The sequence below is a fragment of the Amaranthus tricolor genome, chromosome 2 (assembly GCF_026212465.1).
Source record: "Amaranthus tricolor cultivar Red isolate AtriRed21 chromosome 2, ASM2621246v1, whole genome shotgun sequence".
Classification (NCBI taxonomy): domain Eukaryota; kingdom Viridiplantae; phylum Streptophyta; class Magnoliopsida; order Caryophyllales; family Amaranthaceae; genus Amaranthus; species Amaranthus tricolor.
In genome coordinates this window covers 39,872,096-40,154,140 of record NC_080048.1, presented here as the reverse complement: position 1 = coordinate 40,154,140, position 282,045 = coordinate 39,872,096, and the positions used below count along the sequence as shown (strand labels likewise).

Below are 282,045 nucleotides of genomic sequence, written 5' to 3'. Positions count from 1 at the left end.
ATTTGTTTAGAGTAAAAACTTTTATTAGTTGATATTATTTTTTCATCTAAATACGATTTCTTATAGTTAAAAAGTATTCTTAAAATACGAAATCAACATATATCTACTATAAAATTAATGTTATTTTCATGTTAATAGATTTTTTTAAAATTTATAGTATATCTTCCAATAATATAAAGAAAAACATTGTGTTAGAAAATGGAAATATATGAAAATTTCCTAGCTACGAAGCAATTTTCAAACCTACTACATGGGAATAATTGTCATCACAATTAGATGATGACTAATAAACCATTTTTCGAATATTATTAATAAATATGATTGGTTAAAGTGTCATAACACCACATGTATTAGAAATATATACACTCAGTTGGAATGTCATTACACCACAATAGTATTGTAGCATGTAAGAATTAATGAGGTGTCAATTAGAAATGTAGTAGAGTATATGTAAATACGATAATTTATAAGTTATTTTATGACATAAATATTCAAGTGTAACATGTATTATGAAATAGATGAAATAGCAGATATAATATAACAAGGTTTAAGTAGTGTGCAAAAAATATTGAGAAACTTTTTTAAGTTACTTTGATTTTAAAATGTTACAAATTACAATGTTAATAAAAACAATTATATGCACCACTACACATTTTATATATTGCTAATTTATCGAATAATGATATTTTTCAAAAGTAACATTTTAGGCTCACTAAAACATTGACTATTAGTCTACTATACTTAAACTGTTACGTTAAATATACCTAATAATTCTTTACGTACTTTTAACTTTAAGACTTAAATCACTTTTGACCATCATTATTTTTTAGTTCTCAAAATTTTAAATTTCAAATTTATAATTTGAATTAATAATCAACCAAAAATTTACAAACCTATATCAAATATATTTAGCAAAACAATTGTCGGTTCCTAAACCAATACCCCACCAAGAACTTTTATTATTTTTTGTAAAGAACTCCCACCCAAAAGCAACATGCTAATTCGAAGAATACATCAAGCCAAATAACTCAATAAATCATTATTTTCTCCTCACTAAACAAAGTGGGACCCACTATTTTTAATATTAATGGTTTAACTTGTGTTGTTAGACGAAGGCTTACAAATTCAACCCATTTGCTCTTTTTCGTTGTAGGAATCTCAATATTTGAGCATTTGCCAAAAGCTAAAGAATACTCTTTAACCGCATTCTTCTTTATAGGTACAAGTTATTGCCTTTTTTCCCTTTAAGAGCCTGAGCATAATTTCCATAAACGGGGCACATTGAGTATGATGACGATATAAAAAAGTGGTACCCACACAAGAACAATCATCTGGAAAACACCCTGTACCAGTCAGTAAACACCACAATCACTACCCCATAACCTCACTATATATATACACTCTATCCCACTCATCACATGCTCTAACCTCCCCACTTTTATTTCCGACCCGTCTTTTCATCTCACCCACATATTCTTTTCACAATGCGGGTTTCAACGGTGTTGATATCTTCACTCCTCCTCATCTCCCTCCTTATACCCGCCACGACCGCCTTTAACATCACCCGAATCCTTAAAAAACGACCCGAATTCTCTAAATTCAATGAATACCTCACAAAAACCCATCTTGCAAATGAAATCAATCGTCGGAATACAATTACAGTTTTAGCCCTTGATAACTCTGCAATGTCTTCATTGCTTGCTAGAGGTTTCTCTCTCTACACTCTACGTAATGTTCTCTCACTACATGTTCTTACTGATTACTATAGTGCTAAGAAGCTCCACCAGATCACTGATGGTACGTATTCTACTGCTTTTTTCTTTTTACCATTCTTAATTTTTTTTATATACAATATTAAATATGAAAAATTAACATTAATAATTCAACATTTTATCTATTCACCATGAATATTTATAATCTCATCTTTGGATCATTTTTTCATAATTTAACATTTTTCATACATTTGCACATAACATATCATATTACTAATAATAAGTATTAATAGGATATGATATCAAACGCCAGGAGACAAAGGTTAGATTCTTTACAAAGAAATAAGGGCAAATGTTACATTATTAAAAAGTTATCTATATTGTCAATTTTCTCTATTTAATATAGAAATATTTTTTAAATCCACATCATGAATTTAAGTTTTAAGCTGAGACTTGAGATCTAGTTCGAAACTCATTCAATTCTTTATGTATAAGGGCGGATCTTCATGTGGGCCTAGCAGGACCTAAACCTAGATTACCAACTTTATTTACAATAAAATATTGATTAAAAGATCTAATCATCCACATGAGCCCCAATTATAAGGGACTAAGAGAGTGTGTATAATAATTGAATGTTCGACAAAATAACTTATTGAATAATTTTAAATTATTTTGATACAAATAGAAGATAGGGTGGTCTAAGCATCCAATGCTATAGTAATTGGTAAATTAACTGGTTAAAACAATTTATTATTATGAATAAGCTGTTAACCGCTCATAAATACAAGTTTAAAATTAACAGTTGGTCTAGTCAAATCAGCGACTGTAATCAGCTACTAACTATTATCTGTTTGTCAAATTAGAATCCCGATACTAATGTTAAGTATACACATACACATTACAGGTACAACAGTGACAGCCTCATTGTTCCAATCATCAGGAGATGCAGATGGGAACTCAGGATATGTGAACATAACAGACTTACACAAGGGTAAAGTCGGTTTCGGGCCAGTTGATTCGGGTGATTTAAATTCGTACTTTGTAAAATCAGTATTAGAAATGCCATACAAAATATCAGTGATTCAAATAAGTCATGTACTTGATTCTGAAACTGCTGAAGCTCCAACGGCTGAACCTACTAAAATTAATGTTACGTCTGTCTTAGCTGATAGAGGTTGCAAAGAATTTTCTCACTTGCTTGTTTCTACTGGTGCTGATAAAACTTACCAAGTAAGTTTTAATTTTCTTTTTTATAACTCTCTTATATTTGTGTCTGTTTTATTGAATTTGCTTTCATATAAAAATAATCGTTAAATTGGTGTTAGTGAGGCAATAAGAAAAAAAAGTGGACCAAAGTAACGGGTCGATTGGATATTACAAAAGTTAACTTAAATGGTATTAGGAGTGAAAATGTGAATTAATAATCATAAAAAAAAAATTGTATATAATATATATATATATAGCTCGTCTTATATGAGACCGTCTCACCATAAGACAGGTCCATATAATAGCCTATTTCTTCAATTGATTATTTTAAAATCATAAGTAATCGTTTAAAATTTATAAGTAATCATTTTAAGACAATAAAAAATAATTATATTAAAATTATAAGTGATCACTTTAACGTTATAAGCAATCATTTTAAGACAAAAAATATATATTGAGCCAGCCCAATAAAAATGGTCTCACCGTGAGACCGTTTCATTTAGAAATTAGTGAATATATATATATATATATATATATATATATATATATATATATATATATATATATATATATATATATATATATATATATATATATATATATATTTTCAATATGGGCTAGACTTAGGGAAGACGAGGCTTAAAAAGAATAGTGAGAATCAAACTTTAGACCATTTTGGAAAAGTTGGTACACACTTACTTGCTCCAAGACAAAACTCCATTTTCCCAACAAATACAATATCCCTCTTGCTTATTTACCATTATTTTCTATTTTAATTTATTTTATTTATTTTACATTATTTTTTCTTGAAATTATATGACACAAATATAACACAAATATAAGTTTTTTTTTTTGGGATATATCAGGCAAACTCATAATAATACAAAACACAAGGTATCAATATTGAGAAAGATGAAAGAGTATATTATAATACACTAGTACTACCTAAAAGTTTGTAACCAAATCTAAATAATTAATAGGTCTGATTTTTTGTAATAAATAAATTAGAGTATTTAATGTAGCATAATAAATTAAATAATAAATGTCAGTTTTTGTCAAAAAAAATTACGTGGGATCTACTCTTTTATACGTGTAATATAATACTCCCTCCTATTCAGCTTATGTGTCTCATTTCCTTTTATGGTCAAGTCACTTTAATTGTCTCATTTCTATTTTTGGTATGGATTTTTGACTTTTATGCCCTTAGTAACTTTATCTTATTTTCAATTATATCTTCCATTACTCATACTAATTTTCCTCCCTTACATTAAAAAACCCATAAAATCACTCTTTTTCCCACCCATAGGGTCCCACTTTTGACTCTCCTTAAAATCCGTGAAAGATCAAATGAGACTCATAAGGTGAATAGGAGGGAGTATGAACCAAACAAGCAAAGTAGGTGATTAATTAATTTGGTATTAGTTGCTAGTTTATAATGTGGTCGAGTTTTACGTCATATATGACAACATTGATGAAATGAAGTGTTAAGTCGACTCTAATCTCTGAGTTTTAGGCAAATGTCTATTTTGCTTAGGGTTTGCTACACTATGTAATTGAAACAAGGGTTTTTTTGAATATTGTATAGCAAGTTGAAAAGAACGACAAAGGAAGTATTAAAATGTTGAATATTAGAGAATCGAGTTTTATTTCATTTGATATAAATAAAAAAAACTTTCTTGTGATCAAAGTTTCGTTACCATGGGAATGATATGAAACTTTTAAAGAAATTTTATATTATAAATCATTTCCATTACCACCATTTAATATTCCTAACCAAATGGCCCATATAATCAAATTATTATTAACATTGACTAAATTATTATTGATTTCTTTCCAGGAAAATACAGAAAGTGGGTTAACGGTGTTTTGCCCAAGTGACGGCGCCGTCAAAGCATTTATGCCAAAATTCAAAAAATTAACAGACGCTAACAAGACGTCGTTAATCTTATATCACGCCGTTGCCATTTACAACTCATTAGGTTCACTCAAATCCAATAACGGAATCATAAACACATTAGCAACCGAAGGTTCTAAGAAGAAATACGAATTTACCGTCCAAAATGACGGCGAAACCGTCACGATAAAAACAAAAGTCGTAACGGCAGAAATAACGGGAACGTTAGTTGACCAAGATCCATTTTCAGCTTTCAAGCTAGACAAATTTTTACAGCCGCCAGAACTGTTTAAGCCGTCAGCTGAAGCCGATGATGAGCCGGCTTCGGCTCCTGATGCGGACGCGCCAAGCCCTGAAGCCGATGGACCGGCTTCTGATTACGATGATGATGTAGCTGATGATACAGCTGAACATAAAAAGAAAAAGAAAAATGCGGCAGGGAAAATCAACGGTGGAGGACTATTAGGATTTGGGGTTGTATTGTGTTATTGTATGCTGGCGGTGTTGTAGATTAAATCTCATAAAAAATCAACGGTGTGATGTGATGGAGATATAAATCAGTGGGTATTAGCTGTACATTCTTGTTTTGGTGTGATCACCGACAAATATTGATTGGATTATTGTCACATGATGAGATGGTGGGAATTTTTATTTATTTTTTATTTATTTTTTGATTTTTTTTTTATTTTTGTGTGTGAACATTAATAATTGGTCCACACTTCACATGAAGGTTATGATTTTTGAATTATTTTTTTATAATAATGTATGATATTGATTTTTTTTTGTTGGAGTGTTGTATGAATATTGAATAGATACTTTTTTTTACTCAATAAAGGGTAATAATTTATGTGGAAATTATAGAAAATAATTTTTAAAAGGTAAAACAATTTAGATATGAATTATCAATTTTCTTCCCTTTCTAAACTCTGATTATAATTTTTAATGACCGGAATACACTAGATACGATAATAATATGTATCATCCCTATAGGGATATTACATTATATAATGATCTGTTGGTGGGTTGACATAATATCAAAAATCAACGTGAAAGAAAGTTGTCATACTCATACTAACAAGTTAGAATAGGGTGTAAACTGACTCTTTTGTCAAGGACTTGATACTGATAATATGATAAAAAATCATGAACTTTAACTAGACACCTAAATTATAGTTGACTCGGTTTATGGACTCTTAAGTAATAAATATACTATATACTTCTATAATGTTTTGTATATTTGCTTATTATTTCCTTTGTTCCAATTTACCTGCAATATTTGTTTTTTCACGCAATCTAATGACTAATTTAATTATTAATATCTCTAATTATGTATGATAAAAAATCATTAAAATTTGATATTAATAATCTTTGCAATGCGACGAATCAAACAAGATCTCACTTGAATATGTTTGAACTTATAGATTAAAAATTAATTACAAATTAAAAGTTATAAATAAATAGTGATATTTTTTCTAATGTTACACCTAATATAAAACGGAATAAATATCTCTTTACACAAAGCAACAATTATAATTAACTTTCTTGAATTTCTAGTTAGATAGGATTATTTTTGTGCACATGAACTATTGAGAAAGTTAGACAACAAGAAAATATGAATCATATTAGAATAGAGAGAGAATAAAACATGGGTGGTGGGAGGAGAAATAATTAAAGGTGGAGAAAGTAGGTGGAACAACATTCTTAATATAGTAATATTGCCATTTTTCTAAGAACAAAAGCAATACCACTCATTAAAGATAGAAAAATATTACTTAGGAGGAAATTTTTAAAAATACATAAAAGTTAAAATATACTTATAATTAATTATCTTATTAGATTTGTCTTATATAGGATTTAATATATATTTTTTTTGTAATTTTTATGAAACATATTTATATATGCTAAGACTAAAACTATGGTTTAAAAACTATAAAAATTCTCTTACTAATAAATTTTTGCTTCATTAATTTATGTTAATATCAATGTACCATATTGACTTTGCTAAGTTTTTATTTTAAGTTAAATACTCATAAAACTAGTTATTTTCTCAGTTTCATTAAATTTATCTTTTTTATTTTTTATCCTATCAATTTTGTCTCGTTTTATTTTTCACCACTTATTTTTTCTTTAAATTTTGTCTATACATTTAACTTACTATGTCACCTTATCCATTTATCATCTACTTATTTTTTACCTATTTTTTTTTATTTTCCCTATAAAAGGAATTTGATGGTATAGAGGGAATATAATTGAGGTGATCAAATTGCAAGTTTAGTACTCCTAATATTGAATAGATTTGCTTTTAACGAGTATAACTTCACTACTCTTTGTAAAAAGGTTCTTTAGCATGTGTAATAAAACAAAAGCTACCATATTTACCCAATCAAGAAGCCAAGTATATATATGAATAGGGGTGTTTAAAAGTACTCAATCCGTCCGATCTGATATAATGATCCGTTGACCCGCTTTATAAATGGCAGGTTAAAAAAAAAATTTAAAACCTTGGGTCGGGTATCTGACTCACCTTAACCGGGTCGGGTCATGGACCTATTTAAAATTGATCCGGTACCCGTTAATTATCGCTTAATAGTTAATATTTTTAGTTATTTCTTTTTAAGGGTTTTCAGTGAATCTGTAAGAGCACCATTATTCATGACCTTTGTAGAGGTCACATGACCAAACTATAAGGAAAACCCTAATAATGGTAATCTAATATTAGGTTGGTTAAGGAAAAGATTGGGTAAATAGGTCTTGGGCCGATCCGTTCTAGTGAACGGTCGTCCCATTTTTTTTAAAAATTTTTTGCCACGTGTTGGCTCCTGATTGGTCGTTGCAAATCTGACCCTTGCATGCCTCTGACGCGCGTCAATCAGCAGGCCAGGTGGCTACATGTGATTGTGTGCAAAAATATACTCGTTTTTTTGCCTTTAACGGCTATTTTCGTATTTATATAATTTAAAAAAAAAAAATAATTATACCAACGGTCATATTTTTTCGAGATCTATAAAATGAGACCCATATTAATATTTTTTGACATAATTTTATTTTTACATATTTTGTTCGTAATTATTAAAAAATATTATTTAAAAATTATATTTATATTTATTAAAAAATATTATTTTTATTAAAAGAATAATTTTTTTTAATTATAAAATAGTAGATGTATTTTAATCAAATAAAAAATTATATTATCTTTGTACATGAAAATATTATTATAAAAAAATAAAGATAAATGTTAGATAAATTAAGGGAGAGAAATTATGGTGGGGTAGAAAAAAAGTAAAAAAGAGAGGATGATGACCTTTTAAAAGAGGTCATTGTTAATAAAATTAGGTTGAAAAATGAAATTTTAAGATTGAAAAAAATTGTGAAATAATTTGATGACCTTTTTTTTTTTTTTTTGGTCATGAGTAAGGATGGCCTAATCAGACTGATCACTGATCACTCCTCCCATCCCATTTGAGCACCCTTTTCTTCAACCTTTCTTAGGGTTTCATTTTTTCAATCATCACTCTCAATTCTCAAACTCTCATCTTCCCTTACATCTCCCTTATTTCTCAGCCATTCATCCTCTTCTTCGTAAGGTATGTTAACCTTCTTGTCTTTATTTCGTTTTTTTTATGTTTTGATTTTCATTTTTTTTACAGTTCTTGATTTCTATTTCGATTGATTTTATATTGATTTTCGTTTGTTCTAACAAACCTAAGACTCTTAACGAACTCTAACGAAACTAACAAAATTAATATTTTCGTTTGTGCCCTAATTGAGTAATTTTATATTCTTAATTGTATAATAAGCAAGACATTTGATTAATGATTTGCAATTTTAATAGGGTCATTCATTTTTATTTGTTGAAAATATCCAACTTTTATGCTACAATCTTCTCCCTAATTACCTTTTGCTTATGGGTTTTTGAACTTGAGCATTATGGTATGATTAATGACATTTTCTATGCCCCTAAATTGAGCAATTTGTATTGTTAATTGTATAATAAGCAAGACATTGATTAATGATTTGCATTGTTAATTGGGCCATTCCTTTTTGTTTGTTGTAAAGATCCAACTTTTATGCTGCATTCTTCTTCCTAATTTCCTTTTGTTTATGGATTTTTGATTCATCTTAAATGTATATTAGCTTGGAGCCCTGGACAAGTAAGCTTTGAACTTTAGAAATGCTTTGTTTGCTTAAGAGCTACACTTGTGAGAGACCATCTCTTAGTGAGACGAGTCAAATAAAAAGCCTATATTCTCATAATATGTATGAGATGAGCTATTTGACCCATCTATGAGGCGCTCTTGTGGTGAGACCGTCTCATACAACAATTTGTGTTTGCTTAATGCTGTAACCCGTTAGTGTAGGCAATCGGTGCTATGCATAAAATGCTCCTTCAACACTTAAGTCTTTGTCACATGTTTATTTCTGGCATTACGCCTTCCCTAGAGTCTATACAAGTGGATTAGTGCAGTTTAGTAAAATGAGAGATAAATAATGTTGTAAGTTGTAACAGAAACTAAAAATGTAAATAACTTTGTTAGTTTCGTTAGAGTTTGTTAAGAGTTTTAGGTTTGTTAGAGGGGTGCGGAGTAGCCTATAGATCGGAGGAGAACGGGGGAACGAAAATCAGAGAATTATTGTACAGCCCGTCTTGTATGAGACCGTCTCACGGTGAAACGATCTTAAAACAAGAAGCCCACAAGCTAAAAGTTTCTATTGTTGGGTTATTTAATTCAAGTATGAGGCATGTCTCACGGTGAAACCGTCTCATACAAGAATTTGTGATTATTGTAATTTGTTGTTAGGCGTAGATGGTTTATTGATAACCAATCTTGGACGGAATGAGTATTTTACTTCCCTTGATATGTTGTCGTTTCCCCCAAATCCGAACATTTGTAGTACTTTCTCATAACCTCATGTGTTCTCTTTGCAATGCAGAGACGGAAGTTATTCTTCCCATTTTTGTGAAAAGAATTGTAAGTGTGATAACATAACTTTTGGAGTGGTTTTTGAAATTTGCTCATCGGAGGTCTTGATTTGGTGTAATTCGTGATGGATTTGGTTGATTCGGGAGATTCTTTATATCATTGTTCATTTATGAAGCTTGCGATACAAGAAGCGAATCTTGCTTTGGAGAGACTAGAGGTACCAGTAGGTTGTGTTATTGTCAAGAACGAGAAGGTCATTGCATCTGGGAGTAATCGTACAAATGAGACACGGAATGCCACACGACATGCTGAAATGGTAGCTATTGACAGTATTCTACAGCAGTGGCAACGAGATGGACTTTCTCAAGTAGATATTGCTAAGCGGTTTTCCGAGTGTGTCCTGTATGTTACTTGTGAGCCTTGCATAATGTGTGCAGCTGCTTTATCTTTTATAGGAGTAAAGGAAGTTTACTATGGTTGTCCTAATGATAAGTTTGGTGGATGTGGTTCGATTCTTTCCCTTCATTCGGTCATTTCTGAGCACTCTAACCTTGCCGATGTAAAAGGCTTCAAATGCACCGGAGGAATCATGGCATCGGAAGCAGTTTCTCTTTTCCAAACGTTTTATGAACGTGGGAATCCTAATGCACCCAACCCTCATAGGGCCGTGGTTCAACCTTGATGTCTCTTCAATGTCGTTCCTATTCTCGTGTCGTTTATTTGTAAATGGAGGTTTGGGTGCATTAGTATGAAGTATTGATCGAGGTAAAAGTATGGTAGATTTGATCGAAGTATTTGATCGAAGTAAAAGTATTGATCGAAGTATAAGTATAGTAAGTAAAAGTATGGTAGATTTGATACAATGGTGATCTTTATGAGTATGAAGTATATCTATACATATTGTATGTCATATGCCGAGATACTTTGATTATAGAAATTCTATGTGCATAAATACTACATTTTATTACCCCAATGGGTCCCATCTAATTGGAGTATAGGCTTGGTCTCGGATACACACAACCTTACTCTTGTTAGTAATTACAAAGAGATTGTATACTTGTTTGTGATTGATTCTTGATAGCTAATGTCTTTTGTCTTCCTTGCAAAGTTTCATGATTTGTTTGCTATTGCCCAGGATCAGCTTTTAATTGCGATCTTAACAACACAAGAAATTTTAAACGTTGGATGGCTGACATACCATAACTAAGTGATTTTTACGTAGATGTTCTGTAAATGTATAACGCATCCAATAAACAATACTTTCTATCTATAAAAAATCTTATTGTGATATTTTTTGTGTCATTTGGATTATATGTTATTATTTGGACCTCAAGATCTGATGTTGACAACAAAATTTTGACATTCTTAATGGGATATACGTATAATCAATTAATCATCATATTAATGCCTCATGCTTTATATATATGAATAAATTATTGAATTGATTAATGTGAATAGATTTGTTTTTCATGTTTTAAATCCTTCATTTTGATTTACTTATGAACACGTTAGTAGTCTTCTGTGTTTAAAATTCAGACCGTTTTCTAATAAGGCAAACTCAAAATAAGTCTATATGCTGATAATTTATATCATTGGACTATTTAACCCAAATATGAAACGCGTCTTACATAATATATTGATTTTAATAAACTAATATGAAAGAGTTTTAAATTGGTTTAACCAATCACAACGATAATATTAGAGTTGACTGCATAAACTAATATATCATATAGATTGTTCTTCTTTTGTGTTCATTCCGATTTAATATGAAGTAAGCAAAGCATTACCCGAGGTCCTCGTGCTCTCTCTTACATGATCAATCCCAAATCTTGTTTTACTATAAATATATACATTGTCACACTCTTTTCCATTTTATCTAAGTTCAAATCTTCATCATTTACCCTCTTTCTCTCTTCCATTTCTTGATATTAGGTAAATTGATTCAATTTTTCATTTTTAAGCTCTTAAATTCATCAACACAATCATTTTTTCCTCGTTCTTCACGCTTTCTTCTGCATTTTCTCCTTTTTTGAAAACTCTGTTAATGGCGTGATTTTGGGTTGACTTTCATTTTTCTTGTAAATTGATTAGATATTTAACATGGGTTTTTTTTTTATATATTATGAAATTAACTCTTTTTTGATCAAATTTATTTGTGTAATAATGAGAAAGTTATGATCTTTATCACCTTTTTACTTTGTAAGTTTTAATTTTGATTTCTGTTCTTTTATTGGGTCATTCACACAATGTCTGAAGTTTAAAAGTTGGGATTTTGATTTTTGATTTTTGATGTTTGTCTGCTGTCCATTATTTGTGTCAAATTTTGGGATTAACACTAATATAAATATAATTATACTGCAGTTATCTGTCAACATAAATTATGGCACCAGCACCTAACTCTGAGTCAATCAAACCAAAAGGTACATTACTTCTATGTTCGATGTAGTTTTACATTGTTTAATCAAATCTAGCTCGAGCCTGTCTTAGCCATGACACATGTCATTTGATTATTTGTTGCTTATTGTAGATTGTGTAACATATAACAAAATAAAAATGATTGTCGAATTAGTTCATAACATATGTATATGTAAATTTTCGGAACATTATATGCTAGTATCCAATTTGCTACTTATTGTCGATTGTGGGATGTAATCAGACACCTTGCACATGTTCGGTTTCATACCAGGTTCTTGGATCATTGTCTAAGAGTGATTTCAAATGCTGGCATGGCTTGTATATAAAGCTAATGCCTTTAGTGATTTGAGTGGTTTTTGTTGAGCTTTATATATACCTTGTTCTTGCAACTTTATGCTTACAGCGTATTGTCTTGGTTTTGATTCCAATTTTTATCTGGTTTGGCACTGTAACATTCCATTACTTCATTGTCATTAATAACTCCGACTTAAACTATCATGGTTTGGGGGAGTTGGGGTTTTGGCACCTTTAAGTTTTGGGATGCTTTTTAAGATATTTCATTTTTATGTTTTTGTATATATTCAAAAATACCTAACAACACAAGAAAATGACTCTGGACCATTTTAGTTAGTCACTCTCAAAGTTGAGATTTTTCCAGAATATATAAGTGAGATTAGTTTAATTCGCTATTTAGTTCGCCTTTTAGATTCGCGATACGCTCAAAATGGTTCAAAAAAGTCTAAAATCGACTATAATTCGCTTTTCTCGATTCACGATTCGTGAGGCGATTAACAAATCATGTGACACCATGGAAATGAAATATATTCTATGGTGAATGACTCTTTGGACTATTTTAGTTAGTCTAACAATGTGTTTACACTGTTACTGTTAGCTGACCCTGATCTTTTAGGATTAAGACCATAGCATTATTGTCATTGTACTTGCATTGTCTACTAATTATCGCTTTTTGCATAATCCAGATGTTTGCATTGTTGGTGCTGCACGTACACCGATGGGTGGTTTCCTTGGGACGCTATCATCCTTGGCGGCGACTAAGTTGGGCTCTATTGCTATTCAGGGTAAGATCATGCTTTGGTTGGTAGTCTTAGCTTTCTCTAGTCTTCAGTTTATGGTTGTTTTGTATGAACTATTGATTGTTTTAGGCGCATTGAAGAAGGCAAATGTTGATCCAACCCTCGTACAAGAAGTAATTTTCGGAAATGTTCTTAGCGCAAACTTGGGTCAAGCTCCTGCAAGGCAGGCAGCAATAGGTGCTGGAATACCAGACACAGTGGTATGCACCACAGTCAATAAAGTTTGTGCATCAGGAATGAAAGGTATTGTGTGTGTGTGTCATCATAAAAAACGATTTTTTATCGCGGCGAAAATTACTGTCAGATTAATAATACTTTTTCTGCTTGTCTTGGTTTTACAGCCATCATGCTTGCTGCACAGAGTATCCAATTGGGTATCAACGACGTTGTTGTCGCTGGCGGTATGGAAAGCATGTCGAATGCCCCTAAATACATAGCAGAAGCGAGGTTAATCTCACGATTGTGCTTGCTAACTTTTTATGATCTGTTTAGTGTCTAATTTATAGTTCTAAAATGGGTGTTTGGCAAAATAGTTTATTGGGCAACTTTAGCTTATTTTGATATAAATAGAGGATTGATTGACCAAACCAGTCAATGCTAATGTTTGGTAAACTAGTTGGTTGACACAGCTTGCTGTTATGAATAAGCTATTTTTGAACAAGCTGCTCATAACAGCGGGTTCAAAATCAGCTGGTCAAACCAATTAATAAAATCAACTGGTAAAATCAGCCATTGTAATCAGCTATCAGGTACCAATTATCAGCAGTTTGCCAAACACCCCCAAGTTTATTAACTTCTAGTTTGTCTTAAATTTTGTCACGTTGAGCACTTGACCAGCTGTTCCGATGTTCCACAAAAAAGAACTTTTAAATAAACACCATTCATATGCCAACTTTGCAGAAAAGGTTCTCGTTTTGGTCACGACACACTTGTTGATGGGATGCTAAAAGATGGACTTTGGGATGTTTACAATGATTGCGCCATGGGAGTTTGTGCTGAATTATGCGCAGAAAATCATGCAGTAACGAGAGAGGATCAGGTAAACCCTTCAATCCATATCTGATAGGTGTGGAGTGTGGACTGTGGCAATCAATTATTGAGACTACGAGAATATAAGACTCTAATATTCGACCACTGAGTGAAATTCTTGTGCATTGTGATTCCGCAGGATAACTATGCTTGCCAGAGCTTTGAGCGTGGTATTGCTGCTCAAGAGGCGGGTGCTTTTTCATGGGAGATCGTTCCTGTAAGAGCATGATCGATACTTGTGTAGCATCATTTTCTTATGCTTGATCATTTCATACATATATGTATATATATATATATTTATCATACACGTACAGGTTGAGGTTTCTGGAGGAAGGGGAAAACCATCGACGTTTGTTGATAAAGATGAAGGTCCTACTAAGGTATAGTTTGAATGTTTACGATCTATACCTAGACATTAAAGTTTCCTACGTAGTAACAATTTTTTTCGTGCGCCATATGATTTCACGTACTTGTTGAAACATATTATTTCCGCTTTTGAAATGAGTGACAAAACTAATCGTGAAGTGAAGTAAACTCAAGTTCATGCTTTTGTTTCTCGTGTTTTTCAGTATGATCCCGCCAAATTAAAAAAGCTTAGACCGAGTTTCAAAGAAGTTGGGGGAACTGTTACCGCGGGAAACGCTTCAAGCATAAGGTTCGCCACATTTTCACCCGAAGTCTTAATTCTAAAAGATTGGAGTCGGCTACATGAACTTATACATCCGGTTTTAGTGGTCTTTCAAATAAATTTTCTTCTCGATTTGAGAAATAAAACTGAATTTTTTTATCTTTTACTTCCTCTATAATATGCTTAAAATTGGGTTATGTTGATTTGTAACAGTGATGGTGCTGCTGCACTTGTTCTAGTAAGTGGGCAGAAGGCACTCGAGCTTGGACTTGAGGTGATTGCAAAGATCAGTGGTTATGGTGATGCTGCTCAGGTGCCTACATTTTGTGCATTGTTGTTGACTTTTCAATTTACTGATTAAATCCTAAATATCTCTAATTGTGCATAATTAAAATTTGTAAAATGTTCGAGTTTGAAAAATTATAATAAGTTGCTATTAATGAAATTTACACTGAGACGAATATAAAAAGATCCTTTTTGACTATGTTTAACTTAAAGATTTAGAATATTGTGTTCATTCGGGTCATCGGTCAATTTCGGGTCAGGCCAAAATTAGGTCTTGTGTTTACATTGATTTTTACATTATTTTATATTCATTTTGAAGTCGGGTTAAATCGACTTCGGATCTGTTTTGAACACCTCTAAAAAAAAAATAAAAATTAAGAGTGATCGATAAGTAGTGTAAAAAAAAGGAGACACTTAAGCCGAATAAGTAGTTTTTTGGCATGGTTTTAGTATGATTACGAGTCTCTTTATTCCCGAAATCAGAGGTCATCTTTTTTATTTCAAGTCATCAGAAATTATTGATGCAATTTTCTTCTAACCATCATGAATTTGCTCTATTTTACTGAACTCTATTTGATGGCAGGCTCCTGAGAAATTTACAACTGCTCCCGCTCTTGCGATCCCAAAGGCCATGTCTCATGCAGGCTTGAACGCATCCCAGATTGATTACTATGAGATAAACGAAGCTTTCTCGGTGAGTAATGTACTTCTGTATTTCACGCTAGCAGCTAAAATCCTCATAGCTCTCATCAATCTTGTACCGACATTGGCAGGCTGTTGCTATTGCGAACATGAAATTGCTCGATATTCCAGCGGTTAGTCTTTTGGAACGACAATTCTTTGCATACGGAGAAGTTAAACCAGTGTTACATAATTCGCTCTTTGAATTTGCGATTTGCTCAAAGTGGCCCAAAAATAGCGCAAAACCGACCATAATTCGCTTTTTGCGATTCGTGATTCGCGAGAAGATTAGCAAATCATGTGACACTGAGTTAAACAAACATTTTCTTGCAATCCAGTTTGTTGCAAAGTTGTGCTAATAGCAAAGTTTCGTGTTATTGCAATTCGCAGGAAAAAGTGAATGTGCACGGTGGAGCTGTGTCCTTGGGACACCCTCTTGGGTGCAGTGGAGCACGAATCATCGTGACACTTTTGGGGGTATAGAATCTTGATTCCTTTCTTCTTGGGTTGCTCGATCACATAATGAGAGTCATTGTTAACATAGATGATCCTTAGAGGCGAAACATCTTATGTCCCCTTTCCTAGTCGTCTATTTTTGACAATTAATTGGATGTCACTGTTAGGCCGTGACAATTTGTTACATAGTCACCCCATACTCACCCCGTTGGCCCACTCCTATGGACGCACCCACGGATCCCCATGGGTTCAGGCCCACAAACCCACAAGTAATGAGCGTTGATTTGTACATACACTTGATGAGGTTCATTCTTTCCCAAAATCATATGGTATTAGGAAGATTACTCACTCAATATTTTAGCAATGTAAGATCTTCATCACATGTGAAGTATTTCCAACAGTCACTACTTTATAGAGATTTTGATTGGCTGGAACAGTTTTTCTTAATTGGAAATACATTGTTCTTATAGGTACTACGGCAGAAAAATGGTAAATATGGTGTCGGTGGTGTGTGTAATGGTGGAGGTGGTGCATCAGCACTAGTTGTAGAGCTTTTGTGAGCCTTTATGTCGAGGTAAATGCTTTCTTGCTCCTTTCTACGAGCTTTTACATACCTAAAATATCGATTTCCACATTTTATCCATGGAAGTAGGAAGATACTCCATTTAGTATAAAAAAAATTATCCTGAGAGAACTTCAAAACTTATAGCACCTTTTTTTTTATATCGTAGGCCTGTGGACGACTCGGCTCACCTCAATGTTAAAAGAACCATCCGAAATCCGGTGTTTGTGCTACTTATGGTATGGGAATCGGGATTTTTGTTGGCGATGGCTTACGAATAATGCTGGCAGTTTCGATATTACTAGTGGTACAAAGTGTTTCTTTTAGGCTACATAGTCATTGTATTTGCTTTAATTCGTTTTAGGACCGATCAAAACTGTATTCTATGTATTTCGCCTCGTTGGCTAGAGTGTTTCCTGGTATATTCTTCATTTCCTGGGAATAATACTTGATGGTTAGTTCTAGTGATTTGGATCAAAATGGAAGTGATTTCCTTTTGAATTTGTATTCACTTGTAAGTGACATTTTTCAGCTGTTTATGAGTTTGTTATCATTGATTAATTGGAAACAACCTTTTTTTGATTTACGTACATTCAACCCGTTAAACCCTGCTTAGATGAGTTAGTTATTAACATTGAGGTAATGAAATGTTGTCAGCTCGTGCTAGCAGCTGCACAAGATACAGCCCAGAAACGGGAGTTCCTAGTCGTGTCCATACTTGTCTTCATTACCATTAGCTTAGATAATTGTGTGGGTTGGGAGTGGCCTCAACTATGGCGGGCGAATTGGAAGAGTTAGAAGAAAAACGTATAAATCAAATACAAATGAGAATAAAGAAAAACCTGAGAATTTTTCCGGTGATGATAATCTTGGTTCATTTATTAGGGATTGTAATACGTTGCTCATATCCTAACCGAGTTGAGATAAGTTCTAGGTACAAATGAGTTACGTGTTGCTCACACATTTTAGCCCTACGCACTCTCTTTATAAGGGGCATGATACAATACAAAACCAAGTCTTAGTTAACAACTTAAATTTTTGGTTGTGTTGGTTCTTCAGCTGTTATAGTACTTGGTTTTATCATAAACGTTGTCTCGATTTCGTTTAAGATGAAGGATTTTCCTTTTGCGTGCTACAAAGACTTGGTGTAGCAGATAAAGACTCATATCTAGAAGTGTTTGATTCATTAGTTTGGAAATGGAATAAACTCATGTTGTTACATATATGTATATATGCACACGAAAAAGAACGCGCACAAATTTCGCCTTCACAAGATGTGTAAATGTCATCCTGCATCTACATATAAAAGCTCCCAAGTACACAAAATCTGCAGATTCAAGTAGTTCATCTAATCGGAGCTTTGATCCAACCATTGGCGAACGCAATAGCTAAGATGATGAACGGTGTCGACATTCCGAATATGAGAATGTAAGGAAGGGGAGTTGACATGGGATTTTCTCCTTCCCTTTCTCCTGCTGTTTGCCAATACCTACAATAAGCAGTGACATTATACATAGTTAAGGGTTGTTCAAAAACTTCATTGCCGTCTCTGACCTGACCTGACTTCTATGTACCCAACAATCGGAAAGATAAGCGGTGGGTAAACCAGTCTGAGAACTCGAAGGTGACACACTTGGTCATGGATCGGTGGATGTAATTATGGGGTAATCGGGAACGATCTTTACTTTGCCTCAAGTACACGTGCCAGACCTAGGACACTTGGACATGTATAGAACTTGGACAAATCAATTTGGTTTAAAATCGAGAGAATTTATTATTAAATAGCGAAGACGGACACTTGGACATGTATCTCATCGGACACGGGTATGTGATTCGGAGTACCATAGTTGTTTAGGAACATTCTACTTTCATGGAACATAGTAAGAGTCATGTGTCCATTGGTTTTTTAATCAAATGACTCGAGTCATAAACTAAACAGACCCTGAAAACATTTCTTCCTCTAGAACAACTAGATTCCAATACCCGACACCATTAAATAACTCCTACTTAAGCGGAGCTTAAGGATCAAATACATGCAATCTTACCCTCATTTGCGATAATAAAGAGGTTGATAACCCTCGTAGCAGAGGTGTTCAAAACAAACCCGACAACCAAATATTTTCCCTACCTTATAGCTGAACCCAACTTTAAAATTATATAAAAATTAATGCGGACACAAGAGTCGGTACATGACCCGAAATCGACTCAAGGATCCGAATGAACACCTCTACCTCGTAGCAAACATCATATGAAATAAGAAATGCACTTAATTTAATGATTTTGTTTCAATATAATAATCCATTATAATCCGAAACCATAAATAGAAAGTAAGACTCACTGTTCTGGTTCTTGTTCTCTGGTGATGAACTTTCTCTTGCCATCTTTCTTTGGTTCTGTTGCATCATCCCCTCCTAACAAAACAAAATCCCATCTTTTACATAATGTAAGAACAAATTTCATTTACAGAATAAATAAAATTATTAAAAAACATTGAGAAATTTTACCTAATTTAGCATTAATTCTAAAATGTGAATTACAATTTTTTGGAGAATAATGGATGTGGAATAATGGAGTTGAAGGTAATTTTGGTAGATAAAGTTTAGTTACATAGGAGGAAGACAAAGCTATTTTGGCAGCCATTTTTTCTCTTTGCTCAAGAGAATTTCAAGGTTTATTTTTATGGAGTTGTATTGAGAAGATATATGGATATGGTGAGATTGGTTTATGAAATGATATTTATGGCTTTGGCTTTGCCAAGAATCTTATCTTCCTAGATCCTACCAATTAGAAGGTGTCCTCTATTTTCCAAAAGTAATGCTTTTGTTTAAACAATATTTTCACTCATTACAATTATTTCATGATTTTCACATTATTATAAATATAGGCATGCATTATATGAGCGAGATACAGTACATATGATAACAATGAATATGGTGATAGTAAGATCAATAATTATGTCTTTTAATTTTATTTGATCCTAGAAAATGTTTTTAAGAAGAACGATTTAACTTATTAGAGAAACTTAGTTTCTTATACCACTAAAATGATACAATCACTGACTTTGTAATTAAACAAGTAGAACAATTGACAATATTAGTGGTTTTTATTGTACTAGTACAAAATCAGATATTTTTTGTCGATTATTTCTCGTTGTAGAACTTGAACTAGAGAATAACAAAGTTGTGAGCATTGTTAATAATAATCGAGAATTATTTGTAAAACTGCAGATGACACTCCTCTATCCGAAGAAAATTACTAAATTATGCATTTTCATGTAAGAGTATGTTGATGCAAAAAATTAGCAATCACCGGGATATAAGAAATATATTAGAAAAAATGTTTTTTTTTAAAACATGATGGGGTGATAGGAGGAGAAAATTAGGTTAGCGGAAACGAGAATTGAGCACAAGTCTCTTATTAACAAAATCATACACACTCTTAGAAAAAAGTAGTGTTTGTGTTATTTTTGCATTTAGGTCAAACTTTATGGTCAATCAAATACTAATAATTACTTTTCTTAACCTTATTTTTTCTTTATGTCAGTCATTTTTTTCAATTGAATTTTCAATTCTGTCTCTGCATCGTAATAAAAAAATTTATTTTTTGAAATTTATTATATTTACTCCCTCTGTCCCATTACAATTGAAATAAAGAGAGAAAGAATAAGTTTTTTTAAAAAAAGTAAATATGATAATAAATAAATAAATAAATAAATTATATAGATAAAATTTTTTAAAAAATTAAAATATACAAATAAAATTTAAAAAAATTATTTATTATTATTAAAAAAAAATGATGCAAACTAAACTCCACCAAAAATTGCCAAGAAATGTCTTCATCCTTTCTATCAAACTTGACTTCAAAGTCTTCTCTATCGATGCTTCTCTCTAACACAGATAACTAATCCCCAAAAATCTCTGATCCCTCAGCTTCCTTGATTTAGTACGATTCCCCATTTTCCGCTTCAAAGCTTTTATCTTTACTGATAAATTCCTACAAAACCCTAAAATCAATTTTTTTAGGGTTTTGAGATTTCAGGGTTTTTGATATTTCTGATCAAATTCGATTTGGAAGCATTATCCCCAATCAATTTAAGTGAGAAATCAATACTTGAGGTTTCAATTTCCTCTTTATTTGCATATGGGTTGTTTCAGTTTATATTTATACTACTTTATCTGTGGATTTTTTAGTTTTTAGCATTGAATTGTTGTGGAATTAGTTCTTCTTTTGTTGTAATTAATGTCTGTACCATCTTCGATGGCTCTAAACAAGAAACAATCTGTTAAATTAGGCATTTTTGGAAGGTTATTTTGTATTTTTGTTGTTTTAGTAATATTCCTTTTATGGTCTGTTTCACTGATTAGAACTGATTCTGAATCCAATTATGCATCTGGGTCTGATGAGAATGCTGTACATGAGCATAAGAAGTCTGTTTCTTTTGTTAAACACCGGAATTTGAAAATGCCGAAACAGAACGAATTGTCGAAATCTTTGGAGGAACGAAACGGTTTGCCACCTCGAAACGTAGATCTTTATCCTAGTCTTGTTAAGGATCATGTTGTGATTGTGTTGTATGTTCATAATAGGCCACAATATCTTAAAGTGGTTGTTGAGAGTTTGTCTCATGTAGAGGGAATTAATGAGACTCTACTTATTGTTAGTCATGATGGGTTTTTTGAAGAGATGAATAAGATTGTGGAAGGGATTAGGTTTTGTCAAGTTAAGGAGATTTTCGCTCCGTATTCTCCGCATATCTTTCCCGATAGTTTCCCGGGTGTTTCCCCTCGAGATTGTAAGGAGAAGGATGATGTGAGGACGAAGAAGTGTGAGGGGAACCCTGATCAGTATGGAAATCATCGATCGCCTAAGATTGTCTCGCTGAAGCATCATTGGTGGTGGATGATGAACACGGTGTGGGACGGATTGAATGAGACTAAGGATCACAATGGAGATATACTTTTCATTGAAGAAGACCACTTTATATTACCAAATGCTTATAGGAATCTCCAGCTTCTTATAAAGCTGAAACCCGAGAAGTGTTCGAGCTGTTATGCAGTTAATTTGGCTCCCTGGGATGTGAAGTCTAGGGGAGAACGCGTTTCATTATTGTTTGCCGAGAGAGTTGGGAATGTCGGGTATTCATTCAATCGGACTGTTTGGATGAAAATCCACAAGAAGGCCGAAGAGTTTTGTTTTTTCGATGAGTATAATTGGGACATAACAATGTGGTCTCAGGTGTATCCATCTTTCGGGAACCCTGTATATACACTACGAGGACCGAGAAGCAGCGCTGTTCATTTCGGAAAATGTGGTTTGCATCAAGGTCAAGAGGAAAAAAAGGCTTGTATCGATGATGATTCTCTGAATTTTGATGTGCAAAATGATGATAGAGTCATAAATATTAGCCCACAATGGGATGTGTTTGTTTATGACCATCAACCGGGTTATAAAGCCGGATTCAAAGGTTGGGGCGGCTGGGGAGATGCCCGAGACCATAAGTTGTGCCTGAGTTTTGCTTCTATGTATCATCAATGATCAAGAAATTCATCTAACAGAAGATGACCCAGAAGGCAAGACCGCAAGAGTGAAAAGGGAAACGAAGGATTTAGACTAACAGGTTGATATAGTAGAAAATCAAAACGAATGGACTAGAAATATTCATGTGGATGACTACAAGAACTGATTTATCGATTAATATAGATGTTCTAAATTTTCAGGATTGATACTTTGGCGTTGTTGCTGCTGCAGTATTGCTTTACACAACTGAGTAAAGTCATATTTGTCGATGACTTTGTACGAGTATCTTGTATTCTTTTGCATCGTTCTCGTTTGGGTAGCTTTAATTTTGTATCCTACAGTTTTGGTGCTCTGATGATGCTCCTCATTGTTATAGTACTTTGTGTACATCTTTGTTTCCTTTTTTGTAGTGACACTTGAAATTTTCTTATGAACATAAGAGGTATTTGTATTTAGATACATCCTAGATTGAACATCATCTTTCGTTGAGTTAAAAGTGAACCGACCTGAAAACGTGTAGTCCGAAATCATTCGAATTTAACTACGTCTTCTTGTTAACTAAGTACACACTCGAGTGAAGCTAAATCATGCGTGAACCATGATTCATATGTCATAAAAATCGCCAAGTGTGCCGAGTTGATTAAGCCTTGTATTTGATCAAAGACTATAATATATTTTATGACCTTGATAAGCAATCACGGTTTTTTTAACCTAATTATAAAGTCTATTTAATGAAAGACCATCTCTCGATAAACAACTTAAAAATAAAAAATTTATATTCTCACAATTTGTATTATTTGATATATAAAACTATCTCATGGTGAGATCGTCTCATACAACATTTATGAAAATTTAAATCTTTACGACTTCTTAAGTTTTGACTCAAGTTTATCACTGGTGCAAGAAATAAAATGTTTAGCCTCAATTCCATGCTCAAACACAACATATGTTAATGCTAAAATCGTATCAACTTTTGATTTTTCAATAATTAATTTTGACGATCATTTTTTAAAATTAAAAAAAAGATTTTTAACAATCTAAGAAATAATTATTAAAATTTAGTATTAATAAAATTAGGTATCTAAATAAATTAACAAGATTTTAGTGGATTGTATTTTTTTCTCATATATTATTAACCATTTATGATCAAACTTTTTTTTTGATTGGAATGATCAAACTTTATTATAGAACGGTAATACCATCTTTATGGTTGAGTTATAATTGGGCGCCAAAGTATGAACAAAATGAAGTTGATGTTTCAACGGTTACTCCGACGGAAGAATTTCATCATTTGGCGCTTCAATCCTTTTTCAACAATACCCATTACATCTTCTTTGTCATCAACAAATCCTGTTTCTTCATATGATCATGGGCATTACCCATCGTTTTCTGTCTCCTCATATAATCTTCAGCAATCCAATTCTAACTACGAAATTCGGGACTTTCTTGTCAACAGGTACCAGCATTCTTGTACCCGAATTGAAGCTAATCAGCTTCATCTTGGGGTGTATAAACATGGGTTTAAAGCAGATTTATTTTTGGTCAATTCCATCATCAATTTGTATGCTAGAATTGGTGACCTTAATTCTGCACGCCAGGTGTTCGATGAAATTTCCGAAAGAAATTTAGTTACTTGGGCATGTTTGATTTCTGGTTATGGTCAAAATGGTATGCCATTTGCAGCTTGTGTTGCTTTTAGGGATATGATTTCTGCGGGTTTTGCTCCTAATAATTATGCTTTTGGTAGTGTCTTGCGCGCTTGTCAAGAGTTGGGTAGTGATTATCTTAAGTTTGGAATGCAAATTCATGGTTTGATAGCTAAAATTAGCTTTTCTCATAATGTGCTTGTTAATAATGTGTTGATATCCATGTATGGAAGTTGTTGTTTGGAGTCATGTGATAGTGCAAGGCGAGTGTTTGATGAAATAGATGGGAGGATTTTAGTATCTTGGAATTCTATTATTTCAGTGTACTCGAAAAGAGGAGATGCATATGGCGCTTTTAAGATTTTCTCTAGGATGCAACATGAAGGTTCAGAGTTCGATTTTAAGCCTAATGCTTATACATTGAGTAGCTTAATTGCTGCTGTGTCTTCTTCTCCGTATTCTAGTTCATACTTGCTTCAGCAAATAGCTTCAAGGGTGCAAAAATCTGGATTTCTGCAAGATTTATATGTAGGAAGTGCATTAGTCAGTGCTTTTGCGAAGTCCGGTTTGATTGACGATTCTTGGAAAGTTTTGGAGTGTATGAGTGCTAGAAATGCAGTCACGGTGAATGGATTTATGGTTGGTTTAGTGAATCAAAAGAGAGGAGAAGAAGCTGTTAGTGTTTTTAAGCAGATGAAACATTTGGTTCAAGCCAATCCAGACTCCTACGTGGTCCTATTAAGTGCTTTTTCCGAATTCACTGATTTGGAGGAAGGGATACGAAAGGGTAAAGAACTTCACGCATACGCTATGAGAAGTGGCTTAGTGGGTGCTAACATTTCAGTTTTCAATGCTTTGATTAACATGTATGCTAAATGTGGTGCTATAGGTAGTGCGTCTGCTGTCTTTGAACAAATGGGTACGAGAGACTTGGTTTCATGGAACTCACTAATAGCTGGTCTTGATCAAAATCAACTGTTCGAAGAAGCCGTAACAAGTTTCTGCTGTATGAAGAGAACTGGGATGAAGCCCACGAATTTCGCGTTGATAAGTTGTTTGAGTTCATGTGCAAGCTTAGGTTGGCTGAGACAAGGTCGAAGTGTTCATGCAGAAGCGCTTAAATTAGGACTTGATTCTGATATCTCGGTTTCCAATTCACTTCTATCTTTATATGCAGATACAAGAAGTTTCAATGATTCCGGGAAAATATTTTGTTTGATGCCTGAGCACGATCAAGTTTCTTGGAATTCTATTATTGGTGCATTAGCTGATTCAGAAGCGACTGCATTTGAAGCTGTAATGTACTTCCTTGACATGATCCGATTGGGCTGGAAGCTTGATGGGGTAACCTTAATTAACATTCTTTCTGCAATATCATCTGACCCTCTTTCACTTTCTGAATTAGGCCCTCAGATTCATGTGTTAGCATTCAAATATTGCTTTGCAAATAACATCGCAGTTGAAAATGCTCTTATCGCTTGCTACGGAAAATCCAGCAGGATGGAAGACTGTGAATCAGTATTTTCGAGAATGGCTCGAAAAGATGAGATTAGTTGGAACTCTATGATATCTGGTTGCATACATAATGAGCAGTTATCGAAAGCCGTCGATCTAGTGTGGTTCATGATGCAAAGTGGTAAGAGGTTGGATCATTTTGCGTTTGCGACTGTTCTAAGCGCATGTGCCTCTGTTGCTACTCTGGAGCGTGGTATGGAGGTTCATGCTTGTCAAATAAGGGCCTGTCTGGAATCTGATGTCGTGGTGGGAAGTGCGATTGTTGACATGTATGCAAAGTGTGGAAGGATAGACTACGCTTCAAAATTCTTTCAACGGATGCCTGTAAAAAATCTATATTCTTGGAATACCATGATATCGGGTTATGCACGCCATGGATTTGCAGGTAAAGCTTTAGAGATTTTTGATCGAATGAAGGAAGAAGGGCAATCACCAAATGAAGTTACATTTGTTGGAATCTTATCTGCTTGTAGTCATGGTGGTTTAGTTGAAAAGGGTTTTGAACTTTTTGAGTCTATGAGCAATGATTATGGATTGGCTCCTCATATGGAGCACTTTTCGTGCATGGTAGATCTCCTTGGCCGGTCCGGTAAGCTAGATAAAGTTGAAGATTTTATAAACAAAATGCCTATAGAACCAAATGCTCTTATTTGGAGAACAGTTTTGGGGTCTTGCTGCCGAACCAATGGTCGAAACAATGAGTTGGGTAGGCGTGCTGCAGAGACGCTTTCGCAGCTAGAGCCAGAAAATGGCACGAATTATGTGCTGCTTGCAAACATGTATGCTGCTGGAGCAAAGTGGGAAAACACAGAGGTTGCCAGGTCTGCAATAGGTTTAGTTGATGCAAAGAAACAAGCCGGATGCAGTTGGGTTTGAATAGTGAAACATAATTTGCTAGTTAGTTCGCCTTTTGGATTCGCAATTCACTCAAAATGGTTCAAAAATAGCCTAAAAATCGACCATGATTCGCTTTTTCCGATTCGTGATTCGCAAGGCGATTAGCAAATCATGTGACACTGGGTTTGAAGGATGCCATTCATGTATTTCAGTATTTGTTGACCGAGACTAATCACACCCCGAAAAAGATACAATTAATGAAAAAATTGAAGACCAGCCGAGTAAGATGAGAAATACTGATGATGTGCCATTGACAATTTATAATCTTAAATTGAAGAGCAAGGAGGAACTACTGAGTTATCACTGTGAGAATTTGGCTATTGTTTTTGTTTTTAGTCGCTGATTAACCTCTACCATAGGGTAATGAAAAATCTGCAAGTATGTGGCAACCAATGAAACATAATTCGCTAGTTAGTTCGCCTATTTGGATTCGCGATTCGCTCAAAATGGTTTAGAAATAGCCTAAAACCGACCATAATTCGCTTTTTTTATCTGTGATTTGCAAGGCAATTAGCGAATTATATGACACTAGTGGCAACTGTCACTCTGCCTTTTGATAAATACTGCATATTGTTGGTTACCAAATTGTTTAGTGAGCCTCTAATCATTTTTTATGGTCAATGTTTGGGGCAAATTCTGGATACTAGTAAAGGGCGGGCCAAACAATCGTCTCTACATGTATGCTAAACCAACTCGACTGTCGGTATCTTGCGTGCAAGTAGGTTCTCGTCAGCAGAAAGAATCAATCTGCTCCTAAACGAATTGCATCACGCCTTGAGCCTAACAAGGCAACAATAGTAGAATCCCGCTAAATATGTGCATCAAAAGTTGCAGCTTTTATCTCGGAGTACTATGTGAAACAAGAGTCAAAATGGGCAAGCAATTATATCAGATTCTGTAGAGCACAGTTTTGAACACCGGCTTTAGAAGAGCACTATTCGTAGTGAAGCATGGTCAAACTCAAGGGCTTGTTGCTCCGTCTTAACTAGCAGGTTAGCGGCTCTTTTGTGGCCTTTGATTCTACTTTGAGAAATTTTGTTTCGTAAAATTTCTTTTTGTTAAACCTATATATCCCACTTACTGTGGATCTCTTGCTTGGACAGTTCTGCGTATGAAATGTTCGATGTGAATTCCTCACCGGGTGAAGTTTTAAATTGCCTGCTGACTGCCGTAGCCTTGTTCAGGTCGTTTTCTTCTTTATTGTATTTTGTTCAAGTTGTCGATCTACTTGACGCACTTGCTTGCGATTTCTGTTCATTCCTTTGTTACTCGGACACTTCTACCTCAAGTATCTGTCGTATAATGATGCAATGCATTAGGAACAATTCTGAAATATTAAGAATCAGATAACTGAGTTCGTATTCTTTTCTTTTTCAACCATCACGAGTTGATTTCTGGTGATACAAGAATCGGAGGTTTGTCGATGTATGATACATCGATTAGCCATGATGCAGGCAAATAAATGTGAACGGAAGAACATGATCGAGCATTCCATACTACGAAAGATGAATACCGTCGTCATCACAAGTTGATCTCTGGTGATGCAAGAATTGGAGGTTTATCGATGTATGTTACATCGATTAGCCATGACGCAGGCAAAGAAATATGAACGGAATCGAGCATTCCGTGTCACGAAAGAGGGATACTGTTTTCGTCTGGAGAAGATTACTGGATTTTATGTCATGGAATTATTCAGATGTTCACATGTAATGGTAGAGTGATCAAGTTGAAAAACACACTTGAAGATGATAGCTACTTGGTTGTTTTGATTCAAGGCCTAGAAATTTTGTAGCTAGTAAAATGTTACATATTTGTGGTAAATTATATTCGTGATTTACAAGGTTTTTTTTTTTATTTATTTATTATATTCTCTCTATCCCTTTAAATTTGATATATTCATAAATTAAGATAAATTTTATGTGTATTAGATTACATCATGTTCTCATAATGTAACAAAATGAATCCACCAATTTCATTTATAAACAAGTCTAGTTTATGATTTGAGTATGACAAATAATAAAAGAATATGAAACAAAATACGACTTTTTGACAATTAAATATACTCTCAAAATTTAAAAGTAATCATTAAAAAAAAAGCATTAAGATACACATTCGAGAAATATTGTAAAGCAAGATTGATTCACAATTGTATACTATATCTACTACTCTATATAAATGTAAAAATTAATTAAAACGAAATAATACAAATTTTAATTGCTTTAGGCAAACATAGTTTATGATTTAATTATTATTACTACAACTAATAAAAAAATATAAATAAAAAATTGATCTTTCAAAGCTAAATATGCCTTTAAATTTTTTTATTAATTTGATCTTTCCAAACTACAATTTATTAAGTTAATTTTTTTCCTAGTTCAAATCTTCTAAATTAAAATGATCCATTTAAATAGAACAAATAAATACTCCCTCCGTTCATTTTTATTTGTCCATTTTACCTTTTACAAATATTTTTTAGCAAATTTTAAGCCTTAATATCTCTAACTACGTATCATAAAAAATTATAAAAATTATATATTAAAAAACTTTACATCAATACAAATCTAACAGGATCTCACATAAATATATTTTATCTTGAATATATATTTTAAAAATCTAATTTAAATTCCTCTCTTTTAAAATGAACAAACTTAAAATTGAAAAAAAAAAAAGAAGGGAATAAGAAGTAATAAATCCCCTTTCAATTTGTAGTTGGTACTTGATATTAATTATCGTACAAAATTTATGTCACTTATTTTTTTAAGGACTTTGTTATATGTACATGGACTAATTTCAATGGAATCTTTGACAAGTTTATTAATAGATCAACAAATTACTCATTAAATTAGCCTTGTAAAATAATTAATCTTTGACAAGTTCACCACAAAATTAAAGTAATAAATTGCTCTTATATTGAAAAAAAAAAATTACTCATGATTTATATGGGGAATATAAAAGAATCTTATTAGCATTAATGGTTATATGTAGTCCTTAGGGCTACATATAACATTTGCCTTCTTTTAATTATCCCACCAAATTTACCGTAATTTTTTTTAAAATCATAATTTACACCTATTTTAAATTACAATTAATTCATTAGTAAAAAAGTCTAACATCTACATCAAAATTATCATCAAATCAAATACAAAGTTTAGCATTAACTATCAACTTAGAACAAACACTTCTTCGGTTCTTCCTCTTGATTTCATCTAAAAACATAACACAAAAACTCTATAAATATATCGATTTATCTACTTTTGAGAGAATAACTAATTGAAATTCTACCAAAATCTAAAGATGACAATCATATCATTTTGTCAAACAACTCAAGAACTCCATAGATGATATGGGTTTTCTTTGTGTCCTTTGATTTTCCCCTTTCTGAATGAGGTATGTAGATACCAAATCCCAATTTCACTGCATATCTTTTACTATCTTCTGTTAAACCCTTGATGGGATTTTAGTTCCTTGCTTAGAAATACACCAATTGATCATACATACATCAAAAAGTTTGGAATTTTCTATCAATTGAGGATACTTTAATTTTCTTGTTCTTAGGTTAAATGCTATACATTTTAAATTTTTTTTTGTTATAAAAGCATTAATCTTTTTACCATCTTATGGGTCTTTTGCAAAGAATTAATCTTTATTGATGTTGTTCTTGATTCCCTCTATCTAATGCTCTAATAAAACTGATGGATATTTTTTGATTGATTTCAATTGTATTTCTCAAGGTTTGAAGGTGTTGGTTATTGTTCCTACTTGATTCAATTATTCCGTTTACTTTCTTGTCAATTGTTCCTCCTCTTTCGCATAGTAAAGCAATAACTATAATGAGGGTAGGGATTTTATTGCACTTTAGGATACCTAAATGGCTCTAAATAACACTTACAATTGGGGGAAAGTGTTTTTTTTTTTTTTTTTTTTTTTTTTTAATTATATATCGTTGTTGTAATATAAGTCACTGATAAGATTGATGTTTAGGAGGTTGAGCAAATGCTAGTATTTTTTCATAGGTCTTATTTATAATTGAATTGCTCTCGAACAGAAACGAAAGGACGGAATAGAGTAACTTATTGAGTGGTTTGATATTAACGTGGTATACGAGTTTGTTTACTCTAAAGCATTCCATATCTTCGTTTGTTTCTCTTGTGCTCGCAAATATGCAAAGACCGCCCATTAAAAGCGTGTCGATGAAAGTTATTTTCGATGTTTCATTTGTGAGCGGATTCTGTATCGTGGTTGAAATGGTGGGTTTCAAATATATTACACCCGACTCGTAGATTGGCTATGAAACACAAAAGCAATATTTGGATTCAGAAGGAGCAATGCCCCTGTGGAGATTGGAAGTGTTTTATAAAATACGAAGGGGAAGAACAAGGTCAAGCTTGTCAGCCCTCACAAAACGGGTCATCATCGTCCTCATCATCTGCAGTCGTCTTTGCACCATATGTGGGTCAGATTTTTGTAAGTGATTTTGAAGCTTTCGATTATTACAGTAGTTTTGCTCGTAAGAATGGTTTTTCGATTAGGAAAGCACGATCTACTGAAAGCCATAATCTTGGGGTTTACCGAAGGGATTTTGTTTGTTATCGTTCGGGATTCAATCAACCGAGAAAAAAGGCTAATGTAGAGCATCCGAGAGAAAGAAAATCCGTTCGTTGTGGTTGTGATGCGAAATTATACTTGACAAAGGAAATTATAAATGGGGTTACTCAGTGGTATGTTTCCCAGTTTAGTAATGTACATAACCATGAATTGCTAGAAGATGATCAAGTGCGTTTGCTCCCTGCGTATCGAAAAATTCAAGAAGGTGATCAAGAACGGATTCTCTTACTCTCTAAAGCGGGGTTTCCTGTCAATAGAATAATCAATATTTTGGAACTCGAAAAGGGTGTTCAGCCGGGGCAATTGCCGTTTATAGAGAAAGATATTAGAAACTTTGTTCGTACGTGCAAGAAAAATGTGCAAGAAAATGATGTTCTTCTCACCGAGAAAAGGGAAACCGATATGGTGGAGCTGCTTGAGACGTGCAAAGCCAAGGCGGAAAGAGATGGAGATTTTGTTTTCGATTTCTTGACAGATTCAGATGGAAAAGTCGAAAACATAGCATGGTCGTATGGTGACTCGGTTCGTGCCATTAACCTTTTCGGTAATGTTGTTCAATTCGACATTACCTATCAATCCGTTACTTATGGAATGCTTCTTGGTTTATTGACGGGTATAGATAATCATGGCAAGCCGATTTTTATTGCTTGTGCTCTCCTCCAAGAAGAAAATTCTCATTCGTTCGTGTGGGCCTTACAGGTTAAATTTCTATCTCGTTGTAGCATAGTTTGCCAGCTTATTCACTTTTTGAATTCGTATTCTTTCAAAATGACTCAACAATAGCCCAAAACCGATCATAATTCGCTTTTTTCAATTCATGATTCACGAGGAGAATAGCGAATTATGTCACACCGGTCTATCTCTGTTTCATTTTACTTGTTTCTATTAGGCCATGTCAATTCGTCACATAATTTCACGTGGCCCATTCGTGTGGACACGGGACACCTGTGGGCTCTGGCCCACAAACCCACAAGTCAAGAGTGTTGACTTGCACATACACTTGGTGAGGTTCGTTGTTCCCAAAACCATATGGTAGTTTGAGGATTAGCTCACCAAATATATATATATATGTATATATAAGTCCACAACCCACTATTTTATCGATGTGGAATCTTATCTCATATGTGAAGTATTTCGAATAGTTTCTTATTTTTGTCATATAAACTCTTTCTCAACAGACTTTTGTCCGGTTCATGCAAGGAAGACACCCGCAGACCATAGTGACCGATCTAGATCCTGGCCTCCGAGACATCATAGCAAGCGAATTGCCGAATACTAAACATGTAATATCTTTATGGTACATTATGTCTAAATTGAACAGCTGGTTCTCTCTAGCTCTCGGACCGAATATGTCGGATTTCAAGTCTCATTTTGTAATGGTGTGCTATGTGGAGAGTATAGAAGATTTTGAACATCATTGGAGTCATTTGGTCTCTAGGTTTGGACTTGGGTCAGATAAACACATATCTCTTCTATCATCATGTCGAGCGTGTTGGGCTTTTTCATATACGAGAGACTGTTTAGTTTCGCGAATCACAACAGCTGAATACATGAGATGCTTGAATAGTTTCTTGAAGGACATATTAAATGAGCAAACATGCTTACAAGTCTTCTTTGAGCAGGTATTGTTATCGTTAAGAAAATAAGTGGTTACGCCTAAACCAGCCTAATCGGTCGGTCGGGTCTAGGGGGTTTAGTGGGCCGGATAACAGCCAGACTGGGCATAAGTAAATATGGGCCGGGTTGGAGAAGGGACTTTAAATTTAATATGGGCTTTAAATGGGTCGGGCTTTGATAGTCCGGCCCAACCCAATCCATTTTTATTGCTATAAATTATTTTAATTCCTGTTATCAATTTATGACAATTAAATTATCATTTACAATAATTAAATTGAAAAAAAGTATTAATAATCTCATTGACATTGTTATTTATAATATTTAAATTATACATTAATTATACTATTTACAAGGCCAAAACCTGTTTTCGGCCCGGTCCATTATAAAGCCCTTTTAAAAACGGACTGGATAAGGGCTTAAAATGGGGGCTCGGGTCATAAATTTATTGTTAAGTTTATTCACATTGCTATTAAACAACTAAAAATATCATGTAATTTTTTCCGTCAAAGTTTAAAACTAGATTATCTTATTATGTTGGGCCAAAAACAGCTTTTTTAATTTTTAGTCTTTATTATGGAATATTTGAATAGAAATTAACGAAAAAAAGAGTAGATCATGACTCAAAAATATTGATATAGAACTCAAAAATTCACTAAATTTCATAAAAATAGGTTGGATCGAGTCAAAATTTGATATGTGTACGCCTTATTTGTTTCTTTTAACGATCTGTAAGAAAAGTATTCGGGTTTTTGTAGGTAGGTCGTTCTGCAAATTTGGGATATGGAGCGAACGACAAAATACGTTATATTCATCCCAAAACATGCATGCCTATTGAGGAACTCGCACAAAGCATTCTTACACCGTATGCCTTCAATGTGTTCCAGCACGAACTTGTGTTAACGATGCAATACGCAGTCGTAGAAATGGAAAAAGGATCTTACGTTGTGCGTCACTATAAGAAAATTGAAGGAGAGCGTGTTCTGTTATGGATTCCGGAAGATGAGCAAATCCATTGCTCATGTAAAGGATTTGAACATTCCGGAATATTGTGCAGGCATGCTCTTCGGCTTTTTGTTGCTAAGAATTATTTTCGACTTCCCGAAAAATATTTTCCATTTCGATGGAGAATGGAGAATTCATTGATGCCTACGGATCAGGAACATGCTCGACCAATCAAACAAGTGCACTACTATGCTTTACGTTCTGTTACTGATACTTTAACGACAGAGTCGTTAGTCTCTAAAGAGCGGTTTAACTATGTTCATAAGGAACTGACGACACTTCTTGATCGTGTCAAAGATATGCCCGTTGATGAAGGTGCTACAGACATGTTAAACTAACAATTTCGATGAATCTTAGATTTGAGTTATGGCTAATTATATCGGATTAACTATCAACGAAAGCGGTTGTAGATAATGTGACATGGTTTATACGATAATCGATGATTACTAGAGTCTAGAAATTCTCTTTTTGCAGAAGATCGACCAAGGTTATGAGGAAAAGGCGTAGTTTTTGATGCTTCACCTCAATGTACGCGGACAAAAGGAAGCCTCCCAACTCGAAGAAGAAGTTTTGGTTGTCGAATTCGGATTGAGAAGGTAATTTTGCTAACTTTCGGTACTGTAACATTTGTGTATTTATTGCCCAACTTATTAAACATCATTATTCATTAGCCTTCTATTAGCATTGGGTTAATGGAATGTTGTTATAGCAGTCTTCTATTGGTTGGTGTTGATTTGGATTGTTCATTATTGTCATCATTATATTTAGTGTATTTTACTCTAATGTTTAAGATTTGGGGATAAAAGATATCATACTTTTTCCCCTTAAGTTTTTGTAATTGGTATTAGTTTTTGTAGGTTCATTATGATCATCATCCTCATGACCTTAAGGTTACGGGTTCAAATTGCACCAAGTGAAGAGCATTTGGAGGAAGCTTTCGCTATCGATTTCTTTCTCTCACGTGTTTGAGCTTTGTATTGGGCTCGGAGCAAGGGTAGACCAAAATTATTCTTTGTACTATAAAATATTTTTTTAACCAAAACTGAGTCTTATTTATTAACGGTTTTTTTTTTCTATATTTAAATTTTTTATAAGGTAGGCCGAGAAAAAGAGAAAGTTAGATGAGAATAGAAACCGAGACCTTGCTCTCTAATTGAAACAAAACATATTTATCTTCTCTTATTATTGTTCAAATGTTTGAAGTGTTAGAAATGAGGGAATTTAGTATAATTGGTCAATATCTAACATAATTAAGAAAATAATTAATATGCCTAATCATTCACAATATACCAAGTAATACTAATTTACTCAATAACTTAGCAAGAAAAATGATTGTTAGTTAGCCAAATCACAACATTATGCAACCATTTCAAGTAATTACTAGATCATGAAAGTCAAATCTTGCTTAGTCTTAAACTTTCTATTTGAAGATAATTAACCTTGCTATTCTTTTGGGTCTTGTTAGTGCTAACAATGTTGGGGAACCATACTGTCATGTGAGTACATGTGTATAAAATAAATGTGAAGATCCGATATTGATTTGACATTGTAATTGAATTTGATTTGGCCTGTTATCAAAAATGGACACAATCTTCGATTTTGAATCAATATGAAACACCTGATTTAAAATTGACTCGATAATCCGAATGAAAACGCTATATGTGAGCTTTAAAGGCTTGTTCAAATGAGAAACAAATATCGTCTTAATTTATATGATAATTTCAATTAGCAAGATACACTAAATATAATGATGAGATGATGAAATAATTGCTAAGACCGATACGATGCGAAGTACTTTGATGAACGATAACGATTTCAATGAACTAACATGCGTTTGATGAAATAAAATTACGTAATAACACAATGATTTAAGGAGGTTCACCCAATGATAGCTACGTCCTCTGTGGTGTGTAGTTGCTTGTTTGTATTATTTCAATGGAGCAAAACACTCTTACAAATGAAGTATTACAATTGAGTAAGAAATAAAAAACAAAGGCTGTGCTTTTAGGCTTGCGGTTGTGTTTGATGTATTTTGGTTTACTAATAAGCTCTCTATTTATAGTGCTAAGTACATTCAATGATAATTGCTCACTTAATACATTCTTAATGCTAAAAAATGAACAACTTGTAACAGCTCCAAAGACCATTGAATCGACACAGAAGAATCCAAAGCAGGTTGGACTTACTGCTCGTTCGAGCAGCTTCACGGGGGATGATTCTGATCTCTTCAGCTGAGGCGCTCGTTCGAGCCATTTACCCGCTCGTTCGAACACTAATTCCAGCAGTCTTCTGTTGCGTACTGATCTACACGCTCGAACAAGGCACTTGCACTATACTTTGATGCCCCGAACAAGGCATCTTCTGCAGCATTGAAAACTCTTGAAATTCTTCATTAATATCATTCATCATACATCATAAAACCCATGTTTAAGATACTCTATCAATTTCCTCATAACTTCAAGGAATTAAACCACACTTAAAACACCACCAATCAATCACACACATTAAGACACCAATCTTAATTCACCCATTTACTTACTCCATAAGATTTCATCTCAAGAATTCACACATAAATGTACACTTAATTTTGTACACTCAAGTCACACAATTCATAACAGATGATATCATAACAAATCAAAATAAAAAAATACAGTAAAATTCGTGCAAGGGAGAAACACATATATAAGTGTAGAAGCATGATAGTTTACACATGCATTATAATTGTGTCCAATTGGTACGTTTGGACTTTTTGTGGTGCCGTGCACTCTGGTGTTAATGGGATACAGACGATGCGCTCTCTGCACGCTCTAATATTCATTTTTTATTATATGTAATACTAAAAAACTCGTGCAATATACCGTTTTTTTAATATAAATTAATATAAAAAAATATTAGTTTTAATTAATGATTTAATTATATATTATCTTTATCTTATTCAAATATGTTTATTCAGATTTAGTTATCATTATCATAATTATTTTCAAATTTTCAGATATAGTTATCTTATTTAAATATTTTTCATATAAGTGGTAACAATTTGATGCATTAGACAGGTGTAATTCTCAAACATTGATATCACACATTCGAACATTGATATCCAATCAAAAAAATTCCTTAAATAATTGCCATATTCGAACAATGATATCCAATCAAATAATTCCACATGGCATGAGTTATAGAATGAAGACATGTGTCATTTTACATTCTTTTTAGTAAATGTTATGATTTCAGACTTAAGTTTACAGAATTTCCCACTAAAATGGGAGATAAAATTGATTATTTTTTAAGTAGTGAATAGTAAAACTATGTCACAAGTGCAAAAAGAAAAGTCTTCAATTGTTATGTTAACTCGTGATTTTCCTTTTTTATTCTTTTGGTTCTTGGGAAAATAGAAGAAAATAGTATTAATAGGTCAACAAAGAATATGTAGATAAGATGAAAAGAGAAATTAAATTTGTGAATGAGACTAGGAAATATTTGTGGGAGTTTGGCAAGTGGTCAACTATTGATTGTTAGTTGTTAGTTGATTTAATTGACTGATCAGTTGATAGCATTTGCTTTTTTATTAACTATTAAGTTGGTCGTAGAAATCAGCTTTAATTGACTTGTTTGATAATATAAGTCCTTGGTTGGTAGTTCTTCATTTGAGAAATTATAAGTCAAATGAGTTAAAAACTAATTTAAAAAGTTATTTTGAGTAACTTTTTATTTAAAAATAAATAAAAATAAGTCTTTTATTTATAATTAAATAAGTTAAAAGTCAAAAGACAATTACATATACAAATTAGTCAAAAAGCTCATTACCAAAACAAGGTTAATGTGGTTCTTTTTAAAAAAGAGTCTCCTAATCGAACACCCCAAAATGTTGAATAAAAATTTTGTATGAGCGTAAATTGCATTATTTGATTATAGTTTAAAGTTGAAAATTTATTTCTAAACCACGCTTCAATTGACACGCGTCAACCAATTATCAATTAATATTTACTAAAATTTAAATATAGTAAAATAAATCAAATATCAACAAATTAAAAATATAGCCAAACAAGTAAGATTAGATTGAAGGAATATTTGTACCAACTTTTATTTTCTACTCAATAATGGTCAATTTATATCGCAAAAAATTTATTTAATTGAAAGATACTCTTTTTGGTCCCCTAATTTTGCATTATTTTTTACTTTAATTTATCCTAATAATTTTGCGTTATTTTTTTTAATTGGCAATGGTCTCGCTATACTTTTTAATCTCATCAATAAATTTATATTTCCTCCTTATTTTCAACCACTCATTTATATCTTTCTTTTAATTTTTTTATCTCATTTTTCAACCAATTTTTTTTTCTACTTTAATAAATATTATAATAAATGCAAAATTAAAAGGATAAGTCGATAACCATCAAAGAAAAAAATGTCATTGGTTGAAAGCAAAACCAAATTCCTTCCCCAAACGTGTCAATGTCATGTGTGAATGTGCTCTTGTGGACCAATTTTATTAATTAATTATGGAAAAGTAAATAAAACTCCCGCAATCTCTATGAAATCAAAACGACAATAATTTGTAAAAAATTATCCAATTTATTTTTTTTCAAAAAACTACCTAATGTGGTATATTTCTCTACGAATGACTACCACTTAACAGAAAACGTTAATGGACCATTAAGTTTAAGGGTTTGACCAATTTGAGAGGTAAAATTATCTATGTGGCAGTATCTCATTGGTCCAGTAATTTTAAAAAATTAAAAATTAAAACACATAAATTAACAAAAAAATAATAGATATTTGACGTCATTAATTTTTACTCATCATAACGATATTTTTTTAAAAAAACAAACATCACGATTATCCTTATGGGATAACTCTTTTGAAAATCCGGTCTGAACAAGTACTTATTTTCGAAAGAGTTACCCATAAGGATAATCGTGACATTCATTTTTTGTAAAATCATCGTTATGATGGCTAAAAATGACGTTTAATATCTTCAACCGGATTTTCAAAATAGTTACCCAATTAGGGTAATCGCTACGTCCGTTTTTTTAAAAAAATATCGTTATAATGGGTAAAAATGACGTCAAATATAATTTTTTTTGTTAATTTTTGTGTTTTAATTTTTAATTATTTAAAAATACGAGGACTAATGAGATACTTCCACATAGACAACTTAACCTCTCAAATTGGTCGAACCCTCAACCTTAACTGTCAATTCATGTTTTCTGTTAAGTGGTAGTCATTTGCAGAGAAATATATTACATTAGGTAGTTTTTTGCAAACAAAAATACATAAGATAGTTTTTTGCAAATAGACTTATAGATAAAGTAGTTTCTTATAATTTTTCCTTCTATACTAAAATTATGTGAATAAAATTTTAAAAAATTTAAAAATTTGTAGCTAAAATTTTTTAAAAGGGAAGGAGATCTTACTCAAAATTTAAAAAAAAAAAATTGATCAAAATAGAAATATTTGTAAACTCAATGTTTGAAATTTTTGGATAAAAATAGATAGACCAAAACTACCTCTTCTTTCAAGTCTTCTTTCCTTAAATCTTAGAGGACCCATTCATTGGACTTATTGTCTAAATAATTAGAAGTATTTACTTTTTCCCCTCTTATAAATTTGATATTAATATATGATACTCAAAGGAGAGGTTATGAGTATATTCAACATGTTTGATTGTATGGGGCTTTAAAAAATTTGGGATTCAGCTCTTAATATTAAATTATGTTGTATGTGCTACGTGTTTAGAGATACAATGTTATTAGAAAAAGAACGTAATTTTTGAAATTGCACAGGACCTTAAAAAAATTTAACAATTTTTACTCCGCCCCTAATAATACTTAATATTTTTGTTATAAAGTGGAATAATTATGATCAGGGTCTGAGGAAGAAATGAAGCCGGCAACTTATACCCATAAAGAGATTGCATCAATCACATATAAATTATTTATTAATAATATTAATTTTTTTTCTTCTATTTAATTTTTTTTAATAGTTTTATCTTTATAATTTTATAAGAAAATTAACAAAGAAAAGTAAAAATAAATGTTGATATTGATATTGATATTTTGTGGATGTAGCATACTACCTAATAATTTATTTTTTCATAATTGTTGTAGAACCCACGCCTAAAAAATTCCACAAGTATTGATTTTATTAAAACTTGATTCCGTTTTCTAAGGGTAATGAGTCTATTGACTTCAAGTCTTCCTATTTTATTTTGTAATTTCGAAAACGATAGCAAATTGGGTTTGAACACATTTATACGCGTCTTTGCTTCTTTTGAATTTCACACTTTAAATATTCATAAATTTTTAAATAAGAAGTTTTTATGTTGAGACTATTTTTATTGGGCTAATCCATATATAATTCTTATAATTATTAACAATTTTAAAATGTTCATTAGAGAAATAAAATAATTATATAGGTCGTCTCATGGTGAGACGTTTTCATATAAGACGAGTTGTTGAATATTTATTATAATTTTTACTTGATTATGGGTGTGTTCTACACTTCTATGTAACAATTAGTGATTTAATGAGGCTGAAATAATATCTCTATACAAAAAATATTTGTCATTGTTTGGTTAAATAAATTAAATGGTGACAATATGTCACATAACCATCCCTTGAGCTCATTTGTGTGGACTTGCTACGAGGCACATGTGGGTTCAAACCCACAAATTCACGAGTAATAAGAGTTGACTTACATATACTTAATGAGATTTACTCTTTTTCAAAACTATATGATATTAGGAGAATTAGTCTACAATCCACTATTTTAATAATGTAAAATCTCCTCACATATAATGTATTTCCAGCTATATTGAAAACATTATAATTTATAACCATTAGTAGTTTAATGAGGTTGACAACTAGACCTCTACCCACCAAGTAACGTTGATTCGAACATGCTCTATGTTTCTTTTTAATGTGATTTGTTTTGAAAGATCTAAAACAAAAAATATTTTTTTTTCCGAGGAGGGTAAGCTAAAGATTCTCAAGAAGAGTGAGAAATTAATTTTTTTTTTTTGCGATGAAAACTAAACCTCTATTATAAAGGAAATAAAAAGTGTTTAATCACTAAACTAATCTGTAATATTTAAAATTGCAAATATGATAAAAATACAGATCAAAACTGAATGAGAATTAGTAAGGGCATTTAGATAGTTTTGAAAAGAGAAAATATAGCGAAGTAGATAAGACAAACAAATCGAAAATCATGGTAAAATCCTAGGACAAACGAGTATCAATTGAAAATGAATTAAGTTGATGATCGTTAACACTAAAATGAAAGAAGTTTTTTACAATTGACAAATGATTCTTATTATAGCTTTTGATATGATGTAACAAAATGTATAGCCCGAACAAATATTATGGGCTATTTAGAACATGATTTAGGTCATATTATTTATTATTAGTATTGGATCATGTAATATTATTGTAGATGATGATAGTTGAGTTGATTTTAGCATACATACAAAAATAAGTGTTGATTTACATTTTAAATTGATATCCTGAATTATTAGTTAATTAGGCTCTCTCTTGAGAGACCGTCTTTTCTAAAGACGGCTCTCAAGAGCCCAACCCACTTTCCTTCTTTAGTAAATATCTTAATTTTTAAAAAACTGTTGTTTTTGAAATAAAACTGCAGAAAAATGCTTTCTTTTTGAAAGATGAAAAGTTTTCTGATTAACTGCCTATTCCCAAGCAAAATAAAACATCATTTAGTACTACATCAAATTTTTTTCTTTTTTTAAAAAAAATTAAGGTTCATCAATGGTGGAAAATAGTGATGTTGAAGATGACAATTATGGCTAATTTTTATGATTTGGGGTTAAAATAATATATTTGAAGTTATAACGTAATATATTTGGGGTTATAACCATAATATATTTGAGGTTTTATAACATAATATATTTGCTTATATTACTATAATATCAATTTTGTAGTATTATATCACAAATATATATTGTTATAAACCCAAATCTATTACGTTATAACCGCAATTATATATTTTGTTATAACTCCAACTATATTATGTTATAACTCTAAATATATTATGGTTATAACCCAAATATATTATGTTATAATTACAAATATATTATGTTATAATTCCCAATGTATTATGTTATAACCACAATTGCTTTTATTAATTTCCCCCAAACAGTAGAAATTGGTGTCTTCTTCAACATCACTATTTACACCATTGATGAAGCTTAATTTAAAAAAAAATCAGAAAATTGTAAATCCAACTAATATATAACACAATCAACCCAAAAAAAAAAAATAAAAGCTTTAAAAACTAAAATGATGAAATATAAATACATAACTTTGATGGTTTTGCAAATGTTGAAGAAGATAAATAGAGAAAAAACAACAATGGAGTTTGAGAGAAGAAGATGGAGATTGAAAACCACAAATGGAGTTTGAGAGGGGAAGATGAGCAGTTTTATCAGGAAAAAGAAAAAGGAAAATTGAAAAATAAAAGTTAAAAAGCATTATTTAGAAAGTTTAGTTATTTTTTTTTAATTTAAAAATTAAACTGGCCTAAACTTAAGACTTTTTTGTAAAGATGGTCTAAAATAAGAATTGGTGTTAGTTAATTAGTAAAGTGTTGGAAGTTCCTTCAAAATAAATCTCTCAGTTGCACTATACACTAAAAAATCACCAGAGGTACAAAAAATGTTCACACAAAAATTAAATAGTAAAAAAATTGTTACTCCCTCCAATTCGAATCTTTTCCCAAAATATTATAATAATTTTCACTTTACGTCAAAGGGAAAAATAATTTTCTATCTACCGTCCACGTCAGACAGATTTTTCAAAAAAAAAAATATTCAGAGCAAACCGCTATCTGAGATGGCGATTTGGTAATTTTACTGAGATAGCAGTTTGCTTTATTCTATAATTTAAAAAAAGCAACAAAAATGCTGAAAATGTGGGGTGCAAGTTTTGATCCCATAACCTCATAGCTTAACAACTTAAGTGCTTACTACTAGAGCAAAAAAACTTCTATGAAGAAATATTACCTACGCACTAATTTAACTTTATATTTTGACATGAGGTAAATCTCAAAATTATTACACAAAGCAAAAAGAATTATACTAAAGTAAACTATCATCTCAGATGGCGGTTTGGTGCTTTTATGAACCAAATAAAACCGCCAACAGTGGCGGTTTTACCTGGAATTTTTTTTTTAATTGTAAAACGCCATTTCATGTAACGGTTTTGTTTGTATTCCTCACTAAACCGCTATTTGAGGATGCGGTTTTATAAAAAAAAAATAATAAACCCAACTGTCCTACGTGGACAGTAATCAGGGAAATATTTTGCAAATTGGGAAATACTTTTAAGGATTGCATTATTTTGGGAAAAAATTCCTCCAATTCACTACTAATGTCTCATTTACTTTATGCACTCTATCCAATGCATTTATTCAATCCTTAATATTTCTAATTGTGCATTATTAAAAATTATGGAAAGTTGATATGAATAATCCTTGCATTGAGACGAATCAATCAAGATCCCACATGACTATGTTTTAACTTATAGATTAATAATAAAATACAAATTAAGAGTAAAAGATGAATAGTGTCTAAAAAGCAAATGAAACGTTAGTGCTGAATTGGAGGAAGTATATAATTAATGATACAAAATTCAGACTGTAGATCTGTCTAGGTTATAATTTGAGTAATTTGATTTAATATTAGATTAATATTAAACTATATAATATATAATCTAATAATAATGATATTTAAATTGATTCAGCACACACAAAAATTAGTACATTAGTAGCGGGCTCATCCTATATTAGTATCTTAGATTTACCCATGTTAATCAACAAATGATATTGAATTATTCTAAGAAAATCCAACTACATATTTATCCTTTCTACTTTCAGAACGGATTCCCTGTTTCATCCTTCTAATAAAATCTTCACATCTCTTGTTCAATTCTTCTGCATCCTCATCATCAACATCAACATCATGATCATGATCATGATCATCATCATCATCATAAACTTGAACACATTTTGAGTTCATCAATTGATGATGATGAACATGAACTTTACTTTCTACACTTGTAACATTCACCTTTACAATTGATAACCCAACATTTTTAACATCAACATCATGATCAACATAAACATGATCATGATCATGATCAACATGAACATCAATTTTATGATGATGAACATGATGAACTTTACTTTCTACACTTGTAACATCCACCTTAACAATTGACAACCCATCATTTTTAACATCAACATCATGATCAAGATCATGATCAACATCAACATCATGATCAACATAAACATGATCACATTCTGAATCCATCAACTTATGATCATGAACATAAACTTCACTTTCTACACTTTTAACATCGGAAAATTGAGCATTATGATCATAGTTTCCATGAGCGGAATATCCTGAATTTGATGATGATTTATTCTTTGAAGATGAACTTTTGACAAGAATTACCAAAATCCCATTACAAATAAGGAACATATGATTTCTATCTATGCTAAATTTCATATCAGAAACAAGTGATACACTCAAATTATTGTAAGAAAATTTATAAGAATTTAAGATTAGTAAAATTAATGAAGAACATAAGAATAAGATAGAGGGAAAATAAGGAGATTGTACTCTCTTAAACATGTTTAATTGTGTTAATTGCTCCATTTTAAATGAAAATGAAATTTGGGTTTTTTTTTGTATAAGAGAAAGAAGTTAAGTGGTGATGGAGAATGAGTGAAATGAAATGGGTTGAAAATTCATTTTTGGAGTGTGTGTATATATATAGTTATAAGTGGATTGGATAATAGAGATGGTAGTGAGCATGTCTTAACATTTTTTATTGTATCGGATTAACATTTTCATTTTTATTTATAAATAAGCTTTTCGACCATCAAATATATTTTTTTAGTTTTTTGATCAATTAAATAGTTAAAAGGTAATTAAAAAGTAGACATAAAATTATTTACCAGGCACCCTAATATAATTTTTTTATTATTTTTAATTTATGCACAACTAAAAATATTAAAAGTTAAAATAGTACATTAAATAACATGAAAAATTTTATAGTAACTATTAAAATCGGTAATTTGTAATTAAGATTATTACATATGTCAAATTGCAAAAAAAACTAACCTAAGATCTATAAGTTATTTACGGAGTGATTTTATTAAATCTTTGCAATATTAATCGTTCTTTTATAATAATCTTCTTTAAAAATAGGATAAGAACAAGATTGACCAATCTTGATGGTTGCACAAGATTGAATTTGGAGATTTTAGTACCTAATTAAAATTTCTTCCCTATAAAAAGAAAGTAATATATGTTCCAACTGAGATAAAACTCAATTCTCAATTTAATTAAGAATTAAGATTAGTTAATGAAAAGATAATTAAGTCATATCTTTATTGACGCAAGTACTAACTTTTTCAGATAAACAAATGACGAATTCAATTCTCATCTAACCATCGATGTTCCTAATATTTATCCAATATCCAATAAAAAAAAAATTCCATGGGAATAGAAGTCATTCCAAGTCAACGGTAGACATAGTCAAGCTATAAACCAACTAAAATATGAGCCTCGTAATGTAGCCCAAGTCTTAAGAGGGCTCATTTCACATAATATCACAACCATTTGGATTGTTGACTTATTGACTTGGAATTTTGTACCATTAATAATTTAATATGACCAAGTCTTTTTTTTTTTTCTTTTTCTTTGGACACAAACAACCACATTTTTAATTTTCAAAAAAAAAAAAAACAAACAACCAAATCTTTACTTTAAGAGTGTAAGAATCAAGAGGTGAATTTTTAAAAAAAATGTTTAGTCATATCATAAATATATAATCTATCTAGTAAAAAGGAAAATACAAATGAAAAATTACATGTAATATAATAGCTAAAAGTATAGTACAAATTATAACAAATTATTATTAGTAAAATTTACATTAAGCTCAATCAAATAAGATTACACTTATTAACATATATTTAATTTTTAGTTTATATAATCAAATGAAAAGTTTTCATTTGTTTTCACTTTATTTTTTTTACATAAAGAGCAAAAGGTTACAATTATCACGTGGCTGTTTAGCTTTTTATTAACTACATGGTGATATTAGTTTGATTCTTGTTTAAATACATCTACTTTATTTTAGTTTTTGAATTTAACATAATATTTACTAGTGTCATATGAAATTTTACATAATTCTCAAATAAATCATTTCAATCAATGACTATGATTAATTCAATCATGTTAATTACTTCCAAAACTAGAACTATGTGGTGTTAATTGATTATTTATCATATATCTCATAATAGCATTATTTTTAAAAAATATTGTTTTATATTTAATTTTTAACAAAGACATAATATTGACAACAAGAGTGTGTAAATGATATTTTTGGTAAGCAAATTCATGGAAATCTTATCAATTTATGCAATCTTTATTTATTTTCAAATTACTTAATTGAATATGTAAAAAGATTAAAAAATAATTATTTAGAGTAAGATACTTCTTATACTAGTGTTATCAAAGCAAATTATGACATAACTTAGCTTTAAGTAAGTATGTAATTTAAAATTAAACTAATAACTTATCAATTTGTAAGAAATTTACTTAAGAGTATAGTATTAACAAATATAAACTCGACAATATATATATATATATATATATATATATATATATATATATATATATATAATCCAACCATAAATAATTCCCTATTTAGGGAAGGAATGTAAGACTATTTAGGGAATATTAACTTTTTTGAAAAAATTTCCTAAAACAATCCAATCATAAATAATCACATTCACAACTTTAAATAAATTCAAATAATTTGATGATCTGCTATAATAAGTAATTTACCAAAAAAGTAAATTGAAAATTGATGTAAAATTAGTGTAAATTTTTTAAATTTACATAAAAAATTACGAATGATAAAAAATCAGAAAAAAAATGTAACATTTTCTTTCGACATTTTATTTTATTATTTTTTTAATTTTAAATAAAACTTGATGTAAGTCATCTCATTACCGTGTATACTCTAGACAAATACACTATCAAATTTAAATTATTCATAGTTAATCAATAAAAAAATCATAAAAATTTTAAATTATTACAAGTAATTATTTCTAACATTTTATTAGTGCCATATGACTTATGACTTTGAGTAAAGAGGAAGTGAGAAAAATTGATAGCCTCATATTCATGATCACATGAAAAAAAGGGGGCCTACCTCTAAATATCTAAATTCATCACTTTCAAAATCTGGAAAAGGATATTTGTCAAATTATACATTTTTCTGCTAATCTTTCCATTTAGTTTGAGTAAGAAAAAGTGAAAAACCCAATTGCATGGCTCAGCATTTGAGTGCTTGTTCATCTTCAATAGCAGTGAAAGTTTCTTCCTTTACTAAGAATGAGACTTGTTTTCTGCCATCTTCTTCCGTTAATTTTCCTTCAAAGCTTCAATCTTCCAAATGGGTATCTTGTATTCTTTCAAGAATTTACAAAACAAGGTGTTTCAGTTCAGATTCTTCAAATGGGCATCATTTAAATGCAATTTCTCTTCAAGATGGTAATGATTTTGTTTTTGTTGGATTATAATGTATTTCTGTTTTTGGATTGTTGTAGTTGATGTTAAAGAATGTGAATTTTAGTTGTGATTCTTGGTGCATCTTGTCTGATTTGATACCATTTGTAATTTGTAAGATTGGGCTCATGCCAACCATAATTTTGATAGAGGAACATTCTATGCCATCAAGGGTGCATATTTTAAATTTTGTATGCTAATATTTAGCTTTGTTTTTGGACTTATTAGTGAGTGTAAAGTAGACATAGTGGTGAGAATTATGGGTTGCCTAGTGGTTGAAGGTTTTCGCTTCAGTCCTTTTGATAGGGGTTTGATTCTACCAAGTCGATTCTCCTTACCCTTGAATAAAACATAAGGTGATAATCATAGGTTGTCTAGTGGTTGAAGGTTTTCGCTTCTATCCTTTTGATAGGGGTTTGATTCTATAAAGTCCATTCTCCTTTCCCTTGAATAGAAAAATAAGGCGAAAATGGTCGGTTGCCCGGTGGTTGAAGGTTTTTGCTTCCGTCCTTTTGATAGGGGTTAATTCTCCTTACCCTTGAATAAAAAAATAAGACGAAAATATTGGGTTGCCTAGTGGTCGAAGGTTTTTGCTTCAGTCCTTTTGATAGGGGTTAATTTTCCTTACCCTTGAATAAAAAAATAAGACAAAAATATTGGGTTGCCTAGTGGTTGAAGGTTTTTGCTTCAATCCTTTTGATAGGGGTTAATTTTCCTTACCCTTGAATAAAAAAATAAGACGAAAATATTGGGTTGCCTAGTGGTTGAAGGTTTTTGCTTCAATCCTTTTGATAGGGGTTAATTTTCCTTACCCTTGAATAAAAAAATAAGACGAAAATATTGGGTTGCCTAGTGGTTGAAGGTTTTTGCTTCAGTCCTTTTGATAGTGGTTTGATTTTACCAAGTCAATTCTCCTTATCGTTGAATGAAAAAATAAGGCAAAATCATGGGTTGCCTAGTGATTGGAAGGTTTTCGCTTCAGTCCTTTTGATAGTGGTTTTATTCTACCAAGTCAAGTTTCCTTACCCTTGAAAAATAAAATAATACGAAAATCATGGGTTGCGTAGTGGTCGAAAGTTTTCGCTTCTGTCTTTTGGATAGGGGTTCGATTCTACGATGTCAATTCTCCTTATCCTTGAATAAAAAAATAAAACATAGTGAATCATATTGTTTGTATAGTAAAAATATTATTTATTTATATGAAGTGCAGATTGTGTCTAATATCATTTTGTTTCCATTCTTGATGGAGACAAATATATATAGTTTTTGTTCTTAGATCATGATGGATTATAGCATAATGACTTGCTAAATCATGTGTCAATCTTTATTTTAATGTTGCATTCAAAGGAATAAGGTTGCATACACGACCCTGCCTAGGTTGGAGCTAGGTTGGGAGCCGTATAATGGTATTGGGGTAATAGAATGTCGTTGTAGTAAAAGATTACCTCCTGCCTTGATGAATAAACTGACAGCCAGTTATCCAACTTTCCTTAAGTTTATGACATGACCATATGGGTAGATGTTCAGTATGTTGTTTTCTTTCTTTTTTTGAATAATACTAGATTTATTAATAAATAGTCATACGACATCTATACCAGAGATCAAAATTAGCAAATACATAACAACTTTAACCAAAAATAATTCTAAATTAACAAAACTACGATCGTTGTGTATGAGATCTGACAATTCTGAACCTCTTCCACATTGCTGTTTGATACAACCTTCTATGAGGGGGTCTTTCGATCTGTTGTAGTCTTGAGATAAAATTGAATTTGATGTAGTTGATAGTAATTGCAATTTTAATGTCTGCTGCATTGTCACATTAATCTCTACCAATAAATCAACTACAGACCAAAATTCATAACCAAAACTCTCACGAGGAGAGAGATTAAAACCCAATATATGGTAGAATCAACCCAATGAATGGGTAGAACAGTGGACAAAAATCTATTCTAATCATATTAAAAAAAAGCTTAAAATAGTGAAATTAGGGGCTTACCATCAACTTTTGGTTGATGATAGCCACAAATCAACTATGGAGATTAGGGTTTTTTTAGAGAGAGATGAGAGAAAAAAGGGAGGCGGCTAATTTTTTTAACTGCAAGAGTTTTTTTTTTTTTTTTTTTTTTTTTTTTTTTTGGGTCTAAGGCTCCAATATGTTCAGGCTGTTGTTTTCTTAGAACACACTATTGTGATTTTTAAGCAAACTACTTGTTTTGTATGAAATTTATTACTTGGAGATATATTCAGAAGATTTTATAGCTTAATGATACATCTTATTAATGACTTCATTTCGCCCAAGGGCTATCTTGCGGAGTTTCCTGGTTATCAACAACCCTTCAAGCATCAGATGTTTTGGATTCTTAGACAATTATGAGCAGGAACCGAAAAATCCAGTGTTAATAGCCTAACTTATTTGACAAAACTTCCTGAAAGCAGGCTGAAGTTCGCCAAAAAAAACCATATTAGGCTAAGTAAAACCTCTGGCCCCATGGACAATTAACTAAATTCTTAATCCTTCTTAGGAAAGCATATGACCCAGGTTGATTTTTGTCATGGTTTTCATGTCACGAGTAACAGAACTGACACATATCCTGTCTATATTGGGAATTCATGTAATCTTCTCAACCTTCTTTGGGGAGCAAAGTACACAAGCTACCTCTCATATTGTATATGTTACAATAATTGTTACACTTCTATCTATGCCATCAATATAAGCATAACTTGCTGATTGAGACAAGTTGTTGGATGGTTTATCCCACATCAATAAATTAAAGATGTTGTGCACACTTTATAAGTCATTGGAGCCTTTCTTCCATTGCATTATGGTTTTGGGTTCGTATCTTCTTGGCTTATGGAGTGTGTGCACCTCATGTTTTCGCGATAATATGCTGGCATTGATAATAAATCCAGTTAAACTTAACACAAGTGTTTGATTCTTCTCAATAACTAGTCTTTCAATATGAATGTTCATGCAGCGCGGGAATTCATAGAGCTTTATATGAATCTATTAGGCATTTTTCACCCTCAAATGCTGAATCTCTTGGGCTTCATGCAGATATGCTTGTTACTCCAAATGTTGCAAAAAACATTGAACCACAAGAGGATTTCGAGTCGTTTCCCACTTTGGAATTTGTTAGAGAGCCCACACTTAGCATAATTGTAGTTGGTGCCTCGGGAGATCTTGCCAAAAAGAAGATATTTCCTGCAATATTTGCTCTCTATTATGAAGGATTTCTTCCCGAGGTACTTTTCCTAAGAATACAAATTCAATACATATTTTCTTTTCATAGTCTTATGCATTCGATATGTTGTTGCAACAAGAACTGTATGTGATTGTCCCTTGCAATCATATTGTGCAGAACTTCAATGTCTTTGGCTATTCACGAACAAAGATGAATGACGAGGAGCTGCGGAACTTGATCAGCACAACCTTAACCTGTAGAGTAGACAAGAGGTACGGTATATCTACATTCCTCGTATTGCTTTGCCTAATTTATTATGAACATGTACTCGGTATTTATTTACTAACCCCGATGTTTTACAGGGAAAATTGTGAAGATAAAATGAATGAATTTTTGAAGAGATGTTTTTACCATTCCGGTCTGTATAATTCCGAGGAAGACTTTGCTGAATTGGACCGTAAGCTTAAAGAAAAAGAGGTACTTCCATTCTTTACGCATTTATTTTTTATTTAGAAAGTACTTGTTCAGTTTTAAGCCTGCAGAATTTTACCAATGATGGTTCTACATATTTGGGTATAAATTGCAACCAAGGTTGTTAGAATCGGGATTCTACGTAGGATTGTTGAGTGGTAGGATTGAAATCAGTAGAATGGGATCGTAGGATCGTAAAATCGTGTTATGACCCTAGTTAATCCTACCACCTAAATTCGTGAGTTGAGTAGGATCACGCGATTCCACCAACATTAAGATCCTACTTAAATCCAGAGCAGTTGCCTATTTTTGGATCGTAGGATCGTAGAATCGTAGATCATGATGGAGATTCTAATGACGATGATTGCAACTAAAAGAAATGGATGAAGTATGAGATTTTTCGAGGTTTTTTAGTATTTGACACGAGGGGCGACTCCGGTAATCAACCACTTTCATTTTATTGTACGACCCCCGGCCCTAATTAGTATGGTTTTTCCTTATTCCAATGTAATTTATTAATGTTTAGCTTGGTATTTACGCTATCAATATTGCATTTTTCTTCTTGTAATAGTTTATTGCTAATTATGCTGTTCAAAGACGCGAAGTAGCTCCATGTAGTCGGATGAGATGCAAGTATTAAGGATTCGGAAATTAAATCTTCTAAATATGCTTTTGTAGGCTGGTAGACTGGCCAGTAGGCTATTTTACCTTTCAATACCGCCAAACATTTTTGTTGATGTGGTACGATGTGCTAGCCATCGAGCTTCTTCTGAGAGTGGATGGACAAGGGTTATTGTTGAAAAACCATTTGGACGTGATTCAGATTCATCTCGTGAATTAACTAGAAGCTTTAAACAATACTTGACTGAGGACCAAATATTCAGGTATAATTCCGTCTGATGCCTTCTCAATGGTTTCAAAAATAGCATCGCAAAGGCGTATGTTGTCTAACCTTGAACTGTCCAGGATTGACCATTACTTGGGGAAAGAGCTCGTTGAGAATTTATCGGTTCTGCGCTTTTCAAATCTAGTTTTTGAGCCTTTATGGTCAAGAAACTACATCAGAAATGTCCAGCTGATATTCTCGGAAGACTTTGGTACCGAAGGACGAGGGGGGTAAGTTCGGAAACCCAAATTTGCTTGATAAAGCTCTAGCAGATAGAATAATGTTGGGATGGTTTATCCCACATCGATGAATTAAAGATGGTGCGCACACTTTATAAGTCATTGGAGGGAGCCCTTTCTCGTATTGCCATATGGTTTTGGGATGGTATCTTTTTGGCTTATAGAGTGTGTGCACCTCGCGTTTACCTGATAATATGCTGGTATTCACAAGAAATCCACCTAAACTTAAAAAATAATATTTTTTTATTGCATTTTTTGTCTTAGATACTTTGATAATTATGGAATAATCCGCGATATAATGCAAAACCATCTTCTTCAAATTCTAGCGTTGTTCGCAATGGAAACACCCGTTAGCTTAGATGCCGAGGATATCAGAAATGAAAAGGTATTTTTATTTATTTCTTGTTATTTCGTAATCTTTGTAATTTTGATTTTCCTTGGAGAAGTAGTTGTGAATTTGTGATTTTGTTTCTTTTATACGTCTAGGTGAAAGTTCTAAGGTCAATGAGACCACTTCAGCTGCAAGATGTCGTGGTGGGTCAATACAAGGGTCATAGCAAAGGAGCAAAAACATATCCTGGCTATACGGATGATCCGACTGTGCCAAATAATAGTATCACTCCTACTTTTGCAGCGGCAGCATTGTTCATTGACAATGCTCGATGGGATGGAGTTCCTTTCCTAATGAAAGCGGGAAAAGCTCTTCATACAAAGAGGTTTGCATCCCTCGTTTTCAATTTTATACTCGGACTTCATTTTTAAACAACCTTGTTGTCATTACTAACTACAGTAGGTTGCATACATCGTACCCCCAAAACCCCACCTCATTTGATGTTTTGAAATGCAGAGCTGAAATCCGAGTGCAATTTAGGCATGTACCGGGAAACTTGTACAAAACAAATTTCGGTACTGACTTGGATAAAGCAACCAATGAGCTTGTACTACGGGTGCAACCGGATGAAGCAATTTTCTTAAAGATCAACAACAAGGTTCCTGGACTTGGCATGAGATTGGACCGCAGTGACCTTAATTTGCTTTACAGTGCAAGGTGAGGCGTTATCGCACCACAAATTGACAAACTGTTTTGCTAGAGAAAATTAATGAACTATGGAATGATTGATGATTAGGGCTTAAAGGTTCAAGCTTTATCCGTAAAACTCTCGAGAATAGCCGTATGGAGACTCTTGTTCTGATACAACCTTAATTAATGAACTAGAAATGAAATGCAATAGGAAATATGAGCGATAATAAACCAACATACACTCAACATGGTGTACTCTAGTCACCAAACTTCCACATAAACTTCCTTAGGGGTATGGGTTGAGTACATCCCACCCCCACCCCAACCAAAAAAAAAGAAAAAAAAAAAACTCTTGGTGGGAGTTACTTAAAGACATGAATGCAATGTTGTTGTAACTCAAGTTATTACAAAATTGTGTTCCAATTATTGAAGGTATCGAGGAGAAATACCGGATGCATACGAGAGGTTGCTTCTGGATGCCATAGAAGGAGAACGAAGGCTATTCATTAGAAGTGATGAGCTCGATGCTGCTTGGTCGTTGTTCACGCCACTATTAAAGGAGCTCGAGCAGAAAAGGATAGCACCGGAGTTGTACCCTTACGGTAGTAGGGGACCCGTAGGAGCGCATTATCTTGCCGCTAAGCACAATGTCCGATGGGGTGATCTTAGTGGCGAGGATTCATGACTTTGAAAAGGAAGATGCTGGTACATATGTTCACTTTGCCATTTTACAAGCTGCCATTGCCTGAAAATTTGAAACAATTAAGCAATTTTAACAAAAAAATTTTAAAATGAGCTTCAGGTAAACTTAATTCCATAAATAAGCGTTTTTATGTCCTAGCCTAAGGTTAGGTTTGTTCACAGTTATTAACTGCTAATAAAAAAGTTAGTCAAAAAAGTCAAAATTGTTTGTTTGCAGTTATCAGAGACAATGTCATATGTTAGAAGGGACAAAAAACAAAACAAAAACATAGTTTGTTCGCAATTAGTAACTACGAACAAACATAATTTCCACTTTTTCTGTCTCTTCTAAAGTTATGACATTGTCACCTTTTGTTCGCAGTTACTATCTGCGAAGAAATAATTTTGATTTTTTTTACTAAATTTTATGTTCGCTGTTACTAACTGCGAACATACCTGACCTTAGGCTTGAATTTGGAGACGCTTAATTTTGAAATTTAGTTTACCCGAAACTCTTTTTTTATTTTTTCAGTTAAAATTGCTTTATTTGTTTCAATCTTTCCCATTGCCTCAGGAGGAGGATATTGTTATGTATGTCATATGATTTGTATTGTGAGCTTGAGACTTGTAGAGTCAAACTGTGGTGCATACTGGTAATTCATCTGTTTGAGTCCACTCGATTTTGAGTTGATTTGTTTAGGTGTTTATGGGCAGGTTATCCGTCAGGCTCGACTTACTCGGTTCGAAAAACGAACGTACTTAACAATAATTTTGGAAAAAGAAATCAATTTCCCTTACCCACAAGACTTGTTAATTTTTGAAATTGGATCAAGTTCGGATCCGTAAAAATCAAAATAATTGGGTAAAGATTGTTCGTTATCTGGATCCAGTAGTTTTTACCCCTAACATTGTTACGCTATTATTGTTGGCGATTTTATTTATTTTTTTCTTATTATTGCGTCATAGGAGATTCTCAAAGATTAATGGACTTAAATCTTATTGAAATTTGTTTATGAGCATCTCTAAACTCTTTGGCATGTTTGGCAAACAGTTATTAGTTGGCTTATTTAGTTGATTGACTCATAACTCATAAGTTAGATGTATATGTCGATTGCATATGTTTTCTCTGTTTTATATTACTTGCTTCAAATCAATTTTTACATTAATAATCATTTTATAGTAATTTACATATTTCAGCTATTATTCGAAAAAAAAAATTATATAGTCATGTGAGATCTTGTTTATTTGTCTCGTCATGTATTTTCATAATATCAAATGTTTATAATTTTTAGTTATGTATAACTCTAGATATAAACGATTCGACAAACGCATTAAATTGCGCAAAAGTTTATTTAGTGGAAACGGAAGAAGCAAATGTTGCGTAGAATTAGTCATTGAATGGTTAAACCAACAAATTAAATTATAAACCATCAATTACCACACAACTCATTTAACTTCAAATTATTTTTTTGGTGAATTTTAAAATCATTTACCAAATAAATATTTTAAACTGTTTGACTAAAAAAAATTATGAAAAGAGAATATATAGATAAATAAAAGTTATTTAAGAAAGTAATACTAGTAAATCACTTATGTGTCCCTATCTTATAAAAGACTTTTGAGATTTTATTTTATCTTTTACATATTTTGTTTATTTTAATATTATGTATTTTGTCTCTTTACAGTTATTTGATAATAATCGTCAGTATTTAAAATTTTCTAATTATGAAAATATAATTTCTTTGTTTGAAGTCGTCTTGTCCCGAAACAGTGTTTGTAGCTCAAAAAGTCAATATCAAGGCTTAGATTGAATTGATTGGCACGAAACCAAAACCCCTGCAAAACCCTTCTCCCTTTGTCTTCTTCCTCAAAGCGTCAGAAACCTTCAACTGCGACGGAAAAAACAGGGACGACGGAAAATAATCATGACGCCGGCGTTACAAAGCGTCGTTCGAAGAACGTCTCTCAACAACCGTTGCCTTTTCTATTCAAATTTACTTTCAAAACGATCTGCTTTTTCTTCTCCTTCTCCCTCTACAGCATCTTCATCACAAGCCTTCTCGGAATCTTCTGATCCTCATCTTGCTTCAATTCGTTCTATAACTAAATCATTTCGATTCGCCTCTCTTTTCAAGTTTACCTTGATTGGCACCATTGCTGGAGCTCTAGCAACCGCCGGTTATGCCACTTTTGGTTTGTATTCTTTTCACATTCTTGTATATTTTATTGTTTTGTCTAGTTTTGTTTTACTTTTTAAGGATTTATTATTGCGTTGCTGAAAATTTAAAACTATCAGAACCCTAGATTGCAAAAAATTCAATTAAGGGAGACCAAATAACCATAACTAGCTAAAAATTGCTGGAGGTTGACCAATAAGCGACAAAATTTTATTATCTCAATGCCTGAGCTTCCGCCTAGGATGATTTTTATGTTATTGATAACAAAGAGGTTATATATCGAATTGAGTGATTGACTCTGAGAGCAATCATCATGATGTACACATAATTTAATGAGCCCTTTATCTAATCTGATTTCAAGTTCTGCGTCAATTAAGAGACATCAGGTTGACCAATTTACTATTAGATTAGTTGTATAAAATAAGTTAAAATTTTAGGCTTTTCATTTTTCTCCTATCATATGCAGCTGCAGTTACATACTACTAATTTACCATGATAAATTTCTTCTTTATCCTAAGCTGCATTTGACTGATTACTGGTGTAGCATATAGTACTGATGAAGTAGATGAGAAGACAAAGGACCTTCGATCTTCGATCAAGCAGTCCATGGTAGATGCTTCGTTCACTATTAATGTAAGTTTCTGTAGTTGGTTTTGCAATTGCAAAGAAATACCTCACATGAAGCTTTATAAGTGTTTTGATTGCCATCCCCTGTATACCTTCGTCTTCATCGATTCATCCATTGATAATAAGAGGTACCATTGAAGAGTCGTAGTGTGGACTTGTAGTACTATACTAATATAGTGGGCTTTGTTTAATGGACCGTCGCCTATTGGTTTACACCAATGCAAGACTGGTTAATCATTAACGTCATATAGATACGTAACATATGAGGCTTTTACTTGTACAAATCTTCTTGTCATGATTCACGTTTTGCCTTTTATTTCGTATTAGTTGCAAATTACAATGTTGCATTGGTATTCCAATTTCGTAATGGAAGACGAAGAAAAATCACCCTTTGCTTGATTGGAGCATTAATTTGCTTTCTTATGTTGGATGTGTGTAGTGCATCATTGTTTTCTTTTGAGTATGCATGTTAATCCATACATTTGTGCTACGATAAAACCTTTTTCGTGTGTAACTACAAATGAGATGAGAGGTGTCTTGCAATGCAAGGCCTACTTAAATAGTGTTAAAGTAAATACAGGCTAGAAAAACGAAAGGTGGGGGAAAGAACTACTTTGTACTTAAATATTTGGAGGCTTTAAAAATAATTTTCTTCAGCATTTGTGATTTGCTATTTTTTTCAAAATGAATTTTAATTGCATCCTTGTGTTAATAGTTTCTTTTAAGTAAATCTAGCTTCTAGACAATTGATATTCTACCAAAATGTAAACTTTGTTGATCTGTACCTAATAACAACATTGCATTAAGCAATACTTCTAAGTTGCTCTGGCATAGGTGGGGTTTAAGGGTTAAATGTCACAACCTTACCCTTGTGCTATTATTATTATTATTATTATTATTATTATTATTATTTGGTGTATAGATAAAGTGTGGATGGGATTTGATCCTTGTCTTGGGTTCACATCACAAGACTTCTTTAGCTGAATTAACTCACATCTATCACCTTGATTTATTAGATATTGGTGAAATGGCCAAATATGAGTTAACATTGTCAAATTTAAAAGAGTGATTACCTACAGGTTTTAGATACACTGTATCAAAGATTTTATTCTTTTACATGGGAAAATAGGTTTTTCGTTTGTATGCTCAACTTACCCCTACTGATTTGTCTTTCAATTTAGAATATTTTCCCTGTATTTCATGTTTCATCGCTTGAATATAGATCTCTATATGCTTGTAAAATATGTATTTAACTTTGAAGACTTCTTGTACTTAATCACCCTGGTTTTGATAATGATTGAGAAATTGAAATTGATTGTTAACCCATTTCTTTAAAATGGTTGTTCGCTCAGAGCTTAGAGTATTAAACTGGATTTACATGTTCATAAGACATTTAGATGACATGCTCTTTCTTGTCAATGGTAAGATTGCACAATCATGGACTCCGACCAATAGTGAATAGTAATGTCCTCATGGGTATTGTACAACTGTTTTGTGAATTCTGAACATTTTGCTGATATAAGGATGTTATGATGCGATGAGAAGGCATGGTACATGAATACGAGAATGTAAACTGGATAAGAACTAATTTTGTAGGATTTTAATCTCTATCAATCAGTAGGTGTTAGTCACGGACACATAGCCTAAGTACACAGTGCGTATGATGTTTTAATTTGATATATCCTTCTGTATCACCAATATACTGCAATTTCTTGCCACACTGATATTCATTTTTTTTCTCCAGACACTTCCACATCTGATCTATATTTCTGCCATGTCAGGTAAATTGGTCTTCTTCCTTTTTCCTGCTTTATGTTTCTACTTTGAATGTTTGTTTTTACTTCCGATACTCTTTATCTATCTATCTAACTACCTACATATCTATCTTTATAATTGATAGCTTCCCTGAAACACTTTTTTAACCATCAATGTTGTAGCAGCCCTATACACCGTTAGCCAGAACAAATGTAAAAAACCTGTCAAAAAAGTTGAATCATATATATATCGATTGAAAAAAATAGGATGCTAACATACTATTGTTTGCATTTAGATTTACTATGAAACTGAAATTGCTAAAATTCAATTACTAGTAACAACAATGTCCAATCCTTAGCCGCTTAACCCTTACGATTCCAAATTACTAAAAGTTAGTTAACCTTGTTAACTTGCCTTCGATAAACATTTAATTTTAAGTTTTCTAATTTTTTCTACGAGTTTAAATCTTGCGTTGCTTGGGCCTTAACTAGCTTTTTCTCCCAATGAAAACCCTCAATCATTTAGAAAGTTTTCTTTCCCTCTCTCTGACCATTACTTTTGTCCTTTCTGATTCATCTTTTAGTTCCATGTAAAGCTGTTAATCTTTACCTGGACCTCAGGCGGTCAACAGAAGAACGTATCCAGGTGATTCTTTTGTTTAGTATTTCCTTATTTACGTTCTTTGCTTTCCTTTGGTGGCTGAAGCATCATTTTGGTTTTAGGAGTTTGCTGAACCTTACGCAGAGAAACTTCTTCCGGACATGGTTCCAGTAGAAGAACAAAATAGAGTCTTCACACTCATTTTGGATTTAAATGAGACACTAATTTGTACTGAGTGGAAGGTGAGTGTTATTTCTGCTTTTGATGTCTTCTTCATGTGGCGTTGCTTCTGCCTTTCTCATTTATCACACTGAAACTTATTCATGTGTCATGATTTGAATTGATATAGATCTATATATGCAGCTGCTAACTACAATTTATGCTGCATAGTGAGAAAAATTGTCAGATCTTCTGAATAATTGTTTTTTCCTTTTGGTCCAAAGCGTGAGACAGGGTGGTATACTTTTAAGAGACCAGGATTGGATGATTTCTTGGAGCACTTGGCTCAAATATATGAGATTGTTGTTTATAGCGATAAAATTGTGCGTAAGGATTTTTATTTCCATACTTCATTTATTTTAGAAGTGTGTTATGTCGTATCACCTTGTTTATACACGTTATGGTCTGTGCAGTTGGAAGAACAGATTATTTATAAGCTCATGGAAAAAGGTGTGCGATACGTTCTACAGAGGCCAGCCACAAAATATCAGGATGGGAAGTTTTTCCGGGTTTGTAGATGCTAGTTTGTCTATTTTGCTTTCTTTTTGCTCTCTGTTTGTGACTTTTTCCTTATCTATGAAGATTTTAGTTGATTGATCATCTTTTTTCTTTGGGTATAATACTGGCGTTGTTGCTGGATTGGCAAAAGACAATGTTTGTCTGTGAACTGCTCATTTGTTATCTTTAGATTAGCAATTACGTAGAAAATTTCCCTTTCCTAAACTGTTCTAGTTTATCATGATGCTGAAGAACATGAAATTGAGGTCGTGATAAAAAGTATTTGCTAGCTATTAATATGGTCTAGACAGGCAAAGAACACAATTTAACTTCCTAATCTAGATGTGGGATAAGTTCTAGAGATATTGATTCCTGGAGTTTAAGATGGTTAAATTGGTGTGATGTATCAGTTCTTCCAGATTATTAGTCACTTTGCATAGATTTATTTAGGGATAAACATTTTGATGAATATACTTTGTAGGAGTGGGCTTAGTTTTGCAAAGCGTGAGGCGTAAGGGGCTGCACCTCGCCTTTGTGATCCTCAAGCACGCTTTGAAGTACATTTGAAAGACATAGTTTTTTGGATCTTCTTTTTATTGAGTTTTGCGCCTTGTGCATGTCTCTTGGACTGCTCCTCGCCTGGACTATAAGTGCTTTTCTCGTGCCTGGGACATGCTTTTCAAAATTAGGCGGGGTGTACAGAAGTTGGGATATTTTTTACTTTTTCCCTTTTCTTGTTGGTCAAGTATGTTTAGGATGGTCCGCTTTGTGTTGCTTGATACTCCTTGTACTTTAGAGCAATAAAATCTTGGATTATAATGTTAACAGATATTTTGCCCCCATTGACGATTTTGTCATGTAGTCAAATCATGATGGGTCTTTGTACCATTTCTGACTAAGGCATTGATTGCTTACACAAGAAGGACAAGGGTGAAGTTGGTAATTGAAGAAGAATTAACTTTCTTTCAGTTACAAGGACAAATTGGGAAAATAGGCTGAGAATTTGGTTACAATTAGAGAACAGTGGAGTATCCAACAACAAAGAAGTAGAAAGCTAGCAAAACTAGGAAGTGTGTAGACAGAGGCATGCTGAGAGAAGATCTTGTTTCATTTTTTCATATCTTTGATTTCTTTTATGTTCTAACTCTGGCCCTTTTACCTGAGCAGTTCTATCACCACACTGGTGTAGACTAGTAGAACCTTGAACTGATGCTTAGCTGTCGTTTGAAATCCTATAGTATGGGTAATTTATGCATGTAGCTGTATCACCATATGTCCATGTTCTAAGCAGGTGCATGATACACTTTTTTTGTTCTTTGGGTTTATATTTGTTGTTTAGATGAGAAATTGGCCGATCAAAGGGAAGCAAAGGTTCCTTTTCGTTCTCTTTCCCTCACCCACCCATTACAAATGCCTTTTTAATTGTTTGCATTTTGCTCTTATGGTAAGTTAGCAGTGAGTCATTTTTTGGATGACCAGGTTAACTCACCTTCTTCTGCTCTACATGCCCTATGTGAACCTCTTTACCTAGAAATCGGTTGCATGTTCTGTCCACACTGTAGGGCCTGAACCTAAAATTCCAGTGGTACCATATCAGTTTGAAATGAACTGTTTCATTCTCGTTCTCAGAGATAGAAAAATATTCTGGTTGACAGTATACTCTACCTTTCTGTCAAGATAGGCTCTAAAAGAAAGGAATAATAGTAGTTTGGAAAATCATCCTCCCTATATGGTTCCAGATGGTTCAAATATAGGTGTAATATGTTTGACAACAAATTTGTAGAATTTATTTATTCAAACATTATCTGTTTTAAGCTTTTGGTTGGGATGTTTTCTTACAAGTAATTGATATCTGTGGCATTTTCGCTTTGTTTAAAACTGTGAATCTTATTTAAAGTCATTGACAATTCTTTTATCACAACTGCACAGGACCTCTCCAAATTAAATCGAGATCCTAAAAGAGTTCTCTATGTGAGTGGATATGCACTAGAATCCTGCCTTCAGCCTGAAAATTCTGTTCCTATTAAACCTTGGAAAAAAGAAGTGCATGATACAGTACTGATTGACCTCATTCCATTTCTTGAATGTTAGTAATCATCTTCTCATTTCGTGATTGCTGGTGTGGAAAGTATAATTTCTTTGTATCTCTGTCTCGTTTAACTTGTGTTTCCTTTTCGATGTTACTTGATAGATGTCGGAATCAATAAACCTGCTGATATAAGAGAAGTTATTTCCAACTACCAAGGAACTGACATACCTACTGAATTCATTAATCGTTCTAAAAAAATTCAAAGGTAATATCAATCACACTTTTATAATACTTGTTTGATCTAATGTATCATGATGCATGTGTGAGGTGTGTGTTTTTTCTTCCCTGTAAGCGATGCACATATTTTTATTAGTCTTTGTTGATATGCTTGTTTGCATTGGGTTTTTGGGTTGGATGTACACAGTGTTATCCTTGCTAGTAATATCAAATAAGTTGTTTCCAATTGACCCTTGGTAGCAATTATCATCTGCAATTTCATGTAAATAAGAAGTGCATATAATTTAATGAGTCATATTAATACAGTCCATTCATCATCATCATCGTCGTCATCATCATCATCAGTTTCCTGTGGGGAACAATGTGTTTCACAGAAAAGAAAAGTTGGCAGATAATAACCTAAACCTATGTTACTACGATTCATATGTCCATGTCCAATGTGGATACGTGTCCTACACTTGACTATTTAGTCAACTTTTGAACCAAATTGAAGTGTTTAAATGTCTTACACATGTCCGAGCATTAAGGATTGACATCGGTAGTTGATATTAAGTGGATAGTCCGAGAAACAAAGGCCTATAGGACCAAATGAGTAGAGCGTAAACATGTAAATAAATTGTTTGTTCATGCCAGTACTTTGAACTGTTTCATTTTGTTCCATTTTTGCATCATCATATAATTTCCTTTGTCGCGTTCATTCATTTCTTTCTAATTCGATCGAATTAAGGCACACTGAGTTGTTTTTGCCCTTAAAATGGTGTTTATTGCTTGCTTATACGTTGAACTCTAACGAATGTATTGATGAATTGCAGACACTATAACAAACAAAGGGTCTTTCCCTGGAGTCGTGACTTGAGGTCGTAGCCTAGTAGAAGCTGCATGTATCCTCATTTTCATGTAATGTTTAGTGATCCGCCAGAGTTAAGTGGTGCATGTTGTTCTTGGAACATTACCATTTGTAGTATTCTAAAACAAATTATATTCCAACAGTTACCGAACAGTACTGTAGCTAATTAGGCAATTAAATGTTTAATAGTTACAATTGTTTAACTATAATTATGCACTACAAACAACTAACATCTACTCTAAGTCTATCTTGAGTCGGACAAACCTTATAAAATTGAAAGTTATTACATTTATAATTCAGATAAGCTATTGTTTTTCAATTTGGTAATCAAAGTTGGCCTTTTTATGAATTGAAAATAAATATATATATTGATTAGAAATCAAAATGCTGTTGTTAGCTTTATCCTTATACATAATTGAAGATGAATATAGAGCACAACCCTTTCTCTATATTCACATTAATACTATTATCAAAGGTCAATAATCTATATACATGTGCATAGCCAATAAGCAACACCAAAGGCATTTTCAGCAAAACACCTCCACAATCTAAGGAAAATCAAATTGGGAGGGTACTCTTTTTAAAGTTCATAAGTAGTCTTATCCATCTTCTTAAAGGGCATTTAGTTAAGGATATAGGCATGTTAAAGAATTATTTCCCCTGTATATCATTAGTTTACCTCAAACTCAAAAACATTGCATTCATTATATTCTTAAAAATATATATATTTCTTCGTATAATTACATCAATTTGTTAGGTATTTATACATAACTAAGTTTATGAAATACTCATTTCTCATAATTGTCGTTCAAAAGTTATCATCGTATTCTCCGTCATTAAAATTAGTATTTTATCCTTCTATCAAGCTGTCTTTACTTTAGCCTTGATTAGTTATACTTAAATAAAGTATTTTTAACCCTCACACTTTATATGAACATATTGCTTAATAAGCCCTTAGATGGACACATAGAAATAGTTATTAACTTGGTCTTTAGGTGCATCATAAATTCTTTTCCTCATATGTATCATCAATAAGAGATTGAAACCTTATAGATTCATGCAAATTCACATTGTTCAACCATCATCATATTCAATATGAAATTGCATTTCATTCATATAAATTATAATCAAAATCTAAAAGGAGTTAGATGATGACAGACCATATCCTTATCAAAAGAGATAAAGAAGTTACAGTCACATATTATATTGTACAATTAATTTGTTATATTCATATCATAATTGCATTTATGTTATTACTCCAATTCTTACTAAGTAAATAGGGATTTGAATATACCATATAACATTGTTATACCAAATACTCAAATATAATTGCAATTATTAGTGAGAATCTTAACAGCCTTGCAATCTATTTATGTTGAAGGGTAAACAATATTTGTGTAATAGAATGTCATTATTTTTAGTAATGGAATGAGAGAAATTTAATGACATATTAATTATATTTCCTTATTGGTCACCAAACTTGACAAATGAAGCAAAAATATCAAATTGCAATATAGAAATAAAATAAAATAAAAATATATTTATGTATGTTAACCTAAATAATTAATTCAGAAAAGAATAATAAATATAATGACATCACATTATATTTTGATGGACAAAACTACCCATCACCAAATTCACTCCTAAAAAAAGTTGATTAATTAAATTAATTTTATAATAAAAAATTTATAAATATATTTGTATGCGCATCATACACAAAGGTGCATTTTAGAAAATCATCACATTAATAGAATAAAATACGCTTTACTTTTTATAATCAGATTATACATTACACAAAGTATCATTTTTATTCATTTTGGTAAAACTATTTTTTTTTTCTGTCTTAAAAACTCTCTAATCTCTTTCTCTCTCTTCTATTTTCTGGTCTGAATTTTTAACCCATGTCCAAAATTTTTTTTTTGATTACCCATTTGCATTTTCAATTTTCTTTGAATTTTCTTAGTTTTTTTTAAGTCAATGAAATCTTTTAAAAAATTTGAGCAAAAAAAGGAGAAGATTTAGGGTTTTTATAAAATTTTATTCTAAAGATTTGAAATTTTTCATGTTTGAATTTAGTGAAGTTTTGAAGAAATTTTTGCTGATCGATTGGAGGTTTTAGACGATCTATGCACTGTTCAGTTGGACTCTCAGTAAGTTGAACTATATTTTTGGTTGAAATTATTTGACTATTTTAGGAGTAAATTGATATTTTTTAGTGATTTTTTAGCTGTTTTATTTCATTGTTTTGAGATTTTATCTATTATTATAGTCTATTTTATCTGGGAGTGATCTTTTTTGTTTAGGAATGTATAGATTTTGGTTGAATTTTTTGGCTTGTTTGTTTTTCCAGTAATTGGGGTTTTTTCTGCTTTATTTTTAATTATGTAGCTTGAAATTAATGCGCATGTACTGTGAATTTCCTTGAAGCTTTTCTGGGTTTTTGTGGGTTTTGTTTTTTCTCATTTGGGTTTTATTGGTTGAAGATTTAGCTCTAGTTTGTTGTTATAGATCTAAAATTTTGGTAATTAGGGTTTTTGAATTAGAGCTCAAATTTCTTGCTTTGCTTTAAAACTGACATATTACTGTTTAATTTTGAATTTATAATTGTTTACTTTTCCTTGAATTTGTAGTTGTATGTATATCTTAGTATTAGATTAGATTTGTTCTTAAAAAATTTTTGGAGGAAGTTTTTTTTTTTTTTTTTTGGAATTTACTACTGATTTATTTGTTGAATTGAAATTGAAATTTAAAATTGACTAAATTGAATTGGGATTTATTGTTTTTGTGAGGTCTGAATTTTTTTGTTTGGGTTTGACTGAAGTGCAGATATGTAGATATGGGCAGTATCAGCACTCACTTTCAGTGTATGGGCTCTGTTTCTGATTTTATTTATCATTGAATAGTTGAATATTGAGTTGTTGTGTTTGAAATGGAGTCAAAGAAAGAAGAGGCTCTTATAGCCAAACAACATGCTGAAAAAAGATTTGCTGAGAAAGATTTTGTGGGTGCTAAGAATTTTGCTTTAAAAGCTCAAATGATATGTCCTGAATTAGAGGGTATATCCCAAATGGTGGCTACATTTGATATATATGTTGCGTCCGAGTCAAAAGTTAATGGGGAAGTCGATTTTTATTCGATCTTGGGGTTAAAACAATCGGCTGACAGATCTCTGGTTAAGAAACATTATAAAAAGCTTGCTGTGTTGTTACATCCCGATAAGAATCGAACGGTTGGGGCGGAAGGTGCGTTTAGGCTTGTCTCGGAAGCGTGGACCCATTTGTCGGATAACGCTAAGAAAGCTTCGTATGATCTTAAGAGGAATGGTCAGTTGTCTTCTACAGTGGTTGCTGGGGCCGGATTTTCGAACTGTGCCAATTCGTCTCTTCCACCGACATTTTGGACCGTTTGTACTTCTTGTCAAGTTCAATATGAATATCTTCGGAAGTATGTTAATAAGAGGCTCTCGTGTAAGAACTGTCGTGCTACTTTTATGGCAGTGGAATTGGGAACTGCTCCGATCAATGGTTCTTATCCGGTTTCTCAGTTTTCGGTTGTAACTGAGAATGGATACAATAGTCATGGGTATAACAATATGTCATTCTTCCCTACGAATACGGTATTTGTTCCGGGAAATGGGGTGCCTGGATATCACCCTGGTCATGGCTCGGAATATGTTTCAAACGTATCATTTCAATGGAGCACATCCCCAGGATCGTCTGCTGGATTCGCGCCTTCTACTGATGCAATTTATCACAACAATGGGCATCCGAATAAACCCGGGAAAAGGGTGAAGGCAGAAGTTGATACAAGAGTCGATGGTTCAGTCGGATATAACCAGTCGCTTGCGACAGCAAAGGTTACACGACCGTATAAGAAAAGAAAGGTCGATGGTGGAGTTAATGGTTACGAGTTGGGCGCTAAGGTTGGTACAGAGGCAGCAGTGCTGAATGAGAATGGATGTACTGTACCAAAGTTTTCGGTCACCAGTGAATCTTCCGTTAGGCGACCTATTCCGCCATTGATTGATATTAGAAGCTTGTTAATCGAGAAGGCTAGAACAGTGATTCGGAAGAAGCTGGAAGAGATAAAATCGTCTGCAGCTGAGAATGGCCAAAAACCTTACAGGGAACCAGGTAAGCCAGCAGAATTTCGGAGAAGGGCAAATCCGGGTATGTCCCATTTGGAGCCCCAGAAATTTGGGCCAGTGAATCTAACAGTTCCTGACTCTGACTTCCATGATTTTGATAAAGACAGAACAGAAGAATGCTTTCAACCTAAGCAGATATGGGCACTGTATGATGAAGAAGACGGCATGCCCCGCCTTTATTGCCTGATACGCCAGGTTATTTCGGTGAATCCCTTCAAAATGCATATTAGTTACTTGGGTTCTAAAACTGATACTGAGTTTGGACAAGTAAATTGGATAGATTCCGGATTCACAAAATCGTGTGGGCATTTCCGAGCTACTAATTCTGATATCGTTGGAGAGGTCAACATGTTTTCTCATATCCTGAGTCGGGAAAAGGCCGGTCGAGGAGGATGTGTTCGGATTTATCCAAGAAGTGGAGACATATGGGCCGTGTATCGAAATTGGTCGAAGGATTGGAATAGGTCAACCCCTTACGATGTGAGGCACCAATACGACATGGTGGAAGTTCTCGGTGATTACGATGAAGAAATCGGGGTTTATATCGCTCCACTCCTCAAATTAGAGGGTTACAAGACAGTGTATCAGAGGAACACAGACAAGGATGCAATTCAATGGATCCCGAGGCGAGAGATGGTACGATTTTCGCACCAAGTCCCGTCTTGGTTGCTGAAAGAAATGACTGATTTGCCGGAAGGATGTTGGGACTTAGATCCCGCTGCGATCCCAGATGAACTGCTGCAGCCGGTGAAGGACATAGCGATCGAAGATTCGGATAAACCTAATGAGAAAGAAATTTGAACATCTAATACAACTCATTTTGAGCATAGTTGGAGATTATTGTTGTGTTGTTTTAAGGGATTTAACATAATACTGATAGAATATCATAAAGTAGGGCAGAATGTTCACCATAGGATGATTTAGTGTAGTTCTGATGTGGGTCACATCACAAGTTGATCTACTACTCCTTATAAACCCTAATCATTTTACAGGGTTCATTGTTCATTGAGTTATGGTGCTATCTTGCAACTTGTACTCATTTTTAAATTCATTCTCTTGTCTTTTTTACAGGTTTTGGATTTGATGTTTGAGTAGATTGCTAGAGTAGATGTCAAAATTTAATGTATGTTGTGCTATTTTGTTTCTTTGAGTTTACTACTTTATGCAAATTAAAGCGAGGACTATTTTGATGTGTGACAAACTTAAAAGGACGGAAAAAGTATGGTTTAACTAAGGTTGTCTGTTTGTGTCATTGATCAGGTTTTGCTTTTGGGTTGGTGATGTCAAAATTTGATGTATGTTGCTCTTCTGTTTTTTTGAGTTTAGTACGTTAGGTAAATTAAAGTGAAAGCTTTTTTAATGTTGTGTGGCAAACTCAAAATGACGAAGAGAATATGGCTTAACTAAGGTTGTCTGTTTGGGTCATTGATCGGGTTTTTTGGTTGGTGATGTCAAAATTTGATGTATGTTGCTCTTTTGTCTCTTTGATTTTACTACGTTAGGTAAATTAAAGTGAAAGTTTTTCTGATATTGTGTAGCAAACTCAAAAAAACGGAGAGTATGGTTTAACTAAGGTTGGTCATTAATTGTTTTTCGAGTCGAGTCTTTTGGTTCGTTTATTTTTAATAAAATGGGCTTTTACTTCATATATTTCGTTTAGATCAATTTCGTGTCAGTTTAATTTTGATCGAGTTGAACTTATTTATCTTCTCTATTTAGATGATTTTTTTTTTCTTTCTATCAATCTTGTTATATTCAACTAGTAGAAATTCATAACTTTTTAAAACATTTTACATAATCATATTGTTTTTACAAGATTCTTTTCCCAAAATATTATAATTTAGGAAAATAATTCTCACTTTACGTCAAAGGAAAAAACAATTTCCTATCCACCGTCCATGTCAGACGAATTTTTCCAAAAAAAATATTCAGAGCAAACCGCCATCCTAGATGACGATTTGGTAATTTTACCAAACCGCTATCTGAGATAGCGGTTTGCTTTATTCTATAATTTAAAAAAAGCAACAAAAATGCTAAAAATGTGAGGTGCAGGTTTTGATCCCACAACTTCACAGCTTAGCAATACCTACGCATTAATTAAACTTTGTATTTTGAGATGAGGTAAATCTCAAAATTATTATACGAAGCAAAAAGAGTTATACTAAAATAAACCGCAATCTCAGATGGCGGTTTGGTATTTTCATAACCAACTAAAATCGCCACTTTAGATGGCGGTTTAGTAATATTGTAATTTTTTTTAAAGTACTGTTTTAAATAAAACGCCAAGTAAGGTAGCGTTTTATATTAGATGTTACACAAAAATCGCTGTTTTAAGTGGCGGTTCTAGCAAAAAAAAAAAGGCAAAAAAAAAATTTCTCTTAGGGAATTATTTTCCTAAATTACAATATTTTGGGAAAAGATTATTTTTACAATGAATATAGTAAGGAAGACTTTAATATCATAATTATATGACTTAAACATAATTTAGTAATCTGGGCAAAATGCAATAACAATGTTTCTCAAAATTGATGGGTAGTTTTCCTTGGAAAATGAAATCTCAGCTTGGGGAAGTAAAGATTAGGTAGAAGTAATTATTATCAATAATATTATTTTATTTTACCAACAAAGAAATAAATTATTTATTTTCGGTGGAAAATGTGGCATAATGGTGGAGTACATTAGAATATTCTGTATATTACCCCACCTTTATTTTTTGAACTTTCAGAAATATATTATAAAAATAAAAAGAGATAAACTCAAATTTTTAAAAATACATATTGGCACAGCATTGATTTTTCCTTATTATTGATTTTTTTGTTTTGAAGAGTTAATGAAAGTATGCTAATAATTTATTCAGTTTTGTTTTAATTTTAGAAATTATAAAATTGATTATAAAGATGAGGAAATAATAGTTCAACCTCTAAAACTCAACTTATAATTTAACAAAATCACATATGATTACATACTCTTAATTTTAGACTTATATAGATAAATACGAGTATGATTAAGTCATATTCAATATATCTTGCTCAAAGAAGTAACGATTAAAGGTTTAAGAGACAACAAATTGTATCTTTATCGAAAAAAAACTACATCCTTAGTAAAAAAGATTGCGATCAATAGTACCCTCAACTCGAGATAATCTGCAAATAAAAAATAAAAAACAATAGTACAAGACAATTGGGAAGTAGACAAGTACTGAGGCTAATAAGTAGAAGCATGATTTTAACTTTTTAAGTATACACTTGTAATTAGGATTTATACTTGGCAATAGCTGATGAGACCTAAACCTAATTCAATATAAGTGGGTTTAAATTAAGATTTTTGACTCTATTAAGTAAATGGGTTAATCTGATTTGATTTATTTAATTAAATAAGTTTTGGTAAGGTCAATTAGCATAATCTAAACCTATTATTTAATATTTTCCTATTTTTATTATAGTAGATACAATATAAACAATTCCTAAGCAAAAAAAAAAAATTAAAATTCAGGCCCGAAAAGTAAAATGTAATCAATGATAAAAAAAATGTAAAATAGAAATAAAATCGTAGATGGTTTAAATGAGTTGAAATTAGTTTGCAATTGTGATTTTCATTCCAATTAACTAAATGGGTCAAGTTTAGATTAAGAGATTTTTTATATAATCCAAAAATCCGAATATAACCCTACCTAATTTGTTTTACAGGATTACTTGAAATAATAGTAATATTCTCTCCAATTCACTACTAATGTCATATTTGTTTTATGCACTCTATCCAAAGGTAATAAAATACAAATTAAGAGTAAAAATTAATAGTATCTAAAAAGCAAATAACACATTATTAGTGAATGGGAGCGAATATTTATTAATAAGAAGCTTGCTAATACGTTAAAACTCATTTATCAATAATGGTAATCAAATCAATTTTATAATAAATTTTAAAATATTTCAAAATTTTGAATTCAATAGGATCTGAACAATTTGAGGGGTGATATTTTCCCTTTAATTAATAAATAAATACAAACAAAATAGAGTAAATAAAACAACACATCAGTTTTATTGGGGCCACAATATAGAAAAGAAGAAGCTTCCTTTCAAAGCAAAGAATGATTCCAATTACCAATATTATTGCTATCATATCATTATATTTGAGTAATTTGTTTTGCTCTTTTAGAGAAGATAAATAAATAAATAAATAAATAAATAAATAAATAAATAAATAGTTGAATGATATAATCATGACACATGCACATTACAAATATTTATTTCTAAATAATTTTAAAAAATCTCACATATTTGAATTATATGTTGCAACTCAAAAGAAAAAAAAAAGAATATTTGTAATCAATTCTTATCATTTAAAATTTTATTCTCAATATTTAAAAATACTAATAATTATATTAAATTAATTTATTAAATTAAAATTAGTTTTTGAAAAAATTACTTGAGAATTTAGGGTACTTATAATAATGGATTTGGCTTTAAAACCTTTATAACATAGATACTATTCAACATCTTTTTCTATTTTCAACTATTTCTCTTTTAAAATATTTAGATTTAGATAGACCTATAGTTTAAAATTATTATAAGATTACTTATTATACTCTCTCATTTTCTAAGTACATGTCCATTTTAATTTTACACACTATTCTATATCAAATATCTTTAATTATACTTAATTAAAAATTATAAAAAATAATATTTACAAATTGACAGACAAATTAAACAAAATAAAAACTAAAAATAATTGATCAATAATATAAAAAAATTAAAACAACTGATATGAAGTTTAATACACTCATGTAACTTCTCTATGTCGCCAATAAATTACTGCGACTCTTAAGGAGTACTAGTGTTTGTAGGGATGGTCATGGGTGGGTCTCGCTAGATTCGGACCCGAATTCAAATTTAAGGGTTTAAAATTTTCAGATTTAGACCCAGATTCGGAGGATTTAATGGGTTTAGGGTCCTTAATGAGTTTTAAACAAAGTCTCTTTGATTTTCAAAATTGAACCTTTTGCGAGTCTTTTTGTATTTTTGTAAGCAACTTATTATCGTATTACAAACACTTGTTCGAGTCCATGAAATTCAAATACAAATTAATTACTGAAAAGTAAAAAAATATATATAATTGTATAAGGTTCGAGTCCAGATCTAAGGTCTAGGTCCGGGTCCGGGTCTGCACCTTGAGACCCGAACCCGTCAAATATTTTCTGGATCCAAATCTGACACGGATTCGATGGGTGTCAAAAAATAAGACCCAAATGCTTATAAAAAGAGCGAGTCCAACAGGGTTCTTGACCCATAACCATCCCTAAGTGTTTGACATTAAAGTGTATTTTTACACCAATATAATTTTTTTTTGATTTTGCAACTATCTCTAAGACGATATTTTATAAAAATAACATATACTAATATTTATATAACTCTTCTATATCGACAAACAAATTAAGTATATTTGTATCAATTAATTTGTGTTTAATTTGAAAAGTTTGATACCCGAGCTAAACCAATATTTCAATCCGACCAGGCCCACCTATAGGTAGGTACCCGTCCGGCCTAGCCCGACTCGAAATTTGTTTGACTTATTGAAAAGATGTTGAGACAAGCTTGTTTTTTTTGTACCAATGCCTCGATTATAGTTCAAATCACCCTATTGCTATAAAGTCAAACAAATGACAAAATTGATGGGTAAAAAGCTCAAGTTGAAAACAAAAATGGATCCTCTAATATGGCACAAAGCTGCTGCTATATCTGGTACGTCCTCTTGCTCTCTTCTCATTTCTATTAAACTTTTCAAATACTATTAATTGGCGAAAAATCATCATTATCCATCGCTAATAAACCCTAATTTGTTTCAACTTTTAGGGGCAATTGCTGTTGGATTGGGTGCTTATGGTGCCCATGGTTTCAAACCCAATGATCCCACTTATAAACAGGCAAGATTTCTACTTTTCTTGATTTTTTTTTCATGTTTTGCATATTTCATGATTTACCCATCATTTTTTGCGTAGAAATTTCATATTCTGTTCTGAAAATTAGAAAAAAAAAAATGTTATTAGGTTTGGCAAACAGCTTCTTTGTATCATTTGGTGCACACTGCTGCTCTGCTAGCTGCTCCCATGACCAAGAATCCAACCCTTGTATGTGTATTTTTCTTATGCAATTCATTTTTCTTTTGTAATTATTGAATTCTTATATTAAAAAAATTGTATTAATATATTGGAATTGAAATAGAGTAATTTTTTCCGATTTTCTGAAATTTCCTATATTTTGCTTGTTGCTAATTGCAGTTTGGAGGTTTTATGAGTGCTGGGATTCTCTTATTTTCGGGAACGTAAGTTTTTCCCTTTTCTGCTTTTATTTTTTTTTTTGACCATCCCTTTTCTGCTTCATTGTGCTTACATTTAATTTTGTGATTAATTTTGTGGATGAAGTTTAGTGCTTTTATGTATTTAGGGCTAAATTGGTATAGAAAATGGTAAATTGATGGTATTGGTAATTGGATTGTTAACAAGGGTCATCGGAAAAATCTATTTGTCTTCGAAAACAACCTCTTTTAAGTGTAGTTGCATATGAGGTTTGCTAACCAGGGTCATCGGAAACAATCTCTTTATTATTGGAAACCTCTTTAGTCGGTCTTATTTATGCGTATTTGCATATGAGGTTTGCCAACAAGGGTCATCAGAAACAACCTCTTTGTCATTGGAAACAACCTCTTTATGTGTAGTCGGTCTTATTTATGTGTAGTTGATATGAGGTTTGCTAACCAGGGTCGTCGGAAACAACCTCTTTGTCGTCGGAAATAACCTTTTTATGTGTAGTTGTAGTCTTATTTATGTGTAGTTGCGTATGAGGTTTGCTAACAAGGGTCATTGGAAACAACCTCTTAATGTACAGGGGCGGAGCAAACAATTCCAAGGCCCTGTTTATTATTTATAGATTTCTAAAATTGGGGCCCTTTTTATAATTAAATTTTTTTTTAACAAAATAAAAATTCAATGCAATCTTTATTTCTTAAACTTAAATAAAGTTGTTAAAAATTAAACTTTCTTCTCTAATGTTAAAATGGAAGAGAAAAAAATAGTAATATATTGATGACCAATAATAAAAAGAGTAAAAGTTTGAAGAGTTGAAAAATTAAAAATAAATTGTTGATTATTTTTATAAATTTTTTAGTGATAATTGATATTTAATGAATGTGTAAAATATTAAATAAGGTAAGAAAAAAATATTTGAAAGGTAAAGAGTTGTTTTTAAAAGAGATAAAAAAGGAGAGAAAAATATAATCAATAGGTTTTGAACATATGACCATTGATACATTAAGTAAAACTTTTACCAACTACTCTAATGCAATAGTATGCTATTCTACAATAATTTTTTAATACGAGGCCCTTTAGGTTCGGGGGCCCCGTGCGGTTGGGCACCTCGCATGACCCCAGAACCGCCCATGTTTATGTGTAGTTGGAGTTTTATTTATGTATAATTTCATATGAGGTTTGCTAACAAGGGTCATTAGAAACTTTTTATGTGTAGTTGCAGTCTTATTTTGTGTAGCTGCATATGAGGTTTGCTAGCGAGGGTCTCAGAAACAACCTCTTTGTCATCGGAAACAACCTCTTTATGTGTAGTTGTAATCTTATTTATGTGTAGTTGCGTATGAGGTTTGCTAATAAAGGGTCATCGGAAACAACCTTTGTCATCACCAAAAAGAGTAAGGTTGCATATATTTGGCCACCAAAACCCCGCTGAGGTGGGAGCCATTTAACGGCATTTGGGTAATAGAATGTCGTTGCTATATCCCTATATTATATACTTCATGTTTACGTTCTCGTTCCTAAATTATAATTGCTATGTATTATCGCAGGTGCTACAGTGTGGCGTACTTAGAAGACCGAAGCTACAATAGATTAGCACCAATTGGTGGCTTCGCATTTATAGCGGGATGGGCTAGCTTACTATTCTGAAATTCCCGGTACAAAGGACGACAACTCGTAAATGCGCACGACTGTCTGCTCATACACAACGTACGTTCTACTAAGACTGGTATAATATCTCATTATGATTGAGACTCTATGCTATACTTCTTGTTCTATCATTATATGTCTGCTTTACCTGTATATCTTGTTAGGTGAATGTGATGTATCCTTGTATTATTCATTACTTTGAGACCATACATCATGATTGTGCCATTTCTTCCCAAAGATGTCCCAAACATGTGCATCCTTCATCCGCTAAGCAAGCTTTGCGTAATTTTTTTATGTTCGTGTCAAAAAAATTCTCCTTCAATTATTTTCACAATGAACGGACGAATAAGAGTTGTTGCTGGTGTCTTTGTAATATCGACGAACTTGTATTTCTTAAATTCCATTTACAAATTGTAGAAGTATTTGTTGGATGAATCAAAAATACAAAGTAGAGTACATTTTTTTGGTGGAATCAAGTTCAAACTCTCAAGGAAGATCTTCAAATTGGCAATTCTCATGGCCTGCAGTATGTAATCAGTACTTCCGCAATCGTAGGGCTGTATACGGTCCGGTCTGGTTTTGACACAAAAATCAGACTAGACTAGAAATTCGGGTCTAGAAATTTTTTCAGACCATATCAGACCAATCAAAATACAATACCAGACCGGACCAGTCCGTTCTACTATCGAAAATCGGAAGCAAATATTTTTTTTTACAAGGATAAGATTATGTGTATATACCATTTTCAAAACTCGTACATGTGAAAACACTCGATCACATCGTCATCATCCTACCCAGTGTATTCCGCTCATACAAAAACTATGGACAGGGTTTGGGGAGGGAAAGACGACGGCAACTCATACCCATAAAGGAGAGCGCGACCAAAGGAGTGCCCTGAATGAGTATTTACTATAAATGTTAGTTTTTATAAACTACAATATTATTATTGAAACGGAGAGTATCAAAATTAAAGAACGTGAAAGTAAATCTGATGTCTATATTATAAATCCTGTCATTTTCGACTTAGAATTATTTGCATTGTACAGGCAGAAACAATTGTTTAGAAATTTTGCTTGCATCACCCAAATCAGAAAATTTACAGTTGAGATTGGGTGTGTCAGGATACCATGTAAATGGCCATGCTTTTATTCATGTTCACTAATGGAGGATCAATGTGACGTGGTATGTAATATGCAAGGGTAGTAATCAGATCAAATAGCCCCTTTGTATATCTTTATCAAATTCCCGCTTAATTTTCAAAACCCTCCGAAAGTATGAATTATATCCTTTGAAATGGCCAATGGGGTACTCTATATTGGGCCCTTACTCAAAATTCTCAACTCTTTATAAGTCATATCTAAGACCTTTTACTTTAGCAAAAATTTAAAATGTATAAGACAAATTATCAATAAAATGAATCAAATAAGATAAGTTTCAACTTATTTTCAAAAGTAAGCGTGAAATTCCCCAACTCGAAGTTTGGGGCTGTTCGCAGTTAGTAACTGCGAACAGTTTAAAAAAGACAAAATAGCTGTTCGCAGTTATTAACTGTGAACACGTCAAAACAAGTCAAACAGTATGAATTGTATTTTGCATTGCCACAAAAAAATTTCAAAACACATCAAAAGTATGAATTGTTATTGCCTTCGAGTTAGGGTACTAAGGACCGGCTTAGAGCCTAGGCTCAAAATTCTCTTTAACTTTTTCCGCACTCTTTATAGGTCCTATCTAAAGAAATTTACATAGTAATCGTAATACCTTGTTATTCTAGTCAAATTGCTAACATGTATAATATAGTATGCCCATTAAGACTTATAAAGGGACTCTTTGAAATCACTATATGGCTTTTTCAGTGTCAACTATAATTTTCTATGGAATGCGGTGACCCACTAGGGATACAAATAATATATTTTATATTCCCATAAAATAATTTTTAAAATACCTTAAAAGCGTAAATTATAGCCTTTAAAATAATATTCTAAGGACCTACCTTAAACTCAAGCTCAAATTTCTCTTTAATTTTTCCCACAGTCTTTTGTAAATCCTATCACATGAAAAACACGTACTAAACTTTTTAAAAGTAATTATTTAACACAAAATCAGCATGGTCTTTAATTGTGTTAGGGTTATAGCAAGGTTCACTTTCTTGTAGCATATTACACGCCACATTATACTGCCTCCAAGCCCAGTTTATTGTTGCTTGCAGATCATCATTTGGGGTTTGCACATACACTATTGTTTTCCGTAATGGCCCAACACCGTAGTCTCGTGTAACTTCTCACCCTAATCACGCTCGCACACAAACAAACACACAACATGAGAACGGCAGTGAGCGATATAGAATTATAAATGCAATTCGGGACAAAGGGAAATGTAGTTTTATTGTGAGGGCTTAGCCTTAGATATGCACAGTCAGACTGATTTTTAAGATTTTACGTCTGAAATTAGGGTCAAGGTTATGTTGAAGTAAGATGATGAGCTCAAACAGTCCTTTTGTTTGTCTTGGTAGACACACCTTATTCTAGAGCAGGCAGGTTTTTATCACCTCAAATATCCTAATAGGATCTATTAAGAGTGTGGGAAAAGTTTTGGAGAATTCTGAGCGGAATCTTAAGATAAATTCTAAGTGCCCATTTCAAAGACTATAATTCATGTTTTCGGGGTGTTATGAAAGTTTTTTATCAGATTGTGAGAATGTATATAGAATCATCATTCGGTCACCACGTGTAGTAGAAAACTAGAATTGACATAAGTATAGGCCATATAATGAGCTCAAATAGCCCCGTGTATGAAATGCGTCTTATAAATATATTGTCTCGTACAACAATTTGTATTTTATTATTTTAATTGGGCTACTAAGTCCAATATATGTTTGTCTCGTGAAAAGACTGTCTAATATAAAAATTCGTGAATTAGTAATCAAAGACTAATATAGGTATATGGACCCGACTATTCTCAATAGGTATGAGTTGTCCACTGGATCGTAATGCATACTGGGTTTATGTAGGAACATAAGTTTGATCTTAATAGGAGTCTTCCCGATTGTAAAGCTAAATTCAGCTAGTTTTATATGAAACCATATCACCATAAGCGAGTTTATATAATTAGTTCATTTTTCTAATCGATTAATGTTAAAATTGTAAATGATTATTCTAACATACTAAATATATATGTTATTCTAATAAAGATGGTCTCACTATAAGACTGTTTTATTTAAGAATTTGTGAGGTGACTATTGTAGTTTTCCTTTTTCTAGTTAACATTTTGTGTTTTTAATTATTAATTTTTTTAGTTGTTAGTTTTAAAAAAGATGATGTACCCAAAAAAATTTTAATAAATTTATATTTAATATAGGACATACATAATGATTTGAAAATCAAAAAACCAAAAACAAAAAAACAAGATAATACCAAATGAAGTTTTCAATTTTTTGTACATAAAGTTGATATGTCATAAAGTGAATTTTAAAGGTCTAAAAATTAGACTCAAATCTAAAATTTTTCGAGTTTTGAGTCCTAAAATTCTACTTATAATTATTATAAGTTCCATATTAGACCTAGGGTCATAATATTTCCAATTTAACTCATTCGGATAAAAAAATAATTTTAAAAACCATTTAACTCTTAAATGGAGCATTAATATTATAGGTTAGTTTTTTATAAATTAGATAATAAAAAAATCCAACAGAAAATCTAGAGTCTAAAAAAAGCGGTCTGAGTAGGGCTTTAGACCTTTTACGTTTCCTAAATGTAACTGTGATTGAAGCTATTAAATTTTCAAATTTTACTATTAATGTTTTTCAAAAATTCTTAGTTAGCACTAAATTTCTTTACTAATTTCTATCGATCTTCTCTTAAATTGTTTTCCCAATCAAGATGATTAAAAAGTATTTGAACTTTTCTAATTTTTGGTGATGAACAATCACGTCAAAACGATCATTCAATATCAATTTACACCAATCATATTTAATCCAACAGATTATAAATTTATTTATCAGTAATTTGTAAAAATAATTTAGGGGTTCGTTGAGATTAGTTTCTTAAAAATTGACTCAAGAAAAAATGTTCAATTCATAATATTGGATCACTAACCCAAATTATAAAAATGATAAAAACATAACAAGTGAAAACTCAAAATTAATAAAATAAAAAAAAAAAAATCTTATTAACAAACGCTCCCAGAGCATTGTTAATAAGGTCATATATTAACTAATATAACATAAAATTTTTATATTTTATTTTGTTTCCTAATATCCTTTTTCAAATATCGTTAGCTTTTGCCTTATAAAAACAAAAACAAGGTGGACCATTCAAGTCTTATTCATATTAGATACGGTTGGATTTAAAGATGGATCAAAAATTGACTAGCCTATGTAAATTGTAACAGCTGGTCTGGACGAGACCGCCTTATAATGAGACTGTCATTTGGGCATGCCCAGTGCGTGTAACAACTTGGACATTTTTTTTATTTTCTAGGTATTTTTTAATTTTAATCTTAAAGATATCAATTTTGATCTTAAAGGTATCAATTTTGAAAATTAATACTTTTAAGGTCAAAATTGATAAATGCCCAGAAAATTAAAATGTTATTACACACGCGAATTGGGCCGACCAAATTGACGGTCTCATAATGAGATCGTTTCATCCAAGTTTTTTTAAAATTGTAATACTCCCTCCACACTAACTGACATAAGTATTAAAAATTTTGTAAAGATAAATGTGGGTATAATTAAAAGTGAGGAAAATTAAAAAAAACTGTGTGTATACATATTCACAAAAGTAGTGGAAACATTATCAAAAATAAAAATATTACAAAGTAAAAAAGACGAGTAAAATAATAAAAAGTATCGCAATCTCTTAGAAACAGACAGAGGGAGTATTTAGTATTATGTACCGACACTAGTTTGCAACAAATATAGACAACGAACTAGTTTGCAACAATCGCTCATCCGTTTCAGTCAAATTGCTACATTTTCGCTAAAATATATTAATTTATTACAAATAGGATTAAGACTTAAAAGAGTATTTATTAGCCAATTAAGTAGTGCACATGATTATGAGCTAAACGTTTTTGAGCCAAAGGGGAATATAGACTTCCATTATACAAAGCACATGCTAATTTCTACATATTCACACAATAATCTAAGATTTGAAAAGACTACTCACATGGGGGAATCATCCTTTTGATATTCTTGCCTACTCACATGCCATCAATATTATTCTCATTTGTTACAACTTACAACCACTAATGAAACTAATTCATACAAACTTAAAAATAATCAAAATAATACTCATGTTATAAGGTGGGTGAGCCGAACACTAAATTCTATATATAAACTGAATCAACTCGACTGCCATTTTCTGTATAATATATTACATAATTCAATATTAATATGGTTTTTCATCGGCAATGAACACAAATATCAAAACAAAAGGAAATCAAAACACATGATTACTTGCATAAGACCAACATTTGTGATTGTTTGAAGTGAAAGTTAGCATCAAATGCAAACCGAACACTGAACTCTGTATGTAAACTCAACCAACTCGACTGCCATTTTTCGTATTATAAGTTATATACTTCAATATTAATGCGGTTTCTCAAACCTGGGCAATGAACGAAAATATACAAATAGAAGGAATTCGAAAATACTTCATAGAAAAATGAAGAACACATGATTAGTTGCATTAGACCAACATTTGTGATTTGTTTGAAGTGAAAGTTAGCATCAAATGCAGACCGAACAAGCTCGAAAATGAAGATGGTTCTATGTTATAAACCTAAGGCTTCCTACTAAACAATTCTGTCTAATTGATCCCTAACCCAAGACCCAAGATTGTCCTACTCAGTAGCTATACATGGGATTCCGATATTACAACAAAAAATCGAAGATTACAAGATATGTGTCGAGGACTGTTTAAATGTACATATTATATGAATAAGATGCGTGATCGAACTAGGCACCTAGCCGCAAACAAATACTGTATATACAGAAACTACTCACGAGTAACGTGAGTGAACGTGATTAACATCGTGTTATGCATTTATGAGTTGAGGTTTCGGAAAGTTTCAGTTCATTAACGCTGTCAATCGAATCCACTCACGAAAATGATACGAGCCTACAATAAATGAGGATTACCTTCGGGATGGATATAGACGGGTGAGCATATTCTTATAGATCATCATCTGGACTCGAAGAAGCAAGCTACGGCAGAATAAAGCTGTTCTTCTTCGAATGGTTTGGATACGTAACCATCCATGCCACATTTAACACATTCTTCATTGGTGGCTTGAATTACGTCCGCTGTCATCGCTAATATTGGCGTGTGCCAACTAGTCATACACGGAAATGACTCCAGTGAAACTTCCCCGGAATCAAGTTTCTCGTTAAACTCTTTTTCCTTGTGACGAATTTGCCGTGTAGCTTCAAATCTATAGAAACATCGGAGAAAACTTATGTAATAAGCCTCGCACTTTATCAAGTCAAATAGGAATGGAAGATACAAAATCAACAGTATAGTGCAAAAAAGCGATAACAGTCATGATAGTGGTAACGACACGGTGATGTGGTAACGGGAGCTGCAATTATCATAATGCCAAATATCGGCATTTTAACAGCTTTACAATGCGTGAAATATTGGTTCGGTTTTTCTATTAAAAAACTTTATAACGGCAGAAGATATACCGACATTGACCAAGAAATAAAAGGTGTAGGGATAAGGCAAAGAACAATACCCGTCCATCTCCGGCATTTGGAGATCCATGAAGCAAGCATCGAACTTATGAGGTGGTTTGAGCTCATTAACCGCGGACTTCCCACTGCCGACACAAGTAACAATAGCTCCGTATTTCTTAAGAGCTCCTTCTGCCACTTTACGATTAACCGCATTATCATCAACCACCAATATTTCTTTTCCTTTGAGCAAACTACCAAGACTTGCGGGCTTCGCTCTATTCAATTGCCTTCTCCTCCCTTTTCCGAAGGCTTCGTGGAAGCACCCGGTTAAGACACTCAACCGTAGTGGCTTGGTTAGTATATCATCAACAAGAAGTGACAATTTAAGTTCACTGCGCTCAGGCGGGCTCATGGAAGTGGCCAACATAAATAACTTGGGCACTCTATCTATAGCTCTTTTCGACACTGCATCTTTAAGCAGGTGACGGATCTCCATAACCAGCTCCTTTTTCCATACCTCCTGGTCAATGAGAATCATGGCGAGTGGAACTAAAGATCTGCATAAAAAATTTTAAAACAACATCCGTTAGTAGAGATCAAATAGTAAATCTCTAAAGAACACCTAGATAAGATTACCAGAAAGAGGCTCAACCAGTGTAATATAATTTACTAGCTAATTTGCTTTAGAATTCGCGATTTGCTCAAAATTCACAATTGACGAGGAATTTAGCGAATCATGCGACACAGGGCTCAACATTCTAGAACAAGCAACATACAAATGTCAACAATCCATTACCCTAACGCTATTAAGTGGCTCAAGCCTAGGGTGGGTTTTAGGGGGTTGATTTGTTGGTGATAACAATGAGGTTGATTCCGGACCGTTGGTAACAAAGATCAACTGCAACTTCACATAAATTTGAAGTGCACATGAATTAATGGGACGTTTTATTTTTAGTCCATTATAATCAAAAACTAAAGAACGATAAATCTTTAGCCCCATTAAAATAACGAACTCAAGCAACATACAATGTAAAGAATTAAAATCTACCTTGAACTTGAAATGTTAGCAACAAACGAAAACGCCGACTGAAAACTGGAAACAGTGTCAACAGATATCCCCAATCTCTGAAGATGATATCGCGTTACCTCCGCTCGTATGCTTCTTTTATCAATGACTAAAGCTCTCAATCCCTTCAACTCGTATATAGATGTTTCATGTATACGCCATTTCGGATCAAGGGAGTCCAAATTTCCTCTCATGAGAATAGCGGTAAAGGAAAACGTACTTCCAAGACCTTGCTTGCTTTTAAATCCAATTTCTCCACCCATAAGGTCTACTAAGCATTTGCTAATACTCAATCCTATTCCAGTCCCTCCATAGTGTCGTGACGTTGAGCTATCGGCCTGCATGAACGGCGTGAATATGCGGTCTTTTGCTTCTTTCGGAATACCTTCTCCTGTGTCCTCCACGGTAACTATTAGTTTGATCAACTCAGATTTGTCGGTGCTTTCCTTACCACCCAACAGTTTGAATTTTTTCCAGCTTTTCGATCTGTCCACGATAGGATAGCCACTCAAAGTATTTCTTTCCGAACCATTTTTCAACGGAATAGTTCCTTGTCGCAGAACTTCATCCATCACATCAGATGGTGCCTTTATTTCATCAGCCAAATGTACAGAAACAAAAATATGCCCCTTATTATTTGTAAACTGCAGCACAAAAAAAGTACAAAGTATATAAGATGTCGTATTGCACAAAAGCATAGAATATACTTTCTCTATTCAAATTAGTTACGCTTTTTGTTTTCACGCTATCCAATGCATAATTTTGAACTTTAATATCTTTAGTTGCGCATGATTAAAAACTACAAAAAGTTGATTCAAATATGTATTGACACTAGAGGTGTTTATTCGGATCATCAGGTCGATTTCGCGTTAGATGTTTCAAGTCGGTTTAAAATTGGTTCTTTTGTTCGCATTGATTTTTATATAATTGTAAATCCAATTTTTAAGTCGGGTCAAATTGGGTTCAGTTACAAAGACGGGTGAATATTGGGTTGTCGGATCTGTTTTGAACGCCTCTAATTGAGGCGATCAAACAAGATTCTATTTGACTATGCAAGTGTAGCAACAAATTCCAACCAGAGATAGACAGATAGTATTAAGTTAAATTCAACTCGACTTCAGCAAGAACCTATTGGCTTTATCACACAACCCAAAACCAATTTATGAACTCAACTTTTGCAAACTAACAATCTACACCTACTCGGCCTTCTTGTAGAAGCATTGATGTTCACAATAAATCTAGTAAACTAACCTTTACTGAATTACCAACAAGATTGGTGATTATCTGCCGGAATCGTCCAGGATCTCCGACCACAACTTCGGGTACCTTGTTGGACACATAAACAGCCAACTGCAAAAATACATATGGAGTTCAAGTGAGTCTATTTTACCCATAATAAACTAAAAAAAGATAAAAAAAACTTTTCAATTGGTTAAGTCAATATTATACTTCAATTTCTTTCTCACGAGACTTTCCCGAGAACAGCGAGACAACATTGTCTAAAATAGCACGTAAATCGAAAGACACTGCTTCAAGCTCAAGCCTGCCTGACTCTATCTTGGCCTGATCAAGAACTTCATTAATAATGGAGATAAGATCCTTCCCGCTAGCATGAGCTGTCTGGGCATAATCAAGCTGATCATCATCCAGATCAGTATCCATCAGCATCTGAAGCATACCTGAAACATTCCGAAATTAAGTTGCAAAACGTTTTAGCGTTTAGAGTTTAGATGAACACAAAAATAATCGAAAACAGCATTTGAATTCCTTCTCACCTAAAACACCATTCATGGGTGTTCTTATTTCATGGGACACGGTAGCAAGAAACTGCACAATACAAAGGAAAAAAAGTTAACTTGAACTATTGGTGCAAGAAAAGTCGGGGAAAAAAGACGTCGTTTAATATTGAATATTAACCTGAGATTTTGCAACGTCAGCGGCTTCTGCACGAGCTTTTAGTTCAGTCATCTTTTGGCAGTCCTCCTCGACTTGAACAATTTTATCGATTGCTGCATTAAAAATATAACTAAGGAGCAATGAAATCGTTAAGACTCCACCCGCTGACAATATTGCGGTCCATGGAGGGGGCGGCATGTTTTTGAACCTATAACATGGAATACAGAAAGGAAAAATCAACTATTATGAATGGGTCATAGATCGAGAAATTTAGTCAATATATATACACACAATAACACTACCTGCAATGCATCTCGTGCTTGCGGGTTGGATCCCCAAAATCAAGACTGCAAATGTGTAAAAAACCCGTGTCTAGAACATTAGTTCCGTACATGTTAATGGGCGAAGAGAAATTTGTTGTATCGTAAACATTCACAACAATTGTTTGTTTGCTCGCAAGTTGCTGAAGGATCTTTTCGACTAGTGACCGGAGGTCATAAGATGCGCCAAGATACCTACAAAATGAGGCTCCCTTTATTTATATATAGCTTAAAGTAAAAAAGAAGCTATAATTTTCCATGGAAATACACATTACCCCACAGTAGCTGCTATGCGTTGCTCTGGAGTCGCATCTGGTGGGAGCTGTCGGTCATAGACAGCGAAAGTAAGTACCACTCCGAGATGATTTGACTTTAGTAGCTTAAATGGAGAAGTCAAGACCCCTTTTCCGGTAGCTCTAGCACGCAAAATATTGTCACGATCTTCCTGCATGTATCAATTTTTGCCTTAATTTGTTAATAGTACGTCTAGACATCTAGTCAATAGATATGATTATATTGGTACTCCACCAAAGAAAGTTAGCCACATTGCGAAAAAAATATTCCGCCACTGAGCCCCATTCCGGATTTTATGCATAATCAAAGAACTATACACTTCGTATTCATGTGAATGAGGTGGAAATCCTTAACTTAGCTCTAACACTTTTTCATCGTCTATGTTACTCGGACTCTTCATTTTGCTTCACGTATCCGTGTCCGATCCTTGATGCTCGGACATTGGTATAGCACTTAGACACTTCATTTTAGGCGTAAAATTGAGTATTTAGATGTATCCGATACTTAGACATGTACCAGTATCCAACATCAATACCCAAGTCCAAGTAACATAGGCCATCGTTATCAGAACTAAAAAGTGTAAAAGTGATTATAAGGTTTCACCACTTCAGTATATAACTCTATATCGTGCTATATCTTTGTAATTTCTTTCTTTGACCCATGTAGCTTTTCTAAAACCAAGAAAAGTTAATAGTTACATATGGAAAAATTATGTACCTTTCCGGACATCATGTCTATAGACACAATATGAGCTACTGTCTTCTGACAAAATATAACAGGTGCATATTCATCTTGAATGGGCGCAGGATCCATCTTTGCGGGATCGAAATCCTTTACAAGAGTCTGATCTCCATGTTCCATTTTCTTTATAGTCCATCTCTGGCGTTTCTCGAATTGCTCCCTCTCGGAATGTGTAACTTTTAATGCATATGCAACACCACTGGTAAGAGGCCTCTCAAAAGCAGTTCTTTCAGTATACTCTTCAAACGTTTTCTGCAGAATCACCCGAATAAATTAAACTACCTCCTTCGAATGGAATCCGTTAAAGTTGCAAGGATATTCACCAATTTATCAAAAAAATAGTACGGACTATGGCTAACTATATATTTAAAGAGGACTGAATTTATGCAATATAATTTGTTTATGCAATATAATTTGTTTATGTCCTACTTGTTTCTTTAACACAGACATTCGTCTATAACTTTCATTTTGCATCATTTAAGCGAGATTTTCACTAAAAACCTCTTTGTTATCACTGACACGAGTAGGGTTGCATATATCCAAAAATCCCAAACCACCCAGAGGTGGGAGCCATTTATGGCATTGGCGTAATGGAATGTTGTTGTTTATGAGTTGGGTAACTTTCATTTTGCATTTAACATGTTTGGAACAAACTATCACGACGAAAAGGCGATCTTAATTATTGGACTAATTATGATAAATTGGGGTAATATGCATTTGGGTGCAAGTCCTGTTTCTTGAATGGAGGAAGTATTTCCAGATACTATCAAGAATATAAAGAACTTAAGCAAATACCTGATCCATAGCCGAAGGACTTTTTCCATGGTGGAAAGTAGAAACTAGAATGGCTAACGCGTGCACGTGATTTAGGCCCACATTGAACTGATCTTGAAGCATCCTGGCTCGCTCATCACACATATTGGCCAGTGTTTCTTTTCTTCGGAAAATCGTATCTTGATAAAAATAGAAAAACGTACCAATCGATACCAAGACCATAGTGACCACGAACAGGTACAGGCATCTCCTATGCCACTTGGTCGCAGTTTTAGCTGGACTCTTCAGCGGAAGCTTGTGTTGTATTAGCTGCTCCCGCTGCGATTGCTGGGGCTCGGGATTGAACTGCTCGAGCAGATGTTTCCTCCAACTGCTAAAACGAGAGTACATTATCCTCGAACTTAGAAACACCATCCCGAGAAGCACCCACCAACAGAACCTCGTTGACCAAATACAACTAGATGCACACCCGTCTAGAGAGGTAACCTGAGCAAAAAAACAATAGAAGTTTCACTATTCAAACACTACTGAAAAATTTAATATGATTACATTAGTACAAAGGTTCACATTATAATGTAAGTACTATTAAGGCATTAATACACTTCATATAAGTCTGGGCATCACCACCTATCTTAAGAGTCTTATTCGACGGGTTTACCAACCTATTTATCATCACCTATGTTACTTGGACACAGGGACTGAAGTCGGATATTAATATGTGTCCAAGTGTCAGATACGTCTAAATATTCAATTTCACGCCTAAAATGAGTGTTTAAGTGACATACCAATATCCGAGTCGGACATGGGTACTTGAAGAAAAATGAAGAGTCCGAGTAACATCGATCATCACTAATAAGGGTAGGCGAGCATAGATTTGACACCTCAAAACCCCGTCAAGCAAGGAGTCCCGTAATGATATTGGGGTAGTGAAATGTTGTACTTAACACCACCCTAACGCATACTCATGGTATGATTCACATAAGTCTAGTAGAAACCCAAAGAAAATGAATGAATTCAAGTTGGTGGATGTCAGAAAAACGCATAAAGTCACAAATTTGAGTTGTTTTAGGCTACTTGGTAACAATATCAAAGATTCAAAACAATCAAAAATGCCAATTAAAGCATTAGACATAGAACAACCCCCACCCACCTCCCTCCCTCTTACCTCTATTTGAAAGCAAGCTCAATAATGTATAACTTTTGCCTCCTTTTTCACCCCTAAATAGACAACTAAAAGCTTGAATGGAAGATTTAGCCAATTATATGTTCAAGCCTCCTCGCATGAGATACCCTTTGGGTCTGAAGTGTGGATGCAACACAAACTACCGCATATTTCTTCATAACTGGTGCTTAATATTCCACTCAAAATGAGGGTTTTAAAGGGTGCATGAGATGCGAACCCATGAACATCAACTCCGCTTTTGATTGAGTTGGTTACTTAACACAAAGTAAACAAAACAGCAAACTTTATCTACATAGACCCACATGGTTCTATCAAATTATAGGAGTATCCAACTTTTATCATCAAGAACAGCCACATTTCAGGCAACACAACCAGAAAAACAGCAAATTTACACAAAAACATACCACAAAGAAAGAAATTACCTGATCAGAAAAAGTTTGAAGCTGGTGCTGACCAAAATTAACATGTCCCCAGAATAACAAATTCTTGAAATCACCAAAGAGAAAAGACTTGTTATGTAGGTTTAAATGGGTCCCATTCAACCCAGACAAAACCCAAATCAGCCCAACAATAACCACAAGAATTAACATTAGTATCTTCCCTTTCAATTTCCACACACCACCAGATCCATGGACCTGATCTTTAGATTTCTTCACCTTAAAATTGGTAGGAAGTGTACCATTTGAACCAGAATGGTTACAATTTAAAGACATTTTAACGAAATTTCCCTTGCAATTCTTGAGCAGAATTCTTTTTGCTTGAAATACTCCACTTAAAGCAGCAAAAACCATCCAAAATTAGAAACTTTTACACAAAACCCACTTGAAGAAAATGCAATTACACACAAACCCAAGATCTGAGGCATTAAATCAAACATACCCAGTTAATAAAAAGCATATTTAAGCTAAACCCACAAAATTATTCAAAGAAAAAAGAGGTAAAAACTAAAAAAAAAAACACCCAATTGCAATTCTTATGAACCCAAATGAACCACTCAATGAAGGAGAAAAGGAACTTGTCTTATCCCCCAAAACTTTACTTTCTTACATGGTACATTCTCTCTCCTCTTTTCTATCTGACAATACTACAAAAAAAGAAGAGCTTTAAACAAAAAATATATAAATAAAAATTGTTTCTTTATAAAACAAACCCATTTTAGGGGAATTGAAATTCAGATAAGTAAGACCCACTACAATTTCATGATAAAACCCAACTGGCAACTGGAATCAATCATCAATCTTTAAGGAACAAACAACAAAAAAAAGAAATAATTTCACTTTTTTCTTAATGTTTTTTTAAAAAGTAGGAAAATTGAGAAATTAATAGGGTTTTTGTTTTTTTTTTACCTATTTTTTTGATTAAATTGGTGGAGAGCAATTGACAAGAAGATTGGGATATATTATTGTGTCAATCATTCAAAGTGAGAAAAAGTTATAACCAAATCACCCACAAAGATTTCAGAATCAAAACCCACAAAAAAAAAAGGTTTTATCTTTTGTTGCTTCTAACTGGATACTTCTATTTTTTTTACAATAACCCACTAAAAAATAATTACATTTTTAAAAATGAAATTTATACTCGAATTATTTACTTGTACTTTAAATTTTTAAGGGTTATGATGAAAAAAACTGTACCATTTTCAATGGTTGTTAAGTGAAACAGGTGCAGGAGGTTTTTACTGATAGACAAAAAAAAAACAAGAGAAGATGGAGAGTGTGTCAGTTCAGAGTGTTCTGTTCAGACAGCTTTTTTGTAAAAGAAAAAATGGAGGAATACTCAAAATAATGCTCAAATAAATTAACTTATTTTAAGATTATTAGAAGTATATTTTACACAAAATTTTAAATTAGACGCTTTTATGATGAAATCATTATATTAAGTTGACTCATGTATATACAATGTGCTAAAGTGATCATTTTATAGTTTTTAAAATGATTAATTACGGAAATAAACTAATTATATGAGTCTGTCTCATGGTGAGATGGTTTCATATATTGTTTACTCTTTTTTATTCTTTGGTCGGTACATAAGACGGAATTTTGTGGGAAAATGAAGCAAATATTTCCTCTGTCTCTTTAAGTTTGCACCCTAAAAGTTAAATATTTGATGGCTTTTTAAATCATGAGGTACAAATTCAAATGGGACAAAGGGAGTAGAACGATCAGCATATGTTCTTCATTCATGTATTTAAAGAGATTGATTTGTGTAAAATTGATAGAATTGCCAACAATATCAAGGCTTTGCCTATATTTAGTTTGATTAAGATTTTTAACAAAAATAGATAATAAATTTTAAAAAAGATTGCATTTAAAATATTGTAAAGTTAAGAATACAGATTAAAATGAAAAATATAGCAACATATTGAAACATACCTGCTCTATGTGAACGATCTAATGGAAAATTAACAAAATGACTTTAATGTTGAAATTTTGGTAAATTTGAGTATTACTTGGAGTCAAAATTTCTTATAAACTTTATACTCGATAAAAGGGAAAATAATATAAAATAATAGATTAAAAAAATTTAAAACTTACTTGGTTCTTTAATGTTGTTTTCATTTGTTTTTTTTTGGGTTGTTCCATGTTGTTCTCCAATAAAATTTTTTTATTTATATCACGTATTTTAGACATAATTAACTTTGTTCATCTTTATTTTTATAGAAGTATTTTATTAGTGTTTATGGTCTCTACATATTTTTCACTAACTTTATTTTTAATATTTTTATATTGCTTTTGGTCCCTATATATATCTCATTAAATTCATTTCAACATTTTTTTAAAATTGTGATTTCTATATTTTTTCACCATCTTTTATTTAATATTTTTTAATGCTTATGATTTTTTTTTCTCATTAAAATTATTATTCAATAAAATAATTAATCTACCATCTAAAAATTTTTTTTAAAATGGGATGTGAAAAATTGGGAGAGTTGAGAAGATCATTTTTTTATTATAAATTAAATTGAGGGACGAAGAAAACCAATAAAAATAAAACTCAGAATTTTATCTGAATAAAGTGATACTTAATCCAACTGTGACAAAAACCTGATTAGGGTTTGAGAAGATCTTGATGGATTTGGATTGCCCAAAAACAAGGGGATGATGTCAGCACCCGTGACAATATATGTCGGTTTTATGCTTTGTCCACAATCATAAACAATGCTCCAAAATTATCATTAACTTTACTTAATTAATCTTTGGTGAGGTCTCTCTTTAACTACTCTTCATATTTATTAATATATACCTATTTTTATATGCTTAAAACATTTAACAACTTTTTAAATTGGAATTTAAATATAAATGATAACACTCTTAACTATTCCCTTTCTTGGAAGGATGTGCTATATTTTTTTATTAGTAGGTAATTTATTGAATGACGGATCTTGAACACTTTTTATAAGATGACCAGCTTAATAGAGATATTAATCTAAATAATAAAATTAATTTAAAAAGGTCAAATCAAAAGTGTAAACATAAAGAGTGATTATTTTTAGAGCAGTCGAGCCTGATTGACCGGAAAAAGTTGTGCCCCTACATTATTGAAAGTAAATGAAATAAAATGATAAAAGAAAAGTTTGATGATATAAATGTTGATAATATGAAAACACCGCTTACACCGCTTAAAAACAAGTTCAAATTTATAATCTATCTACTAATAACTATTACTAAAACAAAACATCATTAAACATTTGAAAATTGCCTACGTATTTTTTTCTCAACAAAAATTTAACTCCAAAATTCTTTGATAATGCCTTTAGTATTATTACTATATATTTTATACTTTTTACTTCACTATCATTAATGATTATAATAATATTCATATTGATTGATCTTTGATTTTAGGTTACATGATTTAATGTATTAGAAAACGTACATGTTTTTATTCTATTTAATTTTTTATTTAGAAAAATTTTTCTTTTTTTAAAATTAAATATTATTTAATATATTCAATATTTTGAGATGTAAAAATATAGAGTACTATACTTTCATGTTGACGCTATTGATTAATTGAATCAAATGTTTAATTAAATTTTATTTTCTTCTAATTTTAAAATATAATATCTTTCTGTAACTAAACTATATTTAGAAAGAAATGTAACATGTTCATCAACAAAGAAAGACAAACACTTGCATTTAAGGGAACTATCAACTATACAACTATGTTAATACATTAATTTACACCCTCATCTTTAAATTAAATAAGTATTTATTATTTTTTGATGTGATTAATTAATATAACCCCATGGAATGATATAATAGAAGAGAAATATCTTAACAATAGCCCCTACAAGAATTTGGATGTATATCCAAGGACCTACTCCTACTCCCCTTTGTCATTATTCTCCTTTAAAGTATAAGCCAACCAATTAAAACCAATCAATGCAAGTTGTATTTGTGTAATTGTGTGTAGGCAATTAAGGATTAGCAAGTAGCAACTACTTATTTGGTAGTTGAATACATATTATTCTACATTTGGTCAACCACCAAACTATCTTATGTTATACTCTCTACTATTCACACTGATTATTTCATTTGATTGGGCACGGATAAGAGTGGGATGCGGTCCACCAAAAAGGTGGTAGTTGTGATTTTTTAAGTAATTGGACTAATTGTTAATGATTCTCTCTTTTTTGTTAAATAAAGTAGATATAATTGAATTTTGGAGGGAAAATTAGATTTCACATTTACAATAAAATTAACTGACAATAATACATTTTCGGGGTTTTTAAATTAACAAACCATAAAAGTACTTAACTTAAATTACAAAAAATTATATAAACTAAATTACACATTACAAATTGAAAAAATAAACTAAGTCTTCAATTCTTCCTTGATTTCTTTAGCGTTATTTGAACGGCAACCGAATACGAACAACCCTCTTGCCACATGCACATGCGGATATCAAATCTTTCATTGACTTCAGATTTAAAACAAAACAAACTCGATTTGCATTAAATGTTCAAAATTGATTAATTAGCTACGAAAAATATGAACATTTTGATTTTGAAACAAAGCCATCAAATAAACTGGAAGATAGCATGTCAGTAACATCAAAGACAAAGAGGCAACAATTCCACACAGCAAGTCAATAATATCAAAGACAATAACCCAAAATTTTCAGATTGGCGCAAAGTAAGAAAATTCAGAGGCGCCAAGTAACAAAATTCAAAGGCTGCAGCTATATAATGATAGCATTAAATAAAGAATTCATCACCACTAATTAATTTACATCAACCAAATTTGAAGTACAACCATGGTAAAAACAAAAGAGCTAGATAATTTTACTAGGAATCAAATAATGCATGAACTTTTATCGTCAGTCAATAGTAAAGGGAAGCCAGCACACGGGATCATCAATGACATGGGGAAGTACGTTGTAAACGAAGACAATAGGAAGGATATGGGGACAGATGAAGGACCAACAACAGAAGAATCAACTTCCAATAAATGTCAACAGTACGAAGAAAGGCAAGAAGAAAGGGAATGAGATTCCCTTTGATGACACAAAGTTCAAGGAACTTGAAAAGGCGAAAAAGACAAGTCAAGCCGCAATTGCAAGGGCCGTGGGAATTAGCCAAAGCACAGTTTGGAGATGGAAAAAACAGAAGTACATTCGAAAGCACACCATCAAACCATTGCTTAATGACAAAAATAAACTCGACAGGTTAATTTTTTGTCTTACAAGTTGCATTTTAGATGAGCACACAAGCAATTTCACGTTTAATGACATGTCAAATGTAGTGCACATAGATGAAAAGTTATTTTACATCACAAGGACACAACAGACATATTATCTTACACCCGGAGAGGTAGAGAGCCACATAGAGAAATCCAATCAAAATGATTTGTGCCTAAGATCATGTTTATGTGTGCTATTGCTAGACCAATCTTTTCTAATGAAGGTGAACTGATTTTTGATGGAAAGATAGGCATATTTTCTTTTACACAAGAAGTGGCAACGCAAAGAAGTTCAAAAAACAGGAAGAGAGGAGAGTTAGAGACCAAACCCATACAATCAATCACTAAAATACACACGAGAGACATGATTGTGCACAAGATACTGCCAGCAATTAGAAGTAAATGGCCAACACATTTAAGCAAAACGATATACATTCAACAGGACAATGCTAAGCCATACATTTTAGATGATGACATAGTGTTTAAAGAGGTAGCAACACTTGATGGATGTAGTTTCCACTTAGTGCAACAACCTCCTAACTCACCATATATGAATGTGTTAGACTTAGGATTTTTTAGGTTAATACAGGCATTGCAGCATCAAAAATCAGCAAATAATTATGTACAGTTGGTTATGATAGTGAATGCAACATTTGAGAGTCTACAACCAAATGCATTGAAGTTTGTATGGTTCACTTTACAAGTATGTAAAGTTGAGGTTATTAAGAACTTAGGTGGTATAGATTATCAGATTCCACACATAAAGAAATCAAAGCTTGCAAGGGAAGGGAAACTCCCACATTGTTTGGGGGTACGAAAGGAAATTATTTACGAGACACTTTGTTATTTGGACACAAAGGTGGGTCAAAGTACGTTTGAGGTCATCTTATTTTACTTGGAGATCAAAGATGAACAATTTTTTCATCAACATCATTTACCAACAGCACAAACAAAAATACCATCAACAACAGAATGGCTATCACCAACAAAAACAAAAACTTCAGCAACAACAGAATGGTCATCACCAACAAAAACAGAAACTCCAGCAACAACACAAACACCACCACTAACAGCAACTCCAACAACAACAGCAACATCATTAACAACAGAAACACTAACAACAACACAAACACTAGCAAGAACAGAAACAACACCAACAACAAAGGAAACAACACCAACACATTCAGCAATAGTAGCATGAACACAAGTAGCATGTACATATGACAGATATGAGTATACTTTTGAGTTACATGTTTATACTCACTTTTGGATGAACTATGTTAGGCAAAAAAAATCATTAAGTTGTTTAACCATAAACATTTAAATGAAAATGACAGCTTCAACAATTTACTATTGGCTTCAAAAACAAAATTGAAAAAATTACATAAACTCAGAGAACAAATTGTTCTCATCACAGATACTCAAAAAATTCCAATAATTGCCTCCTGAATCTGGTAAGAACATAGCCTCCTAAACATGATGTTTGGTGGCTTCAACTGAAAACCCTAGATTGGTGGCAAAATAAGTTGATTTAGGGTTTTTGTAGCTATAATCAAATGTTTACCCTCAAAAAAATCATAGGGCAAAAAAATCAGAACATCAACACAGACATGAATACCATTAAAAACACAAACACAAAATCATCATAAGTCAAAAATAAAAGATGTATCAAAATCAGACACCAAATCATCATCATCAAGTGATTCTTCATTTGAGGAAGGGAACAAGTTTTCAATATAAAGATCTTACAAATCTAGTTATAAATCAAACAAACTCCCAATTTCTTCATCCTCAGAAGTTAAAGTTCTTCCCCGATTAGGATCCGTTTTAAAAGAGTTCGTAGGAGATGGAGGAGGTCGATTGTAGAAGTCAAACCAAGGATTAGGAGGACCAACTAGGTCACTGACTTGGGATGAAGACAACCAAGAAAGACAAGAACTTGGTGACTCCATATTCAAAAACTTAGAAGCATACACAAAAAACCCAAGATTTGAAAAAATCCTAAACGTATTATGGTTTCAATCGAACACCAGAAAAGAGAGAAGAGACAGAGGAAAACGAAGATGTTGAAGGAAAATGAAGATGAAGATGAAGGACGATAATCAGTGACAATGGGGATGAAGGAGGAAGATGAAAATAAAGGAGGACGTTAAAGTTGAAGATGAAGATGAAGGAACAGAGTTAGGGTTTCAGTTAGTGGGTTTAGGAGGAGGAGGGGATTGATTTTAAAAGGGAGGGAAAAATTAAGAGTATTAATGAGGTTTATGTAATTAATCAGTTTGGGTAAGTAGTGTAAGCGGGGGTATTTTTGTAGTTACGTGTGTGAACTAAGGGTATTTAGGTAAAAAAAACATTGACAAAAAAAGAAATAAGACAATTGATATGAATTTGCCAAATAAGGAAATGAGACAATTACTCTGAATAGGAGGGAGTAATAAAAAATTAAAGAAAAAGAAACACCCACCTAACAATCCTCTAAATATAATCGATATACTCTTTTGTCTTACCGGTTTATATATTTTTCTTTTCAGTCAGTCTTACGTAAATTAATATATATTTCTATTTTTGATTATGACGCACATGCTTTTTTGATTATCATCCACATAATTAATTTATCTTTTCATTTTAAAGTATAAAAAAACACTTTTTTTAACCCTTTTTCTGTTTTTTTGATTTGTACAATATTTAAAAGCCAGGGGACAAAGGGAGTACAAACTATTTGAGCTAATTTTTTTGAAACATTTTTTTTACCTAATACAACACAACATTTTAGACTCCATTTTAAAATATCAATAATTGCCCTTTTCATACAAACATTCTCCTTGTTTTTAACAAAGAGTTTATATTTAAATTTTAGTTATGACTCATGAACCATTATTTTAAGTGATTGAGTTGAGATATCAAAACATTTTCTTATTATTCAAAGTTTAAGGATTTTAATTTTGAAGTCATGCTCTCATTTATCAACTCAAAATTATAGTAAGCTTAAATAAATCATGTTACTCATTACTCAATGTAAACCCCATATATATATATATATATATATATATATATATATATATATATATATATATATATATATATATATATATATATATATATATATATATATATATATATATATATATATATATATATATATATATATATAGGCAAAATGTTAAAAAACTACCTAACATAAACCCCATTTTGCAAATAACTACCTTAAATAAAAAGTTTTGCAAAAAACTACCTTACATAATCCATTTTTTTGCAAAAGAGTACCTTGTAACGGATTTAGGCGTTTGACCGTCAGATTTAACCTTTGACTAGCACGTGCCAGGCACGTGGTCCCTTTAGTTAACCTAAATCGTCTTCTTTTCAATTCAGAGCATTCGAAATCGTATTCAATCCTGCCATTTCCAGCCAATCTTCCATTGTTGTAGCTTCATATTTCGCTCCCATCCACCTCGTAACTTCATCTCATTGAAATCTCTAAGCAAATCCGGTATGTTTCATCTCATTGCTGTAGCTATAATTTAAATTTTTTTTCGTTTTTCAGATTTGCTTCCTGTGCTGTGCGATTTTTGTATTGAATTTGTTGTTTCATATCTTTTAATTTGTAAATTGACTCTTGTTGTATCTGAATACTGTATTAGGGTTCTTAAAATTAGCTAAATCAATATATAAAAATTAGCTAAGATGAAGAAATTGACAATCCGTAAAAAAGCCAGTGATTTGAAAAAGAAGCAGTCTGAGTTGTCAACTGAGGTGGGTAATGTAACGGTAGATGAGGTGTTGATTGATAGTTCTGAGTTGGTTTTAGCAAATGTAGATGGTAATGCTGATGAGGTTGAGGATAGTAGTGATGATGATTATACATGTGTTAATGAAGATGAATATGAGGATGATTCTGATTTGTTTGCTGAAAATGTAGTTTATGGTCTTGATGATGTGTTTATAGATGATGAGGAACTTAGGTTGATAGTAGATAAGGAGGTTGATGAACAAAACAGCAGAGACATATACTTTAATGATGATGAACCGTAGTCCGATGATAATGATTTGAGTGCATTGAATGATGATGAGGAAGGTATATGCAGTTATCCTACATTCAACCCTGAGGTTGATTTCAAGGGTAAGATTAATTTGTGTTTAGGCCTTAAGTTTCCTTCGACATATGTGTTTAGAAAAGCACTAAGGTACCATGCTATTGAATGTGGTTACAATTATTATTACTTGCATAATGGTACAAATAGGATAAGTGTGTATTGCTACAACAGATGCGATTGCATGAAATCGAAAGGTAGAATTGTGAACTGTGTTTGTGGGAAGGAGAAGAAGTGTTATTTTAAGGTTCATGCCATGAAACTGAAAGACGAGGAGACAATTAAAATAAGGAGTTATTTTCCAAACCACACATGTGGTCACCAACACCAAAATAAGAAAGTCACTGCTTTGTATTTAGCTGAGAAATACATAGATGATTGGAGGGACAATCCAACTTGGGAATTAAAGGCGTTTAAGAAACGGGTTAATAGAGAGTTAGGTTGTGAAGTGAAGTATTCTAAGTGTTACATGGCTAAAAGAATTGCAATGAAAATGATATATGGTGATGCTAGTGAAGAGTATAGCAGGGTGTGGGATTATGCGGAAGCAATAAGGAGGTTTAATCCAGGAAGCACTGCAATCGTTAAATGCATTGGAATAGACACACCCCCACCTTTGTTCCAAAGGATGTATATATGCTTGACAACGTGTAAGGAGGGGTTTGTTGCTGGCTGTAGGCCTATTATAAGTGTTGATGGGGCACATCTGAAGGGCAAATTCCCTGGGGTTTTGTTGACTGCTGTAGGTAAAGATGGGAACAATAATATCTTTCCCATTGCATGGGCTATGGTTGAAACAGAAAATGTAGAAACTTGGACTTGGTTTCTAAATATTCTGGTAGAAGACCTTAGATCGGTAACTGCATCGAGTAGTTGGGTTCAAGCAGAAGTTGAAGCTTTCACCTTCATGAGCGATAGGCAAAAGGTAATTACTTGTTCACACATATCTTGTTTTAAATGTAACTAATGCTATAACCCTAATATTAATTTGTGGAAAATGTAGGGTTTGATTGAAGCTTTGAACTCAGTGGTTCCTGAATGTGAAATTAGGTTCTGCTGTAGGCATATATGGGCGAACTTCAAGATCAAGTTCCCTGAAGAGTTGTTCAAACAACACTTTTGGAGTGCAGCCAGAGCCTACAACAAGGTATGGAATCATTTATGTTTATAGAATGTAATAAATATCTGACATAATGTCAAACTAATTAGTAACAATGTGTTTACAGAATCATTTTGATAGAGAAATGAATGTAATAAAGAATATTTCTGTTGACGCATATGAATATCTAGCTGCTATTCCTGCAAAACACTGGTCTAGGCATGCTTTTTGTAGTAGGAGTAAGTCTGGGATGTTGTTGAACAATGTTTGTGAGGCATTCAACAATGTATTAGTAGAAGCAAGGGGGAAGCCTATAATTTCTCTAATGGAGTGGATTAGGAGATATGTAATGCAACGAAGCGCAGCCAAAAGGGAAGGGCTTAGTAACTTTGAAGGTGTGTTGATGCCAGCTATCACCAAAATGATTGAAAAACATGCAAAAGAAATATACGGTTTAAGGGTAATCCCAGTGGATGTGTATGAGTTTGAGGTGGATGATATTGACGACTCTTACGTTGTAAACTTGGCCAACAAAACTTGCCATTGTGGAAGTTGGGACCTAATAGGGATTCCTTGCAAACATGACGTTGCTTGTATTGTTCTTAGAAAATTAGATGCCAACGACTTTGTCCACGAAGCGTATCTCATAGAAACGTATCGAAGAACGTATAGTCCAAAGTTTTATGGTATGCCAGGACACAAAATGTGGCCAACAACCACTTTAGCCAAACCACTTCCTCCACCATATCGAAAGATGCCTGGAAGGCCTAACAAGAGGAAGAGAAAGAAGGAAGTTGGTGAAGGTAAAGGAGGTAAGAAGGCTGTTAAAGAATTCAAGCAACGGAGATGTGGTAATTGCGGTGACCTAGGTCACTATAAAAAGGGCTGCAAGAATCCACCTAAACCACCACCAACAAAGACCCAGTCAAAAGGTGGAAGGCCTAAAATGGGATCGTCTTCTACTCAACAATCTACTCAACAATCTACTCAACAATCTAGCTCCAGTGGTCAACAACAAACGCAAAATGCTGCATCTACTTCATGTCTAATGGATCAAAATAGTCAAATATAGACTTAGAATAAAGTTGTTGTATTTTAGCAAATGTACTATGTTGAAATAAGAATGTAATGTTGCTGTACCCTGTTTAGCAAATGAACTAGTGTAGCAAATGAACTCAGAATGTTGTGCTTTGAATTAGTAATTGAATCAGTAATTGTTGTTGTACCCTGATCAATATCTTGTGCATTGTGTGTTGTACTGTTTTAAGGTTGTTGCTGTACTGTGCATTGTGTTTGAATGTGTTTGACTAATACAGCAATATGTGTTTGAATGTGTTTGACTAATACAGCAATATGTGTTTGAATGTGTTTGACTAACACAGCAATGTGCATTGTGCAATATGTTGCTGTACCCTGATCAGTGAGCCTTGACTAATACAGCAATATGTGCAGCAATGTGTTTGAATCAAGAATTGAACTGTGCATTGTGTTCTGCATGTACTGTGCATTGTGTGCAAGTGAGCCTTGACTAATACAGCAATATGTATGCATTGTGTTTGAATCAGTTTTTCCCATTGAAGTTGAGTATGCAGCAAGTCAGTTATTGAATCAGTAGTACATTTGTTTGAATCAATATCTTGTGCATTGTGTGCAGCAATATGTGCAATATGTGCATGTACTGATCAGTTGTACTATGTGTTTGAAGTTGTACTAATAGCAAATCAGTATGAATCAGTTCAATTAAATAACTCAGACTGAACTGAGATTTGTGTATGAATCAATTCCTTAGTATGTACTGTATGCTGTATGCAAGTGAGTATGCTGTATGAATCAGTTCATAAGTGTTACTTGTTGTATGCTGTATGCAAGTGAGCCATCTAACTGCAAACAATCAATGTTGAAAATCAATGTTACAAACACAGCAAACAATCAATATTGAAACCATCTGTATTGTTTAGTGTTGACACTCAATTTTCATACACTTTTGAGTATGCAGGAAATGAGTTCAATGAACTGAAATTGCTGTATGTATGCAAGTGTTGATTACTGTATGCAGCAAATCAGTTCATCAGTGTTACTTATTGTATGCTGTATGCAAGTGACTATGCAAGTGAGCCATCTAACTGCAAACAATCAGTTCATCATTGCAAACACAGCAAACATACGCAGCATCACATCAAACACAAAATCATACACACCAAACACATCATACACAGGAAGCACAGAACAATACCTGCAAAGAAAATTTAATGGAAAAAATAAGAAGTTCATTCATTCATTCAGAATCATCATGTTACAATATCCAAATCAATCTTACAATTATGCTTAACTAGGTGCTAAACTTCAATTAGCACCCTTGATTAATACAAGAAAAGCCAACAGAAAACAAAACAAAAACCCTAAAACAAAGCTTCTAATCTGACTGTAATGCTCCCTCTCATTCATCCATTTCTTCTTAATCATTTTAATTTCTGAAAAAGCTTGTTCCTTTTCATGTTCCAAGCAAGATAACCTTGATGTCAAAATCTTGATTTCGGTTGCCAATTGTCGCTTTTCCTCCACAAGCTTGTTAGTGAGTTTTCTTTGCTAAACAGCCATTTCAGGTTCATCAACCCATTTAAACTTTTTGCAACCCCTCGATTTTGTATCAGGATCATAAAAAACGCAAGTATTAAACCTTCTTCCAGGATTTTACTTCGTCCATGAAACCCTCCTTGCAAAGGGAACTCCACACCCACATTTTTCAATTGAAGAATTTTCGCTTGAAGAACAAGAAGACATAACTGATTAATTGGAAGAAAACGATGATCTTTTAAGGTTTTAGGGATTCGAATGCCAACGACAATGAAAGAAAGACGCAAGAGAAGAAGTATTAGGGTTTTTCGCTGCAAATGGGAGAAAGCAAGAATGGAATTGAATGGAAGGCTGTGAATTGAAAAGAAGACGATTTAGGTTAACTAAAGGGACCACGTGCCTGGCACGTGCTAGTCAAAGGTTAAATCTGACGGTCAAACACCTAAATCCGTTACAAGGTACTCTTTTGCAAAAAAATGGACTATGTAAGGTAGTTTTTTGCAAAACTTTTTATTTAAGGTAGTTATTTGCAAAATTGGGTTTATGTTGGGTAGTTTTTTAACATTTTGCCTATATATATATATATATATATATATACACACACACACACACACACACACACGTAATGTCTAAGAATATATACAATATATCAATTGTATTATTTATTAAGTTATGTTGGAAATTAATTATGAGAATTAATAAACATTAATACAAAGATATTTATTATCTAATTATCATATATAAAAAATAGTTATAGTTTTATCAAGACATGTAATTATTTGACTCTAGGATCGTTATAGCAAACATAAATCCATCCAGGGTGCTTGTACTTATTAAGCAATCATTTTAACCAATAACTTGAGCTAATGATTAAGGTTTTTTTGATATGTTATATGCTCTAATATAACATTGGACAAAAAAAGTGTCATTTGTGCTACTAGGAGTTGAAATATCAATAATCATGTATATATAGCTAGTTTGATATTTAATTTTTTTTTCCCAAAAAAAAAATAAGATGGGAAAATCCATTATAACATTGACTCAAATCATAACATGAAATCATATAATAGATATAATAATAATTAATTGATAGTAATTATTGCTATCAATTACTTGAACAAGTTGACTAATACAGAATTATGGCTGGCAATGCAACCCTTTGATGGAAATATACTCTGCAAGCAAACAATTATCTGGGATGAAGTACTTCAAGTCTTATTCTCATGTGCTTAGCATTGATTGTGTGGGCGAGATTATGGGCCCATGCTTTTTACCCCCTCCATCCCAAAGAAATATCCTCAAGTACAAATTGGTACGAGAAAGTAATAAAAAAAAAGTGAAAGTGATAAAAAAAAAAAATTCGTCTGTCTCTAAGAGATTGTCATAGTTTTCTTTTTAATCTGTATGTTACTTTGCTACATTTTCTTTTATGGAAAGATCTCATCACTTTCTTTTATTCTTATTACATTTTAACTCTTCTTTAATATAATGAGTAATGCTGCTTCTCCTTATTTAAGGTGAAATCCATGGGCCATATGAAGCATTAGGCAAGTAATAAATTTAATCATTTCAATTCTACCAATAATTTAGCTAGACCCCTCCACTATTAAGTGTATCATTTGTCCTAGGAACATTTGTTTTAATAAAATTGATGCAATTCTTAAAGAAAAAACACTCATATGGTTGGGTGTTAGTGTTAGAAAAATCAAATTAAATTAGGATACAAATTAGAAACGTGATCAAGACCAACATTAATGGATGGTCTAAAGTATATGTGAGGTTATATGGTTTATAAGTATATCCTATACTACTTTGACTTTCAATAGGGAACAACTACATATCCTATACTACACTCTCCCAACTTATAAAAGTATCACTAACCCTTTGTAAATCTAATTTAAGCTTGGCTAGGTCAAGACTCAAAAATCGATTTGGTTAAAGTTCGGTTAAGTGGGCTTGTTTGAGCTCGGCTTCAGTCTGTGATCGACCTAACAAGCTATATATCGAACTTAATTACTTGTCTTTTACTTGTTACGTGAATAGTCTTGATTATTATTATTATTATTATTTATTATTATTATTATTATTATTCATATTAACTTTTTTGGTTATTAAATAGGTTAAAAGAAGATGAGAGTTAGGGAATCAGAATAATGAAAATCAAACCCAAATATCTTATAGTAAAAGTGATACATACTACAACTAAAATACGATCGAATTCTCAATGTCTATTAACTTATTCCATTAAACCTACAAAAATGGGCAAAGAATAAAGAAGAACACACTATGATAGATGGAGTCAAACAAACTTACATCTTTTAACGCAAAAATACAAGAAAAGAATACATTACACATGCAAGTGACTCAAAATTTGTGAAAGGTTCATGTATCAGAGGCGTGCTATAAATCATACTCCATTCTTTTAGCATCTCATTAATTATTTTAATTCTTATTATTAATATTTTAATTTATAAACAATTAAATATTACATGTCAAACTTTGACAACAAAAAAATAGTTTATTAACTTTATTTTTATCCAACAGACTATTACCTATTGTTAACAGCCTAAGTTCAACATCATGTTGCTTATTGATGTGACTGTCACATGTGTTGTCCAGTGTGTAGTCCGGTACAACCACGTTAAAAAAAGCGTTAAAAAAAGGGTCACACATATAGTCATGTCAGCAAGTGACCTGATGTTTAAGCCACCAACAGGTAAAATTATATTAGATAAAAATTAAGTTTAAAATTCGTCTCGACAAACACCATACTTAAAAAGTTTAATTTGTTAAACTATTTTTGTCAAAATTCTACATGTTATAATCAATTTTTCTTGATAATATTAATTATTTAAAGCCACAAAATCATAAATTTTTAAATATTTGATGCATTGAAAACAGGGGGCTAATAAAGCTTTTAACTTTTCTAAATGAATCTTTACCCACTTTTAGTAGCACAATGCAGATTACAAACAAAAAGCTGTATCCAAATGGAGTTTTTGGTTCAATATTCTCCCTCATCCAATCCTATATTATTCTAAAGATTTATTAATTTTAGCCACGTGTAATATGTTTTGTTCGTAAGTATATAAATTAGAAAAATGATATTTGTAGTCCTAAAAGTTATATATAGATTGCTAAAAAAGAAAATATAAACAACAGATTATAACGATTGATGAATGATTTGGTGATAAACTGCAATTTAATGCTAACTTAAGAAATATAATCAAAGATTATGTTATTTATGTATAAATCGTAGGTTACATGTTGGAATCCTAAAAAATATTGTATTGTTACTCGCCTAAATTATACTGTTCACCATATAAGTATTTAGTTAGTTGTCATGTCTAATACTCCCTCCACTTCAGTACTCATCAATTAATCTTGATTTATTTTATTTTTTAAGATTTATAAGTAAAAACATAGTTAAATGATTTTTTTATTCATTTCAAAGTAAATTTTATTAATATTAACATTTTGTAATTTTTATTAAAGCATTAAATAGAGGGCGTTAATCAAATGAATAAATAGTTCTGAAGGAAAGGGAAAGTTAGGGAAAAAGGACAATGAGAATCAAACTTAGAACCTTACTTGAAAAAAGCACTTCAATTGAAATAAGACCCGATTCTTAAAATTTAGAAATATAATTAATAAATGTTATAATTTTGTGGGTTTTGTTCTACACCCACCAAAATGAGACAAAACATTGAACAGGGAGTGATACCTTCAAGTTACAAGACTCAAATGGTCTCTTACTTGCAATAATCTAAAATTTTATTTTGTTTTCATTAATCGGAATATATATCATCACTTAAAAGTAACTACCGATAATATAAAACTTGATACTAAAACTTCATAAATACGAATTTTATTTAATTTTATAGCGATTGATTTTTAGGGGCAATCACTATAGAAGCAATAGGTGATAGGAGTACAAAATTGGAGGGATGGTCATGGACCCATCACTATAGTATCATTGTGTTCAAATGTTCATTATCATAATTTCTAACTAGTAGAATAAATAAGAATTTCAGTTTAATAAACTGATAAACTTTTTAACTGTTTTTTCTTCTTCTACTTCTGTCGGGAAAACGATCCTGAGGTGCCAAAAGCGCTTCTTGATGCATTTTTTCCCATAATTCATCGAAAACATGATGAAATCCGCTCTGAAACCAGTCCAGTATTTCCGAATGCAACAGTTTTGGGTTTTCTTTCCATGCTTCGTTTAGTTTGGCGCAGCTATCGATTGTTTGTGATCTTGTCCTTAATTTACGTAAAAGATTGCCCACGCGTTTTTGACCCAATGCTTCTGGCTTTAAGATGATGCTGGGTGGGCTCGCCATGAAGTTCTTGACAGATTTTAAGCACGGCAAAATCTGACCGTCCAGCAAAGCATAAGCAAAGACAGTAACACGCTGTTGCACATCTTTGATTGGTGATTTGCTAACGGGAAGTTCCCATAACTCGGGACCAAAATATGGAATAACATGGAAAAATACTTGATCATGATGAGGATCATAAGAAGGTTTCGGATCTGTCATAGGAGCTGAATACGTGCACAATGATCCTGCATATTTCACCAGCCACTCTGATTTCACGCTCGTTGCTCCATGAATGTACGGCCGTTTTGTCTGAAGCAACTCATGATACACCAAAAATTCGGGAGCTGCTCTTGAGATGGATGACCTGCGGCGAAGGAACACTGTTTCTTCAACCAAAGAAGCCTGATAGCGAATGGCGTTGATTTTTGCATCTTCTTCTGACAATGAACGGGCTCCTTTGATCCGCTTTGCAACCCTGTCTGCCCATCCAGCACATATAGCTTGACATAAGATGTCTTCTTCTTTCTCCGAGAGAGGATTCTTATCGGAAGACACTTTCCAACTATTTTCCACATCTTTTATGGTTCCCCGAGTCCATGAGAACTCTTGGTTTAGCCCACTGTATCTCTGATTAAAGACTAACTGCAGTAGTTGCTTTCTTAGCTGAGACATTTCTACCATAGTTTTTAAGTGTAGTGTGTTTTCCTTACAGAATTGGGATGGATTTGCAGCTTGCTCAAAACACTGCAAGGCGTAAGCTGCAGTTAAAGCATCGCTCTTAAGGTTGAAATATTTTGCTCGTGAAAGCCTCGAAGATTCTTTCATTTGTTTCTTTGTTAGCTTGGCTTGCTTGTCTTTGTTTTCCTTGCTGCCAAGTGAACCAGAATCCTCTTGCTGCTCTATGCCGTGGGCATTGTTCTGACTCTCATCAAACTGAAAAAGAAAAGGACTCGACGAGCTCAAGGCAGCCGCAACTGCCACTGCATAACCTAGAACCAAATTGGGCCGTACACTAATTGCAGTCTTCGTCATCTGTATAGCAAGAAGAAGCAACCTAGAGTGCCTTGGGCTCATAGGGTACAGAGCCATTGTCTTTCCCAAAAGTGTCAGCCTACCCTCACTATCAAGAGCTTCAAGAGCCATTAAGCGCTTCTCAGCTTTCATGAGCTCAGTGACATCCGGAGAGGTAGGGAATGGAAAATTTGCAACCTAACATTTACAAAAACACATTTGTATGTTAATAGAGGAGCAACCTAGACACAATATCACACAGGACACCAAATACAAATCTTAAGTGGAAGCATGATAAACTCGCATTTTATCGTCTTTAAGACCATTATTAAGTAAAAAGTAAAAAAAACAAGGCATTTTACTAATGTTACTTGGACAAGTATTGCTGGATGATACTTTCCACAATGAGGCCATAAAAGACATCATACAATTACAAAAAACAACACGTTTCGCATCATGAGACAGGCAAATTACCCACAAAGCAGAACTTCCCTCAAACGCAAACATGTTGAATTTTTGGATGTAAAGACGCTCACCTTACTTATACCCATGGATTTCATGACGAGGACAACACCATCAATGGGAATTTTAAGAATTTCAGCAATTGAGAATTCTGGAAATTGATTGCATAAAGCTGCAGAAGAATATAAGCAATAACAATGACCAGGTCCAGTTCTTCCGGCTCTTCCAGCACGTTGAGCAGCTGATGCCTTGCTTATCCACTGAATTTTAAACGATTCCATTCCATTAGAAGGATTATACTCCTTCACCTTTTCCCTTCCAGTGTCAATCACATATTTTATTCCAGGAATGGTCAAAGAGGTCTCAGCAACATTAGTGGCAACAACTACGAGACGCTCCCCTTCCTTGATCTCTTCAAAGACTCGAAGCTGAGCAGCTGCCGGAAGCATAGCATAAAGAGGCAAAACATGCAATGGACCAACAGGATCCTTTTTCTCTCCTTTAAGCATACTCGAGCTGAAAGGCTTAATTGAACAAACATTTTCAGTCCCAGAATTCACTTCATTCCCCTTGGAACCTAATGTTGGAGCTGTCTTTTCTGTCAAAGCTTCAAAAGCAACCTTCAAAGCATCAAGGTTTACATCTTCTGTTAAGTCTACAGAACTATCATCCACTTTAAGAATCTTCTGATCTTCAAAATCACTGTCAACATCTGACTCACTCTCTGACCCGGAAATGGAGGAAGAATATGCATCATTGTTACCTGATTCATCATGAGATTCATCATAACAACTGAACCTGTCTGTTTCATCTGAGCTTGCACGAGGATCAAGGGCTTCATCAATCTCTTTCATACTATACCCATCAATTTGGCCACTACTATTTCTAGTACTTTTGTCAATCTCCTTATTGACTTCACTGCTTCTGTTTCCAAATTGCTTTGAAGCTTGACGAAGCAAACGACACAAATCCTCTACTTCCCTTTGACCAGTGACAAACACCAATATGCCACCACAGGGCAACTTCTTGTGAATTTTTAAGACCTTCTTAAATGCCTCACCAACATAGTCTTTAAGCACTGTTTTCTTTGAGAAGTGAGTTGTCACGACAAACTGTCTTGCCGGAATATTTATAACAGGTGGAGGTTCATGAAATATCCGACTTCCTGAAGTGAAATCCTCAACCCGCAAGGTTGCACTCATTAATATAAGTTTTAGGGGATATACTCTTTCTTCGACGATGATTTCTTTTCCAGCCCGCAACAGCTTCTGCTGATCTTCATATGTTGCCTAAAACATAAGACAAATTCTATGAGATAAAGTAAACAACAAACTAGGATTCTACCCACACAATGGTGTATTCTGTTTGTGGTTTATAAGAAGACACTGGAAGAAACAAGAGCGGAAGAGAAAGGAAACTGTAACACCCCGAGATTTTCTGACGTCATTAATTAATATCTTAATAACTTTTAGCCTTTTAGGGATTTTATAATTATATTAAATCAATTTAGAAGTAGTTTTAATAAATCCCTTTCATATACGAATTTAAATATTAACATATAATTATATTAAAAATACAATTACGAACTCTAAATAATGAGGTTCGAATCAAAATTATTATTTTATTAATATGTGTGAGTACACAAAGGTGAGTCTCTTAGTTGAGCCTCGCAAGAAAAAAAATCTAGATTAAATAAATAAACATAATAATAATAATAACCATGATAAAAGGGCATGAAACCCTTGATGCCCAAAAACAAGCCGTCACTCCCTCCTTCCCTCTCTTCTCTTTCTTCCTCTTCTCCTGTGAAGACTCACGACACCACTCACGGCACACAGCAACCGGCTGCTCCTCCCCTTCAACCGGCAGCACCACCGTCGCCCTCCACGAGCAGCAACCAGCCTTCCCCTCCCTCCTAGTGGTAGCAGCAGCTGCGTTTTGCCCCAACAACAGCAGCAAGCTACTGTGACGCCAACTGCAGCAGCCCACGCAGCCTTACTCCACCATTTTCATGCTCCACACCACCACAACCACCACCTCTACCCTCACCCTTTACTAGTCCCCCATTGTAAGTCATCTCTTCTATTTTCTCTAATAAAGTTTCTAGTTTTATTTGGAGTTTTATTAAGTGTATTGAGTTTGATGTTGGTTTTGTGTTAAGTTCATTGAATTTTTTGTGGGTAAGAGTTTGACGAATGAATTGAACATATTTAGGATTTAGAGTTTGAAGTATGATTAGAAATTATGGGTTGTTGGTTGATTGTGTTTTATTTCCTTTGAATCTTACTAAGAGTAATAATTAAAGGTGTTATAGTTGTAATTAGTAATGGTGTGGGCATCCATGTTATATTTTGGTGTGTTATTTCCTTTGAATCTTACTATGAGTAATAATTAAAGGTGTTATATTTGAAATTAGTAATGATGTGGGCTTTCATGTTATATTTTGGTGGTGTATTAGATTTAGTGATTCTTGCTATGAATGATGGTTAAGTGTTATTTTTGAACATGTAATGACTAGGATTCGGATTTAGAGATGAAATTACTAATAATGTGTGTTTATGCTATATCTTGGTGGTGTGATGATTGACTTAGTCGATTGGTTATTGCTGCGATAATTAGTAATGGTGATGATTTTAGTTGACTATGGAAGTGATTTTTTGTTGTTAAATTGGGAATAATAGTTACTAATTGTTGTGGTTTGATTGTTGCGAATTACAAGTACTCTTATTAGGTTGTTATTGAAGTTATACATGCACAATTTTAATAAAGCCAAGAGCATGATGTCAACTTATCGTCGATGGTTGCTAAAGTTACTTGTTGTGTTGTTTTGATTATAGTTCTTTCTAGCTTTGGAGGATGTAACAAATAATATCGCAATTCAATAACTCTAAAATTTGCCTTATTGTTGTATAAGTGTTATATTAAAATTGTAAAGCTTAGTTGTGATTAGTTATTTTTGGATAATGCGAACCAATATACTCGAAACTAGTTGATGAAAAGGAACGATTCACATATGCTTTTACTTTTAAATTGGTGAAAAAGACTTATGTTATGTTGAGTAAATGATTTTGACTTGTATTGAATGAGTTGTGTACGTGCTAGAGTAATCGAAAAAAAACTCATGTTAAATGGGTGATAGTGGTTACTTAGGTATTTAGTTGGTATGACAAGTAGTTAAGGGAACTTATTAGTTCTATTCCTAACTTGTATAGGTTTCCATTTCATAAGAGGAAAATAGAACCTTAGTTGGGTGAACTTTGTAACTTTTGGTCGTGCAGTGACGCTTACAGGTACGTACACGCAGTAATTAACCCTTATATACGATTTTCCTTCAAGAGATCATTGTTTATTGTTTATTGTGATAATATGCATTGTAAACTATGAGGTACTAGGGAATACACTTTATACGAAAAGCTATCGATTATGAAATCTTTGCACTTAGAATAGTTATAGAGTGTGAGAGTCTTAGTAGGAGGCGGGGACCACCCCTTATTTATCTAACAATTGGATTATGCCTTACTTGGAGTTAGAATGACTCCTTTATAGGTGGATTTCATATTTTGTTGAGTGGCTCAGTGGGTTTTGGCGTGCTGCTATCCCAGGGCGCTCATTAATAGTCGAAAGTGAAAGTTATTCCCATCTGATAAAGTATTAGATTATGATTAGCTGGCGTGACTCAACTGGATTATGTACGGTTGATTTAGTAGTCCCCTAGGTGAGATCCAACATGATCACCGTAAGGGGGGTATGAGCATGCTTGGGTCACTGGGCGCTGGATGGCCGATACCGCCCCTTGACCGAGGTGTTACCATGCGGGCCTTGCAAACCCCAATATGGTGGTCTCTTCACTGGTTTAGTACCCCAGTGTGTTTCCCGAAGGTAGGACCCGAGAGGGTCAGCTGGAGGGGGCATGAGCTCATACTTTGCCATGGGCGCCGCATGGCCGATAACGCCCTTGGCCGTGTCACTATGCCAGAAAGTAGAGAAAAGATCCACTGATAGAAAGTTATTCGGTGATAAAAAGTTTATTCATTGATCGAAAGTTACTAAATGATAGAAGGTTCATTCTTTGATAGAAAGCTTACACATTGACAGAACGTTTACTCATTGATAGAATATCTACTCATTGATAGAATAGTTTATGCTACTGAGAAGTGTGCCTAAGTTAAGTTACCTCAAGGGTATTACAGACTATGATCACACTTACCTTAAGATAGACAAGCTCTATAAGGTCATGTGTCAGGTATTTTGTTAATGCCTTGGTTGAGTTGATACTATGCGTGTTTTGCAAGAGTTGATATTTTGAAAAGAGAAGCGTGAAGAACTGCATTCTACCCAACAACACATGGTTCGGTTTGGGAAAAACGTAATGAGATTAAGAAGTACAAGTGGCCGATAAACGGTTACTATCTGGGCTTGTGTCTTATAAAATCATCTTATGTTGTTGTATAATATAATGTTATCTAGTAGTTGGCCTTATTATATTTGATGTTAGTTACTGACATGTACGTGTTTGTGTTTATGTTTGATTGTTGATGACCTTCTATGATTGTCCTGCTATGACACATTGGTCTTTGGTCTAATGTCGAGCAGCAGGAGGATCATAGACAGGCGTAGCAGGTATTGGAGCTTTTTTTGCATTGCATTGCATTGGGGGAGAGTGATTAGGGCGAAGCATCACCTATATCATACCGTTATCTTTCGATTATGTAGCTCTTGTTTATCTTTTGTAAACTTTGGTTGTATATGTTTTGTTATGAGGTCTCGTGTCCTTCCTTGTATATTTGTATTTCCGCTGCGTAATTTATAACTTTGTATGGTTTTAAGGAGTTAAGTCATTTTAAAACGCAAACGTTGACACTGGAACCACGATCCACGCTTGGCATATTGATTTGAGAAGCCGGCGACGAATCATTCCGCCGTGGCATAGTTTTGATAGGCCGTTGATGCCTTTACTTTATTAGATTCTAAATAACTTTTATTTTTCTACAAAGGCGCACATTTTAGGGCAGATGTTGCCGAAATTTCCACTGACATTTTAAAAGTTTATTATTATTTTATTTCTTTTATTTTAATGTAACACCCGAATTTCCTCCCGTCCTTTACGGTTTTGGTTTCGTACAAGAGGTCGGAAATTCAGGGGTGTTACAGAAACAGAAGTAGAGTAGGATGCAATAGAAGGCACTCCAGTTCAGATTTTCAAAGTACCCATTTATCAAACACTTCAAAGAAAAACATACCTGGCGCACCCTAACAACACGAGAAAGCATGCCAATTAGAATGTCTGTGTTTAGACTCCTTTCATGAGCCTCATCCAGTATAATTACAGAGTAGCGCTTCAACAAGAAATCACTCTGCATCAACAGATGGACAAGAATAGTTAATTACAGCAGTACAAAAATCCAGCACAAAAATCAGAAACTGTTGCAGTAACAATTACTTAAACCAGAAATCATAATTTCAGGGATTCATATCAAACAAAAAAGCAGTCAATGAAACTCATGGATTGGTTGCTATTTTTTAAACTTTAAAGTGGGTCATGAATACAATTGGTGTAGCTATTACTTGCGGGTAAAAGTTACAAGTTATGACGAAGCTAGTCTTTAACTATTAATGTAAACAAAATTAGATTTGCATAGGAATTAAGGAATGAATAGATTATTGGCAGCAGCACCGCCAAGCCACTACGGCGAGGTGATAGATATTTAATACTTTTCTGCAGGGAATTTGATGAGGTGATGCGATTTGAAATGGGAAGCAGTAAAGTCCCTTCATTTGTGTACCTTCTTTAATGCCAATAAATTACTGATAAAACAATTTCCCTTATGCAAAGACTACTAATGGACCAAACAGAAAACATCAGCAGAAAAAAGTATTCCATATGTAAGATCTTTCATGAGAAATGCATGCAGGACCAACATCACATAAATCTCGATAAACCATGTTCAAGGCAGAGAAGAAATGTATGCTCCACAATATTAAATTAGAGAAAAAATGGCAGCAACAGAAGCAGGAAAAGACAGGTTTTCTGAGACAGTCATTCCTTAGTTCTGGTGCTTTTTTCAAAAGATGCTTTGTTGCTTTCAAAACTCACTGGCTTGTTCTATGATATATGTCCAATTTGTTGTACATATTAACCCCCACCTCTTCATCTCCACAAGAAAAAAAAAACCCCACTTCAAAATCTTTCATAGTGTTAAAAAAAGAGAATTAGGAAAACCAATGAACCTGAATCTCTCGAAGTAGAATCCCGTCTGTCATAAATTTTATGGAGCAGTTTTCTCCAATCTTTCTGTCATACCTAACTTGAAAACCAACTTCTTTACCAAGTCGCAATCCAAGCTCATATGCTACACGTTTTGCTGTAGAGAGCACAGCAACACGCCGAGGCTGGGTTACACCTATAACACCACGTCTCATGGGGCAATCTGCTGAACCATAACCAGCTTCATACAGAAACTGCCAATCGCAACCGAAAAAAAGAGGAATAAGCAACAGTAAGAAATTCCACCACAAATGTAGAAAAGTAGGTTTAATACACCCTACCTGTGGAATTTGTGTGGTCTTGCCACACCCAGTTTCTCCAGAAATAATCACGCTGCTATGATTGTTTATTGTTTCCATAATCTCCTGCTCCATCATAATAATTGGGAGGTCTCTCCTCCCATTTTCCACATCTTCTGGCCGTACTACGTGTACAACAGTAGGAGCAACTGGAGGTTCTGAAACGGATCCATCTACCCTTCTTGTCACATATGTGCTAAGCCTCGACTCATCCTTGCCTTCACACTGAAGCAGTAGCAAAATTTAACTAGTCAGCAGCAAAATTAAAAAAACATTTTTTTAGAAAAAGGTTTTTGTAGTGAATAGAGAAAGCAACATCAACTTGTGAATAGTTAAGCAATTGCATAGCAAGGCAAGTAAGAAAGAAGAAATAACAATTCCGGGATAGTTGAATAATTACACGGTAAGAACAGGGACTCTGGGTCAGTTGCATACGCAAATTCTTTAGAACATTTAGAAAATAACTCGGCCCATTGGCGTTACTTAACAGAAAGTGTTTAACAAAGATCCTCAAACACATCACAATATCATATCTAGAAACAAAATTGATTCACAATACATATTGTAAGACCCATTTCTTTCCTATGTTGCCATATGCAAATTCAAAGACTAGTTATTTCTTCTACCATCCATGTCTCAAGAAAGGGAAACATCAAGAGCTTAAAAATAGATTCACATAGAGCATATTAAACCATCATGTGTGTATTAAACTCAAAATATTAATCCTTGCTTTGCTGAAAGCTTGAAATGAATTACTTCAGTACTTCCTCTGTCATGTAAATGATGCACCACTTTTCTTAAGGGAGAGTTCTAAAAGGATGCAACACTTTCTAATTTTGGCAAATTTTATCCCACTCGACGACTTCCTTGACCTAATAACCTTATTATAATACCTCCAACTTACGATACCCGAATTCACCCACTAATATAAAGAGTATATGCGAGCGTTTTCCCTCCCTTATTTTGCATGCAAAGTCAAAGTGATGCATCCAATAGAAGGCGTAGAAAGTATGTGCATACACATCCACTAAGGTCAAAATATGATGAATTTTCATTAAGTGCCCATTAAAAAGGCATAATACAATTACTTATAAAGCCACACTGGTTGACAAAGGATAAAATTCACTATGAGAAGTCTATGCTCTCTCTAGCTAGCTGATATACTAACCGTTGCAGCAATAACTTTGTCATCACCGTCAGGACACCAAGGAACTGAGGGACTTCCAGCATCTAAATTGTTGATTTTGCAGCTATCTTCACTAGCTGTTGCTTCCTTAATCGATCCATCAGGCCCAATCTCCTCAAGATCACCAAGACTATTTTGATCATCTGGCCCTAGCAAAGGCACAGAGTTTATATGCTCTCTCTCAATAGGTAGTGGTTTGAAAGTATCCATCTCATGGGAAACTTCCAATTGGGAGCTTTTACAAACATCCAATTCAGTTTCGCATGAACCACCTTTCTTTTTCTTGGACTCCATATTACTCGATAGAAAATCCAAACCAGCCTTAGAAAATTGCATAACCCTCCTACGCTTCTCCCGTGTTGTCTCCGCCTGTTATCAAGCAATATGAACAAAAAAATGGCCCATGAAACTAAAAAACCTTTACATGATATGCACAGCTATGTTTCAAACAGACAAGCTAAAACTAAAACCTTTCCACTTTTCAATGAACCTTTATGTAAATTTCATAAAACATTTTATCTATCTAACATTACCAACTCTTCCACCAAGATTACAAATCAGTTCATTTGCACAATTCTATTAGTCTAATAGATCAATTCATTTGAAGCATACAAATTGACAGTAAACAAGATATAATAAAAATTATACTCTAGCTGCTAATGCAACCTCTTGAAAATAAAAGGGTGTAACTTGTACTCCCTATGTCCTTAGTTGCATCATTTCCTTTTCCTTTTATAGTAAAATTTTACCAATTAAACCTTAAATCTAACCTACTACAATACATCCAATCCTACCATAACTTTTATATCTTATATATTCAGTTGCTCTTTTTTTAATGCATATCAACTGTCCAATTTATTTTCATTACCTATTCCTAAAATCCAGAAAAATAGCGTAGTCCTATGTAGCAACTAAGTACGAAACTCACCTGACCGATGTTCTGGGAAGACCACAGAAGCGAATGTGCATCATCACTTATTGTATACTTCCTGATATAGTAAACATCAATATTTATCAACAAAAATAAAAACCAAAAAGAAATTTAATCTGTTATGGAGGAACCAGAAAGCATACTCTAAGGCTTCCAAGCTTTTTGATAGCAATAATTGTTTTTCCTTCTCTTCCTGCATACCACATCAAATTAAGTCACGCAAAATCCATAGATAGTAGTCAATGACAACACAATATCATTTAAAAAACTGAATATACCTCCAATTTCTTCAACTTTCTTTTCTGGGATTTACTCAAACTTTTATTCTGACAACAAATTATCTGTAATACACCCAGTAAATCATGCATCAACATACTTAGACTAAAAATGAAGAATCAATAAGGCGAAAAAATCAACCCTAATTAATACCTGAGAATTGGATTTTTGCTTATGAGTCTTTAATTTAGGTGGCAATATAAGTGCATTACTATCACCTGAAGAATCCATGCTTAAGAAGAAAATTATAAATATTGTTAGTTTAATACTACAATCAGTGATTGATCAAATTGGATTAAACTAGAAAAAACCCTAAAAATTTCAATGTGGCACCTCTCAACCGAAAGTGTAATTCAGCGTCAATAGGAACAGCGAATGCTTGACTGTTGGCGGCGGCGGCTGTAAGAGCAGCAGCGGCGTCAAAGGCTGCTGCTTAGCCGGCGTCGGAGGCGGCCGTGGATGAAGGTAAGTTGCGGCTTCTCTGTCTGCAAGTACTGCAGCGAACCATGGAAGAAAAGATTTATGGGGGGTTTGTAAGATTTTGGTAATTTTATTGAATAAGATTTAAGTATTGTACTATTCCTTGATTTTTAAAGAAAAAATAGGAGTAGTATTTTAATAATTATATGAAAAACAAAATTTTAAAAAATGGAAAGTAATTAAAATTATAAAATAAAATAGTAACTTAAATTATACTATTAAACTAAAGAGTAAAAAAATTTAAATATAAATAACTTAAGTTTTAAATACAATCAAAATCAACTTAATTTTGAAAATAATGCAAAAACTTATTCATATTCTAAGCATTTTATAATAATTTTCTTAATTCCAAATCAAAAAGGTAAACTTTTAATTTTATATAGTAAAATGTACAATGATATTTAAATTCAACAATGATATATAAATGGTCTATCATATTATAAAAAATATAATAAATTATTTGACATAAATACGTAAATAAAAGTGATAAATTACATGAAAAAATTAAATTGAAAATTGCATATGTTGACTTTATACTTTATAATGTTTTTCCATATGCCAGAATAAGTCATAATTTTTTAGGCAATATTGTCAATATAAATCAATATTTGCTTGAATTGATGAAAATAAATCTACTACTCCTATTATTTATAAATAAAGCAACATAATGAATATAATCTTTGAAAATAAACGAGATATTGTTGAATCCTAATTGTTTGACTTGAGTGAACTACACATTTTCGAGAAATTGACTATAAATAGGTTGGAGATGCCAGATTCATATTTTAGACTAGTAAAAGTTTCTTTAATTGTCTTTCTTGTTCTGATGCTTAGCTATTTACTTACCTGTTCTTTTGTACATTTTTACCCCGGGTCTATTATTTTATCCCAATCTTTGTATTGGCTATTGTGGTTTTTCTGCGGTAGTTTTTAATTTTCAAGTAACAGTGTTAATCACATTCCTCTATGTGCAAGGTCCTCACCTTCTAAAATTGACCACTTTCCTCTAGTACTCTCTCTCAAGGGAGTATGGGTATAGATTGTCCGTCACCTTCCCTCATCCAGACCCTGTTTTGGAGCGGAATATGGGACTAATGATGATGATGTTTATCAATTATATCAAATAGGTCAATTTATTAAAAAATAAATAATAAGTGAATTTATTTTCAATAGAACGAACAAAAATTGATTTATTATTGACAATTTCACCTAATTGTAACAAAAGATCCCCTTCATTTATTTATCTTAAATCTCATCGCCCACCAAATTTGAAATCACCCAAGACCAGAGTTTAGCATGCCTCATGCAAATAAAGTCAAGTCAAAATGATATTTTTAGTAATTTAATTATTTTCTTGCAAACAGTCTAATATATGAAGTCCATACACAATCCGTCATGTGTGTTATGTCAAGTGGGCTCATATTGAACTAACGTGCCCCAATAAAAATTTATTTTAAAAATTACATTCGGATTGCGTCGTCCCTCGGACACATGTGGTGCATAATTTTAATGTATACAACTAGACCAAGACCTACTTTTCATACATTGCGTCATCAGGCTTGAAGCACGTCAACCCAGAAGGACACAACTCCGTACAAGCATTATTTCAATGGACAAAGAGCAATGAGCTCCGCCCACTTTCCGGCCACTCTTACGGTCTTACCAACATTCCGAGAACAGAACATATGACTGACAACTTCACCTCGTATGGGTTCGGGTTTCAAATACTTGAAAACCATCTTCACTACCCATGAGAGTACAGACTTGATTGAAAGTTTATTGAGTTGCTCAATTATGTCCGATTAGTGGCAAAAATGGGAAAAAGCAATCTCATTCTTGGAAGAATATAGGATTACTAGAAAAGAGAGTAAATTAAAGGGTGCTTCAATGGTAATCAAAAACAGAGCTTGTGTTTCGGCCTTTTGGGTAAATGGTTGAAGGAAAAATAACCCTACAGATATCGCTGCTATTTTCTTCGGTTGTCTCACGAAGCCCGTGTCTTGGTCGTTCAAACAGCATTCTCCAGACTCACAATAGACATGGCTTCAGTTGCGTTGTGCACTGCCCGAGTCTCCATTCTCTAACTATAACATACCAATGCCCTAACGCATAATCCAATAAACAATATCTAGCTTTCGCTTGTGTGCGTGTACAAGTACAAACTCATAACATTGTTGTATATATGAAAACAGTATCTCAATCACAGCCTGCAAATGTACGTCACACAAAAGGAAACACAGGAATTGATTACAAAATAAAAATAAACAAACAAGATATTACATTCACCTTTTCAGACATTAGAGTGATTGCCCCTAAAATAGCACCAAATGTCGACAAACCGTACCTTCCATTGCTGTACGGTTTGTCCAGAATTCGGGAAGCGACATGGGCAGCTATACTCTACTGATTTGAGGGAGACACGATATCACGTTTCATGGATTCTTTCTTCCAGAATTCCTCTCACTAGTCTGGCAATCAGCACTAGAGTAAACGTTTTTCAGTGCGTTAGAGAAAAGATGCGAAGAATCATTCCCATCACTAGCATGCAGAGCACGAGAACTCTCTTGTACCTTCATTTTCTGGAATAGATATTGCTTTTCTGCCTCTGCTTCGCTTAGCTTTAGTTTTAGGTATCTACTGCGATAATCTTCCTCTGATTTGTCCGATTTGGCAAGAGCAATGTTCTGTAGCATCTCAGCTTCTCGTCTTGTTTCATCAGCCTTAAGCTGGAACATGTCCGCTTCTGCCTGTTTAAGTTTCACAATGCTCTCAAGCTCATCTATCTGCTGCTTCCTCCTCTGCCTCTCAAGCTTCAGTTCTGCCACTTCCCTAGCTTTGTCCTCGAGCTCACGGTCACAAGTCTCAAGAGCCATGCGGGCTTTCTTCAACATTCGAAGCTTTTCATCAGCAACCATTTCCATTTTCCTTATAGCTTCCTGCACCACTTCCGCAATCTGTTTGCAAGCCTCTTGTGGTGCTAATAGCCTTCCACCTTCCCCTACTCCTGCATTTCTAGATGGGTCCGCCTCAAGCTCTACAAAAAGGGGCACAAGGATCAATTATCAGGTCATTCGTATAATTTTTGGTTTTATTACTAGATTTAAAGTTCGTTATATCTTGGAAAACAAAATGACCCAAGAAAGAAAATCACAATCATTGATTGTATGACTACACTCTTGTAAAACAATAAATAACTTTCTTAGCCTTTCAACCACATGACTCAGTAACCACTTTCACTTATGAATGTGAAGTTGTACTTGATGTTTGCTACCAAGGGTCAATCAGAAACAACCTCTTTGTAAGGTTGCGTACATCTGATGATCCGACATCCCAAACCCTGGCCCGTTTGGTTAATGGTACTAAATGGTGGTAATTGAGAATGATTTATAGTGTAAAATTTCATCAAAAGTTCGATGTCATTATGAAACTTTGATCACAAAAAAGTTTTTTTGTTTACAAATTTCCATTACCACCTAATACCACCTCTCTCAATGGTAACGCGTCGAATGAATTTTATGAAGAAAAGGAAATGATTGAAGTTCGACAAGCATGGCCATCAAGGTAGCCAAGAGATTTTTCAACCAAAATTACACTAGTTTTCATTTCCATTACCACTGTTTATTACCACCAACCAAACAAGCCGTTAATAGTATTGAGGTAATTGAATGCTGCTGCTATAAGTAGACTTTCAACCACAAAATGTTGAATTCAACTTTATATATATATGGTAATTAAAAGTCTAATTTGCAGCCTGATTCAGATCATTTAAAAAATGACAAGGGTAAGCATCATTTATCATCGTTTAAGAAACAAAAGCAATTTAAAACACATTCATTAGAAGAATACTAAAGAACGGAAGTCTAAGAATGATCATGTTATCCACTGTCAAAGCTTCAAATAGAGGATAATATATCGATGTAAATAACAAGTGTACCTTGGAAGAACATCAGGATTGCTCTGCAAGCTGTTGACTCAGCTAGACCACCCTTCATCTTTTCAATAAGCTCCTCACACTTCCAGAATAACTTCCTGCCTTTAACATCTTCACTTCCACGGAAAATACGGCCAACAATGTCAAGTTCCGTCAAGAGAGCAGTCCGGTTCCACGAGGGCACACAATGTTGAAATACATCTTTAACCCAACCCAAAAGTTCAGAGGTCCTATTACAAGCCCGACACCTAAACACCATCTCAGGCTGTCCTGTGCCAACCCTAGAAGCACCCATACAAATCAAGCCATCACGAATTGCACAATCTGTATGGGTCCAATGTGAACATATGTCGCAACCAATCCATCGGCAAGTATTCACTTCGAAATCAAACTTGCTACATATAACACACATACAAACATTACAGAAACCACTTTTGTTTGTGCAGACTTCACAGGTACAGTCATCTACAGGAAGCTGGTTTTGGCATGCTATGTTTCTACATTTCTTATAGGCAAAAATCTCAATGAGAGAAGATTGAGAAAGGCAAACATTCCGATGTAAGAAAGCCTGAATTCCCATTTTCATAGCAACAAGAACTTCGAGTTGCACTCGGTGAGCTCTAAGTAAACTCTTAGGGGTCAAATCCGACCTACTCTGAACAAGCTTTTGTAAGCTTAAAAATTCTTCCCTCTGTTGTGAACCACCATTTCCCTCAAGAATAACACGCAACCCATTCTTCAAGTCTTCAAGGTATTCCTCAGGAAGAATTTGCATTTTTTCCGATATGACGTCAACCCTTTCTTCAGCTATATTACGGAGAGTAACTTTTTCTCCTGTAAAAATCCTTCTGACTACCGATTGCTCAAAACAATCATTATCATTCCTCTCATCCTCTCGTTTCTTCACCACAATTCCATCCATAGTAGGCGAAGTATCACGTGAACTCGCACTCTCGGTTGGCGATTCCCGGCCCTGATTCTGTCCTAATCTAGGATCCATGACAACAGCAGATAGATTCTCACAGGAAACAGATACAGCAAGATTTACGACAAAATCTCCTCAATTGAAATCCATTATCATTTTACTGAAAATTTATTCCCAGAACATAAAGTAATCTAGCTCCTGTTTTCAATTGAAGAAATTATACTATCAGAGAAAGTCCAAAATCATAATCAAAAAACAATTCATCAGCAGATGAAAACGTACAACAATTGTAATTAGGAGCTCATTTTACACACAAACCCTAATCTATAAAGCGAAATAAGATATGAAACCTATAAAACAAAAACAGTTGATTAAGCAACAATAAAATTTAATTAAAGTGACCAAAATTTACTCCTCGCCGTTTCTATTAATCTAATTTGAGTTCCAAAAGAAAATAGTCAGCAGTTCCATCAAGGTCATATAAAACAAACTGATAAACCATTCCCAGAATAGAAATGCATATTTCTCCTGTTTTCAATTCAAGAAATTATACTATCACAAATCACAATTCACAACAAGTCAACAAGTCCAAATCATACAAAAGAACAATTCACCAGCAGAAAAAAACACACAATAGTTGTACTAAGGAACTCATTTTGAACTCAAACCCTAAACTAAGATAAATAATAACTTATAAAAGTAAACGAGAAAAGTTGATTAAACAACTAGAAAATGAATCTACATGGAAAAGTGAGGTAAAAAAACATTGAAAAAGATCAAAGCTTCTGATTAAATTTACTATAAATTAAAAATGAGTTCAAGACGACAACAGGAGTACCAATTGACAGATCGAAAAGATAAATCAAAGAATAACGTTCAAAAAGACCGAATTTTTGAAATTTTGTTGAACTGCAGCCAATTTACAGGAGAAAAAAAGATTTACCTGGAGAGAGAAAAACCCTACAAATTGGAGCTTGAAGACGGCGAAGATGAGCACCGGATTAGCAAAAGTTGATACTGATGATTAATGGAAGAAAGATTGGAAAAGATTGTTTAGCAGGTTACGCCATAGACGAAGAAGAAGGTCCAAGAGCAAGAAACAGTCTCCGTTGATTATTGGAAGTGCCGAACTGTCCTAATTCCGAAACCTCCAACGCTCCAAGTAGGACTCTTCTTAATTCAAACAATATTCCAAATGTTTTTTTTTTTTTTTTTTTTTTTTTTTTTAAGAATTTCACATTTGACATGTATGGGGTGTTTTGGTTCTTAGCTTCTAGCTGGTTTTTTTGTTGGCTTTTAATTTTTAATTTGTTGATTGGTTAAATAGTTAAAAAAAAGTGTTTGGTGAATGACTTATAAAACAGCTGAAAATTTGGCTTTTAAGCCAAAATGAAAAATCTGTTCCAACTAACTTTTTTTATTGGCGTTTGGCTTGTTGACCCACTTTTTATCTAATAAACAGTCAACAATTAATACTCAAATTTATCAAACATCTTCACTAACAGGCACAACTATCTTTTTAAGCTAACTTTAAAAGCCAACAAAAACCGCCAATATTCCAACTGATCAAACAAGCCAACTAAAAAAGCCAACAGCCAACAGCCAACAGTCAATTGTCAAACACCCTATATCTTTCACTTATCTAGAGTGAATAAACTTAATTTTGCATTTTTTTAAATAATTCCAACTTTCATGTAAACTTACTGACACCATACTCATAACTTGTTAACCTAGTATAATAGATTGGAGCGTTTGGCAAATTAGCTTATTAAGCAATTTTAGCTTATTTTGATATAAATAGAGGGTTGAGTGGTCAAATCAGCTAATGGTAGTGTTTGGTGAATTAGCTGATTGAAACAGCATATTGATACGAATAAGCTGTTTTTGAACAAGCTGCTTATAATAGCAGGTTCAAAATCAGCTAGTCAAACCAGTTAATAAAATCAACTGGTCAAATCAGTCACTATAACTAGTTATTAATTAAATACCCTCATTACCTTTACAAAAAAAAGAAAAATAAAAATTAGAAAATATTCTAATTCTCACCCCTTCCCCTCCACCAACTCCATCACATCCCCTCCCTTGGAACCACCATTGTCACGACACGTTTTCCCCCACCCTGCTCTGGCGATGTCCTCACCCTCTCCTACCCCTGCGTGACTCGCCTCCCTCTCCCTCACGGCCTCACCCCTTGTGCAACTAGACAGACTCGTCAACCCCTTCCTCTCACCTCATGCGCCACTGCTCTCGTAAAACCTGTACAAAACCATTAATTCTTATGTCAATTCTGATCGCCTACAATAAAAATTTTGCTAATTTTCACTCAGCTTATTTTCTTACGTGTAATCATAAGTTATTCTATTGATTCAAGATTTTACTTTTTATTCTTATGTCAATTCTCATCAACTACACTAAGGATCCGTTTTCTCCCCTTCTTGTCTATACATTCTTTAGCCTACGAATGAATTTTTTTTTAATTTTTAATGACCAGTAAATCACTAAAATCTATTCAGCGTTCCAATACAAACAAAATACAAGGTAAATTAGGGTTTTCATCACCATAACTAATCCTTAAAACTCCATTATTGTCCAACAACAACAAGCCCAAATCGCCATTAATGTCGATGTTGATGAAGAGATTTGGATCTTCTTTCTTTATTCAATTTATTCGTGGTTCTTCATCTCTTTCTACTGGTACTCATTCTTTTTACCAATCTTCTACTTCCTCTTCATTTCCGTCTAAATTAGGGTTTTATTATCATCAAACAGAAATTGATTGTAATGATCGGCAATTGCTTATTCAATCTGCTATACACACATTTAAATTAGGATTCACTAATATTGATGATGCCATTTCTATGTTTTGTCGTTTGAAATCGCTACATCCTCCACCTTCCATTATTGTTTTCACTCAGCTTTTTACTGCCATGTTGAAGATGAAACCTTCTCCTCCATTTTCAACTGTTATTGCTCTTTGTAAAGACCTTCATTTGTCAATTCGCCGTCCAAATTTGTATTCCCTTAATATAATTGCTAATTGTTTCTGTCGTTTAGGTTGTATTGATTTAGGGTTTTCCACACTTGCCATAATCTTTAAGTTAGGACATCAGGCTGATATTGTCACTTGGAATACATTACTAAATGGTCTTGTTCTTCTTGGTCGGTTGGATGAAGCTATCCAACTCTTTACCAAGATGAACAATATGCGCATTTTGCCCAATGTCAGAACATATAATACCTTAATTCAAGGTATGCTAGTTTTGGGACATTGGAACAATGCTAAAGAGCTATTTCTCAAAATGTTGAACAAAAACGTAACGCCTAGTGTCGTTAGTATGAATATTCTAATCAACGCCTTCGCGAAGCTAAAAGATTTCGACAAAGCTCTTGGTGTGCTTCAAGAAATTTCTCTTAGAGGATTAACCCCTAGTGTTGTTACTTACAACATAGTTATTGATGCCTTATGTAAGGACAATAAACTTGCTTTCGCTATCCAACCTTTCGAGGTAATGAAGGCGTATGGACTCAAGCCTGATGTAGTTACTTGGAATTCGTTACTCCATGGCTTATGTAAAGCTATGCAGGTTGATGAGGCAATGGGATTGATAGATAGAATGGTGAATGAAGGGGTGTCTCCCGATATTGTTACGTACAATGTTCTAATAGACGGTTTATGTGAAGTCGGACAACTTAGAAAAGCTGCACATGTGTTTTTATCTCTACCATCTAAAAGATTAAAGCCTGATTTGTATACCTATAATATAATGGTTAAAGGACTTTGTAAAGGGGATTTAATTGATGATGCTTGTGAACTCTTCAAGAAAATGGAGGACGATGGATGTTCTCCGGATTCATGTACCATTAACACACTTATTATCGGATTTCTAAATGGTAATCATCGTAAAAAGATTGATGCTACCACAGCTTCATTGTTTCAAGGTTTACTAACTCGTGACAATGTTAGCGATTCACAAAAGGAATTTATTGTACAAATTTTGAGGTCTAAACGTGTATGTAATTCACTTCGTGATTCAAGTTGAAATTTTTCGACATCATTTATGTGTATTGTTGTATAATGTATATGGTCACTACATGTACTTCAATTTGTTTGGTGAATAATGTAGCCAATTCCTTATATCTATAATAAGATTCAAGTATACTTTCTTTCGGCTTTCGTGATAGTAAATTGCTATCTAGTTTATTTAAGTATTGTTTCTTGAGAATCGAGTTTTGTCTCAGTTGGAGCAAGTATTGCGTTTAGACAAACTCCTGAGATCGAATCTCACCTATCTTTCTATTTCCTTACCATACCCTATAATTCAAAAAAGTATCGTTTCTTGAGAAACCTTTTGTTCCTTTGTATATTGCACTTGAATTTTCAGTAGATGTGTTTAACTTGTCCAAGCCTTAATCTTAAAGCTTCAAATGAGAGCTTTATTGAAAAACATTCTCCCTCAATGTTCAGTTGATGATCAGAAAATGGTGAACTAATTCTGAAATTGTAATTGATAGAGTATGAAACTGATCTTGAAACTTCATTTAACAACTTAAACTTATGTTGAAAGGACTCTTGGAAATGATTCAGAAGACCATGTCACGGGCTTGCGTGTGAGGGAGCATGAACAAGCACAAACTCAAATTTAATGCCTCGATCATCAGTTTAAACTTGTGGGTGAGATGATTCTTTGATAGTTTAGATACTTGCTTTTAACCTTGCTAACTTTGCAACTATGCTTGTCAATCAGTTGCACAGTTGAAAGGATCTGCTGTTACAAATTAACTGTTTTGAGTCGGTTTGTTTTCGAATTGAATCGAATTTAGCTTGATCAAGTTCAATTTGTCTCAACGGGTTAGTGTTTTGTAAATATGAAGGTTCATAATCTGATGACTTCTCACAACTTAGAAATTGTTCTCTCCGGCAGCTTAAGCCTTACTTAACTGAAAAAATATTGAAAACCCGAGAGCAAAAGTGACATGTTGAACTGATCGAATTGAATAGAGCTAAATAGACTGAAATAAACAGATTAGTTGTGGGAGATAATAGGCCTGAACCAGTTAGCCTTAAAATTGGGGAGGATGCTTGTGAACTGGGCTTATCGTTTTGATAATTATGTTGTACTTCAACATAATTAAACTTAATTCTGCCAAAAAGATCAATTAAACAAAATGTCTGACATGAACAAAAAATAATGTCTTGCAAAGATCAAGATTAAGAGTGTGCAATATTAAACAGAAATAGATGTCAGAGTTTAATTAATTAATCACAGAAAGATTTTGCTAACAGGAAGACCACTTTAGTGCTTCAAATGGCATCCAAGGTGAATGCAAAGATACCCCAACAATGGAGGAAAAATCCATCAAAAGGATCAAAAAAAGGTAATAAACCCGATACTAATATATCTGATCTTCTATGAGCGGGGTATGCAGATGATGACCAATAAAAATTAACTGGTTTTGTGTGTATATATTGGATTATGCTTGAATTTCAAACCTTGAACACTTGATTGAACCCATGCAAAGATCGATTTCGATAAAATTATCGTCATTCATTTCATTAAGCATTTCCATCCAATTTTGGTGTCTGAAATGAGATTCTAACGAACAATCCGTCCATTTCTGCTGAAACCCATACCAGGACTGTTGCTCTTGTGCTCTCTGTGAGTCTACATAGTGACCTGTTGGAAGCGCGATTTCTATCAATCCCTCTTCGTCTGAGATCGACCCATCTGAATAGTTTGTACTGTCATTGCTCAGATTTTCTCGAAACATCCAATCGACTTCTGAATCTTCACTTGAAGTGGTGTGATCAACACTTTCACTGTCTGACAGTAGTGCTTCTACTGATGATCTTACCAGGTAAGTATCCCTTGTTTTATCTTCCTTCTCCTTTTTTAACTCTTCTTCTTCTGATGATGATGTTTGATTCACCGAGCTAACCTTATCTTGACTACTTGATTCTAAAACTACCTCCTCGGTTGAAGTTCCACACAAATCTTCTCGTGTTATCGATTTCTTCTGACATCGCTTTGCACGTAAGATGATTACAGGACATAGAATAAGAGCTGATGATGTGAGTAGGATTGTAAGAAACCAAAAATTTGTTGAGCGAGAAAATGCAAGTAATGAGCCTAAGACAGCGAGCCAAGATAATGGGTTCCTTAGTAAACATGAATAGGCCATCTTTTCCTTGTAAACTCTACTGATAGAAAATGTTTTATTGATGATAAAAGTTTAGGAATTGGATAATTTATTCAAAGATTTCTATTGATTCTCGACTCAAATCCTAAGAATTGATTCTGAAAACGGGAAAAAGTTGTTCAAAGTGAGACTGAAGGGGACGCACTTTGAACTAACAAGGTGCTATAGAGGTAATAGACTTGAACTTTTGAGTTAAGACTTAAGAGGGGAAAAAGTTCCTTTTCTCTTTGTATTCAACACACACTTATCTACTAAGTACATAAAACGAAATGTAGCATATCAACTGGACGGACAAAATAGAAAATGTAGCAAACTTAGGGGTACACGGACGAGGGAGTGAAGGCTTTTTGTCTGATACAACAAATTAAGATGAGGTTCTCACCAAAGGGATTCTCTCTTGGAAAACTCATAACCTGATTTTTCATGTACATAGTTTTTATATTGTTTTAAAGAAGGGGACTTTGGAAGAAGAGAAGCCATGTGAATTCTTCTGAGCTTACCACATGGCTCTTTCCCTCCAAATTGCATTTAAACCCAAAAAAAGCCTTATTAGGAGAATCGGGTTTGACTCTTGGCTCAGTTGGAGACTTGAAGCATGTATCACTTTCCCCAAGTAAGATCTTAGGTTTGATTCTCGTTGCCTCAAACTAGTCCTTTCCTTCCGTCGGCCTACCCTACCTGCAAACAAAGACGGCCTCTTGATGGGAAATTTCCAACCTGAAATTTGTGCCACAACAAAACCATGCTATAATGTGTAATCTTTCTTGCTTGGTTAACTAATGCTTCATTTAGTCCTCTAGCCCGCAACTAAGCTAGAATCTCGATTTACAGATTGAAATTTGTAGATTATCGCAATGAATGGAGGATGACCAGTAAAACTAATACTTGTATATTGATTTATCATATATGTAGCTGATCTCAATTCAAAGAATATTGTCGAAGTCGGGTTGAAATTGAATTATTGGGAATGTTTATAGTGAATTGACCCTATTTTTCTAGCTACACTTAGATTTTTCCATGCTTGGTTGATTCTATCTTTTTTCCTTTAATGATGGCTTTAAGCATGCTTTAGTTGGTCCATCAATTTGTCTGGAGGAAAGTTAAGCCCCCTTACCACTTTGTCTCATAATCATACTAATGTGGGGTTACTAAAATCAGCTCCTTATTTATTTAAGTCTCCACAAATTACCTTTTTTTTTTCAAGTAAAATAATTGAACCTTTGCATTTTCGATTAGCCAAATATTTTTAGTTATTTTAAATCAGATTATAACAGTCTACATTAATATAACTCGTCAATCATGCACATTTTTGATTATGTAAAGTTGCACATTATATATACTACCTCCCTTTACAAATAAAATTTGCATATATTGTTCATAAGATATTCGATAACAGTTGATACATTTAAAATAAATAATATTACCCTGAAATAAAAATACTTTTTCAATATTTATAGTTTCGTTTCCTATTTTACGTGGGAGATGAGAGTTTAAGAAGGTTGCTTCTATTACTTTCCATAAAATCATTTCAACTTTGGTAACATTTTCCATAAAGGATAACGACAAAGCTAGTATAGAGAAGTAAGGATCAAGAGATGTGCTCTAAGTCTCAATTATTTTAAACGACTTTTGATAATCGTTAGAGGTGTTTATTTGGATTATTTGAAATTGAGCTTTGTGTTTAAGTTGATTTTTACGTAATACGTAGCTTTGAATTCATTTTGAATTCGGGTCAAAATCGGGTTCGATTTCAATTTCTAGTGCATGTCGAATCATTGAGTTTGTTTTGAACACAATATACTTGAAAATTCTAAATTGCTACTATTAGTCTTTCCCACAATAATTTAATTCAAAATATTATCCATATTTTTCATATCAATATTTTTAAGTTTACCACCACCGAACTAAATGATGTAATAATTAAAAACCACTCACATTCACTACAATTATAATCGAAACCGCATTTTTACACTATCTACAAACAGATAGAATCACACAAACCATTGAGTAACTATGTAAAATGAAGCCAATGTGGCGAAGCAAAAGCCGACACTTGTCGACTGTCTTAGAAAGTGAATACCAGTTGTATCAATGAAGCAATGCCACATGGAAATTCAAGCAAATTTGAGACCAATTTGCCTTGTGTCGTACTTGCAAGATCTTAATTATGGTAATAAACAAAAGGGTTTTAAGCCTTCGAGTGTAGATTTTTCTTTGAAAGTTGGTATCTTGGTAATAACAATTAGATCAAGTGTGACAATTCATATATAGCTAATTGTTTTGTGGGAAAGACTAATTAGGTTAAGGAATGTCTTAGGTGTGTGATTCCCCAAGTCTTTTACTAGGTTGGGGACCATGCTTAGACCTTGATGAATGTTTCATTGTAAATTGTTGCTTATTAGGTGTTGTTACTTTTGATGAAGAATGGTATTTTGTCCACTAACATATTGGAATATGCAATTGTGAGATTATATAAAAAAATTATTTTTTTTAATTGTTTTTTTTTTAATTTTATTTTATGTGTGAGCTCAATTGATTTTACTTTACAATTATTTAATCTATTTTAATTTTATTTATTATCTGAGTAGGAATAAAGTTAGTTGGAGATGTTGTTTTTGTGTTTTAGATCTTGAATAGTCACTTATGCCTATACGTATGTCTTGTTATTGTCCAGATCTTTATGATTGTTTTTACATTTCTTTGGTCGTTGTGTTATTTTGGTCTTGTGTTATCTTGCTTTGTTTTTCTTTGCAGGCTTTTCTCGAGCCGAATGACTCTTTGATCCTTTATGCATTGCGTTTACTAATGATGATCTAATTTATTTCAATTTTAATTATTGTTGATTTTAGTTCAATTTAAAATCCAAAAAACTACTTTGTTAGACTAGTGGTAAAGAGAATTATTCTCAAACCTCTAGATCCTAAAGTATTGCTAATAGAAAATGGTTGGGGTTTGTTCTATATGGTTTGTTTCATAACATGTAAATTTTGTGATGATAAATAAATTTATTTAAGTTTAAATAAAGAATAATGCATTTAATTAAGTTTGATAATTGCTTATTAATTCAAATAAATACAATAAAGGTCAATAAAATGAATCTATTTGATATATTTTAGTCTTAACAATTAATTAGAAAAATTGGGGATGAATTTCCAAAATTAAATTCAATTGTATCATACAAAGTTATAATAACATCACCTCCATTGTAGATAAAATATGGTAAAAAATTTTCTTGTATTGCAAAACTTCATTTAGAAAACATTTTAAGTGATAATTTAAACATGAATAATAAAAGTTTTTGCTAATTTTTCTACAATAATATCAACTTTTGATTAATTTTGAATAATATCAACTTAATAGATGTTTCTCTAAAATAATACCAATTTTCAATTAACAAATAATTTAGCTTTATTCTTTATCAAATAATATATTATAAATAGTTGATATTATTCTATGCAAGCACCCCTCAATTATATTATTCATAATTAATCATAAGTTAATATCATTATTACAAAATCAATGAAAATTTGTACTATCTCCACAATACTTTTTCCATAATTTAACAATTATTAAAAATATTAATGATCAAAGTTATTAACGACTAATTAGGACGAATAAAATAGTCTCGTCTACTCATACGTACTAGTAATCGAAAAATAGAGTACATGATATACACTTACAACAACAAATTTTACAGATTTTACAAGAAAAGTTCAAGAAAAAAAATTGAAACATAAGGAAATAATTCTCTTCCAAACTATGTAAGCGCGTACAAAGGCGAAAACTATACAAAGCCAGTCTAAAGTCGCGACAATGTAACCTACAAACTGCGGAGCTCTAAACAATGGATGTCCCGAGCTTGCGCTCAAACAAGCGTTTGAGCAGGTAAACTTGGAGAACACTGGCCCCGATAAGCGCTGCTGATTCAAAGAATGCCTTGTGCATTGCTCTTTGGCTCATTCCTTCGTTAACTACAACCAAAAATCAGGTACACATTTTAGGTCATAATCCACCTTTTCCCTTTTTTTCATGGTTTTCCATTGTCGATAGCAAAACATTTATAGTTCTTTGATTTTGGATAATAAGAGACTATATCAAAATAACTTATTATATTATGTGCACTTCTTATATATATATATATATGTGTGTGTGTGTGTGTTTGTGTGCGCGCGCGTGTCACTGTGTCCGAAGTTGTAGATCATGCTTGCGATCAAAGGTCAATAGGAAATAATCCCTTTGTTATCGCTAATAAGAGTAAGATTGCGTACATCCAATTCTCCAAATTGAACTTGGTGGAAGCCACTTAATGATATTGGAACAATGAAATATATTTATTGAACCAAAAATCACGTAATCATGATAGATTACACCCCCCCCTCCCCCCTCTCCCTCTTCAAAAAATAGGAAAAAGAAAACAAAGCAAAAGAAATCAACAAGATTTGCACAAGCCACACCGGAGCTAAAGCTTCTAATAAGCAGAAACGAAACTCTGATAGGTGATTCGAGTCAATTACGCTCAAAATTTTATCGAATAAAGTAAATCTTTATCGGTAAACACCCATAAAAATAAAAGTTAAAGGGGCCGAAAATATATAAAGCAAAAATTTATTAAAAGGTTGGTACTAAGAAAACTAGAACCTCCAACCCCTATGCAAAATTATGAGTTCCCTTACCATTGAACAACCAAATTTTTACTCTTAACTACTCGTTTGGTAACGGTACCAAATGGTGGAAATGGTAATGAAAAATTAGTAGATATCTCTTAACAAATTTAATAGTCATGTTTGTTCTCTTTCAACAATTTCATTTTCTTCCCAATATTCATTCCAATGCATTACCATTTGAATACGTGGTAATTGAAAATTGTGAACAAAAAAACTTTGTTTGATCAAACTTTCATGGAATAACATGATACATATCATGAAAATTTACACTACAAATCATTTCCATTACCATTAACCAAATGGACCATAATAGTTATACTACAAATAAGAACAACACAACATTCCATTACCCCAAATGCTATTAAGTGGCTTCCGCCTAACGTGCGGTTTAAGAGGATCAGATGTACGCAACCTTACTAACAACGAAGTTGTTTCCAATTGACCCTTGGCAATAAAACGTCATGTACAGCTTTACATAAATAAAGAACACACATGATTTAACGAGTCATTTTACTTTAGTCTTTAATCCATTATTATACTACAAGTAAATAATCCAAAAATCTTAAAGAGCCAAACTTTAAATAACCCATGGGTTAAAATTTTCTTGAAAGTCTCACTAGAAACTTTAAATAAGCAATTAGCATAATGTTAAAGAGAACAGTATGCAGTAAAGAAGGGTTTACATACTTATTGCTTGGCGGTCGGTCTCAGCCTGTAGCCAATGTTGTTCGAATTGTATGTTGTAAAGAGCTTCCTCCAATTTAGCGATCTGTTCATACACAGGACTCAAATGCTCTGCAAAACGACACGGAAAGACAGAACCTTTTAAGATATATCATTATGAAGATGAAACATAGAAGAAAATTGTTCGGAGATGGCAATAGAAAGAGCTCTGACCATCTTTTGCGTGATGGTCAAAATATCCGTAGTGGCCAACATGCACGTCAAAGTCGATGGTCTCGTGATATGGGGACTTGTTAGAAAAGCAAAAATGATAAACCCCCTTCTTGTAAGCGATGAACTCGTACTTCTCGCTAGTTTTGTCACGTGAGTCGTGCATTTGATCATTGTCGGGTCCTTTCACCTGGTCACGTTGATCAGCAAACAGAAACTCGAGTAAAAGTTACAACATCTATATTCTATAATCGGTCCAAAGAATGAAGCACATCTAAATGACATTTTCTAGTTAGTCTTAGTCGACATGGAAATTATGTTACACTGAGTGATAGGTAGTCTTAGTCAACAACCACATTTCATTATCTCAATGCCATTAACTAACTCCAAATTCGGGTGGGGTTTTAGAGAGTCGAATGTATAGCAATCTTACACTTGTTAGTGATATCACTAACAAAGAGGTTGTTGACGATCGATCCTTAGTAGTAAACATCATGTGCAACTTTACATATATAAAAAGTGCACATGATTTAATAGGTCATTTTACTTTAGTCCCTTAAAATCTGAAACCAAGGCGGGGATTGGAGGGTCGGACGTAGGCAATCATACCTTTGTTAAAAAAAAAAGTCGATTGTTTTTTTTATAGACCAACTATATGTGTGCACCCACACTTCCTGAAACCCATTTAACTCAACCGTATTCAAGTTTCCAACGATAATCATTTCCAATACCAAAACACCATTGTAAAACGTGGACCTGCGCTATAGCTTTTTTACGACTCTTCTATCACAAATTAATTCAAATATTTTCCTTTTTTCATTCATACCAAATCAGTTTTAATTTTTATGGTCTTAGTATGGTCCAACTAAAGGACAACATTTCTTGTTTCTCTTGATCAACCTACACTAATGTCACCTCAATCAAACTGTCACTCACTTTAGCCGACAACGCACCAATCATCAAAAGACTAGCTAATAATACAACAATACAACCTATTTTCCTTTAAAGACCATAAAAATGCCTAAATTCTCTCGAACTACAGCAAGAGGCTGCACATTCGGACATAAAAACTTGATGATAGAGGAAAAAGCTACAAATCAAAAATGGCTAAGGGAATGATCTGGAAATAAGAGGAATATAATTTTGGAATCATTGTTGCAATCCACTAGAAGATAGGAAGACGATGATGGAGCAAAAGAAGTGGTAAAGCTTCATGGTAAACAGACCAACTAGGTGTTAACTCTTTCACACTTAGAATGTTTGTAAGTTTCTCGCAAAAATCCATATCTTTCTTAAGTTTCTCGCAAAAATGGAGTGGTAAGGCTTCATGGTAAACAGACTAACTTGAAACACAAAGAACTCATGTTGACCTCCACTATTAACTTGTTTCAATAAAACTCGAGGAAGGACAAGAAGGGGGGTGAACATAAAGACGAAAAGGAGAGCAAGGATGGGAATGAAAAAGTGATGAGTTTTACTTTCAAATCTCTCATACTTTTTCTCCATTGTTTGGTAGATTAGTCTCTTACTAAATATGAAATAATTAATCCCTCCAATTTCACCTTCCCATTTGCTATCCAAATAAAAGAAATCTCACCCCTCCTTTTATCGTCTCTCCCTCCATTCAAACAAGTTGTAAGTAATAGAAAAAATAAAACTGTGAATAGAATATAACAGTTGGATTTATATATAATGTACGTAATAAAAACCTAAAGATTTCTCTAATGTCTATATGATGACCTCTCTGATTTGTAGTTTCGATGAAGTTATGGGGACAACATTAAAAGTACAATACACAACAGTGAACAGTACCCAAGCAAAATTGCCTTCGAGGACAATGGTAGTTTGCTCGCCTTCAAATTCTATTCTAAATCTTAAACACTTTGATGGCGCCTTATTTCTATGTAAACCCTCCTTGTATTCTTGTAAGAACCATTTATTGCTTCAAACAATAAAGATGAGAAATCTTAATCCTTGGGGCGACGGGTTGTCTACATGATTCAAACAAATGAACGTGATAGATCATAGATAACAAAAATTATTCTTCAGTTGTTCTTTTCTAATACTAATCCACAAGACTACAACCAAGAAAATCAATTCCAATGATCATTCATAATAATTCTATTTCTCCATTCATTCCTAACCATAGTCATGCGTTCCTACAAATTCCAGTAGGCCATCCTTCACTCCTAATATCAAAGTCATCTCAGTCTACACTTCCTTTTCTAAACATGCAAAGTTCCAACCTTCAGCTAGTCTAAACAACATTATCCTTAATTTCTTTGAGACAACTTAAGTCATACCCACTATCAAAAGATTCAATAATCTCATTGCGAATTAAAAAATCGAATCATGGTTGGTTTAGGGAAATTTCAGGGTCATTTTGAGCGAATTGCGAATTCAAAAAATGAATTAATTATATTACACTGATCATACCTAAACAAAAAATGGTGTCTTTCCACCATCACAAGATACCACATCAATAAAAACCATAAAACCCACAGTGTATGTTGCCACTTGCTACCATCAGTTCAGAATATATCCAAATAGATAGCTATAAACTAGTCTACAAAGGTTCTTCAACACTGCCAAGATGCCCATACAATTCCAAATCCTTTCCTCACCCCACAATAGGCAGAGCACCACAAAGATCCTAAATGATCTAATTTTGGATGTTTTTTAAGGCATAATAGCAGCTGTTCTCCTAAAGTTAAACCCTCACAAATAACTAGAGGTGTTCATTCAAGTCATCTGTTTGATTTCGGGTCAGGGGTTTCGGATCAGTTTAAAATCGAATTTTGTGTTCATATTGATTTTTACATAATTGTATATCCATTTTAAAGTCGGTTAAATCGGGTTCGGTTACAGGTCGGACAAATATATGGTCATCGGGTCTGTTTTATACACCTCCTACAAATGACCATTCCCAATTGTTCACATGCTTCAATCAAATGTTAAGGGTTTTGAACAATAATAACAAAAGCATCTCCCTTTCAAACCCTAATTTACATCAAATCAACATGCACAGCTTGAAATCAATCAACAAAATCAAGAACAAATCTTTCAAGAACAAATTCATAAAATTAAAGCAAACCCACAAAAAAGAAAAGAAAATTTTCACAGATCATAAAAATAAAGCAAACCCACAAAAAAAAGATAAAAGAAAAAAGAAATTTACCACAAGATCAACACCTCCTTCATTCTCAGAATGCCAAGGAGTATCAGCCTTGATAACAACAAATGAAAAATGAACAGTATCACCTTCATATTCAACCTTGTGAGAAAAACATTCTTCTCTATCAATTACAAATCTCAACCCATTTGCTCCTCCTAATAATCTTAAACTCCATAAAAATAAAATCCCAATTACCATCTTCCTTATCCTCCTACTTTCTTCCATTTTTATGTGTAAAAAGATGAATTAAGTGGTGCCCAAATATTATTAAAAAGTTAAAATTTGACGAAAGAGGAAAAGGAAGAGAATTGGGAGTTTTCAGATTCTGGGTAGAGCAGATTCACCCATTCGAATTTAACTTTTTTCTCATGAAATATCTAAAATTCAAGTTCTTAACTTTTGGTTAAATATTAAAAACCCCAATTTTTTTTTAGATTTTCTATATTAAGAGAGAAAATGAAAAGGAATGTGATTTGCGAGTTTTTAAAAAAAAATCGAGTTTACGCTGCACGGTCTTAGTAAATAGAGGTTATTTGTGAAGTTAATAAATCGCTCTTATGTTGTAGGATTTGATAGGGTGGGAATTTTGTTAATTTATTTTTTTGGTTTTGTTTATTTATTTTTGTTCGAAATTCGATCGGATATTATTGAACGTATTTTGAAAAATTAATTTTGTGGAAGAGTGTCTCAAAAAAGATGACCTCAAAATCAGAAGTTCATATTCTTATTTTTTCTTTAATTTGTACTAATTAGGTTATTTAGTTTATATTTCTAATGCATCTTTTGAAGACTGTCTCTAACAATAATTTATGTTAATTTTATAAATTATGATAGTATATTTTTCCAAATTGAGAATATAGGATATATTTTATAAAGTTATGAATTATAAATTATGACATATTTTTCCACAATTCTAACACATTTTTATAAAAATAATTTTATGAATTATGATATATTTTTCCAAAATGAGAATATTAGTGGAAGAAGTACACCCATCAAAATTAATTCACACAATCTATGGTGGAACCGTCTTATTGTAAAACGCATTTTATTGAGCTGGCCCAATTATATATATTACCAATTTTAAAAATTAAAATGTCAATTTCAAGAGTTAAAAGACCAATTTGAAGACTTAAAAGACCATTAATTAGGATTTGAAATTGACATTTTAAATTATAAAATTTCACAATTTCAAAACTTAAAAGGTCAATTAACTTAAAAAGTCAATTCTAATATTTAATAGACTAATTTAAAGACTTAAAAGATTAAATTGTAATATTTAAAAATCCTCATTCCAACTTTTAAGTAGAATGACTAATTTTATTAATCAAGTGATAAATTTCCCATGTAATGATTAGATAAAAGATTACCTTTTTTTTTAATTTATAGAATAAAATAGTCTTATGTCTCTTTGAGATTGTTAGAAATGGAGTATTGTGCTTTTGCTAATATAAACTATCTTGAGACCTAAAATTGTAGCACATAAAGCCTTCAACATAATCTATCTGTATTAATACTCCGTTCCTATATAAGGCGTATTCTATCAACTTCAAATTCAATCGTTAATATTGTTAATTATGATAAAGTTCATATCTATTAAAACGAATTAAATAAAATTTCACTTGTATATTTTAACTTATAGAATGAAATACAAATTTAAACTGATTAACGATCAATGCTCAGAAAGCAACTGTTGCAAAATATTAAGAACAAAGGGAGTACTTGTTAGTAAACACTACTCCCATACAAACTCGACAATTACAATCACAATGTCAAAGCCTTGACATAGAAAATTATGGTCAACTATATAAACTAATACATCAGTCCCAATTATTGTCATAGGTTACACAATTTATCTATAGCTATATTTCGAAAGGGCCTATGAAATTTGTGATTCAGCCATCTAGTATACGTTGCTCTTCCATCACCAACCTTTCAAATAGTTTCTCCTGATGGTCTGTGAAGTTTAGAAACAACTCCCTCAGCTTCTCTGCCTTGCGGTATTCCTCGCTCCCTAACTTGACAACTTTCAATCCGTCATCAGCTGACTGCAGCTTTCCGTTCTAGAGGTTAACAGGATGGCGATTGACGAACACAACATTGATCAAAAGGAAGACTAAAAACTTGTAGGAACGTGTAAATGTACAGTCAATAAAACGAAGTTCTAACCTGATGTTCTGGTTCCAAGCACCAAAAAGAAGGCCTCACCCATTCATTTGCTGAAGAATCAAGCACAACCCATGGCCTAGGGTAGCAAATTGTTTAGAATTAGAGACGTTCCACTTAACAAAGGACACTCGATGCAAGAATCACGACTCTTGAAAGCTTTAAACATCAGCAAACAAAAACACCCGCAAACACATTTGATCAACTTTTCTAAAGAACGAAAACATTATAATTGCAAAAAGCCAAGTGATCAAAACATTCTCATTCTATGTAATCGGAAAAAGGGGAAAGACATTGTCAGAATCAACGCGTTTACTATGTTTTAGGTACCTTCCCTTTGACGATGTGATCATTTGATCTGATTTAGCCACGAAATTACACAAAATCTCAAGATGCTCATCAGAATCAACGACAAGAGCTCCTCTAGTATATGTCTGTGATGGGAAACTCAAGAAGACAAAAGCATCAATTTCAACACCGGTTTGTTCTCGTATAAAGTCCGAAATTGTTGAGGGGGTTACATCCTTTTCCAAATTATCAACGACAAAAAAAGAGCATGCTTCTTTATCCATCGAGCCAATATTATAGTCTCTATTTTGCCTACGTTTTGCAGGGGCACGATCTCCTCCTCCGAGATCTATGTCTTCACTGCTTTCATAACCCAAAATATCTGTTTAGCCATAAGGGAAAAATATGCAAGGCGAATTAAACATTAACATAGAAACTTACGCCATTAATTAAAACATGGGATATTCTACATGATAGCAACAAACTTTTTCGAAAAGCCAGTGGTAGCAAATCTTAAAAAAATTCCACAAAAAATAGCATTGTACTTTTGAAATTTCACAATTTAACTTATAATCTAAATGTTTTTTGGAAATTAATTTTACGGCAACTTAATTCTAAAAGTACAATGCTATTTTGTGGAATTTCTTTAAGATCTGCTACCACTAGCCTTTGGCAAAAGTTCATTGCTACCATGTAGAATATCCCTTAAAACATTAACTTCAAAGTTCAAACCTCCATCATGTGACAACGCTTCTCCCATCGGTTTTTCACCTTCTGATATCTACGAAAAATTGAAAGAAAACACAAGATTTCTTCAATCCGACAGCAAAAAAATGTACCATTCAAGTTCTTGGGCAGAGAACTCAAACAGCAGTATGAACAACTTGCCTGATTTATATCCTCAGTGATCAACTTAGGCAATGTTATTCCATGTTTCCACTTAACTAGTTCCGAAAAGCAAGCAAGCCGAGGATCAAGCTGTTTCTGAGACCGAATAAGGCAAAGGTCCTCAACTCTAGCTAATGTCAGTGTCCCTGCTTTTGGACCATGCATCCATGAAAGAACAACAGAACACGAGCAATTCTCAATTCCATCCATGATTGTATGCTCCTTACGTTTCACCTTTCCAAGCAGATAACGCTCGGTTCAGGCTAATATAGAAGCTAAGCAGTATATTCTTGAAAGGATGAATCAAGTTCTAGTTTATTAGCTAGACAAAATTCAGAGTGGAGCAACAAAAGAGAACAAATCTAACCCATAAAAGAAAGGCTACCAACTTGCATTATCCTCTCCGCCCTACCAAATTATCCAACTTTCCAGTTCGAGATGTTCACAATGTAACTGGTATCCAGCTCCGAGAGACACACTATAAATATGGGCTAAATAGTCCAATTAATACAAATTAAAGAGGAAATAAGAATGTAAGCTTCTCGTTTTAAGGGCATCTCTCTGAGAGACGGTCTCTCACAAGAATAACTGTAAACTCAATATTACCTCTAAAGAATAATGAATTTAATGAAAATTAATGAAAAAAGCACGCATTGGTACATACCACCATCATAACTATTTGGCATCAAATCCCTCTATCCCACAACTTGCAATCTTTAATACATCTAGTGATTTTACTTTCAGAAAAACCCATAAAAATTGCTTTTGTAAATACTAAGATACTTGATAAAAATTTCTTGATACTTCTCATAATATATCTAGTGCATTTAAAAATTATGTATTCGAGTGTAATTACAAAGATCAACTTATAACTATCTAGCACTTGCGTACACTTAATTCTATATTTCTATTTATTTTGATGACTTGGTATGGAAGACCCATATAAGATACTGCTCCCTACCTTTGAATTTGCTACGTTATGCAAATTGAAGTTAAAGCTCTCTGGTGTAACGTAGCATATTCAAAGGACATAGGGTGTATAAGTTTGTTAACAAACATACCAAGATACATGAATGATAGCAGTATATCAAGAGTGTTTCATTTTCCTCAATCTCCTATACTCATATTCAAGAATGGAGTAAATTTAATTCAATTTAATTAGTAAAATCTAAGAGTAATGTTAATTCTCAAATGGTTCTTTTGGTTTCACATTATAATGAACTATATAAAAATATATTAAAATGATTCATCAAATCACCTGCACTCTATATTTATGTGGAGCATTGATTTGCATACATCCATCCACCAAAATCTATGCAAGTAGGAGTCACTAGAATCCAAGTGTAATATCCATTCTTAATGAGTTCTTTGGTTTCAAATCATGATGAACTATATTTAAGTATATTAAAATCACTTATTAAATCATTTGCACTCTTTGTTTAGGTGGATATGCACATGATATTTTTAAGCAAAAGTTAATTGATTTGCATACATCTATCCACCAAAATCCACGTAAATGGGAACTACATGATAGATTGGCAGCCCGTTTGGTTGTCAGTATCAAATAGTGAGAATGATAATGAAAAGTTATGTAATTTTAGTAGAAAAATCCCTTCACAAGGTTAATAGTCATGTTTATTCTATTTCAATCTTCTATTTTTCTCGCAAAATTAATTTTATTGCATTATCATTACCATTCCGAAAGGTAGTATCAAAGTTTCATCATGGGAACGTCACACTATATATTATAAAATTTTACGGTGTAAATCATTCACATCACCACCATCATTTAGTATCAACTATCAAACGGGCTGTGTTGGTAAAAAAAAAGTGATGGTATAATTCAAGTGTATGTAGCTTAATAAAAAAGATTCACGCAATTTCAACCATTAACAAAAAACAAAACATTTTTTTCCACCATTGACAACACCATAGGGCATAGACAAACTTTAATCTTTGGTCAAATTTCCAAAAAATAACTTTTTTATATAACACAATTCATTTAAATAATGTGATGCTTCCTATTTCCCAACATTGCAATAAATATGAAAAATAGCAACAGAATAAAAGAGAGAGAGAGAGAGAGAAAGCAAACCCCTTCAACAATGGCGTCGAAATACCGTCGGCCATTATCACCCAAATCCAAAAGAGCACAAACTCTAATACCCAATTTAACCTCTGAACAATCCGAACCCTCTAATTGCAAACACAACGGTCGAAAACGTCGAAGAAATTTGAAAATTTCGTCATAATCGATGAAATCAGCGACATGAAACTGGACATCTTCATCATCTGGAAATTCCACGAATTTAACGATTAAAGTATCGGCTATTAGTACAATCTGAACATTGTACCATGCATCATCTTCATCGTGCCGGAATTCAATTCCTGGTCCGATTGGGATAGTGTCGCCGACAGTGAATAGTTTGGGTTGCTTCGTTCTTCGCTTTTTGGGTCCCATTTTGTATCAACAGCAGTCAGCAAGGGAGAAACAATGGTACAGAAGATGGTCAGTCACTCAGCAGAACAACGAGTGGTTGGGAGTAGGACCCCGTATATGTTACATATACTTAGCTTAAGTAGCTTAAATTAATAATAGAAAATTTTAATTTATTGACTTTTTATTTTAAAGTTATCTTATCGTGAGATGATCTATTGCTAAATAAACATGAACAGTCTAATAGAAATAATCTTACTCATTTAATTTGTGTTTTTCTATTTATTTTTGATTTTAGCCTAATCTAGTCGAAACATCAAAAAAATTGTTTGCTCATATATTTAAATCACTTGAAAATCTTTTTTATAATCAAAGCTAAAAAAAATAATTATAATATTTTTTGTTGGCTTTAATAAAATTGAAACTCATGTTATGTGGAAATTTGAAAAAAATAATATAATTTAACAACTTTATTCCCAAAATAAGCGTCCTTGCCTCCGAAGTTAGGCTTGGTATATACTCGTACTTACTAACGGCGAATTAAAAGAAATGGTCAAAAATTTAGTCAGGGGTCAAGTCGTTGTTACTAACAGCGACTGAATGCTTGACTGGTCAAACCCTTAAGTCGCTGTTAGTAATAAAATCAACAACAAATAAAAATTTATAATAAAAACGTACCTTAATAAGCTGTAGATCAACAAGAAGTAGTAAATTGCAAGTTTATGAACTTGCATTTACGTGAAAGTTGATGAGGAATTAGTGAACCCTAATTTTCGAAAAAAGAAAAAAACACAAAAAAATTGTACCTTAAGTGAATGTAGGAAGATGGCAGAACTAATTAGTAGTAGAAACTTGAAATTTGATGAGATTAATTGAAGGATTGAAGTTGATTTTAATGGTGGAAAGTAGAGGGAGATTTCGTGGGTTGTTTCGCTGATACAAAATCGGGTGAAATGAGGAAGGAGGAAGCTGCTGAATTTAGAAACGTATTAGATCGTTGTTACTAACAGGAACCTGACCAGTTGATCAGTCAAATAATAGGTCGCTGTTAGTAATAGAGAAATAAACTTTGACTAAAATTTTGACCTTTTCATTATACTTATTGTTAGTAAATGCGAGTATACACCAAGCCTAGCTTCGGAGGCAAGGACTCTTATTTTGGAAATAAAGTTTAAACGAAATTTATTTTTTGAATAAAGTTGTTAAATTATCTTACTTTTTTCAAATTTTCATGTTATGTTGAGTTGTTGTGGATCATGTTGAAGCAAGTGATGTGCTTGATAGACGTTTCATGGTGAATCATGTAAAATAACATATTAACATGGCATATCGACCACCTTTAAACAATAACACAGCAACAGCACGAGCATGCAAGATAAAATTAACGACCATAATTGATGTGCAATGAAGCAATTTGGGTATTAAAAGTTGTTTGATGTGCACGCGATTAGAGAGCACTATCCAAAAGCTAGCTCGAAGAAGAATAGTCTATGATCCTACGTTAAACCCCATAAAATCGATATGAAACTCAATTCTCATACCTTGCAATCGTATACTATCCAATCGTGATCGCATAATCCTCAGAAGTCGAGAAAATGATTTTAGTAAAAACCTCAATAGACGAGAAAAACGCAAAACAATCAAGCAATTCAATAAACTCGTATAATCTTCAATTCATTTTATAAGGTGTAGATCCGTGCACATTACATCAACGCAAAACCACCAAATTGATATGCCTAGCAACGCGAAACAAATTTTTACACGTAATACATTACAACACACCGATGTTTAATCGAAGGCATTCACTTAAACAAGTTCCGAAACCCATCAAATATTCGAAGAGCTCTCAGTTCACCGGATCTTATGTCTCTTAACCTCCTTCGTAGTATCTACAACCACACAACATCGGATAAAGTCAGATGCATTCACGAGATAAGAGCAAAGACGAACTATCGTACAAAATATGACATGAGCAAAAATAAAAATATTGACTCGATTTCTTACATATTGAGTGCGGTACAATATCCTCCTCTCGCTGTTACACAAGTCTACGGCTAGTTGCTTCAAGAACAATCTTCGGTTGAGCTGCTTTGGCGAGGTCACATCCAAATCCATCGTTCCGCTAGCCTATCAAAGGAAAAAGTCGCAATATGAGGCTATCGGAAAATCAAATTAATGCTAGTGCAACTTATTTTTGAGTAACGTATTCGTACCTGCAAGAATTTCGAGTATTTTGCAATGCTCGCTTCACAACTATCTAAAATGAATTGTAAAGCTTGCTCGTCCAATTCGGGGTACCTAATATCCTTCTTCGACTTTGTTGTATTTGATGCTATAGCAGCCATCTGAAATATTTATACCCCGTAAGATACACAAGAATGAACTCAGATCATACACCAGCACGAAGAATGTTAACTATCCGTACCTCGTCGAATTGTTTTAGCATGAATGGTGGACTGACTACCAAATAGGCGTATGCCATCATCTCCACCGGCCAACCCGTCACTCGCAGAGGAAAGCAGTGAGACCTACGAGAAAAAAAACAGTCGGTTGCTGACGATAGCTTTAATCGAACAGTAATCAGACGCAGTTGAAATTTCAGCAGTTACTTAAACAAAGCACAAATTTCAGATCAAGGTACGGAAGCTTGAAAATTATGTTATTTGGACTCGGGTACTGATGTTGGATACTAGTACGTGTCTAAGTGTCGAATACGTATAAATACTCAATTTTACGCCTAAAATGACGTTTCTAAGTGCCATACCAATGTCCGAGAATCAAGGATCGGACAAAGGTACGTGAAGCAAAATGAAGAGTCCGAGTAACATAGCTTGAAAATTTGAACATCGAAACGAGCTGCCTCTTGTACAAAACAGAATTCTTTATGGGTTTTTATATTCATACTTAATAGCTATTACGATTTTGCGAACGATGATGTAATCTTACCCTGATAAGCCATATTTCTTCAAAACTTCCAGCTTCTCCTTGTAACATTGGTCGGATTTCTTAAGCGACAAAGACAATTCAGCAGAATCAGAAGGATTAGTTCCTTCTTTCGGAACAAAACCATATGACAGCAATAGCTCCCCATTAGATTTTTTCCCATATGATATAAACACCTGTGCAAAAGAACACGAGTATAAGAAGCGTGAGTATAAGAAGAGCAATTATATTTGTAGAGCTGGCGAGGACACCTCAAAATCGAACTAAGCATAATTGTGTCCTGAGAAAAACTATATTTTCCTCTAAATTATCTTGGGGACATAAGTACACAACAATTGAAAATGGAGAAATTCCCCAACACGCATTATAAGCACGTTTGTGCATAGTGCGAAAACAAGGCCACATCTGTCACATTGTAAAGGTTTTCAAAAAAAAATCAAACCAATGATTCCCGCATTATAAAGGTGTAAAAATCCACGTTTTGGGACGTTTCATAGAATGTATCATGCTTTCGGCTAATATTTGATGTTATGATAACCGCATCACTCTCGTCACTACATCACCGTTCTGTTTCCGCAATCGGGACTGTTAAGGCATCTTTGCACTATGGGCATGTGTCTTATTTGTTGTATTTAGGATCATGTCAAATAATTTGTTAAAAACTACATAACATTAGTGAGAACTAAAAAGAAAATCTAGTTTAGTGATATAATAATGCCATATATTTGATTTACCTGCTCACCTGGCTGGTAAGAACGGTCAGTTGTGAAGACGATACCCTCTGAAGACTTGTCATAATCCAAAAAAGTTTCCACCTAAGAAAAATCGATATTTGAATTAAATTCGTAAACTGACCAAACTAGATCAAGTCAAAAAATGCATTCCCGGCATAATGATGCTAGTTGAATACTATGAAGCATCTAACTGGAAAACAATTACTCGGCTCTTTATACAAGATCATGTACCTCACAACTGTGGTTTAACATATCTGCCCATGGTACCAATGCTACATTACCATCCATTGAGGGCAATCTTACCTGCATTTTGAAGAAAATGAATGTGTTTTTTCAGATTTTCAAAAATACGCAATTTTCTTTGAAACCATAAATATTTGGAAAATGATAAGTGAGCAGAATAGGAAGGAAAACAATGCCTTTTTAATAAAAAAAAAATTGAATCATAAAATTTTGCATCATGATCGGTTCAACTGCATGATACTAATGCGAGCTTTACAAGAACAATTTGAAATTCTACCCAAAGTCTTTTCATTCTCTCATACAGCTATTTATCTCTTCTCCCCATTGTATGGAAAAGTTCATACTCTCCTTTACAATTTGAAACTTTCCATATTGAAACAATTAAATTAGTCGAACACCTTCGGAGAAGGTCAAGCATTCGAAGTTTTTTTCGTAGTTGAAGAAACATAGGTACATGTCCTATTAATCGAAAAATAATCGCATAATTACGTTTCACATAATTTCCATAATGTTCCAATAGAATCCTTGAATTCTTGAGATACATGGGATTCATGATAAGCTAAATTCCATTAAGATTAGCATCGTAAATACTGAACGGGAATGCTGTTATTCCAAAAAACTTTGAATTCATTACCACGGTTTCCCTATCCAGAAATAGAATTAATCCCCAAATTTCTAGAATGCCGATAAGACATTTGATTTACATAAACTTATATCTTCCATATGAAATTGGAAATGCAGAATCAAGAAAAAATGTATTAACATAAAGAAAGAAAGAAACATACACCATGGTCAACACTGAATTAATATTCTATTTTACGTACCAATCGAGAGAAAAGGATGCCAAATGACCATCTAAAAGTTTCCATGTTGAACACCTGCAATTCCAATTGACAAAAAGGATTTCTAGAGCTGAATTAAAACAACCAAAAGATTTTTTAAAGGTCGAGTAAAATCCAACAACGATAATGTTGTGTTATCTTAACGCCATTCAATGGCTCCCGCCTAGGCGGAATTAGGAGTGACCGGATAATTCTTGCAGAAAAGGGGAATGAGAAGTAAAGCATCATTTAACCAAGACAAAATGACTAAAGCTATCAATATCTAGATTATCCAAAGAAACAAAAGTACTTACTTGTTCAGGAAATAACTCAGGGTGCTTAGAGAATATCCTGAGCTTTAAATCGTTGTATCTGCACAAGGGGAGAAACTGTAATTTAGTGAACTTTTGCTAACCATGAAGAAAGAAAATCTTTGTTGACGAGATGAAACCGATGGGTAAATTGCGTAGAACTGAGTCTTACGTTCCAATTACATCGTTACTCCTTTCGATAGCTCTTTCTCGAATCTGGGAAGCTTCCAAATATCTATCCAGTTCCGAACGTGTCCTGAAACGATATAGAGAATCTGTAGGGGAAGACATTGAGAGTACACCCTATCTGCAAATATACAGAAAGATGGAACAAAAGAGATCCAATATGTGATGAGGGAATGACGGAATATCTTACCAGTACAAAAGTGAATAGGGTTGCCGAGGCAAGGCTGATATATAATTGCTCCATCTTGATGAACCCTTTAGACTTGCTTCACTTATTAGGTATGTTGCAAGCAACGGCCAATCCGGCACAGAATTTCTTTTCAGCACTTCACCAGCTTCAGGACAGCCCCACTCCTAATACAGAAACATGGAATTAGATCAAGATAAGCAAGTAATACAGTGTCATATATCAGGCCATCTTGTATGAGACCGTCTCATGGTGAGACGACCTCAAAACAAGAAGCCCATAAGCTAAAAGTTCTATTATTGGGCTATTTTATCCAAGTATGAGACATGTTTCACGGTGAAACCGTGAATCACAACATGAAAAGATACAAAGTACACTATTTAAAATTTGTGATAAAAAAAGGATATTTTTAACTTCAAAAGCCAAAGATCAATTTCCAAGTAGCTCAGTTGATAGGGATCAATGAAAATGTTCATATGACTGATAAGATATTTTTAGACACAGATGGATATTTCCGACACTCTTGGGCCGATGGATAAGACCAAAAGACTAACAGAGCATTTAGTTATTAGTAGCGGGATTGCCGTATGTGGGTGAGTATGTTGCAAGAACAAAAGTGAGAGAAATCGGCTCAGGTGTGCAAGGAAATGTGAAACAGTGTGAGTACACAATTCAACAATTATTCTCGTTTGCTATGAGAGCAATCTTTCAACCTTAACTTTAACACAATGTAAGATTCTTTTTAAGTCACTAAACTATCACAAGTGCCTCCTCATATACCAGTTACGATACCAATCATTCACTCCTTCCAATTTGGTACAAACACCAAAAATCATGGGTATTAAAGCTCCCTCGCCATCCTTTAAGGGAGATCAACTCAATCTACTCCCATCGATGATAGCTTGAACTTTTATGACTACTTTTCCCTAGCAGATGTTTCACTATAACGCTTCAATTGGCAGGCCTAGAAATCCTGAACTCATATTGATCAAACACCATGCCTACACTCAACCTGTATGCAAACACTGTTTAACTATCAGCCCTGAAATGAAACCAATTTTATTTAATTTTTTTTACTTTGAGAACCTGTCCCCATGGTCCAAACGCGCGGCCTTTGTATTTTTTACCCAGCCCCCTTTAGTAATTTATAATAAATGATATATGAGCTGATTAAATATCACAAAATCAAGTAAAATTTAGCAATTAAAGTAGAAGAAATGAAACATGTTTGTGGTTTGAATCTTCATCATACAAATATTCATGATTTACAACAAAAACTAATACTTCAATATCCTATATCATATGTCCTACTTGAAGTATTACAACATTCCATTCCATCACCCCAATGTCATAGGCTTTCTCCTAAATGGGGTTTGGAGGTTGCATGTTGCAACCTTACACTCACTACTAATTACAAAATAATTGTTTCTGATTGACCCTATGTAGTTCAAATTCATTAAAATGTTCCATTCTATCACCTCAACACCATTAAGGCTCCCACCTAGCAGGGTATGGAGGTCGCATGTTTACAACCTTACCCTCATTAGTTATCCCAATTGAAACTATGTCCTAGTTCAAATTCATTACAACATTTCATTCCATCACCCCAATGTCATTAATAGGCTCCCATATAAACGGGATTTAGAGGTCGCATGTTTACAACCTTACCCTCATTACTAATGTAAAATAATTGTTTTTGATTGACCCTATTTCCTAGTTCAAATTCATTAAAACATTCCATTCCATCATCCCAATACCATTAATATGCTCCCACCTAGTAGGGTTTGAAGCTCGCATGTTTACAATCTTACCCTCATTTGTTATCCAATTGACCTTACATCCTAGTTCAAAATTAATTACAATGTTCAATTTCATCGCCCCAACGCCATTAATAGCTCCCAACTAAACGGGGTTTGGAGGTCGCATGCTTGCAACCTTACCCTTGTTACTAATAACAAAACAATTGTCTCCAATTGACCCTATCTCCTAGATCAAATTCATTAAATATTTCATTCCATCACCCCAGTACCATTAAGTGCCTCCCCTAGCCCGGTTTGAAGGTCGCATGATTACAGCCTTACGCTCATTAGTTATCCGATTGACCCTGTGTCCTTGCTCAAATTCATTACAACATTCCATTCCATCACAATATTCCATTAACAAGCTCCCATTTAAGCAAGGTCGCATGTTTTTAAACTTATCTTTGTAACTAATAACAAAACAATTGTTTCCGATTGAATCTTTGTAGAAAACATAATTTGTAATTCAAATTCATTGAAAACAGTAATTAGGTAAGCAAAAAGGGGAAAAAAGAGTACCGAATCAGCAGTAATAACAAGAGAAGGAGGAACAAAGAGTAACTTTTCCCCTTTTCTAATATTATTATTAGCAACTAGACCTCTTTCTCCAACATCCACCTTCTCTATCTTCATTTTCTGAGCAGGAAGACCCGATCCATTTAGCCATTTCTGCAAGGCTTCAGCATTCTCCAAAGAGTCAGCTTCACATCCCCATAAAATTTTTTCCGTTGAAGTAGAAGATGGAGCTTCAGAAGTGGAAATGGAGCACCGAATTCGAGAAATAGGGTGTTCTGAGGTGGGTTTGGTTGTACTTGTATGGAAAATGGGTTTTATAAATAATGAAGGATTATGATGGGTTTGATTGAAGAAAGATGGGAAATGGAGTAGGGTGGTTCGAAAGAGGATTGTTGAAGGTTCCGCCATTGTTGAATGGTGTAAGAAAGGAGGAAGCTTATCTGAACGTAATTTGTAATCCTGTTGTTATATCTGTTTCGGTGGTACTTCGTTATAGTATTTGTTATATTTCATTTCTTTTTAGACAATTCAATGTTATACGTGTTCATTCGGTGATCGGATCGGTTTCAGACGGGTATCATTCGGTTTGGATGTATTTTGGATCGGTTATTTTTCGGCTGTTTGTTACAACGGGTCACACTCGGGCCGAGTCAGTTAGTCACGGTTCGGTTGGAGATCGGTTATTCAAGCTATTGGGTTAGCATCAGTTCGGTGTCGGTTGAAGTTCATGTCGAGTGTCAATCGGTCTCGGGTTATCATCGATTACTAATTGGTTCGGTTTTGTAGGGTACAGATTGGGTTCGAGTTTTTTTTTTAAAAGCAAAATTCAGCTACGTATTACTAATTACTATCTATATATATTGAACTACTAATATTTAACTTTAAAAAAAAAAATACTAATATTTAAAAATAAAAAAAATTAATACATATGATTAGAAAATTCAAATAAGATACTCTATAAAATAATTTTAATGATAAATAGTGTTAATAGCCGTAATGTAGCAAGTATTTCAGAATGGAGGAAGTATATAGTATACTAGTATAGAAATTCGTGTAATGCACAAAGTTTTTAATAGAGATACAATTACGTGTTATCAACATAAAATTATAATATTTCTTATAAAATAGGTAGAGGATTTTAGAATATTTAGTGTTTTTAATGAAATAATTCGGTCGTTAATATAAATACTTATTGATTAAAGTTTTCATACTTTTCAAGACAAATTTGGGTTATCTTCCAACAATGTTATTATTTTTTTTTTTCTGTCATTCTCAAAATAATTTTTGATTATCATGTATATTTTGTTTCTTGATGAAATATTTTAGAAATTAAAATTTTAATGAAAAAACTTCATTAATTAGCAAATATTTCAACATAAAAAAATAAATATATATTTTAAGAAACATTAAATGGAAATCTTATGTAGATTTCAAATTTAAAAATATAATATTACAAGAAAATTTAACATAACATATCTAATTAGGATATAACACTAATATATTAAAAGAATAAGTTGATGTTAAATATGATAAGAATTATTTCATATAGCAAATCACTATGAGAATGATATGTGAAATTTTACATTCTTTTTATTAGAATTGTGTAATGCCACAATTTTTTAGTTCAATTTGATTGATATAGGCTATAGCCAAGAGCCTAGGCTTAGTAGAATTATAAATGGGCACGACACCCAAAAAATTTTTATCTTATTGAAATCAATGGTGTATAGTGTCTCTTATCCTTTTTACATGTCCTCTATTAAGAGAGATGTATTTTGTTAAGATGACTCTCAAGAACGCAACCCACATCCTATATTTAGTTGATACCTTTTTAGATAAAAAAAATGTTGTCCTCTCTTGGGGTTGTTTTAAATTTGAAATATGGGTCAACTAATATAGGAGAAATCTTTTGTGGAGACCATCTCAACTAAGAATTTGTGTCCTTTTTATTTTAAACACCCTTCTTATTTGATCGCATATATATAGGGGATGGATCCAATAAGTAGAGTGTTCAAAATAAGAAGGATAAGAAGCATCATACTCCCTTATCATTTTTATTGTAAAAGTACGTAATTGTAAAAGTCACTAGCTCACTATGTTACACAAAAAAAAATACTATATCATATATCTAAAAAATATTCTTAATTTACTTCTTGTAAATTTGAAGTATAACGTTATTTTTTTTTTTTTATATATAGTGACTAAAAAATATTCTTCTTATCATTTTTATTTTAAGTATCCTTTATATATATATATATATATATATATATATATATATATATATATATATATATATATATATATATATATATATATATATATATATATATATATATATATATATCAAATTAAATGACACTTAGAACTTTTTGATAATCATGACGATGTAATCTGTTGTGTCTTCCAAAAATAGCCAAACTACAGATCAGAATGATCAGATAACTATATAAATCCTCAAATTTGAACATTTTCTTCTCTTTTTCACTTTTGATCGTTTTTCCCCTTTTAGCAGTCGTAAGATGCGGTGCAAACCCTTTCTGACTTTCTCAAACCTGCTTTTTTAAGCCCATGAATGGGATTTATGGTTGAAAAATATTGCTCTTGCTTGTGTGATGTATTGATTAGTAGCCAAACATTCGCATCATATACTTAGACAAAGGATTCGAAAAATTATTAGAAGAACAAATAACATACACAAACTGTATGAGATTATTTTATCGAAAGACACACTTTATATATAGGTTAAACAGTCCATTTTATATATATTAGGGAAATTCCACGTGGTAACCCTGAGGTTTTGGGTTTTCCACGTGGTAACCCTGAGATTTACTAATTGTTTTACCGTGATCTTTTTGCACATAAAACGTTAGTTTACGCTAATTTCGAAGCTTTAAGCCTGTTGTACGCCTATTTATGCGACTCACTATTTCAAATGCCAATCAATTTCAACATTTTCTCCTAAAACATAAACCCTCACTCTACCATTTTTCATCCAAATTATATTTTTTCTCCAAAATCCAAAAATGGTAGAGTTAGGATTTATGATTTAGGGGAAAAGGTTGAGATTAATGATATTTAAAATGGTGAGTCATATAAATAGACATATATACAACAGCCTTAAAACTTGAAAATTAACGTTTGCTAGCGTTTTATGTGCAAAAAGGACGGTGGAACAATTTGATAAACCTCTAAATTACCATATGAATTTTTTAAAAGTTTTAGTTACCACGTAAAATTTCCCTATATATCATGAGAATAAGAATTTTTTTTTTAAATTGTGTCACATAAAAATAATTTCTCACGTAACCGAATAACACAAGGCATGAAGGCAAATCAAAATAACATTAGCCTCTTCCTATCAAATGTCAACTTTGATCAAGTCCCACCAATCTTCAATAATGCCATAAAATACTCTCTCATTCTAAATTTGTTTGCTACACTATATGCACATTAAAGGGACCGAGAAATATTTACCAGGGCTTTGGGGTTGACCTTACAATTCTTAGACAGTCTTGACGTTTGCCGTTAAAGCGTTGACCGTTTAACCAACTTGTCACCTGTTGACATAGTCACATAGATAACACGATGCCAGCAACGTTTAACTCCGTTGATAATACCGTTACACTTCTAGGTGGATGGTAAAAAGCGGGTAATTTACCCGTTATGGTAAATCTTAATACAAATATCTTGTTCATAGTAGATTCCGATTATACCATTATTGTTCTGGGTTTATGATGTCATGTTATAAACTGGGAATATTGTAGCAAATTGAGCAGAATTCGAAAGAATGATCCCTTTAACATGCACAATTTCGATGGAGTAGCTAGGATCTTTGGGTTTTTAGACGGGATATAGAATATTTGCACCCGCCTTTTCGGGCCTTATTTTTGGTATATAGCTTGAGTTTATGTGCATTTTCTGGTAAAGAGACGCGATAAATTTGATGTTTAGAGACTTGCACCACATATGTTCCTGGATAAGGGCCGTAATTACAACCAGGGTAACTCATTTTGGAGGAGGCAAAGGAGTCACGGCTCATGTTTATATGGATGGTTATGGTGAGCACATCATTAGCTTTGCATTTGAATGCTCACCCGAAACTGGCGGTGATTCTCTTGGGTAGACTCATTCGTTCATCTCTTCTATTTTAAGCTGTGGTTCTTAGAGAGACATAGTACCTGATAGCAACACAACAACAATGCCACAATCTTAATACCGACAATATATAATCAGCTACATGAATCCAAGTAAATTACCATGGAATGCGGCAAACAAAGGTCTACTACTTCTACAATGATAATCGATAAGGTAGAGTCATAAAGCAAAGATTTCTTTGACATGATCAATAACAACTGTATATGTAAAATATTAGTCACAAGTAATTTTGGAACAAAATGTCTGGGAAGATTAGATTAGTGTTAATTGGGAGGAATTATTAGATTTAATCAGTGATTTGACAACATTCGTTTGGGAGGATTGAAGAAACAGTGAACGTAAGTTAGTAGTATTAGTGTATGGGAAGGTCACATGCGATTGGAAGACACTTGTCCATCATAGAAAGTCATTATAAACTAGTGGATCACGTATTAATAAAAAAAGCAAAAAAACGTCATAAAAAATAAAAGAAAAATCACCGAAGGAAGGGAGAGCTCGACACGTCCAAGACAACAACAGTGGCATGCAAAGAATTTTAGGGATTGATGAAATAACAGAAGAATGTTTGATAGATTATAAATACACATCAAGGAGCACATAAATAGGTAACTAATTTCTACTATTAAGAGATATACAAAGAACTCTAAGTAATTTATTGCTGAGGAGTTATTATAACTGAATTTCAAGGACCACATTGATTTTCAGAATTACATTAATAGCACAATCATAATTCTAAAAGAGTTATTACATTTGTTCTAACTAATCTTCAAAAGAACATTTGTCAGATATTAATAATAAAGACCTCATGTCTAAACAAGTCCTAAGTAGTAATCCACCTTGCAGCCACAGTGCTCCTGGAAGGACCTATTAGGCAATTTGTCTTAAACTCATACCGACTTAGGCGACGGAGTGGGTCCTCGGAAAAACATTCCGGGCTCTGCTAACCCCTTGTTGCATTTGACAAGAATAACAGAAGATGATCTTACTGCATAGCTTGACGAAATTGCAAAGATAGGCTTTCACCAGTACTTAACTCTTGATTAATCACTAATCAGAAGATTAAGTTCTTAATTAATTGTTCTGCAAAACCTGACAAGAACAACAACAATGCCAAGAAACTGAGGGCAAAATATGGTTACTCAAGCATTTGACTAATTTGGGATTGAGCATTACATTTAACAATATCTTCCATTCTTGTTTCCTTTAAAATACAATAGTACTTAAAAAGGAAACATCCTCCTTATATTTGACTCTAATTATGTAAATGATAATAATAATAATATTAATATCTTGGCAAAACAAAGCTAATTTAGAAAAAACATAAAAATATTAATATTGATTTGACTTACAAATTTACCTGAAAGTCAACTAAAGCGGATCATAACCCAAACATTTTGATTCGTAACCTAAAAATAGTGGTCGTTTTGACTTTTTTTTCCAATTTTATCTAACTTATTAGTTTCACATCATGATTTTTTCGTCAATTTTTCCATCGGACCTACCATAGTGTAAAATACTGGTAATAGTAATGCAGTAACGAAAGTGATGTGGTAATCATAAGACCTAAATATCGTCAAAACTATAAGATATCCCATGATACAGTCTAAAATGCGATTTCATTAATCACGCAACAACTCAATTGAATGAAATTCACTACTTTTTTTTCTGGTTTGAGAATCACAATTCAATTTTGCGAATCACGATCAAAAAATCATGAACATCCTAAATCATCCAATTATAATATAAACATTTAAATAACTCAAACATTAAAGCGCAATAATAAAGAATTAATAAAAGAGAAATTTCACATAGTAGCCTCGAACTTTCATGAAACGGCATTGGAAGCACTTTTGAAAGATTTTTCTACATGGTAGATTGGTAGCATCCAGTTTATGCCTTATCTAACTGCCAAAACATTTTCCGTTAAATTCTTGTCGATTTCCGTTTATTTTACCATTTTAACGTTTCTACACTTATTAAGTATTGGTTCTTTGCCTTAAATATTTGAGAGCGTTAATGAATTAAACGGTAAATTAAACGTCAAAATGGTGAAATAAACATTTGAGAGCATAAAAATGGTTTAGGGCAAATTATAAAGACAACAATTAACACTTGATAAGGATAGAAATGTCAAATTTGTGAATTAAACAGAAATTGACAAGAATTTAACGGAAAATGCTATGGCAGTTAGATAAGGTGTAAATTGGATGCGCTACCATGTGGAAAAATCTTACAAAAGTGCTGCCACTGCCGTTTCATGAAAGTTCGATGCTAGTACATGAAATCTCCCTAAAAAAATCAATGAGAAATGAAAGAGAAAGAAAATAAATTGAGAAAACGAGAGAAGACGAACCTGAAAATATTGAATTAGAATGAAATCAAGTCACTGAATTAAGCAATGAAGAGTGTGACAGACGTGGGGAAATGTTTTAGTGTCATTAGTTAGAGGGAGAAAAAGAAAAAACAAGTATATTAAGTGTTTAACTAGCGTTTATTTATACTTCTTCTGTGCTTTTAAAAAAAAAATTCCCTAAATGATGTAAAATAGTAAATTAATTCCCACGTATTGTCAAGACAAAAAATTTTCTCAATGTGTGAAGATTAAGAAATTTGGTGTTATACCCAAAATTCAGCTAAATGTCTAAAAAGGTGGGCCAAAAGTATATACATGGACCATGGTAGAAAGACGAGCATAAACAGACAATCGTATACAATTGGACAGAAGATACAGCACCAAACAATAGAACTTATTCAAAAGACACCAAACTTACATCAGAACACGCAGTAGCATATGTTTCCGCATTAAGTTTCTCTGAGACAGTCAAGAATGCTGGCTTCCCAAGGATACCTGACATAGAATAAAGATCAAGCTATGTATTAGATATAACGAAACATTATCAAAAGATTGGAAGCGAACTGAAACAGGAAAGAACGACCAACTAATTCATGGAGTCTTATCAAACAAGGCCGTAGTCTCTGGCCTACCCTCGAGACTTGATGCAAGTACAAGTGCAAGTGTGCAACAAAGGAATAACTGTAGTATTTCATCAAGGTACATGCCGAATAATTTACTATACACAAAAAACGTGACAATTATCATCAAATATTGACCCTTCATTATTTGGAATAATAATGATGATGATGATGATGATAATCATCAACTCAAAGTCTCAAACTAAGCTCCAACCCACCCATCATCAGTGCATAGTGTAGACCAACAAAAGGGGTGTATAACAAGAGTTTCACATCTGCACTTAAGTCACTATGAAAGGATTTCCTTCGAGATTTAAATGCCAAGGAGAGTCTTGAACTTTACACGCCGCTTAATGCTTCCCATTCTATCATAGCCAATACCAATTTTACTATGCAACAATTTCATAGCTAAGTCTGCTTTTCCTGCTTTTCTCAGGGAATTGATCAGAATAGTACGAACTCTGCCAGGTATCTCTCGGCCTCTATCCACAACCCCGTCAGCTAATTTGCAAGCATGCTCAATGCGTCCTGCTTTACACAATGCATTAATCATATCTTCAAAAGCATTCTCAGGTATTACACCCATTGGCGCTAGGTCATCCAAGATCTTGCAAGCCCTCCCAACTTTACCTGAAAGGCAAAGTCCGATTGCAAGAACTCTAAAAGACGCTGCTGTAGGAGCAACGCCCTTATCAATCATTGTATTCCACAACTTCAAAGCCTCTTCGTTTTTATGGATTTTAAACAATGCATCCATAAGTATGGTGTATGTATAAACTGTTTGCTCACAACCCTCAGAATCCATCTGATTGAAAAGCACTAAAGCTTCATCAATTTTGCCGCATTTAGCAAGCGAATCAATCATCACATTATAGCAATAAGAATCACGTGTACAACCCTTCTCGGCCATTTCTTCAAAAAGCCTTTCTGCCTCTTTAACTTTCCCACCCTTGCCTAGGCCATCAATAACAGCACAATATATTGTAGCATTAACACTAATCCCATTATCTTTGCATAACATAAAGTATTCCATGGCTTCTTCCAATCGACCATTCTTGCATAGCCCATTGATAATAGCACCATAAGTAACCTCATCAGGATTTAAACCCTCTTTCTTCATTTTCTCCAAAAAATTGATTGCATCATCTACATTGCCACTCTTAACATACCGATCAATCAATGCAGTGTATATTGCAATGTTGGCCTTGCATCCCCTCCGGTTCATGTCCTCAAAAACCACATTTCCTTCTACATACTTGCCATCCTTACAAAGCCCACAAATCACCAAGGTATACGCGTGAGGTGGGATTTCCAATCCCTTCTCGACCATCTCATGGTAAAGAGACAAACAAGCTTCGGAATCATTCTCGGCATAACAAATTTGGATCAAAGTAATATAAGTAATCTTATCAGGCTCTACATTTCTCACCTCCATCTCTTTCAATTTCTCCATTGCCTTGCCTATCTTCCCAACTTTACAATACCCTTTAATCAAAATATTATATGTAACGACATCAGGCCGAGTTTTCCCATTTTGCATTACCTCAAAAACCTGCTCAGCTGACTCAATAAATATACAATTCACAAGCCCATTCATGAGAAAATTATAAGTATATAAACTAGGTTCAATGCCATTATCCTTCATTAATCTCCAAACCCACAATAATTCCTCAACCATTCCTAAATTTCCAAAACTCTTAATCAAAGAATTACATGAATTCACAGTCATAACAACTTGCAAACAACCCAATTTAAATTTTTCAAACACAACCCTAATTTTATCAACATCATTGCAAACACTCAAAATATGAATCAAAGAAACATAACATTCAACTTTATGATTATATTTCTTTTGCTTACCGGCCCAATTAAAGAATCGATAAGCAATATCTGGGTTTGTTTTAATATTGGTTGAATTCAACATATAAGCAACAAAATTTGGTGATAGTCTAATCAAAAAATTGCTGCAATAATCAGTTAAATTGACCTCCATTGAAGGTGAACCATCTAGAAGTTGGAGAATCCGAGAAACCCAAATGGAAGGTTGAAGATTATTCGGGTTTGGATGTGTAATGACATCAGAAATGTCAGTGAAAGGTTCAATCCATTCAGGTGGAGGAAGTAATGAAGTAATGGAGGAAACACACCGTTCAGGGTTTGATTGAGGGTGTTGTACATGGATTGAAGGATTGGAGAATGGAGAAGAGAGAAAATGGCGAGAAACGCCATTAATGAAGACGAAGGATCTTAATACTTGAGAAATGGGGAGGAAAGGTTGGAGAAGGATTAGGGCTTTTTTCATTCTCTAGGTTTTGCAACAATGGCTGAAATGGCACCAATTATTTCCACTTGAAAGCTGCTCATCAGCCTGACAGTTTGCGAAAAGTTAACTAAATAAGCAAAATTATATATAAAAAATTATTTAAAATAATTCAAATTTTTCAATGATTTTTGTACGATAACAATAAATAATTCTAACTTTGAGGTTATATTTTTGAGTAAATTCGGTAACGAAATGACTTATTATAGCAAGTTTTATTTCCTAAAAAGAAGATAAATTAAAATAAAATGTCGAAAAAAATATTTAAAAAATATACAAAAAATTATGATTTTTTATCACAAATTATTATGAGAGACGGTTTTTCCGAGAGACGTATTAGATATATTGGCTAAATAGCCCAATTAATACAAAATAAAGTGAAAAATAAGAATGTGGGCTTCTTATTTTGAGATCACGATCTTTCACAAGGGTAGTTATTTTTTATTATTCATAATTTTTTATGTAAATTTTCAAAATTTTTCTTTAATTTTATATTAATTTTCAGTTTACTTTTTTGGTGAATTATCTATTATAGTAGGACTCCGAGTTACCCAAGTTTACTATAGGCAAATACCCCCTAATGTTGAGATTATTCATAGTTAATCAATAAGTACGATTATTGTAAGAAAATCATGAAAATCAATAAAATTTCTTAATAGACATTGAAAACTTAATTCCTAAAATAAGCACGAAATTTTCAAAAATGTATTTTGTTTTTGTTCGTTGTTACTAACAGCGAACAAAAAACAAGGTCAATAAAAGTCAAAGACTTTGCTCGCTGTGTAAAAGCAAACAAAGGTTTTACTCTGTTAAACTAGGTTTTTTTTTATTCGCAGTTGGTAATAACAAATAAAAAACTTGACCTTTTCTTTTACCATAGAGCTTTGTTTGCTGTTAGTAACAGAGAACACAAGAAAAAGAATGTCATAGGCTCATAGCACTGGAAGGGAAAAAAAAATAAAAACACGATTTCAATTTTTTTGTCTCTTCCAACGTTATAACATTGTCTCTCTTTTGTTCGTTATTAGTAACAACAAACAAAGAATTTTGACTCTTTTTACCAGTTTTTTTGTTCGTTGTTAGTAACAACGAATATATCTGACCTTAGGCTCAAACATAAAGACGCTTATTTTTAAAATTAAGTTTTCCTGAGGCACATTTTTTAATTTTTTTTTTCTTTTTATAATTGCTTATTCATTTCAATCTTTCCATTTACTTAATTAGTTCAAACTTCCAATATTTGCTGGCCCAAATCCTAAGTCAACAAGGAATTTGGCCTTTTGACCCATTTAGTTGGGTTTTTAAAGGTGAGGCAAATATTGATTTATTGTTTAAAATTCAACACGAATAATTATATGCTTCGTCTGTTCCTTTATTTTTGTCCCGTTTGATAAAAAAAACTCTTGTAAAAAATAATTAAAAAGAAAAAATTAATAGGACAGAATAGTATATATAACAAATTATTTTAGGTTTTCATAAAATCTATTTCGATAGACAACTAAAGTCCCACTAAAATCTACTCTTATCTATTTCTATCCTCTATATAATGTTTGCAAAGGCTAATACTGTTCATGATGAACAATACATTTGCCTCAATGGATGAACATCTCCAATCTCTAATCTTACAAACTGCAGTGTTGCTTCACCAACAGCTTTCAAAACTCCAACATCTTTCAAATTTCAGTCGATTATTGATGAAGGTTTCGAATAACAATCTTTTTTTTCTCTTTTAGGGTTTTTCAAATTTAGTTCCTTTTTAAATTTTTAGTTTTGGTTTTTGGGATGAAATATTAGGGTTAAGCTTTTTATTAATTTGGTTTTGGGATGAAAAATTATGGATTTTCAATCACGTTGATGGCAGTTTTAATCAACCTTCGATTGTGTTTCCAGGCTTAGGTGAGTGCCTAAGCGGCAATGAGTAAGAAGATGAAGAGATTATAGACAAGGAATAATCATAAAAATGGAATGCAAGACGAGGGAAGAAGAAAAGGGTTTTTAAATCTCTATAACTTTTTAAATCTCTTTACAATTTGCACCAATCCAATTTGTAAAAAATTATTGGTCTCAAAAATGATACCAACAACAAAAACTCAAATGGAACTAAAAGGTGAAGAGGACGATCTGAATCACAATGGGGCTACATTTCTCTATGGCGAGTACAAGTTTACTTTCCACATTAAAGCATATAATTTGAGAAAAAAAAAGCGTAAAAAAAGTAAAGGAATTTTCGGTAAGCAGAAAATCGCCAAGTTGATATTAATTTGCATCTGCATTTTGAAAATTCCAGCTCCCTGAATGTTGAAAATCAAAATTCGGCAGAGCCTGGTGCTCGAGGGAAAGGTATTGCATCTCTGATGTTATCTATGCCAGTTGCGAATTGAACAAGCCTCTCAAAACCCAGTCCGAAACCTGCATGAGGAACTGCCAGAAGCATAGAACAAGACGTTCAGAATGCGATTTAAATATAAGGAAATGATTATAGAAGTTACCAACAGTTTATGAGCAATAATAATTCACATTCTATTTTCCAAAAAGTTTTAAACAGGTAGTATGTTATTGTGCCACGCTACCCCCCTAATATAACCACTTTATCAGCTAAAAACTAATATCTGGTGGGCACAAAATTATACTAGTGTTTGGAGGATTTCAAGTAGAATATATGTAGATGATCATTGAAATTGACTTTTCAGTTGCAAAGATAGGGCCGAATAGTCATTGATACCAACGTTTTCTATGCTGATTTGGTTTGCGTAGCGGACGCCATATTGTTGGATAAAGGTTTTGCATTGTAGTTTGGACTTTGGAGGCTTTCAGAATTTAGAATAATCTTTGCTCTTGGACTTGAATGTCCACATGGACTACATCTACTCAAAAATGCATGATATACACACAGATTAAAACTTCTGCTGCTCTATAGAATCCTAAGGTTAGTAATCTCAACTACTATGTCAAAGCCTTAATTTTAAAGATTGGGGTTAACTACATCAACCAATATATCATTTTGGTTTATCATCACTTGATGTGACTAGGTTTTACTAGGTTGATTGTCACAAACCTACTACTCATCCTGCTTTATACGACATTGGGACAGGCAATGAGTGACGAACACTCGCAGTTCAACAACAACAAAATGAAGAATAGCAAACACTTGAAAAGAACAACGCCAAAATAAATGAACAGGCATATGATAACACCATTAGATCAACAGATAAACAATACGAAATGACAAAAATCGAACCTGATCCATAACGACGCAAATCAAGGTACCACCAATAGCTTTCCTTGCTAAGCTTCAATTCATCTAAACGATTTTCAAGATACTCTAGACGTTCTTCTCTTTGACTTCCACCGATAAGTTCACCTACCTGATACACGGGGTAATAATATGCAAACGATCACTAATCAAAAGTTCATCATAACCAAAAGTGAAATGCCTTAACTTTTACCAAGCAGGTTGACCCGGCAACGTGCAAATACAACAAATTCATGCCTTCGGCTGCTCTTAAACAACCATGGAAAAACTATAAACCCATTTTATAGTTTAAATTTTTTTACCTACCGTTTTTCCTTCACAAGGATGAGAAATCAGAGGTTCATTAAATTTAAAATGTTGAAAAAAAAATATATGAATTCAAGGTACTAAAGAAATTCTGTCAGAGAAAAATAAGAATATTGAGTTTAAGTTTGTATACATTTCCCATTTACTTATCTACGGCCAAAAAGGTTGCAACCAAAAAAATTAAATGAGATTGTAAGCAATACATTAGGGGGATAGAAGTCATAGAATAGCTTATGATAAGAAAAGACACGGGTAACAAAGAGGTGAATGTACTTTTTCTACTACTAACTATAAAGAAAATTGAAAGAGGTCAGAGAAGCAAAATGTGTCACAAGGAATTTTTGGTCCTCAAGAATAACACAAGTACAGATATCATCAATATATCAAAAAAATACCCTTGGAACCAACATATCCATTGCAGCTACGGTTTTTCCATCTTCATTAACCCGCATGTAAAAAGCCTTGATATCCTGAATATGCATTTTAAATTTATTAGCTCTACATAATTTTTTAGTATAAAGCAAAATTAAACAACACGTGCCTTAGGATAGTCTCTAATGATTACAGGACACCCACTGAAAGCTTCTTCTGTAATATATCGTTCATGCTCACTTTGAAGATCATAACCCCACTTAACCTATTGAATCAGTATACAAGAATAATACTCAAAGTTAGAAACAACAATATAACAGCCTCAATCTCAAAAATGCAAAGCGTCTTCCACAATAATGCCAAAGCATCTTCCACACAAACTATATCATTCAGCCATACTGAGAGTACAGAATGATCATGGATGTGCAAGGACAACAAGAAAAAAAGCCTCTTTTCCTATATTAATTCCGCAAAGAATGTTGGCCAAAAGATAGGAGTAGCTTTATATGAACAGTAAGTAACCTAGTACGCAATAGAAATTAGATGAACCTGACATGCAAACATCTCAAAGTGAAGTAGGAAGAAATCAGATGGGAGTAATTGCAATTAGCAGCAAAGTACTGATCTTAATACTTAGTTCCACCATACACCAGTAATTGCAAAAATCTAAGGACATATATCCTAGTTGATCTAACTACATTAGAAATGAGAGTGTACTTCTAACAGTTTGAAACACATGCACACGCAGTTACTTGGTTGTGTTTAGACTTCGGAAACCTATATACTACAGCACTACTATTTCAAAGGTAGTTATTAGCTAATATCCCTCTAAATTAATACTGGCACTTTAAAGTTGAAGTTTTTCTTACGGCTATGGTTTGTAGAACTCATAGTTGAGAATAGCCATAAATTAAATGCAGCCTTGTCATGAATGAGACTTTGCAGAATTTTTGGAGGAAGATGTGACATACAAATAGGCACTTATAAAAATAATTTTACCGAAAAAAAAGTATCATTATGAGCATAGGGTACAGTCCAATTTCACCAAAGTTGAACTCCAGTATCAATGCAAATTATTTAGCAGAAAAGCATACCGGGTATTCAAATTTCTTATTAGCCTTCAAAAGAACATCAACAGCATCTGTATATGTTAGCTGAACAAAGTCTTTTGTAGCCACATCCTGCAGAAGATACAATTAAAATCATAAGCCAAGAACATGCATCAACCCAAATGAACCAACTAGAAACTCAGGATTTGCATTGTGAAGGTCATAAACTCATAAATTCACTCCATTTCATAATAAATGTCTAAATTTTTATATTCAAATATCAAGGAAGTGTTAGCCATCGTGTTGGTATTCAAAAATGAAAATTACGAGTAATATACAATTGTATCCTAAAATCAAAGTGATAAGAGGAAAAAAATATACATTTAACCGATTAATGATGCCCTTCTCAATCCATGTGTTAAAAAAATCCATATCTTCCTTGCAGTTTTCAAGAACGTACTTTACCTGCACAGTTATAAAGAAAGAAACAACTGACTCAGCTGATGAAAATATAATCATTAGAAAACTAGATAAAGAAATAAAACATGGTACTTGAAGTGTGAGCTAACATACTACATACTGGAGGTAAGCAGTTGCGCAAGCCATATCATCATTGAGATCAGCAAATGCAAGTTCTGGTTCAATCATCTATGCAATCAAGAAAAGAAACAAACAAGTCAAATATGAACAAATGTCATAGGCAGATGTGAGCCGAACAGCTGCAAATTATGAGGTTCAGTGTGTACCCAAAATTCAGCTAAATGTCTAGAAGTATTTGAATTTTCAGCTCGAAATGTTGGGCCAAAAGTATATACCTGGCAGAAAGACAAACATAAATGGACAATTATGTACAGTTGGATTTAAGATACAGCACCAAGCAGAACATACACAAAAGACAACAAACTTACATCAGACAGAGCAGTAGCATATGTTTCAGCATTAAGTTGGCCTGAGACAGTCAAGAATGCTGGCTTCCCAAAGAAATCCTGACATAAAATTAAGATCGAGCTATGTATTAGAAATATAAAAATATTATCAAAAGATTGGAAGCAAACTAAAACACAAAAGAACGACCAACTAATTCATGGAGTCTTTCAAGCAATGGATGAGAAGACCATGGGCAAAACTGTGATCACGGATGCATTAACGAAAACGGTTGCGGTGTTACGAAAAACGGCTACGACAGAGCAATAACACGAATTGCAATTGATGCAGTGTGATTTTTGGGGAAAAAGTAATCACATAAGGGGAGTTTTGAATTGATATTTGTTGTTTATCTACGATAATTATGCAATAATACGATTGCCTACACAATAGTTATTATAATTGCACTATATGAGGTAGTTTTAGTGTATTATTAATTAACTTATTAGTTATTTATCAACTAAAATTATGAGTAACTATAATTTACGTGAATGTAATAATTAAAGTTAATGGGTATTAATGAGATTTTAATGGGGAGGCAAATAACATTGTAACGGTAAAATATCATTATAATGGTGAAATAATGGGTGTTACACATTATGTAACAGTCAACGCGGTGTTTTGACCGTGAAAATTCATGCAACATTATAATATGAGATTTAACATCGCAGCAACTCTCAAACATGTTACATAACGGGCGTTACATAATGTAACGGGGGAGTTTTTATTCTATATGAGAGACTCCCATTGTTGATAAGATCTAAGGATGTTATCTCAACCAAACCAGGCCATAGCCTATGGCCCTACCCTTGAAACTTGAGTAAGCACAATTGCAAGTGTGCAACAAAGGAATAACTGCAATATTTTACATGCCAAATAATTTATAGACACAAGAAAGAAGTGACATTTATCATGATATATTGATCCTTCAGAAATACTCAGTAACTTAATGTATATTAGGGATGGCAATTCAGTCTGAATCCGACCCTAGTCCGACTCGATCCGAGAAAATAATCCGATTCGAGTCCGAGGAAAAGGTTATCCGACTCCAACTTCGACTTCACGATCCGAATCCGAGTTAGAGACGGACCGGAGTTGGACCTTATTAAAAATCCGACATTCCGACGCGACTCCGACCCTGAAGGAAATCCGACTTTGAATTTGACTTATAACCCAATATTTTGTTCCCTTTAAAACTCTGGACGTGACTAATTCAAGCTCTCTCTCATACTAATTGTAATTTTCGATTTTGAAAACTACTTGGTATTTTTATTTAGATCAATCAATCAAAATACGACAAATCAGATCAAGAGAAATAAAATACGCTACTTCAAAATGCGAGAAAAGTGTTAAATTGTAGTATTAGGAATATTTCTCATGTTAAACTTGAATTCAAAGTACATATTTTTTTGTTAAATTGTATTTGAAAAATATATTTTGTTAACTTCGTATGCTTTAAATCATTAGTACAATATCATAACGATAAAGTTTGATAATAATCCGACTCCGTTGGAGGTCCGAGAGTCTGAGTCAGGGCAAACTTGGAGTATGCATAATTCGACTCCGAGTGGAGGTGGACTAAAAAAAAAGTTCGACTAAAATCTGGAGCAAAGTCGGAGTATATATAATCCGAGCCGAGTCCGACCCATTGCCATCCCTAATGTATATATCATGTGACCTCAGAAGGTTATGCCATTTTCATGGAATTGGAGTATTGGACTTACCTGGGACCAATCAATCAAACCCTCCTCTGTTTTGGGGATTGTACCAGCAGAAGAATCCAAAGCTTCCTGGGAAGTCGGAATCTGTTGATAAAGATGAATATGTTAGAAAGAAGGAAAAGCAAGGTATAATCACTGTAAATTGTAACATGGTAAAAACTTATATGTACAGAAATTTGCATAGCATTACGTTAGAACTTTTTATTACAAGAGAAGTTTTTTATAATCCAAACACTTGGATATAAGAAGTTACAGTAGCCAATCCTGACGCTGAGAGTGGACGATTTTACAAACTCCTCCAAATATGAATTGACACAGAAAAAAAGGTTTAGAACAACAATAAGAAAATAAAGCAGAAAAGACGTAAGTGAATATTTTGATTTCTCCACAACTTATAAAAGAGTTACAAGCTACCATTCAACAGGGTAGAACTCTCCAAGATAAAGAACTGCAAAAAGTATTTTTCTGGATGATTTCCAAAACTGCCTCCCTTTATTTAAGCCTCCTTGCAGACTCTCAAAAACTACTCTCATATTCTAATAAGCATAACACACTTATAGACTTAATTGTTAAATATTCAATTATCCCCTTGGTTGACCCTTGTTTCCCCTCCTAAGACAATTGTAGATTATAGCAGTCTGAACTTGTTAATTTCTAGAATCGTATTGCAATTTCCGAGTAAGAAGGAAGGTAAGACATCGAGGGGAAAACGTGGAATACTTTCCATTTATAAGGAGAATCTTTTCTTCCCAAAAACTATTTACAGCCCACAAAAATTATTATTTTTTAGTAGAACAGAGACAGGAAAATCATAATCTTAGTTTGCAGGAAAAGGAATTTTCTTTGAACCAAGCACAGCTTTATTCAGAAATTTGTATTATTGAGTGAAATAGCGCAGGCTAGTTTACATGCAACATACTTAAATTATTATGAAAATAGACTATACAGTTCAGGCAAACCAAACACATGAAGTGTAAGCAAAAGCTCTCACGCCACTAGGCAAATTAATAAATTTAAACACAATGCTCTATTGACTGAACAGATTGCAGCTCAAAGCAAGCCACTCACCAAAGTCGTTACACAAAATTGCTCACCAGCACCTTCACAATCTGAAGCAGTGATGATGGGACTTGAGATCCAAACAAAACCATTTTCTTGGAAGAACTTGTGTGTAGCATAGGCCAAAGCATTCCTCACCCTTGCAACCTAAACCAGCTTGCAATGGCAATAAACCCAACTGAGACACTTTAGGTGGTACTTCTTTATCATACACACACATATAAAAAAATTTATGACTCTGCATGGCAAGAGAACCACACATTTGAATAAGCTAATGGTATTTTACCTAAGTGCAGGCTATTATAATAGTAAAAATCAAGTTGTCAATGAACAAGACAGACATGAAACGAAGATCAAGAGTAAACAGCACAAAATAACTCCAACAAGATTAGCATACATGATATACGTCAAAACCATCCACCCAGAAAACATCACATAGAACTCACATTTCCCTTTAAATAAGACATCTACAGCTCAAGGATATGTGACTACAACAAAATTCACATACGATGAGAACATTTATTCTTTTCAATGGAATAAAAAGACAGCATATTTAATCTTCAAAGTTGTACTTGTACATCATTATATTTGCAAGAACTGAAGTATTTCAACAATTTAGAAATCACAGAGATGAGATCATACCGCACCAAAGGTATTAGTTCTAGGACGAAGATGAGCTTTGGTCCTCAAGAACTCTTTGCTGACTCTTTTCTTTTGTATGGGAAAGGAAGGATCGCTTTCACCAATCTAGAATCATAAAATAGAGAACAAGAAAACTTAATAAGTATTCAGCACACCTAATGGCGTAGGATGACAACTTAAAAGTAAAAGTGGATGAACAAAAGGAAGAAGTAAAAACGATGAATATTCTAGATGTTGTACTCGCAACTTGGCATCTTTTTCATGATATCCAAGAGCAACAAATTAGCTCATAACATATTGCAAAAATCAAAATTTCACAGAATCAACGTAAGCTCTTTCAGGAAAGTGTTCCTAAAAGCTCGCACAGCAAAGCTCACAGCCCCAAAAATAGAAGATGCTTACTGTAACAATTTTGTGAGCTTTTAACTCGATTTTCTGTTTGGATCCTGGGCTACCGACAACAATGCCGTGGACCACAATTGATGCACCCGTAGAGATATGGCCAGCTTCCACCTGAAAATGAGCTAAATATTGAGATTGATGTATGGTATTCATGAGTGATGTTCACATAAAAAACACATTTGGCGGTTGTTTAGTTGAAACTACAACATCTAAAAAAAGCTCCCATGAAGGAAATACAACATTGTAAGTGAATATCAAAGCTTCATTCACAACTGTCAAACATTTAATGTTTCAATTTCTGACAGCTTCCTCATCAAGACACATACATAATCCACATTTCACAACCACAGAGTTCATTAAGAGCCACAATGTCACCATAGCAGCATCCTAAGAGAAATAGCCTTAATTTCAATAAACCCCAACTACATCTAGATTAGTATTGCGACTTGCAAGTACTAACGCACTGCAAGAATTAATTGATTTGGAGGTTTAAGTATGAAAAGTAGCATCGTGTTCCACAACTTATTAGTTATTAGTAATAAGTTTAGCTCAATTAAGCTTAGTTAAATTATAATAAAAGAACGCTTGCAGTGGGGTTTATGTTGCAGGGGAAGTAAACGAAGTCAAACAAAAAAAGAAGGTGAATAGGGGGATATATAGGAAGAAAGATGATGCAAAGAGAACAAGATGTTGGGTAGGGGACATCATTCTCTCATCTAAGGGTAAATGACAACCCACCACCGCCAAAATTAAGGGATATAATTTCCCTCTCCATCATCCTCATTTACAACCATTAATGTTTCCTTTATATCAACCCCAGTTCACCTTTTTTTATTTAATTTGACTTTATAAAACCCTACTACATTCTAGTCATGCCCTAAGTTCACTTCAGTTCAATTCTAATAATTTTCCAATCACTTTCTATCTCACATGTTTAGCACTTGATGAATTCTAATAAGTTCAGCTCAATTCTAATTAGTTTTTCCTATTGCTCTCTATCTCACATTTTCAGTACTTGATGAATTTAACTAGGTTGAACTTAGCTCTAATAAGTTCTTTCTCTCACTTTCTATCTCACATGTTTAGCACTTGATCAATTCCAATAAGTTCAGCTTAATTCAATTTAGCTCCATTAAGTAAGAGAGAACAAGCTCTTAGTGTTATCACTAGAAAGTAAAGTGCATAATTTGGCTCTGATTCCAATATAAAATGATATTCATCATTAGAAATTTTGCAATAATTAACAAAAACCACAAGCAAATTCTGACATTCATATAGTAGGTATCATTCCAAAATAATATAGTACTAAAATGGAAGAACCTGATCATAACCTTCAGCATCTGAGCTCACCACACATTGCATATTAGAAAGACATGACCCATCATTAACCTGTACATAGTTCAAAACTACATCACACAACCAAGTAAATGTACAGGTTAAGATAGTAGATAGTTGAAATGAATGAAAAACGACAATTTATATGGATGACCACTTTGACAAAATTATGGTTCATGAAGTGTACTCCAACCTTTTGGAATCAACGCATTGGCGCTGTTGTTGTTGATTAAACCACCAAATAAATCGTTTAAACAATATTAGCACAGCAATAATTATAAAAACTCATAGACCTAGACATAATAAAAACACAGCATTAGATAATTTATGTTGACGGACACGACCACTATAACTAATTCATGGTTTGTGTAGTGGATCCCAAATTTTTTGGAATTAACGCTTTTGCATCGTTGTTGTCAATAATCCACCAAATAAATTGTTCAAACAACATTGACACTTGCAGAATTTTAGAAACTCATTCACCAATTCATAATTTAAAACAACATTTCCCACCAAATAAATTTACAATGTGGATGATAGATAACCTAATGAATATTGAGGATATCTTACTGTAGACCAGCACTATAACCAATTCATGTAGCCGAATCCAATAGTTTTGAACTCAGGCTTTAGCATTGTTGATGTTATGAATGGTGTGACTTGAGTGCACATTTGATGTGTATATTACATTTGATGTGTATATTCATGTGTGTCTTTTGGGAGTGGAATCCTATGAGTGTGTTAATGCAGGTGTTTAAGTTGGTAACTTAATGTTTGTGGTGTTTAAAGTATGATTTAATACTTGAAGTAATCATGGGAATAATGTGTCTTGATGATGTTTTATGAAGAAATGCAAAAGGTTCTTTGAAGATGCTTTGCTATGTTTAGTCGAGTAGAAACTAAAAGAAGGGATACTGAAGGTGCTCGACCGAGCGAGCCCTCGAGTGGATCGAGCAAACAAATAGAATACATCCAGTAGCCCGCTCGACCGAGCGAGCCTCTGTTCTTGTTGAGCAGATCTTCTAACGATTCATAAGCTGCTGTTTTTCGTCCCTTTAACTTCTTGGAGCAGTTTCAAAGTGGTTAATACTCAGAATTAAGGCTGTAATCTCATTGAATATACTTAGTTTTATAAACAGAGAGCTCTCAGACACATCAAACACAATTCCTAAGCCAAACACATATTATTTTGTTTTGTCTCTTACTTAATTATAATTATTTTACTCCACTGAAATAATATAAACAAGAAACTACACACCACGGACGACATAGTCATCATTGGTGAACCTCCTTAATCATTGTGTCATTTTGCAAATTTTATCTTATCAAACGTATGTTAGTTCATTCAAATTGTTATCGTTCATCAAAGTTTTTAACATCGTACCGATCTTGGAAAATTATTTCAGTTGACGTTGTTGATGATTATTCCACAAATAAAAAAAAATTGTTTAAACAGGTTTACCAGAACAAAATTTTCAAAAAAAATAAAACAAAAATACCTCAATAAAAGTAACACTGCTCTGAATCCGAACAGTCCTCACCCAACCTCTAACAACCAAATTCTGACCTAAACGATCCAAACCTTCATCAGGACCACCTTTAATATCAACAATCCTCAACCTCTTTCGAAACTCTCCGACTTTTTCTCCAGAAGCGACATTCCCCGATGGCTTGCTGTCTTCAACGAGAGCACAGAAACATCTTTGATGATGAGTGAGAGGAAAGAGAGGTTGAAACTGCGCAGGGGAGGAGAAGAAGGAATGGGGATGAAAAGACGGAGGTTTACGAGGGTTTAAATGGAGTAAAGAGAGAGAGTGGGAAAAGAAACTAAAGGTAGTTATGGGTGCTCGTAGGCGGAGAGAAATGGCGGAAGAGATAGCAACCGCCATTAATGGGCGGTCTACCTTTGAAATTTGGCGATAAAAGGGTGAGCAATCGAAGGTCGTAAGTTGCTTGCTAGTTTTTTTTGCATTTGCCCACCGATCCCAATCGAAGGTGCAACCAAGTCTTACATGGTAGGCGAAATAATTCGCATCCTTTTTTTCAAATTATTTTTAATAATTTACACCAAACTTAACACTTAAAAAATTAATTTTAAGAGTTAATAAATTACAAGATTTAAATTGATTTGATTTTAATTTTTAAATAAGGTATTTTAATTCTTTTTCAAAAACTTCAATTTTATGACATAAAAGACCAAAGTCAAGGCTTAAAAGTTCAATTTTAACGTTATCTTGAATTTGACCTTTTAAGTCTCAAATTTAGATTGAAAAAAAATAATTTATATGAAAAATATAAGATAAATAGAGGCAATCTCATATGCAGCAGTCCTAAAATTAGGCAAGCCCACAAACACATGTGATCAGTTTGAATGCATATGTGATCGCACATATGTGGTCACTTTAAGGCTTATATGATCAGTTTTAAAACATATGTAATCACTTTTTACTATTGTAAATGATTACTCTTAAAGCCTATATGAATATTTTTAAGGCATAAGTGATTACTGTTAAGACTTAAGTGACCACTTTTAAGACTTATCTGATTATTTTTAATTTATTGTGTGATCACTTTAGAGTTTAGACTATTGTATGTGGTTACTTTTAAACATATCTGATTACTTTTAAGATTTATACGATTACTTTTAAAACCTATGTGATCATTTTTAATGTACTTTGTGATCACTTTTAAAGCTTATATAATTACTTTTAAAGTATATGTTGTTAGTTTTAAAGCTTATATGATTACTTTTAAAATATATGTGATCATTTTTAATGCTTATATAATCACTTTTAAAGCATGTGAAATCACTTTGACTATTATAAGTAATTACTTTTAAAGTTTGTGTAATCACTTTGAAAACCTATGTGATTATTTATAATAACTATGTGATCACTTTTAAGACATATATGAGGATTTTTAATTTTTAAATCCACTGCCACAAACACAATCTCCATAAGTTGTAAAAGTGATCACATAAGTCTTAAAAACGATCACATATGCTTTAAAGGTAATCACATGGTAAAATAAAAATAAGCACAAAGCCTTTTAAAGTGATTATATAGGCCTTAAAATTGATCATATAGACCTTAAAAGTGATCACATGAGCCTTACAAAAAAGTAATCACATAAAGTTTAAAAGTGGTCATATATCAAATAGTGTACTAATTTTAGGACGGTCCTAACCAAGAATTTGTGAAATAAATAATTACTTGATAGGCTTTTGTTGATGTTAATGTTCGGAATTGATGATATAAGTATTGAAATTCACAAAAACTTGGACGCAATAAGACCGTCAATATGGGCCGGTCCAAAAGCCAAAAATTGAAAAATATAAATGATCGGTCTTTCAAAAATTAAAGAATAAAAATTCAATTTTGACCTTAAAGGTATCAATTTCAACTTAAAGTAAACATTAAAACATTGCATATTATAAGTACTCTTATTCGATCACACATAATGGTTCTAATGGAATAATGGAATATATATAAGAGTACTTGTACTCTTTAATTATTGATCAATACTTGTAATATCTAAAATATTTTCTCAAAAAAAATATTAAAAAATAAAATTAAAAAAAAAGAAAAAAATAAATAATTAATAATTTAAAATACTGAAAATTAAATTAAAGAAACATTGTTAAAAAAACTAAGTTTCATGTTTGAAAAAAAAAATATTAAAAATAGTTAAAAAAAATAAGTTATTCGTTTTATTTAAAAAAAAAGAATTTTAAATAAAATAAAATAAGAAAAAAAAACCAAAAATTTAGGAGTAGTTTTAATATAAAAAAATTAAGTTTAGAAAAACTCATTTACATGTTACTTAAAAAAAATTCTCAAAATTAAACTTCTTCCCCCCACTTCCTAAAATAACTCCTCATTTATCTTCATTATCCTTTCCACTTTTCCTCTAATTCTAACCAACATTATTCCTCTATTATAAATTAACCAATTTACTCTTTAAATTATTTCACCGTATTAATTTTCATTCTTCTCCTTTTTATTCTTTTTCTCTTATTAACTATTTATCATTCTTTACATCTATTATTATTAATTTCTTTTTCATTGATAGTATTTTTCAATCTTTAAATATTTTCTATCTACAAATTACAAACAACAATTATACTTCGAACGTTAAGTACGTAAAGTTTCATAGGAGCATACATTTATATTGTAGGCTCGTTTTACAAGTTAATTCTCAATGTCCATCAAATTAGGATTATCCCGTTAGTATTATGTGCTAAGTGATAATTGATGTGTTTAAATGGGAGGTGTGATTTTATATATATTTTATTTTCAAGATTATATTTACTACTAATTTGTTACATATTTAATTTATAATATTATTATTTTGATGAAAGTTATATTATTATTTTAATATTGATTTTTAATGCGATTAAATTTCGGAGAAAAATATTTATGATATTAATATTAGAATGATGATTTGAAAAATAAGATTTCAGTTTGGATTTTCGTGAGATATATATTTATTGGAAAAATTTAAGATCATGAAATAAAATAAATAATGTATATTTAATTATATGTTTGTGTTCTCGCGACTAATTATTAAAAAAATATATTAAATCACATAAAGTGTAACACGAGGAAAATGAAGCTCCTATATTTATTGTGATCCAAATATAAGGGTAATAAACAGGTTGCCCTGTTTGGTTAGTATAGCTGCCGACAAGTATTATTATTTTTTTTATTTGATACGATGTTTGGTCCTCCTTTTATCCAAGTAGAAGGGGTGTGCACAGACTACTCTGCAGGCCTTGATGAATTACTTTAGGTGACAACCTTTTGATGAAGTAAGTATAGAGGTAAAGTCTCAGCCTTCTGGTGTTCTCGTTCTCTCAAATTAATAATCGAATATATGAACTTCATTATTAACTATCAAATTAATTAATTGGTTTATTTGAATTTATATTGTTTATACAAATCGATGTTTAACCAACTATATATGATTTTCTAAAATAATTTTCAATTTGATTATATTTTATTTTCTTAAATCATTTTCATGCTTAATTGTTTACGGGATAGAGTTGGAATTACTCAATTTTCTAATTTTGGGAATTTCCCCTTATTTTTCTTGCATTATTATTTTGTAGGTTAAGTTATTGATCGCATAGGGTTCATGAGGTGAGGTTCACTTAGAAATTAGTTTTATTAGTAGTCATGTCTCATGTCTCACTTAAAATTTCACTTTCAGTTGTAAAAATTATTTAGTAGTTAAATTGTATAAAATTATTTTATAGTTGTTTAGCCTTACATTTTTTTATTAGAAATAGATGTGGCGGTAGTACTCCTATGATTAGGCTTTGGTTTATGTTTTTCCTTAAAGTTTCTTTTTAAAATTGGATCTAATTATGGAAGTGTTATAATAATAGTGGTATTACTCTTCCGCACAAATTTCTGTTCATAATGGACTTGAAAATAAAGTCCTAAGCGTAATGTTTGCTTACCTTAGATGTGAAGGTGGAGGAAATGTCGATTTCGAATTATATTTGCCAATTGATTCAATAAATGTTATTGGAAATAATTAAGAGTTTATGACTGTTTTGTTATAAAAATTTTCAATTTTGATTTAAGCATGATCAATTTAGACTTTAAAATGATCAATTATTTTCATTTGTAACTTATAAAAAAATCTATTTTAACCTTAAATGTATCAATTATGACCTTAAATGGATCAAGTACTAAGTGCATATTGAGAAAAATTATAATTGGAGTATCCATCTCATACTGAGACAATCGCGTCCAAGACCAACTGATTGAAATTTTATATCTTAGAATGAGCATTTTAAGATTTGAAAATGGTATCCATTCCAATTAAGACAAGAGTAAATTATCATATTCATGCTAATATTTTGATGGTTATTATCAATCTATTTTAGAATAAAACATCAAAATTGTATAATCTACTCCATTTTCTTATATCAAGCAATTTTAATTATTAAATTGGATAATAATAGACTCTATATTACTCCTTCATAGATAATACGACCCTTACGATAGCAGGTCAACAAGTTTGTAAGATTTTTATTTTAAGATCGTTTCAGCGTGAAACAACAAATTTATAAGATTCTTATATTAAGGTCATATCGTCTTAGTGTGAGACAATTTTATTTGAGTATGACCGACTATTTTTCAATACGTTTTCGAGTCAATTCCTTGTTGTAAGTGGGCCAACTTGAACCCGCGATTAATGCTTAACGGCGTTGAAAAAGAGTTAGGATGGAGTAAAAAATATCTGAAAAATATACACCATTAATTAATAAAGAACGATTACTTTTACGTTGTTATTTCTGCGATCTCCTGCATTTCATTTCCCCACTTTCAAGTTAAACAATCTCAATTCCACCATTTCAATTTCCAATCTCCATTTTTATCACATTGAAGGAAGGTACAGGTTTTTTTTTCTTCCATTTCATATTGATTTGTTCTCTTCTATTTCGTTTTTTTCCTGTCTGTTTTCATGTGATTTCGTCTACTATTTTTTATTCTAATTCTAATTCAAATCTTCACCTTTTTACTGTTTTTCTTATAATCTTCATTTTTCAGTGTTCGTCAATGATTGTAAATGATATTATATGATCTTCGTCGCCGGAATTGTGTTGTAGAGTATGACTTGAAGTTCGAATTGGTTTTCTTATTTTGTCGGTTTTCATTGTCGATGATTGATTTTTTATCTGTTGTAAAATGTGTTGTTGTTGTAATCAAATTCTGTTCGGATTGTAGATGATATATTTTGATCTTCGTTGTCGGAATTTTATTGCAGGTATGACTTATAGTGCGAATAAGTTTTCTAATTTTGTCGTTGTTGTTTATTTATTAGAGTTAAGAACTGATGGTTGAGCTAGATTTCTATGATATATTGAGTTAGATTACTGAGCCAGATTTCTTTTGAACCTAAATTTTCGATGTTTGTGGAAGATTTCCAAGGGTTTCCCTTTTTTGTTGGATGATTGATCGGTGTGTTCTTTAAGCTATGCTGTAGCTGCGATCAAATTCTGTTTAACTTGTAGATGATCTCAATTCTCATGTGATTTTCCATGCCAGAATTTGTTACATGATATGACTTGAAAAGTGCTCACTTTTTCAATATTGTTGGTGTTGTATATATATTATAATATTATAAAGTTTAATAGTAGAGAACAAACTACTGAGTTAGATTTGTAGGACTGAGTTATTTTTCTTTTTAAATTTCAATTTTCAATCTTTGTGGATGATTTCTTAGGGTTTTTCCTTTTTGTTGAATGATTAATCGGTTTACATTTTAGATGATATTATATGATCTTCATTGCTGGAATTTTGCTGCAGAATTTGTTCGGTGTTGTTTATTTATCATAGTAAAGAATAGATTAAAGAGTTAAATTTTCATGATATTGAATTCTAAGATTTTGTCTGGATGTATTTGATTATAAGCAGATTTAGGCTTAGATATTGACTCATTAACTAAAAATTTCATTGATGATAAACCTGTTAGTTTGATATTCTTCCTTCTAAATAGCCCCTCCACAAATACAATATTCAGAATTAATTCTTGTGCCTAGGGTGATTATAAATTTAGCCAGTTGTAACATTTAAAATTTGTGTTTATTTTCATTTGTAGTTTGATTGCTCTTTTTTGCAATTGGGCTATAACTCTATTTTTTTTTTGGTTTTCATATCGTTTTATTTGTATTATTTATTTATTCTTGTGTTTATTTAAAAATCTTTTTGTTATTACAAGGGAAGTGTTGTGTACTTCTAACACTGAGGTGATGTAATGCTTTTGATTTATATATATGTTTTTTTGCACAGGAATGCCCTATTGGTCAAAACTAAAATAGGCAAATGGCAGATACAAAGGGAAGTTCTTCAAGCTCACAGATGCTGGAGAAGTTAGCTAATTGTGAGCATTTACAGTTATTGAAAAGTCAATGCCCTTATAGCGTTACTGGAACAGTGGCAATTGCTGTGATAATACCTCTATTGCTTTCGATCTTATGGGTGGGCAGGAAGAAAGTTAAGCAAAGAGGAGTTCCGGTGCATGTTGGCGGTGAAGAAGGTTTGACTATGCGCAATGGGAAATTTAAGGAGTTGGTAGAGGTTCCTTGGGAAGGGGCCTCAACTGTGGCCGCTCTCTTTGAGCAAGCTTGTAAGAAACATGGAAATCATCCTTTTCTTGGAACTAGGAAACTAGTAGATAAAGAGTTTATACAAGCCAGTGATGGAAGGAAGTTTGAAAAGGTGCATTTAGGTGAATACCAATGGGAAACATATGGGAAGGTTTTCAATCGTGCTTGCAATTTTGCTGCTGGACTTGTCAAACTAGGTCATGATATCGATACACGTGTGGCTATTTTCTCTGAAACAAGGGCCGAGTGGTTTATTGCATTGCAGGTTGGAATTTGGTCATATTCAAATTTATTGACTAGAGTTTTGTATTATAGATTTATTTTTGGGATATGATATAGCAAAGTGCTCGTGCTTCGATTCCAGGGATGCTTGCGACAGAGTATTACAGTTGTCACCATCTATGCCTCTTTAGGTGAGGATGCATTGATCCACTCCCTTAATGAGGTTAGTATTTTCTCCCAGATAAGTAAGCATTAAATTAATGTCTTTCGGGATTTACCTGAAGAGTAGTAGCTGATAATTTCTCTTCATTGAGTATCCTGTGATGGTTAATCTGATAGATTAATTACTATCAGGGTTTTTTGTTCTATGAAAGTATTTATATTAACTTCTCTTTGATTCAATATACAGACTCAAGTGTCGACCTTGATATGTGATTCGAAGCAATTCAAGAAGGCAGCTTCTATACTTTCAAAATTGGAAACAATTAAAAATATCATCTATTTTGAGGAAGATGGAGAGTCAAATGATTTTGGCATCTCTGGTGATATGGGTAACGTAGAAGCAGCATCTTTTCATGATGTTGAAAAACTTGGAAAGGATAACCCTTCGGATCCTAGACTACCAGAGAAGGATGATATTGCTGTTGTTATGTATACAAGTGGAAGCACAGGGTTGCCTAAGGTTTGTGCTACCGAAAAAAACTGTCAGTTTTCATAGTCAGATAGATTCCTTGACAATTATTTGTCTCTACTGCATAAGAAGTTTTCTTTGGTGCTCACTTGATGATGCTTATGTTGCTTATGATTTATGACTCAGCTATAATTTGTATGCCTGATTATGCTTAATATTTTGTTCTTTTGTATCCAATACAATTCTGTATTGGGAATTTTTGATGAATTCTTTTTATTTACTTTAAAGATTATGTTTGCAATGTGTGAAAATAATTGTTTGTTATTATTAATTCGACGCACTTCTTATTAGGGAGTTATGATGACTCATGGAAACATAGTAGCTACTGCAGCAGCTGTCATTACTGTGGTGCCTGGTCTTGGAAGGGATGATGTCTACTTAGCATATCTGCCTCTAGCTCATGTTTTGGAATTGGAAGCTGAGGTAATTTTATGTTAAAGAGTCTTTCATGTCGTCTAGTTGCAAGTGTTAAGCTTAAAAGTTCAATTCATGTGTTAAGACTGTTGTGACATAGAACATCTTATTAGATGTTAAGCTTGAATGTTTAATTTGTTTGTCCAGACTGTGATGTTAGCTGCAGGTGCTGCAATTGGCTATGGCACAACATTGACATTAACTGATACATCAAACAAAATAAAGAAAGGAACCAAGGGTGATGTGTCTGTATTGCAGCCCACCCTCATGGCAGCAGTGCCAGCCATTATAGACCGTGTTCGTGATGGGGTTCTCAAAAAGGTTTTTGCATTGACATAAACTTGTGTCATTTAAAGAATGAGAAGATATGCTTTTAATTTTTTTTTTGCTCGGGAACTTTTTTGCTTGTTTTAGGTTGAAGAGAAGGGGGGTTTTGTTAAAAAGCTTTTCAATGTTGCCTATAAACGTCGATTGGCTGCTGTAGAAGGAAGTTGGTTTGGTGCTTGGGGCCCGGAGAAATTTTTGTGGGATGTGATGGTTTTTAAAAAAATTCAATCTGTTCTTGGTGGACGTATTCGTTTTATGTTGTGTGGTGGAGCTCCATTATCCGGAGAGTCGCAGCGTTTTATCAACATTTGCATGGGGTAAAGTTTCTGTTCCTGTTTCTGTTTCTGTTTCAGTTTGCTGTTATTTTGTAGCATCTATTTGGCTTGACTTCTGTTTTGTTTTAATTTATTCATTTGGGTTTCCTATACATCTGATGTCATAAGACTTCTCTTAAAGCTGACCTAAAAAGCAAGTACTGCTGTACTTGATGTGGTGGGCAATGACATTTGAGTCAAAGATGCTAGTGTTGGGTTGTTGATTCTTTGAAAAGGACCTTGAAAGAGTACTAATCTTCAACGTTCCTTTTTTATTTTAAAATTTTTTTGGAGGAGTGTAAACCACTATCTCAGAGTGATTGTTAGAGAACACTATATAGGAGTTCGTAATTGAATATGACTCCACCAAGGGCATGTGTTGGGGAGGGGTGTAAACTAACAGAAAACAAGATTGGAACAGAAGAGAATAGAAGAATCTTATTATTGCTGAATACAAAAGTACAAAACTAATATGAGCAATGAGACTCATATTTATACAAGAAGGAAAAAGAACTAATACACGTGTCTAAAAACTATGAGTTTAGTTAGCTAAACTAAAAAAATACTAACGCTTCCTACAGTAGCCACATGACAGCATTTCTTTAACAACTACAACACACTAACCACTTGCACAGCTTAACACTTGCATAGCTGACTTCTGTACACCTGGCAACAAACCTTCCTTTGAGTAGATGATCAAGTTACTTCAGATTCATTAGTCTTAATATCCCCCTCAAACTAGGACGTGGTTTACTAACTCCTAGTTTGGCCAGAAGATAGTTGAACCGTGAGGATGGTAGTATTTTTGTCAAAATGTCAGCTAACTGGTGTTGGGTAGGCAGGTAAGATAACTGAGTGAGACCTTCTAAAACTTTGTCCCTTGTAAAGTGGCAATCTATCTCAATGTGTTTAGTCCTATCATGGAACTTAGGGTTCTTTGCCATGTATATTGCAGATTGACTATCACAGTGCAAGGTGACAGGCTCAAGTTTATCAATACCAAGGTCTTTGAGTAACCTTACTACCCAAGTAACCTCAGAAGCAGCATTAGCCTTTGCCCTGTATTCCGCCTCTGAATTGGACTTAGAAATAGTTGGTTGTTTCTTTGACTTTCAACTAATTGGAGAGTTCCCTAACAAGAATAAGTAGCTTGAGACTGATCTTCTAGTAGTGGGACATGCCCCCCAATCAGAATCAGTATAGGCTTGAAGGGTAATCTTATCACTTCTTTTTAGGATGATCCCTTGGTCACTTGTAGAATGTATATAGTTCAGACTTCAGAGTATAGAGTAAAGCATTCCAATGTGTATTTCTAGGATCTTGCACGAATTGACTCAAGGTCAGAACAGAGAAAGAAATATTTGTTCTTGTGTTTGTAAGAAAATTAAGCTTTCCTACTAAACTTCTATAAGGTGTAGCATATTGAAGTACCTCCCCATCAGATGTTCTAAGTTTAACATAAAGAGGTAGGGGAGTTACAACATATTTGAACTTTGATACACCACTTGATTTCAGAAGATCTTTAGTATATTTTTGTTGAGTGAGAATCATTCCTTGAGTTGTGTAACTAATCTCAATGCCTAGGAAGAAATGTGGTCCCAAGTCTTTTATAGTAAACACATTATCCAAATGTTGTTTGATTGGTAAGATATCTTTATCACTGTTTTCAGTAAGCAAAATATCATCTACATATACTGCCATTATGGTGATGTTGCTATTATGTTTCTTAATAAACAAAGAGTAATCATTTTTGAATTTGGTGACTAAAACTTTGAGCTCAATGACAAGTCTTTCATGCCATTGCCTTAAAGCTTGTTTCAAGCCATACAAGGATTTTCTTAGCAAGCAAACCTTGTTTTCTGGATTGGATATTCCTTAGGGCATTGTCATATACACTTCCTCATGCAAATCCCTATGTAGGAATGCATTATTAACATCCAATTGGTGAACAATCCATTTGTGCTAGCTGCAACTGCTAGGATACACCTGATAGTAGCCATTTTGACTACTGGGGAAAGTTTCCTCATAGTCTACCCCTTGTGTTTGGTTGTATCCCTTTGCAACTAACCTAGCTTTAAGCCTTTCTAGAGTTCCATCGGACCTTAGTTTCACATTATAAACCCATCTGTTGCCAATAGGTTTTTTGCCATGAGGCAAAGGGACAACATCCCATGTGTGATTTTCAGACAAAGCTTTGATTTCTTTGTTCATTGCTTCCAATCAATTGGGATCTGCTGAAGCTTCATTATATGTGAAATAAAAGCCTCTAAGAGGTTCAACAATGAAAAACAAATGAAAAATATAATGTAAAAGATGAACACAAGTGTTTATGAGGTATCTTGGATACCTCCCCCTCAAATGTAGTTTATTATATTGAATTCAACAATTACAAGTATAATAAACCTCCCCTTATCTTGAGAACAACTTTCTCAAGATCACAATACTAATTCTATGAATAACACTCTCAAGTTTCTTACAAAGAAATAGCCCTCTCAACAATGTATTTTTTTTTTGGTGGCCTTTTTTCTATGAATGATACTGCCTTTTATAGTGGAAGGTGAGTATCATTCTTAGAACCTCTCAATTACTCACCATAAAACACTTTTAACACCCCAATTAACTATGACAATAAACATTATGAAAACGATGATGTATTAGAGTTCGAACAATGTGTTTCAAACTCCAATATTGCCAAGATCGAGTGTATGAGGTTTTGTGACAAACAAATTACGCTATCAATGATATCGATGTTTGTAGGAGAAAGTAAAGCAATAAAACAACACAAAAAATTTAACGAGGTTCACCCAACTTAGGCTACGTCCTCCGGTGTGTAGTATCTCTTATATTATCAAAGGAGTTCAAAGAACTCTCAAATATGGAGAATTACAATAGAGAAGAGATATAGGCTAGTGTTTGGCTTGGGGTATATTTTGTGGATATTGATCATTACAATGAGAGCTCTCTATTTATAGGAGAGATCACACTAAGTAACATTAAGTACATTAAAAACTATGAATAAATGATAATGAAACATCTCCAAGAACTTGAAGAGTCAAAAACAGCATCCTAGGAGCATCAGAGACATCGCTCGACCAAAGCAGAGGCTCGCTCGGTCGAGCGGACTACAGGAAGTTTCTGGTTACATTCTGTCTGCTTGCTCGACCCATTCTGAAGCTCGCTCGGTCGAGCGAGCTGGTCGAGCGGCACTTCAGAGGGCTTCTGACAGTATTGCTCGACTTGCATAGTAGAGCATCTTAAACCTTTGAACTTCTTAATTAGGTCCCATAACTCGCATAAATAACTCATACTTCATTACCTCATTGATTCATACTTTAATCATCATCAAAAACCACAATCATCAAGACTCATCTTAATACACCCATTCATGACATACTTATGGGATTCCATCCCAAGAGTCACCACATGAATGCATCCATCAAATGTGCACTCAAGTCACACCATTCATAACACATTATAATAAACATTAAAATAAACAATAGAGTAAAGCACCACATTATTGCATAATTACTACAAATTCTGACCAAAAAAGGATCCAATGTAGTCTGCTTGATTACCACTCGATCGAGCCACTATCTCGCTCGGTCAAGCGAGCTTCCAGTGAAGCTAATGACTTGTTCTGGACATTCTGCTCAACCGAGCCAACATCGCTCGACCGGTCGAGCTAGGTACTGCTCGATCGAGCGCCTGGTCGAGCCACTCACAGTTTGCTTCTTTTCTTGTTGCTTTGATTAAGCAACTCTCATCAATTGTTCCAAACCTTAAACCACCCATATCCGACACATCTTTATCGATCCTCTCCAAAGTACAAGACAAAGCATGTTTGACTAAATGTTCAAAGTTAACGTCATTGTTAAGATTATTGGCACTTGCTTTAACAATATGATCTAGGTTCTTCATAATTCTCATGTATATGAGCAGTTTGTTTATGTGCACTAGATAAGGCATGGAAACTGATCAGATTGCACCAGTGTATGTTCCCAGCAGAGTTACATTGATAATCTTTCTAATACTCAGGATGTCTCTTTATTCTCTCAGTTCTGCTATTTAGAGATTCACTGATGTTCTCATAGGGCAATTCACTAGTGTCATCAAAATACTAATCACATTCTGGAAAGATGTGTGTATCTATGTCTTCTGACTGTTCATTTGAACTGTAGGATTGAATTGTGTTTTGGAATAAACAGTTGCTGCATGAGAGTTTTATCAGGTGCTCCAAACCTGTATGGAAAACACTTTTCATAAATTGCACATCCCTAGAGACCAAGACTGTTTTGGTCTTAAGGTTGTAAAGCCTATATCCCTTTTGATGTTGGGAGTACCCTAATAAAAACACATGGGTCTGCCCTTGCTGCTAGCTTGTGTCTATCTCTTTTTAGTGTTGAGGCAAAGCTTAAACATCCAAACACTTTAAGTAAGTCATAAGAGGGCTTGATACCATACAATTTTCCATGTGGTGTCCTTTTATTTAAAGGAACAAGGGGCATCTTATTTATAGTGTGTGCAGCGCTAAGAACACAATCCCCCCAAAACATAGAAGGGACCTTGGACTGGTGATACAAGGTTCTTGACCCCTCTAAAAGGTGTTTGTGCTTTCGTTCCATCAAATCCATTGTGCTTTGGTATCTCAGCACAACTTGATTAATGTAAGATGCCCTTACTTTTATAAAAGTCAAGGGTTTTCCCTTTGCTTAGTTCATTGGCATTATCTGTTCTCTTAATTTTTATATGTTTGCCAAATTGGGTTTTTGCTAGTTCATAGAAAGTTTTAAACACTTTCAAGAAATTGCTCTTATGTTTGATGAAAATTACCCAGGTATATCTGGAGTAATCATCCTCAATAGTGCAAAAAATATTGCATTTCAATCTTGTAGTTAGTTTCATTGGTCCCCATAAATCTATATGAACCAATTGAAAAGAATCAGTAGTATTTATTGAACTCTTATGAAAAGGTTTCTTGGTTTGTTTCCCCAAGGGACATACAATACACAAGTAATTCTGATCAAAATCTTTACATTCCAAATCAGGAAATACAATGTCAAGTCTATTAAAGGGAATGTACCCTAGTCTTAGATGCCATAGTTTGATCTTTTCTAAGTTGTGTGACAACCTTTCTTCCACACAGGCAGTGGAATTGTATGAGTCTTCATTCTTGTTCATAGTAGAATGATTGTATGGTTGCAAGAATGTTTCCTGTGCCACAGGAACAAGCTTCTCTTCAATATAGTAGAGGTTATTTCTTAACCTACCAAGAAGCAAAGGCTTCTTCAAAGCCTCCTGTGTGTATTAGCAACAAAGTTTATTCTAACATTTCTGTCTAAACACAATTCACGCACAGACACCAAGTTGTACTTAAAAGTCTGGCACATACAAAACTTTGTTTAGTTTTAAACCATTATTCAACCACACAGTTCCTACAAATTTGACTCTAATGTGTGCTCCATCAGGAATAATGATAGTGTTGTGTTTCCCCTTAATGGGAGCATGTTGCTTGAACAAAGAAATGTCACAACAAATGTGATCTGACGCCCTGCTATCTAGTATCTATTTAGAAGCCTTTAAAGAATTTAAGCAATACTTACCTTCAAGATGTGCAGAAGCATCTATTGAAGGCTCTTTGTCGTTGTCCTGATTAGGTTGTTTGTTGAGTAAGCACATCAATTTATTGTACTGTTCTTGTGTTATCTTGGGCTCTATGAGCCTTTCTTCATGTCGCACATCCAAGTATTGGGCCTGTAATTTGCAGGATACGCATGAATCTTCCAACATCTTTCCATGCTATGTCCATGGACTTTGCAATGGTCACAATAGTATCTTGCTTCCATATTTTGCATGAATTTTCCTTTATCTCCATGCTTCCTTTTGTTATCTATTTTACAGGCAATGGATGTTTCTTGTTCTTCACTAAGAGTTCCTTTGCTCAGTTCTTGATGTGTTTGCTCCTGCATCAAGATCCTATAAGCTTCAGCAGCAGATGGAAGCTCTTTCATCATCAGGATATTGAGTCTAATGTGCTGATATTTAGGGCTCATTTTCATCAAGAACTTCATCAATCTTCTTCCTTGTTGGATCTTGACCATCTTTTTATTTATCTCACAGTTGCACCTAGACACATGCAGGTGAAGGATCCAGATTGTCGAACTCATCCCATAAACCCTTCATCTTAGTGAAGAAACTTTCAAGACTCTCATCTGAAGAATGCACAGTTTTGCTAATTCTTTCCTGAATAGAGAATAATTGTGCACAGGAAGTCTGTCCATACCTTTCTTCCACTTCGTCCCAAATGTCTTTGGCTGTCTTTAGCCATTGTAAGGTGTTGGCTATTTTTTCATCAATCACATATAACAGCCATCCCATAACCACATTGTTGACATTGTTCCAAGCTTTGGCATTAACTGTACTAGAGGTTGATCTCTTGACAGTCCCATCAACAAAACTCAACTTATTTTTGCCTGACAGCATTATGACCATTGCCCTCTTCCAACCTTTAAAACCCACTCCATTAAACACCTTGGTAATAATTCTTTGCCCTGAATCTGTGGGGTGTAAGAAATACACACTGGACTGATTAGAAGTAGGATCAGATTTTTTTGAATGGTGAGTTCTTACCATTGTTATCATCAAGGTGTGAAGGGTTTAAAGAGGAAACAAGATCAAGAAGCAAGAAAGGGAATGCAGAGAGCCTATGGCTCTGATACCATAACAGAAGACAAGAATGGAACAGAAGAGAATAGAAGAATTCTTATTATTGCTGAATACAGAAGTACCAAACTAATTGTGCAATGAGACTCATACTTATACAAGAAGGAAAAAGCACTAACTAATACACAGTGTTTAAAAACGATGAGTTTACTTAGTTACAACAAACTAATCTTAAGAAACAGAAAGTGCTAATAAACTAAACATATACTAAAGCCTTTGACAGTAGCCACATGACAGTACTTCTTTAACAGCTACAATACACTAACCACTTGCACAGCTTAATACTTGCATAGCTGACTTCTGTACACCTGGCAGCAAACCTTCCTTTGAGTAGATGATCAAGTTACTTTAGATTCATCAGTCTTAATATAAACCGCTCAGAACTATGAGGCTGATATGTCTTGTAGGTTGAGGTGGCAATGGGCATTGCAGTTCAGCCCGGAATTGGTCCTGAATGAAAAAAACTGATCATTCTAGTCCCCAAAAAGTTTCAAACCAGCACGGACTGATTCAAGGTCAGAAATTGTAAAATATATGTCCCAGAAATGGGCCGTTTATCTGATCCTGAATAGGATCGACCTTTTTGCACTATAGGTCTTCTTTCAACAACCCATGAACCAAATTAACCGTAAAATTCAAAATTAATTCATTAATTAGCCTTATTTGAACAAAAGAAATCCGTTAATAATGTACTTCTAGTCCCTAAAGAATCTGATCATATTGTTGATGAACTTTAGAGTTTGTAATCCACCACCAAAAAAAAAGAAATAATCTTGAGTAAAAGTAAGATATATTATCATGGTCCTCTTTGTATTATCATATTCATCCATCAAGCCTCCCCAAACATTAAATTAGTATATTCCTTTTTATATTTTCACATTCATGGAATATTAAACCAGAATTATGGTTCAAAAACTAAGCAACTAAAATCAGAAATAGACATAGGGTTTTAATAGGCTTTTATAAACCTACTGACTTATTTAATAGGCATAGTGACTTGAAGTTCCATGATCACCAGAAATGGAATGAAAAGGACATTGTTGTCTTGCTAAATGGTGGTTTAATAGGCTTTTATAAACCTACTGATTTATTTAATATTTTGATTAATTGTACAAGCTTAAAAGCAGCTGATTTTCTTGTAAAATGTGAGATAGAACATGGTGCTTTTTTCCCCTCTTGGGGTATTTTTGGTGATTTCTTTTTACCATACCAGAAGATGGCCTTGGCTTTATATGTCATGGATAAGAGGAAAACTTTGGCAGTTATTTATGTTGTTCATGCTCTACTTTATGTTGCTCAGGGCTCCGATTGGACAAGGATACGGTTTGACAGAGACCTGTGCTGGTGCAGCTTTCACCGAGTGGGATGACGTTACTGTTGGCCGTGTTGGTCCTCCTCTTCCTTGTTGCTACATTAAGGTATGCTATATGTTGTTGCTCTAAAACCTAGAAGGGTAATGCCTCTTCTGACAGCTCAGAACTGATATCTGCTTGCAATCTTTTCTTGCACATTCATGGAACATGGAAGACTTTTGATTGACCTTATATTTACTTTTGGAAAGTTGATTTCAAATATCCCACCTTATCCTGGTCTACTAAAAATGTCTCACTTTTTGCTTATCTTGGGACTTGGAGTAATCCCACCTTTTTGCTCTCCCCTAAAACAGGACGTAGCTAAGTAGAACAACAAATCCTATTTTAATTGGTCTCACATAATTTGATTTATAAAACCTCACCCTTCTCCCTTTTTTTACCCTTGTCATTTCCCATCTTTTCTGCCTCTTCAGGCAACAGTCATTAGCTAATCAAGATCAAGGCATTCTAAGATCAATGCATTCTAGGGACTTCAATATACTAAAATAATAATGAGAACATTACCAATGTTCTCGCTGTAGGAATCAAAATGAGAAAGAAAAGGGAAAACGATAAGGTGAAACAAATTGATTGAGGTTTACTTTGCTTACCTTCCGGCTTAAATAGTTACAACGAAATATATGGATGATGACAACAATTATCAGCTAATTGAATTATTTTTAATGAATAGAAATTCCCATGTTACTATTTAGGTCATCAATCAACAAAAAAATTGAATTGCAGGTCTAATTACTTAACTAGCAGGATTAGGTTAGATTTGCTCAAGTCTTTTGGATTAACTTCAATGTAGTCTCGATTTCTTCGAAACTAATTTTAGCCTAAATTAAAAATCAATGGTATTTTTGGATTGTGAACTAACAAGGAGACATACATTGGAGATGAACAGAGCCTGATGATGGTTTTTTTTGCCAAAGTTGCTGCCCATATGAGGTTTCTAGCAGAGCCAGGGGAGTGGGGCCTTAGCTGGAAATGGCACTCCTTAATATTTTGGGCTGCTGTAGGTTGGGTTTGGGTGCATTGAGAAGGGAAGCAGCAAGACAGTGAGAGACGGCTAGTTTTGCACGTCACAACTCAAGGGATTTTTAATTAAAAAAGAAGGGGAAATATGAGATAATTCCAAGTTATCTAACATGTGGGACTTATCTATGTAGACGGGACATAGTTGAGATATTGATAACGGGTCTTTCCTTCACTAGGTACTGATTTGTACTTATTAGCCATGAACGCAAGTTAATTGAGAAAATTTATGTACTTGAGCTGAATCTACAGAACTTAAAGTATATTTGCTTTACCTTGGTCGATGGACCTAATTAGCTTTTGATTTTGTCCAAAATGGACCAATAATAAACCAAAACTGACCATAATTTTCTTGTTTTAATTCGCAATTCGCAGGGCAATTAGCAAATTAGGAAAACTGGCCTTGATTTTTCTTGTTTACAAATTAAAATTGATTTTTAGTGATTTAGACTGATTCTACTTCATGAGTTTTAACGATTAAAACTTTTTCTAATCAATATGATTTGAATACTATTAACTACTCTTATCTATCTCTATTTCTATTTAAGTTTATCCCACTTACTTTACACCATTACATTTTTCGGCTTTGGTTCTACTCGCTTTCTTTCATTTTCATCCACAAACTTATTCTCTCCAATCATCTCATCCACTCATTTCTTCCATCCTCTTGTATTTTGTCTTACTTTCTAATAACTACAAATTAGTACAACATTCCATTATCCCATCACTATTAAATGGCTTTCACGTAAGTGAGAGTTTGTGGTTTGGATTTTGGATATACGCAACGTTACACTTGGTGATAAGTGATATTTAAAGAGGTTGTTTTCAATTGACCCTTAGTGGCAAATATATTTGTGATTTCACATAAATAAAAAAGGCACATGATCTGATGAGCCATTTTAATATATTAATCTAAAACCAAAGAGCTATAAATCTTTGGCCCATTGAAAAGTAGTTAACTACAAATTAATATTACAACAAGAAAAAGGATGAAATTTTATAGGGATAGATGGAGTGTTAAGTAAAGGGGAGCTACCTTATATACGAATTCAATCAATTGTAGAACTATTTCATTGGGACGAAGGGAGTACTAAGTAATTGAAAGAGGAGTTACCTTATACATCCTCCATTGTGAAATACTTGCTACACCATGGTTATTGACACTATTCATCGTTCAAAATTATTTTATATATTATGACTAATGTCTAAGAAAAATATAGTCAAGTAGGATTTTGTTTGAATCATCTAATTGCATATTTTCATGATATCAACTTTTTATAATTTTTAGTTATTCATAATTCAATACATAAATGATCAAAATGACACATTGGGTTGCATAAAAAATTAAATGTAGCAAGTATAATGGTATGAGAAGTATGAGAATCATATAATTGAAGAATTGTCTCTGATTCTTATGAATTATTTTCAAATTATTTTTTCCAATTTGATTGTTTTGGTGTACTCTCCTCTTGGTTTTAGGAAGACAATGTAACACAGAAAGGGATATAAAATCCATTGTTGGGGAGCTTTGGTGGTAGAGTTAGGGGCAGTACATGCGACGTAATCCTCCATCCACTACTTTTTTTTTATCTCTCTCTCCTTGCCCTTCTTTCTAATTTTCTTTTATTTTTTTAAAAAACTTTTTCTTGTGTCACTGTAGCAATTGCTCACTACGTCAAAGAGCAAAGAGCCAATATCTTTTGGAGCCTCTTTGGACCTCTTTGTATCTTTCTATAAAGAAAAAACTACAACACATCTCCTTGTTTGAATATGATGTAACACATCTCCTTGTTTGAGTATGATGTTGCAGTGTCTTGGTTGCTTGCATGATTACCTTTTACTAGAGTTGAGGTTTAAAGTTTTGTTTCATATTGGCTGGAAGTAGGTATAGAACTTTTCTTATCTTGTTCCTTTGGCAACATCTTTTTGTTTTCAGCTTGTTTCCTGGGAAGAAGGTGGATATACAACATTAGACAAACCAATGCCAAGAGGCGAGATTGTTATTGGTGGACAGAGTGTGACAGTTGGTTATTTCAGAAATGAAGATAAAACTAAAGAAGTCTACAAGGTATATTTGATCTGATTGTACACCAGCTTCTGCTTCCCATCTATAGCATTTAAATCACCTCGTTCTTACAGGTTGATGAAAGAGGGATGCGCTGGTTTTACACAGGTGATATTGGGCAATTTCATGCAGATGGATGCCTTGAAATCATTGATAGAAAGAAAGATATTGTAAAGCTTCAACATGGAGAATATATCTCTCTAGGCAAGGTGGGTTTGTGGCTTTATTTTTTAAACCAGAAACGTATTTGTTAATTGATAGCCATACTATATCTATAACTACAATTGAAATCTTATTTACCCTAGAAAAATATCTAAGAAAGCATTATCAATCTCACTTTCAAGAAGTGTAACATGGAAACCGATCAGCAAGCACATTCCATTATAATTAGAGACTAAAATATGAAAATTCCAAGAGGGAGGAACTAAGACTAACCACTTCCCAGAGATGGGAACATAAGATTTCCCATAGCTTGAGAGACTATAGTTTAAAATAGGTTTTGTTGTCGGGAACTACAACTTTTTCTAAGTAAAAAATTCCCCCTTTTTTTGCAAAACTATTTATACGTAATTGTGGCTTAATATTAGTTAATACCAATGGAAGCCTTTATCAGAACCAACAACGGAACTAGAGATCAAATGAGATAAAGCGGAGGTTCTAGGAGGGAGGAATTGTTGAGGGCCGAGGGGTGTTATATATTTTATCTTTTCCAAAGAATTTTTTTCAGGCAAAAGCAATTTTAAAAAGGGGTTTTAATATAAACCTGGTTGGTTTAGCACATGCAACATTAGCAGTTTTTTTAGCACTTTAAATGAATCATTATTACGGGTGTTTATAAAATATAATACGTGACCAAGTAGTTTAACGAGCCATTTCTACTTTGTATTTTATCATCTGCTGCCAAATACAATGATTTTCTTGGCTCCACTAGAAAGAAGCATTTCGAATTCATAATCAAAAGATTTGAGGGATTACTTTACTGCGCTGATGGGTAAATAAAGAAATCGTTAAGAGTTTTGTACATTTGTGGGTTGAAATGATAACAAATGTGCTCAATGAGGCCAAGTTTGCCAACTACTATTAGATATAGAGATTCTCTGTCGTCTGGCCTACTGGGTGAAATGAAATATTATCTATTTGTATTACTGAATTCATCTTGTAGACTTTTGGCATTCTTTTATTGACTTGAGTTCATGGTTGCAGGTTGAAGCAGCCCTGATGTCGAGTAATTATGTAGACAATATTATGTTATATGCAGACCCATTCCATAGTTATTGTGTAGCTCTTGTTGTTCCTTCCCATTCAGAACTACAGAAATGGGCACAAGAATCTGGCATTCAGTACACAAGTTTGACTGAGCTGTGCGACAAACCTGAAGTAATTAAGGAAGTCCAAGCATCTCTGTCAAAGGTTAGTTCTTTGAGAAATTATTTACCCTAATAAGGTATATTGTTGACGGGGAGCATGACACAGGTTCTGTTGATTTAGTTTATTTGACTTATTTCTCCTCAAGCACTAGTGTCCACAAAGGCGGAGAAAGCATAACAATTTTTAGGCACTTTTTACTTAATAATTTTTCGAAATTTTGGGGCCTAATAACAAGTAATGAAACTAAAGGAAAAGTGATAAACTAATGTCAACTAATTTCAAAGGTCCCTTAGTGCTGAGGGTGCTTTGCAATCAGACACCTTGCACATGTTGAAAATCACCTCTAAGTGTCAAACTCTTACAATTTCGTGGGTGATCATGTCAAATACTCTCGACATAATTTTAGATCAATACGGCAGTTGCAATAAAGATTTTTGGAAGGTAGTGGACTCTATTGGTGTACATGTGTTCCAACTCATCAACCCAATATCCTGCTTGAAAATAAGGTCAGGTGACGGAAAATCCATACCAGTACCCCCTCCATAGAGAGAGCCAGAGGAATGTGGTCAATTTACCCCCAATTATGTGTCAGCCAAACTGCTGCATCCAAATCAATTACCTATTCGCATATTTGGGAAGTGCTCCACTTTCGACCTTGAAAATTAATCGTGAATGTTCAACCTATTGAAAATTTGAAACAAGGATTGTATTGGGGATTGTTGGGCCATTTATTATATTTTTGCTTTGGCTTGGTAAACAAAAGTATCTTCCGCTGATCTAACCACATAGGGCCTCCTTTGAGCAAACACTATATGTATAGATACTTTTTGCATTTATGCTTTTTCGTTTATATGCTTCATATTGTAAATACTCTAGAAGGTGGTACTCATCCATTCAAAATTTCTAAGCTACAATTGCCTAGTTTGGCATGTCCAAAATTAGATTTCACACAATTTTTCATTCTGTTCTTTTCCAAGTGTAGTGAGGGATTAGAGAATATTGTTGCTTTCAAGTTTTCAAAGCGTAGCACTATTTTGAGGATATTACAATATGATTCAAGTTCCGCTGAGGGAGTGACTCTTAAGTCTCCATGTTCAAAAGAAAAGGTGAAAATGTTAAGTTGAATCAACATGTCATCACCTTGATGCTAAGTAGCTCCTACCTAGGTTTTTTTTTTTTTTTTTTTTTTTTTTTAAAAAAAATTACCGTGAATAATACATCTTTTCAACTTTTTTCCCACAATAATACAAACTATTGATTAACCATGAATAATGCGAACTTAAGAGGTTGTTATTTAAAAATATACAAAGTGACCTTAAACCTCTTCAACAGGTTATTTAGGCAAATATTTTTATTAAATAATTAAAAAAACCCATTGCTACCGCCCCACCCAACCCCATCTCCACCCCCACCCCCACCCCCACCCCCACTCTCTACCCAACACCAAACCTCCCGAAGCCCCCTCACTCGCCCACCACTAACCACCATTCAGTCGCCCAACATTTATCACTTGACAATCGCACTCAAACTTCCACCACACAACCACACACATCAAACCACCAACAATACAGCTGTAGTGCTGCACACCTATCCCTAACACTATCATCACCGAATCTGGGTTTAATATCGAAGTGGGTAGGCGTTTTTCTGGGTCTGGGTCGAGGTAGGTTTGTTGATGGGGCTGTGAATGGGTAGGGGGACAGTGTATTGCTGAAAATGGGTAGGGTAGGGATTAGAGGGTCTTCAAATAAGGGGTGGGGAAGGGTCGAGTTTCGCAGTTGAGTGGATGGGTGGGTAGCACCAGCGGATGGGGTAGGGAAGGGGTGGGGGTGGCTGACAGCCTGACAGCCTGACAGTGTGGAAGGGAAAGGGGTGGCTGTGGTGGAGAGGTTAGGGGAGGGGTTTGTTTTAAATTTTATTTTTAATTTTAATTTTTCTTTTGGCTAAATGACCTGCTTTAGTGGATTGCTAGTAGGTCATGAATGTTGGTGGAAAACTCACCTCAAAGTTCTTATTATTCATAATTAATCAATAATTTGTATTATTGTAGGAAAAAAGTTGAAAAGTTGTATTATTCACGGTAATTTTTTTTTTTAGGGATCAATCTGCACAACTTTGCGCTTGTAACAGTAAGATGTTTGATTGTTTCTTATCGTCCATGATTACAAACATCATTTGCAACTTCACATAAAGAAGCTCAAATGATTTGATGAGCCATTTTTAGTGTAGTCCATTGTAATCCACAAAGAAAAAAAATATAAATCTTTGGCTCTATTGAAAATGGATAATAAAGTTTATATTTATAAATATTTTTCCTTTCCATGCTATCTATATGTTTACTTATATTGTCCAAACCCACCTTAAGTTTCTTATTATGTTTATTTAGTTCAATCTCCATGAATGTAAAATTTTGATTTACACCATATTTGCTTCTGTTTACAGATCGGAAAGGTTGCAAAGCTGGACAAGTTCGAAATTCCTGCAAAAATTAAATTGATACCAGATCCATGGACACCCGAGTCAGGACTAGTCACAGCTGCCCTTAAGTTGAAGAGGGAGCAGCTTAAAGCCAAGTTCAAGGATGAGCTCAATAAATTATACGCATAATAATCATGCTTACTAGACCAGTGCAACAGGGCGAATACAAATAGTGCCGTGCTGAAATAAAAATGGGTCGTCTTATCCCTTGACGAATGCTTACTTTGATTTACTTGATACTGATTTTTTTCTCCGAACGAACTGCTGTGTAATATATATGGCTCAATGCTGAATCTTTTTGTGCTGGTAGAAGACTGTACAGAGCTGTTTGATTTTCAACTCCTGTCATTGTCTTGTACCTTCTCTGTTGAGCTTAGGTACCTTTTCTTTGTTCTTTAGAGTGAGCTAAGGTACTGTTGATGGATAGTACAACTCACGTGTTTTTTGCTATTGAATTCAATTTCTTACTAGGCTACTAGTTCTTTATCCCAATGTGATCAACTCTATCAAAATGGTCAATCAGATTGGCTATAGGGTGGTTGAGTTTGACTCAAGTAAAGATCTTATTTTTATTCTTAATGCTATAAAATATTTAACCATGGGAATTTTTTTTTCTGGTTGAAAATTTACTTATAATGGTGGATCAAGAGTTTTTTAAAATCTTAACTGCTAAATGTTTGACTAAAGTTTAGAAATTGGTAGAAAAGTACTATGTCTAATTTTTAGAAAAGGAAGCCTTAGTTATTATCATGTCTAAATGTGACGCTTTGAGGTGTTTTTTTATTATATATTTTAGACTAGAAGTGTTCATTCAGGTTATGAGATCAATTTCAGTTCAATTAAGTTGAGTCTTATGTCTACATTGATTCTTACATTATTTAAAATTGAATAAAGATTCAGATTATAGGATTTATATTGAACATCTCTGATTTATACATACAAATATTGTTTAAGTAATGAATGGTCATATAGCAGCGATATTTTTGTTGCATAAGTATATTACATCATTTATACAGAAAGTACCTAGCTATTCACAGTAGAGATATAATCTATGGTTAATAAATTTTAAATTACAATTAATTAAAGTAAAATCTTTTATTAAATCATATGCAATTCATATGTAAGTAAAGGTGTACAACACATCTGTTACTAAGGATTAATCGGAAATAACATCTTTGTTATTACAAGTATAATAAACTTGCATATATCCCGCCTCATCATCTCCTACTTAGGTAGAAGCCTAAGAGGAAGACACTTAAAAGACATCGGGTAATGCAAAATTTGAAATGAGAGTACATAAAACCTAGTTGGATCACTACTATGAACTTCAAGGCTCAAAATCTTTATACAAACTTGTAGAAGTATCTTATACACCCTACAAAAAAATTCATTCATATACCTCACCCTTGTTTGGTAGACGATGAGAATGCAGCCTTCTATATGCAGTTTGATCCTTACAACATTTGGTGCATCGATTATATGATGGAAACCCAAACAGAAGTTTACAAGCAAAATCAATCAGATTTCAATGTACTTTCAAGCGAGACGGGCATCGTTGTTAGTGGTGGCCGAAGAAAAAGGTATAAAGCGGGACCCAAGAAAGGAATGATCGATACGGGAAGAAGCCATGCAGTCTTATCGTAGCTGTGAAATAGGAACATCGTAAAGTTTAGCACCTAAACATATCTACAGAAATTCAGCAATGGATTTATAGTCCTTAGATCTCACCATTTCCTTGCTGTCATATCATTGTAAACCCAAAACGGTGCAAACGCAGATAGAAGACTGAAATCAAGGCTAGTTGCATGGACCTGCCGTAACACAAGAAAATCATCACTAGCAGAGTTCACTTTCCGAGTTAATTACGTTTCAGGTTTCACAATTGAAAAAACTATAAATTTAATCTTCAAAGTTTAAAAGACCAACTGTAATGCTGCGGTTTATCTGGCAAACAAACTTTATGTTTACAGCTTCATCTACGCTTGATAAGGATGATTACAGCTAGGTTTTTTCTATTCATTGAACATATTGAGGCCGAGGGTGTTTGATAAATTAGCTGATTGAAAAAATTAGCTGTTTGGATCAATTAGGAGGTTGTATAAATTAAGTAAAATAGGCTAAAATAGTCTTTGGTAAAAGAATTTGTTGAGACAGATTATTGATATCGACAACATGTTTACTCACAGAGTTGGTTCATCAAATTTTATTGACAACATTAAACCCCATATTGAGATAGCTTATTGATATCAACAAACTTAAAAAATGGTCTACATGCTTTTCGAAAGCCCCCTATGTTTTGTTCATTAGCCATCCCGAAAAAAGATCCACCAATTCTTCTTTTGTTCATTAAAGTCACTATGCTTCATTCAACTGCATTCTTTCAAGATTGATCCAAAATGTTTTGTGGATGAACTATGAAGTCCATAGTAAATGATAGGCACTAAACATCGTTAAGATATTTAAACTCCCTAACAAGTAACACCAACTAATTTTTTAATATCAAGTTAAGAGGAGGAAGAAGAATGAACTGAAGATACACGGCTTTAGATCAACAAGACATGCAAGCAGGAATACGGAAATAAAATACGCATTATTAACATCACAACTTACCAACTTGCTTTCTCTGAAATACTGATAAAACTCCTTCCAATCGTCTAGTGCCAAGCCTGCGTACACTATAAGGCCTAACCCTGCAGCACCCAAAAACTGACGACCAACAAGTTAATTGATTTTCTAACGCAATATTATCATTCATTCATACAAAAGCTTCTAAAGAGAGCAGTTAAGCAGACATAAGTTTTTCCTAGAAAATGTCATAAGATGGAGCCATGGGGGTAAAAGGTTACATACCAGAGAAAATCACTGCTCCCCTGTTCGATCCGGGCTTACCCTACAACTAGCTCTAAACGGGCTTTGCATATAAGTATAGCAGTCTACACTATTAATGGATTTAATCAAAATGCATCTAATTCTTTATACATCTACAATGAGAACCTCATCTATTTTCGACCGATCTTTGATCTCACTCATTCGATCCCACTGACCATGGCTTCTCCCAGTGAGCAAAAAGCAGAGAGAAGTCAATACTAAGCTGACGTAAATTCTAGGTGTTAATTGGAAACAACAGCACAGACCTCCAGCCTTTCCATTCCGACCCTTCTTTATCAGTACGTTCTACGATATAAGAAAACACTGAGAATGCAGTCACGTAAAACCTGCATACTTCTACTTAGCAACATATTCCTTTTCTTGAACCCCATCGACTATCCCCTTTCTTTGTTCCCATGCTTTCTCAAGTACATAAAGGGGGAGGGTGCACATAGAATAAAGGGTAAACAAATCCATATTATTTTCTTTTTTCAATGCAAATCAATGCTTACCCCAGCTGTAAACTTTGATTCCAAGAAATTCAAAGGCCACCTACTTAGTTCGCTTTCTTCAACCGGGGGTGGAGGAGGTCTCCAAACAATGAAATAGGGGAGAAGAGCATAAGCGCCTCCAAAAAATGAAAGAGTGACAAATGGCCAGACAGGGATACTACTTTTGGAGCTGCAAAAGAAGTAACACTACTTTCTCAGGGCAATGAACAAGTAAAGCTTTAAATAATGCTACAGAAATATATGAATTCTCATGCAGGTAAACTTACTTACCTTCTACCAGAAGGAAGCAGTAGCATGGCGTAAACAATTGGCCACAACCCCATAATGTACCAAAGTGACACGAGTACTTGATTCATCCTGAACCCATCGTCTCCCACTAAATTGGAGAGCTTCTTCAGAAAGTACAAGTCTCTCGACTGCAGTCCGTACAAGGGTATATGATTAGTATGTAGTTTGATTCTATGTTACATGAATGCTATCCATATCACATACTCGATCCTACGACATAAAAATGGACACTTGACTTTTGAACTTAGACATGGCACTAGAGTACTTTTTAAAGGGTTGCATTAGACATTTGGACGCTTATAGCATAATCGGTGTGACAAAGTAGTAGCATAATTGATCCACCTTCAATTATAATGGGAAAACCCACAGTAGGCTTTTACCTCAAATACTAATTTAGGCATAAGTCTAATTAGCATCCCTTTTACTCAAATTCTTGATACCATGAAGTAAATCTTTGTGTTAGAAAAAGGATCAGCTGATCTTAGAGTTGGAGATGACGTTTGCTACCAAGTGTCAATCTGAAACAACCTCTTCATTGTAACATTTGGGGTAATGAAATGTTGTAGTGTTGTTGACTTCCATATGAAGTTCAATTATCCGGGACATCAGCACAGAACATGCACATATAAAACATAATCATATATACAATAAAGCACAAAAGCATGCCTAATAAAAAATAGGAAAAAAGGCTTGTTGATGAGTTAAAACCCTCTTTGAGCAACATCCTGCTTGAATGAGCAAACTTTGCTTGGTAAAGGGGTTTTACGACCAATGCAACAATACAGATAAAACAGTAGCATCGTCGATAGCCATATAATCTTAACCACATTATCTCTAACTCTCTCTTCCTAGTGATAATTCAATTTTAGAAATAGAACCACCACCACAACAATGACAAAAATTTTAATCCCAAAAGATTAGGATTGGCTAAATGAAACATAAATCAGTCTCAATAGCCTTCCACGTAAATTCTTGTTCTCCATTCCTTTCCATTATCTACAATAACTAGAGTAATTGGTTATTCTCTAAAGATTTAAGTTGGCTACATGAACCATGAACCAACTCCAACAGTCATCCGCATGAATTCTCTTTCTCCATTCCTTCCGATTATCTATAAAAACTATGATAATGTCAAAGCATTGCCATTAATCCTAAAAAACCACCCCCAATAGTCGTCCACGAAAATTTTCATTCTCCATCCACCTCAATTATCTACAATAACTACTCTAATTGTCAAAGCATTAATACTAAGAAATTGGAGTCGGTCATAAACCAGTCCCACTACTCGTCCACATAAATTCCCCTCCACTATTCCTTCAAATTATCAACAATAGTCGCAAAAATAAATTAACACAACAATTTAAAAAAAAAAAAAATCTTACAGGGGTTTGGTTAGGACAAAGATTGAAAACATAATACATCAACGCAGCCCAAAAGAAGAACAACAAGATTGAAGTAGTCCAATTTCCACCATTATCATTTCCTCCATTACCCACAACCTTATTTTCACCACTATTTTTTTTTTCCAAAACTGGGTCTTCAGATTTTGAACTAAAACAAATTGGGGTACTTTTTTTCTTTTCATATACACAAACTGGGGCTTTTCTGGAAGAATTAAGCTTGAGCAAAATCGATGGTTTTGGGAAGATAGAAATGGTTAACAATGTTCTAGTTTTATTGTGAGAATTTGGATATAGAAGATTTGAGAAATTGCAGGAGATGAGATTTGCATTTGCAATCATTTTTGCAGCATTCGGATTGATTTCACCCACCACAATCCAAATTCAACACTTTTTATTGCTGCTAAATTTCTAAAGCTAGGATCTTTTTATCCAGTTTTGTTGTTTTTTCTCTCATTCTTTAGTATTAAAAAGGTTTTTTTAGTCTATTAATATTAATATATAAATTATTATTTATAAATTAACCAAAAAATGTGTTAATTTAAAGTATTTAAAAGGGATTACAGTAATATAATAATAATAAATGTCTAAAATGTTGATCCAAAATTTAATGTATATAAACCCAACTCAATCAATCATTTTTACATGTTTAACTGTTTATTATTCGTGATTTAGATGTTAAATTTTCATTTCTTTCGTTATTTAATTTGAATAAAAATTTCTCTACTAAGTTATAGTTATAATTTTTAGTGATATTTGTAACTTAAGTATTAGTACAATTACTTTAGTAAATTTTATTAATTTGACGTGAACTGAACATAGTATTTGACCAACAAAGTTTAATAATTAATAACATTTAGTTCTTATGAATAAAATCTTGCCAAAGTGATGATATTTAACCCCTCTAAAGAAAGAACCGGAAGTTATGAAATATATTTGAGGAGTAGTATGAAGATGAATTTGTTAAAGAAAAAACTTCAAATCATAATATGCCTAAACAAGAAACCAACAAAATAAAATAAAAATAGGGAATTCTACATGGTAATTTTGAGATTTTTGATTTTCATGTGGTAATCAAAATTTTTAAAAAATTCATAAATGTAATCCTGAGGTTTATCAAATTGTTCCACCGTGACCTTTTTGCACATAATACATTAGCAAAACGTTAACAAACGTTAATTTCGAAGCTTTAAGGTTGTTGTACGCTTATTTATGCGATTCATCATTTCAAATGCCATCAGTTTCAACCTTTCCCCCAAAATATAAACCCTAATTCTACCATCTTTGGATTTAAGGGAAAAAAGTATGATTTGGATGAAAGATGGTAGAGTTGGGGTTTATGTTTTGGGAAAAATGTTGAAACTGATGACATTTAAAATGGTGAGTCGAATAAATAGACGTACAACAACCTTAAAACTTCGAAATTAACGTTTGCTAACGTATTTACGTGCAAAAACGTCACGGTAGAACAATTACGTAAACCTCAAAGTTACCGCGTGGATTTTTTAAAAGTTTTAATTACCACGTAAAAAACTCAAAATCTCAAAATTATCACATAGAATTTCCCATAAAAATATCAATAGAATTTGGCAAATAGAAATGTCATCAAGGTATAATAAAAATCTCTTACAAAGCAAGAAGTTTTTATAACTAAGGGAAGTATATCTGTGAATAAAGGAGCTTCTAACCTAGCGGCCTCCATTTTTTCTCTCTTCTCTTTCAAAAAATCTTAATCTCTAGTTAATTAGAAGCTATCATCAATTTTTTGATTGGTTGATGGTAAGCTCTTAATTTCTCTGTTTTAAATTTTTTTAATATAATTAGAATAAATTTTTGTCCTCTTTCTATAGGAGAGTTGTTCTACCTATTTATTGGGTTGATTCTATTCATCGGGTTGATTCTATTCATACATAGGGTTTTAATCTCTCTCCTTATGAGAGTTTAGGATTATGAATTTTGATCTCTAGTTGATTTATTGATAGAAATTAATGCGACAATACAGCAGACATCAAAACTACAATTACTATCAACTACATGAATAAAAAACAAAGAAGTATATCTTGCCGAATACAAATGGGTGTTGGCGCAAAACAATGAAAAGAATGCAAAATGTTGGGAGTTATAATATAAAAAGTTTCTTAAAAATATAAAAAGTTTCGATGGTAAATGACAAGATTATGATTATCAAGTCAAGATTTGAAAAAATCCACCTAAACATAAACATTTATCCCCATCTTCAAAAATAACATTCATAATCTCTCGGAATGCGACAACAACACCACTTCTCTCTGCTCCTTTTCGATTTATATGGCAAATCTCCACTACTACCATCTTAATGTCTTTCTCAATTTCTAAATTATACTCCGGATGTTTATTGCTCCAAACTCCAACCAGACCAACCCAAACCTGTTGGATTGGAATTTTGAATATGTTAAGACCGGAGACCGGACCGCTTTTATTCGGTTCGAATCTAGTCTAATCTGGTTTCTTCCCGAACCGGTTCGGGTTTAGACCGAAAATAATTTTTGGTACCAAAAATAATTTAAAAAATGAAAGATTTTAAAATATGTTAGCAAATTAATTGTTATAAAATTAGAATATTTGAGTTAAAAATTATTTTGTGTTAGAAACAAAAAATATAAAGCTCATTAATGTTATTCCTCTTTAAAATTACTTTTATATATATTTGGTCTAACCCGAATTTTTTCGAATTTAAACCAGACTGGACCGAAAACCCGACATGAAGAATAAGTAAGACCCGGAGCCTTAACCGGATGTAGCCGATACGATCTGGTTTAGATCCAATCTCAACCGATTCCGGTCCGGTCGCATTTTGCACACCCCTACTTATTAGCTATGTTCAACCAATTTTGTTATATTTTCTATTACAAATAAAAATGCGGAAAATAAAACTACAAATACAAGATAATGTTTGTAGTGTTTTCTTTATGTATGGCAACGGACTCCTTGCTTGGATGAATCACGAATTGGACAATGACACCGTAAAGAAGATTAGTTTGCGACGAAGGCATCACCAGAAATCTTGATATAGATTGAAGGCGTCTACAAGTTTGGGTTATGAGACCGGAAATTCACAACGAGATACAATCAATCACATCAACCGGTTAGTACGAACCTATTGAACTAAATGATTATGTGTTTGTTGTAGAAATTAAAATCAGAAAAACAATAAAATAGTTAATTATTCTCTTCTATGTTTCAAGAGAATGAGAGAAAGATGACAGAAATTGATGTTTCTAAGATATGTTAATGATTTTCATGCGCTCACTCTTATTTATAGAGTTGAAGTAACATATGGATTCATCCAAAACCATACACCAATTATAACTGACGATTATCAGTTTATTATGGTGTAAAACATTCAATCATAACAACACTTTACTCCATGAAACAAAGTTTCGTTTCACGAACAGAAGCACTGTTTAAAGATGTTTGAACGAGCACTAAAGGTGCTCGAACGAGCATGTTCCAAATAACTTTTCAGAAACTTTTTGACGCGAAATTTCTCAAGTGCTCGAACGAGCAAATGCCAAAAACATCAAACAAAAAGTTTTCAAGCAAACTTTCAAGCCAAAGCAGCAGTGCTCGAACGAGCCATAAAGTGCTCGAACGAGCAGTATGGGCCAGCTTCGTTATTTGGTTCTTGTTGTTACATTTTTGCTTAATTTATAGTTTAAACCTTTAGATAAAGTCCTATGCGCTCTAAATACAAAAACATTTTCCATATTAAGAATAGTTTTGTTACATTTATTTCTATATAAATATGCTCAATACTCTCGATAATCCCCGTCTACCCATTTTTTACATCAATCATACAATTTAAGTATTTAGTCTTATTTTTTTGACATTCATATACAAGTTACAATGCTATCTCTATAGAAAATTTATCATAATATTTTTTTCTTTTTAAATTTTTTTTCTTCAGTTTTACGTACTTTAAAATTAATTTGAGGAGATCTAAAAGCTTGTTGCGACAAATGTTCCCAATGAGTGAGACGAAGAGTATTTATTTATTTTTTTTCAAAAATAAAGTTTTAAATTTCATAAATTGTTTTAAGAGACGATCTCTTAGGCACATTAAATATATGAGCTAAATAATTTAATTAATACAAATTAAAGAGAGAAGACCTGCCACAAGAGTAACTATATGAATTTTGTTTGAGGTTTAATAACTTTGAGGCTTAACCAAAAAAAATCCAATGGCAATCAAAGTAATGAGTATTCATATGCGAAAGCTCAATTCTCTTTCTAATTCTTTGCATCAAATTCTCATCCCACAATTTCCTAAATCATTAACCTTTTCAAACATTCCTGTTCAAAAAAGCTTCAATCATTCAAACCCTAGCCAACAAACCTATTACAGAAAACAAATTTCACTTGCCAATCTTTTACAAAGGTATGGTTTTCCTGCTTCTGAACTTCATTATTTTCTTACAAAGAACAAGTTTTTATTGAATTCAGATCTATCAGAAATTGAACAATCTTTAGGAATGTTATTGTTGTCGTTTAAATTGCCACAAAATTTGCTTGTTTCATTGGTATGTGGGTCCCCTAGTGTTCTAAATTTGGAATTTTTGAAGAAATGGGAGGTGGGTATTACTTCATTAGGGATGTCAGCTAGTTCTTCAAGGGTTTTATGTAGCATTCTAGAGTTTTCTAGAAGGTTTAGGATTGACCCAGATAGATTTTCTAGCTGTATTGGGATTTTGAAGGTTTTAGGGTTTAGGGATGGAACCATAATTAGGGTTTTAGAGGGTTTTCCTGGGGTTGTTATGATCAATGAAAATGAAATTAAGAAAAGGATTAATTATTGGGTATTTTTAGGGTACAAAAGAGATGCTATTGATAAGATTTATAGTTCTTTCCCTAGAGTTTTAGGGTTTCAGGTAGAGAATAGATTGAAACCTTTGCTGAATGAGTTTCTTGATATGGGTTTTCCAAAGAAAATGATTATACAAGAGATTGTTAGAGAACCAAGAATTCTTAGTATGGAGCTTGGTGAGCTGTGGCAATGTGTAGAGTTGCTTAAGAAGTTGAAGTGTAGAGAATCAATCAAGGAGAAGATATTTGGTGACGGAGAGTTCAAAGCCGGATTTGCTGTGAAAATGAGAGTTGATTGCTTGTGTAGATATGGGTTGATCCGAAGAGATGCTTTGTACGTTTTGAAAAGGGAGCCAAGATTAATAACATATGACATTGAGGATATTGAAAAGAAGATTAAGTTTCTTTTAGAAAGGATGAATTACAACATTGAATGTTTGATCGAGGTCCCGGAATATTTGGGAGTGAATTTTGATAAACAAATTGTTCCAAGGTTTGATGTGATTGAGTACTTGAGATCAAGAGGTGGGCTTGGTTTTGAGGTGGGATTGAGGGATATTATAAAACCAAGTAGGCTTAGATTTTACAATCTCTATGTAAAGCCATATCCCGAGTGTGAGAATATCTATGGTAGGTTTTTTGAATATGTTGGAAAGAAGACTCGACATCCTGTTGGACTTTGGAAACAATTCAAACCTCCAAAGTTTCCAGTGTCGAGAGAAGATGTGGTGAACTTGAAATCATTTACGGAATCCTTGGTTTGACGTATGGTGATGACTATTTCTCCAAGTGATCCTAACTAAGAGCTCTCAACTGAGTCGGAGGTATTCTATGAGCTAGATATATGTATGATGATGATGATGATGAAGAGTAGAGTCGGAGGTAGTTTTGATTCCAATACTTCCATGGAAGCCTTTGAAACGTATAATGCAGCCAGAGGGAATAGCACTTATGCGAATAACGTCAATATAGAACGAGATTGGTGTTGCGTAGGACACAGATTGATGAACTTTTCAAGTTCTACTTTCCTGTTCGAAAATAGCGAACCTGCTAGCCTTTGGTACTATACCTATCTAAATTCCAATGTGTAATCTTAGTAGCTGCGGGCCTGCGGCTTCCTTGTTTAAGCTTGAGCTGTTGATAATGCGATGAGAAACTACAAAGCAGCTTTGACTTATATTTGCGTAGCTAGAGCATAAGAAGACATGAAACAAGGAATCCTTAGTTTGACGTAGAAGCCGGTGATGATTTTATCTCCAATATGATCATATTTAAGAGCTCTTAACTGAGTCGGATGTAGTTTGATTTTGATACATCCACCGAAGCCTTTGGATGTATGACATTGAACGACAATATGGAATGAAATCAGTGTTGCATAAGACATGGAGATCAATTTACTTTTATGCTCTGCTTTCCATCAGATGTGCAATCGTTGCAGCTGATGCCTATTTGTTTAAGCTTAAGCACACTGTTGAATATGGTGACTCTAACTAGTAGCACCATTGAAGAAGATGAATCAAGGGCTGGGTTCACGTGGGAATCCAGTGGGCTACCACCGACTCGGTGTGGTGAAGGCTTTGAAGAAGCTGAGTCGTCGCTGTGGGCTGGACTTGAAGCTGTTGTACAGAAGCAAACGCCTAGTCGGGGTCCATGGCATTTGGAGGACAGCCGACTCGCGGTGGAGGCTCTGCCGAGTTGAGTTTTTGTCCAGAATGTGAAGCCGACTCGACGGTAGTGTGGGTGTGGAGTGCAGCCGAATCGGCTGTGGTCTGCGGAAACAATGGGAGCAGTTTTTCCCACTTATTTGGCCGGTTATTTCATGACTTGGGAGCCCAAGTATTTTCTAGTTTAGGGATTAATATATATATAAACTTCCTCCTATTAGTGCTAGGGTTTTTTCAACCCACAGATTAGAGAGAGCACACATTGTGGCATTGTTGTGGTAGAGAAATACTTGATTCATCTTTGTAATTCTTTGGGGTGTATAGTAAAATTATTTGTTCTTGGTGTCTGTAGCAATCACATTGACACATTGATAGTGAATCACATGTGTTGTTTTTATTGTTTGCATTGAATTAAAGCTTAGGCTTATGTTTGCGTAGCTAAAGCATAAGAGGAATTCATCTTTAAGAGACGTCTCTTAAGCTAACTCATTAAACCTTAATGTCTCTTAGGCGTAACCCATTAAACCTTAATGTATACTAACTGTATCCTTAATGTCTATTTACATTATCCTTAATGCCCACCTACAATATACTTAATGTCAACCGAAAACGTACTTAAAATGCCTACTTATAATATTCTTAATGTCTACCGAGAAACTTAGCCTACTAGCCTACTTACTATCTCCGTAATGCCTACTTATAATATCTTTAATGTCTCATCGAGTAAAAACTTAAGTGCTTGCAATATTTTAAATGCCTATTTACAATATTCTTAATGTCTATCGAAAAATTTACTTTATATTTTTTTTTAGGCTAGCCCAATTAGAGACGTAGACTATCTCTCAAAAGAATTTGTGCAAGTATAAATTAAAAGCTCGGTGTTAGAGGCTTGATCCGAGGAAATTCATTTATGTGCTTTTCTACATATCTTGCTTTTCTCATCATTTAGTCTTACTTTGATTTGATGAATGACTTTAAAAATTTATGCAGTTGAAGTTGCAGCAAACAATTAAAGTCCTTACATTATAATAGTAATCCACACCCATTTTTAACATATAGAGTAGTGTGGCGGTCACAAAACCCGTTAGTTCTTAAAGAAAATTGTAGCTAGTAACCCAAGCTTATAGAATCTCGCTATCTGGGCGTCTATCACAAACTAAGAGACTTTTTCATAGCATTATTTTTTATGGGTATAAATTATCATTTTTCATCCCTCCCTAGAATCTAAGCATAGCTTTTATGAGCGGAATATACTAGGTACGATGAATTGATGATGATGATGAACCTTAGCTTAGCTTATGCTACTAGCTCGATCCCACCTACATCAAGAATCAATTATAAATTATAGCCGTAAAGTTTAGGTCGCCGCAAAGTTTAATATTTATGAGTTAAAGTTGCTATAATTCGAAATGTGCAACCATTATAATAACTATATCACCAGATTTCGGTCACCAATGTTGTTTTTTAAAGAAAGGTAGGCTAAAAATAATTTAGCCAAACGGCCTTTTCACAAGGACTCGACATAGACTGTCGAGAAAGCTTAGGCGAGGAGCAAAAATTTGAAATTTTTTTAAAGGCCTTGTGCAATTTCATTATTTATGTTTTTTTTTTTCTAATAATTTTATATCTTTAAACACTTAATATATACTTCTATATCTCCTCATCAGGATCCATTCTCACCTCCACCACCATCTCGCCGGGTATTAAAAGCTAAAATTTATAATTTCTCTTTAAATATATTCTCCATTTGTCCCTTTTTAACCGTTTTTTTATATCATTCACTTGTTTTTGTCCCATTCCTCTACTCAGTTAATTTCCTTATTATTTACTATAATTTCAACTATTTTACGGTAGATATGCAAAATGACAGAGAGCGAGTATACAATAACATCGAGCCAACTTTTTATAAATTACAAGGACCTTTACGTGGGGTTTGAAGCTTCCAATCTACTTTGGTGGGTCTTATCCAAATTCATCCCATGTTCCAACTTTCTTGCCAACACAATACTCATCCAAGATACCCTTCTCAAGCAAACAATCCCCTAATATTCTGAAATACTTCGGCTTCGCTAACGATTCTAAACAAGCAATTGCAATGAATATTACCATTAAATCGTGTGAAGATGTAGAGAATTTTAAAGCCGTTGGACTATTCATCTCAAGCCCGTAATTAGTGCAATGCAATTTTGGTCATAGAGAACAAAGACAGCTTCTGTATTTCAAAAGATCAACTCCTCAATTCTTTCTAGTATTACAAAATTTTCTAACAAAAAGTAATCACATACACTTTATAGCTTGAACCAAGTATATTTGTCGCAAAAACGAGCTAAAGAGAATGCAAGTATATATGTAACTAAAGTGTTTCATCCATGTACGATGCTGAAATTGAATCGATTATCCGCCTTTATGTATCCGAAACTATGGCGAAACTTCCACCACCCTCGTCAAACCTCGCAAATGTCATGGTTGGGACATCTTGTGCTCGTAGTTCCTCTTAGCATCTTCGATATTAGTCTGAAGCTCTGAATACATATTCAGTGACTGTTCTGCAAAATTACAAATCTGACTTAAAAATATGACTAAACTCGATTGGAATTGATCATAGTCTCGAGTATTCCACTCCTCAAAAGCTTCGCGAGTATGCGTTTCAAGCATCGGTTCTCTTCCTTCAACGTGGGCCTTCCTCCCTTGGCCTTTTTCTTGAAGTACCAACTGAGAAACCTCTGCTGCTAAACCCTTTATTGTGTCTACGGTTTCCTTTACCGGAAACTCCAACTCATTAATCGAGTCAAGCCAAGCACCACAGGTCGTGTAAATTGGGGGACCCGCGTTCCTTAGACTCAAATGCGGGGGAGGCGCCCATTTTCTTTTCTTTTTAGACGTCTCTTGGAATCTAACACATTTGTTGAGCCAATCGTTGATCGCCTGAACGTAGAATTTCAGAGCATTGATCCATCTCATGAAATTCAAAGATAGGCTGCACAATTCTTCTTCGAGGAGGAGGGTTATATGGCGACGCGATTCTGATTGTAGGGACATTTTCATGGTGCCGCTACTAAATGCAACTGAAATTATGTGCACTTGTAGCTTGTGGCAATCGAACATCTCTTCCCACATTCTTCGTAACCTGCCATAAGGTAAACCTACTTATTGAAAATCGCAGCATATGGACATCGTTATTATAACAATCTCTAGGCTGTCTACTAATGCTCGATCGAGTCCCTCATTAGTCATTGTCACTAGTTATGTTGGGGATTAATGGTCGAGTCCCACATCAATGGAATGGGACATTAATGTGGGATTTACATAGGATAAGGGGTTATCCTCTCTTTAGCAGTGAAACATAATTCGCCTTTTGAATTCGCCATTCGCTCAAAATGGTTCAAAAATAGCCAAAAAACGACTATAATTTGCTTTTTTCGATTCGCGATTCACAAGGCGATTAGCGAATGATGTGACATTGCTCCTTAGACTAGCTTATGGAGGGTGGACTCCAATCATCCTATGTCAGTGGTATTCAGAGCCGAGCACCTCTTTTTGGAGGAGTAAGGGTATGGATTGTCTGTTACCTTCCTGCACCTAGACCCTATTTTCGAGCGGGATACTGGATTTTAAAAGTTGATTATAATGAAACTATATGGTTTCGAAAATAGTTGGATTGTTGAACTAAGAAAGTTAAAACATACCCTTCAATCAGTTCCTCAAGCTGTGGTTGCAACTCTTTGTCACGCATTTCCTCAATTCTTCTCGATATCGAATTAATTCTGTGAATTGAAACTCGAATACGGGTATGCAAATCTTTGATAACAGCACGGGTCTTGTCAATCTTACGGTGGCTTTCGTTCTTAGATTCTTGTTCTCTCAAGTGCTTACATTTCATGTCATACGCCCGTCTAACCATCTGACTAGCCTGTCATTCAAACAATACATATATATAAGCAATTCCATTCATATGTCTTAATACTTTTTTTATTACAAGATAAGGAAAATCCCGCAAAAGGGGAAGGGGGCAGGAATTGATCTATCTGTACGTGATGAAAATTGAACTCTTATCACCAGGGTGGAAATTATAGCTTTCAACCACTAGGTCAACCCATAATTCTCCACATGTCTTAATACGTAATAGCCCGGATAAGTTTAAAGTTCATTTTAAGATCAGAATATCAACAAAACTTTCCCCACAAAATTTATGCACAAGCATGACGTCACGGTATATTTCCCTTTTCTATCCCGAATATAAGAAATTATAGCCATGCCGAGCATATATTTCTCGCCTATATTAGGGTAAAATAAGCTTGCTTGAATAACCTAAAAATGGCACCTTCACAGAGCTAGCATAAAATGCACCTCCTTATACCCCCTTACTTATCTCCCCTTCTGTAAGGCAAGAAAACAGGCTTTGACATGCCCAAGAAAGGGAAACTACCGAATTACTAGGCAAAGTTGATCCTGACTTTTTGTGTGCCCTTGGAAAAATAATGAATGAGGACCCTAAAGCAGGAAGTTGTCAACAAAAATTATATATAAAAAAAATAAATAAATAAACTCTAGAAAATATAGTAATAAGAGGAGTCAAACCTTAACTTCGTCGTAAAGCTTTCCCTCCCACGCAAACAGCCTATCTAAAGTAGAAGCATGACTACCAGAAATCTTGTAGGAATTCTCGAATAGATCACCTTTAAGGTCTTCAACATCCTCTCTTGAATGTGAATCAAGAAAGTTCCTAGAGGATGACGAACGGAATGATGTCGTCCGATGCCATGTTAAGTACTTTGCTGAACTCTGAGCAGGCTCTGTTCAAGCATACAAATAGCATATGTCAAGTAAGGCACATACCTCAAACTATCAAAAGGTAGGTAAAGAGGTGTTCAAAACAGACCCGACGACCCGATATTCAGACCTTGTAACCGAACCCGATTTGACCCGACTAAAAAATAGATTTACAATTATGTAAAAATCAATGTGGACACAAAACCCGATTTTGAACCGACCCGAAACACCTGACCCGAAATCAACCCGATAACCCGAATGAACACCTCACAGACTACTAAGTCCAAATAATTTTTTTTTTTCCTAGAATACATATATCATGTATACATGTAAGGCAAGTGGATTATTAGGAACATTAAACCATCAAAAGAAGGGGGGATACAACAGTAGAGGTGTATGATCAAGAAAAACTTACCTTCTGGAAATTGGCTTGGATCTTTTCCACAGGCAAAACAAGCCTTAAGGAATGAAGCTGTAGTTGACACATCAGCTGCAATGGAGACATGGTATTTTTAGGGAAAATATGAAAAAAAACCACAATAAAATTGAAAAACCGTGAAAGGATTGCGTGCTAATACTTTCCTGTGTACTTCTTATTATTGATGTGAAGTTGCAGATTATGTTTGCTACCAAGGTTTGATCGAAAACAACCTCTGTATTTAGTGTTTTGAAAACAACCCCTTTCTTCTTCAAAAGTCATTTCTAAAATAGAAGAAAAACAGAATAAAAAATGAAGCTTCTATGGCGAAAGAATGACAACTTGAACTCTGCCGTACCCATGTGCAATCCGGCGTACCGGGCACGTATCCGGCACCGGTATCCGTACCGGTCGTAATGGACACTGGTGAGCTGGCAAAAATGGAGGGTCCGAGTATTATAGGTGTTATCACTAACAAGAGTAAGGTTACGTACATGTGACCCACAAACCCCACCCTAGGTGGGACCCACTTAATGACAAGGTAATGTATTGTAACGTATGTTCTTTCATAAGATATCATAGCTTGCAAAACGTTCCATTTACTTCACCTTCCTAAACATTAACACTATGTTTGGATAACATTTATGGAAGGAAAGGAAGGGGAGGTGAGGAAAAGGGAGATTGGTGTGTTTTCCTTCCGATTCTTTCCAATATTAAAGGATTAGTTTTTTTTCAAAAAGTAAAGGAGTTCCTCCTTCCAATTCTCTTCTGATTCTTTCCAATATTAAAGAATTAGTTTTTACAATCTTGAACCTAAGCATAACCCAACAAAACGTCAAAACGCTATGCACTTTTGAATAAAAATATGAGACAAATAACTAAAATGAAGAAAAAATGATGATTACTCAATTTCAATTTCCATATAGAATATAAGAATTAAGGATAGGTCTTACATTCTTGCCCGGGCAATAACGGACGAAAATGCAACTTGTTCGCTTCCAACATTCTCGGCACTTCTTTTCCGGATTCGGAAGCTTTAGCAAAAAGACGTTCAACCTCTCTAATACTCGAGAAAATATCTTTCGGGGCAATTTTATGCTCAAAATCATCGTCTTTTGTGAATCGCACCATAGCTTCTCGAGTAACCACAGGCCCTGAAAAGTTTGGTTTCAACGGAGACAGCTTGGGCGAGACAATTTTCTCCTCGTCCAACCGACCATGCTCCAATTCTACACTTCTTGTAGTATGCAATATCGGAGAAGCACCATAAATTTCCTCTCGATTATCATTTTTAACACTTTGAACTAGTGTATCGGATGATTGATCATCAAATTCGTTCGATTCAGATCCACGACTTTCATCGAACGAGATTTTGCTCCGAACCTGTTCCAATTCTTTGTTTTCCAAGTCATTGTCTAGTTCTTTTTGCTCATTGAACGATAAATGATCGTCAATCGGATTAAAAAGATCAAAATAATCCCAAGGAGCGGTATTCTGCGGTGTGCTAAATGAAGTTACAGTTCCCCTAACAGCTACTGGAGACTTTTCTTCGACCTTTCTAGTAATGCTGCCCCTAAAATCCATACGGTGCATCTGATATCGACCAATTGTTGGAGGAGAAGGGGATAGAGCTGGATGTTCATTCGAATGAGACGATGAAAAAGGAGAAAGGGACTTCTCGGTTGAAGCAAGTGGTTCGGGAGTAGCACTAGTGGAAGTATACAAGGAGGAATCCACAGGGACATCCGGCTGCACAAAGTTTCTAAATGCCATCCCGGTTATCTTTAATGAACGAATATAAGCGACATGAGCAACGGCTAACGCACACCTCCCATTGAGAGCTTGTCGAACTAATTTCTTCCTATCACGGCATAACTGTAAGGGCTTGTCATCGTCTATTTTAGAGCTCGTCACCCCCATAACCCCAAACCGCTAACTCGAACAATGCACTCATGAAAAACAACCAAGATGGAACTTTCTACCTACATGAGCAAATGTTCACAAACACTTGAAAATGAGCTATTGCTTCAAATTACAACAACAAAACTAGCAAAATATCTAACCCTGTGTTTGGTTGTCGGTATTAAATTAATAAATGGGATGAGTTTTAGGGTAAATGATTATGTTGTGCGACAACGGAAGCAAGATCGATGAATAATAATGAAACAATAAAGAAATTCAATGCAAACAATAAGAAAATGACACAAGAGATTTAACGTGGTTCACTATCAATGTGATAGCTACGTCCATCAGCACTGAGATCAAATAATTTCACTATGATAGCAAATTTACAAGATGAATCTCAATAACACTCGCAAATAATAATGGTTCTCTTATGATCTCTCTCAATTTGTGAATAATAAACCCTAACGCTAATAAGAGGGGGTAAATATAATAAAACCAACTTAAAAGAAAACTTGGGCTCCAAGTATCCACAATTAACCGGTCCAAGAAAAAAGGAAACTGCTCCGCGTGAGAAATAACCGTCATTTCGAGAGCCGCGTACAATCTCGCGAGCCGTGACTTGAAGACAAATTGCACTCCGTGCCCCGCAGCCAACTCCGCGCCCCGCGCACCAAGGCAGCACGCCCTCCGCACCCCGCGCACCAAGGCAGCAGGTGCTCCGCCCCCCGCGGGCTTCTCTGCGCACCAGCCTACAGCTCTTCCACGACCCTTCTCTTGATTCATCTTCTTCACCATTCAATGGTGCTACTCGTTAGAGTCACCATACTCAACAGATTAGTAGGACAAGTCTAATCATGAACCAAGTTAAGTAATTTTCTTAGCTAAATCACTTAAATTGTCGATACTATTCTTACCATTAATGCCAACAATCACTGTCACATGATCAACTAATCTCCTAGCGAATGACGAATAAAAAAAGCGAATTATGGTCGATTTTGGGCTATATTAGAGTCGCAAATCTCGAATTCAAAAAGCAAATTAACTAGCGAATAATGTAACGGTGCCAACAATCAAATATGTTGAAAGACTATGATTACGAAAGGGAAACTCGAAACTCCATACAAAAATAAAAAAATTGAACTAAAGCCACAAAGTCAATGCAAAGTTAATGAATTCATTCGGTACATATTCATGAGGCTGTTGCAGAGATTGCTCTTTCCATCATTGACAAACATAAATTTCAAGTAATCAATCAAAACAAAAAAAAAAAATAAAAAAAAATGAAAGGAATTGAAATTTAGACCAAACAAATTTTCAAACCCAACAGATAAATCCATGATCAAACAATACAATCATAACATCAAGTGGTAAACAAGATGTATAAGGTACACAAACCAGTTTCAGAACAAAAGCTAAAAAAGCAAGAAACTTAGAACAAGGGAGTCTAGGCACAGACGTGTCTAGGCTATAGACCAGAGGTGTTCATTCGGGGTATCTGATTGATTTCGGGTCAAGGGTTTCGAGTCGGTTCAAAATCAGATATCGTGTCCATATTGATTTTTTGTTTTTATATAATTTTAAATTCATTTTGAAGTTAGATTCGATTACAAGATAATGATATTATATTCATAGATTGTATAATAAATTTTTTAAAAAAATTCTATTAAAAAAACTTTATAAATAATAAATTATGTAATACTACATATAACACAAAAGAAAAATAATCCAATTATATATTCATAGATGAGTTCAACCTACCCTATACTAATATCCTAAATTCACCAACACCCTAAAGGAATCATCTTGTAGAATAGTCATAGAAACATAAGCAAACAATAACCAACCCACATCCAAAATCAAACAAAAAACAATAAAAATCAATTCTTTAAGCATGCATATGAAAATATAAATCTCATATATCACAAATTTCATCCAAAAAACACAATAGTTTCTACCTGATTGATGTTGTAGCTTCTATTACCCAGAACAGAATATCCCAAAAAAAGAAAAAAATAATCCATAAGAATTGAAATATCATCAAATAAAAAATACCCAGATTGAAATTCGATTAAAATAAAATTATTAGACAATAAATCAAACAGGGTAATTAAGAAAACTGTTTTTCAAAGAAGAAAAATAGAAAACTTAATAAATTTAGAGTGATGTAAATTGTACATACCTGTAGATGGTAATTGGTAAATGAAGAAAGTGAAAAACAATCAACTTGGAATTCAGAGAAGAAAGTGTAAGAGAATTATTATATATATATATATAATATAATTGGGCTAGTCCTAGAAAGTGCCTCTTTCTAAAGAGACAAATAAAGGGGGAAGAACTAAGAAGAATAGGTAGACAAGGAAGTTTGCATGCAAACGGAAGTAAAGTACATTTGGAAGGGTGAATGAGTTTGTGGGCCTTTGTTGACTCCTATAAAAATACTTAGTCATGCTGAAATACTAATTTTAAAATAGATCTAATAATTTAATATATTAATTTGATTTTGCGTACTCTCTCTGTTATCTTTTTGTTTGTCCACTTTAAGTTTTTTCACTTTATGAAAGAAAAAATTAAATTTGATTTTTCAAGTATATATTCAAGACAAAATATATTCATGTGGGATCTTATTTGATTCATCTTTATGTATAGAATTTTAATATATAACTTTTACGATTTTTTATCATGCGTACTATGAGATATCGAAGCTCAAAATTTAGTTTGAAGTACGTGAAAAAGTAAAGTGGACAAACAAAAAAGAATAGAGGAATATTAATTTGACTTTGATTTAATTTCAAAATAAATTTAAAATTATGTAAAAATTAATATAGACAGTTAGACACAAACACGTTTTTTAATCGACTCAAAATTATTGTGGACAACTAAACACAAGACCTGTTTTTTAAGTAACTCTAAACATCCAAGTGAATGAACATTTCTACTTGTGGAGTAAGATTCTTTTATTTTTTAGATAGTTACAATTTCTATAAAAAGCTTTTAGATTATAATGAGAAGTGTAGCTATTAAAAACAAATATAGTATTCACGTGAGATATTGTTAGATTGTTCTTGTATAAAATTTTGATATACCTAAGTACTTTTGCAATTTTTTATGAAACATAGTTGTATAAAAGTATAAAATCATGCGTTTCTAATGCTCTTCATATGCAAAAGATATTAACTTTCCTTATATGAGATTGTCACATCATGAGATGAGCATGTATAATTAACATATTTTTCTAAATATTTTAATTGATTTATATCTATCTTATTCAGCTTTAAAGAATATTTAACCAATCTTTCCTATTATAAATTACCAATCTTATAATATACATATTATAATTCAGGAAAACTTTGTCCACATGTCATGCTATCAAAGATTATTTGGCGCTCAAAAGTTCATTCTATGCTTTGCTTCATTGTCATTATAATCTTAAGTTCCCAAATTTAATTGTTATAATAATAATAATAATAATAATAATAATAATAATAATAATAATAATAATAATAATAATATCTATATCTATAATAAATAAAAGTCTTTTCATTTTCGTATAAATGATAGAACTTCATTTTTTAATTTATGTTGTGACTCTTAATGAGCTTAATAGACTTAATAAGATTTGCATGGTTTTCATTAAATATAGCTATTATATAAAAGCATTATTGATTTTTACTAAATATAGCTATTATTTAAAGTTTAAGGTATTATTAAATTAACAATTGAAGGTTATTCCCACAAAATTCAAATAACAAGTTCCTTGATTACCTCCATTAAATTCTTAGAAAAACATAGTATACAATTATTATTATTATTATTAATGTGTAAAACTTATATTATTCTATAAACTCTACTATATATTTATCAAGTTCCAAGACAAGAAGAAAGAACACTAGTTTTTTCACACTTTAACTTTATTTCAAAAATGTGGTAATTTGTTTATGTCATATTGTTATTTGTATGTATCAGAGAAGTTTAATGGATATATGGCTTACTAGATTTGGTTTTGGTGTTTATATATATGATAATAAAGGAGTGATGAGTTTTATTATTTTATTTGTTTGTTATAAGTGGTACGTTTTTTATTTACTTCATTCATCTTATTTCAATACACTAATTGTTAGGTAGAGATTAATAGATTTGCAATTTGATACAATTTTAATTTTATGTGTAAGTTATTATTAGTTTTTTATATTATACCTTTTTTTGTTGTAGAAATTGGAATGCAATCAAATACATCTAAAACAATTTGATTTTATGAAACTGCATTTTTAATAATGAAATTTTTTTATGAAATTAAATTAAATTATATAAAACACATTCTTATCGTTTTTTTTTTTAATATTCTCATGATTCCATGATTTATTATGGATTATTTGGTGCTAAATCATGATTCTATTTTTGTAAAATCAGATAGTTATATTGTTCATAAGTTATTGCTAATATTTGCATGTCCTTTAACTCTTAGTTTTCATCAGATCTTCATTGCAGAAGAGGTCTATAATCAAAAAAAACTAAGTCATGTGATTCATGAATTATATAATGATTTTTAGAGTATAATAATTAAATAATAATTTTTTTATGTATAATAACTAAATAATAAAAAAGTTTTTTGTGGGATAATAAAATTATACAATTTAATTGTCTTTATTGTTACTTATATATTTATACATAAATGTGTTATAATTGTTTAATCATGTTCATTACTTAAACCCCTTTTTTTTGTAATTTAGTAGTATTGGTTTAAAATATTTTATAAATTTGTAATAACAAAATCTTTTGAATACCGTGCATAGCACGGGTAAGTAACTAGTTATTCTTATAATTTAGTATGGAAACATAATTAATGAGATAGATACATATTATCCTTGAATTTTTGACGCTAGTATATTAAACTATTATATTAATTATACTCATAAGTATTGATTGATTTATTGATAATTAACAATCAAACTTTATTCTTTTCAATAAGCATAAAATTTATTTTGTATTTGTTTGAATATAAATTAAATTTTAAGTTTCTAACATCAACTTATAACAATTAATTAAGTTCATATTTTGACATAATATTAAAAATCAAGAAACACATATATTCAAAATTGAAAAATAAAATTAAACCCCTTTGCTAACTTGTCCACACTAGTAATCATAAAATTTACATCCTTTAAATAGAAAGTTCGATCCCAATATATATAATCTCAAGATTATACTATTTGAAATCCAAAACATAATAAAGTTGATTCTATTACGAATAATTCTTTCTGATTTATTATATATATTAATTTAATTTTAACACCAACAAGTATTTTAAAAATAATAAAACACAACGATAAATTTTCTTATTCAATCCCTCTAATTTATTTTTTTTTTTTTGTCGCCGATGAAACATTTTGATGACGTAGAACGGAAGTTGTTGTTCTAGAAGCACAACCAGGAAGACAAGGTGAACCTTCTAGAAAGTAACATCTACAATAGTCATCAGTCTGTTCACTTCCTTTGGAAAAGACAAGCTGCAAGAACTGAACCTTCACCTGTATTCACATTTCTTACATGTATTTGCACATGCTTGTAAATTTTGACATCCTCCTCCAACTACTTCAGCATACTCACATGTTAAATGATTTATATTGTACAGTGACAAATCTTAAATTTTCATATTGTGGCTGGCGGGTGCAATAAACTAATATAATATTATAAAATTTTTTTAAAAGAACTGCAAAAATTACGACTAATATTCTAATAAAATGAAAACTATATAAATAATTGTTGTCTTTAAATTTTCAAAATTTATAAATATTTTTCAATTTCATCACTTGTGCTTAAAGTACTCATCTAGTCATCTCTCACACTATTGAGTAATTTATTATTATAGTAGTCATTCAAGAAAATGCCTCGTAAGAGTTAAATTTAACAGTATTAAAATTTTAATTTAACTTATTTTTGGAATTAGCTTGGTATTGCACCCCTTTGAACCTATATTCTACGTCCATCAATATATATGAGATTTAAGAATTAAAAGGTATGTGTTTTTTGCTAATTGAAAACAAAAAATCCAAAGTTATTAATGTTTACAAAAATTTTTCTACATTTATTTTTAGAATTTTAAGGATTCTGACTTTGAGCGAAAATGCTAAAAGAATATTTTTATTATTACAAGGCTTCCAAGTGAAAAATTATATGCCTAAAATTATATGACATCTAAAATCCTAAAGAATCTGAAAATTATGTGCCATCCAATACACTAATGAAAATTTATATTTAGAACAATTAAAAATATTTGCACACTTATTGTTAACAATAGGAAATTGTAGATTTATTTAATATATAACTTTATAAGAACGATAATAAAGCTCGTATAAGACACCATAAATTTTTAAAACGACTCTACGAGTAAACGTAAACAAATAATTGGATTTGATTATCACCCTTTTCCTCTACCTACATTATAATTAAAAAAATAAATAATTGAAGAAATGAAAATATGGTAACCTAAGTTATTAGCCGTTGATGATGCAATTAACATGGTGAAAAATAGAGAAAAAGAAACCAAATAACATATTTGCAAATTAATTGCCATTGCTTTTATACTTTGATTAATTGTTTAAGAGGTTCATATTCCAAATGTATTTATTTATATTAATGGATGGAAAGAGGAAATTATCATAGTAATTAAGAAACAAATCATACTTGATCTTATAAAAATATAATGAATAAATGGAAATAAATCATGATTTTATTTCAATGAATATGATCATATCATAATATTATATATATTTTCTCATAAATCTTTCAGTACGTATCACTTAGACATATACAAGATCATGAATATTATTTTCTGTTTATAGTAAGCCTCTTGTATCTAATGAATTAATTTAGCATGAAATAAAATCAAATGTAGGAATGAAAATAATTTTCCGATTCTTATAATACTCCGCAAATTTTCAAATGAAAAGTTCTAATGGTGAGACTACTTGTATTTTGGACTGACTTAATATACACTTTCAGTTTTAAATTGATCACTTATAATCTTAAAGATCACTTATTTTATAACTTTAGAGTGATCAGTTACAAATAATCGCTTATAATTTTAAAATGATTATTTATAATTTTAAAAAAAATTAATTAAAAAAATAAAATTAGTTATATGAATCAGTCTCAAAATATATAATGAATATTCTTTGATATAAATATATAAAGTACTCTTAATCACAACAAATATATAATGTCACAAAATTCAAATCAATTTAGTCAAGCTACTTGCATCAAATCAATTAAGATATTTACATTTACACCAAATTTTACGAAAAGCTAAACTACTTATAAGCATTAGACCTGAATGATTATAAAAATACGTATAAATAAAAATAAAAGTAAAAATTTTCAAATAAGATAATTTTATATAATTTTTTTATAGTCTTAGAAGAATTATTTACAATAAATTGATTATATGAAAAAAATATTGCAATTATTGGGAAAAAAAATTTGTGATCGTACCATGAAACACTACTCTATAGTCCATTCTTAACTGACCCATCAACTATAATATAGATTTCAATTTAGAATTAAATCATCTTATACACAGACGCACAACAATGGCGGAATCTTCCACTTTGTCCACCACTCTCCACCAGTCTCGTTTCTCAAAGCGCACTCTAATCAAAACAATCCTCAGCCGTGCCGACGCGGCGCTTCTCTCGCCGGAGAAAATGTAGTTATCGCAGGTTGGGTTCGAACAGGAAAAGAACAAGGTAAAGGTAGTTTTGCCTTTTTGGAAGTCACTGACGGTTCTTGCGCTGCTAATCTTCAGGTAATTGTTGATGCTTCTGTGTACGATCTGGGGAAATTGATACATACTGGAACTTCAATTCATGTAATTGGAACTCTTAAAACTCCTCCTGAAGGAACGAAGCAAAAAATTGAGCTTAGGGTTGATAAAGTTTTGTCATCTGGTTATTGTGACCCTGCCACTTATCCTTTGCCTAAAACTCGTCTTACTCCTGAGTTTTTGAGGGATCGGCTTCATCTTCGGGCTAGAACTAATTTGGTAATTTCTTCTACTACTATGTGAAGTATTACAGCTGTTGTTTTCTTGATTGCTATTGCTGTTTAATGATCTGTTGCTGTGAATTTGCTACGTTTGCATAATCACATGCAGTATACAATTTTAATTTTTGGGATAATTACATAAAAATAACGAATAAGAGAAGGAATGAGTGGATGAGGATGTATGATGTATCATATGATTTTAATGTTTAGTGGGATTGTTCGGATTGTGAAATAAAAACCCTGAATTGTGTGGATGATTTTGTAGCATATTAATTTGTATAGTTGGTATATCAAGTGGGGTTTTGCAATGAGTGGATGAGATTAAAAGAGTAAATGCATTTGTGGATGGGATTAAAAAAAAGTTGTGGGGACCATTAACAAATGAGGAAGGGTGCAAAGTAAATGCCACAACAAAAATAGAAATCAGGTGTAAACTAAGCCGGACGGAAGGAGTGCAATTTTAGTTTTTGTTGGATACATGGGATAATTATACAAAATTTTATTTGGTGGATGTTATTAAAAGAGAGAATAATTGTGTGTATGTGATTCTAGGATACAATTTTTCATTTTTGGTTGGTTTCTTGGATGATCAGTAAAAAAACTTGAATTACGTGGATGATATTAAAAGAAACAATGTAGATGCCAATTATAAAAAGTGGTGGGGATAATTTTATAAAAGGGAAATGTAGCAATTAAATAAATCAATGCGACATCCAGATTGGAAAATGTAGCAGATTGAGAGGGACGAAGGGGTACTTCTATCTCACCCTTAGCCTTGTTAATCATCTAGTTTTGTTTAGAATAGGTTGACTATCCAAAAAAAAAAGCAGTAATATGGTGGGTTGCATTGCAGTTAATTAAGGATAGTAGATTCCTATTTTCATTTGCCTGTGTCATTGATTATGACCTTTAGGCTAGGATGCAGTTACTTAAGGATACTAGATACCTTTTTTTATTTGCCTGCATTAATGATGATGACCTTTAGGCTAGGATGTAATTATTGATTGAGCAATTGTGCTCATATTGGAAAAAAAAAGCTAAATCATCATCAAACAGTGTCTGAGTGGAAATAAAAAAAGCTGAAAAAAAAGCTATATGTGTCTGAAATATATTATCACTTGTTTCAATGAACTTGTTACATTTTCTTTAAAACGCTTTTTAATACTAATGTGATTGGTTAGGTAAATGTTTTGGTGACATGACTATTTCTTCGTATCAGATTTCTGCAGTTGCTCGAATTCGTAATGCACTTGCATATGCAACTCATATGTTTTTCCAAGAGCACGGTTTTCTGTACTTGCACACACCCATTATCACCACTAGTGATTGTGAGGGAGCTTAATGAGACCGAAAAGGTGGAAAAAGAATTGAAGGGGAATCCAGCTCCATCAGAAGCTGACATTAAAGCAGCAAAGCTTGTTATTCAGGTGAAAGGGGAAGCTGTAAAGAAACTGAAGTTGGATAAGGCAAGCAAAGAGGAAATCACTGCTGCTGTTGCAATCTTGACTAAAGCAAAAGAGGATCTTGCAAAGTTGGAAGAGCGAGCTAAGCTTAAACCTGGTCTTCCTAAAAAGGATGGAAAGATAGATTATACTCAAGCTTTCTTTGATCGTCAAGCATTCCTGACCGTCTCAGGACAACTACAGGCTGAATCTTATGCATGCGCCCTTGGTTTTGTTTTACACATTTGGCCTGACATTTCGTGCTGAGAATTCCCATACCTCCAGGCATCTTGCCGAGTTTTGGATGGTCGAGCCTGAATTAGCATTTGCAGATCTTGAGGTTCTTTCTCTTTTTGTAAATGTTTTTGTTGCTCTTTTTCAAGTTAAGCACAGATGGAAGCACCCATGAGTTTCGAAATTCGAGTTAAAGTGCGTATCCTGAACCTGATTGTATATTCTTGTGAAATATTCTACAGGATTATATGTTAACATTTTGTTCGACAACTTGATCTGTTAAAATGTTGGAGCGTTTTTGTATTTTTTTTCTTGTTTCTTTTTTGATTTACAATCTCTTTAACGCTATGGTTTGAATCTATGTTACTGAAAATTTTATTATTATGCTTGGTTTTAAAAGATACATATACTTTATTGAGGGTATAAATTATACTCCTATGAGCATATGTGCTTGGTAGTATTGGTCTTTGTAATCCTTTGTAAATATTGTTGCGTGGAACTTACTGATAAAACCGACTGATCTTTGCATTTATTTTCCAGGATAATATGAACCTAGCAGAGGCATATATACAATTTGTGTCTCAGTATTTACTTGACAATTGCCTTGATGATATGGAATTCATGGCTAAATTTGACAAGGATGCAATTGACCGTTTGAAAATGGTTGCATCGACTCCTTTTGTGAGAATTACATACACAGAAGCAGTGGAGAAGCTCCAACAAGTTACAGACACGAAATTTGAGAATAAAGTTGAATGGGGAATAGATTTAGCCACTGAGCATGAAAAGTAAGTAAAATTGTGTTGTGCTATGCAGCTGAGCATGATAGTACACTTGTGTCCATGTTTAACTTGGTAGAACAGATGCTAATGTCATTGTTTCACCTTATCTTCAGATACTTGTCGGAGGTCTTATTCAAGAAACCGGTTATACTATATAACTACCCGAAAGACATTAAAGCGTTCTATATGAGGCTCAATGATGATGGAAGAACTGTCGCTGCGATGGATGTGCTCGTTCCAAAGGTATTGTTTTTATCTTTGTTGTTAGCTTCCCCAAAAACATTTTTTTGCTGGATTATGAAGCACCATTTCTCTATTGAACTCTATTATTAGTACTCCATCAATAGCCACATTTACTGTTTGGAGATGTCTAAATTAAGCTCTGTTCTATTATTAGTACAGTTACTTGTGTATGTATATTTACACACTATACACATACATATCCACATACACGCACATATACACACATACATATCCACTCACACATATGTTCTGAACAAACCCACACAAAAATTAAGTAATAAGGCATAGTGAAAAAATGCAGTAACGATCACGATACGGTAACGACACGGTGATACGGTAACGGAAGTGACGCCAAATGTCTGCCGAAACATGAGATATTCCTCAAAACGCGGGTTTTATACAACTTTGTAATGTGAAAAATATCGGTTCATCTTTTTTGAAAAACCTTTACGGTTCCTTTAAATATGAGATGGTTGGACAAAATGTCAAAAATGACTATAATTGGCCGTGTGAGTAATGATGTGTAGTAAAATTGGGCTCTGGCTTTCTGATATTTGCTGCAGCTCTATTTATTTCTTGGCCAATGTAGAAGCAATATATGTAATTATGTCTACCTGGTGTTTTGTATTTTCAGGTTGGTGAACTCGTAGGAGGAAGCCAGAGAGAGGAGCGTTACGATGTTCTTTGTGATAGGTGAGAAGAGTGATGTTCATATTTTGGCTTTTGCTGTTTATCATTTAATAACAAATCGTTTTGCATTATCTTTTGCCTTAAACGTTAGTCCAAAAAAGCAAAGGTTAGCTTAGAGATAATCTTTGCTTTATCTGTAGGATTGCCGAGATGGGTTTGCCTTTGGAACCCTATGAGTGGTACCTTGACCTGAGGCGGCATGGAACTGTTCCGCATTGTGGATTTGGTTTGGGATTTGAAAGGTTGATTCTTTTTTCCACCGGCATCGACAACATCCGAGATGTATTTCCTTTCCCTCGGTACCCAGGGAGAGCAGATTTATAGTCCGAGATTGATTACACTTGTTAGTACATACATTTGCCTATTGTTTTAACCTTGCTTGATGATAATGGCTAGAGAATAGAGCAAACTCCTTGGACCTTGATAATGTTGGTGCAATTGAAGCCATGGCATTGTACCATCAGAATTTTGTTTTGAGGTGTACAAATTTTACAAGAATAACTAACTATTGTTTTAATTTACAATTTATAGAGAGAAATAAGTTGATGACTGAAATCATTGGTGTGTCTTTGGCAAATATCATTTTGTCAAGCTTTTTGGTTAGTATTTAACTTTTTTGGCTGGTCAAATAGGTAAAAATGCGTTTGATAGATTAGTTTTAAATTAGCTGAAATGTTTTAAGTCTTTTCAAAAAGATATTCTAAGTAGTTTTTTTTTACTTGTTGTCCTCATAGTTGATGCTTGTGTTAAACAAGTTAATTAAATCGGCCAACAATAAATTTTGAGACAAAATCAATTCTTAAAAACAATGTTAGAGTCTTATCCCAAATTTCTTAAATAAGCCAAGCATGATTGCTTTAGTTGTCATTTTAAATTTACTATAGTATCTCAATTATGTTATTAACTTGCAATGAGAAAATTAGATTAAAAACTGATGAATTTTTATGATTTTATTTATGAAAATAAAAATGATAATATAATGAACAACTCTTGTATGAAACTGTCTCTCGGTGAAACAGACCATATAAGAAATTTAAATTCAAAAGTTTGTTTTAATATACAATATATCAATTTTATTATCCAAACTAACATATTAATTTAAGCAATTAAATGAGAGTATTATAAGTATTCTAATTAATTAAATATCTATTTAACCTTATTTAAAACCGACTCATGATGTAATCTTCTTAAATAAGATTTTTCGTAATACATCTATTATCATTAAAAAGCAAAATACATGAACACCAAAAATAAAAAATGTTGCAAAAAAGAGAGGAGGGGGTTTTCTATTCAAAATTCAAAAACATATTTTCTGTAAAAGAAAAAGAGAAATCCGACGTCAAATTCATTATACAAGTCTCTCCGGTCTCTCCCAGTCCTTACTAAAGCTCAGTAGCTCATAGATTACTCAAAAAATGGAGAACCAAGGTAAAGCTATGGAGGTCAGAGGAGTTCCCACTCATGGAGGAACTTATGTACTCTACAACATTCTCGGAAACCTTTTCGAGGTTTCTTCTAAGTATTCTCCGCCTATTCAACCTGTCGGTCGTGGCGCTTATGGAATTGTTTGGTACTTTTGTACTTCATCTTTACTCATTTTCGATGATTTGGATTATCTTATTCATTTCCTATGGTTGTTTATATTAATTATGATTAGCGCTCTTGAATTTGTATTACTTCAATTTATGATATTTGATTGTTAGTTTGATTGGATTTTAATTTGGTGTTATTTTGGAGTTAGGTATTTAAAAGTTAAATCACTAGAATGTTTTATTTGCATGAATTTATTAGGTTATATTCTTGTTTGTGCTGTGATGATCAATTTCATCTTCGACGTTTTGGATTTTCTTCTTTTCATTTCCTCATGTTCTCTATTTTTTTTTATTTTTTTTTATTTTTTTTTATTTTTTATGATTAGCTTCCTTGTTTCTGTATAGTTTCAATTCAATTTCAAAAATCCGATTACTTAGTTCAATCGGATCATAGTCTGGCGTTGTTTTGGAATTAGGGTTTTAAATTTAAATCACTGGATTAATTTATTCTGTTGTTTGGAGTTGTTATGATTGATCTTAGTGATGATGAATCCAATTCACAACGACTTCATTATTTATGAGCTGTACTAGTGGATTGTCTCTGATTTACTATCCTTTAGTAATATTATAAACCAACTTATATATCAAGGCCTACTAAACGATATTAAGTAGGTTATAGTTTGGTGCTGTTTTGTAGTTAGGGTTTCAAATTGAAGTCAATAGAGTATTCTCCTGTGCTTTGATGATTGGGCTGTAGTGATCATCTTGTCGTTTCTGGGATTCTCTCAATGTTATTATTGTATTGATGGTGGATGCAATTTGTTTCGCTTATGAGATGTACAGTTGGATTGTCTCTGATTTACATCCCTTTAGTAATATTATACAGCAAATCATCTCACAAGAACAGCTAAATTGTATTCATTCCGCAGTTTGTGGAGGTTCTTAGGCTCAGATCTCCTCTACTAACTTTTCCATAGGACTTGCAAGTCACATCAATATCCTTGACTTATCCAGGGACTAAAATTAAGGGGATAAATATTATTAGAGAATTTATAAGACTTAAGAGAGTAAGTTTTCTGAAATTCTATGTGAATATAGGTGTAAAGATTAATGGCTTGAGACGAAAAGAAAGGAACTCTGTTTGATTCAATGCAGATGTTGGCCGATTATCAAGAAGTTTTGGTAGTTACTCATGAGTAGACAGTGTCAGATGAGTGGAGGAGACAGTCCCATAGCAAGAATGCAAGATTGGAATAAAGAGAACATTGATTAAGGGTTGAGAAGGCTGAGTAGTTTGTTTCCGGGTAGTAGTTAAATCTGAATTGTAAAATTGTGCAGAGGTTCATTTTAGAAAAGTCTCAATTGTTTGTGTAAGATTCTTAACCTCTTTTGGTTCAAAATCCTTAAGCGGGTAAATATGGACTCAAATGTTAGCAACATTTTTTCTTGATATATTGAGTTTACGGTGATCATTGCATGACGAGTGTTCTTTACTTTTGGGTCTCTTCTATGACTGTTAGGATTTATATAAAAAATTTGAGTTTACATCTTTGGGTTTGGCAGGTCTTTAGGTTTCAATTTCTGTGAATTGATCTTCATGTATAAACAAATACTGTTCACATATATGTCTTGATGATGTGGCTTCAGAAAGAAATGACTACAGGTGGCTCAACAATACAAGTATGACCCTATGATTGATGCATACCCCTCAAAAAGTTTCAGTCAATATAATTTATGTTATAAGAAGATGAAAGTAAATGGACTTGATTTTATGGGAATTGTATCACATTAGTTGCTGGCTTTTGAAAACTCTTTTAGTGTCTTTGATGTCTACAAATGCAGAGATGGTCTACTGTGTTAGAAGCCAATTTTTGAAGTAAACAGTTTAATGATGTTGTGGGATCATGAGATTTTCTTCCATTTTTCTGTGGAGATTAATTTCTGTCCTCCGTATTATCAATTTAATTGAAATTTTGAAGAAGTTGGTAATTTAACTGTTGGATGTAAGTAGATGAGAGATACCAAGCAACTTTTGCCAAATCTTTGCATGTCTATGTTACAGAAAACTCAATACGTCTCACTTTTGTGGAATCGTTAAAGATCTACGAAGGGAAGGGAGGGATGTATATAAAACTTCCGAGAAATCTCCCTTTATGAATGAATGTCAACTGACACTGTTGATCATTCTTGGATTATTCTTCCTGTGTTAAAGTGGTTTTAGTTAGGCTGTTCCGTAGACTCCTTTTTGGCTTTGGTATCATGGTTTCTTTTATTTCTTTGAGTTCTTTCTGATTAATGGCTTCTATCTAGAATTTACAGCTTAGTATTGGCTAGAAGTAGATATAAGTATCTAAGAACGAAAAGGTGTGCTAAAGGGAACCTTGGAATAAGTGCGCTGTATGTTTTCTTTGTTCATATAGAATTTTTTTGGAGAAAAAAAATCGATATTGAACAAAGAAAACAAACTTGGCACTTATTCCATATAGAATTTACCTAATAAAGCAATTATTAGTTCTTCTATTATGTGCATATTTTTTGTCCATAATTTTAACTCTAATCTGTTTGGCATCTTTTGTTGATCACAGTTGTGCTCGTAATTCAGAGACAAATGAAGAGGTTGCTATCAAAAAGATTGCAGATGCTTTCAACAATAGAATTGATGCCAAAAGGACGTTGCGTGAAATCAAACTGCTGTGCCATATGGACCATGACAATGTAATTCTAGCAGTTGAAGAGTGTTATTATGTTCTTTAACGTTTGGATAACATCCTTTATTTGTCTTCCTCGGGTTACCTCAGATTGATCACTGTGCAACCCCTTATTTTTCATGTAGCAATTATGTTCTATTTATTCTGTTGCTTGAGGTCAATGTTTTATGGTGTCAATTTTTGTATTGGCTCCGGGGTAAAAAATTGAACATATGAGTTAATAGCAATGCTAAATTTTTCTTGATTTTTTAATGCATATATAGCAGATCTTTTGTCTAGGCTGCCTATATCTAGCTGATTTGTTGGACTGCTTTAGGTTATCAAGATAAGGGACATCATACGGCCACCGGAGAGAGAGAAATTTAATGATGTCTACATTGTTTATGAATTAATGGATACTGATCTTCATCAAATCATCCGGTCTAACCAAGAACTCACAGATGATCATTGCCAGGTATCTTAGGCTTTAGCTCATTATGCTTTAAAATTGATTTACTGTTTGTGCCAACTAGATCCTGGATCATTTCTAATAGTATTCTTCGTAATAACTACATCATGAGAGATATTGAGTTTGTACTTAACCATAAAATTCAAGAGGGAGAGGGCCTAAGGTTTTAGTTGATATTCTTGGTGGAACTACTTTGCTTGGCCAACTAGATCCAGATATCTGGGTGTTCACTGTCGAATCAAACGAACTTAAAAAAGCTGTTTCAACAGGCATCTAGATTTATGACCTGCTTTCTTAATGATTAAACTTCAACCTAATTTCGTTAAGTACTCTAGTTCTTCTTCTAGGGGGAACACATGTTTTTTAAGAGACCCATGCAATAAGGGAAGCAATTGAAGGGGTCTATTTGACGAGGAGAGAGAGAGAAAGCACGCGACTTTTATTTCTAAGTTAAGAAGTGGTTCAACCATTTAAAAACTGCATGGAATCATTAATTTTTTGTGGCTATGCAATATATTACTACTTGTTCAACTTAGGTGTCTTGAATTTTTTTTGATACTATTCATCAATTACTTTTAATTTGCTTATTCGTAATCTACTAGTCAAGATTTAGTTAAGTGAGATCTATTTGATTTGTCTCGATGAAAATTTATATTTATATCCACTTATTATAAGCTTTAATTATGCAGAATTAGAGATAGTTAGGATTGAATTATTGCTTTTGTAAGTGCGCAAAACTGGGACGCATAAAATGAATAGTATGGAGTATATACATAGCAATCATAATAATGTGATTCTCATTGAATCCTCTATTGAGATCACCAATTGTTTGGAAGTATCATTCAATATGAATAAAAATCCTAGAGGCTAGAGATTTAACTGATTGTGCTTTAGACTTCAATGAGCATTTCATGGCCCTTTTTTGTTATCACATCTTTTGTTCATGTTTCACATTCTTTAGACCTTTTGTTCAATACTTTCAAAATTGTTTTCTTAAGACTTGAACACATTCAGAATACTTTTTGTTGCCTCCCTTGATTTTAGTACATTATTTTGTTACCCCAATATTACTAAATGACTTCTACCTAGACAGGTCATGGTTTGAAGGGTCGAATGTACACAATTTACGCTTGTAGCATTAAAGAGGTTGTTTCCAATTGGCGATTGATTGCTGACATCGTCAATAAGAACTTATGGTGTATCCCTTTGTAAGGTGTTTTGGGGACATGTAACTGATTATAGGAGGGCAGTATATGCACTCAGGGTTTTGTGTGTCCACTCCGCACAACATTCTTAGGGTTATTACCTTCTTTTTACAGGCTAATTAATCCTGCTTCTTCCATTGATATGTTCTGTAGCCTATATTGCTACTATGGTTATACTTGTGGCCCCATTTATCAGATGATTCAACTGATTTTTGTTTAAAATTGTCCTGATGAAGTTGAAATTTTCCATTGCAGTACTTCTTGTATCAAATCTTACGCGGGTTGAAATATGTACATTCGGCAAATGTTCTGCACCGGGATCTGAAACCAAGCAACTTGCTTTTAAATGCTAATTGCGACCTAAAGATATGTGATTTTGGGCTTGCAAGGACAACCGCAGAGACAGATTTTATGACGGAATATGTTGTGACTAGATGGTATCGAGCTCCTGAGCTGCTTCTTAATTGTTCAGAATATACTGCTGCAATTGACATGTGGTCAGTTGGTTGCATCATGTTGGAGATCATTAAGAGGGAACCTCTCTTTCCTGGCAAGGATTACTTACAGCAGTTACAGCTCATAAACGAGGTTCTTCATCAATACTCCCTCTGTTTCACAGTATTAGTTATTTTGACTGCTAAGGATGAATTATGTAATTTATTTTCTGTATTTGATGTTTGTTAAGGTGATAGTAATAGTTTAATTTTGAATCTTGGAATTACAAAATGGCATTTTCAAGCTTGAATATCTCTAAAACAAATTACGTGTTGCAAATATTTTTTGGTTATATTTATATTAATTTGTGATTGTTAGTGGACCAGTCTTATGATGTAGAAGTATATGTCTGTGTATGCATTATAAAAATGGTGATAAGTATGCTAAACTTTAGCGCTGGATCTATGTTTCTGATAAATATTCTTGCCAAATCATGTCAGCTTCTAGGCTCACCTGAAGATTCCGACCTTGGATTTTTAAGGAGTGATAGTGCAAAAAAGTATGTAAAACAGTTACCACATGTCCCAAAACGGCCATTTTCTGACAAATTTCCAAATGTGTCTCCTTTGGTGCTTGATCTCGCTGAAAAGATGCTTGTATTTGATCCCAACAAGCGAATAACAGGTATGCTGTTGATATTCTCCACATTACTCGATAATTTTGTCTGCAAGTACACGAATATAAATTTTGCTATCTAAGCCCTAAATATATCGGCATTTCTGTGAACCAACAGTTGATGAGGCATTGAATCATCCATATTTAGCGAGCCTTCATGAGATCAATGAGGAGCCTACCTGCTCAAAACCTTTTCAGTTTGATTTCGAGCAATCGTCCTTGGATGAAGAGGATATAAAGGATCTCATATGGCGCGAGGCCTTAAAGTTCAATCCTGATAAGATGATTGAGTAAGACACCCGATTTTGATACTTGTCTGCAAACAAAATTCAATCATCTAACTCGGATGACTGGTGGTAACTGCTTTGTTGCTTCAGCTGTGTCGTAATATATGTATTACATTGAATCTAGGTTAGGAGATGCTTTGCGGAAATGAGTTTGCATTATCTTTTTCATTTTTTTTCTCGGTTGCGTGAATGTGTGCATATGACTCTGGAGGGTCATCGGAATAGATCAAAGTTAATCTTGGAATGGTAATAAATTTGATGGTTTATCGTACTTGAAGGATTTCAACGGGAAGGAACTAGAGTGATACTAATTCCTTCAAGGTTTTGGTAAAACCGAAACCTAGATAAGTTTGCTGTAATGACTAATGAGCTATAATACGGTATTATAGAAGTGATTAGCTCTTTGTCCTGAGTGTTTAAATCCGTGTAGTTATATTATATGGTGTTTTAAGTTTGTATTGGTTATAATACTTATAATATTAGCTTTGAGTATATACATTTGAGCATTCGTTATTTCTATAGAATTTATTTTATTTTGATCTTTAAAATTCGATCATTTTATTTCTAAAATAAAAATATTTGATGATCATTTTCTGTATGTACCTATGTTACCGGCAATCTCTTATTATGATGCAAATTTAGTCCCTCTCCATTTGAGTCTGATTTTGGGTGTAAAATTGAAAGGGAAGATCTTTTGAATCAAGCAAAAGAGAGTTTAATTAACAAGGGGGGGCAAATTGTTTTAGTATGAAAGGCATTTCATTAAGGAGATTATATCCTTATTGTCAATAATCCGACTTAAAATTGACGTAAACTTCAACAGAAAATTAGATTGATGACTAAAAATTGATCGAACCTAATGATTTCAATGGTCAGCAAATCACGTTTGAGTGTATGCTAAACCCAACAGTTTTTACTAATTTTATTAACTTCGTCAAACTTTTCATTATCATTATCAATGTTGAATTGAATTCGACTAAATTTCTGCCAAAATTTGTAATTTAAGTCAATTTTAATGTTAAATCTTTAAAACTGTGTCTTGCCTATTACTATTATCATAGATATTATTTTATGGAATATATTGTATATTCTAATGACAAGATTAACGTCTACTTACCGTCTCTTTGAGAGACGTATCTCAAGGTCAGCCCATTAAAGATTAACGCCTACTTACCATGTTCTTAATGCCTACTTATATTATCCTTAATGCTTACTTATGGTATCCTTAATACTTACTTTTAATATATTAAATATCTACTTACATCATTCTTAATACTTACTTACAATATTTTAAAAAATATATAATAAGCTGGCCCAATTAGAGATGATCTCTCAAAAAGATCGTCTCTCACGAGAATCTGTGAACCAAAAATAACCCAACTCAAGTCGGATGATATATCTCGATCTTTCTATCACAGTCATGATATTGACTCGGATTTTTCAATCAAACTTGAAAACAAATTAATTTTAACTTGACCTATCGATTTGACATTTATAATATTCTTATTGTATGACTACTCTCCACCTTAGCCCCATTTCAATTTTATCTTTGTGTTAATGTCATAGTCATTTCCAAGCAAATCCACACATACACTAATCCACTAATTCTTAAAATATTAAGTGACAAGCAAAATCTTACCCATCTTTGTTAGAGAAATATGGGTACTAATGCATCGAAGAACTCGGATAGTAGCTCCCATGGCGATGAAGATAGAGACTATCAAGCAGGTGCCCAACTCTATGTTTCTCTTAAGATGGAGAATTACACTCTTAAAGGAGATCTTCTTCCCCATGTTTTTGGTTCTGCTCCTTTAGTTGGTTCTTGGGATTCTTCTAGAGCTGTTAGTTCCCTAATTTTCCTCTATTGATGATAAATTGTTTTATTGCAATTATTTATTTACTTTGATTTTGATTTTTCAACTATAGCTGCCATTGGAACGGGAATCTACTTCCATGTGGGAATTGAGTTTTGTTGTTCCTCCTAATCATGGTAATTTAATTTACCAATTTACGCATTTTCTTTAATTTGTGTTGTTCTTTGTTATTTTAGGGATAGTTGTGATCTTTCTTCTTTAATTTGCTTAAAAAATGATGATGTATAAAGCTTTTCTATGATTTTATGGGACGGTTGGTTATTTTTACCAAATGGTAACAATGGAAATGAATTTATGTATGTTTGAATTGGGGATAACTATTCATAGAAGAGATGAAAGTCAAATTAAAAAAAAAAAAGAACATTAAAGTATAAAACTAAGAGATTATGATTGTTGTATAGGGGAAGATAGGGTTGTACAGTGAGGGAAAATGAGGAATTTGTTCCCTATCTTTTATCAGAAATATAATACAATTACAATACGAATTACAAAGTATATGTTTGTATTCCCCTGTGTGCATGCCGACGAAACTCCTTGTTGTATGATCAACAAGTATTAGTTTGTGTTGGAGTTTTCGGTGTGACTTTGAGTGCACCAATGGGGTATGATGAGGTTGATGGTGTGTGGATGTGTGTATGTGCGTGCATGATGATGAGGGAGTCTTTATGGGCTTCTGATGAGCCGCTCGACCAAGTTCTTGGCGTGCTCGACCGAGCCTGTTGGCTCGACTAGATTAGTGAGCATTCTGATCTGCTGCTCGACTGAAATCCAAGCCGCTCGACCAAGGAGTGTTTTGCTCGACCGGTCGAGCGAAGGTCCAGAACGTACTCTGTTTTCTTGCATGATAAGTTATACGGGAATGTTTTAATGTGGGCTTTTGCCCAATCTTTTGTATATGACTTCTAGTATAAATAGGAGTCCTAATACCCACTCTAGAAGCATTCAAACCCTAGCCAAACATAAACCCTTTTCTTTTCTCTTCTCCAAGTGTAATACTTCTTTGTAAAAGTTCTTGAGAACTCCATTGTGTCTTCACATAATCAAGCAAGCTAACCACCAGTGAGGACGTAGCCCACATTGGGGTGAACCTCGTAAATCTTGTGTCTTTGATTTTTGCTTTGTTTCTTATTGTTTCTCATTGCTTATTATTGAAGTGTTTGTTTCATTGTATTGAACACCCTAACCTGATTCTTAGGGATAAAGATTGAAACTTTAGACCCTAGTGTGCTTTGTTTTTCAGTTTGCAACAATGTGTGTCACTCGGAAACTTGATACTTGTAGGCATATGAAAACTTTTTTATTGTGATATTTCTCCTACACTAGTACTTGAGAATGTTAGTGAAATTCACAATGAGATACAAACAATTATTCTACAACACTTAGTACAAAGTGCATAGAAGAAATGATTATGTGCTTTGTAGATCATATAATCAGAAAATAAACAAATAGTTTATAACTCTTTGTTCATGCAAAGAAGAGAAAAACACAATGTAAGTAAACTTAAGAGAAGGTTAGAAATTAGGAAATGAATATTTAACCCTTCTCCTCCCTACATGCAACTCCCTATGTTTATAATAGAGATTACATGCCTTAATTCCATTACTTCAATCATATAACTGATATATTAATCAGTTTTAAGGAATGAATATAATCCTTACGTAACCATATTAACTGACCTAACAGTCAGATATATACGAACAGACGCATTCGCACGAACGGACGCATCCGATCAATTGGGTCATGTAAGGGTCAAGCAAGGCCTATATTGAGCTACTGTTTTTCCTTTGAGTCATGTACTTGCTTTTGTAAGTTTAAAGCACTTTGGACCTTAAGTTGTAACACTTATATGTCCCACTAATTGCATAGTACGTGGTATATATATCCTATCATACTCTAAACGCCCACATTTTTGGGGAAAATATTTACCTTGTCGGATGGAGCCATGGAGGAGTAATTTTTTTAAAAATGTGTCATGTTCTTTCTATGGTTTTGAAGCTCATGTTCTCAAACATATGTTTTTCTTCACAATATCCATCACTACCTCGTAGAACTTTCCCAAGTGTAATAGATGATAATGAATTTTTTAAGAATTAATAAATATTATAGTAAGACAAGGTCTTTGTAAAATCTGTAATTAATGTGTAGAATTTCATAATGTAATTTGATTTTGCTATATGAATTTGTATTGAGTGGGGTCATTGTGTTTTGCTGGCTATGTAGAAACATTGGATTTCAAGTTCTTATTGAGGGCGAAAGATAGTAATATTCCGTGTATCATTGAGGAAGGTCCCAATAGAATATTATCTGGGGGTAAGCTACAAGGAGATGCAAGGGCAGCTTTGTTTCGACTGAGTGCTGATGCTGTTGTAGAGTATCGGGTTTGTATTAATGCTGATAGAGTTTCACCATTTGATCTTGCATCGAGTTGGAGAGCTTATCAAGAGAATCTGCAACCTTCAGCTGTCAGGGGAATTCCTGATGTAAGCATAAATTCTGTGTCACAGACAGGCATTGAGGTAAAACGTAGTTCAAGGTCTTCTTTGATTTCAGAAAACTTGTTGTAAATACTCCATATAAAACATGCTTTATGACTATCATGTCTTTGTTTTCCTCGTGAATTTGTCACATGTAGCAAATACCATAAGCTAAACTACATTTGGTAGTTTTTTGGCATTATTTGATTGGTTGGTTTACTTGGCTTGTTTGCCTTGTTGTTTGTATTGCTTGTTTGCATTGACTTTTAAAAGTCAACTTTTTATGAAGATGGTAAAATTGATTCTTAGCAGTTTTGTAGACATCAGTCTGTAGGGATTTGATTTGATCTATGAATAAGAAACTTGAATTTAGAATGGCAATTTTTATGTTTCCTTTGGAAGGATTTTCCCAAGGACCACATTTTGGGGTGGAAGGAACTGATAGTAATTTTAGAACTTCTATATATTGCCGATTTGCTGTGCATTTTTGTAATGAGTGTACAAATAGACTTTGACATTAGCTTCTTTCTTCATCATCTAAAGAATGTTGTTACTGTACTTGAACATCAAACTCCCCCTTCTAACTTATGGCTCTTAATTGGGCTAGGAATTATCTTATGTTACTTCTAGATAGTGCAACTTCTATCCTTTTTTATTTGTTTCATCCCTTCAAATTGCAGAGTGGATCCCAAGCTAGTTTGGAGCTTGATCTTGAACATTATGTTGTCCCATCTCCTGCTACATGTGTGGTTTATCCAGCTAACATGACCGAAACTCCCAGGTACTTAGCCGCCAGCAAGTATGGCTCAGGCACTGAATCAAATTTTTCTAAAAGTGGTGGCACTGGCAATCAGCCTACTGGTGTCAAGGTTTGCTATTCATTCATTTACTTAATCTGTGATCCAGTTTTCAAAGTCCAAAATAAAAGCTTTACCTGACCAACGAAAATTGGGGACAAGCTGAAAGATTCAGCTAAACTTCTATGAGGAGTTATATGTTCTTTTTTAAAACCCAATAGGAAACAAGAGGAAAAATCTATTTATTGCTCTTTAGTCTTTATCTTAATTTGAGGTGGACTGTAGATATAGTGCTGAACTGCTGAAATCCTTTTTTACTATATAAATTGTGCTCAAACTTGTGTTGTTTTTTGAATTCATATCTTGTGGACCATGCTTGCGCTACTATTTACAATCATAAAAACCATAATGTTTGAAAATTCCAGTCTCTCTCTCTTATTAGTTCTTTACTTTGTAGTTGTTATTAAGTCTATCAGAGACTCAGTTTGGAAGGAAGAACAATTTAAATCTCTTTACTATCGTGGAAGTAAGTTTGTGTCTAGACGTAAGCCTCATTATAAGCTTTAAGTTATAAATCAGAGGGTTATACTGCTACATTTGTCTTAACAGTCAAGGATCTTATGAGAACAACCTCTTGCCTTCTGTTGTAAAACTGTACATAGAAAACCTCTTTGATGTGCCATAGGATGAAATTACTTTAGATGCAAACTTCATCTAGAGTCAAGACTCCTCTTAAGGAGAGAACTTTCATTTGGAGGGTGACTTTGGAGAGGACAAACATTATTGATAAGATGTAACGTGACGGCTAGGGTAATGCTCAATTAAAAACGAGTCATTTCATTGTTGAGATTGGGAGCTCAGCCGAAGAAATTGTTGTGATATAATGCAGTCATGGCTAAATGTGGAGTGTGGTTGGACTTGGAGCAGAATTCTTGCGTTTCCTGGGATTTCTGTATCTTGCTATCTGTTGGGGGATAAAATTGTCCCTCTTCTGTAATAAGGCGTCTGGGAAGGTTATCAGTTATTAAATTGGAGATCCAGGAATATGGTGTAAGCGTAATATTTATTTGCGATTCGTATCCTCATTTAGCCAGCACCCTTGATTGTTTAATGGATGCTTATCATTTGCTCATCCGTTATTCTTATATTTGCAAAGTGCGGGGGGGCATTAAAGTAAGGAGATGGGGGAGATAATAGAGATAAGAAAAATGGTCCATGTTGAGGAGAGAGACAAGAGTGAGCTAAAAACTCAAAGATAAGAAGTTTGCAAGTAAAAAGTAATTCAATAAACAAAGTGTACACCTTTTATTGTCATAATACAGTATTGTAATATACACTTAGGAATGTTCTTCTCATTTGTTTGCTGCTTGGTTTCTGTTTGTGATTTGTTGATCTTGTTCTTGCCTCATATTACAAAATCATTGTTAGTTTGAGCCTCTCTCAATGTGAATATAATGTTGTTATCTAGGTCGTAATAGATCTAATTTACTTTTGACTTTTATGTGTAGGAGATTGAGGTAGTAATACCGGAACCCAATAAGGTGGATCCACCCTCTTCTGTGGTGGAAGAAAAATCATGGGAAACCACTCCACCTTTGCCGGAACAGGATTCTCACAAGGGACTTTTTGTAGATAGAGGTGTGGGTTCTCCTAGGATTGTTAAATCATCCAATCATAGTACTTTTACAGCTGATCTGAAACTTGGTTCAGAAAATAAGGTTCTTATAACTATTCTTTTTTTTCTAGAATAAGGTTGTCTTCAGACCTATTCTTCTTGACTGGAGTTTTAATTTATCGCTTGCCCTGTTAAGTCTAGACTGCGATGCCCGCAGCTGCTGGAGCAGTAGCTGCAGCAGCTGTAGCTGATCAAATGCTTGGACCAAAGGAAGATAGGCATTTGGCAATCGTCCTGGTAAGTTGTCAAGTAAAAATGTATATATGGGCATTACATACACATATCTCTTCCTCATCTTTTGTCTTGTCGGCTTACTTATTTCCCCTCTTTTTTGTCTTGTGAAGGTTGGTTTGCCTGCTCGAGGTAAGACCTTCACTGCTGCTAAACTGACGAGATATCTTCGTTGGTTGGGTCATGATACGAAGCACTTTAACGTGGGGAAGGTGACTGAAGTTCTTTCTATTGAGATATTATCTTCAATTTCCTTAGTATTTCTGTATCATGGCAGGGAAACTTATATTTTTCTTTTCTGAACAGTACAGGCGCTTGAGACTAGGAACTAATAAGGTAACACTTGGCTCTTGAAGTCTTTGTACTTGTTGCTTGAGCAGGGTTTCATTCTTTAATTTTTTTTTTTCTACATGAAAAGATGGTATGGTGCATGTGTGCTGAACACTATTTTTGGGTAGTACATTAGGGGAGAAAAAATAGGAAGGGAAGGGGAAGGGAAGGAAGGGGTACAGAGAGGGTGTGCACCTTGTTTGTATAGAAGGGAAGGAGAAGGAAAAGGAAGGAGAGTGAGTGTTTATCCTCCAAATCTTCCACTTTAGGAGAGATTGTATTCTTAAAAAATCCGTCCATGTTTTCCCTGCAAATCCCTCCCCTCCCTTTTTTGTTATCCAAGCAAAGGATCTCCATCCTTCTATATTTTTCCTCCTCTTCCTTTCCCTCCATTTCTCTCTATCCAAACACAGTAGAAGAGCCATCTTATTCTGTCTTGTTTGTTGGGAGTAGCGGGTTGTTTGTTTATATTCTTTTCAATGTATATTTGGGCTGTAGCACATTATTTTCTGTATGTACTGCTTGATGGATTTTACATTTTCTGATGCAGTCAGCTGATTTTTTCAGAGGCGACAATACTGAGGGTATTGAAGCACGTAATGAGGTGAATTTCTTTTGGGGTTAATTCTTACTTTAAATATGCCTGTACATATGTTTCTTTGGATGTTGAAAAATTGATTCTATTCCTGACTTGTGCTTATGGCTGAAGATTTGTATTATTTTGTCTGAAAGAAAAAAGTTCAAGAGGTTGAGGAGGCTATCTCTACAAACATAATTCAGCTTTTGGTTCCAATTTCTGAAAGAAACATATGAGGAAGAGGCTATATACCTTTGGCATTTCTGGGATTAGAAAATATCCATATGTTCACCATATTCGTAACAGTAATATTTACATCCCTTGTTTGAGGAAATAGTAGAAACTAGAAACCATAACAACTTTTATGATCATTAAAGTTGGCTAAATGTCATGAACTGTCTGCTACATGTTCTATAACGACCACGCTTGGAAAATTGGTGTAATACCTGCTCCAGAAACGCACTCTGGAACATTTTTGAGTGCGAGAGATCACTTTGATTTCTTTATTTTTTATTGAAGTGTTCAACGTTATAAGCTATATAAACAGAAAAATTGGAGTACTGTTGCTGAGATATTCTTCGAAGAAGTGATTGAAAATCAATGATTTATTTTTGTTGAAGAATTGGGTTGCTTTGTTTTCGATTAAAGGGCTTCTTGATATGGTAAATATGCTAGTATAAATGTAAAATGTTATACTTTATATAACCGATGTGCTAGTATAAATCTGATTTGGTCTGATTGCAGCCTTGTTACTATATCTGCAATCTCCATGCCCTGTTAAGCTTTTTGAGTTTTGGTTGCAGTGTGTGAGTTAGAAGATTGCTTCTGTTTACTCATCTATATCTTTCACATGTACTAGTAGGTCGCTGCTCTTGCGATGGAAGATATGATATCTTGGATGCATGAAGGCGGTCAAGTGTGTTTCTAAGTTAGATGGTGATTTTTGGTAGGGAATGTTTGTATCTTCTCGTTTTCATTTATCTTGATAAATTCATCAATATTTCATCTAGGTAGGTATATTTGATGCTACAAACAGCACCAGAGAACGAAGAAATATGCTAATGAAGCTGGCTGAAGGAAACTGCAAGGTGCAGTTACCTTTGTCGAGTAATATATATTTTTGTCTAATGCTTTCGTGCTGTCTGATTATTGTTGCCCTCAGATTCTGTTTTACACAAAAAGGTCCTGTATATGTAGTAGTCCTATTGCTGGGAATCAAATATATGAACATTTGCCCCTGCTGAGATTTTAGCATTTTTGTCTACCTTCTCTAATTTTGATGGCACAATATTATTCTACCTTCTCCAGTGAGTTCTATTAGAACATTTAGGTATTATCAATGCACAATTAGTTCAATTCTGATAGAAGAACTTCATCATGTATTTTTTGAGCACCAACACCATTTAAGGCTTTTGTCGTCCTAACAAGTTTCTGACAAATCTTCAATCATCATCGATCCTAAGAGAAACGGTATTTGTTAAGCGTTGTTAATGTACATTAAAAGCATGCTGGCTATTTTCTCTCACATGAAATCTTTGATGATCTAAAAAAACTGCATCTTTAACAATCCATGGAGATTTGTGTGTTTAAGCATTATATCTAGCATATTTGTTTTATCACCAAATATGTTGAAATAAGTGCACCATTTCTGGAACATATGTTCAACTTTTGATTAAGATTTCTGAAAAATACAAGTTTAGCAAATAAAAATTGATGCAAGTGCATGAATGGGATAAATACGGTTGGCTTATTTCCATGGAAAGTAATACCATTTTGAGTTGTTATTGTTCATCTTTTGAGCTAAGTACTGAAATATTGAGTAGTTAATACACGTGATTACTTTCTTAAACAAATGAGTGGGTCAATGTTAGATGGAAGGAGTAATTTGTAATAGCCTGTTCTAATTTAAAATAAAGAATCAACTTACGCCTGTTGATGTACTTACTGAATCTTCTTTTCCCCTCATACAGATTATATTCTTGGAAACTTTATGTAATGATGAACGCATCATCGAGAGAAACATACGTCTTAAGGTCCAACAGAGCCCAGATTATGCAGAGCAGTATGTCTTTGTTTTTACTGCTTCCAAATAAATTCAAACACTTGAATATTGATCATTGTAAAAACATCAGGCCAGATTTTGAAGCTGGATACAGAGACTTCAAAAGCCGACTAGATAATTATGAAAAGGTAGCAATGAGCTGCATTGTGATTTTGACAAGACTTATGAGAATAGAGGATTAATATGACACGTGTGTGGGTGTATTTACTAGGTGTATGAACCAGTGGAGGAAGGTTCTTATATAAAAATGATAGATACAGTCAGTGGACATGGTGGCCAAATCCAGGTGAGTGTTTGCACCTTTTACTGTTTGTTCTATTGTTTTCTTTGTTTTTAACAACTTCCTAAGGTGATTTTTCTGCTAAATGTATTTTTAGTTGAATTTTTATTCAATAATACAAGTGCTCATTGGTCATTAGGCCATTATCCCTCTTTTTAATGTCTTGTCAGCAGTTCAAGAAACTCACAAAGCTAATAATTTTGATTTGTATTGCTTATACACCTGAGTTTTGTTGGTATTCACTCATTTCTACCAGCATTTCTACTCCATTGCAAATAGGTGATTATAGTTAGAATGGGGTTGGCAGCACTTGCAGGCTTGCAGCAGCTGCGAAGATCAAATATTTTTAATTTTGAGTAGAAAACATTAATAGCCTTTTGTATACGAAAACTATAGGTAGGTGTTCATTCGGGCTATTGGATTATGTTGGGGTGGGTCAAAATTGGGTGTTGTATCCACATTGGTTTTTTTATCATTGTAAATCCATTTTTAAAGTAGGATCAAAAACGAGTTCGGTTATACACGGTCGGGTAAATGTGGGGTGGGGTTTATTTTGAACACCTCTAATAAAAATTATGTAATATATACTAAAGTTTTAATTACTAAAAACTTCTAAAAGGATGGCCACTTAATTGGTAATCAATCTTCTGCAATATCCAACTGTTAAGCCCAAAAAATGAGTTTTAGGAAATTACAGTTAAGGGAAAGCCATTAAGTGTTGAGACCAATAAGTTCAGATTTTGAGTATTCAAGCGAAAAGAACAAACTTTACTGTGTTTTTTCATATATTTCTTTATTAACTTGTTTCTTATGGTTCAATTCCTTTTCTTCAATGTGGAATGTTCTGGTTAAAATTTGATTTATTGCTGAAATAAGACTTCTCAATGTTGTCCTTGCTTTTAGACCATGTAATTATTGCAAATTGCAATTTTATCAATTGATGAACCTGATCTTTTTGTGATGCAGGTGAATAACATAAGCGGGTACCTTCCTGGACGAATTGTTTTTTTCTTGGTATGTTGTATCCCTAAACCTGATCAGTCTGTCCAACAATTTACAAGTTGTTTAAAAGCATGTCTTGCATTCTGATGATCCTAGTCACAAGTGGATGCTGGATGTGTGCTTTCTACCAAGGATTGATAGTTCCTTGAATTGTGTCTCTAAGATGTAGACTAGAAACTATTGTCTCATATGATGTGTATATGATGTGAAGCAATTCTTCTTAGTAGTATGACTTGATCATGTGTTTTTATCACTTCAATAATAATTTCAATGTTCTTAACATGCCAAATCTCTGCAAATAGAAGCTTATTCAATTCTTATTTAGCTGAAAGAGGAAGAAACACAGTTGCTTTAGAGGTTTTGATGTGTAACTGATGTATCTACTGGGTTGGCCTGCTCTAACTCTGTACACCTATTGACTGCTTTGCCAACTTAAACTTGATTGCATAATTCTTCTGACTTCTAGTGGAGTTCTAGAGCTAATGAATCAAACTAGCTTGGCTGTTATTTGAGACCTTAGGCAAGTACCTAATTCACAGCTTGCTTGAATTTTAAATCAAAATTTCTTGAGTGCATTTGATGCATTAAATTTTCTGTATCTTTTATCACTTATTAAGCTTGAAGCTCACTCAATTCTTTTGTATTGTAGGTGAATACACATCTCACCCCTCGTCCAATATTACTTACTAGACATGGTGAAAGTCGAGATAATGTCAGAGCCAGAATTGGTGGCGATTCTGTTTTAAGGTGCACCTTAATGTAGAATAATTGTTTAGCTTTACCATTGTGTTCTTTTTGGTATTATTTTTTTATGTTTTTGATGGTTGAAGTCACAATTTCTATGCTAAATGTAAAAGATTGCAAAGTAGTTGCCATTTCATGCCCTCATGAGTAGTTGTTTCTACCAGCTATTTTTCTACCTGGAAATTAATGGTACTTATTTTGTTGGTAACTTGCTTAATTTTATGGCCATTACAGTGAAATGATATCATGCTTCACAAGTTCTTTTAACTTGGGGTTCAGTTTGTTGTTTCTTGTGAGAAGATAATAATATGAGAGCATTTATGTTGTATATTTTCATTTGGGTGAAACAGTATATTACTTGCTCTCAGGCATTAATAGGTCTAGGTAGGGAAAAATGAAAGATGTGATGCCTTACTCATGAGAAGCTTAGAAGCCTTTTACGATCCAGTTGATATCATATGTTTAAGTCCGTCATTATTGAGGCAAATATATTGATTTTGCAATATATTGACTAATCTTTGTTTGATTTTTTAGAGCTAATTATTTTTAAGCAAGTTTTCTTATGTCCACTAGGATAAAGCCAAACATTTTATAACCTTTGGTTTCGGCTTATTATGAATATTGTAAAACGACTCATTAAATTATATATTTGCAATTAATGGTTAGTCCGGAACAACCTCTTTGCTATTTTAAGGGTAAAGCATTGTACATTTGATCCCAAACTCATTCAGGCGGGAGCCACTTAGTGGCATTGGGGTAATGGAATATTGTGTTTTGTGTAACTTCAAATCTTTTATTTTGTTCGTTTAGTGATACTGGGGAGCTGTATGCCAAGAAGCTTGCCAACTTTGTGGAAAAGCGGCTGAAATCTGAGCGTGCTGCCTCAGTAAGTATTTTTTTGTGAACCGACTAAAAACTAATTCTATTCATATATCTTTGCGTCAGTGTTACTTTTTTTCTAATGTTTCTTACAGCATTGCACAAAAATGCATTTCTTTGACTTATGAACCCCCCCCCCCCCCCCCCCCCCCAAGCCAGTCTCTTCCTACCAACACTATACTTGGGAGGTGGTGTCATTACTCTTATTCTGCTCAATGTCTTTGCTTGTTTATTTGCGTAATCGCGCTAAACTAATATGAAATGCAATTCCGAAGAAAATTTACATATTAAGAATTAGGGTCAAAGATTTATAATTCTTTGGTTTAGGATTATAATGGACTATATTAAGGCTCATTAAATCATGTGCACTTCTTATTTATGTAAAGTATCGTATCATGTTTGCTACCAAGGGTTAATCGGAAACAACTCTTTGTTATCACTAACAAGGATGAGGTTATGTACATCCCTAAACCCCTCATAGGTTCGAGTCATTTAATGGCATGGGGGTAATGAAATGTTGTATAAGAAATTTGAGCAGTGAATTCTAGAGCCCTGATCACCAGATTGAAGGACAATATCATAGATACTCAATTTACAATCGAACTGCTGGGTCATGGTGCTGTCAGTTGTGGTGGTACCGACTTTCCACTCTTACAATCTTTCATCGATAGTGCACAGGCAAAGGTTATTCTGGAGTTGGCATTCTGTTGATTATGAACGAATTGTTACTTTTGTTTCTCTGCTATCTTGTCTCCTCTTTTTTCTTGTGCTATAAGACTATGTCATCACTGTTATTTGTGGCGATTGTTGTACCTCGTGGCGGATCTTAAACACTTTTTGTGAGGTGGTCAACTTAATATTAATCCAAACAAATAGACAGATTTAAGCGAGTGAGGGGGGAGTTGGAATTTATGCATTAAATTTTAAGTGATCTTTGTACCTGAGGCATGATTAAGTGGTTATTATGTGATCTTTCTGGGTTAGAATTGTCTATGTAGGATTTGATTGCAGTCGTTCTCAGCTGTTTTCTATTATTAACTGAACTGAAAATCTCTTTTCTTCGGATGCTAAACAGATATGGACCAGCACTTTGCAAAGGACAATTTTAACTGCAAATCATATCGTGGGATTTCCCAAGGTAACTTCTAGTTGAGAACTGTGATCTCAGTGCTCAAGAAACGATCTTCTGCTTTGTTCTTTGCTCTTTTTGTGTGAAATAAATTAAAAAGTATCTGATACTCAAGCACGGATTGTTATGAATGTGAACCCTACAGGTGCAATGGCGAGCACTTGATGAGATTAATGCTGGAGCATGTGATGGGATGACTTATGTAGAGATCAAAAAGAACATGCCTGAAGAATATGAGTATGTAATTCCTTCTTTTTACATTATGCATTGTTACATTTATTTTTGAACAATCCCACATATCAGAGTGAATATTGTTGCTCATAAACATCTCAACATAACAAGTAATGCTAACATCACCGTTATTTTCAAGTTTCAACTTCCTGCTTTAAGTAGGTTATATTTCCCCGTGTTTGTTTCATGTAAAGTTACAATTGTGACATTTGAAAATGTACCCGAGGATGTTCGAAATCATACAGATTAGGTAATCTGTTTTACGTGTATTTTTATATAAATTGCAGATCCCGTGACAAAGATAAGCTTCGATATCGGTATCCTCGAGGAGAGTCATACTTAGATGTTATCCAAAGGTTTGTATCTAATACTGATAAATCATAAGATTTGTGCCTTTTCTGTCTTCCTCTATGCCATTTCACGGTGATTTGATTAATATTCGATTAGTATTAGTCTTAACCTTTTTGCTCTTATTATGCAGAGTAGAGCCTGTGATCATTGAGCTTGAGCGTCAAAGAGCACCTGTAGTAGTAGTTGCTCACCAGGTAATATAATTTATGTTGATTTATTTGACACACTTAATTTATATATAATTGATAACCTGGTGCATTATCCTGTCTTCCCTATCGGCTTGTCACAGGCTGTTCTGAGAGCATTGTATGCTTACTTTGCTGATAGGCCTTTGAAAGAAATACCGCATATTGAGGTAACTACTTGTGTCCAAAGTTATTGTATGTTTGAAAGTCTAGTCCTTGTTTTGCGTACACATGTGTATGTGTATGTGTGTGTGCGTGTGTGCGCCTGTGTATTCCGATGGAGCTTGGTCTATTGAAGACGATTCACTCTTCATGGATGTTCTTTTTTAGTTGGTATAATATACCTGTTCAGCTATTGGGGAATTCGTATGATACGGGAAAACTTTAATCAACTACTCATTTCCCGCTTTAGTACAAAAGGGTTCGTAAGGAAAACGCTGTATCTCATCTCTTCTTGATACTTGAAGTTCTTGATTTGTATAAACTCGATGCCAAATTTTGAAAAATTCTCTTGGTAATAGGAGTCGAATTCTATAATCATTTATCTTTTCATTCCTTTATTATTCGACTATGGCCACTTTGCATCGACTCACATTTCCCGTTATTAAAAGAGGTGTGCTCATTTCAAAAAAAAATTGTGTAGATAAGGGGTTAGGAGGGGAATGTATTGGTTACGTCGGATTTTACATTAGTTTCAAGTCGGCATTGCTAATCTCTAGTATTCGATGTATAGGTACCTCTTCACACAATTATAGAGATCCAAATGGGAGTAACGGGCGTGCAAGAGAAACGATACAAACTTATGGATTGAAGTGGCTGAAGAAACTTCATTTAATCAACCCTATATCTCTATTGTTTTCACTTAATGATGTTTACTTGCTACCATCATATCATTATAGGTTACAGTTACATACTGTACTCAATATTTTTTATAATTGTCCATGAATTCAGAACACTACTGTTTTCTGAGACGCTGCTATACTTGGAAACTGTAATATAGTTTCGTAGTCGTGTGCTCAAGCTAGTTGCAATTTTTTTGTGAACGGAAACTATTTGGTTCAGTTCATTGAAATGCACAACGCTAAATGTAGCTCCATACTGCATTTCAAACCAGTTGAAAATGCAATTTGAAATGCTAGTGGTGGCATTTCGATTTGCAGACGATAAGGTATGGGCTTTCTAGATGTAGTCAACCTCACGAGTTCTTCATTTACTAAACCATTTTCCTTCGACTCTAGTTATGAATCGCATTCTTCATCTCATCTACACATTTCTTTATATTGAGTTACGAATTCATTAATAATTTAATAATATCTGAATACTTGATACTAGACATCATAACAAGACTATAACCATAACATCCAGTATTCTGACTATATTTCTTTCACAATTTCCGAGTGCCATTTGTAACAAGTCAATTCTGCATTACGACAAAGCCCTGATATATATACTAGTATATATGTACAGTTGCTGAGGATTACAAAGCACTATTCCACTATGCTCGGGATGCCAACAGCAGTAACAGCATTCGCGCAGAAACAACACAAGCAACTGAGTATTAATTTTGTGCCATCAATGTCGAACTGTCACTTTCTTCTAAGTTAGCATATTTCGCTTCTCCGAGAATATCAGTTGCTCTAAATGGGGATGCAACATCCTGTGTAAGTTATAAAAACAATGTTATGGTGTTTCAACGAGGTTGTGGGAGAAGCAAATATCTACGAAAGTGAGAAAGATACCACTTCACTTGGCATCGTAAATTGATTTTGTTTCTTTGAAAGATCCCTCAGAGTACCCTGCATAAGTTCAAAATGTTCAAACAACAAAATCGAGAACACGTTGCAGACTGCTGAACATCTAAGAGAACACACGAGTCCATGACAATCCTCGAATGAAGTAAGCACGACAGTAGAAGAACGAATCTGTAATTTAGTTTCTAAGCATAGTGTCTAGAACACCAATGGCCGCAAATAGGTTTGCCCAAGGGACCCCACCCATTTAAATTTTCGTGTCATTATATAAAAGCAATAAGTCATATAACTACTATATTAAAAAAAGATAACAGTGGTGAAGAGTATAGTTTTTGAACTAGAAGTTAGGGGTTCAAATCTTGGCCCCTCTTTTTTTTTTTTTAAAAATAATAACGTTGGACCTCTCTAACTTACAGGTCAATATCCACCATTGTATATGGATAGTATCATTATCAGCATCCTTTTAACTTACTAACTTCGAATTATGTATGAGTATGACTACTTGAAAGTTATGTACATATATAAATGCACAACTAAAGTTGAGGGTGTCAATGGCCGCAACCTCCTTATCTCTTTCGATAAGGGCATGGTCTGTCGTCTTTTATTCCTCCCCAGACCTTGATACACCGGGTATGAAGATGATGATGATGATATTATCCATATACAAAGAACAACCCTTGGCATTCTTACAAGGCCTCACAAGAAAGAACAGACTTTGACTAGAACCTAAGAAGGAACATATGATCCTGAAAGTGCACAAAAAATTGGCAACCCAGCACAAGCTACGGAACATAGACGCAAGTGGCATTCGCTCGTTCATTTAACAGAAAATCTAGAGCTTGTAGAAGTACAAATCATACATAAAGGAGACACAATCAATCAAATCGTTAGCAACATAATGCACACAATATAAAGAACATGCAAACCTTGTTAGCCCATGCAAGGCCGCATGCATTACAAAGCGTCCTAGGCCCATTTGGTCCACGCCGCATCATTGGAGTTGACTTCGAACTGATGCCACAATGACCACATCTACAGAGAGCCAAGGATAAGCAGCACATACAATAAATCAGCAGCAAACAAAACGCAACTGGACATGAAGACAACAAAAAGACGCCTCATGCCACTATCCCGAAAAAAAAAAACAGCGCAAGTCAGCAAGTCATTTTAAGGATACGCCAAGCTAAAGATCAGGAAAGGAACATACAATGTTTCTAACTGTGTATCATCAGGACCTGAATCTTGGGTATTACAGCCAGAAGATTCATCCCCCTTCTTAGAAGTAAATTGTCCCTTGGTACGCAGCATCCTGTTGAGAAAAAATAATACAAATCATTAGTTATATGTAAAAAAGGACAAGGTTAGAAAGACACCAAGGGGTGTTAACCATATAGAAAAATAATCAAGAAACATTTAGTGCTTTCAAAGTCTAAAACATCAAGTTTTAACAACAACAATGTCAAAACTCAGAACCTTAATTCCAAAAAGTTGGGGTCAACTACATGGAGCAATAAATCATTTTCAATGATTGCCCACGTGGATTTTTCTTATCCACTAATTTTGATTATCTACCATCTCAATTTGTAGTCTAGATCCTTATATCCCTTTCCACCTATGCCCTCGATGTCATTTTCGATCTTCCTTCCCCTCTTTTTAAGCACCTAGAGCTCCTTTCAATCTTCCTTATCTGTTCACTAATACCCTGTCTTTGCACATGTGCAAACCATCTCAAACAATTCTTTTTCATCTTATCTTCAATATTGCAACTTGTGAATTCTTTCTTACATCTTCGTTTCGAAATCTATGTCCACTATATCAACCACGTTGGCATTATCATCAATTAGAAGCCAAAGTTTCGACTTCCATTACTATAGCCACATATACAACATCAAGCACCAGACTATTAAACTATTGTTCAAACTCCAGAACGACACCTATTCTCAGAAAACAAGGACACCTCCAAAAGACATCTTTTTATATCTAAAAATGTTATTGGAATATTGATCCCCACCAGACTATAAACTTCTTCTCAATATCATGAAACTCTTATAAGATTGAAAACCCCAACAAGTTATCAAACTTTTGTTCTGAATCGAGAATGAACCTCTTTACCATAGAAAAAAAGACACTTCTTTACATCTCAAGAACTTCTTGGTAGGTTGAACAACTTCCCCCCTCCCTCCGAACCTCTTTGAACCTCTTACAACATCTAGAGAGCATTGATGCCACTTTCCAACAGTATCAATTTAGAAAAACATCAACAAGGCTCCCATTCTACACTATAACAGAATTCAGGGAAACAATCAATTGAAACAGTGTGAACACTTTCGCATAAGCTTAGCACAAACAAGTTATCTCATATGAGATTTTCCCTGCAAGAATGGTACACCCTCTAACATAGGTAACACAATCTACAATCAGGACCCTTCAATACACAAGAGATATGATCTTATAACAGATAACAATTCACATCAAAATGATTGAAATTTTCTTTGTTTCAACATTTCTCAAATCTATCCATTTCCTCATAAAAATAACAAATTACTCAACAATGCCAGAGCATTAATCTCAAAAGATTGGGGTCGGCCACATGAACCAATAACATTACTGAAAAATAACATATTACTATTAATAAATAAATCCAGCAATATCTTCATACATACCTAAGTGCCACTTCCTGACGAACGTTATACCGAATTATCTTATCAAACCGACGCTCCCTTCTCTTCTGACGAAACCTATTCAAGGATGCCTCGCGTTGTGGATGACTACTACGTCCTGGATATACCATCATATCCTGAAAGCATTAAAATACATGATATACATAAATGTGCAATACAAATATATATAGTCATGAATATGACCCATATAAATAATACCTGCTGGCTCATATGTCCTACTCCTACACGAGGCACTTCTGAACTTTCTGAAGCTGGAGATGGTGTAACCCCTCCTACATTCCCCCCTAAAACCAATAAAACTGCTTCAACCTGAAACTATCATATTAGTACTACAAAAAAGCTACCCAAAAAACAAAAAAGAAGCTCCTGACACACTCCATATTAACATGTCCTGGAAGAAAGCCCATCAACAAATTATCCAAAGTAAAGTATACTTCGATTGCTCCACAATAATTTCAAAAATCATCATTTACATATAAAAAGAACCATAAACTTATGTAGAAATCTAGGCTTGAGAATAGCCCCGGTCATTTGATTAGAACCCCTCCACATTGGTTCAGCACATAGTGCAAAAGTGCGATACACGATGATGCGGTAACCCAGGTTATCATGCCAAATATCAGCTAAAAGCATGAGATATAACTCGAAACAGCATAAATTACCGTTATTGTACACCATACAGCGTGGGAAATACTAAGTTTTCGGTACACCCTATACAGCATACAATTTTGCAAATACTCCCAAAATTCAACCATAAACTTCAAACACAATCCAAATTTTCAATAACAAATCTACAAAACGACCCAAAACTCAAAATCAATAAACTAGCATCAACTAGTAAAGGAAAAACATACGATTATATACCTTGTCAGGAGTAATGGAATCAAAAACGTAAATTTGTCCGCGAAAAGACAACGTAAGCTTGTCACAATCTTCAATTCTTCCATAATTATCAACAGCGTAAACTGAATCCCCATCAAAAGCTAAAGACCCATCATCAATAGAGTTTTCAACACCTTGAATAGCTCCGTTATCGTCGATTAAGATTTGAGATTCTTGCAAATGAGTAGGAGAAGATGGTACGCTTAAATGTTGATCATTGGCATACATTTTGGGTATTTTCAATTTAATTTTGATTTTAAGGGTTTTAAATTACATCAATAGAACAAAAATCGTAAGATTAGCAAATTTGAAAAATAATTGGCAAAATTTGGGGAAAATTTGAAAGTGGATTGTTCTTGAAGTGAAGAATAGTGATGGGAAAAAGATGGTGGAATTTATTGTTAGATAAAATAATGATGATAAAGGCGGGGATATTATTGTTTAACAAATTAGTTAAAATAAAGAATAATTTCTTTTCTTATTTTTTTAATTTTTTTTCATTGAAGTGTCAAAATACAGAGAATCAGGTACAGTCTTCATTTGAATAAGTATTGTCTTTTTGAGGTAAGATCACAGACTCATAGGTAGAGAATAAGGATGGTAGGCGGGTGAAATTATACGATTTCACACCGCATTCCTCCTAGTTGAAACAGGTATGGGTATAATTTTGATGGGTAATAGGTGGATATGGGTATGAAAAATCATATCCGGCCATCGGTAATGGGTATGAGGTCTTACCCGCCCCATACCACCTGCTCTATCTAATATCCACTCGCCCCACCCATCCAATACGCTCCCGTCCCTTCCCATAACCCCCCACCCTATGTCTACAATATACTAATTTATATTCACTCTTATTCACTACTATAGTATTATTGTCTCATTTGCTTTTTTATCTCTATTTATCGATCACTCTCAATATGTGTTTTATTCTAAATCTATAAGTTAAAACATAGTCAAGTATGATTTTGATTGATTCTTCTCAATATAAATTTTATTAATATCAATTTCTATATTTTTTTAATCAAGCATAAATCAAAGATAATTACGATTGAAATAATGCATTGGATAAAGTGGTAAAAGCAAATGGGTGATAATAGAAAATAGGAAAGAGTATCAATTTTGTATATTTTTATTGAAAGTTATTGACAAAAAATTAAGAATATTAATTTAATTTGTTACATTGTATAATTTAAAAAATATTATATGTATGATGAAATTTGTAAGAGTTTATGCAGTATATCATGCGGATTTGGAGTGAATGTAAGGCGAATATAAGGTAGGTATATCTATAATGGGTATACTCAATTGGCCATAGCGGGTAGGGATGAATTTGAATACATACTCATGTGGGTACGTGGGTATGAATATTTTTCCCGCTATGGTTGGTGGGTAGGTGGTAGGTATGAAAAGTTTAGGTGTGTATGGATATGGTCAGGGCACATCGCATCCACTTGCCCATTTTTATTATTCCTAGTCACGGGATTAAATCTTATATATTCCTCCCCTCTTCTTACCCTATCTTATAATCTAAAAAAACACTCAATTTATCCATAAAGTTGAAGAAATATATGGATAAAATAAAAAATAAATAAACTTCAGAATAATTAAAAGAATGAATGTATACTCACGTCTAGTATATAACCAGTACAAAATTAAATACATACACGAATAAATAAATAAGTGTATAAACCTCAATAGGCTAGTTGATTGTTGTTAGAATATAAATGTTGAAATTGTTAATTAAAAAATTTATACATTTATGAAAATTTGTTATATTCATGTATAAAGTACATTTTATATTTTGATTTTTTTTGTTGGGAAAGCTAAAGACTTTTTTTTTCACTTTTGTATTGCTAATAAAAATTTAATTTTCACCATATGTAGGAATATAAATTCTCTATTCGATAATGGACTGTTCTTACGATTAAAGATGTCTATTTAAGTATTTAGGTATTGGCGGGATTTTAGATATAATATATCGTGTCAGGTTAATTTTGATGCTTATATGCAAATACGTTGATAATCTTGTTTTGATATTTATATATAAATTATTTGAATCAAGTAAAGTCATAATTCCGATTATTCAGATCAATTTTAAACGACTATTCTTAGAAATGCAATTTGAATAAAAAAAAAACAATCAGTCATTGTTTATGGCATTGAGACATGAGAGATACCCCAAATTCAGGCAACAAGTGTGTGAAATCAAATTGTACTGCCATGTAAATCACGCAACGCAAGTGTTTTTTTTAGTACTGTTTTTTGTTTATTTTTTATAGAAAATATAATTATTTTTTACGATTAACACCATGTCCTTCTAGTCAAATTTTAAGTTAAAACTAAAGTCAGTAATGATGAACGTGGTGTTATTAACAAGAAATCAAAATTCAAATATTTGTGTTTAGAAACTGTGTGATCATAATCAGTATATCTCGCTTATAAAAACTATAATCAGCATATAAGGAGAATATAAGACGACAAGTTATATCTTTACCAAATGAGGTTACTGTCACAGTGGGACATTCCCAGCACAGGTATGCCTTTTAGATATAATCGTAATGATATGATTGATGAATTTTCTAGGTATGTAATTTGTAATGAATTGCCTTTTAACCACGGTGAAAGTAGGGCATACGAGCGTTACGCTAGAAAAACTATGCAACCACAATATAGAACAATCCCTAGGAGCACTCTTAAAAGACGCACAATTAAATTATATGAATCAATGCACTATGAATTAGTTGAAATGTTTAAATCTTTTAATGGTAGGGTTAGCATAACAACTGACATTTGGTCTGCTCCCCCACATTTAGAATCTTATATGTGTGTAAAAGCACAGTGGATAGATCAAAATTGGATTATTCAAAAAAGAATAATTGCTTTTGAGACAATGCCAGAAAGACATACCGGTGAAAACATAAAATATAGATTAGTAGAGATATGTAGAGAATGGAACTTATTAGATAAGATATTTTGTTGTTCAACTGATAATGCAACCGCGAACATTAAATGTCTAGAACTTTTGTATAACGAACCTGCATTTAGTTTTATCCTTGGGGGTAGCTTATAACACATACGTTGTTGTGCGCATATAGTTAACTTATCTTGCCAAGCTGGCATAAAACAATTAAGCGATTTATTAGAACCAATTAGGGATATAGTGAAGTGGCTTTGGATTGGAAAGATAAAGAGACGATACAAACAATTATGTGACCAATATCAACTTAAAAAGTGTATTGGTCATTGGATACCCCTACACGTTGGGGCTCAACCAACGATTTATTAAGAAAGGCGATTGCTTATCGTCCAGTTATAACACAACTATATAGTGAGTGTACAGATAGTTACATAGCTGATGACACTTGGGAATTAGCTATAGGTGTACATAACATATTAGAAGCGTATGACCACGCGACTAAGATTTTTTCATATGTTTATGAACCGAACGTTCACTTAGTAATAAGTGAGTGTGTTACTATTTTTTATCATCTCCTTAAATATACGCATGATGATACTAACCCATATTTGAAGCCGATTCTTGCAGATATGATGGAAAAATGGAAGGCATATTTTACCGAATTTCCTTATATTTATGGAATCGCAACCATTTTTGACCCATGTTTTAAAACTGAGGTCCTTACTAAAGTAATAGGATTTTACTACCAATCGTTAGATCGCCCGCCTACTGATGTACATAATTATGTAGAAACATGTAAAAAATATTTAGCAGAACTCTATGATTATTACGCTAGTGTGTATAACCCAAAACGCGATACGTCTAGGCGTGCTAGCGTTTCGGCACGTCCCTCTTACTATAACTCGGTAATAGCTAATATAATGAGTCAAGATGATAGTTTTGTAGGATCATCTTCTTCCTCGACCTCATATTTAGAACTAGATAATTATCTTAAACACCACTTTGAAATAGACCAAGGTAGTTATAATATTTTAGAGTAGTGGAAAGAAAAATCTGTAAAATTTCCCATTTTATCGAGAATTGCAAAGGATATCCTTGCAATTCCCGCGTCAACAATTGCGTCGGAGTCTGCTTTTAGTGCAGGTAGAAAAGTTTTGGACGAAAAAAGATCTCGTCTTGCTCCACAGAGTATTCAAATATGTATTTGCAAGAAAGATTGGGATCAAGCAGAGATTCGAACACAAGGACTAAGGAATGATGATGATCAAGACGACGATGATGATCCATGGATGATGATGGATACATCTGCATCATCGTCAGGAGGAGAGTCAGCGGAAGCATCTAACCAACCACATGATGATGACGAAGACGAATAGGATCAATCCGACAACGATAAATCAACATTCAACAACTATAAATAAAAGGTATGACAAAGAACTACGTGGGCTTTGATTCCTTCGGGATACGTAGGCAGCTTAGTATTCCTTTGGGTACTACTAGGTTCAAGTCCATTTTCTCCCTTTTTTTTATTAATCATCTTTATCGGACATTATCATTGATTCGTTTGTTATTAATTTATTTTTTTCATTCTTTTTAGTAAATATTTCAATAACGATGACAACTTGACATGCAATGAATTTCGCTAATAATCAAGTAATCATCAAAGGTACGTCCGCAATATTATAGTATTTTTTTATTATATAAATATTTAAAGAAAAAAAAATGGAACCGATGGTCCGACCCGCCCGTCCCGTGAGTTGGAACCGCCGGAACCGCCTCATGAACCGCCGAGGAACCGTTTGGAACCGCCCGGAACCGGAACCGGAACCGTTCGCGACAGGTTCCAAATGGAACCGGAACCGGATGGAACCGGAACGGAACCGGACCAACCCGGACCGTGGCCATGCCTACTGTCGGTGAGACCATCAGATTAAGAAAAACTTGCAAATAAAAAAAAAAGGTAAGTAAAAACTAATAAAAATACAAGGCAAGACGTAACAAGTATTACTGCCAAAGTAAATGAAATAAATGTAAAAATAAATACTAACATAAAGGTACATATTATAAATAATATAAAGATGACTTCTTATGGTTTAAGACACGAATTCTGTGTCTCCAATTAGTTTTATTCCTATTTAAATTCTCAAAAATATGTGATTCACTCAATTCATTTCTAATTTGCTTCTACGTTTTTTTAGACTTACTATAACTTGCCTTTCCATTAAATGTGATGATTTTCGCCCTTCTCACGGGTACATCAGTGGTATTCCTTTGTACATGCCAAATACATCTTTGCCGAGATTAATGCCACCCCTAGTCTCTCTTTCAAAACACGACTCCTAATCTTATCCATCTTAGTGCGTCCACGCATCCATTTTAACATTCACATTTATACTACTTTTATGTTATGCTCATAATTCTTTTTAATTGACTAACTCTCTGTTTCATATAACAAGATAGATCAAAATGCAGTTTGGTAAAATTTACTTTTTAATATTGTCGAAAAACTCCTATTACACAATACCCAATGGTTGCTCTCCATTTAAGTCATAAGCTTGAGTTTTTGGTTTGTTGACTTTTTGGCATGATATAAAAAATCTAGGTCATTGTTTGAATCTCATTTACTATTTTTCAAGTGAAATAACTAGCGTCAAATTTGGGAGAAAATTATATTGCACCTACTTATAGCCCAGACAGACTCCCATATGAGTAAATGTAATAAAATATATTATATTTTAAATATATGAAGCATTAATTATCAACATAAACTTCGCGGTTTGAAGTTAGAACAAGTGAACAAGTATGAGGTGAATTGAAAGTTGAAAATGGCATTAACACACTACAACCAATCATGAGACCAAGGGCTTCTACTTTCACTTCCCTCCATAATCATAGACGAAAATTCCCACATCTATTCTTCTTCTCAACCATTGAACCAAATCAAAACCCTCAATCTTTCAACAAAGCCCTACAAAAATCCCTAAATCATTTTTTCCCTCAATTTTTATCTCTTGCTAAAACCCTAAATCAAAACCCAAGAGACTTCAAATCCCTTTCTCAATTAAACTCCTTACTATCTCACACCCAATTGTTTGATTCATGTACCTCAATTGCCATCATCGAAGGTCTTTGTCAATTAAAAAAACTCATTAGGGCTAAAGATTTGATCTCTCACTTGAAGGACAATTTAAAGGTATCACCTTATTTTGCATTTAGTTTAGTGTTTGATTGTTTGGTAAAAGATGGAAAATTGGATGATGTTGAAGTTCAATGGGGCGAAATTAGTAAAGGGTATGGAATTAATTTGTCAAATTATGTGATTTATGTGTGTAAATTTTGTGATTTGGATGAGATTAAGAATGTTTGTTCTAGGGTTTTGAAGGGTAGTAGGGTTTTAGGGAGGCAATGTTATGTGGCATTAATTGGGGTTTTATGTAGCTATAATGAAGGATTAATGGCAAAATTGGTGCTTAATGAAATGTATTGTAGGGGTTTTAAGATTGATGATGTTACTTACATTGTGTTATTTCAATGCTTTTGTAGGATTGGAGATTTAGATAATGCTGATTGGGTACTTAGAAATTTCATTAAAGAGGGTTTTGATGTTGATATATCTATATATGGAAGTTTTATGCAGGGTCTTACTAAATTAGGAAAGTTTAGGGAGGCTAGAAAGTTATGTAACAAGTTATTGAATAGGGATTGTGCTAGTGGTTCTAAAGATGGGTCGTTGAAAAGAGGAAGAAGGGTGATTTTCCAGCTGAATTATAAGGGTGGAATACACGAAATGATGGTATACGAGATGTATTTTCGAGCTTTATGTGATGTCGAAAAGCTCGATGATGCTGAGTTGTTGTTGAAGAAGATGATGAAATCAAGATTTGTAGCACAAGTTTGTGTGTATGGATGTTTCGTTAGGGCATTGTTTAGGGCCGGTAGGGAGGAAGACGCTCTTAAGTTTTTCGAGATTGAGTGTAAGAAAGGGCTCGTGTGCTTCGATGAGCTTGCTCGATATGTCATTGTGGAGCTATGTGAGTCGGGTGAAGTTGACAAGGCGATGAAGGTTTTTGACGAATTTAGAAGGAAAGACGGGTTTATTAACACCGTAATGCTTTGTAATGTTGTGTTGAGTAGTCTTTGGAATGCCGGGAAGGCGATAGAAGCAGAGAAGTATTTCGAGGAGATGAAGAACGGGAATTTAGAACCGCCTAATACAACAACATATAGGCTTATGGTTTCCGGGTTTTGTAATCAGGGAAATGCAAGAAAAACACTCGATTTATTCAAAGAAATGCGGTCGAAAAGAATGCCTATCGATAGGTTCGTGTATGAAGCAGTTATAAACGCGCTTCACAAACAAGGGTTGTTTGCTGAAGCATATGAACTCCTTGATAGTATGACTAAATCAAGTGATTCTATGGTTTCTTATACAATTTGGAAAAGAGTGTTTTACTCATTGATGGATGATGGAGATTAGTTCTTGAAGAAAGCATTAGATTAGAAATGAAAATTTTGTTAGGTTAGAACTGAAATGTGGTACCTTGTCTTGGTTTGATGTAAACCATAATCACTTATGTGGAAGGATTCATTTAGCGAGGAACGGTGTAACATAATTCGCTACCTAATACACTTTTTGAAATCACAATTTGCTATTTTTGAATTCACGATTTGCTAAAATGGATGAAAAGTTAACCCAAAATCATCCAAAATTCGTTTTTACAATTCGCGACAAGATTAGCGAATCATGTCACGGTGACGGGGAATCAGGATACTAGTATAAGGTTGGTCGAACACTCAATATTTGTACAGAATCAATAGCAAGTACAATGAAATGGAGGTAGTATAATATAACTACTTAGACAATTATACGAGTGTAAACAACCTGTCGAATTTGAATTCTAACAAAGAAGGGTTGATTGCATACTAAGAGATTAGTCATGTTGATCGTACGCACGAATTTTTCTTTTTCATTTATGCTATGGTTGAAAATGAGAATTTTATTTGAAAATATAGATTTGACTTAAATTTAGTGTTTGGCAAATAAAGAATATTTAAATTTAAATTTGAAAAATCCACCATGGTTATAAAATGATTAAATAATAATAATTTGAGAATGACTTCTCAAACTTTGTCAGTCATTCTCAAATTCTTCATTACGAATTCATAATTGAAATCTACAATTTAAAATGAAATACATTAAACGCAACCTTAATGATTTTTAGTTCGTGTTTATAAAATGTGATTAGGTTGTTATTGAGCTAGTTGTCCTAAATCAACCACTCTAGGATGGGTCGAACACATATCTATATCTATTTATATGTGCTAAACAAACTTAATTGTGGTTTTGTGTGTTATATACAATTCATTATTATTGATGAAGTTTATAACTGAATAACTCCAAATTATGATTCAAGCAGATTTAAAATTAAATTCTCTTCATTGTAGTGAACAACAAGAATAAAAATTATAGAGATAATATTCAATTACATAACATCGACGTTCGAGAATTATATATCATCTCAAATGATTACTCTTCTAAGTAAGATGTTCACTTCGATTTTTATTACAACCCTTTCATTTTCTGGTCTATCTTCTATTTTCTATTTTTTATTTTTTATTCTTTTAAGGATTCTTTTGGGCAATTGATTGTGATAATAAGCATGTGGGGTATTTATCACTGCACTCCAGCCAAGATCACATAACCCAGATCTATATCAAATTCCTCTCTTTCTGCCCCTCAAATTTTCTCCATTGTCGGCACGCAAATCCTTAACATGGAGGAAGAAAATCAGTAATCGGGCAGCAGCACTAATACATAGGTTAAATTGCAATTTTCTCTCTTATCTATCTATCTATCTACTATCTATCTATCTATCTCTCCCTTTTTGTTTAAAGTGCAGTCAGATTTTGAGCATTTTTTTGATTTATTGATGGGTTTTTATTCTATTGATTTTATTGCACTAATGGTTTTCAATCATCCAATTTACAATTTTTTCGAGATTTGGGTATTTTGGGTGTCCCAAAAAATATGGGTTCTTATTGATTTTTGAAGTTGCGTAATACCGATTGGATTCTTGCTTGTTTTTTGTTGGTATATGGTATCAATTCATTGCAAGCTACAATCTTTTCTTAGTGTGTTTGATTATGTCAAGTTCTTAATGTGTGAAGTAAGTATGCAATTTGAGGTAATTTGAAACTGTTAAAGTGCCTATTATTACCCACTTGTCTCACATTGGAGAGAGACCTACAACTACCAATTGGTTTGGTTCTGAACCTCCTTTCGGTTTGTACGTGGGTTACCTCTAGATTTGCTATTGGTTGAAGTTATATGAATAAGGTGCAATTAGATTTATCAATTTAATTAGTAAAGTTTTAGAATGAAGAGGACAGTTAGTTTAGATTTTGTTACTTTTATTATCCTGTGATTTAGTATAGTTAGGCATATGTTATATTTTGAGGTTTAGTTTTCTTTGGTTTTGCGGTTTCAATTTGGACTTACCTTTACATCTAGCGTATTTTATTTCACATTTGCATAGGATGAGGCTTAGGTTTTTTGAATTTGAAAGCCTATATAATTGGTATTTCCGTAGTTCACAAGAAATTGTGTAGTCTTACTAAGAGAGAGAAGGGTTAGGGATTTACCGGGAAGGGATTTGGTTTTGATGTTGAAGACATATATAGTTTTCGTAATACAATCATTCACGATGGGATCATCATAGACGTGATGTGTGTAGTGTGTAGTGTGTACGTAAGAATGTAAAAGTTATATTATTCTCGCGATTCTCAGCAAAAAATAAATCATTATGTGTCCTTGTTGAGTTTCTTGTCAAGGGCGGATATATGGCAAGTCAATGATGTCAACTGACAACATTTAAGCTGGGTACAAAACTATATACGTAAAGATACTAATATGTGTGCTAGTTAAGTTGGTAGGAGCTTTACCCTTTGAAAATGCTGGGTTCAAATCCTAGTATGCGGTCAACTAACAACATCATTTGATTTTGTTCTGGATTTGCCAACTGTCATGCTAGGTCATTGACATATTCTTAATCTTTTTTATCCCAAGTTGAAGCAATTCTAGCAGACAATCCGATTTTTGGTTTGATCATGAACTGATTACTGGGTGTCTTCAGATTTTTGAAGTTGATAACTGAAGCTTGAGCTTGTTTTTCTGCGTTGAACATCCGTCAAATACAAGCGGAAGCTACCTTTACAGTTGCTTGCTTTAACCTACTTCCATAATCATGGTAGACACCAATGATGGTACTTTTACACTTGCCTCCTCAGTGGTTTCTCATATTTTCCTTCTCATTGCAATCATCATATTCTATTGAATATTTGTTGCAGGTTCATTCTTTTCCGACAAAGCAGCTAAGATCTTCGTAGCTGGTCATCGAGGGTTAGTTGGTTCCGCCATAGTCCGCAAGCTCCAATCCCTCGGATTTTCCAACCTGGTTTTACGAACCCATTCTGAGCTCGACCTAGCCGTTCAATCTGACGTTGATACTTTCTTCGCTTCCGAGAAGCCCAAGTTTGTCATCCTTGCGGCTGCTAAAGTAGGCGGAATCCATGCAAATAACACCTATCCCGCTGACTTCATTTCCATTAATCTCCAGATACAAACCAACGTCATTAACTCATCGTTCATCCATGGTGTCCAAAAACTTCTCTTTCTTGGATCCTCCTGTATTTACCCTAAGTTTGCCCCTCAACCGATTCCTGAATCTGCACTTTTAACCGGTCCTCTGGAGCCCACCAATGAGTGGTACGCCATTGCCAAAATCGCTGGAATTAAGATGTGCCAGGCTTATCGAATTCAACACAATTGGGATGCAATTTCGGGGATGCCCACCAATCTATATGGTCCAAATGACAATTTTCACCCTGAAAATTCCCACGTTTTACCGGCACTGATGAGGCGGTTCCACGAGGCAAAAGTGATGGGGGATAAAGAGGTAGTTGTGTGGGGGAGTGGATCTCCTTTGAGGGAGTTTTTGCACGTAGATGATCTGGCCGATGCTGTAATTTTTCTGATGGATAAGTATAGCGGATTGAGCCACTTGAATGTCGGGAGTGGCAAAGAGGTGACTATTAAGGAGTTAGCCGAGCTGGTGAAGGACGTTGTCAAGTTCAAAGGAGAGCTTGTTTGGGATAAAACTAAGCCAGATGGCACCCCAAGGAAGCTTATGGACAGCTCTAAGTTGATGGAATTGGGTTGGGAACCGAAAATTTCACTTAGAGATGGTCTTGTAGATACTTACAAATGGTACTTGGAAAATTATGTTGTCAAGCAATAATCTCCATTATGGGTATGAGTTGCTGCCTTCATTCTCTCCCTAGACCCTGATCATAGAACGAGATACACTGAGTATGATGATGAGAAAGAGGAGGCGAAGAACCGTTTTACAACTCCCGATTGCTTGATTTTGGTTGATTGTATGCATTACTTAATACATTTAAGAAAGTTGATTATTAGTTCTTCGAGCTTATATTTGTACCATTTTTGGAATCTGATAATCTTTTGTTCCGAGTTAATATCTTGATCAATCAGACTTTGCATTTAATGGAGTTTTCTTCCCAGTTTTACGATTATCATATATCCTGTTTGTAATTATATACCTGTAGATCTCAATATCCATAACCTCCTCTCCCTTGATATATGGTTGCGGTCTTCCAATCATCTCCTATACCCTGGTCAATAATCTTGGCTTTTATATGCGGGATATACAGAGTCTGATGATGATGAAGAGTTGATATATGGAGTCTAAAGATGAATGCTCTCAAGTTCTTTAATGTTGAGTGTATGAAATGATCTCTGTAGCTTGTCCTTAGCAAAGGTTTTTGCAGTTGGCATTTGAAATAAGATTAGAATGTGTAGAATGCTGGTGACTTGTATTATTGGCTTTAGTTTAGGCATAGTATGACCATTGTCATTGAGCGGTCCAGCCATAGCCCATGAGGTATGAACTAAATTGGAAAATGAGGCATAAATATTCGGATCGTGTCCCAGAAGCATCCTCTTGCAAAAATGCAACGGAAAGTTTGTGTATATTATATCTATGTGGTGGCAACTCTTTTTCGGACCCTTGCTCTGCAATTATGCTTCGTGCAGGGGCTGCCTTTTTTCTTAGAAATTATGTTTACTCAAAAAGTGAAATTTGCTACATTAAATTTGATATTTTTTTAAAAAAATGGAAAACGTTAAACCAATGAAAAAAAAAGAGTATAAGACACATTGTCTATGTGGATTGTGGATGAGATAGACAACGAATGTAAGGCAATTGACATCTAAAGAAAAAGTATATCAAATAGTCGAAGGGTGTATTTGGTAAATAACTTTTACTTTTTACTTTGGTTTTTTTAGCTGATTTTTTTTTCTCTTTGATTAGTTAAATGTCAAAATAATTAGTATTTGATAAATAATTATCAAGCAAATTGATTTTTGCCTCATTTTACCTAGTAAATAACCAATAGTTAATAATCAATTTTATCAAATATTATCGTAACAGTTGATGCGGTCAATACTTCTAACTGATTAAGCCGATTAATAACTCCGACCAGGTGACCAACAATCATTTGCAGAACAAATGTCAAAACTATTATCACTATCAGTTTATCCCCACCAAATCAACAACTCATCTTGTATGAGATCGTTTCACCATGATACGAGCTTATATAATTAGTCTAATTATGTAATTAATCACTTTAAAATTATAATTACTCATTTCACACCAAATATATATAAGCCAACCTAACCTAATAAAGATATGAATTTGTGCCAAATCAATGCAGTCTTGTAGCTTCTTTCTTTAACAATTTTATTGAAGAAATACCATACTCTAAATAATTGTGGCCGGACTATAACTGGGAGCAGATACTTTTCGTTCGGTTCCGTGGCGTAAATTTGTTCCCATATAACACTAATTAAATTGTGAACTAAGTACTCTATCTACTTATTCATTCTCTCTCTTCCTCTTCTCACATCCTCTCTTTGATTTCCCCATCTTCAGGCTGTTGGGATTTGTTTCTCTAACAAAGGTCAGTTTACTTGTTTGTTCCTAAAACCCTTAATTGAAATCAATTGCTGTTGAATTTGGGATGTGCTTTTGATCTTTGCGAGTTTTTTCTTTTTGGTTCTGTGAAAAACTTGGTTCTTTTTTATCTTCTTTTTTTTTTGTTTATTTTTTTTATTTTTTTAATTATGGAAGTGTGAATTGTTCCAAAAACCCAAAATTGTAATCAATTGCTGTTAAATTTGGGATGTGATTCTGATCTTTGTAAGTTTTGGCTAGTTAGGTCTTGAAAAAAGTTTTTTTTTTTTTTTTTAATTTTATTATTATAGAAGTGTATTATGAATTGTTCCAGAAAGCTTTAATTAAAATCAATAAGTATTAAAATTGGGTTTTTTAATTATAGAAGTGTAGTATACTATAAATTGTTTCAGAAAGTCTACATTAAAATCAATTACTATTATGTTTGGAATTTATTTTTGATCTTTGCAAGTTTTGGCATGTTGGGTATATGAAAAAAGTTGGGTCTTTTATTTATAGATGTATGATTTTCATTGTTTTTTAAATTTGGGTTCTTATGTTTGCCTTTATTATTGTAACACTTATGTTTTGGTGGACAAGTTGTTTGTGATATTGTAACGACATGGTTGGCATTGGACTATCTATGATGGGGAATCAAGAGATAGCAATTGTACATTAATTGGATAATTCAGGGCCAAACACTCATCTCTATATGTGTGTTGAACCAAGCCATATTTCCATGAATTAGATGTTCTTCATTTATGGTGAAGTCGTTATCAATTATTATGGTTCTAAGTTCTAAAGGGTTCTAGATGTTTGCTGGTATAGAACATCACTTTAAGAAGTGTAAAGGCTTCCAATTTATTTTAGAGCTAGTTTGGATTCTTCTTTTGCTCAAATGAAGGGCGTAATGAATTTTTTAACTTTGAAGTCCAAGGGTGTAGTCAATTGATTGGAAATGCAGCGTGTTTCGACTTGATAAGTGTTGATCACTCCAGCTTCATCGGTGTATTTAGGTGTAGAGGACTTATTTCTTTGATTTGAGGAGCTTTTGACTCATCATAATGGGTGTCTAATTGTACCAGAAAGATGGGAGGGACTTGAGTTTTATTTAGTCATTTAGGTAAATAATGGAGAGTAAGGAGGACAAGTAACTAGCTCGTCAATTTCACGCTTTTTTGAGGATATTTTTTTTGTGTACTTGGGCTTTGGGAGTTTTCTTTGAATTCTATCATTGAGCTTTGAGAGGTTTGCATAGGATCGTTAGTCTTGTGAGGCTGGACTAAGCCTGATTATGAGTAAAAAGCTCCAAATTACAAAGGCCACACCTTTAATTAGTTTGCAACTGTAGCATAACCCTGAGGGGTAGCTCAACTGTTTGAGCTCTGGGATTATATTCTAGAGGTCTTATGTTCAAGTCCCCTTAGGGCCACTGGAGGTTTTTCTAGTCTTTAACTTCAGAGCACTAGTTTCAATATTGTACAATGTTCATTTTATCGTGTATTAACATGCTAATTGAGTTGGCATTATGTTTTGTTGAATCATCATTTTTTTGATATGAAGGGGATACTCTATCAATAACCAAACAATTTTTCTTGATAGATCAATTATATAAGCATGTGCATGTGCAGAATCATTGACCTGACACCACAAATTTCGTTCGATTTGCTCTTTTGTGGTAGGAAACATAGTTTGTGTTGTACATATCAATCTTAACTCCTTAAAGATTTTAATATTGGTGGAAACTTGATTCAAATTCCTGAGGCATATCTGTATTATCAAATTAACATCACATTTTGGGATAGCTATTTTGACCTCCTTTTTTTTTTTTTTTTGGGGGGGGGGGGGGGGGGGATCCTTCTGTCCATGGGATGGAATAAGAGAGGAAAAAAGACTTATCCTTTCTTAATTCGTGCAATATTTCTGATAGCATTTAGTATTTAGCATTTCAAGTTTTAAAAATTGAGGGTTATTCTGAGACAGACACCTTAGTTCCAGGGCTCGGGGTTTTCTAGGATAATTTTCCTTATCATTTGAATAAATTGTTGATTATTGAACCTGATTCTTTGAAGCAGTGAATCAGAAGGTTTTGACTTTTATGAAATTTGGCCATGGTTGCTGTTACTGGTCAGCCTGCACCTGCCGGGATGCTGTCATTATCCCATCCCTTGAGTTCCAGTCATCATACAGTCTACGTATCAGTCATCAATGTTTCAAGTACTAAGGACACACACAGATGGAGTCGACAAAGGCGTAAAGCCAGAACATCAACACTTTCAGCTTTGGTGGAGGCAAATACAAAAGCAGTGCCTTCTCTGAGTGAAGGGATTAACGGTAGCAGCCGGGGAAACAATAATGCAATACAGTCTACTGCTGGTGTTACAGGAGCAGGCGGAGTTGCCTTACTTACTGCTGCCGGAAGAAAGAGTCTTGCCGAGGATATGCAAGCTGAGGCAAGGGCCATGGCCAGAGCAGCCTCCGCTTCTACCTACAGTCCTGAAATGATTGCTACTAAATATGGATCGCGCCCCTTCACGGTAGAAATGGATAACTTATTATTCGACCCGATTTTATTTTTTGCTCTTCTTTATTTTTTCGGGAAAAGTTATGTGGAATTATGTCTATGACCACCCAAAATAGGTTCTACGTAGGACGTCGGAAATATTGTTCGGTTTGGGGTCTTTTGCTTTCACACTACTGCTAGATGATTGGAATGGTCAGCTCAATATGAACAAATCCTTGCGAGCAGAACAATTGAGGAAGATTTTCACTCGTTTAGGACCTACTTTCGTCAAAATTGGCCAGGGTTTATCAACAAGACCTGATTTGTGTCCACCTGAGTACCTCGAGGAACTCTCTGAGCTTCAGGTACTTTTACTTTTACTTTAAGTTTACTGCACGCCAATCATTTAGCTAAAACAGATAAATCTTGTTCGGAAATGTCTTGATATTGAATTTGAAGTTCTCACTTCTCAAATGCTTTCGGAACAAATAGATAAAAATGATAGAAATCAGCTGAATCTTGTATTTCTTGCCAAGCCCCAAATTCATGATTGATTGCATCCTTTGCTTTATGACAGTGTAACATTATTCGCTAGCTAATTTGCTTTGTTAATTCGCGATTTGCTCAAATTTACCCAAGACTAGCCCAAAACCAACCATAATTTTCTGTTTTCGATTCGTGATTCGCCTGGATATTAGCAAATTATGTGACACTGCGTTATGAGGTCATGTGCCTAATAAATTTGACAAATAAGGTTTATTTTCCTCAAATATCATGTAGAGGGCTTTGCTAATTATAATTTCTTAACCTCTAGGCGATCCTCTTTGGTGTCTGGTCTATATAAAGCGTGATAAACCGTATACTAATTTATAGTTTTCTTGTTTAGTTTGTTTTTTGTCACAAGGTTTCAAAATAAAACTTTAGAGGAGTTTACAGAGTAATGTGGGCTATGTTAGAAGGAAAAGGAGAAACATACTTTCTATTAGAGTGTTAGTGTTACCAAATGGGGAATAAAAGTAACTGGGTATACAAATTCTATGATTCTATCTACATTTACTTGTGTCTCTTTGTTTATTTGGTTTTGGATAATAATGGACTATATTAAAATAACTCATTAAAACACATCAAAACATGTGCACTTTGTACTTATGTGAAGTTGCAGTATATTTTTGTTAAGAGTCAATTAGAAACAACCTCTTTGCTATCACTTACAACGTTAAGATTGCTTACATCCGACCTTCAAAATCTAGTCTAGGCAAGAGCCAATTAATGGCATTGGGATAATGGAATGTAATGTATGTACCGGTCTCTTTGTCTCTTTGGCTGTTTACCTACACCTTAGTCCTTTTCAAAATAAACGGAATTCTTATATCGTGCGTGATTTTTAGGATTCTTTGCCTACATTTCCCAATGCGGAGGCATTCACATGCATTGAAAAAGAGCTGGGGTTCCCTCTTGAAGCAGTTTACTCATCGATATCACCATATCCGATTGCAGCCGCTAGTTTGGGCCAGGTTTATAAAGCTCACTTAAAGTATTCAGGTCAGACTGTTGCTGTGAAGGTGCAGAGACCTGGTATTGAAGAGGCCATAGGACTTGACTTTTTCTTGATAAGAGGACTGGCTCGTTTTATAAATAAATATGTTGACATAATCACAAGTGATGTTGTCGCTCTAGTTGATGAATTCGCCAGAAGAGTTTATCAAGAGCTTAATTATGTACAGGTAAGGATTTTTTTTTTAACTTTATTATTATTATTTCATTTACGGAATAATTAAGTTCCCACAAGGAATGTTCACGGGAATGAAGTTCTCACAAGGTAGTGGATATATTATTTTATTGAATAATAAGTTTGATGGAACAAAAGTGGGGACCGTAAACATTTCAAAAATGTATTAAGAAAGTTGGTGGAAAAATTATGGGGATCACAACTAATAAATTTTTTTTTTATAATGTTAGTGGGAAACATGTGGGGACCATAAGGAATATAAAAATGTTGTAATGAAATTAGTGGAAGATATGTAGGGAGTATAAGCATTAAAATATTAAATTGAGGATAATTTATCCATAATTTGTGATATAAATAGAAAGATGTCTTATGGGAACAACAAATGGAATATCCAAAATGGCAATGGGAACTTCTTTAAGGAACGGAGGGAATAGATGGTAACAATATTCCATTATTAACCTGGATTAGCTTTTCTCATGAATGTCGGATAAACCTTTAAATTATCTAATTTTCTACTTTTTACCCACTTAAAAATTTACTATCTATATTATTTCTTTGCTACTGAAAGCGACAATGATGAATCTGGATTCCGGCCAATCTATGATGGTGTATATGAAAGTCATGGAACTTGAAATTATTCCATTTTTTTCTTTTTATGATATTTTGTTTGGATTTGAATGTTAATTTTGACAGGTATTTGCAGGAGGGTAGAAATGCAAGAAGATTTAAGAAATTGTATGCTGATAAGGAAGACGTTTTTGTTCCCGATATCTTCTGGGATTACACCAGCGCTAAAGTTTTAACAATGGAGTGGGTTGATGGTGTCAAACTAAATGAACAAATTGCAATCGAAAGGCAGGGGCTGAAGGTATTAGATCTTGTTACCACTGGTATCCAGTGTAGCCTTAGACAGTTACTTGAGTACGGATACTTTCATGCCGATCCACATCCCGGAAATCTTTTAGCAACCCCCGAGGGGAAGCTGGCGTTTATTGATTTTGGAATGATGAGTGAAACACCAGAGCAAGCAAGATTTGCCATTATCGGTCATGTCGTCCACATGGTTAATCGTGATTATGAAGCCATGGCTCAAGATTATTATGCTCTAGATTTCTTATCCCCTGATGTGGACATTTCCCCCATTGTCCCTGTACTTCGAGACTTCTTTGATGGTGCACTCAATGCTACTGTTAGTGAACTTAACTTCAAAACGCTCGTAGATGGTCTGGGGGCTGTCTTTTATCAGTATCCATTTAATGGTGAGCTTCATTGATTTCTTTTCGACTTTTGAAATATGGTTTCCATCACGGTCGCGAAATAGATTTTTAAGTCAATGCGATTTGCGAGTGATTTCTCGGTCAATTCGGCCTATATTTCGGTCGCAGTGAACTTTTAACTGCCCGTTTGGTAATCGGTATTTAAAGTGTGGGAATGTTAATGGAAAGTTAGTGTAATTTTGGTTGACAATTTTAATGACCATGTTTATTCTCCTTCAACAATCTCATTTTCTTTACAAAATTCATTCAAATGCATTGCCATTTGAACATGTGATATTAGATGGCAATGAAAAATTATGAACAAAAAATTTGTTATGATCAAACTTTCATTACCATGGGAATGACATGATACATATCATGAAAATTTACACGATAAATCATTTCTATTACCACTAATTAGTACCGTTAACCAAACGGGCCGTAAAACCTTTACTGTACGGTCGCGATACGATGATGTGGCCTTGTCATTGCACTATGATCACATTCCAATGAGAATTAGATTATGAAGCAGAGACTGAAAATCTTCGACAGCATGATTTATGTGTCCATTATTATAGTTTTACGTTGAAACCTTTCAACAATTGATATCTTTCTTGATGAATTTTGCAGTTCCAGCATACTATGCATTGATACTGCGGTCGCTTACTGTGCTGGAAGGTTTAGCGCTCTATGCTGATCCAAATTTTAAGGTGTTGGCTGCTTCTTATCCGTATTTTGCCAAGAGGCTTCTAACCGATCCTAATCCTTATCTTAGAGATGCTCTTATTGAGTTGTTGTTTAAGGATGGGAAATTCAGGTTATTTATCTTAATCCTTGTTGAAACTAATTGCAGACACAAATTGTTGTGAGAGACGGTCTCTTCGAGAGACGCATTAGATATATTCTTGTTTTGAGGTCGTGTCTTTGAGAGACGGTGTCTCACAAGAGTAGCTGAATTGCAGAACATTTACGGCCCATTTGGTCAACGGTACTAATTGGTGGTAATGGTTATGATTTGTAGTATAAATTTTAGAGAGATATTCCTATCAAAATTATACTAATTTTCCATTACCATTCCCATCATTTAGTACTAATTACCAAACAAGCCGTCAAAGTTAAGAATCCTTTTGTCATAGTTGTTGATTGCAGGTGGAATAGACTTGAAAACCTACTAGTTCAGGGGCGTCAAGACAGGGATTTTTCCGCAAACGACGCTTTACAACCTGTTCTGAAGCTGTTGTTGGGGCCAGATGGCGAAGAACTAAGGATGCTGGTTACAAAGGAAGCTGTACGAGTTACCGAAGCAATGATTTTAGGTTCTTTGATGGATACATACTCTTCTTTACCTGATTTTATGAAGCCTTTAGTAACAAATGGCAGTCCGGCTGGCTTTCTATTGCTAAGTGATGCTGAACGGCAAAGTATGTTGGAACTTCGAGAACAAGTACTAAGGATTTGGGGGCTTCTACGGTCTTCAAATAACTTTGACCCTTCCCTTTTGCAGCCAATACTACAGGTCAAAAAATTTACTTAATCAAAATATATAGTCAGCATTTTAAATTTGTTATTCATGTGATTCCATAGTGTAAAAAAGTAATGGTCGTGATTGCAGTAACGAAACAGTGATGCGGTAACGGGAGTGTTGTGGTTATCATAACGCCTAAATATCGGTCGAATTATTGGACACATCTATTCTCTGTCCTTTGCTTCCAAGAGTCAATACTCATTCTTTAAACTAATTGATTGTATGCTGCTTTTGGCATCATTCACATTACGTCCTGGTCATGTACTAACTTTCGGTCGCGCTAAACTCAAAAACCTTTACAATACAGTCGCGATACGGTAATGTGGCCTTGTTTTTGCTTTACTTCTTAAAGCCGTAAGTTATGCAAATCCAACAGTGGGGTGAAGTTTGTGAGGGATTTCTAGTTCTGATGATGAGAGCAGTTGATAAATTATGTGTGTCATCTGTAGTTTGGCGTCAACATTATGTGCAGATTTCAGATCTTACAGTAAAAGTAGCTGATAAAATTTATTTCCACAGGTTTTGCAACAAAGTGAAGCACGTGATCTTGGGAGTCGTGTTCTTGGTGGCATAGCTCAGCGTTTGGCTGCACGTTTTCTGCAGCAAGTCCTGCAGGTCCCAACTTCTAGCTCAAGCATTCAAGTGTAACAGAAAGCAACATCAGTTGTGGGGTAAGTTAAATATTCTTGCTACATACTTTTAATTTTGCTTAAAGCATTTTTCATATATATTTAATAAACCCTTAAACAAATGTTAACATTAACATCTACTAATGGATTATTGGCATTTCTTCTCCCTATCAAGGCTTCAATTCGATTTGATTGACGAATCATATGACACTGTTTTGGAAGGCTAGAGTTTTTTTCTCATTTCATTGTAACTAGATGACACCACCTTCTTTTCCTTCCCTCCTTATATTCCCATAATTAATTTTTGTTATGAGAAGTTGTTGATGTCTAAGATAGCAAAGCCAATATTTCTTTTATAAGTTTACTTGGCTTTATAGCATTTAAGTAGGCGACTTGGGGGTTTCGGGAACTCTTGCTTTTATGATCAAATGTATATACGTTTGTATCATGCTCATGTCCTGTGGGGCTTGTTTAACCGATTAATATCTTCATATGGTCAATTTCACATTTTGTTCTCTTTTGGCCTTCATCCCATTGCCTTCAAGTTGCTCATATTAGATCTCTTTCCAAAAGTTGGTTGTCAAGGATGCTAAAAATCATATCCATTTGAAAATTAATTTATTTGTCTCTAAAAGCCTATACTAAATAGTTAGACTTATCAAATTATCGTGATCCAATCCAAGCAACGGAGTGAACATCCTAGAGCAAGTAGAACTGTAGAACCAACAACATGCCATTGCCACAATGTCCAGTGGCTCTCACTTAGGCATTTCTTGGAGGGGTTGGATGTATTATATCCAGTGTATCCCGCTTATAGGAAGAATTTCATATTAAACAGAAGCGTAAATGATTTATTTAGTCGTTTTACTACATTATAATATAAAACCAAAGAACTATAAATCATTAGCTCTACTTTAGTGCTGAGAAAAGCCTTTCATCTATGCATGCTTTGAATCTTCGAATGGAGCATCGAGGTTTGATTATGATTATTTGTACCGTGTTTGACTTTTGTAATTCATTATTTAACTTATTATCTCAATTTTCGGAAACAAGCTCATTGTTATCATAAAAAGAGGTAAGGTTGCATGCTTTGTTATCTCTACTTGTAAATCTAAACCCTTCATATCCTTTTCCACGCCGACCCTTCAAGTCATCTTCTGTATTCCTTACCCTCATTTTGGTTTTCTTTACGTTCTGACTTTCTATCTTTCTTATTGAGTCGCTAATACCACGTCATGAAAGACTCACTCTCCCCACGAAGCAAATTCAAGGAGGTAGAAAAGTGATTGGATAAGGATAGTATCGATTTCTTTAAATTTGGCATTAGTAACAACCCAGTTAGGTTGATCATTTGGTGGGTATTCCATGAGGATGGGAAGTCTTACAAAATACCGAGGCATTTGGATGATTGTACTAATTTCATACCGGATCGTATTATATAGTTGTGACCGTCTTTTGGTTTTCACTGCTTCAAATGTCGTAGTTACTAGTTACCTCAATGAGTACTAATAATCTGTTATCATTTTTGTTGCAGCTAATATCACCACCATTGTAAGTGGCAGAAACGGCTTGTTTACTATTGGTGGCAAACGTCAAGCGGACATATATTTTTCTTGCTATTTAACAAGGATTTGTAAATTTGGTGTATATTTGATGTCTTTTATATTTTCCTTTGATTTTTAGTACAAAACTAGCAGTAGTAAGGCGCCTTGTGGATTTTGCATGGCCAAAGCTTACATGATCAAAGTTTAGTAGAAATTTCAAAGAAATTATACATGCAAAATTGTAAGTCTTTCATTGAACATAATTGCACAATATTAATCGATTTACGCGCACATGAGTCCTTCCTTCATACCCTTAGACGTCAATTGTTGCTGAAGTGCACATTATTATCTATATGCGAGTTGTTCTACATCGAAAAAAGAAAAGAAGATATATTACTTTATAAACTTAAGGAGAAATTGCGAATATTACCGATTGTTTTAGTAGTGAACTATTTTTATGCTTGTAAGTGGGTTATTTTAATTTTTTTTCCTCTTTATTTGGATTGTCGAGATCCAATTTGTAAATTCTAACAGTTGTAATTGATTGAGTTTAAAACCAATCATAAATGACTAATTAAAGATTGGAGTAAACATAAAAACCTTAAATCTCTTGGTTTAAAACTACACTATAATACTGCATATTTCCATGATACAAACTAAACAAAAAACAATACCATTCTAATAAATAGTTCATTGTCATATTCTATATATTTCTCGTTTATAAAAGTTATAATTTTTTAAAAATATAAACAATATATATATATATATATATATATATATATATATATATATATATATATATATAATCTAGCTATGTTCTATAAGTAATAGAAGTTTCCATAGAAGTTTCCATACTATAGATTATTGGCTTATAGCTTAGCCAATTATTTCTTGCTCTTATTTGAAGCTTACAAACTTGTGTGGAATTTGTGGTGAACTTGTTTGAGTTCTTCAAACAATTTTTCTGTATCTATGTCAAACCCTCCTGCAAACTGTAATTATTAAAAATATAATTAGTTAGTATGATTTATTAGTGTTTGGTTTTGACGAAAATATTTTTCAACGACTTAATTAAATAGAATTAATTTTATTTTGTTTTGTTTGATGGAAAACTCCAAATAAAATATTAAAGATGAAAGAAGGGAATCAACTTTTTGCAAAGAGATAAAAAATATTTTTCCATCCTAGTTTTTTTTTTATTTTGATTATGAATCTATTTTAAATCAAAGAACATAAAATGGTTAAGATAATCAAATTTATCAAAAAATATTTTTCTCCAAACCAAACAAAGAAATTGCTTGAGAGAGTCATATGAAATTTGTAATACTCCTATAATAAACAGAAAATTAGTTAAATTTTTTAATTTTTCTTGTTTCCTATTTTGAGTTTATTTTTTAAAAAAATTAAAACTGAAAACTAAAACGATAATGAAAGATCCCTCATTTACCTGATGAACATGATATGCAAATCGAGCACCTTGATGTATGATATCTTCTGAATTACAAGATCTCGAACTCGATAGTTCTTTAATGATTCTCTTGATATACTCTCGAGCCAGCCTCAATGATCGTAACTTTAACTATTCGTAATTTGACACATTCAACAAATTGTTAAAATGATTATCTTCCAGAGATCTCAAAAGTGAAAAATATCATAATTTAGATCATATAATAAAAAGTGAAAAATATATTAAATCTAAAAGAATGCAACCTTAACAATTTGCATAAATATAAATAAATACATATAGATCACAAAAAAGCGTCTACTGAACCAACTGTAGACAAAAAAAAGAGTCTAAAGGTTTGCGTCGTCTAATAGGCTTTGTGATGGTAAGTTTTTAAGGCTTTTCAAGTGGGTGCAAAAACTTTTGACGCTTTTCGGCATTGAAAATCCTTGTGCTAATTTTTCGTCTAAAAGCACATTGTTTATTTTTGTTGTGGAACCATTAAATTGAGCGAGTAGAGTTGTTTAAATGTGACCCGATCCGAAAATTCAACATGAAATCGAAAGTTTTCGGCCCGAAAATGCGTATCTTTTTTAGATTTATCGAACCGACATTACCCGAACCGAAGTTGCACCTGAACCGATTGACAACCGAAAATGGAAAACTGAACCTGAACTGTGACCGATTTTTATAACCGACATATAACCGTTAACCGAGATTACCCGAACCTAATAGTGACCAAACCGAGTCATATCCGACCCGTATCATGCTCGAAACCGAACTCAACCCGGCTATAACCAATTTAACCCGAACCAATTTTTAATCGAACTGCTGTAAACCTAAACCAATTTCTAACATAGAAGTATGATCAACTTATATTCAATCATCTATAGTTAATCTAATTAAGCGATAGTTCATAAATTAAATTTTAAAAATACATGGTTTTATATATTTAGAGTTAATAATCAATGATTAATGTCTAATAAACTATTTTTAATCAAATTGGATGAAAAATGATAGAACTCTAATTTTAGTTCATAGTCAAACAAGTAAAAGTAACAAAGTAATAATTACTAATTGATTTGCATTTTAACTATTTCCCTTAAGTAAAGAGAATATTGTCATGCATTAAAAAATGACTAGCAACTTAATGTGACATTGACTCGATCAATAGTAATTAGTAACTCGTAGCCGATAAAACCGAACCAATTGTTAACCGATAACAACGCGAGACTGATTGACACTCGACTCGAACTTCAACCGACACAGAACTGATGCAAACCCGATAGCTCGAATAACTGATCTTCAACCGAACCGTGATTAACCGACCCGACCCCAATGTGACCCTCCGTAACACGCATATGAATAATAACCGATCCGAAATTCAATCGAACCGAATGACACCCATTCGAAACCGACCTGATCACCCTAATAAACACTTCTATGTGCGAGTATGATCTTAAGCGAGAGAAAAAGAGAGATGATATATTAATAAACTACGTATATAAAATAGAAATATTGTAATGTTAAAATGACTGATTAAAGTGTGACAATTTCTTATGGTGGTAACCATTAAATGGATGTACTTACCTGACCAAGAAGTCCAGTGTCAAGCATCCAATCCCAAGGAATTTGCAATTCCTTGTACCTTTTGCAAGTCCCGTCTCTCACCTTCACAATATTTTCTATTACCCTCTCCAATCTACATAAACAAAACAAACAATTCAAACATATTAGTAAGGTTAGATTTTACAATGCTGATTTTTGTTGTATTTAATTTTTATTATACTTTTAAATGTATGAAATTATTTCATAAATTTAGACTTAGAAGATAGATTGTATATAATAGCATATTTCTATAACAGATTTATTTACACTACTAAAAATATAATACTAAAATCTGCCAAGTAAATTATCTCTACATATGTGATGTGTAATTATTATAGGTTAAATGTTTTTGTATACGTATAAACACGTATAGTTTTAAAATTTTACGCTCCACGACTTAGTGGATACATATAAATATTTTATGTTGATATTGGTATAGAGGAAGGGTAGTGCACTTATCCGTCTATTTTTCCATTCCATACGTAATATAAGATAAAATAACTCGCTTTTTATCCATCAAACCATCATAAATTATGTAAATTTGTGTTGGTATACATACTCGCCTGTCTTGTAACGCCTGGATTCGCCTTAAAGCTTGAGGCAAGGGTTGTTTAGGGTTGTCTTTGTATGAAACAATATCACATTCTAAATTCTTGAGGTCTTTGAAGCAACAAGCTGCTTCCCTTAGAGCATCAGCTTTTCTTTCGGGCCACTGCGAAAAATGTTTTAGCACAGCTCTCTCATCTACTAGACAAGTCAGTTCGCCATCTAGCCATTTTACAAATGTTTCAACTTCTGATATGTCTTTGAACACGACCGTGTTAACCTCTTTTATTAAGTAATTTATAAATTCTCGTTGCATCTCTACGTCTGATTTCACCTGATCCAATACAAAATCCAACCATGCATTAGTTTTTGCACAACTGTTAAGAAATGATATGCTTAATCAAGCATAACTAGACCAAAATTAAAATTTTAGACAGGAATCAAAACTTTTATATGAATATAATCCGGTGATTAGAAGTTCGATGAGGGGTTCCAAATTGCAAGGAATTTAAATTTAGGATTTGCGAGCAATTTTAATTATGTTACGTTAAAATCACCAAGTAAAAATGTACAATGACTTGAACGTAGCTTAAAACAATTTTGTTCATTGAGATTTGAAAGTAGGTTGTAGTCGGCTTTCGCCCAGGGTAGCTTCACCACTAACCAACTTTAAATTTGACTCATAAAACTTACTAATTTACTATGGTAAAATATAAAATAAATATTAAGATTTTAACTATTAGCTTAAAATTTTGGTCAAATATTTAAGTTTTTCATTCAATCAATATGATATCAATTTTTTATTATTTATTTTTTTTTTCAAAATCATATGATATAAATCTTATAATAAACAAAATATTGTCAAATATAGTTCTCTATATTTTTGATTTTCTGTTTTGATTCTTAGTTTTTTGAAATAAAAAAATACTGAAAAGTAGAAAAAAAATTAATGAACTGTCTTAAGCAAGTGTGGCTGATCTATCCAGGATGGATTCGCCGTTCGATAGTGGTCAAAAATATAAAACGAACACTTACAGCAGAGAGGTACGATGATCGATTCTCAATTTCACCAATCATATTCCTTGGATTAGTTTCCTTAGAACTTGCAATCACATTATATCCTCTGTTTTCAACTATCTGAGCATTTCTCTTATTAAGATATCGATAAAATTCAATAACATCAGGAACACGCCTCACAGATAATCTCGAACTTAGCTTCATTTTCGCCGGCAACGGTGGTGGAGGCGGCGGCGGAGGCGACGCTGATACTAACAATGCTGCTTTTCTCGGCGGAGGTGGTGGCGGTGGCGATGGTGGCGGTGGCGGTGGCGGTGGCGGTGATGATACTGATTTTTTGTGATCTGTTTGAGGAATCCTTTTCTGTTGAATATCATCTTTGATCGGAAACTGAAATTTCTTCCATAAGAGAGATTTACGTTCAAGATCATGAGCTTTTAAAGAAGTAATTTGAGATTTAAGACGAGTAATTTCGAGTTTAAGATCATGATTTTCTTTCTCTAATAATCTGTTCATTTCAAGAACAGATTCTATATCATCTACAAGAAAACTGATCTTTGAATTGCGATTATTATTGTTATTTCTCTGCATCTTGCTGTTGAAAAATCAAAAAAGTTCGAATGTAAGAGAAAAAAAAAATCAAATGCATGAATGGTTATTTGTAATTATCAAATAGGGACTAGGGACTAAATAGGGACTAGGGAATTCTCAAAACTAATTCTAACTCTCCTTTTCTCTCCTCTCTCACTAAAGAAAACCCTAATCTAAGTTTTGAGCTATCATCAACTTTTTAGTTGATGCTAAATCTTTAAATTTATCCGTTTTAAACTTTTTGAATATGATTAAAATAAATATTTGTACTTTCCTTACATGGGAGTTATTCTACTCATATATTGGATTTTGATCTCTCTTTGTGAGAGTTTAGAGTTATGAAGTTTCGTTTGTAATTGATTTGTTGGTAGAAATTAATGTGATAATGCAGCAGACAATAAAATTGCAATTACCATCAACTATATCAAATTCAATTCTATCTCAAGACTACAACAAATCGAAAGACCCCCTCGTAGGAGGTTGTGTCAAACAGCGATATGAAAGAGGATATTCAGAATTGTCATATCTAATATACAACGATCGTAGTTTTGTTAATTTTGAATTATCTTTGATTAAAGTTATTATGTACTTGCTAATTTTTATCTGTGATGTAGATATCGTATTTCTCTTTATTAATAAATCAGATATTTTATTAAAAATAAAAAATAAAAAATAGGGAGTAAGGATTATTAGTTGGCAACTGGATTAAAAGTTTCCTATTTGATGGCGAAGCCCGAGTGCCCCACTAAAGCTAAAATTCTCTTATTTAGATCACCCTCCTAATAATACAATTAAATATTACCTTAAATATCTATATTTTATTTATAAAATACTAATTTTTACTCGAATGTAGGGGTGTTCACCGGTCCAAACCCGGATGGTTTCATCCGGTCCGATTCCCTAACTCGGTTTCCTTCCGATCCGGTCCGGGTTTAGACTGGTTATACCGGAAGTAATTTTTGATACCAAAAATAAATTTAAAAATGGAAGATTTTAAAATAATTTAGCAAATTAATTATTATAAAATTAAAATATTTTTTTATTTTGTGTTAGAAATAAAAAATAGTAAGTCATTTAAATAAGTATATACATAAAAATGGTAAATATTATTCCTCTTTAAATATATATCCGGTCTAATTCAGATTTTTCCGGGTTTAGATTGGACCGAATATCCAAAATGAAGAATAAGTAAGACCGGTGTCAATCGGTCCGATCCGGAATAGGTCCAGTCTCAGTCGGTTCCGGTCCGGACCGTCGGTCCGGTCTCATTTTACACACCCTTACTCGGATACGGTATGAAGGGAAGCCTTGCTACACCAAATTAGGTGTCATTGTGTGCCTAAAAGGTGGTAGATTCGAATCCTGAAATAACCTCTTGTAAGTAGAAATGTAGAGTAATGTTGGCCTCCTTACGCCTTGTTATGGCCTTGCACCGCAGGAATATAGTGCATTCAACCTTTAATAGCCAACATTATTTGCAGTTTACTATATGAAATGTGTACGTATTTTAATAAATCTTTTTAATATAAATTATCATACTCGTAATATAGTCATAGTTATACTCAACAACCCAATATTCTACCCACAATTAAATCTAAGGGAGAGAAATGTAATGGACATATCATATATATATATACATATATATATATATATACATATATATATATATATATACATATATATATATATATATATATATATATATATATATACATATATATATATATATATACATATATATATATATATATATATATACATATATATATATATATATATA

General features: G+C 33.4%; 33 protein-coding genes and 2 pseudogenes across 57 annotated transcripts; 19 read left to right on the top strand and 16 right to left on the bottom strand.

The window, feature by feature from the left end:
* The first annotated feature begins 1,139 nt into the window (after nt 1-1,139).
* On the top strand, nt 1,140-5,664 carry LOC130806061 (fasciclin-like arabinogalactan protein 2). The gene is made up of 3 exons (XM_057670972.1): nt 1,140-1,797; nt 2,617-2,942; nt 4,756-5,664. The coding sequence occupies exons 1-3, from the start codon at nt 1,485-1,487 to the stop codon at nt 5,320-5,322; spliced, it is 1,206 nt and encodes a 401-aa protein (XP_057526955.1). The 5' UTR covers nt 1,140-1,484; the 3' UTR covers nt 5,323-5,664.
* Nucleotides 5,665-8,226: 2,562 nt separating this feature from the next.
* Nucleotides 8,227-10,790, top strand: LOC130806059 (tRNA-specific adenosine deaminase TAD2-like). The gene is made up of 2 exons (XM_057670970.1): nt 8,227-8,396; nt 9,745-10,790. The coding sequence occupies exon 2, from the start codon at nt 9,859-9,861 to the stop codon at nt 10,414-10,416; it is 558 nt and encodes a 185-aa protein (XP_057526953.1). The 5' UTR covers nt 8,227-8,396; nt 9,745-9,858; the 3' UTR covers nt 10,417-10,790.
* Nucleotides 10,791-11,492: 702 nt separating this feature from the next.
* On the top strand, nt 11,493-17,470 carry LOC130806058 (acetyl-CoA acetyltransferase 2). The gene is made up of 15 exons (XM_057670969.1): nt 11,493-11,666; nt 12,096-12,154; nt 13,130-13,228; nt 13,313-13,486; nt 13,585-13,690; nt 14,144-14,282; nt 14,412-14,489; nt 14,587-14,652; nt 14,842-14,927; nt 15,114-15,213; nt 15,769-15,879; nt 15,959-16,000; nt 16,257-16,343; nt 16,793-16,896; nt 17,054-17,470. The coding sequence occupies exons 2-14, from the start codon at nt 12,115-12,117 to the stop codon at nt 16,880-16,882; spliced, it is 1,218 nt and encodes a 405-aa protein (XP_057526952.1). The 5' UTR covers nt 11,493-11,666; nt 12,096-12,114; the 3' UTR covers nt 16,883-16,896; nt 17,054-17,470.
* Nucleotides 17,471-18,051: 581 nt separating this feature from the next.
* On the bottom strand, nt 18,052-19,713 carry LOC130806060 (uncharacterized). Its single transcript, XM_057670971.1, has 3 exons — nt 19,389-19,713; nt 19,223-19,295; nt 18,052-18,373 (listed from the first exon to the last, which is right to left on the bottom strand). The coding sequence occupies exons 1-3, from the start codon at nt 19,522-19,524 to the stop codon at nt 18,229-18,231; spliced, it is 354 nt and encodes a 117-aa protein (XP_057526954.1). The 5' UTR covers nt 19,525-19,713; the 3' UTR covers nt 18,052-18,228.
* A 976-nt stretch (nt 19,714-20,689) lies between these two features.
* On the top strand, nt 20,690-23,045 carry LOC130806057 (alpha-1,6-mannosyl-glycoprotein 2-beta-N-acetylglucosaminyltransferase). The gene has a single exon (XM_057670968.1). The coding sequence runs from the start codon at nt 21,124-21,126 to the stop codon at nt 22,417-22,419; it is 1,296 nt and encodes a 431-aa protein (XP_057526951.1). The 5' UTR covers nt 20,690-21,123; the 3' UTR covers nt 22,420-23,045.
* A 509-nt stretch (nt 23,046-23,554) lies between these two features.
* LOC130806056 (putative pentatricopeptide repeat-containing protein At5g09950) lies at nt 23,555-28,405 on the top strand. Of its 3 annotated transcripts, none has more exons than XM_057670967.1 (3): nt 23,555-24,834; nt 24,937-27,451; nt 27,563-28,405. In XM_057670967.1, exons 1-2 carry the CDS (start codon nt 23,637-23,639, stop codon nt 26,436-26,438), a joined length of 2,700 nt encoding a protein of 899 aa, XP_057526950.1. In that variant the 5' UTR covers nt 23,555-23,636; the 3' UTR covers nt 26,439-27,451; nt 27,563-28,405. The 3 variants fall into 3 exon arrangements, with proteins under 3 accessions (XP_057526950.1, XP_057526949.1, XP_057526947.1); XM_057670966.1 differs by having other exon boundaries at nt 23,555-25,140; nt 25,225-27,451; XM_057670964.1 differs by having other exon boundaries at nt 23,555-27,451; nt 27,563-28,404.
* A 1,202-nt stretch (nt 28,406-29,607) lies between these two features.
* On the top strand, nt 29,608-34,708 carry LOC130806054 (putative protein FAR1-RELATED SEQUENCE 10). Of its 5 annotated transcripts, none has more exons than XM_057670961.1 (5): nt 29,608-29,846; nt 30,505-31,763; nt 32,243-32,686; nt 33,437-34,279; nt 34,541-34,708. In XM_057670961.1, exons 2-4 carry the CDS (start codon nt 30,747-30,749, stop codon nt 34,019-34,021), a joined length of 2,046 nt encoding a protein of 681 aa, XP_057526944.1. In that variant the 5' UTR covers nt 29,608-29,846; nt 30,505-30,746; the 3' UTR covers nt 34,022-34,279; nt 34,541-34,708. The 5 variants fall into 5 exon arrangements, with proteins under 5 accessions (XP_057526944.1, XP_057526946.1, XP_057526943.1 ...); XM_057670963.1 differs by having other exon boundaries at nt 29,608-31,763; nt 33,437-33,998; nt 34,158-34,279; XM_057670960.1 differs by having other exon boundaries at nt 29,608-31,763.
* Nucleotides 34,709-43,533: 8,825 nt separating this feature from the next.
* Nucleotides 43,534-44,208, bottom strand: LOC130805809 (uncharacterized). Its single transcript, XM_057670593.1, has 2 exons — nt 43,746-44,208; nt 43,534-43,631 (listed from the first exon to the last, which is right to left on the bottom strand). The coding sequence occupies exons 1-2, from the start codon at nt 44,206-44,208 to the stop codon at nt 43,534-43,536; spliced, it is 561 nt and encodes a 186-aa protein (XP_057526576.1).
* A 2,726-nt stretch (nt 44,209-46,934) lies between these two features.
* Nucleotides 46,935-54,633, top strand: LOC130806052 (glucose-6-phosphate 1-dehydrogenase, chloroplastic-like). Of its 3 annotated transcripts, XM_057670956.1 has the most exons (11): nt 46,967-47,268; nt 50,342-50,529; nt 50,646-50,740; nt 50,831-50,945; nt 51,618-51,823; nt 51,906-52,055; nt 52,329-52,449; nt 52,551-52,780; nt 52,912-53,112; nt 53,518-53,790; nt 54,481-54,633. In XM_057670956.1, the coding sequence occupies exons 1-10, from the start codon at nt 47,046-47,048 to the stop codon at nt 53,768-53,770; spliced, it is 1,782 nt and encodes a 593-aa protein (XP_057526939.1). In that variant the 5' UTR covers nt 46,967-47,045; the 3' UTR covers nt 53,771-53,790; nt 54,481-54,633. The 3 variants fall into 3 exon arrangements, with proteins under 3 accessions (XP_057526938.1, XP_057526939.1, XP_057526940.1); XM_057670955.1 differs by having other exon boundaries at nt 46,935-47,268; nt 53,518-54,633; XM_057670957.1 differs by having other exon boundaries at nt 47,038-47,268; nt 50,262-50,529; nt 53,518-54,633.
* Nucleotides 54,634-55,518: 885 nt separating this feature from the next.
* Nucleotides 55,519-62,997, top strand: LOC130806053 (mitochondrial import inner membrane translocase subunit TIM50-like). The gene is made up of 10 exons (XM_057670958.1): nt 55,519-55,959; nt 56,488-56,576; nt 58,315-58,351; nt 58,909-58,970; nt 59,048-59,167; nt 59,369-59,467; nt 59,558-59,653; nt 61,572-61,728; nt 61,834-61,936; nt 62,721-62,997. The coding sequence occupies exons 1-10, from the start codon at nt 55,692-55,694 to the stop codon at nt 62,770-62,772; spliced, it is 1,083 nt and encodes a 360-aa protein (XP_057526941.1). The 5' UTR covers nt 55,519-55,691; the 3' UTR covers nt 62,773-62,997.
* A 1,571-nt stretch (nt 62,998-64,568) lies between these two features.
* LOC130806051 (uncharacterized) lies at nt 64,569-68,117 on the top strand. 2 transcript variants are annotated; one of them, XM_057670954.1, is made up of 2 exons: nt 64,569-64,905; nt 65,582-68,117. In XM_057670954.1, exon 2 carries the CDS (start codon nt 65,685-65,687, stop codon nt 67,701-67,703), a length of 2,019 nt encoding a protein of 672 aa, XP_057526937.1. In that variant the 5' UTR covers nt 64,569-64,905; nt 65,582-65,684; the 3' UTR covers nt 67,704-68,117. The 2 variants fall into 2 exon arrangements, with proteins under 2 accessions (XP_057526937.1, XP_057526936.1); XM_057670953.1 differs by having other exon boundaries at nt 65,577-68,116.
* A 4,373-nt stretch (nt 68,118-72,490) lies between these two features.
* LOC130806049 (uncharacterized) lies at nt 72,491-75,087 on the top strand. The gene is made up of 5 exons (XM_057670952.1): nt 72,491-72,640; nt 72,752-72,822; nt 72,946-73,026; nt 73,177-73,220; nt 74,751-75,087. Exons 1-5 carry the CDS (start codon nt 72,559-72,561, stop codon nt 74,848-74,850), a joined length of 378 nt encoding a protein of 125 aa, XP_057526935.1. The 5' UTR covers nt 72,491-72,558; the 3' UTR covers nt 74,851-75,087.
* A 5,395-nt stretch (nt 75,088-80,482) lies between these two features.
* LOC130806048 (histidine kinase 2-like) lies at nt 80,483-89,574 on the bottom strand. Of its 2 annotated transcripts, none has more exons than XM_057670951.1 (13): nt 89,435-89,574; nt 88,223-88,656; nt 86,639-87,103; nt 85,820-86,095; nt 85,084-85,253; nt 84,791-85,003; nt 84,510-84,696; nt 84,368-84,419; nt 84,042-84,271; nt 83,844-83,942; nt 82,575-83,236; nt 81,586-82,083; nt 80,483-81,282 (listed from the first exon to the last, which is right to left on the bottom strand). In XM_057670951.1, the coding sequence occupies exons 2-13, from the start codon at nt 88,589-88,591 to the stop codon at nt 81,033-81,035; spliced, it is 3,471 nt and encodes a 1,156-aa protein (XP_057526934.1). In that variant the 5' UTR covers nt 88,592-88,656; nt 89,435-89,574; the 3' UTR covers nt 80,483-81,032. The 2 variants fall into 2 exon arrangements, with proteins under 2 accessions (XP_057526934.1, XP_057526933.1); XM_057670950.1 differs by lacking the exon at nt 89,435-89,574 and adding an exon at nt 89,147-89,360.
* A 15,517-nt stretch (nt 89,575-105,091) lies between these two features.
* LOC130806047 (ATP-dependent RNA helicase DEAH13) lies at nt 105,092-116,557 on the bottom strand. The gene is made up of 11 exons (XM_057670949.1): nt 116,325-116,557; nt 116,145-116,223; nt 115,994-116,056; nt 115,859-115,908; nt 115,713-115,773; nt 114,767-115,153; nt 113,581-113,823; nt 113,263-113,493; nt 112,275-112,388; nt 107,109-108,323; nt 105,092-106,770 (listed from the first exon to the last, which is right to left on the bottom strand). The coding sequence occupies exons 2-11, from the start codon at nt 116,220-116,222 to the stop codon at nt 105,295-105,297; spliced, it is 3,918 nt and encodes a 1,305-aa protein (XP_057526932.1). The 5' UTR covers nt 116,223; nt 116,325-116,557; the 3' UTR covers nt 105,092-105,294.
* Nucleotides 116,558-118,627: 2,070 nt separating this feature from the next.
* Nucleotides 118,628-122,507, bottom strand: LOC130806046 (protein OBERON 2-like). Of its 2 annotated transcripts, XM_057670947.1 has the most exons (4): nt 122,271-122,507; nt 120,406-121,525; nt 119,042-119,505; nt 118,628-118,952 (listed from the first exon to the last, which is right to left on the bottom strand). In XM_057670947.1, exons 2-4 carry the CDS (start codon nt 121,400-121,402, stop codon nt 118,947-118,949), a joined length of 1,467 nt encoding a protein of 488 aa, XP_057526930.1. In that variant the 5' UTR covers nt 121,403-121,525; nt 122,271-122,507; the 3' UTR covers nt 118,628-118,946. The 2 variants fall into 2 exon arrangements, with proteins under 2 accessions (XP_057526930.1, XP_057526929.1); XM_057670946.1 differs by having other exon boundaries at nt 118,628-119,505.
* A 1,289-nt stretch (nt 122,508-123,796) lies between these two features.
* On the top strand, nt 123,797-125,833 carry LOC130806044 (putative pentatricopeptide repeat-containing protein At1g12700, mitochondrial). The gene has a single exon (XM_057670944.1). The coding sequence runs from the start codon at nt 123,946-123,948 to the stop codon at nt 125,365-125,367; it is 1,422 nt and encodes a 473-aa protein (XP_057526927.1). The 5' UTR covers nt 123,797-123,945; the 3' UTR covers nt 125,368-125,833.
* Nucleotides 125,834-126,533: 700 nt separating this feature from the next.
* On the bottom strand, nt 126,534-128,563 carry LOC130806045 (uncharacterized). Its single transcript, XM_057670945.1, has one exon. It carries the CDS (start codon nt 127,505-127,507, stop codon nt 126,800-126,802), a length of 708 nt encoding a protein of 235 aa, XP_057526928.1. The 5' UTR covers nt 127,508-128,563; the 3' UTR covers nt 126,534-126,799.
* Nucleotides 128,564-131,130: 2,567 nt separating this feature from the next.
* LOC130806043 (transmembrane emp24 domain-containing protein p24beta2-like) lies at nt 131,131-136,704 on the bottom strand. Its single transcript, XM_057670942.1, has 4 exons — nt 136,262-136,704; nt 133,087-133,273; nt 132,877-132,984; nt 131,131-131,496 (listed from the first exon to the last, which is right to left on the bottom strand). Exons 1-4 carry the CDS (start codon nt 136,481-136,483, stop codon nt 131,363-131,365), a joined length of 651 nt encoding a protein of 216 aa, XP_057526925.1. The 5' UTR covers nt 136,484-136,704; the 3' UTR covers nt 131,131-131,362.
* A 1,198-nt stretch (nt 136,705-137,902) lies between these two features.
* Nucleotides 137,903-142,175, bottom strand: LOC130806042 (uncharacterized). 2 transcript variants are annotated; one of them, XM_057670941.1, is made up of 6 exons: nt 141,696-142,175; nt 139,601-139,834; nt 139,445-139,493; nt 138,755-139,094; nt 138,428-138,503; nt 137,903-138,306 (listed from the first exon to the last, which is right to left on the bottom strand). In XM_057670941.1, exons 1-6 carry the CDS (start codon nt 142,059-142,061, stop codon nt 138,154-138,156), a joined length of 1,218 nt encoding a protein of 405 aa, XP_057526924.1. In that variant the 5' UTR covers nt 142,062-142,175; the 3' UTR covers nt 137,903-138,153. The 2 variants fall into 2 exon arrangements, with proteins under 2 accessions (XP_057526924.1, XP_057526923.1); XM_057670940.1 differs by having other exon boundaries at nt 137,903-138,321; nt 141,696-142,173.
* A 1,490-nt stretch (nt 142,176-143,665) lies between these two features.
* LOC130806040 (ribulose-1,5 bisphosphate carboxylase/oxygenase large subunit N-methyltransferase, chloroplastic) lies at nt 143,666-150,264 on the bottom strand. The gene is made up of 12 exons (XM_057670939.1): nt 149,781-150,264; nt 147,466-147,629; nt 147,262-147,345; nt 147,093-147,150; nt 146,782-146,835; nt 145,946-146,017; nt 145,715-145,795; nt 144,984-145,156; nt 144,463-144,565; nt 144,251-144,382; nt 144,042-144,164; nt 143,666-143,926 (listed from the first exon to the last, which is right to left on the bottom strand). Exons 1-12 carry the CDS (start codon nt 150,183-150,185, stop codon nt 143,840-143,842), a joined length of 1,536 nt encoding a protein of 511 aa, XP_057526922.1. The 5' UTR covers nt 150,186-150,264; the 3' UTR covers nt 143,666-143,839.
* Nucleotides 150,265-153,346: 3,082 nt separating this feature from the next.
* Nucleotides 153,347-153,914, bottom strand: LOC130805808 (NDR1/HIN1-like protein 13; annotated as a pseudogene).
* Nucleotides 153,915-154,564: 650 nt separating this feature from the next.
* LOC130806039 (pentatricopeptide repeat-containing protein At1g03560, mitochondrial) lies at nt 154,565-159,278 on the bottom strand. 5 transcript variants are annotated; one of them, XM_057670936.1, is made up of 3 exons: nt 156,869-159,268; nt 156,704-156,780; nt 154,565-155,021 (listed from the first exon to the last, which is right to left on the bottom strand). In XM_057670936.1, exon 1 carries the CDS (start codon nt 159,205-159,207, stop codon nt 157,219-157,221), a length of 1,989 nt encoding a protein of 662 aa, XP_057526919.1. In that variant the 5' UTR covers nt 159,208-159,268; the 3' UTR covers nt 154,565-155,021; nt 156,704-156,780; nt 156,869-157,218. The 5 variants fall into 5 exon arrangements, with proteins under 5 accessions (XP_057526919.1, XP_057526920.1, XP_057526921.1 ...); XM_057670937.1 differs by having other exon boundaries at nt 157,124-159,268; XM_057670938.1 differs by having other exon boundaries at nt 157,249-159,268.
* Nucleotides 159,279-161,202: 1,924 nt separating this feature from the next.
* Nucleotides 161,203-172,314, bottom strand: LOC130806038 (asparagine--tRNA ligase, chloroplastic/mitochondrial). 2 transcript variants are annotated; one of them, XM_057670932.1, is made up of 15 exons: nt 171,788-172,313; nt 170,274-170,342; nt 168,954-169,064; nt 168,552-168,656; nt 167,919-168,056; nt 166,854-166,934; nt 165,114-165,191; nt 164,952-165,020; nt 164,779-164,853; nt 164,587-164,670; nt 164,251-164,337; nt 163,326-163,421; nt 163,180-163,254; nt 162,464-162,590; nt 161,203-161,646 (listed from the first exon to the last, which is right to left on the bottom strand). In XM_057670932.1, exons 1-15 carry the CDS (start codon nt 172,175-172,177, stop codon nt 161,531-161,533), a joined length of 1,701 nt encoding a protein of 566 aa, XP_057526915.1. In that variant the 5' UTR covers nt 172,178-172,313; the 3' UTR covers nt 161,203-161,530. The 2 variants fall into 2 exon arrangements, with proteins under 2 accessions (XP_057526915.1, XP_057526916.1); XM_057670933.1 differs by lacking the exon at nt 170,274-170,342 and having other exon boundaries at nt 171,788-172,314.
* Nucleotides 172,315-176,538: 4,224 nt separating this feature from the next.
* On the top strand, nt 176,539-195,891 carry LOC130806034 (long chain acyl-CoA synthetase 8). 3 transcript variants are annotated; one of them, XM_057670922.1, is made up of 12 exons: nt 176,539-176,693; nt 178,094-178,675; nt 178,775-178,855; nt 179,042-179,314; nt 179,615-179,746; nt 179,885-180,058; nt 180,152-180,381; nt 188,399-188,516; nt 191,425-191,556; nt 191,628-191,762; nt 192,757-192,963; nt 195,364-195,891. In XM_057670922.1, the coding sequence occupies exons 2-12, from the start codon at nt 178,127-178,129 to the stop codon at nt 195,526-195,528; spliced, it is 2,196 nt and encodes a 731-aa protein (XP_057526905.1). In that variant the 5' UTR covers nt 176,539-176,693; nt 178,094-178,126; the 3' UTR covers nt 195,529-195,891. The 3 variants fall into 3 exon arrangements, with proteins under 3 accessions (XP_057526905.1, XP_057526907.1, XP_057526906.1); XM_057670924.1 differs by having other exon boundaries at nt 176,549-176,699; XM_057670923.1 differs by lacking the exon at nt 176,539-176,693 and adding an exon at nt 176,791-177,068.
* A 584-nt stretch (nt 195,892-196,475) lies between these two features.
* On the bottom strand, nt 196,476-200,941 carry LOC130806037 (uncharacterized). 2 transcript variants are annotated; one of them, XM_057670931.1, is made up of 7 exons: nt 200,450-200,589; nt 199,448-199,642; nt 199,050-199,195; nt 198,780-198,948; nt 198,010-198,105; nt 197,128-197,210; nt 196,476-197,043 (listed from the first exon to the last, which is right to left on the bottom strand). In XM_057670931.1, exons 2-7 carry the CDS (start codon nt 199,481-199,483, stop codon nt 196,914-196,916), a joined length of 660 nt encoding a protein of 219 aa, XP_057526914.1. In that variant the 5' UTR covers nt 199,484-199,642; nt 200,450-200,589; the 3' UTR covers nt 196,476-196,913. The 2 variants fall into 2 exon arrangements, with proteins under 2 accessions (XP_057526914.1, XP_057526912.1); XM_057670929.1 differs by lacking the exon at nt 199,448-199,642 and having other exon boundaries at nt 200,450-200,941.
* A 3,742-nt stretch (nt 200,942-204,683) lies between these two features.
* On the top strand, nt 204,684-207,370 carry LOC130806036 (transcription termination factor MTERF15, mitochondrial). Its single transcript, XM_057670928.1, has one exon. The coding sequence runs from the start codon at nt 204,688-204,690 to the stop codon at nt 206,071-206,073; it is 1,386 nt and encodes a 461-aa protein (XP_057526911.1). The 5' UTR covers nt 204,684-204,687; the 3' UTR covers nt 206,074-207,370.
* Nucleotides 207,371-209,157: 1,787 nt separating this feature from the next.
* On the bottom strand, nt 209,158-216,432 carry LOC130806035 (protein ALTERED PHOSPHATE STARVATION RESPONSE 1-like). Of its 3 annotated transcripts, none has more exons than XM_057670925.1 (6): nt 216,246-216,432; nt 213,115-214,143; nt 212,159-212,233; nt 211,552-211,766; nt 210,660-210,883; nt 209,158-210,100 (listed from the first exon to the last, which is right to left on the bottom strand). In XM_057670925.1, the coding sequence occupies exons 2-6, from the start codon at nt 214,079-214,081 to the stop codon at nt 209,434-209,436; spliced, it is 2,148 nt and encodes a 715-aa protein (XP_057526908.1). In that variant the 5' UTR covers nt 214,082-214,143; nt 216,246-216,432; the 3' UTR covers nt 209,158-209,433. The 3 variants fall into 3 exon arrangements, with proteins under 3 accessions (XP_057526908.1, XP_057526910.1, XP_057526909.1); XM_057670927.1 differs by lacking the exon at nt 216,246-216,432 and adding an exon at nt 216,022-216,201; XM_057670926.1 differs by lacking the exon at nt 216,246-216,432 and having other exon boundaries at nt 213,115-216,008.
* A 5,048-nt stretch (nt 216,433-221,480) lies between these two features.
* LOC130806033 (asparagine--tRNA ligase, cytoplasmic 3-like) lies at nt 221,481-226,254 on the top strand (annotated as a pseudogene).
* Nucleotides 226,255-226,787: 533 nt separating this feature from the next.
* On the top strand, nt 226,788-233,330 carry LOC130806032 (mitogen-activated protein kinase homolog NTF6-like). Its single transcript, XM_057670920.1, has 6 exons — nt 226,788-227,067; nt 229,615-229,744; nt 230,054-230,191; nt 231,646-231,978; nt 232,326-232,509; nt 232,619-233,330. The coding sequence occupies exons 1-6, from the start codon at nt 226,913-226,915 to the stop codon at nt 232,792-232,794; spliced, it is 1,116 nt and encodes a 371-aa protein (XP_057526903.1). The 5' UTR covers nt 226,788-226,912; the 3' UTR covers nt 232,795-233,330.
* Nucleotides 233,331-234,269: 939 nt separating this feature from the next.
* Nucleotides 234,270-250,862, top strand: LOC130806029 (6-phosphofructo-2-kinase/fructose-2,6-bisphosphatase). Its single transcript, XM_057670918.1, has 23 exons — nt 234,270-234,628; nt 234,714-234,777; nt 236,882-237,177; nt 237,816-238,004; nt 239,441-239,650; nt 239,749-239,844; nt 239,952-240,050; nt 240,145-240,174; nt 240,719-240,772; nt 241,608-241,661; nt 241,756-241,833; nt 242,716-242,807; nt 242,878-242,935; nt 243,019-243,093; nt 244,054-244,101; nt 244,739-244,836; nt 245,644-245,719; nt 246,788-246,850; nt 246,987-247,078; nt 247,360-247,428; nt 247,554-247,617; nt 247,713-247,778; nt 248,342-250,862. The coding sequence occupies exons 1-23, from the start codon at nt 234,446-234,448 to the stop codon at nt 248,417-248,419; spliced, it is 2,232 nt and encodes a 743-aa protein (XP_057526901.1). The 5' UTR covers nt 234,270-234,445; the 3' UTR covers nt 248,420-250,862.
* Nucleotides 248,964-253,344, bottom strand: LOC130806031 (GATA transcription factor 25-like). The gene is made up of 7 exons (XM_057670919.1): nt 252,905-253,344; nt 252,239-252,349; nt 252,023-252,156; nt 250,567-250,668; nt 250,286-250,391; nt 249,348-249,404; nt 248,964-249,265 (listed from the first exon to the last, which is right to left on the bottom strand). Exons 1-7 carry the CDS (start codon nt 253,148-253,150, stop codon nt 249,167-249,169), a joined length of 855 nt encoding a protein of 284 aa, XP_057526902.1. The 5' UTR covers nt 253,151-253,344; the 3' UTR covers nt 248,964-249,166.
* Nucleotides 253,345-258,693: 5,349 nt separating this feature from the next.
* Nucleotides 258,694-260,319, top strand: LOC130805807 (pentatricopeptide repeat-containing protein At1g62670, mitochondrial-like). The gene has a single exon (XM_057670592.1). The coding sequence runs from the start codon at nt 258,694-258,696 to the stop codon at nt 260,317-260,319; it is 1,626 nt and encodes a 541-aa protein (XP_057526575.1).
* A 1,082-nt stretch (nt 260,320-261,401) lies between these two features.
* Nucleotides 261,402-264,406, top strand: LOC130806028 (putative GDP-L-fucose synthase 2). Its single transcript, XM_057670917.1, has 3 exons — nt 261,402-261,661; nt 262,976-263,105; nt 263,190-264,406. Exons 2-3 carry the CDS (start codon nt 263,087-263,089, stop codon nt 264,137-264,139), a joined length of 969 nt encoding a protein of 322 aa, XP_057526900.1. The 5' UTR covers nt 261,402-261,661; nt 262,976-263,086; the 3' UTR covers nt 264,140-264,406.
* Nucleotides 264,407-265,636: 1,230 nt separating this feature from the next.
* Nucleotides 265,637-275,375, top strand: LOC130806026 (protein ACTIVITY OF BC1 COMPLEX KINASE 3, chloroplastic). Its single transcript, XM_057670914.1, has 9 exons — nt 265,637-265,880; nt 267,949-268,410; nt 268,514-268,741; nt 269,765-270,100; nt 270,809-271,364; nt 271,992-272,178; nt 272,511-272,877; nt 273,406-273,557; nt 275,050-275,375. The coding sequence occupies exons 2-8, from the start codon at nt 267,985-267,987 to the stop codon at nt 273,532-273,534; spliced, it is 2,229 nt and encodes a 742-aa protein (XP_057526897.1). The 5' UTR covers nt 265,637-265,880; nt 267,949-267,984; the 3' UTR covers nt 273,535-273,557; nt 275,050-275,375.
* Nucleotides 275,293-280,540, bottom strand: LOC130806027 (protein CHUP1, chloroplastic). 3 transcript variants are annotated; one of them, XR_009040252.1, is made up of 6 exons: nt 279,693-280,444; nt 278,675-278,991; nt 278,094-278,205; nt 276,507-276,638; nt 275,915-276,051; nt 275,293-275,424 (listed from the first exon to the last, which is right to left on the bottom strand). XR_009040252.1 is itself a non-coding variant. In XM_057670915.1 (5 exons), the coding sequence occupies exons 1-5, from the start codon at nt 280,263-280,265 to the stop codon at nt 275,968-275,970; spliced, it is 1,218 nt and encodes a 405-aa protein (XP_057526898.1). In that variant the 5' UTR covers nt 280,266-280,540; the 3' UTR covers nt 275,670-275,967. The 3 variants fall into 3 exon arrangements, 2 of the variants coding, with proteins under 2 accessions (XP_057526898.1, XP_057526899.1); XM_057670915.1 differs by lacking the exon at nt 275,293-275,424 and having other exon boundaries at nt 275,670-276,051; nt 279,693-280,540; XM_057670916.1 differs by lacking the exons at nt 275,293-275,424; nt 275,915-276,051 and having other exon boundaries at nt 278,671-278,991; nt 279,693-280,446.
* Between the last annotated feature and the right edge of the window lie 1,505 nt (nt 280,541-282,045).

What these genes read in the sequence shown, in the direction of transcription:
- LOC130806038 (XM_057670932.1), bottom strand. Translation starts at nt 172,177, where the DNA reads ATGGCGGTTGCTATCTCTTCCGCCATTTCTCTCCGCCTACGAGCACCC. An exon ending in ATGCTGAAGGTTATGATCAG is followed by an intron (nt 169,065 to 170,273) that starts GTTCTTCCATTT and finishes GCTCATTTTCAG; the next exon opens with GTGGAAGCTGGCCATATCTC. An exon ending in AAGCTCACAAAATTGTTACA is followed by an intron (nt 168,657 to 168,953) that starts GTAAGCATCTTC and finishes TTATGATTCTAG; the next exon opens with ATTGGTGAAAGCGATCCTTC.
- LOC130806044 (XM_057670944.1), top strand. Translation starts at nt 123,946, where the DNA reads ATGTCGATGTTGATGAAGAGATTTGGATCTTCTTTCTTTATTCAATTT.
- LOC130806039 (XM_057670934.1), bottom strand. Translation starts at nt 159,207, where the DNA reads ATGAAAAAAGCCCTAATCCTTCTCCAACCTTTCCTCCCCATTTCTCAA.
- LOC130806027 (XM_057670915.1), bottom strand. Translation starts at nt 280,265, where the DNA reads ATGCAGAGAAATAACAATAATAATCGCAATTCAAAGATCAGTTTTCTT. An exon ending in ATCCAGGCGTTACAAGACAG is followed by an intron (nt 278,206 to 278,674) that starts GCGAGTATGTAT and finishes TTGTTTATGTAG; the next exon opens with ATTGGAGAGGGTAATAGAAA. An exon ending in ACACTGGACTTCTTGGTCAG is followed by an intron (nt 276,639 to 278,093) that starts GTAAGTACATCC and finishes AATTACGAATAG; the next exon opens with TTAAAGTTACGATCATTGAG.
- LOC130806026 (XM_057670914.1), top strand. Translation starts at nt 267,985, where the DNA reads ATGGTTGCTGTTACTGGTCAGCCTGCACCTGCCGGGATGCTGTCATTA. An exon ending in AAGAGCTTAATTATGTACAG is followed by an intron (nt 270,101 to 270,808) that starts GTAAGGATTTTT and finishes AGGTATTTGCAG; the next exon opens with GAGGGTAGAAATGCAAGAAG. An exon ending in TTATCAGTATCCATTTAATG is followed by an intron (nt 271,365 to 271,991) that starts GTGAGCTTCATT and finishes TGAATTTTGCAG; the next exon opens with TTCCAGCATACTATGCATTG.
- LOC130806036 (XM_057670928.1), top strand. Translation starts at nt 204,688, where the DNA reads ATGGCAATCAAAGTAATGAGTATTCATATGCGAAAGCTCAATTCTCTT.
- LOC130806059 (XM_057670970.1), top strand. Translation starts at nt 9,859, where the DNA reads ATGGATTTGGTTGATTCGGGAGATTCTTTATATCATTGTTCATTTATG.
- LOC130806049 (XM_057670952.1), top strand. Translation starts at nt 72,559, where the DNA reads ATGACAAAATTGATGGGTAAAAAGCTCAAGTTGAAAACAAAAATGGAT. An exon ending in ATGATCCCACTTATAAACAG is followed by an intron (nt 72,823 to 72,945) that starts GCAAGATTTCTA and finishes AAATGTTATTAG; the next exon opens with GTTTGGCAAACAGCTTCTTT. An exon ending in TGACCAAGAATCCAACCCTT is followed by an intron (nt 73,027 to 73,176) that starts GTATGTGTATTT and finishes TGCTAATTGCAG; the next exon opens with TTTGGAGGTTTTATGAGTGC.
- LOC130806042 (XM_057670940.1), bottom strand. Translation starts at nt 142,061, where the DNA reads ATGGGACCCAAAAAGCGAAGAACGAAGCAACCCAAACTATTCACTGTC. An exon ending in TCGACGCCATTGTTGAAGGG is followed by an intron (nt 139,835 to 141,695) that starts GTTTGCTTTCTC and finishes CTGCTTGGAAAG; the next exon opens with GTGAAACGTAAGGAGCATAC. An exon ending in TCACTGAGGATATAAATCAG is followed by an intron (nt 139,494 to 139,600) that starts GCAAGTTGTTCA and finishes AATTTTTCGTAG; the next exon opens with ATATCAGAAGGTGAAAAACC.
- LOC130806040 (XM_057670939.1), bottom strand. Translation starts at nt 150,185, where the DNA reads ATGGCGGAACCTTCAACAATCCTCTTTCGAACCACCCTACTCCATTTC. An exon ending in AGTAACGATGTAATTGGAAC is followed by an intron (nt 147,151 to 147,261) that starts GTAAGACTCAGT and finishes CCCCTTGTGCAG; the next exon opens with ATACAACGATTTAAAGCTCA. An exon ending in TGCTAAAACAATTCGACGAG is followed by an intron (nt 144,383 to 144,462) that starts GTACGGATAGTT and finishes TAAATATTTCAG; the next exon opens with ATGGCTGCTATAGCATCAAA.
- LOC130806058 (XM_057670969.1), top strand. Translation starts at nt 12,115, where the DNA reads ATGGCACCAGCACCTAACTCTGAGTCAATCAAACCAAAAG. An exon ending in TTTCATGGGAGATCGTTCCT is followed by an intron (nt 14,490 to 14,586) that starts GTAAGAGCATGA and finishes ATACACGTACAG; the next exon opens with GTTGAGGTTTCTGGAGGAAG. An exon ending in GTTATGGTGATGCTGCTCAG is followed by an intron (nt 15,214 to 15,768) that starts GTGCCTACATTT and finishes ATTTGATGGCAG; the next exon opens with GCTCCTGAGAAATTTACAAC.
- LOC130806061 (XM_057670972.1), top strand. Translation starts at nt 1,485, where the DNA reads ATGCGGGTTTCAACGGTGTTGATATCTTCACTCCTCCTCATCTCCCTC. An exon ending in GCTCCACCAGATCACTGATG is followed by an intron (nt 1,798 to 2,616) that starts GTACGTATTCTA and finishes TACACATTACAG; the next exon opens with GTACAACAGTGACAGCCTCA. An exon ending in GTGCTGATAAAACTTACCAA is followed by an intron (nt 2,943 to 4,755) that starts GTAAGTTTTAAT and finishes ATTTCTTTCCAG; the next exon opens with GAAAATACAGAAAGTGGGTT.
- LOC130806043 (XM_057670942.1), bottom strand. Translation starts at nt 136,483, where the DNA reads ATGGAAGAAAGTAGGAGGATAAGGAAGATGGTAATTGGGATTTTATTT. An exon ending in AAGGAGGTGTTGATCTTGTG is followed by an intron (nt 133,274 to 136,261) that starts GTAAATTTCTTT and finishes CAACGTGACCAG; the next exon opens with GTGAAAGGACCCGACAATGA. An exon ending in TGACCATCACGCAAAAGATG is followed by an intron (nt 132,985 to 133,086) that starts GTCAGAGCTCTT and finishes GTCGTTTTGCAG; the next exon opens with AGCATTTGAGTCCTGTGTAT.
- LOC130806056 (XM_057670964.1), top strand. Translation starts at nt 23,637, where the DNA reads ATGAACAAAATGAAGTTGATGTTTCAACGGTTACTCCGACGGAAGAAT.
- LOC130805809 (XM_057670593.1), bottom strand. Translation starts at nt 44,208, where the DNA reads ATGAAATTTAGCATAGATAGAAATCATATGTTCCTTATTTGTAATGGG. An exon ending in GAATGTTACAAGTGTAGAAA is followed by an intron (nt 43,632 to 43,745) that starts GTAAAGTTCATG and finishes ATGAGGATGCAG; the next exon opens with AAGAATTGAACAAGAGATGT.
- LOC130806045 (XM_057670945.1), bottom strand. Translation starts at nt 127,507, where the DNA reads ATGGCCTATTCATGTTTACTAAGGAACCCATTATCTTGGCTCGCTGTC.
- LOC130806057 (XM_057670968.1), top strand. Translation starts at nt 21,124, where the DNA reads ATGTCTGTACCATCTTCGATGGCTCTAAACAAGAAACAATCTGTTAAA.
- LOC130806034 (XM_057670922.1), top strand. Translation starts at nt 178,127, where the DNA reads ATGGCAGATACAAAGGGAAGTTCTTCAAGCTCACAGATGCTGGAGAAG. An exon ending in AGTGGTTTATTGCATTGCAG is followed by an intron (nt 178,676 to 178,774) that starts GTTGGAATTTGG and finishes CTTCGATTCCAG; the next exon opens with GGATGCTTGCGACAGAGTAT. An exon ending in TTTATCAACATTTGCATGGG is followed by an intron (nt 180,382 to 188,398) that starts GTAAAGTTTCTG and finishes TATGTTGCTCAG; the next exon opens with GGCTCCGATTGGACAAGGAT.
- LOC130806060 (XM_057670971.1), bottom strand. Translation starts at nt 19,524, where the DNA reads ATGGCTGCCAAAATAGCTTTGTCTTCCTCCTATGTAACTAAACTTTAT. An exon ending in TAGAATTAATGCTAAATTAG is followed by an intron (nt 19,296 to 19,388) that starts GTAAAATTTCTC and finishes TTGTTTTGTTAG; the next exon opens with GAGGGGATGATGCAACAGAA. An exon ending in AGAGAACAAGAACCAGAACA is followed by an intron (nt 18,374 to 19,222) that starts GTGAGTCTTACT and finishes TGCTTATTGTAG; the next exon opens with GTATTGGCAAACAGCAGGAG.
- LOC130806051 (XM_057670954.1), top strand. Translation starts at nt 65,685, where the DNA reads ATGGAGTCAAAGAAAGAAGAGGCTCTTATAGCCAAACAACATGCTGAA.
- LOC130806048 (XM_057670951.1), bottom strand. Translation starts at nt 88,591, where the DNA reads ATGGTTTTTGCTGCTTTAAGTGGAGTATTTCAAGCAAAAAGAATTCTG. An exon ending in TTCAAACTTTTTCTGATCAG is followed by an intron (nt 87,104 to 88,222) that starts GTAATTTCTTTC and finishes TTTTTTGCTCAG; the next exon opens with GTTACCTCTCTAGACGGGTG. An exon ending in CGCATAGCAGCTACTGTGGG is followed by an intron (nt 85,004 to 85,083) that starts GTAATGTGTATT and finishes CTCATTTTGTAG; the next exon opens with GTATCTTGGCGCATCTTATG.
- LOC130806037 (XM_057670929.1), bottom strand. Translation starts at nt 200,809, where the DNA reads ATGATTGCAAATGCAAATCTCATCTCCTGCAATTTCTCAAATCTTCTA. An exon ending in CTGCTTCCTTCTGGTAGAAG is followed by an intron (nt 198,949 to 199,049) that starts GTAAGTAAGTTT and finishes CTTCTTTTGCAG; the next exon opens with CTCCAAAAGTAGTATCCCTG. An exon ending in AATCAAAGTTTACAGCTGGG is followed by an intron (nt 198,106 to 198,779) that starts GTAAGCATTGAT and finishes GTTGGTCGTCAG; the next exon opens with TTTTTGGGTGCTGCAGGGTT.
- LOC130806047 (XM_057670949.1), bottom strand. Translation starts at nt 116,222, where the DNA reads ATGGATTCTTCAGGTGATAGTAATGCACTTATATTGCCACCTAAATTA. An exon ending in ACAAAGTTATTGCTGCAACG is followed by an intron (nt 113,824 to 114,766) that starts GTTAGTATATCA and finishes CTACTGCTTCAG; the next exon opens with TGTGAAGGCAAGGATGAGTC. An exon ending in TTCTACTTCGAGAGATTCAG is followed by an intron (nt 112,389 to 113,262) that starts GTTCATTGGTTT and finishes CTGTTGATGCAG; the next exon opens with AGTGATTTCTTGTTGAAGCG.
- LOC130806046 (XM_057670946.1), bottom strand. Translation starts at nt 121,402, where the DNA reads ATGGATCCTAGATTAGGACAGAATCAGGGCCGGGAATCGCCAACCGAG. An exon ending in AATCCTGATGTTCTTCCAAG is followed by an intron (nt 119,506 to 120,405) that starts GTACACTTGTTA and finishes CCCTTTTTGTAG; the next exon opens with AGCTTGAGGCGGACCCATCT.
- LOC130806054 (XM_057670961.1), top strand. Translation starts at nt 30,747, where the DNA reads ATGAAACACAAAAGCAATATTTGGATTCAGAAGGAGCAATGCCCCTGT. An exon ending in CGTTCGTGTGGGCCTTACAG is followed by an intron (nt 31,764 to 32,242) that starts GTTAAATTTCTA and finishes CTTTCTCAACAG; the next exon opens with ACTTTTGTCCGGTTCATGCA. An exon ending in TACAAGTCTTCTTTGAGCAG is followed by an intron (nt 32,687 to 33,436) that starts GTATTGTTATCG and finishes GGGTTTTTGTAG; the next exon opens with GTAGGTCGTTCTGCAAATTT.
- LOC130806029 (XM_057670918.1), top strand. Translation starts at nt 234,446, where the DNA reads ATGGGTACTAATGCATCGAAGAACTCGGATAGTAGCTCCCATGGCGAT. An exon ending in TGGCTGAAGGAAACTGCAAG is followed by an intron (nt 241,834 to 242,715) that starts GTGCAGTTACCT and finishes CCCCTCATACAG; the next exon opens with ATTATATTCTTGGAAACTTT. An exon ending in AGCCCAGATTATGCAGAGCA is followed by an intron (nt 242,808 to 242,877) that starts GTATGTCTTTGT and finishes TAAAAACATCAG; the next exon opens with GCCAGATTTTGAAGCTGGAT.
- LOC130806032 (XM_057670920.1), top strand. Translation starts at nt 226,913, where the DNA reads ATGGAGAACCAAGGTAAAGCTATGGAGGTCAGAGGAGTTCCCACTCAT. An exon ending in AGTTACAGCTCATAAACGAG is followed by an intron (nt 231,979 to 232,325) that starts GTTCTTCATCAA and finishes AAATCATGTCAG; the next exon opens with CTTCTAGGCTCACCTGAAGA. An exon ending in TCCCAACAAGCGAATAACAG is followed by an intron (nt 232,510 to 232,618) that starts GTATGCTGTTGA and finishes GTGAACCAACAG; the next exon opens with TTGATGAGGCATTGAATCAT.
- LOC130806052 (XM_057670955.1), top strand. Translation starts at nt 47,046, where the DNA reads ATGGCTCAGCATTTGAGTGCTTGTTCATCTTCAATAGCAGTGAAAGTT. An exon ending in TGCAATTTCTCTTCAAGATG is followed by an intron (nt 47,269 to 50,341) that starts GTAATGATTTTG and finishes GGCTTCATGCAG; the next exon opens with ATATGCTTGTTACTCCAAAT. An exon ending in ACTGAGGACCAAATATTCAG is followed by an intron (nt 51,824 to 51,905) that starts GTATAATTCCGT and finishes TGAACTGTCCAG; the next exon opens with GATTGACCATTACTTGGGGA.
- LOC130806035 (XM_057670925.1), bottom strand. Translation starts at nt 214,081, where the DNA reads ATGGGGGTGACGAGCTCTAAAATAGACGATGACAAGCCCTTACAGTTA. An exon ending in TCCAAGCCAATTTCCAGAAG is followed by an intron (nt 211,767 to 212,158) that starts GTAAGTTTTTCT and finishes ATGCTTGAACAG; the next exon opens with AGCCTGCTCAGAGTTCAGCA. An exon ending in CTTGAGGAACTGATTGAAGG is followed by an intron (nt 210,101 to 210,659) that starts GTATGTTTTAAC and finishes ACCTTATGGCAG; the next exon opens with GTTACGAAGAATGTGGGAAG.
- LOC130806053 (XM_057670958.1), top strand. Translation starts at nt 55,692, where the DNA reads ATGACGCCGGCGTTACAAAGCGTCGTTCGAAGAACGTCTCTCAACAAC. An exon ending in CAACAGAAGAACGTATCCAG is followed by an intron (nt 58,971 to 59,047) that starts GTGATTCTTTTG and finishes TTTTGGTTTTAG; the next exon opens with GAGTTTGCTGAACCTTACGC. An exon ending in CGTTCTAAAAAAATTCAAAG is followed by an intron (nt 61,937 to 62,720) that starts GTAATATCAATC and finishes GATGAATTGCAG; the next exon opens with ACACTATAACAAACAAAGGG.
- LOC130806031 (XM_057670919.1), bottom strand. Translation starts at nt 253,150, where the DNA reads ATGTATGCCAATGATCAACATTTAAGCGTACCATCTTCTCCTACTCAT. An exon ending in CGTCAGGAAGTGGCACTTAG is followed by an intron (nt 250,669 to 252,022) that starts GTATGTATGAAG and finishes TTTTCTCAACAG; the next exon opens with GATGCTGCGTACCAAGGGAC. An exon ending in GCCTTGCATGGGCTAACAAG is followed by an intron (nt 249,405 to 250,285) that starts GTTTGCATGTTC and finishes GAACTTATGCAG; the next exon opens with GGTACTCTGAGGGATCTTTC.
- LOC130805807 (XM_057670592.1), top strand. Translation starts at nt 258,694, where the DNA reads ATGAGACCAAGGGCTTCTACTTTCACTTCCCTCCATAATCATAGACGA.